At 40.3% G+C, this 288358-nt stretch overlaps 7 protein-coding genes across 9 annotated transcripts; 4 read left to right on the forward strand and 3 right to left on the reverse strand.

Moving 5' to 3' along the window:
* Window positions 1-1078: 1078 nt before the first annotated feature.
* LOC139301197 (transmembrane protein 132C) lies at window positions 1079-128921 on the reverse strand. The gene is made up of 9 exons (XM_070924523.1): window positions 128855-128921; window positions 87735-88659; window positions 57036-57179; window positions 32904-33093; window positions 17260-17403; window positions 11739-11947; window positions 8214-8523; window positions 2718-2909; window positions 1079-2155 (listed from the first exon to the last, which is right to left on the reverse strand). The coding sequence occupies exons 1-9, from the start codon at window positions 128919-128921 to the stop codon at window positions 1079-1081; spliced, it is 3258 nt and encodes a 1085-aa protein (XP_070780624.1).
* Window positions 128922-165733: 36812 nt separating this feature from the next.
* LOC139301067 (ubiquitin-conjugating enzyme E2 G1-like) lies at window positions 165734-169130 on the forward strand. Its single transcript, XM_070924345.1, has 6 exons — window positions 165734-165903; window positions 166286-166388; window positions 166497-166594; window positions 167068-167246; window positions 167584-167682; window positions 167857-169130. The coding sequence occupies exons 1-5, from the start codon at window positions 165861-165863 to the stop codon at window positions 167668-167670; spliced, it is 510 nt and encodes a 169-aa protein (XP_070780446.1). The 5' UTR covers window positions 165734-165860; the 3' UTR covers window positions 167671-167682; window positions 167857-169130.
* Window positions 169131-169302: 172 nt separating this feature from the next.
* On the reverse strand, window positions 169303-173548 carry arpc3 (actin related protein 2/3 complex, subunit 3). Its single transcript, XM_070924625.1, has 7 exons — window positions 173440-173548; window positions 172968-173067; window positions 172229-172305; window positions 171645-171713; window positions 171218-171344; window positions 170100-170194; window positions 169303-169576 (listed from the first exon to the last, which is right to left on the reverse strand). The coding sequence occupies exons 1-7, from the start codon at window positions 173443-173445 to the stop codon at window positions 169514-169516; spliced, it is 537 nt and encodes a 178-aa protein (XP_070780726.1). The 5' UTR covers window positions 173446-173548; the 3' UTR covers window positions 169303-169513.
* A 115-nt stretch (window positions 173549-173663) lies between these two features.
* On the reverse strand, window positions 173664-176450 carry gpn3 (GPN-loop GTPase 3). The gene is made up of 8 exons (XM_070924833.1): window positions 176328-176450; window positions 176054-176162; window positions 175430-175597; window positions 174922-175046; window positions 174683-174798; window positions 174364-174460; window positions 174143-174271; window positions 173664-174026 (listed from the first exon to the last, which is right to left on the reverse strand). Exons 1-8 carry the CDS (start codon window positions 176373-176375, stop codon window positions 173961-173963), a joined length of 858 nt encoding a protein of 285 aa, XP_070780934.1. The 5' UTR covers window positions 176376-176450; the 3' UTR covers window positions 173664-173960.
* Window positions 176451-176969: 519 nt separating this feature from the next.
* rnf170 (ring finger protein 170) lies at window positions 176970-181974 on the forward strand. Of its 3 annotated transcripts, none has more exons than XM_070924779.1 (7): window positions 176970-177138; window positions 178104-178267; window positions 178638-178713; window positions 178879-178993; window positions 179239-179312; window positions 179757-179888; window positions 180215-181974. In XM_070924779.1, the coding sequence occupies exons 2-7, from the start codon at window positions 178128-178130 to the stop codon at window positions 180482-180484; spliced, it is 807 nt and encodes a 268-aa protein (XP_070780880.1). In that variant the 5' UTR covers window positions 176970-177138; window positions 178104-178127; the 3' UTR covers window positions 180485-181974. The 3 variants fall into 3 exon arrangements, with proteins under 3 accessions (XP_070780880.1, XP_070780879.1, XP_070780881.1); XM_070924778.1 differs by having other exon boundaries at window positions 176970-177134; XM_070924780.1 differs by lacking the exon at window positions 176970-177138 and adding an exon at window positions 177593-177659.
* A 1830-nt stretch (window positions 181975-183804) lies between these two features.
* Window positions 183805-202645, forward strand: hook3 (hook microtubule-tethering protein 3). The gene is made up of 23 exons (XM_070924512.1): window positions 183805-183861; window positions 189903-189988; window positions 190354-190426; window positions 190676-190726; window positions 190936-191068; window positions 191230-191297; window positions 191405-191467; window positions 191773-191856; window positions 194093-194256; window positions 194359-194499; window positions 194941-195028; window positions 195181-195294; window positions 195416-195526; window positions 195751-195835; window positions 195973-196042; window positions 197668-197808; window positions 198231-198318; window positions 200358-200392; window positions 200569-200651; window positions 200816-200916; window positions 201041-201145; window positions 201372-201443; window positions 202423-202645. The coding sequence occupies exons 1-23, from the start codon at window positions 183805-183807 to the stop codon at window positions 202561-202563; spliced, it is 2154 nt and encodes a 717-aa protein (XP_070780613.1). The 3' UTR covers window positions 202564-202645.
* A 19489-nt stretch (window positions 202646-222134) lies between these two features.
* Window positions 222135-278138, forward strand: trabd2a (TraB domain containing 2A). The gene is made up of 7 exons (XM_070924429.1): window positions 222135-222850; window positions 224300-224860; window positions 248226-248372; window positions 248904-249078; window positions 270091-270181; window positions 273218-273478; window positions 276531-278138. The coding sequence occupies exons 1-7, from the start codon at window positions 222746-222748 to the stop codon at window positions 276727-276729; spliced, it is 1539 nt and encodes a 512-aa protein (XP_070780530.1). The 5' UTR covers window positions 222135-222745; the 3' UTR covers window positions 276730-278138.
* Window positions 278139-288358: the final 10220 nt, after the last annotated feature.

Consider the following 288358-nt stretch of genomic DNA (forward strand, 5'->3'; position numbering starts at 1 on the left):
TAACAGGCCTTACAAACTGTAAACTGGACTGATTTTTGTGGAACATAATAAATGAAGGGATTGATCCATACATTATTTATGTGATTGTCTATTGATTCTCTTGATGGCGATCTGTGTTTTTCTGTTGAATATAACAAATGTATTTTCTAATCCTAATATCAGGCCGTATCAAGATTTAAAGTAGTGTAAAAAGTCTACTTCATGTGAAGTATGCAACTGAATCAAAGGGGGTCGCATAAGTAACATTAACATAGGAAGAGAAAATGTATGGGCTAACAAAACTTTTTAAACCAATATCAACATACTGAGACCAACCCAAAACTCAGCTCCGTGATGAATGAATGCAACAATATTAAACTGACATGTCTCCAGAGATATTGGTATTAGTTATCTACACACTTCATTTCAGGTACCAGATCAGACACACATGCCTCCTCTTTAATAACATCATGCATGGATCTGGTTTCTGGAGACAAAACAAAACAAAAACTAAACTACAAACGAAACCAAAACAAAACCAAACGGCACTTTACAAAATGTTACTATACATATAATACCTTCAAACTCTGCATTTATATACAATACAAAATTGCTTTTACCTCTTCTCTCCTAGAATCTATAATTGCTGACATGTGGTACAGAGCATACAGCAACCCATTAAAAAAAAAAAAGCAACAAAGCGCCAGAAAGTACAACAAATACAACATTAAAACATGATGATTTAAAAAAGAAAACATAAAACAAAGTACATGGCGCATTAAAAAAAGGAAACTGAACCTCAATTAAAGACAAACAACATACATTTAAGTTAAGCAACAATATCAAGTTCACATTTTCCCCTTTATAACTATGCTGTGGTGTCGTGGCAAATCATGTCTCGTTATAGTCCGTTGCTTTACCCTTTCTGAATACTGTCATGGAAACAACAGAGGGTGAACACACTATCCTGTTATGGCGGGGTTTAACAGCAGCTCCAGTCTGTTTTCTTTCCTTTCCTCCCTCCAACCATCATTCCCTCCTTATTCTGAAGGCATTCAGGTGAGTTTCTCTTTAGTTCATTGAAAACACCCAGTACACCCTATATAATGTTCTTAATTGCATTCTCATTAAGCTTTTCCATGTAGTTCCTCAGATCCTTTGAGTCCCCAAGCTCGATGTCCGGACATACCCATTTTATCTCACTGGTCTGCGCTAGTGCTAATGGGCTGAGCACAGGACATCCATTACTGGACTTGACATTGGAAAAGGTGGTGAACTTCACCCTCTTTCTTTTGGTGGTGGGTGAGTTAAGCGACTCATTCCTGTGATCCCTCCCACTCGAACTACAGCCTCCTACACCATTATTACCACGCTGGACGCCTCCATTTAATAGTTGACTTCCTTCCTCTAGGGTTCCGCCCAGCTCGTCGTGCTGTTGCTGCAGACATAGCCCCTCCTCTTGGCCCAGCCAAACCCAATCGTGGGCATGGGGCATTGCTTCCGGAGCCTCCAGAGACAGGTGCTTGCTACGATACTTATATGCATAAGAGATGCAGTTAATTAGAAAAACCAGGATGGCCAGGCAGAAGACTCCCAGCAGGGCATACATACCAATCTCCAGGTCTGTCAAGCCACGTCGGGATGGTAACAAGTCTTCATCAGTGCTGCGGCTACGAGGCAGCTCTTTGTCTGGATATTCAGAGAATTCGCTTGGGACTCTGGCCCCACTGTCCGCTGATAGACGGCCTCCATTAGGTCTCACCGGGACATGGCCCCTGATGGTAGTGGCTCCACGGTTGATTAACCCAGTTTCCATATCAGAGATGGATCCGCCATAATATGGAGGATCAGGACGTGTTCGCCGGTCTCCTGGTTGTCTGTATTGCTCCTCTGGTTGACCAAACCGTACTTGTATGTTTGCCATTCCAGTAGCTAAGATAGTACGTCGTTTTCCCTTCTGGCACACTTCTGATGGGCTCATTTCAACACGCACAAGCAAACCCTGTCCTTCGCCCTTGGCAACAATGATGGGCCACTTCCATGCCACACTGCGCTGCACCACCACCACCTGTTCATCCAGAGAGGTGGCTGCCAGGGTAAAATGGGCAGGGTTGTAGTTGTCTAGAGGAGTCATGGATCCATCACTGAACTGGAGCCAAGCACTGATGAGGGACTCCTACGAAAATACCCATACAAACAGAAATTGGTATCAGTACAACCACAATAATCCAAATAACCCTGAAAATAACTAATATCTAATAAACAGTATTCTGCACATTTGCAGCTAATTCATAAGAATGACTGGAAAATATAACAGAGGAACATGGTTGAAGCAAAAGTGAGCTTTAATTACAGTGGAGTGGATATGAAACTGTTTTCCTGAAAGCCAAATATTCTTTTCTCTCCAAGGGAAGAGACGGTAGCCTTTTTCCATTTGAAATTATAATTACTGGAATAACAGAGCTGTTCAGTGGTTGGATATGCAAATCAAAGAGATGGCTTCACTATATGAAGAGTGAATTAATTATAAAGGAAAAATCACAATGCATATCATACAGTAGACTCCATAATAACCCTGATCCAGCCCCGAACTTATAATACAAATACAATGCACAATTCACAGTACACAGTACAGCGCTAATGCAGTAAAGATTAGACGTTCCCTCCTCTTGTGGTAGGTTAAGGAATGATTAATAATATAAAATGCTGCAAGATATTTGGATGTCTTGGATTTGTACCTGTTTGAGCGATTCAAAGACTTCCTGTGTGGCTGCAGTGGCGACGATGGCCCTGTTGCTTCCTGGGCTGAGCTGCAGGGACAGAGAGAGTCCAGACACCAACTGCACCCCAAGCTCTGTCACACTCACTTTATCATCCAGCACCTTGATGCTCCTCTCAGCCAGGACCAATGATGTCAGAGGGGACAGCACCTGCAACACACGCAAACACTTGCTACTCATGATAGTCCATGAAGATCTGAGCTGACATTGTTACTGTGAATGAAGAGGAAGAGCCAATTTGCTAGTGGCCACTGTTGTTGACAATGATGTCACTGTAGATGATAAGATGTCCAATCCCGAAGCCCTGAAAGGCAAAGCTTGCACTCTAAATGGAGTTTTGTCAAGAAAAGCCTTTGGAATTCCTCTGGGTCCCAGTGGTACGCAAAACAAAAATAAACTGGTTTCAAAACAAATATTGACACACATGCCTTCAGCTTTAATGGAATGTGACCTCATAGTTCAGTACTATAAAACTGAGTCATAAAAAACACGAAAATACATATTCTCAGAGTACACTGCCTCATGTCAAATATCATGGTTACAATAATAACTACTTGTTTAAGGCTAAGGAATGATCATGGTTAAAATATACCAACTTGACTATTGGTAGGACACCTGGAATGAGCAGTGGTCTCCCATCTCCCATTTTTTTTTACACATCCATCCACCCCAACCTCCTCTGTGGACTTTGTTGCTTTACAGTACTGTTACCTGACTTCCTCATTTGCTCCCATTGGCCAAGACTCATAATTACTATGGCTACTACTGGGCTTTGATACATGAAGGTAACATCTGTTGTTTTCGGGCATTTGCTGGAACTGCAGTTATTTTTCTTGGGAGGACAGTGTCCCTATATTTATTTGTGCACTGGGTCAATAAAAATATATGTAACTGGAACAGAAATTGCACTTCTTCTGTATTCTAAACTCTGGAGACCGCATGCACAAGAACTCTGTTATGTAAGTTTCATTATCTATGCAAACACATACTAACATAAAGTCATTCCTAAACTCACATGCAAACAAATAATCTCCTCTCTTCTAATACATTCTCCACCTCCCTGAGTTGCCAGAGGTGCAAGCATGTAAATAGTTGTGATATTGTTATGAGATGAGAATCCCTCCCATCCGCTCCAATTAGGGCTCGCGTCTCTCCTCCAGCAGCCCCCACATGGCCGCATTTACCAGCCATAATGAACTGTCAGCACCGATCACTGCCTCATTTGTACAGACCCTTTTCCCAGTTTTCTTCCCTTTGGTTTACCTTTTTTTTCATTTTCCCTTTTGCTTCCCACACAGCGAAAGGGATATCCTTGAACGGTAGTAAACACAGCTCAAATAGGTGTAGTCTCAAAAAATGGGAAATATGGTTTAACCTTATCTCTTGAGATGAGGGCAAAGGTTAAAAGGGCAGACTGGTGATGATTGTGAATCAGAGATTTTCACACTAACTATTAGGCATGCACACTGATTGTCTTGAAGTCTGAAGTTACAGATAAAGGGAAAGCAAAATAAGCAATGACACAAAATGTTGAAAATCATGGGCCACTGGCTTGTTATAAAGGCTTCATTGGCACTGATTTAATTTAAATTATGAAAGAGTCTGGATGCATACATAAAGTTGGTAGTTGCACTTCTGGTAGCCAAAGGGTATTCTATTCTAAAACCAGCATCATCATCATCATACTTGCTTTGCCTCCACCTTTGGATGTTTAGATTCATATCAGTATAGGTGAGTAACGTCTGTTTGCTTTATATTAAAATGGAGTCAAGCTGAATTCAAAACATACAACATGCTTTGCCAACTAGGAACTTAAGCTACTAAAATACAAGCAAGTGAGCAGAAGAAACTGCCCAACTTCCAACCATGAAAAGAATGGACTGTATCTTTCTCCTCTAAAGATGCCAGGATGTGCAATCTATAAACCCCTGACAGAACTCGCCACAAGATGTTAGGAGCATTTTTTTCATCCCTCAAATAGATCAACAATCCTCTCAACCTAACCCTAACTACATACTAACAAATGTCCAGACTTTCTACTGCTCTCCTCTCAGAGATGTCAAGGCTCCTTTCCTTGATTCTGTGGAAGTAGTCAGATCCCTTCTCCTCCTCTTTAACAGAGTCCTTTTTCAGAGATGTCGTGTCTCTCCTCCACCCCATTAGGGAGAATGCAGGTCCCGCCTTTGGCCTACATCCATAATCGTGAGAGTCACCCACCAGACATGTCAAGTCCCTTCCTCACACTACTTCCAGAGTTTACAGACGGCTTCATTCCACCCCCAGAGAGCAATTAAAGACCCCTTCCAGACTTCTCTCTTTCTATTCAAAGCTGTCAGAATCTTGTCTTGTATGATTTCTGTCCAAATCTCAGAGGGCTTTCACTCCCTGACCCCACAAAATCCCATTTGCACCTGGATTTAGTCTGGTGCAACCAATAATATTACATAAAATCCAGTGTTGCCCACACCATGTCGCTCTGACTCCTCATACTGACACTTTCGCAAAGGTTAATAGCAAAATGTGTTTTGCATGCAATTGGCCATAACATGTCAGAAAGACAGTGCTTGAAAGGATTCATGAATTTCTCCTGATGCTCCATGCAACCCGGTATTAATGATCAAATGACCAATTCTATGACCAATATGGAATCTTCTCTATGGCCTTTTTAAATCCTTGGCTTTCATTTAATTTCACATCCGAGTCTTCCGTTGTAATTCTGAACTTTTAGATCAAAATAAAACTCTTAATGCGTTATGTATTCAAAGCTTTAAGAAATTGGGGCATATACTGTATTAGCACTATGTTTCTTGGATGACAGATGCGGGGATCATTCCATTTTCTTAATGACGGAGCTCTCAAGTTCACAGTTCCTTTCACAATGTCCATTTTGCTGGACAAATAGATAGCATTTGCTTATTTTGTGTCTTCTGGGTTTGACTTTCTGAGAGCATAGCTCATGAAGGCAGTGCTGTTTGGCAGCCAACTCTCTTCTCAGATCTTGGAGCCCTCAACCAGCACATGAACACAGAATAGTTCAGCAGTGTTGAAATCAATCCAAACTTGCACCTGCATTACCACTCAACAATAAGGTAACACTGATAAACTACAGATAACAAAAGAAAGATAAAAAAGAATATTCACAGTAGTTTATCATCTAGGATGGACCTAAATGACCGGAAACCACTGGCTCCAAGGAAGGTAGGAAGGTACTGTACATTCAACATTATACTCCCTACTGTTTGCTGTGGAAAATGTTACACAGAAATGTAAAGAGTCTGTGATTGTGACTGTGAAAAAAATAACAGCTTGATTTTATAGACGCTTTTGAGATCTTTCCCTCATTGGGTTCCAAATATAAGTAACGCTAAAAATAAGTTTTGGAAGAAAAAAAAACTACAATCTTTGTTCTTTCCATTTTCTTGTTACACAATGTTTGAATAAAAAGAAATTAAACTCCATTTAAACAAAAATTGCGTACAACCAATGAAATGGGTTGTGTTAAGCCACTGGAATATGTAACGGTAGTAGTTCATTGAGCTGATTTCACGCTTTGCTTTGTACGTCTATTTCACTAAGTGTTTACATGATTTCTCGGGATTAAGCCCAAAAGCTCTGTCCTAACATAAAAGCATGTTTTCATTCAGAATGATTTAACCTTTCCACAGACCACCTGAGCAGCATACCAAAGACGAGACTGAAAACACACCTGACACTTTGAGTACAAACTGTTAATTAAATAGTTGAAACATTAACTATCAAATCATGCCTGCATTCAGTGGTACAATTAACTTTTATGTTAATTATATAATTTGTGTTTCAAGAGATACGCTCACTTATTATATGTACCAGCAATTATAATTCACCTTGCGGATCTAAATCAAGCTACACTGTTGAGTCTGAAATTATTCTTTCGTTGCCGTGGAGACTTACTGTAACATACTTTAAGGGTTAAACTCCCATGTTTAACCCAGCAAAACAGCACATAATCACTCCTGCAGTACACACAGCTTTTCAATTGATAAATAAAGAGAGATAAATTATGATTCCATCCACTGCTTCAACAATGTGTTGTTCTGTGTTGTGCTGTCTTGTAAATGCCAGATTTGATGTTGATTTACAGGGCGACCGGGCACACGTGCCGTCATGAGCGAGGAGCTGGTTGTAGTATTAGATAAATAGGATTTTGAGTGTTTGTGTGAGTTGTGTGTGTATGAGAGAGAGAGAGAGAGAGAGAGAGAGGTGCAAGGTTTTGTTAGATGTGCCATGAAGGCATGTTCCTCTGTCAGCTCATGATGGGTTTAAGTATTTGTGCCATGCTGCAATCAATGTAGTTATTTCTGTAACTCCTTCCCACTGCCAAACCTGTTCTGTCTTACTCCACATTCTCTATATGTGTAGCTTACTCTCAATCCCTTTCTTTGTATTTTTTTTTTTTTTTACAAAGAAACATGCAAACTACTTATTTAAGCAAGAACTCATATTATCGGCTTATGTGTTTGGAAATAATTGCCTATTTTATGCATCCAGCAGACACAGGGGCAACATTAGCTTTGATTCAGAGTCATGTTTCTGGCTACCTGATGAATGTAAGTCCAATATTCTCTCTCCTTTTAGACATGTCTCTGTCTCCACCAACCCCTCTGAGAAATAGCCGGGTTTTAGCTCCTAGATGCTCTACTATGTTCACCAGCTAGTCGACAACTTTGTCTGTCTGCTGTTTGGTGCTGGACAGGTAGTGTACATGGGAGTTTATCAGAGCATTTGTGCTGTAAACAGATGCTTGTTGCTGCTGAAAACATGATTGATGAGAGTGGAATTTGTGAACTGTACAACCAAAACAATGGGCTTGAAGAGGCTAAAACCTCATACCAGAGTTGGATGATAATTTCCCTGTAGCTTCGTCACTACGAGTAACCATTTTTATCCATTGTTAAAGAAAATATTGATGAGTGGAGCTTCACAATCTGACATTAAATGAACAAAGTGGAGAGAGGAACAGAAAAAAAGCTACACCAGATTTCATAGCTACACCAGCTACAGATTTCATGAACAATTCAAATAGGTCTGGTGTGCCCGCTGATGGCTGTTTCCTTGGTTGGAAAAACAATCGAGCCAATCAGAGCTTTGTTTGCAGGATTAAGAATGGAAACAAGCATGGATGAGATCTGACTCAGCTTTCCAGGTTGTTCTACTTACAGAAGTAACAACTTTTAAATGAGTATATTCCATTGATTGACATAACAAACGTTTAGGTTGCTGATCCTAGCAATAGCTACTGCAGCTTCTGTGTCGACTGAAAATGATGTTGACGAGACGGATGTGTCAGTCACCACTGATTGGTTGGGGCAAAATGCTAGAAAACGGCTAACATGAGCATGATGTCAGACTGAATAATGAAGTGAAACGAAAAGGCAATGCTGTCTGCTTATAAGGCTACCAAAACACACACACAACCTGTAGTTTGGTGGTTCCAGCACTCAATCCTATGACAACTTGGCCCTCCAGCAGTTGTGCAACCTTCTGGTTCTCCACCCTCAGAGAATCCTTGACCAGTTGTGTCACCTCCACCTTCCAGTCACTACCCAGCAGGAAGTTCTGCTGGCCTAGGCCGTCGTCCTCTGCGGTTCCTTTGACTTCTCCGTTATCTGCCACAAAGTGTGTGAGGACACGCAGGGTGGTGCTCTGATACTGGGCCACACAGCTGCTCTCTGTCCTCTCCTCAGCTGCATCGTCTTCATCCTTGTCGTCAGTGACCCTCTCGTACCTACAGGAATGAGAAAATGAAGGGCAGACGAGTGCTGGGAATAAAGTTCGGATCAATTACTTATAACAGTGAGGAGTATGGAAGCAGATAGCATAAGTGTACTTCAGCTTGTTTCTGAGGTAAAAAGTACTGAAAGCTCTTTGTATCAAGAGAAGTCCTCAGGAGAAAAAGATTCTTTGAAGGTTATCACTAGTATAATTCTACTTTTTCCTGTCACAATTCAATGTTATTCATTTTTTTCTTATCACCATTAATGCCCATGAAGTCTAAACCCTCTGATGTATTTACTGCAGTCAAAGCCTCTTCTGTCTGTTGTGCTGCAGGTTTTCCCGACCTCACGAAAGTCGTAGGCTCCCAGTGTTTTCAAAAATCCATTAAAAACAGCTTGCAGAGACAAACTGCTGCCATGCATGCTTTCTCATTTTCTTTAAAAGGGCAAAATATTTTCCTGTCTGCCATTTATTTGGCCAACGGCAAACACTTTGCAGATATAGCCATCTCTGAAGATATGTTTGGTAACAAATGACTGTCTGCAAACCCAGTAGGGGAATTTTGTGACACATTTGCTCTATTCTTTTCCTCCTATTTAATTCAAGTTTTATATCACACCAACAGACCCACATTTGAGAAGGTAGGAAAGGAAGGAAGGGGCAAACGGCTCTTTTAATTTGAAAAATTGGAGAAATGCTTCAAAGAATTACGGAAGAGGGCTAATAGTTACCACTGTGGACCTAATAAGACATCCAAACACTGATACAAATAGGCAGCGCAGTACAATTTAAACCATTGTTAGGCGTAATTTATGGCACCCAGATGTTTAATAGGAGTTTTACTCAACTTTGTAGCATTAAAAAGTCAATACATATCTGAAATACAAATTTACAACACATGAAATCCTGCTTGGCTGTATTATAGATCCATTTGATTCCATTCTGCTCATAATCTGCTACTACTTCACGATTCATGGTATATAGTGTACCACCCAAAAGTTGTAGGCCCCAATTCTTTCCAAAAATAGATAACTGCTTGTAGACACAAACTGCCCCCTTGGCTACCATAATACATCATATTCAACAACAACATATTGTACTTTTTGGTCTCCAGGCTGAGCTGTGGGAGCTGCAGTGAGGGGTAAAATGTGGCCCTGGGACACGGATCCGCTCCAAAGAGTCGACCATGTTGATGACGAAGAGAAACATTGCTGTGGCCATTAGGCGTATACATCACTCTTATCCATCCGCACTTCATCTTCCATCACACTTTATCACTGTATATAGGTCTATTTAGTTTTGCCATTGCCATCTCTCTCTCACACTGCGTGCCTGGCTCTCACTATATATTTCCTCACATCAATTTCTAACTTGACTTCCCTGCTATCTATTTTTCAACTCTCTCACTCTGCTTTCCTCTCTCTCTCTCTCTCACTCTCACCTTTTATTATGTACTCTTTCGAGCTCTGCCTGCATCTCTTTCTCTAGCAGTCAGGTGGCCAGGGGGGAGTGACAGTGACAGTTTCCATTAGGTTTAATGAGGCATGGCCGGTCAGGCAGAAAAACGGGCTGACAGGTTAACATGCTGTGGCCCAATGGCTTGGCTTAGTTCCTAACCTCCCTTCACCGTCCCCTCCCCTTCTCTTATTCCACATCAGTGAAGGGACGGCAGTCTAAACTAAGGTGACATTTGTGGTTGGCAACAGAAACATGAGGTCAGGTCACGTTTGTAGCAGTGAGTGTCAGGTCAGCCAAGGTGTTGCGAGTGTAATGAGGTGGCTTATGTGCTATGTGAATGTGAATGAGAACGCACACAAAGCCTGCGCACACATCCATTGATAAACCTATGCCAAAAAAACCAAACATTTCTTCAAATTAGCTTTCTCTCCATTGTTTTTTTTTATTTTCCCTCTTTTACAAATATGCACATAAACGCCACATAACATGCTTTCGTCATGCACTGATGCTCTTGTCAGGCATGACTGATGTGATCAGGCGTGGATAGCAGGGGGTATTTGTGTTAGAGTGCCACCCTGTGGGGTGTAGGCCAATGGGAAATGACACTGCAGTGAATGCATGTAAAAGTATACAATAACTTTTACATCATATACGGTCACATTTAAACATTTTACTGTTGCTGCTTAAAGGGGCTTCGCCTACTGAAAACCTGCAAATTCACACAACTAAAATCTTAAATGTCAGCACTGTTTCCATGTGTATTTTATTCATCTGGATAAACCACAAACAATAAATAGGATGTATTCGCTACATCATGTAATTACTGTTTTCCTTTCACATTGTAAATTGTGCATGACTGTAATATCCTGGCTCTGGTGAAAAAGAGTGAACACTGGGGCACAGGGAAAAATTAAATACCTAACCTTTTACATTACAAACACACAAGTGTTTCAGTGCTTTATGTCATCACCATAGTTACTCTCTGTGTGATCACAGTAAATGATAATTATGATAGCTATTATTAAATGTAAATGAGTCAGTATGCTTCAGTGATGATCTGCTTAGATTTAATTTGAATAGGTTTATTTCTATTTTAATCAACCATATTCATATTTGAAGAAATCACTAATTTAAATATTTTTATTGCAACCAGCTTGTACAACTCACGATGCACCGCACAGGTCATTGAGCACTGTGTCACTTTTTAGCCTCAGGAATTTTGTCCATGCTCTGTAATGCTCAAAATTATTACTCATTTCTTATTCAGCATAAGTACCTTTTGGGAGACCAGTCCAATGAATTATTAGACACTCATTATACTACCTCTGCAGCTACACGTGCATTTTCTGCCTCATGCCTGAACCAACTATACCAAGCCAATTTATTGTAGCCTCCATTTATTTTACCAAGTGAAGAATGTGAATTGGATTCACATGCAGGGATTGTTAAAAACCTCTCAGGCTAATGACCTAAATAAATAAATTTAGACTTGTCCTGGGACTGTTTTAAAATGGCCAACTTGTGCAGTGATATATAGTTATTCAGTGGATGAAGTTAAAATCTATTTTGCATGTGGACCAATGGTTTAGCTTGTTCAAGAGTTTAGTGTCAGTTTAAGAAGCAAGGATCCAGTTTCTTGTGCTGGAAATAGCTGCCTTACAGCTGCTGATGTAGTGCTGCAGTGTTCAATTCACAATAGGTAAATTTAACAATAACACATAGCAAAACATGCAACATCATAGATGCAAATAGACAATCAGGCCTTACCTTCTGCTGTCCATGCTAACAGGGACCCTCCAGCCCTTTATCTGGCTGAGCTCGGGGTTGGCCACATCGATGAGCAAAGGCAGGCGGGGAATCCATACACTCATCTCGAGCTGGGCGCTCAGAAAACTGTAGGTGAAGTTGAGCATCACCCTGCTCTTTCCTCTTGTCTCCTTCCCATTGACGTACACATAGTCACATCGCTCTGACACCTGGAGAAAAGAAAAGAGGCGGCAGGACGAGAGACACAAAGGGATAAAGAAAGAAGAATCAATTTGGGGCTGAAAAACTCGTACGAAAGGTGACAAAGAGTCAATTATTTTAAATGTAAGTCATTTAAATGTAATTTTTCTAAAATTGGATGTAGCAGTAGAATTTTGTCATTTGGACCACTTTAAGGAAGATTGTCTGGAGGGCTATGACAAGCTGGAGGGTGGAAAGATTTGGCGTTGCTTCAATGAAACCTCAAGTGTCAGGTCTGCTCAGTCTGTGAGTGTGTGTGTGTGTGTGTGTGTGTGTTTGAATGTGTGCAGATGCATCTTTAATGCGTGTGCATGCAGGATAATGTGTGCAAGTAATGTGACTTTGGTCCAACTTAACAGATGGAGAGAGCTGAGAAAAGACACAAGCCTGCCTCATCCAAACAGACAACAAAACAAATTCGCTCGAACCGAATTATGATTGGCTGGATAAAGTACAAGTCCAGTCAGTTAGCGAGGTTTCTCAGATGCATCTCCAACATAGAGGAATGGTATAGTAGGAACATCAAGTGTCTGTCATTATCTACAAGCACTCCTCATTAAATACCTCCCCCCCCCCAGGGCCAAATCTATTTATCAATCTGTCATCAAATTTTGTTTGTAATCACTTGCATTTCAATTCATTTCAGTTGCAAAATACCATCATAAGCTTGATTGGCACAACTGATAATTTCAGCACATGTCCTCAGTACTGACAATTGCTTCTTTATAACAAACTAGTCACAAGAAGACTGTCATCTGTCTCCATGTCTTTGCATATAACTTGGCAGCTTTACTCTCAAATGATGTCAGACCAGCCCCTATCTCTGAGGAACAAAACTGACAGCTTGGTATCTGTCAGTTCTCTCCTCCTCCTCCCTTTCGTTTCCTCTTTCTCTTCCTCTCCCACTCCTTCACTCTCACCATCAGCCTACTACAGTATTACTGCACCCCATACATGTTCAGTCTTCCTGTAATGAGAACAGATCGTGCTCCAGAGAAGGACGAGTCTTAGGCGGAAATCAAAGTGGGTTTAAGATTTGACTTGGATGTTCAAATGATCAGACATTTAAAGGCATCACCTCATGCTCTGAGAAAATGAGGAAATGTTTTTCACTATTTTCTAACAACTGTCAGAATAATAAACAATGAAAATAATGGTCAGCTGCAGCCTTACATGTCTCAACTGATCCAGATATCGGAGAGGAGAGAAATAACCTAATACTTAGATAATACTCATAAAAGATTGTTGAGAGAGTTGTCTGCCCTCCATAGGTGCTGAACAGTTAATGCGAGTTGATGATCATGGTTTATATACTGTGTATAAATTAGTCCATTTAGGAGGTGAGTGCATGTTGAAAAGTCACAGGAACACACATACACGACATGCACTTATGTGCAGGGTTTCTAAAGGCAACCTAGTGAGCAGAAAGAATCCACTTCAGTCCTCCTCGAGTCTCTTAAGCCTCACCTCTGTTTTTGTTCTTTTCTTCTTGTGTTCATTCTCTCTCTCTCTCTCTCTCTCTCTCTGCCTCCCTCCCTCCTCGGAGATGATAACCATAAAGATTTAATTGACATCTCTGGAAGGTGACATATTCTGCGCCGAACAATGAACAATTTAACACTTGACTGATCCCTGTAACCTCTTGTTATCACCATGAATGTGTCATGAAACCACGCACAAATCAATGCCATTTCTCCCTGGAAACAATACATTGTGTTGCTAATCATGCAGGCTTGGGATTTATGTAGAGTGACACGCACAAACACAGACAACTGGGAGTGTGGCGTACATGGACGAGTTCATGACTTAAACAAATTGAATGTCCAGTTTTGGAGAGAGTATACCGTTTGACTCTCACATTGTACTGTAGTGGAACATTTCTGCTTAGCCTTTTTCTAAAGGATGTTAAGGTTTCTCTAATTCACTAAAAAATAAATCGTCTTACTTGACTGAAATTCAGGGCAGAGAGCTTACGTGATATTTTTCTTTGATGAATCTTGCTTAGAGCACCCAGTATGTCCAATTTCCATCATTCTAAACTATGAAGACTTACAAAAACGATAAAGTATATCCGGTTCAGTGGTTTATTGGGTACACCTTCGGGCTAGTACAACTCATGTTAAAACAGGAGCTCAAAACACTTGCTTATTTTGATTCTGTTCGTTGAGCTTCATATTACTATATGCCTCAGTTTATATTAAAATCAATCTGCCTTTTAGAAATAAAGACCTGGGGGAGGATATATTGTAACCCCTAGCTTTCATTCAATAACCATAATTACATTCCCCTGTTGTCCAGTCATTTTCACTTTTTATTTTATTAGAAAATATTCTCACAATATGTTGTTGGTTCAGTCACAAAGCGTGAATATGACTTGAAAGCCAATCAAAAGCAGCAAGGGGTCCACTGAGTCGAGCTAATTCCTTGCCGCACTTGGTACCGTGGAGTACTGTATGCCTTATGATAATAGGGAAAACACTGACAGCGACTGCTTTAACCAAACTCAACGGCACGAGGACACAGGTGTGTGTAGGTCGGTGCACCACTACACTACATCCTGTCCAGAGGAGGGCATTTCAATAGAAGAGGGTAGGCAGGTCCACATTCTGTCTTATATTAGGGATCATTCTGCATTTGCAAACAGGGAGTTTACATGATTGTGTTGGCTGAAGCTGTATTCCTGAATTATTCCTGAACTCCTGTGGTATATTGGTAACATCTGTTATATATGATAGATCTAATGCGGGTTCACATCCCATATGGCTTAACAATGCTATCGTGGCAAAAGGAGCAGTAAAGAGTAGCCACAGTACAGCTGCTGTAGCCATATCCATAGAACCACAGATTCAACCTCACCTGCAGCCATAGCAATAACCATAGCCACCGCCGCAGCTTCAACCAGCACAGGCAGGCAGAGCAGCTGCAGCTGTGCTCACAGCCAGTGGCTGTATGCTGTTAGAGCTCGGCTTTTTGAAAGGAGTAATGAGATGTAAATGCATAATGCAAAGTGTCACATCATCTCTCCTTTCTGTAGTATCTGCAGAGCGTTTCCCTAAGCTGGCAGTTTATTATAGCTGGACTGGAACAACACACTGACGGTTCCTATGGATCAGGGGGAATGCAAACTTCATATGTAGCAAACTCAACCAGGGGGCTCCATATGATAGATTGGCTATGTGAAGCAACTTTTTATGTCATAAGTTTATGTTCATACCACTGTGCTATAGGAATCAACTTGTTAGGCAATCAATTAGAGCTAATGGTAACCAACGATTATTTTCATTATTCATTTATTTCTGTATTTAATCAGGATGTCTGAGATACCTTATCTCTTTACAAGACTGACCTGACCAAAATAGCAGCAATCAATCTGCAGTTTATTTTTTCAATCAATCGTTTTGTCCATATATAAATATATATATATAAAACAGGGAAGAGAGACCATCACGTTTTCCCAGAGTTCAAGATGGTGTTCTTAAATTGCTTGTTTTGTCCAAAACCCAAAGATTCATTCAATTTACTATCATAAAAGACGCTACAGTCAGCATCAAAACTTGGTATGCTTTGAAAACGGGCTGTTGGTAATGCACAACTTATACCATTTGTAGTGGTGGTTAATTGAAGAAAACCACCAATATTGTGCTTACAACCTAAACTTTGGGTTAGCCTTGTTAGGGGTAATTTTAAGGTAAGGTCACCATGGTCCATGCTGTGAGAAGGACATAACCCTCAAAGTTTCAGTGAAACAGTGAAAGAAGATGGAGATGCCTTCCGACCACAAAGTGTTTTATTTTGAGTTTCCTTTGAAAGTAGGCTGGAGAGAGGAGGGGTACCGCTTACTGTTCCCAAACCAGACGGGTGGGCAGGGGAGTGCGCTACCGAGGTCAGCGTCACAATGTGTGGTACTACTTCAGTGGATAATTAAACCCTTTGAGAGATCTGCCTCTTCTCCTCTCTCTGATATGCATGCACTGTACACAGAAATGCACAAAATCAGCTCCTCTATATAACACAGACACACTTGCAACACTATTCTTTTTCTCTCACACGTACTGACAATTAAGAACAAACAGTTTATTTTTCTCACTTCCTTTTTTTTCTCACTTTTCTTTTCACATAATACGATGGAGACATGTGGAAGGGCAGATATTAAATCTAGCGATGCCACATTAAATAGCTCAATCCTACCACCTTTTACTTACTGGATTATACTGGTGGTTTTGCATTCTTTAGATTAACAACAAATCCTGTGTAACATTTCCCAAAGCATTCAATAAGGTTTTAGATTAATTAGCCAAGCTTTCAAAGAGCCAATGAAAATCAACTTAGAGAGATTTGAACCTTGCTTAAGATAGGAAATCAATCCCAGTGAATATTTTGTCACCTTTATGGTTTGTCAAAGTTATTTGCAGTAATGAAAGGGAAAAAGAGGTTGAGAAAACTCCTCTTGTTGGTGCTACAGTCAGCTTTCAAACAACAACCTTTTTAATGCAGGAAATGATCTAATTCATACTATGTTTTTCACAACATACTGTATATGCAATGCAATAACATTATTTTAACTTTATCTGGAGGCAAATAAAATGAGCAGAGGGAAATTAGAGTTGCACCAGTATTATACGCCCTTCCAGCAGCAAGAATAAACAGGAACTTTTGTCTAATATGAATTCGAGCTGCTGTCGTCTTGTATTTTGGCTCTTCCAAACATTAATGGGATGGCCTTTTATGTATCATTTAACTTCCTCTTATTCATTTAGTGCCCACATGCACGTAGTCAATGGAAAAAAAAGACATTTGACACATGATTGTGTGTCTTCGTGTGTCAATCATAAAGTCTTCGATGAATCTGAATCTATTGAGGAAGGTCTGCATAATTGGGCTTTAAGCACAACTGCAGGGAAAAATGCTTTCTTCCAGCAGCATGTTTAATGAAGACAGCATTTCCCCAGATGATTGCTAATTGTTGCTGATTTCTTTCTTTTTCTTTTAATTTCTGAGCTATCGATCTGTGACCTCAGGACAAGATCTCAATTTCTGGCATACCATTTACCAAAAAAACAGCCAAAAAAAAGCCAGGCCCTGTTTTGCTGGAGGAAATTCAGCACCTGCTTACTAGACTAATGTGCACAAACTACTTCTACACCACAACTACCTTTTGGTTCATGCCTCTCACCCACTCATATTCCACTAGAAAGCTGACCATGAAGCAGATCACAATAAAGACAAATGGGAAAAAGGTAAAAATAAAAAGCGCCTGCTGACAAACACATGCCCCACTGACCTTGATAACCTGTTCATCTGTTGACTTGCACTCCACTGACTCAGTTACATCAGAGACGGCTCCGTCTGTTCCTACGGTGACTACCTTTACTGGCACGGCGACTGTTCGCCCATTGAGGACAGCCGTGTTGAGAATCTCGGTGTCCTGCAAATGAAAACAGAAAGTCACAAGTCAGTATTAGTGCTAACAACAAAGTGACACTTGTCAGTGCTTTCTGATGGAAAAACTATGTAACAAAGCGACCGGTCCTCTGAATTAAAGGATAAAATACGCTGTTTATGAAAGAGTTTTCTGATCTGAGGCCCCTATCGGCAGGACAACGTGCCTTCTGTGCCTTCCAAAACGGTTACGAACCCCTGTTTTATGATCAGACAATGCAATGGATAAGGTTTGATTAGGTTTAGGAACAAATGAGACCTGGTTAGGGAATGGGATCAGGGTTTGGATTAAAATCACTACTTTGTTAAGTTTAGGGGACCTTCTTGTCATGGTTACAATAATAACCACTTGATAGAGGTCAGATTGTGGTCATGGTTAAAAGAAACCAATGTTGGCAGTCGGTAGGAAATGGGAGACGAAAAGTGGACTCCCAAGTCTGACACTTTGTTGAACCATCCGTCCACCCTGACCTCCTCCACATGCCTACCTTGTGGCTCTATAATAACGTGACCCGACTTCCTCCTTTGCTTCAGACAGACAGGAGTCATAACTCCTACGGCCACTAGAGGGCTTACTACGACATATGTCGATTTATTGCCAGACATATAGCCTATATTGATACCAATATATCTGTAATAAGCTAATATAACTGACAGTCTCAAAGAAATACTCAAAGTAAGATTGAGTTCAGTTTCACTGCATTCAGGTTTCTCTAGGACTTGCAGCTCCCTCCACCATCCACCTCCTCCTTTCTGTGGCTCTTTCTCCCTCTGTGTGTTTGTTTGTTTCTCCTCTCTGTGTGAATGCTGTTGTCCTTGTCTGTGTTTGTGTGGCCTGTCCTCTTTCCAGGTCTCTACGGTGGAGAGGAGGTGGTGTGGTTCAGATCGTACTTAGTGGGCGACACTTGATGCTGCTCAATTGTCCTCCTGGATCCATCCTCTGCACTTATGTTATGTTACAATCTACATTTTGTCATGATTTTCTCTTGTGAATCTATTCTGTACACACGACATCTATTGTATGTCTGGGGTCCCTCCTGCTGTTTGAGGGTGTTGTATGCTGTGCAGATTGTAAAGTCCCTTGAGGCAAATAGTGATTTGCGATATTGGGCTATATGAATAAAATTGACTTGACTTGCTTACTTACTGTGTGTGCTAAGACATAATGTACTGTATGTTCCTAGGGGAAGATTGGTTCACCCAGATTAGTCCTCCCAGCAGAATCCCTGTTGCTACTCACATTCATTGAGAGCTCACTCGAAGAGCAGCTCATTTTCACTAAATTTAACTGTATGACCTTTCCTTGATGTACCAAGTGTCTCTAACTGACTTACATATTAAGTGTAATGGTGACTGAGATTAAACAGAGTGGTAAGACACTTGTATTTGTGTGTTCTGTCCTAAACAGGTCAAATATTTATTCACTTATTGTAGCACTTTTCAAAACACAAGTTACAAAGTGCTTTATATAAACACTAAAATAAAATAAAATACAAATATTACACAGCAGGTGAAAAAACAGCATGTAAATTACAAATGACCTGAATTAATCACTCTACGTGCACAATAATGGCAAATAAAACAAAACAACATAAACAGGGGTGGCCGAGCAACAAAAGGAAAAGGACAATGTGTATACACAAGTTTTCAGAGGTTTTTTGAAGTAGCACTGACTCAGCTGAGGGGGAGGCTGTTTCATAGTGCTGGACCTGTAAAAGCTCGACCCCCCCTTTTGTTTTCAAGCCGGACCACAGCACGTTCAACAGCGTTGGTGAGCAGATCAGAGAAGTGTTGGTCCAGTATTTGAAGCTCAAGACCAGAAATATATCAGGAATGATGTATATTACTGTATACACTATATACAGAATACTCATACTACATAAAAATAAAATGCGTTCCATGTTTAGTTTGTGTTCTCTGTACTGACAAACTGGATTCAAATGCCATTATATGCAGGGCTGCATCTTCTGCAATTGTTGAATATAGTTGTTGCATATGCATCTGAGGCTTTTCACATCACATGTCCCTTTCAAACATGTTCAAGAAACCCCACACGATGAGCAGCAATATTTACTGCCACAGGGATTATAGCACAGATATAACTGCTATTATATAAAGCACCAAATTGTTGTGTGACTGTCAGTTTGAGATGTTTTTAAGTTATGAGTTCGGGCTGCAAGTAATGATTATTTTCCGTTTTGAATTGCTTTTGCTATAAATCGATAAAGCAGAAAAATTAATACTGCAAGTTTTGCAGAGCTTTATTTATGTAATGACATGTAAGAGCGAAAAGCAATAAATCCTCACACTTAAGAAGCTGGAAACGGCGATTGGCATTTTTTCTTGGGAAATTATTTTAATTGTTTAATTTGTGTACATTTTTTGGTTATCAGTCAATGGACTAATTGTTTCATCAATGCTGAGATTACTTTTAATGTTAATGTGTGTTGTGAGTTGCACCCCAAAATGAAAATATCATGTTTTTCCAACAGCAACTTTAAAATAACAAAGCCAACAATTTAGCCTCCATTGTAAAAACAGACTTTGATGTGTAAAAAGGTGGAGTTCCCCTTTCATGAACGGTTTACAGTGAAGTAGGATCACACTGCAGTCATGTCTGTCTTTTACAGCTATTCCCCAGAACTTGTCTCAAGAAAAAAACAAAAAACTTTGACAATAATACGTTATGTCAAATTACAGGCGTTCAAGAGATATCATAAGATACACTTAAGAATGGAAGGCCTTATAGGGGAGCAGGAAAAAGAAAATGAGATCAATTAAGACAACGTCTGGTAATCCTTGAGCTCTCAGTGTGTTGGTTGTACAGAGGATATGCTGTAACAGTGGATACTGCTCATCACAGCTTACTTTCAATAATAGACTACTAAGAGCCCTAAACCTTGGAAAGGCAAAGTAAAACTTGTCTCCAGACAGCTCTTTGTTCATCAAAACTGGTGCCTCTCTATTTGCTTTGTTTCTTCATCCTCATGCTCCTTCTGAGAGAAGAATATATCATTTAAAGCTCGACTGTGGATAAAGGAATTCAAAGCCTGTTAATTAGATGTCTCCTCTGCCTTGTTTCTTTCTCTCCTGCACATCACATTTTTCTGTTTTTTCATAGCTCTCTCTGACATCTGTTTGGAAGTTATTTCATCCAGATAGTCTACACTTATATACTCTTTGAAAATGGAAAAAATAGAGAGTATTTTCTTTCTTTATTCCTCTCTACTGAAGGTGACAATTTTTAGTATGAAGTAGAAAGACCCCAAATCCAAAATAACTGTCACACAACAAGCTGATGTTTAGTAAAAGTCCTAAGTGTCTAAATTCCTTTTTATTTGTCCATGAATTAGAAAAAAAAAAGATAAAAAATATGGGCAAAAATGTGTTTTACCGCTGAACCGTTTTGTTCATCATGCCAATCCAGAAGGTTTGTCTCAGGACAAGGTTTGGCCGATACTTGCTGACATGAAAGAACAATTAAAACTTGCCCAACAGAAACAAATTCCTGAGGACCTCTCTGGGCGGCATGGTGGTGCAGTGGTTAGCTCCCGATGGAGGCCAGTACCTTGCATGGCAGCTCGGTCGCCATCAGTGTGTGAATGGGTGAATGAAAACTAATCTGTAAAGCGCTTCGTTAAGGTCCATTTTGAAGTCCATTTACCTCTCTCCAGTTTTCTCCCGTAGATGGCCAAGGCGACTTGTTTTGTTTCTTGTTCGCAACCTCCACTTCTGCTGTGTTTACTGGCGGATTACAGCCGTGCTTAGCCTACACCGCCAACTTCAGACGAAACTACGTTTTGCAGCAAGCCTAATTTATTTATTTTCGCACCAAACCAGTTGATGGAAACGTGCATTTCTTTTTTGCGACATTTCAAAAGTTTGCTTCAAATTTGCATGACAGTTGAATGGAAACATGACTGCTGTTGCTTATCAAATGTACCAAACTTTTTCATGGTAATGGTTTAGAAAGGTGTCGGTTAAGTAAGAGTGAAATAGTGAAATAGCGTACAGTAGAGTAAACAGAGTTCTTACTCAAAGCACATCGTCAGAGAGAGCAATGTTATTAACACTCCCACCATGGCTTTTATTGATACATCTATTCAGGCTCTTTTTTTAAAATGAACAATGTCATCCAATCTCACTTTTCACTGAGTTTTCCTGGGAAATACTATTTTGCCTTGAACTTCTGCTTTTTAAACTGCCTCAGTAAAACGCGAACAGGTGATCCAAAGCTTTTCTTGTATATTCACATATTTTAATTGTGTGAAAGACCTCACCGTTTATCACAAATCTTTCACACAGCATCTGTGAATACAAAAATCTGTTCCTGGAAGTTAGAAAGAGGCAGGGGTTCTCTCCTATAGTGTGCTGTTCTGTAAATGGTTAGACTTCTAATGCATTTCAGGTTTCATGATGATATCATACGAACTTGTGGGCGTATGGTAGGTGAATTCAAGTTAATATGTGTGTTGGGAGTTAAAGGAAAACAATAAATAAAGTATGTCATCTCTCCGTTCCTAAACTCGAATTTGAGTGAATTGCACTTACTAGATTCAAGTGATATTTACGCACATTGTGTGCCATAAAGCCAACACTCGCCATCTGAGGCCACATCAATTCTCACCCCTCTTCCTTGGTGAACAATGAACATCTTTGCTCATAATTATATGATAAGACAGGATGTTAAGTCTCTGGTGACGAATAATGTGAATAAGCGCCTATAAAAAGTGTTCTACGTGTGGTCTGTGCTTCCACATGGGGTGGGGAGTGTCTATTTTCACTCAATGAGCCATTAACACTGGAACAACACTATGCAAAGAGAGGTCTTAATGAGCGTGAACATGTATTACAGAGACTGCTTGTGCCACAAAGAATTGAATATTGAGTGAGCTCAGATATAATACACATGGTTGCAAACACACAATCTCTTGAGTGGAATTAAGTGAAATTTAGCGAGACAGCTGGAGTGACGCATGAGGCACAAAAGGCAGTCTTTTTCCATGAAATCCGCCTACCTCTCACAGAGCATCTCCTGGCTGCCTAATACCCTCCTGGGGTTGTGAGGGGCTGAAGTGCATGTCTTATTCCGGGGGCCGAGTTGTACACAACAGCAGACAAACACTCATGTCTCTAAATGGCTGGATTATTATACACATACATACATATATTATATATACACCAATCCACACATGCACACATTAACTTTGACACACAAACACACCCTTGCTGCCCAGCTAAAAAAAACAAAACAAAAAAAAGGCTTATCTTAACAACCTGTCATTGCAGTGCAGAGGAGAGAGCAAGAAAAGAGGAGCAAGACGGCAAGAGAAGGAAGAATCGATAAAAGGCCATTACGCTTCTGTGCAGCCAGGGTACAAGGGTGGAGTGTGTGTGGGGGCTGATATGGTTGTGGATGAATGATGTGTGAGGTAGCGGACAACCTATAGAAGCACAGTTTAGAGAACAGTTACTGTATGTGAGCGTCTGCAAGCTCAAGGTCAGGCAGTGTTGGAGAATAAAGGTACAAAACTCTGAGCAATGTCTTCCTGAGATCTGGTCATTGGGTGGTGGTGGTAGATGTTTGACATCACATTTGGATTTGCCTCCCAGTTTGCCCAGGAGGGCATTTTGATCCTAAAAACTGCAATTGGGGGGCCACCCACAGCTACAGCCCCAACTATTGGGATCAAACACAGCGGGTTGAAGACATCCTTGGCCTGGATTCATCCATTTTAAAACCACAAGCACATAGATGAAAAAAAACATACAGTTGACGAGCAGTTTACAAGTACAGATGATACTGCTACAGATTCAGTGTCCATACATCCCAGTCAGTCAGCAGTTAATTGCAGTTAATTCTTCTTTTCTTCCCTCATGAAACAATTGTGTTTTTTGTGAACGTTCATCCTTTATTGTATGGAAATGCATCGGTTGTTGCATTTTAATGCTTGTGACAGTAAATTCCTTGCATCCTTGGATAGGTCTATTTTAAGTAATTAATCTGAGCTGCATTACTTTTGATTGTGGGAGGAAACTGAGGAGGCTTTCACACTAAAACTGTTCGGTTTGGTTCAAACAAACTGCAGCTTGCCAATCTAAGCGACGTAAAGCCTATATAGCCAAAGTCTTTTGTCCCATTTCTGTCTCTTTGTCACTGTTTATGATATATGGGGTCCAGTTGCAGTCTTGACTAATAATGCCCATAATCAATCTTGGTGAGCTCTTAGTGACACCAGAGAAGATAAATCTCCATTTACTGTAAGGATCAGGTCTGCATAGCTTGCTGTCTGTCACTGAATCTGATTTCCCCATGTGGGTCCATGTAGCAATAATGATGCTGATGACAGTCGCTAAAACTGTTCCATTAATGAGGAACGTGTCAGTCCATATGGCAGCCCACAGCTCCTGTTTCTTTAACATCTAAAATGATATTATTTTAGCTCTACATACAAAATGGAGCAGTGTGCAGTAATTAACAACAGAATCATATAACCGACTAATGAGAAGTCCCCCCACGATGCTATAGTATACTCTGCACCAGAGAAGGCGTACTGTAAGCTCAAGACTAATGACTAATGATATATTCAAAGGAAAAGCAGAGGAGGGGAAGGAGGAGGGGAAGGAGACATCTGAGATATGTTTAGCTTAGATTGGGGCCCTCAACACTGGCCGGCAATTTATTATTCATCGACTGAACAGATGCCTCTGACCCACGGAGAACCGCAGCTCAACTATTCACTAATCGGAGATTGACAGTAAGCTCACAGGTCCTGTACTGTGTTGGCCTACAGCGCTTTTGAGTACGATTCATATTGCCACTGCAGCACTCTCAGCTATTCAGTTCATTTCAATTATCAATAAAAGTCCATTCCCTCCAGCACCTCTGCAGTGTCCCCCTGCCACTCACATGCATCCGAACACCTCACAGCCTATAGCAGGAGATGAAAGCATGGGCACGGGGGATCAACACCAACACCCCCCCACACACGCACTTTTTTAGAAATAGTGATACAACAGCAGGAGAGAGCGGTGTTCATAGAATGTAATCTCTATGGTTATGGCTTGGGAAAAAGGCGCAGGAGCCAAGTTATTCTGCACTGCGATGTTGAAGTCAGAGAGAAGCTGCAGCAAGGTGCTGATAACCGAAATGACGAGGGATGTGATAGAACAGGGCAAAAAGATGGAAAATTACTTTTTTCCCCCCTCCCTCCTCGAGTGAGGAAGATGTCAGTCATTTCACGTGCAGCTGTTGAGACTTTTTTAATTACCAGTTTTGAGAGAAATTTCAACTCAGGGAGGCGAGCCTAGATGAATAAAACAATACCCCTTATTTAGGGAATAATTTACTAAGATCATGTTGTCTCTTTAGCACGTACGCTGCATTCTCGATAAAAGAACAAAAAAAAACAGCATGTTAGTTGAATCTGAAGTTTTTTTTAAGCTGAATAATCAACTCCTGCGTCTCCACTGATTTAACACAATTGGCCAAGCAGCTATAATTGCAGTTATAGCAAATAAAGAGTTGGGGGCAGTTTGGGGGCATTCTGCCATGACCAGGAGTAAGAAATGCCATTATTGATTATTAAATCAGGACCTGCGGTGATTTATATTCTTCTCATTAATTAGATATTGATTCATTACATAACCTGTTGGCCTGACAATCTGTTGGATTTTGTTATTGTGAACTGTGAGCTCTTAGTACTTTTAGTGAGATTAAATATTAAGCCTCCGTTGTTTTTCCCTCCTTATACTTTCTCGCTCTTTAACATTAGGCCGAGGAAATGCCAAAGTCAGCAGTGGTAAATCGGCTGCCCCTGATAAAGCCTGTCCATATTCTTGAGGACCCCTCTCCTGTATCTGGGGGCCATTTGATTAGAATAAGCCAGCAGAGCTGCACTGTGTTGGACCCTGGCCCAAGCTGGCCGAATAAAAGACTCTGAAGCCAGACTGACAGAGTGGGGAAAGGGTGAGGAAGGCAGGCCAGCAAAACATAAACTAACACACAACAACAAATTACAGAGTGGACTTAGCTTCAAAGTAAAGCCTGACTGACATACATAGAAGCTGCATCCTGAGCCAGAGCGGGAGGAGAGAGATGTTGGGTGGCAGGACTGAAATAAAGTTTGTGTGTGAGTCTACAGTACAGAAGAAGTGCTTACAGTATCTGTGTTATTCATCCAGGGTGTTGCTCTTCCTCTGCAACACTGCCTCATGCTCTCAGTTACAAACATTCACATGTAGAGAGGGGCAAATGAGGGAAGTTGCATGCTTATATGTTCCTAACTTTATTATCTACATATCCTGTTCTTTTAAATTAAATATACCCTACATCATGGTGCTTCTGTGACATGTTTTCTGAATGCAAAGCAGGATAGATGAGCAAGCATTTTCTGGCAAACATTGAAGCAGCTATAATTGATATTTTTATAATACCAATGAATCAAATGTGTTTAATGTGAAAAGAGTCGCTTGTAGTAAATTATCACCCGACTCTACAGTCCCCATCAGCTCTACGGAGCTATGTAGCTGTTTTGCTTTTGCTGTAGTTTTGGTTCACAGACAAAGTTAGCGACTAGCTGGTGAAGACAGTGGAGCATTTAGTGATTGGAGATTTCCTTCAGAAGTCAGGGGAGACCAAAAAGAGAGCTAAAAGGAGAGTGAATCATGGACTTACATTCGACAGGTGGCGAGACACGTGACTCAAAATGAATGATATTGTTGCTAACAAGTTTGCCATATCAACTTAAAATGTGATTAATATGTCAATGTTGTATTCACAGCTTGGTTCTGCTGCCCTCAAGTGGCCAAAAAAGTCAGTCAATGCAGGTTTAAATATACTCACTTTACTACATTCTCTTTAAACAACTTTCATTTATTTATTAATTAGTCAATCAACAAAAAATGAATGGGGAAGTATTTTGATTTTGATTTGATGTTTCCTGCTGCACCAATGTCAGGATTTACTACCTTTTTGAAGATGTCACCTTAGATGCAGACTGAAGATGCATTGCATTGCATGTTTTATTGACCAGACAATTAGTTGAGTAACTAATATAAAATTAATCATCAGATTAATTGGTAATGAAAAGTGTGTTTAATGAGAGTGGAAGACAAAATAAAAAATAGAAGAACACAGCCTTCTTGAGTAAAATAAATAACCCTGACAGTGTTTTGATCTGTCTGTCTCAGGCTTGCAGTATAGGATAATCTAGACCAGGGATGAGAAACAAACCTGGCGCATGAGGCTGAATTCACCATGGGTGAGAGTGAAAGGGAGAATTAATGTTGTCAAAATGCATAGAAGAAAGATAGAATAGTAAACTAGAGGCCTGTATATACACAAGAGGACTTAATTAAGCTATAAGGGCATTATGGCTGCATGCAGATGGCTAATGCTGCCTTGAGGACACTTAGCATGCCGGTGGATAGCTTCACTGCACAGCCTATTAGCGCGCTGCCAGACCATTTCCAAATATAGTTCCTGACAGCGTGACAGTGTGACTGATGGCAGCCGGCTTGAATATCGCTGGCCGGTCCTGATGCTGTGATAGCACTGTGTGTAAAGTACAGATATGAGGAGCGCTTTCTTTTTGACTTATCTGTTTCTCTCCCCTGCAGAGGACACAACTTATTAATTCTGTTGTCCTTGTTGCCTCAGCTATCGCTATCTGTCAAACGCTGGTATGGAGTTGGTATGGAGAAGGCTGGATTTGGCCAAACCCTAATTATTGTAGACAAAGGCACTCACCCGTGACCAAAAAAAACAAACAGTTGAGCTTCCTCCTAATGGCCCTGATTATAATGTTATGGGACCGTGGGCACAAAGCTAACGTTATTGAGTTTGAAATGGAGTGAGTTTCAGAGGCTATGAATAAAATGCTAATGATTGCATTTGGGATGTACTGTAAAGAGCTATGGGGGCCACACTGGCTGTCTCTTCTAATGAGAGAACAGAGAGGCACAGCATGCCAATAGAGAGATTCACGGGAGGACGCAGTAAAAGTAGCACGCTCTCAGCTGGCATGTTCTCTGCATGTACTGTCTTTCAAGCTTGTTAATGAAACGCTTTCATCGTCTCTCCTCCCGTCTACCTTGTTGGTTCCAGGTTGGACAGTTCAGCATCACGGTGCTCTCTCTCTGATTCACCCCCACCTCAGCATCCGAATAATTAAACAAGCAAACGCAGGCATGACAACAGGAGTTCATAATATCACAGTAATGTACAAGGCCTCTCGTACAATAAGATGAAAAGAGCGCAGCGGGGGCAATGTCTCTGTAAGTGAAGACAACTTTCTCTCAGCTTCTCCTCTTCAGTTTACTTTTTTGATCATTTGAGAGTTTTTCTGCTATTAAATGTATTGATTTAAACCATTTCAAAGAGAATGCTATAACCTGAATCAGAGAATCACTCAGGGTAAAAGAGTCTAAAAGATACACTACAGTACAGAAATTCTTCATATGAACATGGAATCTGTTCCTCAAAACACGCTCCTCTTAAAACAACTGACATTTTGGCTTTTGTCCGATACAAATCAACTTGTTATTACGAATTTTCCATTGATGACGTGTCATTTCCTGATATTATCTCTCTTACTCTGTTCTGTTTGAAGAGTATGCTACATTAAATATTCCTGAAACAAGAGAAATTTGCTTTGAGAACAAGTGTAATTAGCTCATCCCAATGCCAGAATTCTTCCCTCATTTTCAGAAAAATTACAGTTTAAACTGAATGTTAAATTGCTTGTTAAGATAAATGTTTTCTGTGGCGTGTTCAGCTCTGAACTATAGCATCCAGTCCAGCCACAAAAGACACAATATTGTGAGTCATTGATTAGACTGCTATACAAATTGCTGTTTTATTATCCTGGAAAGGGACCTGTTTTGAAATGATGGGCTTTGTCCATTGCTGTGGGATTAATATCCAGTGCTGATCTTTCTTGCTTTTTGCAGTGATTGCAGTCACTGAATGTCTGGCCAGTCTCGGAATAACTTGCCAAATAAGTTGCTACCAGAGGGTTATTTCTGAGAGTCAAACCCCACTCACCATTTTTATTCTGTCTAAAGCTGCCTTCTTTCTGACTGTACTTTCTTAGACTCCTCCATCTCTTTCCTCCTCTCTTTGTACATTTTAAGATCTTTTTGTACCTTCAACCTTTCTCCATTGGTGCAATTAAGAAGATAAGATCACAGTTTCAGTCAGTCATCCTAAAGGACAGTTTACAGCAGCTGTCAAGTCAAGACAGCAGTGAGTCCTGTACTTCATGTTTGGCAGGCAGATACTATACGAGTGTGAGCTTCTCTGTAGGAGTGTAGGAGTGTAGGAGTGTAGGCCAGAGGCGATCAGAGAGAGATGAGAGTTTTATTGAACAGAGGTGTCTGGCATTCTGTGCACAGACGAGAACTGTCGAGTGCCAGCAATAATTGGTGTCTACCTACAAGTTCTGCCGCAAAGGTGGAGATGGATGTCAACAACTAACATCCAGTTTAATCAAACCATTAGATGACTTAGATGTTTAGAGGTACAGTGTACTCTGTGAATGATAAAACAATGTTGTATAAATGCTAATAAGCTGAAAATTAGTGTTTTCAGAAGTTGTTATGGACTTCATCAAATGTTTCAGTGTTTTGATAGCAAAGTTCTAGTTGGTCTTTGATGTCAGGTTTTGCTCTGGTTTAAGTAGAGTTAAAGCTTCATTCTGTAACTTTCTGTGCATTAAAACTACAAAGAGGATCTATATCTTTCTCTCGTGTCACATTTGTGAAATTATATCCCTATTGACATTCCTATTGACATTCCCTGCAGTAAAAAATGCCATCGACAGACAACATAATGTGAATATAAACATACAATTTACTAAAGTCATCAATCAAAGTCACAAAGTACGAAAGTAAAAACCTTGTGCAGTTACTGTAACGTGGAATGCGTTGAAAGAAAAGTCTAAGGTGGACATTTATTTATTCAATAGCATTAGCATCAGCGCAAGTTCACAGCTGTTTGTCTGAATGATGGTAAACAAATGCGATCGTCTGCCATGTTTACTGGAGCTTTGTTTACAGCTGAACGGTCTTGCTGTTCCTGCTGTTGATTCACCAGATAAACATTTAGCTAGTTTATGTTCTATGAAGGTTTCAATACACTGTATATACTGGCCACATATCACACTGCATGTCTAACACCCTCTGAGTAACCCTTTATTTTAGTAATTTATATGTAAGACACTTACCCTGACAAGGCCCCAAGTGTCAGCAATAAAGTTGGTGATTAAATGTTCAAATAAATTTTTCAAATCATTAAAAGAGTAGAGATAATTGAGGATTTGCTGTCAGGGAATCTAATCCGGTCTCAAGAAGCATTTTATAGACTTAAGTCCGTCAAAATCTGTAAAGTGAGAGAGTAAGCGCCCATAATCAGCTGATGAAAAGAAGCAGAAAGAGAGAGGAACGTGAATGAATGAGGCACAAAGATAGTCTTCAAGGGTTGATTTAATGGTCAACACAAGGTTGTATAACGAAATGTACGTAATACCTTTTATGATACGCACACACAAACAACACAGAGCAAAACATAACAAAAAACTATTAATTTTGATGGAGTGAGGGGGATGAATTTAAACGTCTCACAGCCTGGGGAAAGAAGCAGCTCTGGAGCCTGCTGGTCCGGCACCGGGTACTTCTAGAACGCTTGCCAGGCGGCAGCAGGATGAACAGGCTGTGGCTCGGGTGAGTATTGATGCTCGGTAGATGGGTACCCATGATGTTCTAGGTGGTTTTAGTCACCCGCTGCAGAGCCCTCCTGTCCTGGGCTGTGCACATCGCATGCCAGTTTGTTATTGCTATTGTTCATCTGTTGACGAGGCACGGGAATCTTGCTCTCTTAAGTTTCCTTAAGAAGTACAGCTGTTTCTGAGCTTTCTTTCATTATCATTGTTGGTGCCTGTGTTTTTAGATATTGCTCCACTGACTATAATTATCATTATTTACATATAGGGTCTGTCCTGTTTTTTTATTTTTCTTAAGTCAAGTTGTCCTTGTAGAATTCATGCACTCTGTAAGTTTATTAGAAATGTCAACCAGGTATAAATTAGACGCTTGGTTTGTCAATTTATTACATAAAAATGTCATTCCAACATTGACAAAGAAAGCTGTTCACTTTTAAAAAGACATTGAAAGTGTCAAGGCTACACTACTGGCCAGAAACCGTGAATCAGCTATGAACTGCCGCCTCACCAAATTGCCTTAATAAAAGTTTATGAAGTGCTTGAAGGCATTTGATTTTTACGTGCCCGTAATCAGCAAGGAAAATTAAAACTATTGTTATCTCTTTGCAGCATACCCACTGCTTTTCCTTTCATTTTGGAAAAACAATTTACATAGTCATAATTATTATCATAATACAATTAGCAATCTGAAGCCACTCGCCAATTCATCCATGTTTGGTCTAAATCCAAACTCAATTAACTTCTCAGTCAGCAAACTCTGAGAGTGGTATTAAACCAGATTCCTGACAATTAAAAAGAGCAAGCTTTGTGTTAAAAATACTTGGGCCTGGCTTTTTAAAAGGACAAATGGATAATTTTATCATATTCTCTTCTATCACTATTAATAAAGAGTCTAAGCATTCTTGTGTATTTGGACAAAGCTTCTTCCTTCTTACTGTAGGAACCACGCAGAGGTCAACAAGGGACGGTCCACAACGAGCGAGGGAGGTTATGAAAATATAACCCGCGATGTAGAAGCTAAGAAGCCATTGGCGAAGAGCAGAGGATGGTTCTTAGTAATTGAGAAGATTTCCCTGTCTGTATTGGCAATATCAAATACACAGTATAATAGTTGTCTATTCATATTGTGGGTCTTTAAATAGAAACATTGTGTTTGTTGACCATCTCTTTTACTCCTTGGATAAATGTTACAGTATTTGCACTCCAACAAGTGGAAGAAGTCTAGTAATGGCCCAAACTAGCATCTTTGGAAATATAGAATAATGAGTAAGTAATGTGGTAATTTTCTGTGTCATCTGTCCTTTCTAACTTCCTGTGTCCAGCACCCTGGGTCTTTCATGTGGAGTCTCACCTTCAATTTGAGGGTGTTTCTATTCACATCAGACGAGCAGTGTAGGAATTATAGGCCTTTTTATACACCCCCAATAAGAAATTTGCATTTAATGAATTCTTACTGCTAGACATCAGACGACATTAGTATCTTGTCTGCAGATGCTCTGCTTTTTGTTTTTTTGCCTTCAGTCTCGTCTTCAGCAAGTGGAAACATGCTGAGTTGGATTTAGGACAGTTAACTAACTCATCCAGTCAAGAGCATTCCAGTGTTTGGCCACAAAAGGTCTTCGGCTGCCTTGTCTGTATGTTTAGTATCATTGTGCTACTACACATGTGAATACCCTCAAACACTTTTATCTCATTGTTACAATTTCAAAACCAATGTGCTCGAAGGAATGCCAAAAGAACGAAGAACACCAAATACTTTCTGTATATTCTAAAAGTTAGTAGATTTGTTGTTAATTGTTTAAGTCATTTTCATGCCAAACGTTTCATGGTTCCAGCTTCTCAAATGTGAAGATTTACTGCTTTTCCTTTTAATCATTATAATTTATTTTGATGAGACGTTTTTCTATTTTCTGAATTTTTACAAACCAAACAATAGATTGATTAATCCACAATATAATCCGGAGATTAATTCACAATAAAAATAATAATTAATTGCAGTGACCTATGAGATTTGCTCCACCTCAAACAACTTCAACGGTAAAATCCCACTTTTACGTTAATGCATGAGTGATAATAATCGGCATTGAGTACTTTTACTTTTAATGCTTTAAGTACATTTGCCTAATTATACTTTTAATGGAGTATGTTTACAATGAAGTATTAGTACTTTTACCTAAATCAAGGATTGAATACTTCCTCCACCGCTGTGCAGGTCTGAGGCCTGTGTGTCAGTGTCTAACACCTAACAGGGTCTGAGCGGACTCTGATCATGTGGTGTGTCGTAATCATCACAGGAGAAAAATGTGATTCTTGAGGCAAGATGGAGAATGTGTACTGTGAGGAGCAGGAAAAAGGGACATGTACAGTCATTTGACTCTCTTGCTGCTGTGTTGGTGCTCTCTCTCTATATTGGATTGAATCTAATCGTCCTCGGGTCTATCTGGACCGAGTCTGACTGTCCCCAAGTGCTTTTTTTTAACAAAATACATATGGTTCAGGGAGGTTATCTAGTAGCCCATTTCGGATTGTTCTCTGGTACACCCGAAAGTAGGATGCTATGTCAGACCTGCCTAGTATTTTGAAAATTACACACGCCGTCCAGCCAATCACAGTCAAGTATTCTCCCTGGTCGTGTTGTAATGGTGCCTTAACCTACATTAATACAGACTTTACAGTACCACAATGACTGATTTCAAAACTTATCAACGCACAAGTGTCTACATACACACACATTCCAACTTCCACAGCCCCCCCCACTCCTCACCATGGCTAGTGGCACGATGCCACCCAGGTCCTGCGGTTCCAGGCGGATGAGGGTCGGCACCTCACTGGTCAGGTTGCGGCTGAGCGGATACTCCACCTGCCATGTCACCTCCCTCCCCCCCTGAGTCACCATCATCCCGTTCACCTCCAGGTCCACCTGCAGCACTCGCTGGTAGCCTGCTGCCTCCACTCTGCAATGGGAGAGAGAGGGAGAAGATGTGTGTCAGGAGTGGATTTAGATAAAAGAGGAGGGCAGGAAACGAGGAGGAAATGAGAGGGAAGAAAAGATAGGTGGCAATGGGAAAGGCACAAGCGAAAGGATAACAAGACAGAAATAAGGTGGGAGTCAAAAGGGATGAGAAAGTGGCAGGAAAATGGATGAGGAAAAGGAAGGAACAAGGAACAAGCCAAAATAAGACCATGGAATAATTTGAACAAAACAGTAAAGTACAAAAAAAGGAAGACGATAAAGACAGTGGGACTATGAATGAAGGGAAAAACATTTGAAAGTGAGTGAAAAGTGAAAAGAGAAGGTGGAAAAGGGTATGAGGGAAAAAATAGAGCAGAAACAGGGAAGAGGAATTGGGTTAAAGAAGGTGGAGAGACAGAGATAGAGGGAAAACAGGAGGGAAATTGGTCTTTATCATCCATTAACAGGAGTGTTTGGTGTTGGGGAAAAAAAGGACTGAAAAACATCAGCTGAATTAATTGTACATTTTAATCAGGTGTAAAAAAAATTGTGCAGAGCAGAGGATGGTTCGGCTGTATTACATGCAGATGTTACATAGGGATATGCAATTTTTTCCTAGAATTTGAGCAATGCATCCCTCATCTCACAATCTGATATGAAACTAATCGCGGCACTATTGAAATTCATTCTCACATCCACACAGAACCAAGATGCTGGCAAAAAAAAAAGAAAAGCAATTTATTTTTTCCTCTCGCAATATAGAGCTTCTCTTGCAGAGATTGCCAGGGCCAAGCAAATTATTTTCTCTCAGCTGATGGAGATGCAAACAAAGCAGAAAAAAACAATGAATGCAGAATAAAATCCTCCAAACTTATTTGATTTGCTGAGCACTAGGTTTGATCAAGCTGCTGTCTCTCCCTCCGGTGTTCTTTGTCACAAACTCGATGTAACACCTTTTCCAGCAACCACGCACAGATATACAGTACATGCCCTCTTGAAAAATACAATTCGCACTTGGGGATGTAGAGATGGCTCACATGTTGTCTCACACTGCTTCTTTAGATGACAGTAAAAACTAAAAGTTAAAGGCAATTCAAAGAGGCAATAGATGTGTCTATGAAGGTCTTTCCAATGCATACCATACTGTTTTTACTTCTGTCCTGAGCAGTGTGTTTGTTGTTTGGTTGTCACACAATTAAAACAAGGCTGGAGAGAGCCCAAATTGAGCATGAGGAGGGGGTGTTGGGGGTAAGATCCAAGGTTTTCCTTGAACATATTTTGGCCAAGCTTGTATTTAAAACTCCCCCTACCCCCCCTCATGTGTTCGCACTTCAGACGCTAGCCCCACTTCAAAGTGCAGCTTTAAGGATCCACTCTGGTAGAAAAGTATAAGGGAGAATAGTTTTGGAAGCTGAAAATCCGTGTGGATGAAAACAGCTTGAATAGCAATTCTGGGTCAGGCGGAAAAGCTTCTCTGTTTCAGTGGGTAATATTCTGAATTATACTTAATACGTTTCCAAATACCACTGAGAAGCTTTGGCTCGGGGTGATCATAGGTGAATATCGTTGTGAATCTGGCCACACGGTGAGCGCTGTCGAAATACAATTCTGTTTGAACACAGAGGAGTTATGCAGGTATACTGAGGTGTAGTACAGCACAGCTGGCGGTGGTTCTTTGTCATAGTGTTCACACTGTTGAAAATATTCCTTTGACTTTCTCTCCCAATTTTTTTTATTTTTTTGGCATTAATGTATTTTTGCACTTACACTAAAGGATAAGAGTGATGAAAGTTGATACTTTTCCTGTTGTCAACAAATCCCATGAAATCAACAATTAATGTATCCTGCCAACATGTAGCTTAATCTTCTGTGCCATAGAGCTCCATTTTTGTCTAAAACTCTTAAGAAACACATAAATCCGTCACACTGTTGCACTGTGCGACATGTTTCTTCATTGTGATGAACATGGGAACTGTAGTTTATTTTCAGTTGATGCCACACACCGTAAAAAAATATGTAAATATGTTAAATACTCAGAGCAACAATGTGTATTAATCCGCAGCTGAAAGTAGTCCCCAACAAATGCCAGTTTTTACTCTGTTACTGTTTGAGTGATGTTTGGTAAAAACTACAGTGCCCAGCTGTTAAAGGAAATGTTTGTTTTTTAAAGAGTTACATCTCTACAAGATGTTTGGGAATAGACATTTCTCCCTTCTCTATAAATCCCCAATCCTCCAAAACTGCTAAGCATTGCCAAATATTACTAGACAATTAGTTGTGATGACTTAACCAATAAAATAAAAATAACTGTTACATTAGAAAGCACTTTTTTAAACCATGCTTTTATGAGGGCTGGCATTTAGAAATTTCTAGGCTAATTTTTGCTCTTTGAAATCCATTTCCTTTTCATCAAAGTTGAGCATCAAAAGCAAAATGGAGGAACTGCTGAGAGCAAGCATCTCACGCAACCCACACTGTACATTGTACATATTAACTGATTTCTTGAAAATCCCTACTTTTAGGTGTAGGGCTGGTGGACTGCGAGTATCAGTCACTCGCTGCAGCTGAACTCTATCCATCACTGTCTTTTCCTTTCCAATTTCTTTCTCCGACAGAAATTCAGAGTGCTACAGAGCTGCAGTGGGATATCATCTACCGCCTGACAACATGCTGGGCTCAGGGGTAGTGACTGCAGTGATTATGTGGTTTACGCTTATGGTGTACTATTACAGCCAAATCAATTATCTGCAACAGACAGTCGTGCTTTACAATGAGGCTGCAAACAATCAGGGCTTTAGTGCTGAACACTACAATACAACTCCCCTTCACTGCCTATTCAGTCTGTCTTTTCCTGTGTTGTCTTTATTATTGTGCCTTTTTCTGGTCTTTGCTCTTTTTTCTCTCCTTTCCTCTCCCCCTTTTAACTCAATCCTCTGGATCACCTGCAGTGTTACGTTGCTCCCAATAGAGGGCAGTTGGCTCTCTCTCTCTCTCACCCTTTCAACCAGCGTGTGTTTGGGATGATGAATGGCTGCAGCCCACCAGTTGGAGAGGTCAGCCTGCTTCCTCCATGTCTCATTAGAATCATAACCGCACTGTGTGCCCTTTTCTCAGCGCGATTACCATACAATTCAATACACTCACTGGCAACTATCACTTCTCCTGCCCTGACTCATGGACGGGGAGGATGAGAGCACGAGGTGGACGCCAGAGACAGAGATGAAACACAGAGCGGAAACAGGGTTAAAAGGGCAATAATAAAAGCAAAATGTCTACTGGGATCACAGAACTGACTGTGCGAACAGTGACAATGCCCCAGTATCGTGGGTTTGTTGTGGTGAAATGAGGTGGAAAATCGGTCATGTCATTTTGAGGAGGCTTTTGAGGTATCTCTACTTGTCAGTCCTATTGTTGGGCACAAACAGAACAAGGTAAAAGAATCCACTCAGAGGAAAATACACACGCACTTTCAATAATGTAAGATACATTTCAAACATACCCTTGTAGTAACAAAAGGGGCTCTGAGTGGAAAGAAGCGGCGTAACAGCAAAAAAAAAAAAAATGACAAGAATGAAATTCCTTTTGTTCGAAAACAGGAAAATAAAAGTGGAGCTAAGGAGCACAAAAGCCCTGTTAAACATGCAGCCATGTTTTCCTCTTTTCACTCTTAACACACTCCGTGGATATTTGGCTCTGAGAAAGGTAGTGAAAGAAAAGTCTGCTGTCTCTTTTGGAGACCCGAGGGGGTTCCTTTCATGCACAGCAGTGATTTGGTTAGCACTGACAACAATGATACATCAAAGGCCTGAATCTATTTCAACATAGTGAATTGACAGCGAGTCCAACAATAGAAGGAGAGGGGTGTGAGACAGTTTGTGTGTGTCTGTACAGTATGTGTTTGTATGCATTCAAATTAATACCTCAAACAGCTCCATTCAGGTAAAAGTGGATATATGTTGGTCCATTATGGGAGCCGGAAGATTTACTTCATGGCCAACAAGACCGACATGTTTGCTTAGCCAGTGTGAGGACATGCTGTAAATAAATTGGCTGGCCAAGGTTGGCCATGACTACACTATTTGTGTGATCAGATTTCTGTGGAGGATTTCCCTGCCAATGACGATTTGTTTGTTTGATGTGCTGCGGATACGATGGTTGTGTTAGCACACAATTCTGCGTGTGTGTGTTGTTGTTGTTGTTGACTGGTGGTCAGGCAAATGAGAGAAGAGGACATCTGCGTAAAAGTACATTCCAAGAAAGATGTGTTAAGACGCATACCAGTGATTCCTGGCCAACATGCAATGACTGAAGGCATTTCTATATTTTATATAACTCACTCTTTGTTGCTGCTGTTCTGTCTGCAGTTGAAATATTTTCTGTGGCCTGTTGTGGTCTGCTGTTGGCAATCTTGATATTTTCCACTAGATATGTTTGTTGATACTGAATGAAAGACAACTTCACAGCAAGGTGGTTTTAAGTCTGAAAATATACATTGTTTTTAATTTTTTTTTTATATTGACCACTTGTTTTGTCTATAAAATGCCAGATAATAACAATGCCAATCACAGTTTCCTAGAACCCAAGGCGATGTCTTTAAATTGCTCGCTTTGTCCAAAATAAAAGTCAAAAATCCACAGATATCCAATTTAGAATGATATGATGGAGAGAAAAAAGAAATACTCACATTTAAAAGAAGGCTTGGATCTTTGATTGTTTGGCATTTTAACTTTAAAAAAATGACTAAAAGGACTAAATTAATATCAAAATTGTTTAATTATCTGTTGATTGTTTTCCTTTAGCAAATACTTGCTAAACTGCTTGTTGGTGCTGACCTGTTGGCAACAGGAAAATATAAACAGATGGATAAATTGTATGGACAGTTGCCTCAGCCATAATTGAATCCTAACATGTGAGACCTGCAGTAATTCAACAGAGTAGGTGTGACAGTGGGAGGGATGAGCAACTCCTGCTGGCCATCTGCCTTCACATAAAGATCTATCTCCTGCTTTGATCTATCCTGTGTTAGCCACATCTTCTTTCTCAAATCTAAGAAAAGCGTTAAATCTCTTATTTGAGGGTCTAAATATAGAGAAGGAACCAGAAGTCCTGCACACTGTCAGTCACTCACTTAGTAGGTAGACCTTCATCTGGTAAGGTTCCAGGGGAATTCAGGGAATATGTTTGGACTTTGTGGTGTGCAACAACTTTGTTGGAGGGTCTAAACATTGGAATCTATTTTCTGTTGGTTATGAAGTGTTACTGGACCTCATAAGCTTTTCTCATGGAGGGAAAACAGTTTACAGCCTTGCTCATAGTAGTTGTATTCCAAACATTTCATAAAGAGGAATTAAAGGGATAGTTTGCAGTGACTTCCTGAAGTCTCCACTGGTTGCCTGGCAACCGCACGTTCCTCAGTGTTTAATGGGATTCTCATCGTAGAGGATGTTTGGGTAACATGGAATTACTGTTCTTTCATGCTTTCCGAGTGCCCTGTATGTAGTGACATGGATGATTTGCCTTTGCAGCTGTTCTAATTATTTGTAGTTCACTTACTCTCCAGCTGTGTGGCTGATTGTTTTCTATACTTGGAGTCTCGATTTTTCTCCAAACAGACATACATACATTTGATTCTAATCAGTTTGAAGACCTCAAGGGAATGAATGAATAAAACCTGGTGTCAACAGGAGCTCCATCTGCTGCTTACTACAGCGTAGTTAGAAAGGTCACTGCACATTAATAGTGGAGACTACCTCTGATGACTGTAGATCGGCAGAAGCTAACCCGAGTGTGTGTGTAATGAGGTAATTTAGCCTGGTGTAGTTGGGGTCATTAGAATATTATAGTTAATAAATTAGGATCCGGTATAGCAGAAACCATATTTTGTGCGTGTGTGCATCCCAAGGGAGTTCAGGCTCCTCTCTAATGAGTTTCACTATCTCAGGTCTAATATCTGTCTCTTCTCCCCGATGATGCTAATGAGATCCTATTGAAAGTAACGGAACTTGCCTCCGTCACTCCTCCTCTAACGCACCGGTGAACAGCAGACCTGAGACGCAGCTGAACGCGATAGTTTGGAGAAGGTTGTTACAGGCAAGGTATTCAGCCAAGCACGGCCATTGGAGGCCCTGTGGGGCTCAGGAGGGTTGATGGGTGACAGAAAAAGAAACAGTCGGGGTAAAAAAGCCACAGAATAAAACATAAAATGTAAAAAAAAAAAAAAAAAAAGCTTGAAATTATATGTAGGTAATCATGATTTATTCATCGTGAAACGTCTGAAATGCCAAAATCCTTCCCCTAAGACAGCTCAGTGAGCCACGTTACAGTTGTTACTAATAAACGTACCACGCTCATAAAACACTTGCACTATAATCCTAACCTTGTGCTGTCTGGGGGACTGGTGGCTTTCCATCCAGTGATGCCTGTTTCATCTGTGTGGAATGGATGTGTTTATGGGGCGATAAACATTGACACATGACAGACAGATAATGAAAGAGATCATAAAGCGAAACCATGTCAAGAGGCAGATGAAATGTAAAATAACCAATTTATGTATGCTGGAGATTTCCCCCAGGATCTATCAAACCCTCCACGTCAGCCCTGTCCCTGTCAGTACAGATTAGTTTGCTTTCACAGTAGGCCTGCAGAGTGCAAAAGGGGTGGCGGGACAGAGGGTGAAAAAACTGCAAGAGAAATTATTGCAGTTCTTCTCCCAAATTGCCTTTTTGGTCCATCTCTTCTTCAATATTTTCTGAAATAACCCCCACCCCTCTCTCTTTTTTTTTTTTTTGTTGCTGCTGCATCTTGCCTCTCTCAGCTGCCTACTGGTCTATTTTCTTTCTTTCTCTGTGCCATATTTTCCCTATATTCCTCTCAAACGGTGTGTGAAATGAGAGGATTCGGGCCTCCTGCATGAAACAGATGTGGCTCCACGCATCAACCAATCAAAGGGCAGTGTTGCCACTCAGCTGCACATCGTAGCAAAAGCCAATCAGAGCCTAAAAAGGCAGCCGAGAAAACACAGGCATCTCCCGGAAAATTGGAGATATTAACATGGTGCAAAACCTTGAGCTTGTCTTTTAAGAGTTGAATCTAAGTCAGATCATGAGCAGAGAGGCGATGGTAAAGCAATCAGTGAGCTTGTTATAACCACATGACCAACATCATCAGGTAAAATTGTATGTATTACGTGTAAATTAGTCTTGTAGTAGTATTTAAATTCCTCACACTGTCTCAACAGCAGGTTTTCGGAAAGAAGTATGATAAAAGTGGCTATTTTCTTCCCTTCAGCATACTGTTTCAGAAATACACTGCTTATCACATAGCAACAGGGTGCCTGAATGTATGTAAATTGATCTCAGGAAGAAAAACACAACATATCAAGGGAATGTTTCAACTGTCTCGTCAAAATGTAAACCTCAAATAGAAAGGGCGAAAGCCTTACCCATCAAACACTGATGTGTTTCCACAAACATAAACTAGTCTCCTAAGTATTCTGTTGATATGCAACTAAACGTAAATGCAGTCCACATGTACACACAGCGTCTGTACACGTGTCTGCAAGACGTTCACTCTCAACATTTGTTTTCTCTGCAGTTTCCTCAATACAATGTTCCCGGGAACTCGGAAGTCTTGGAAGATGGGATGTGTTGCCTCTTTCAATATTTACCAAAAACATTTTTTTACCTGAGCCAAGTGTTGTGTAGTAGCCGAGACCATACACAGGACGCACATTTCTGCTCTGTTCGCCGCTCCTGTACTCCTGTGGTTTAAGATCTGCAGTATAATAAGGCCACACTTCCTGGATTGGAATAAATGTTGCCAGTAAACATTATCCAGGTTAACAGTTTCAGTGGTTAAAAAACGGTATCCCTCATATGGTCTCACTGCTGTGCTGTAAAGGTATGCATGAATTTGAACTGATTATAAATTGCAAAAGGAGAATACCACATCTTATTTGTATCAGATAGAAAATGCTTTTAACCTCTGAAATAAATCCAGCCTCTATAAGTGTTTACTCTTTACCTCTGAGTCAGCTGCACTGTAGTACAAGTTTAAAGAATTTGTGGAGGCGAGTGAAGTCCAAAATTTCGTTCCAAGAGATGTATTTCTTCTAGTTTCACTGGATACATAATTTCTCTGAGTGAATTCCTTGACAATCAACGCAACGACAGCCTAAGAGCCACCCAGTGTGACCATCACCATTTAACTGCAAGCCACTAAACTGCTCTCAAGGAGCAGCTGGTGGTTACGAGCCACGCTTAAGACAGCGAATACAACGCAACATAATCAGTCACTGTATAAACACCATCTTCTATCCCCTTATTGATTTCTTTGAGCTGTAGGAGTGTTAGTAAAATTCTCCAGAGGGCTATGGTGCTCATCCTCTTATCCTGGACAATAAGATCAACTCAGTGTGACTGGCTAATCTTCCCCTTGGAGTTTAAACTCTCCACCAGAAATGACACTTCTTTTCCTTGTTACTCACACATATACACACAGATGACAAGGGATTAGATTAAGTTGTCCTTTTTATTATTTGCCTTTCAGTCGCTGCCTGCTACTGTTGAATCTCATGATTTTATGCTTTATGTATTGCGGCCTGAGAAGTATCTATTTGATCGCACTTGCTGGAGTTTTCTTTTATACTTCTATCTTTTAATCTCTCTTCTTGCTTTTGGCTCACTACTCCCCTCGCTTTATTCATTCCCCCTTCTTTTTTTTCTTGTTTTGAGTCTCTCAGTGTGCCATAACATTGTGGGAACAGAGGGAATTTGGCATCACCCCTGGCCCTCCCCATTTCACTTTGATAGATATAATTGGTTGTAACATCTACACAGAGAAGGTCAAACAGAGCATCTAAATGACTGAAAAAAAGTATTTATACCCCTGCTCATACTGAACCTCTCATGTTCTTGACTGTTACTAAGACAATGCAGTGTACAGCATTGGTCTGTGAGGTCTGAGCAGATTCTTCACTGGTCCTCTTTCTGGTACGACCAAAGAGACCGAACAACCTTCAACTTCCTAGTACTGGATGGAAATCTATCATGAAGCTGGTGTCAAAAGATGGCTTGAACTAAGTGCTAGCCACATGAAGTGTTTGACTGATCCTGTGACAATCCTGCACCTTCTTTTCCAAATAATAAAATGAAAATAAATTGATTCACACAGTGACTCGGAAGTCCATCGGAGATCTGTGCAGTGCACAGAAGTGGTGACATTTGATTTCTGCAGAAAGTTCATGTACACTTGACCTTCAAGTGGCTCGTGGGAGAAGTTTGCCTTCAGGGCATTCAACCAAAAGTTAACATTGACTTATTATTTTAACCCAAACCATGATCTTTTCCTAAACCTAACCAAGTAGTTTTGGTGCCTAAACCTAACCAAACTGCAACTGTTTCACAACATTAACCACATGTTAGAAAGGCTTTCAGGCAGAAAGGCCTGAGGCCTATTAATGTTTGTTTATTGACTGGCCCCTGGCCTCCTGTCATCTTGCAAAGGTGGCCCCCGGGCAAAGCAAGTTTAGTATCCCTGGACTTCAGTGTATGCTTTTGTAGAGGGTCTTGCCACTCCACATTTATTCTGCATTAGCAATGCAGGATTTTCCAACAGATTCCTTAAGGGGTGTAATGGTGAGACACCGACTACAGGCTGACATGTTGCAACAACCATTAGAGCCAATGAGATGTAGATCCTCTTGTGGCCTCTAGCCACGGGCGTCAAAGTGTGACCTTGACTGTGTTAAAGTCGTGGTCAAATCTTGGCAGCAATTTTGAAAATGATTGCCCACAATGGTGCATGTTTGGGGATCTGTCTGCATTTAGTGAGGTCTCTCACATTCGGGGGATTTGGTAGATGTCTGATTGTCTATTCCAAGGTTCCAACCCAAATTATGATTTTCTGTCTTGAAACTGGAAAGCTGCGGTGAGTGGTGCCTTAAACTCACTCTGAAACCCCTCTGAAACAAAGGGGCAATGTCACAGACACTACGTTCATGTTTTCCTACAGTCCATGTATGGACACATGTGGTCAACATACACAATCAAAGATTCACTACACTGGAGTGCACAGTGTGGGCAGAATTTATGAGTACGATAGGCAATATGACAACACTGAGTGTTAATAAATCATGGCTAGTTACATGCTAATGTAATAAGCCTTCTGGCTATCATGTAAATGAAGTCGCTGTGGGGAGTAGTGCTCTGAGGAACTCTTACTTTCATTAATGTTGAGTGGCAGTGTACTTACCATGAGGTTTTGTGGCACACATATATTCTGAAGTATTTTAGCTAAACATGCCGTATATGTGCGACTAACTATTTATTATGTAAATTTGTGGCTTATTCTTACCTACAGTGTAACCCGGCCTAGCAACAATCAAAACAGGTTAAATGTACATTTCCATTACATGGCAAGAATTGCATTTATATTGGTATATTGCACAGTTCCTGATGAAATTAAATCTAACCTGGATAAATAGAGGTTAACATAATCAATAATGCATTTATGCATTTATCTGCACTGATGCTAATGAACTGCATAATCAACCTCTCATTTGGATCCTCTTCCATTTTTTTTCTTTTAAATTTCTTTTGCCATAAGCATATTCTCAGCTGTCCTTGCCGTAAGAGGACCTCATTTACTGTAAAATGCAGAAAACAGTGTCCTCTGGCCGCAGGTTAAAAAATTTAGATGTTCAGTGAGATCAAAATTTAAACTGATATTACTGATATTACTGGTATTTTTCTTTTAAAATTGCAAAATAAATGAAAAATGAGAAAAAACTGTTACTGGTCTTGAGATATCACAAGAGAGTTACGGCTGAAAGGAGCTTTTTGTATTTGAGAATTCAGTAAATTATATTGAAAGGTTTTTTTCAAATCTGATTTGATATGCAGTATGTTCACATTACAAAGTGCAGCGTTCTTGCTGTAGTACTCTGTGCCTCAGATTGTTTTAGCAGCCCTCTCCTGTTTGTCCAGCCCCCTCTTTGCCACTCAGGTTCTAATGAGGTCTCCATTTCTCTTTCATTCAACTTAGACATGACAGTACTCATATCAGTGTTGGGCGTTATGTTATGATGCTGATTGGTCATTGTTAGAAATGGTGAACTAGTGTGTGAGTGTGAGATATGAAAGTCTGACAGAGTAAATCAATAAGACAGATGCACTCATTTTTCCGTGGAAGATTCTGCAGTGTTGATCTTTTTTCTTCTTTGTGTATCATTCAAATGGTTAAATCAACTTTCAATACAATTTTTTCAAAAATATCACTAACTACTCGGCCACATTCTTGGCAGCTTGGTTTTGATTGATGTTTCACTAAAATGTACCAGAATCTTGTTTATATTTTCATGCATCACCTATGCACTGCACTCTTTTATATGCAGCCTTTACAAAGGTATGTTACCTTGAACAAATCCACTTTCATCAGTGACACCTGCATGATTTCTGGCCACAAATCTCCTCCTCTGCCTCTCTCTATCACACACTCGGAGGTAAGAAATGAATATATAAAACAGGCAAGAAACCCTCATGCATGTGCATGTCCCAACACAAGCCAGAGCAAACAAACAAACAAACTGCTGCCTTATTAGATTGGTGTATCTGGACAGGGTTAATAAGAATGCTGACCCCACCATGACCCCTTACTGGCCTGAACCCTTACTTCTGCTCCCTTGCCTCATTAATCTGTCAAGTAAACAGAACCCTCTCCTCCTCACGCACTGGATGAGAGAGGGATTTGGTGAGAGAGAGAGAGAGAGAGGCACACAGACCCTTATTTTGCCATCCCTTACATTTCTCTCCATCTGGTGTTAAACACAACAGTTGAGCAGACAACTTCCTAGGGTGTTAGTCTTGTGATTTGTCTCCACTTCTCACCGACACAAACACACAAGAAATAAACTGAACAATAATTTGCAAACTCTGGTGAATATATCTGAGGCAAATTACACATTTGCCCTTTAAATAAAAGTGTTTTCTGCCTTGTTTCCAATTTAGTGGGAGTTCTAACATGAATCTCATTCTATTAGGTCAGCAACTAATGATTAATTTCATTATCAATTCATTATTATTTTCTCGTTTAATCGATTCATTGTTTATAGTCTTTAAAATGTCAAAAAGTAGAGCATTCGGATTGCTTGATTTGCCCGAACACAAACCAAAACCCAGAGACATTTCATTTACAATTATATATGACCAAAAAGAGCAACAAATCATCACATTTGAGAAGATGAAACTGGCAAATGTTTGACAACATTTTGCAAATAGTGCACACAGAGAGTCGTGCGAATGACTAACCAAGTAATCGGCTAATTGATGCAGCTCTACACTCTTACCAGAGTGTTTAAAATGTTAGTGTGTGCCTGTGTGCTGGAAATCCTGCGTTCCAAGTTCTTGCAGTAATTCAAATATAAAGTACACCTCAAAGAGAGCTCTGAAGCATTAGCAGGGGCCAAGGAGTCCGCTGATGATTTATTAGAAGATGAAGTGGATCAGAGGGTCTGAGCCTAGGGTCCCAAGGCCAATAGGCCTGCCTTATCAAACACCACCAGGCTCCATGGCCAATCTCCAACTTGTCTGTGGGCAGCTCCCCACCAGCGCTAGCTTTGGTTTGCTAATAAAAGTCAGATTGAGGAACTACAGAGCTTTGTTAGCAGGAGAGGAGACTTTGCTTTCCTTTTACTTAAAATGTAATATGCTCATTTCCAACATATATAGTCAAAGAAACAGGAAAAGCTCATTTTAAAAGCGTTACTGAATCTCGAGTTCATTTCAAATTAAAAAAAATGGGGTGAGTTTGGACTGCCAAGACACACGCAATTATGGCAGGGCTTCCCTATCTGATTGTGGCTTTCCGCTTAACTCATTACTTGACAACATGGAAAGACCATTTTATAAATGTGGCCCCTGAATGCAACAGACAGACATAATAGATAACCAAAGAACTTAACCTCCTGTTAGTTTCCAGGCGATTTCATGCATCAGTCTCGGGCTGCTTCACCTAGATTAGCCTCAGAGCCAAGGCCAGATTCACAGTCCCACAGGGCTCAATCAAGGATGTTTCACTTCACAGGCAGATATACTAGTTCACTGATAACATGCAGGTCAAGGATATGATACAATCCACAGTAAATATCTAATTCATGTCACAAGTTGTTAAGGGAGAAGTCTAGATGAAGGAGAAGGCAGAGCGTATCTCTGAGTAGGAGGATGTGGTATTATCATTCCCCCAAGATTAAATTAATTATATTTCATTAGTGGCATCACTTCTGTTTTGATTTCCATTAATGACGACAGGTTCGAGGGAATAAATAAGACTTGTGTTTTTATTTAGATCATGCTAGCCTTGGGGGGCTGTTTTCTTTATGGAGCCTTTATGACTGCATAAAGCATGAGCAGGCCCAGAAACACTAGGACTCATACGCCACTCTTAATTAAATTACATACGATCAATATTGCATATCCATCTAACAACCACATAGTTGCCGGCCTTGGAAATCCTTTTTAATATAAAGGAGGCAGCGAGAAGAGAGCATTTCACCAATGTATTAGTGGCCCTACGAGTAAACACAGGAAAATAAGATGTCTGGATGATAACTTAAAAGGATTATGGAATGTATTCAAACATTTTTCATACCAAATTGTATGCTACCTGTACCTGTGATAAGCCAATTGAAGAAAACAGCAGTTCACAAACATACAAAGTAGATCACCTGGAAGGGTAATTGCTTTGTCTCCTCTATCAATCATCTGTAACAATGTACTTTCAAAGGACCATTCACACGTTGAAGGATGCAGGAAAATGCATGCACAAACACACATAAATGTATCTCATCCTGTTACTCTGCATTTTTCCATCTCTTTCGTCCAACACACACGCACAGCCTAAATCTCTCCATTTCGTCAGCTGGAGTGTACTGTTTTGAGCCACTGTTAATTAAACAGATAACCGCACAGAACTAATCAAAACTGCCACGCTTTTCAAGGCCCAAAACGAATTTAATTTCCCACTTAATCAAATACACATAAATAGGTGCATAGGTGCGCACACACACACACAGATACCCTCAGCAGGCAGGCTATTAACAGCCGTGCATCTCGCTGATGCATGGAGAGTTCCTCCATTGAAATCAGATTGCGTTGAAGGGACCTTTGATTTAACTCCGGTTGTAAATGCGATCCCACTGGTCCTGCTTGGTCTGACCATTGATTGTGTTCATTCGCCGTGTGAGTTAAGCTCGGCGCAATCAGAAAGACCCTCTGACCTCTCCCCCTGAACTGAGGAGGACTGAGTATTGAACTCCTTTCTCATTCAATCTTCACTGACTATTGTTCTGTCAATTACTACGGACTCCTAACGACTCTCCGGAGTAAAGCTGCCTTATAGACACATATTCACTAACCCAAACAATGCACATTTGCATGGGCTCACAGTTCATGGGGTGTAGTCAAATGTCAGCACTGAATGAACAAACCATTCTTTATTCAAATCAGATCTTGTGTATGTATTTATGCCTAAACTGTAGCTCTGCAGGCTAATTTTCCATTCACATATTGTCAAATTACATGCACAGTTAACATATGGAATACAATCATCATATCCACCGTAGGATGACACTATTGCTCATAACAACAAATGCATATGTGAATGACACATTTCTAATATTTCCAAATGGCAGGATTTCCATAAGAGAAGCCACATAATAACTGTGTTGCATTTTATATGAAGGGTGGAGAAAGTGAGAGAACCTGTCACTGAGACGGGGCGAAGAAGTGATGAGAGCCGGAGAAGATTGCACCCCATACAAGGCCTCGGGCTATTATTACCATATCATGAGAACAATCAATCAAATTGGGTTAAAATGTACATGCAGTTTCAGCGCCACTTAAACAGGCATAATGAGATCATGAATACGGCACGGCTTCCATATGTGGCACAGAGTGGGCTGTTCACACTCCTGCGACCGCAGGTAACCTATGTATGATTGAACACGGCTTGCAGTACAGGGGCCAACACCCGTCCATGTAGTTGTTGATCCATGTTCATGCTCTGGTTCAATCAAAAGATGATTGTCTTTTACTGTTTCCCTTGTAACCCTACTAGGACTGGGCAACATGGTTGAAATTATTGCAATGTGGCGAATGTATGAGCTGTGTTGACTGTGTTGCATATTCTTGCTTTTTGCCAATGTGTATGTGTAGAGAAGCAGCTGTGACATAAGTGGCATTGTTCACATACTTGCTGGCATTCTTTGCATGAACATGGACTAAAACGTATATCTGATATAAGGCCAATGACCTGGTTCAGAATAAATAGAACTTTAGATTGTGCACATCGGTGACACTCAAAGAAGTTACTATGTTGTTAATGTTGAGATCACTGTGCCATCATGTGTTGTCATTTGAATGTGTAGTTAAAAGCAAGTATATCAGAGGCTCTTTGCATTTAATGAGACCAGACTCCTCGAAAATCAAAACCAAGACTTTAGCTGTGTCCCAGTTCCATACTACATAATAACTGTAAAGTAAATGCTATATCGTAATCTTTATAACATGCTGTTTTTGCGGTTAATCTAAAATGGTTGTGTGTGTTATTATATGTTGAGTGTTGTACTATACTTGCTCCAATTGACGTCAATCAAACTGCGACTTTTGGATGCCTAAACAGCGAAATTATGATTATGACAGTGAATTATACACAGGGTACTGTGATCTATGATTAGCCTAATATTGTTATTGTCTCTTTGGAGGAGATGATTTTGGATAAATTGATTTTAGTTTAATTTATATTAATTAATGTTATTATATATATTGATGTAGTTCCATTATAGATTGTGAAATGTCCTTTTTTGATGGTGGGATGACTCCTTCATCTGTCTGTAATGTTCTTTGTTCCTCAATTTTACCTAATGAAGGTCTAAGGACCAAAACGATTGATCTCTAATAACGTTTATTGCAAGTGAAAGGACAGTGTGCGGGACTTCTCTCTTCTCTTGCCTATGGACATTTCCTCCTACACACCTCTCTACCAGAAACTGAAGGTGTGCATGAGCCATTACAGTCAAGGTATTTAATAAACTAATGTATTAGTTAATGTACAAAGTCAAACTTGACATGATGGTGACAAAAGACAAAAATTCAGAGGATCACCAAAGTTATTCGGATTCATCCTTTGGGGAACATGAATGAAACAGATAATGTTGATGTATCGCCCCGCTTAAAAGCACAGTTATCAATAACTCTCAGCAGGTAATCTCACATAGCAATGAAAAAGGATATATGGTGTACCGGAAGGAACTCCTGCGTGGAGATATAACAATGATTAGCAGAGGCAATCCTATCTAACTAACGTCTTTATGGACTACTTAAATGGGAATTGTGGCTTTCTTCTTTGCCTGGCATACTGCAGAATATGCTAATCATTTCAGTCTAAAACAAGCTTGGGGTTTCCATTCCCCTCATTGATGCTTGCTTCCTCTGCTTCACAGAAAGACCCTCAGAGGCTCATGTCACCTCCCTCAGCAGATGGCTGGGGCAAACACAGAATGACAAGCCTCGATTTCACTGATGCTTAAAACATGATTTCAACAACTGCTGGAAAACAATTTGAATCTTTAACCTATTTTCACACCGGAGCTTGCACACTGAGTATACTTTCCTCATCAAAGGCTCAGCAGAACTCTGAGACTTTTCATGCAACTTCCCTGCAAGATTTGTTGCCTTTTTTTCAAATCCTAACCCTAAAATACATTTCACTACAGCTGCAATAAGTGCAAACATGATGAAACACACACTGTAAAGCACACGTTGCTGGCTCAAATATAATTCCATTTATCCCGGTGTCTTGTTGCGTTGTCACTCAGACTTAAGACTATGGTGTTGTTTTTAGATAGCGGCCCTAAGAACTTTGGTTTACAGGCTTGCATCATTGTGTAGGTGTTGTAAGGCTGTCTTGTCAGTCTTTTAGAGTAAGCCCTACTCCCACTCGCTCACAGCGGGAGTCCTCTCTAGCAACGGCAGACAAATTGAATGATCCCAGAGTCTTTGAAGGTGAAAAGATGCTGGAGGGTTCTATTTGTTCAATTGTTTGTTTGTTTGTGTGCGTGTGTGTCAGACAGTACATGAGCATTTGTGTACGCACACAGACGGGACTCGGTTAATGTTCACAGTATGAAAAACACATTTTACATGTCAGTAACGTCTGAATAAGCTTCAGACATTTACTGTCAATAAACAAAGATTTATTCATTAATTTATTCATTTGTTCTGCCTTCATAAGAGCACTGCATTAATGTGTCACAATAAAGTAATATCAACAAACCATGATTTACTGCAAATGACCAAATTTAAGGTGCAGAGGAGATTTGTCCCATGTCAGATCGGTCAATAAAAATATGTTTTCAATCATTTAATCTATTTTATTTAATTTTTTACGCTGTGGTGTGAGGCCGTCATCAGACAATCAGTCTCCGTCACTAAATTTGAAACTTTCATCATTGTCAACTGCTCACAGGTTATCCAGCAAAAAGTCCACACGCGAGCAGGGAAGATATAAATGAGAGTCATAACCATAACATCTTGTCATTTTGTTTTACAATGCTTTCATAATATCATATATAGATGTCTGCTGCCTGTGACGAATGATGAAACTGGTGAGTAAAGTAGGGAGTTCATAAGGGAGAATCATTGGCGAGTGTCCATCGCACTCACAAAGGTCATTAATTAAGCCGTCATATTAGAGCTGAAACATTTAGTCAATTAATCGATTAGCTGATTGATGGAAAATTAAACACTTTGATAATTGATTAATCATATAATTTTTCAAGCAAACATCCCAGAGTTTCATCTTCTCAAATATGAGGATTTGCTGCTTGTCTTTGTCATATAGGACAGTAAACTGAATGCCTTTGGGTATTGGACTGATGGTCGGGAAATACAGATGACTAAATAAAGAATAAAATGAGGAATAAGGAATGTGAAGCTTCCATGTCTGTCAGAAGCTTTATTGCTCTTGAAGTCAGCACGTCCCTCCCCTCCCTCCCGGTGCACGTGTTAATTTGATGGAGTGAGCAGATTGAGAAATGTTGGCCATTAGATTCGGTTTACTTTAATTAGTTGTTAGATGCCACGCCTCACCTCCTGCAATTACAAATCGAACTCCCATCGCAGCCTGGAAAAGCCACTGATTGACGCATAAAGTATTGGGCCACAGAGCTGCTACTTCAGTAACAAAAACCCTCATTTGTTCGCTTTTTCTCAACTCTTCCACTCAATCAAACAGGAACTCCAAATTGTGTTAGCTTTCATTAAAAAGGAATAATGGAGCCAGAAGCAGCTTGGGTACCTGACATGCATGGCTGATGACTCTCTTTTTGAGTTTGCAATGGATGGTCCTATAGGAACATTACTGTCAACTCCATTTACATGGAGGAACATACCCACTGCACTCACATCTACATGAGCAGACACAGAGGTAAACATATATACATGATTCCTGTGTATGTGTGCGGATTCCCATGCTTAATTATCCCAACAGCTGACAGGGATTTTGAGTTCAATAGCACTTGCGGCAAAAGGAATCTGAATGAGCTTGATAATGAGGAGAAGCAGTGGCTCACTCCATGGTAACAGAGAGCAGTGAGGACACAGAAACTGTGGACTATGTGGACTGGCTGGTGAAGGACAACTCTTAGCATTTCAGGGTCCTAATACATCTTCATAACAGAGCAGGCAGTGTTGTCTGGTGACCATTGTGCCACTTTGATCTTGCATCAGCTTTATTACAGCCTGAAGACTTGCACAGTCATGCACATAGTAGCCTATTTGTGGCTGCTCAACATGGACTCTCTCGTGTTACAGAAACTGGATAGGTTGGTGTCTTTTCGTTCAGTTTACTTTTCACAAGAGGGTTATGTCATTTCTTGAGAGGGGCTGTGATGTGCCATAATAGCTCAGTGCACAAAACATGCTGCCATGCTTGGATAAACATGAGTCATTTTGTATATCTGTTAAAATAATGAAAGCCCACAGCCTGTATTTATGTAAAAAATGTGTAACTGTGTTGATAAGACATTTTCTGTACAGTTGGGATCAGGTCCGGCTCACTATAGGATTTTCTTATCTTATACACTACCCACTCTGCAATCCTTGCCGTCTGCATACAGATGCCCTCAAATACAAAATGCTGACCACAGCATTCTGTGACACAGATGATAAAAAAAAAACTGCTGGATTGGTTTCTCAAGTGCTTCTTTTGAGCACAATGAAGAGTGATGCTAACAAAATCCAAAACATTTTCAGAGTGAGTGTAGATTTACATGCTGGGCTCACTTTATCTACATGTACACAATTCATTTACAGCATGGCATTGACACCCAAACAGCTAAAGATGTAATCCATTCCCATGCAGGCTTCCATACATACTGCACCTAAATCAGCATTTGTCAGAATAGTGAGTGTGGTTTCTGTAGTTTGCATAAAGAAACTGTTGCCCGGAGACAGTTGCTAGAGAGGCAGAGAAAATGTACACATTCACATACATAAACAAAACCATATATTTTGTATATATACATATTGGTTAAAGGTGAACATTAGCTGTAAATGTTAAAGAGATAGCCCAAGAGGCTACTTTCTCTACCTTAATTAGAGTCATATTAGAAAACAAATACAATATCACAATTATGATGGTTTTGTCTAATTGAAGCATTCAGAGACTGTAGTTACATTAAAAACAGCAATCTGTTGGTCTGTCTGACGCAGTTTCTACGATATTTTCTTCTTTTGGATAAAGCAACATACATTTATTTAAGTATTAAAGCATGCACTTCCTGACTTTTTTCATTAATTTGGCTTTTATTGTCCAGCATGTGTAAATGCTTCACATACTGTAAGAGGGGCGGTCGAACGGACTTCATCATTTTGTGCTCTTCTGTACTACCACTCCTGTCATTTATTGCTCTTTTCACACCTCAACTCTCAGCAGACCTCAGTTTCTCCAGAGCTCAGAGGATCAGTGCAGCGAACATATGGCTGTTAAAGTAACTGGACTGCAGTTCTGAAGCAGACACCTCTGGGACATGACTACGTGTACTCTGACCTCCCCTAAGTGGTGATTATGTAGAGACATTTGGGTGTAGTTTGTGCACAGTTCCATTAAAGGATACATCGTTACAATGAGATACAACTGTGTCTCTAAATCTGAATGTCCACAGTCGATACTCGCCTCTCCTGATTGGCCGTTGGGGGTTTTGTCATAAAGCCGGTCTGAGTCATTCTGTCACCTGGCGGTCACACTATTGGCTGTAATGTCGCACTTTCTATCACGAGCCAGAGGAGACGCATCCTTGTGTTTATCTTTCAGGTTCTGGCAGTGATGCTGTTTTAATAGTTGGAAAAGTGAGCTTCAATAGACATTAGGAGAAATGTAATGTTTCAGGGCCCTTGTCTTTTCAAACGCCTTGGCTTCCATCTCCACATATTTCCATTACACCCATTCAAATCTGGCTAATGAAGATCTTTTTGCACTTAACCTGACTGATGGGATATCTCATTTACCCACAGGCCAGCAGTTGAATAAAATGAGTATGGACCTATTACTGGTGAGTAGGAGAAAGTATGTCAAAAAGGAAACCCTTACAAGAACCAGGGAGCTAAAGTAAATTAATTTAGAAAATACTTTCAAGGCTTTAAGACTTAATTCAACAAATCTTACTCTGTTGTAGCCCCAAATCCAAATGTTACAAGATATTTTTTTTTTGTCTACTGTTGTCTGGAAAATATCTACAGAGAATCGACTGAGCCCACCAGCTCAAAGCTTGACCAACCACAGAGCTACAATAGATGATGTGACCGGGCACCTCAACTCCTACAGCTTGTTTTGGTCTCATAAATGAAGCGGGATTGTGCAACCGCACGCCGCAGGCCTATTTCTTTTCCTAAAAGTAATTCAAATCCATTCACTTGACAATGAAAGAGTCCAGACAGCTCATTTTGTTCCAGTTTGGAAATCAAAAGCAGAGACCAGTAAAAGCCCATCAAGCACTGTTTGTCCAATCAGGTGTGTGGAGGTTTCATGTTGATGCCTGACCACAAAAAGCAAAGCATCATTTGTAAGCTGGCTTCACCTCTGGAGATAAAACTTACACTATAAAGGGAGCGTTTTCATTGTTTATCCCCCATGTACTGTGTTTTTACTATATTCAATAAAAGAGAAATGACCATGACTGCTGCTCTCTCTAACTGCTTAACCTCATCTACAAAAATTTAGTCTAAATTCAAAGTCCAGTGTTTTGATAATCGACACATTTCACAGACTTGATGAGCTACAGTTATTCCATTTGATACGTAGGCTAAAGAAACCTGAAAGCACAGGTCGCAGCAGATCCTGCATTATCATTTCAATACTTCAAGGTAGTCTTTTGTCGAGCGCAGAATTGCAGGGCATAATACCAGATTCAACATGTATGACCTTGATTTGAGCAGTCCTGTGTAATTCAATGTCTCTTCTCCTCAGCAGGGCTGTGAAAGAGATGCATGTAAATGATAGATGACTTGTCATTCATCACTGTCGTCACCTTGACACCCAGGAGGAAATAACAGCCCAGCCAGGGTGTGTCATTTCCTGTGTGCAGCTACTTTGTCTTTGCCTAAAACCGTTTAGCTGTCAAGTTGAATGTCAAATACAGTACAATGACACACACACAAAAAGACACATAGTTGTTATTCATTAACGGAAACGCCATCCTGTAAGCAGCAATCGCACACGAGCACACATACATACTTTAAGGTGCTTTTGTCATGATTCGAAAGTTGCTGATGTTTTCTCGTGCTCTGCAACTTTCTTTTGTCCGATTTTTATGGAATCACCTCGTGCCACCAAAGCTGGAAATTGTCAAATTTGACACATAATGACTTAAAGAAAGTTTCTCAAACTTGTAAAACATTAAGTTGTGCATCCCTCCTTAAATATTAGAGTTAAAAGATTACACAAGTGGTTGGGTATATTTTAGCCCATAAAGTACTTATTAGGTAGACACTGTACCTCACGTTACTGACAAAAAAGCTTTAGATGGATTCCCTTCCTTTCAAGCAGCCTTTTTGTATTGCTTGATATATTTAGTCCTTCGTAGTAAACATTTCTTCATTTTTTATGTCAAAGTTACATTAATGGAGTAAATGGATCCTGTTGGTACATTCAAGGACTTACTGTCAAGAGAATTTTGATTATAAGCTCTTAAACTGCTGCCTGTTAATGAAACACACAACTGGATTCACGTTATTCATCTCACAACTGTGTCTTTTGGATTAGATTTTCATCATAGTTCATTGATGTAACAACTGTTACTTGGATGTTTTAAAACCACATCATGATAAGAACACTGACAAATACCCAAAAACCCTCCGGGATATATACTGTGATGGATCGCCCATCTCGAGTAAGTGTCAAGTCTCTGCTGCTGGTTGACGCACTGAAACAAAGTGAAATTAATGGTCGTGTAGAAGGTGGGAAATCAGTCTTAAAAGATATGGCATGCTTTGAAAAATGGTTAGCAGTAAAGTATACACAACTTGTAGTTAATGGGATAAAACATGCAATTTAGTAAGACCTGAAAGCTCACTTTGCTATTTGGGGGAATACATATTGACTGACTAGTGTTCTCCTAAAAAAAACACTGGTATTTCAGACTCTTCTTCAGACTTTTGCTGGTCAGTTGTTTGGTTTGTAGGTGACTTGAAGGTACTTTTATTACTTAATTCCCATAAAGGGTAACATAAAATGATTAGTTATTAGGGAACGTTACTTGGATTCCTGCCTATTCCATATTAAGAAGACAATTTAAACTGAATGTGATGTAACATGGGTGAGATTTTACAAAAAGATATGGCTGCGGTATTCAGTGTCTAACTTTTGGTCACTTGGGTGCTGCGGAAACAGGTTGTGAACACAACATTGACATGTTATCACAGGTGATATGAACTTCATGCGCAATGTTATCATTCATTTGGAGTCTTGCTTCTGGCCACCTGATGAATGGAAGCCGGATATTCACTTTCTTTTAGCTCTGTTTTTGGTCTCTACAAGCTCCTGAGGGAAATATGTGGCTCTTTAGCTGCTAAATGCTCCACTATGTTCACCAGCTAGTCGCTAATTGTGTCTGTCTGCTGTTTGGTGCTGAGCATGTAGTGTATAGCTTCCTGCTGCGACCAAAAACTACGCTATGAGAGCTGTGAGATTGAATCAAAACAGTAAAGTTGCGGGCTGGACAGCTAAACGATGAGCTGAAACTCACTATAAAGCTGTAAAGCCGAGGGGAGCTTTAAACATTTGCCACAAATACATATCATTTTTAAAAGAGGCTAAATAATTTCCTAAAACAGTCTGAAGCAAGCGTCAATGAGGAGGAGTAAATAGTGCATTTGTTGGGGGCTATCTTCAGACACGCACTCTACTGAGTATACAATGTATGTGGGATTGTCTCAAAATAAACTACAGTGCCCGTGTTCCTTGTAATGAAGGAACATGTCACCCAGTGAAACGGTGCAACTCAATGTGTTTTTAATGGTATTTTGGACAGCAGTGGCAGTCTATGGCACATGGGATTCGTTAACAATATGAAAAACAAAGAATATTTCCAGACTTCAAGATCCTTCAAGTCAGTGCAAGCAAGAGGCAACACTATGTTCCTTGAACAATACATTATGTTGACTACACTTGGGACTGGCTTGAGGACCTGCTTGCATGGCAGTGCCAGGGAATGAACGGCTCAGATGCCGAGTCATGTCCTCTTTCATCTTCCCTCTCTGCAATCACTCGCTACTGACAGCTGTCCGAGAAATGAACAAGTGCGCCGCTGCTTTCTGGTTGTTCAGCAGGGTGTTCTGTTCATATTTCATTCACGCATTGATTCATTCTGTAGCAGGAGGGAGTCGGACAAACCTTTGACCATAACTGTTCTCCTTCCTCCGACAGTGGAGGGTGACGATCCTGTGGCCTTCATTTCTGACATCCTGACTCACCGTCCACACAACAGGGTTACTGGCTCTGGCTCCCAGGAACGCCACGCCGTCCTTCAGCTTCACCCTGAAACACACAGGTTAGAAAAAACCCATTCAATTAGATGATACTGGAACTATCACCAGAACAGCTTGCAAATTAAGTTTCAAAGCTTCAGAAACACACATTTCTTTTTTACTCTCTCTCTTTCTCTGTCTCTCTGACACACACAAACATGTCAAAAGAAAGAAATAGAATAAGGTGGCGCTTTAATTGTCTCTCACAGAGGTCACAAAACAAACACTTCAAACACTCACTCTCTCACTCACACACAAAAGACATTAAACTAGCTACTGAACGAAGGGTCATATTGGTTGATAGTAACAAACTGAAAAAAGTGCTTCACTAATATAAAAGCACTAAACTCTTCAAAGGCTTTAGGTGGATGCTACTACAATTTTCTCACAAAATCTGGTTGATGAAGGAATTCTTTCTACTTTTGGACCTTATCCATTTTGGATAGAACATAGTCATAAGTGGAATAAAAATGTTTTCAAACTCAAGTTTGAAAAAAATTTTTTTTGGTTGGGATGAATATTGCTTTCAGAAAGTGAATCGGGCAGGTACAAGCCAAAGTATTTGATTAGCAGTGATGAAACCCGGCATCAGGACAATACAGTTGGCTGAACTGAAATGATCACGAGTCAGGGTAAAGTGTGTTTACCACCATGAGAGTACATATTGTATGAAGGAGTAGTCTTACATGATAAATCCTGTTTTACACCTTAATATCCAAACACCAGGACGCACTCTGGAGCAATAAATAGGCGGCAAACTCCACTTCAGACAATTTTGGTTATTTTCCCCCAACACCTGGGGTTTTATCAGGACACCAATCTCCAACAGCAGGCTCCACGCTGCCTCTGCCCTACCCTTTTGTCCCTCCATCACTTTCATTACTGGCGGTCACAGTCTGCGTGAAGCTATACAGGTGCAGAAGAACCATGACCTCCTCCGCTTCCACTATACTGACACGCTGTTGCTCTCCTCCTCCTCTTCTGTCACATGAAATTACCATGAAGTTCATGAGCGGCTTTCAGTACTTTTCCAACATGACAAATTGCTCTTGTTCAAACCACTGGCACGAATGAGGCAGTATATTTCATGTGAGCGAAAGACGGAAGAGATGGTAAGAAAAGAGGCAGATCTGAAGTAAAACACAGCACTGAAAAGGTGAGGGGAAAGAAAAAAATCTATTCACTGAAAATGCTGGGTAATTTTTCCCCACATCAAAATAATTGGAGACTGTCCTCGTTCCGGAACTGCGGACGACTTGTAAAAGATGAAGAAAAACTACTGAGTGGTAACGGAGGATAATGACATGACAAACCGTGCAGCAGTCCTTAGAAGAGCACAGTCGTTACATCTTCCATGTTCAACCGGTCCTCTTTGATCTTATCCAGGCCGCTGGGGCGGTAATAACTGGTCTTGTGTTGGTCGCTGCTCCTGACGAGCAAAGATAAAGGCCGCCGGTGTGGAAGACACAGACAATAACTAGGAGGAGGCGACAGATTGCTGTCTGCCCTCCTGTTTCCCAGTCGTCAACCTTAGCCACGGAGCAGTAATTACTACAAACTCGCGAGCAGGTTCAGCACAGACAGCGGACCACGGCGGGAACGATAATCGACTAACACTATCTTACAGTATATGCTGCATTGATCAAATACAAAATTCCAATTTGAGGGTGAAAAGGCTTTTAGTCTTATGATGATGCCGAGCAGCACCCTCTACGCCTTTTGGCTAACTTGTACTACAGATGTGAGTACCGTCTTGTGTTTGCATTAGTGCTCAATTTCAAATTACCAATTGATCGTATCAAAGTAATTTTACAAGTAACTGATACATCTTAACAAATGAGAAAATTAGCTTTTTTAGTCTGTTTTGAATCATTATATACTTAATTCTTTGGGGAGTTTTTGCTTACTGGTCAGACTAAGTAGGCTGGGTAAGTAGGCAATATTGATGTACATTGAAGCATTCCTGAGCGACAGTGTCAGTGTCAGTGTCAGCCCATGGTCCTGATGCTCTGCAGTCTTAATGACTAACCTTTCTTTCTTTATTTCTTTCTTTAAATAATTTTCTCTCATTCTTTTCTTTTTTTCCCCTCCTGCATCACACTCGCTCTATTTCTCTCACACTCATGCATAATTTGACGGACAAACCCAAGCATGGGCTACAGCCAACAAGCAAGGGGGCTAAATTAACAAATGGCATGTTGTAAATGAGATTGGTTTGGCTAATATGATTTCTGGTGAAGGATGAAGGAGGGGGGAAGCAATAATGGAAAGCAATTTGAAGGCAGCCCCCCCTTTCACATGCATCAGCACATGAAGCTGCCTCATTAATTCCATGAAAACCTGCATCAGTGGGATGAGTATTTACAGATGAGATGAGGTTGTCAGAAAATATGGTTTTCAGCTCTCCCTGATTGATGATGCAGATATGACACCCCAGGATAGCCACTGCCAAAATAACATGTCAACACACTTGGCCCCCTGGCACGCCTCTCGCATGCTGAATGAAATACCAACGCACATTAATATTAATGCACTTTACACAGCAAGAAATTAAATAGAATAAAAAGATTTCTGAATAAAATGAAAGGAGTTCAGAGAGCATATAGTAGAGATGTTGAACTATCAATAAAATGAAACCCACATTCTACACGATTAAAACACTGTAAGTTAAAAGAAAATGTATTTTCAAAAAGTCACCAAGTTTAAAAAAAGTGTCTCTTGAAAAGAGATTTTTTTTTCAACCAACTAACTCACTATATAGAATTCCTTATTTAGTGACAGTGGTGGAAGAAGTATGCAGATCTGATACATAAGAGAAAGTAGTAACACAGTAAAATGTAAATGTAGTGGAAAATGGCAATACTCAAGTTCAAGTACCTTAAAAAAATACAGTACTTTAATGTACTTAGTTAGCACTGTATAATCAGCACAGTCCTAGTCTTAAGTCCAGTCCTCGGGACTACATAAGGAGTTAGAGAGTCTGAAAGTTACAGGAGTCCATGTGAGGTGTGACAAACACATCTATAACAGTTTTTAGACGGTAAAAACTGACCTAAACTTGAAAAATAACTATTGTATAATTGCAGTATAGTACACACAAACACACACACAAAACTGGGGGCAGGACAGATTTTCACTGGACTTGAAAACGAATGAAAAAACGGCACGTTTCAGGCAAAGAAGAGGAAGAGCAGCATACCTTTCCCTGAAAGCAACTGCACCCCATTTCAAGAGACCTTAAGATGATAATGACTGGATAGGGTCCATAAAAAGGGCACAATAGCAGGAATGATTACATGCTGTCATTCAAATTTCTTACTCGATGCCTAAATGGGCTCTCGTGGTTCCCTTGACAATAAGTGAAGATGGGAGGGGGGGGGCTCACATTAAGATTGAAGAAGAGAGTGTGAATGAGGTCGGGCGTGTATTTGTCGGGAGGTGGTGTAAAGGTCTTTGTGGTGAGCACAGGGATGGAAGGATAGCGTGGTGTTAAAGGTGTTTGAGCAGAAAGGGAACGGTGGTTTAGAGAGACCAGCCAGGCGGATTAGAAAAGACAGGTGTTGGATCAGTGCGGATAAAAAACGGACAGAGGACGGGGGAAAAACATTCAGGAGCGGAGAAGAGTTGAAGAGAGGGCTGTATCTTAGGCTGTAAGAGGCTAGAATAAGGACTTGTAGTCAGCACTGGCATTTGCTGTCTGCTCTGGTCTTGTATTTCCAACAATAAGAGAGAGAGATACATGTCTATGTCATCCTCAGTAAGAGAGATGTATACGTCAATGTCGTCCTCATGAGGCCATTTGCAAGGTTACTTCACCCACTGAACGCAAAGTTAAAATAATAGTATAAATGAGAACAAACAGCGGGAAAATGGTTCCCCGTATTGCCATCCAGGTGATAACAGATCATTACTCTGGCGAAGATGGAGACACACAACTGAGAGAACCCAATAACTTCACCCACACACACCTTGGTCTGTGTCTATATCTGATATAATGTTAACTCGTTGGCTGGTGGACAAAGCTAACCTTTAGTGGAGATAAATGAAAGTGAGAACAATTGCTCTGATATCAGCTCCACCGCAAAGAAACCACCGTCAGGTCCTACATCACAGGAAAAGGCTCCTGCAAAGGGAGACCCAGATGGAGAAAAGCCTTAATACAGATGAGCCACGGCACATTCATATATAACCTGCGACCAGGTTCTGAGGCGTCATTAACTAACCCAACTGAAACGTTTGAAACTGCTGAATGCCAAAGTCCCATAAATGACAAAGTGGTCTGGTGGTTAGTTACATAGATCTAAAACACACAATAACTTGCGGTTGAGCATATTTTCTAAATTAACTTTAAAAAGGTAGTTTAGCTGAATTCAATTTACTCACAGCAGGCGGAATTGGCTGAATCACATTAAGCTAGTTCAGTTGGCCCGTGTCCCTTAAATCTCAAACACCTGCAGCTAAATCCAGTTATGAAATAAACACACAAGCTGTTGGGCTTTTCTTTATGTTCCCCACCTCTCTATCTCTCTGAAAAAAAATAATCTCCATCACCTCGAGGGGGGAAAATTAAATTAGGTAGTAGCCGACGACAGGTGAACCAGGCTGGGAGCTGGTTCAATAAATTAGTAAGGTGAGACAGGGCTGCCCCGGAGATGCTCCGAGTCAATTAGCTGAGGAATAGTTGTCGGTGGAGTGTTTTTAGGGGTGAGCGAACACAGGCAGATGCGACGATAAAGAGGGAGCTAATTCAATTAATGAGTTTGATGCTGTTCTTCCCATTATCAGAGCTAGTTAAAAGTGCTGGTGCGTGGCAACGCTGCCAACGGAGGACAAGATTAACACTATCAGATAAAGAGAGCTCTCCAGACAAAGCTCATCTCCACCCATGCATTCGGCTGTGTTTCTCTCTGTCTCACCCTTTTGTCTCACTTCACGTCTCTTTTCCAACCTCCCCTCTGTCTGTCTCTATCTGCATCCTCTGAAACATCCTCCCTCCCTCGCTGTATCTACATACCCAAGCGTTTCTCACATTGCTCTCTATCTTCCTTCACAGGAGCTCGCCGTCCGTCTCTCTGCACTGTAGTTTTTTTTTTAATTTGTTAAAAAAGGCACACTGTTGGTCACTCTACTTCACGTCATTTTGGTCTTCATCAGGTAATTTGAAGGTCTACAGACGAGCAATGTGCAGTAATTCTGGATCCTTTTCAGTTTATTGTTTTTAGCCCAACACACCTGTAATTGAGACTTTATGGTTTACAAGAACTCGTAGCTAGCGGCTACGCTCAAGGGTCGGTCCAAACTGAAATATCTCACCAACTATTGGATTGTTTTCCATTGAATTTTGTACAGACATTCATGGTTCATGGTTCAGAGGATGACCTTACTGACTTTGGTGATCCCCTGAATATTCCTGTAGCGCCACCAGCAGCTTGACATTGGTAGTTCACAGTGAAAAGTCTTGATAACTGCTGGATGGACTACCTTGCACTTTGGTGCACACATTCAGGTTTTTTTGTGAACTTTGGTGATTCCCATGGCAACAGTTTGGTTTTCTTTACAATGAGCATTACATTCACACACAGCTGCTAGCATGGCTGTAGTCGTACTCATTTACTAAAGCTCCACCTTCTTTCTGTCTGCCCTTTCTGATCCTCACTACTATAAATGCTTGAAAATAAATCAATGAACATATCCATAAAATTTTTACCTTCAGACCAAGCTGAACTGACACCTATACAGTGCAATCCAATCCAATAACCTTGTGATAAATACTACCTTGTCCCGAAGCTGTTGATACAGTCTGTGGTACTTTGCTCAACTTGTTCAAAAAGGGTTGGAACAACTTTTTACTCAGGAAAAAAAAGGAGGATTGAAGGAATGTCTTGTTATATATTCAAGCAGGCTATCATCACCTAACCTTCATCCACACCCTCTAATTTTCTCTGGATGCTGCCGGAAAAGTGCTGTGGGAAAAGGAAGCCTTGCACCTTGCAGGCTTACCTGGTCCTTCACTTTACCCTTGTGAAATGTCAATTTCACTTCTCGCTGCCATTGACCGCCTCCTCATCTCTTCATTCTTTACAGATCAATATCTGTGTGATCCAAACCAGACAGTGAATGGATGTGCTTTGAGGATATTGGTGCTGTGAAGGGTTAAAAGCTACCCATCTATCAAGGGACAAAGATGATCAAAGGGAGTACTGCTTAAAGTGCTACTTAGTCATTTCAAACTTGAGTGGATTGTATTGAGTGCTACTTAATTGAGGAGATGCTGACTGTCACCAAACACTAGACACGTTTACAATCAGGTGGCTATACAAGGAACTGTACTGTCCAGGAAAAGCGCAGACCATTTGCTTTTCACTCTGAGAGGAGAGGAGTTGATTGCCTTCAGCCAAATTCTCCCTTCATCCATATCTGGATGCCTGAAAAACACACGGTGTGGCGATGCCTCATCTAACATTGCTTTTATAGTCTTTTTTTAATTAAAAGGAAAAGCAGCCAGATGACTGACATATGGAGCTTGGACCCGAGATCTGGGAACAAGCTCCCGCCTTTAAAAAAGAAAGAAAAAAAAGTAGAAGAAATAACTGTCAGAGGAGTGCAGCTGACTTCAAATGAGAAGAGGTTCAAAATGGTGAGCCGGCCATAGCCTCATGACATGAACGAATCCATGACAGATCAAGAGCAATCATATGGGCAGGAGCACTGAGAAATGAATTTGAGTCGAATTCAGAGAAGAGCCTGAGCTTGTCTGAGGAAAGGAACATTTCATTTAAAAACCCGGGCAAGGTTTCATACATACAGTACATCTTAAATACATCTGTGTTGTGAGGAAAATCATTATTTTGCTCTCAATAAATAAAAAACATCCCATGGTCCCGGTGTTTTGAAAAGAGAACATCAGTATAATCTACTGTCACAAAGACTAGCCTTGTGATTTTCTAAAAGTGGATGTTTTTCACTCATCAAATGAGAGCCTCTGTGCATATATATACATATATATATATATATATATATATATATATATATATATATATATGTATATATATGCACTATGTATGACTGTGTGAATGGAAAAAAAACATTCAGTCCTTGTTCTTGGTGTTTTGTTTGAGAGAAAGAAAGAAATCACCAAGACTGCCTTTTTTCACCTACGCAACATAGCTACATTTTCTGTCCTAGGCTGATGCAGAGATCCTAATTCACTGCTTCACCCAGACTTGATTATTGTAATGTTTTGTTGTCAGGTCTGGCGTGTGCTAGTACTAAAAGTCTTCACATAGTTCAGAATGCTGCAGCTAGAATCCTAACTGAAACTAGGAAATTGGACCATATTGCACCAATTTTAGCTTCCTATCCAAGTCAGATCAGACTTTAAGGTGCTTCGTGACTTGTAAATGGGCTCACCTATCCATTCCATTACCTTATGTCCCATCCGGTGCTCTCAGAACACAGGGCTCCTGTCCGTCACCAGAGTTAAAAAGAAGTCAGCAGGCTGCAGGGCCTTTTCCTATCGTGCCCCCTTCTTCTGGAATAACCTCCCTGATGATATCAGACAGTGTGACTCTGTTGAAGCCTTTAAATCCAAACTCATCTTTTCACCTTAACTTTCAGTTCGTTGCTTATAATGTGATTACTTCAGGCCTTGTACCTGGTACCATTTTCCGTCTGGCTAGTCGGCCTCAGTCTCAACGAACCTTTGTGGACTTATAGTTCATGTTTGTCCTGCTGACGGGAATGCTGTAAACTTTCTGAAAACCACTACATCTCTCTAACCCTCTGTTTGTTTGTGTCCCACAAGCACAGCTTTGTGCCTACCCCTCTCCCTCTCTCTCTCTCCCTATTTTCTCCCCCTTGTTCTCTCTTTTCACTCAGTGTGGCTCAGGTCTGTTTGACGACACCTAAAGTTGCTCCTGGATCCATATTCTTCATATTGTTTACAATCTATTCAGAACATTGTCATCATGATTGTCCATACTTTCATTTTATTGTGTTGGCCAGTTCTGTACACATGACGTCTTTCTCTGTTCCTGAGGTTTTGTCCATTTTTTCCCCACTTAAAGGTTTCTTTTGGATGATTTATCTAAATTGAGGGTCTAAGGATAGAGGGTGTCATGTACTGTGCAGATTGTAAAGCCCCTTGAGGCAAATTTGTGATTTGTGTTATTGGGCTATATCAATAAAATTGACTTAACTTGACTTGTTGTAATGGCTGAAAAGCAAATTGCCACTTCAGCAGTGAGTTTCAGAGAAGTGTCATGCTTTATGACGGGTAACACATTAAAAAGAACAAATGAATCTTCAGCCAAGTATTATTGAACATTAAACAAATAAGGCTAATGGTACATAATAAACGTCATTTTGTAAGCCAAGGCCTCAAGAGTGCTATGATAATAATATGATGAGGTAGCACTAATGTGGATCCCATATCTGCATAATGCATGGCTGCTGTTTTGGGCCAGAATGCAACACATACATAAACTCATCATAGAGGGGGTGTGAGATGCAATTAACGCATCATTTACTTAAAAATGGGAAGTAGAGGAAGAGAATGAGCTTTTATGAGCAAATTGGAGCTCATAAAAAGTGAAATTTATCAATGCCTATGGCTCAGAGCAGTCAATGACTTGGTTTTCTGCCCTAAGCTTTCATTATCTCCTTATTACATTTAAGCTTATTTCCAAAACTGTAAGAAAAAAAAAACGTCAGAAAAAAACAACAAAGAATACATGATATTCTGAATAAAGAAACAGGCTGGATGTGGGTGGGTATTGACTGAAATGACAAAGAGCTTCGTGTGTGTGCAGCAACTGTGTACATGAAAGCGGGCCAATGGGATGATGACACCGAGGGGTGTGACAGCGCAACACCCACTGTGGCCAAAAGCAAGTCACCCCCAGTAAATCACAGCCCGGCTCTCTCTCCTCACGATGCAAAACTCAAAATGTAAAATTCAAGAACATGACCAATCTGGTGCCCTACATGTAGGATGTTTCAACCCTCATTTGCGTCATGGGATTTGTGGAGAGAGCACAGGATTTCAGATTAACACAAATTTGAAATATGTGTCACGATCATTTTGCTTTTTTATTTTTTCATAAAAGCAGAAATGTACGCCAAGCAGTGTACTACAAACTTCCAATTTTTCATTTGCTTTAATGCTGGATTTCAGGAACTCACTAGTGCTGCTGCTGTAGATTAGCTGAAGAAATGAGGTCATGTTGTAGCAGACAGAAGCTTGATCCCTATGGCTGCAGTTTGAATGGAGGCCTAGCCAGTTAAATAGGGAGTAGGGAAAACACATGCAGACACCGCATCCAGTAAAACCTATTTGACATAAGGTTGCGTCCAGCGGATAAAAATTAGACTTGGCATTGGATTTGTTGGGGTGGTCGGATGATCCAGGACTGATCCAATATTTGGATGGACGCAGAAGGGGGCCAAGCAGTATAATCTCAGGATGTAGTGGTACAGATTATGACAAGTTGGTAAACCTGATGTAGGAAGGGTTACACAGATTAACACTGATGCGACTGGGCACATGTAGTAGCACCTGATGAAAACCACAAGCTGAAACTTGTGACAATGAAGTTGTTATACTTTCAAGTGCTGCTGGAGTGCTGAATTTTGTTGAAGACTTTCATGGTCCCCAGAGGATGAATCTTAATGACTTTGGTGACTCATCTGTGGTTCAAAGTCAAATATCTTGACAACTGTGCGATGGATTGCCATGAAATTTGCTGCAGACATTCAATGTTGCTATAGGATACATTCGAACGACTTTGGTGGTCCCCTTACCTTTCCTCTAGTGCCACCAGCAGGTCAAAGTTCACTTATTCAGTGAAATATCTCAGATGATGGATTGGTGTATTTTGGACATTTTGGACATTTTTGGTTCCCAGACGATGTATGCATGCAAGTATTGTCCTTGTTAGCATGTTGATGTTAGCATTTAGCTCAAAGCAATACTGTGCTTAATTACAGCCTCACAGAGCTGCTAGCCTGGCTTAGTTCTGCCACGCATGCACATGTTGTACTGTATTGTATTGTACACATAAAGACATATGAGGGTGTATACACACTGTATTACAATTGCATGATATCTGATGAACTTGTACTGCATGTCCATATGAATGTCATAATAAGTGACTGCTGGTAGTTTAGATTTTCACTAAAAGTTTTAGTTGAATATAATTTCCTGCCAGAAGATATACAGTACTGTCAGAAAACAGCTTTTGCAGCTTGCACATCAAGGAGAGGAAGAACAAAAATTCATAAATGCCATATGTATGCAAATTACATCAATCTAAAGCCATTACTGAAACAATTAATCTTTGGCAATCACTAAAACATTTTAATCACGATCGTTACAAATGGTTGACTATTCATTATGCCCTCTAATTAGATCATAAATTGTATGAATACACTGTTGTGGGAGGTTTTGAAGGATGTGACACGCTGGGGACAAACACAAAAGCCAGCTAGGACTGATGAAGTGTGCTGCATTAATGACACTGGGAGCCAGGGTTGCTGAGCAGGGACTAAATGCCTTTTCTCTCCGGACTTCATCTATGAGTGATTTATTGACTGACTGACTGACTGGGGGCTTGAGCCTGCAGATGAGTGGTCAGGTGATGCAGGTGATCAGGATGAGGGGGTCAAATGTTACAGTATGTCATTCAGCTGTCCTAACGTTGGGGTATCAATATTGCTGATGTAATTGATTAAATGCTTCCTGCTGGAGTGAGTGAGCTGAGTGAGCCCTGGCAACAGTAGACACATTCTTGGTCTAAGCGTCATGTGTTGTTGTGTTTGTCAGTGTTGTGACATTTGTGTTGAGCCGTGAGAAGGCAGTACAGTGAGCGCTGGAGAGGCAACGTGACAAGAAAGATGACAGCCACCATTTCAGACAATGTCCGTCTAAAAACTGTCACAATGTCGTCACAAAATGTTTGCGAGAGAATTGGATCACACTGAGAAAACCCTGAGCTCCAGAAATAAAATAAATGCCATGTTGGTTTCATTCACAGTCTCTAGGTTGTGTACACATACAATTTCAGCCGTCCTCCAGGGACAAAAAAAAAATGTCTGCACACCCTCCTCTGCACTCTGCCATGTGCCAATTATTGGAAATGCAAAGCTGAAATTGCAGGTAAATCAATTCAGGCCTGATCTGTAAAACCTGGCATGTCAACCAGTACATTAGCCCCATTTGCACTTCATTATGTGCATCAGTGGGCACTGCTGAAAAGTCACCATCAGCAGGCTCCACTACATACAGGAGACAGGGAAAAGTCCCAAGTCACTACATAGTCATCTGGCCGGGTTTCGTGTGTGTGTGTGTGTGTGTGTGTGTGTGAGTGTGTGTAAGTGTGTGTGTGTGTGAGTGTGTGTGTGCAGGTCTGTGAAAGAAAATGAGGACTGTGAAGGATGCGATGGCGACACAGAGAAAAAGAGAGGTAATCAAAGAGAAGATAGAGGGATGATTTAGGGGTTGAATAATTGACTTTGATGAAGGCCTGGACAGAAAAATAGCAGATAATCTCTGCTGGCTGCAGTGCTTTTCTTTTGTTACAAGTAGATACAAAATAAGTGGAAAAAGAGAGAGTGTTTTGGAGTAAAATGCTACCCTACCTCTCTCTCTCCCCACAAGCAAAAGAGGAAAAAAATCTTGAAAATCATATTGGGATTTATAGACACAGATATTTTTGTATTTTGCAAAATGGAGCTTTTATTATCAGTGGCATCAAGAACAATAGACTTTCAAAAAATCTTGTTTCTCCCTCTCCCAGACTGTCTTTCCCTCATCATCCCTTCCTCTCCAACTTGTTATTTTTCTCCCAGTCTCCCTCTCAGGGCCCTGATCAGAGATCTGAGACTCAGTAGATCTATAAAGAAAAACAAAGCCTCCTCATCACTATGTGTCTGTGTAAAAGTAAATAATGTTTTTTTCCCCTCCTCAGAGGCAAAGCTAAGTCAAACTGCACGGCACGTATTTGTGTCAACAATATAACAGGTTTTGCATGTAGCTTGGAGCAAGTCAAAAGTCAGAGCAATGCCTGATTTCTAAACCTAACATACTGTGGATGTGCTGATATGAAAATTACCAGCATGAAAGGAGGCATTCACCAATAACATATTGGTTTTCTCTGCCACCTCTTCCAACTTTTGTCTTGCATTGTATAGAAAGTTTTATTTGCTAAATTCAGAATTTAAATGAACTGAACGGGAAAAAAAGCTGTCTGGACAAACAGTCTGACCCCGATGCATAGCTGACGGTAAACTGCTATATGGTGAACTCAATAACATCTTTTTACTGTGTTAACAACCTTTCAAGACAATTTTATCCTTACAAAATGGTTTCATCATGCACTGTTCATGGTGTGCATTTCAGAGATGCCACAGTGGCTTATTTTGCACTTGCTGCGGAGTGCATGCCTTACATCACCAAAGGAGAAGGTGAAATTTAGGGTTTATATGCAAGCTGACCTTGCAAAACATGCACACCATCAGTTTATATACTGAAGAAAACACAGTTTCTTTCTTTTTTGTCTTTTATAACAACATATAAATACAGGCATAAATACAGTGCCATTTTATTTAACATTTTAGGGTTTCATTTCAATCCCAGAGAACAAATATTTGCTCATAATGTGACTGTTACTTGTTGCTGTTGTCATGTCAGTGCTTACAAGCACAGTAAGTATTCTTGCGTTGTGTAAATAAGCAACCCACCACTCTCTCTTATGAGATGCTGTGCTAGGCAGCATCTTTGTTTCCCCTGGTCATCTCGGAGACAAGAATTGTACAAAAACAAATCTTTCAATATTGATCTTTTGCACCACAGAGATTTTCTCCACAGCTGGTTAAGACATTTCTTGGTTTCCTGTCAGTTTTTTAGTAAAACACTGTGGCACTTTCATGCAAACTTTTGACCCATCCATTTTCTCAGGTTGCAGTTCAGGCCTGTGTTGCCTGTTATCCTACAATGCCTTAAGAAGAGATTCACGCCTCTGTCTTTAGAAAATAAATGGGAGTGGACATTTCTTACTGGCAGTGGGTCTTCACCCTCTCCAATGAATGAGCGATAACACAAACTGTCTGCAAACAGGCTGCACACATATAGTGCTTTTTAACTTTGCAGACAAAGTGCTTTACAATTTGCCTTTCATTAACACACATCTTACGAGACATCCGGAGCAATTTGGGCCTCATGGACACTTGGATATGTGGACAGGAGAGACCAGGCATCAAACCACCAACCCTGCAATTAATGGACAACCTGCTCTGCCACCTGTGACAAAGATGTCACAAAATAACACCATTATACTATATGTTGACAGATACGGTATTTCACACAGTGTGCCAATGACTGTTTCGTGATGTGACCCCCTGTCATCAGGATCAAAATGCATACGACTATTTCCCAGTCTGCCACCTCTATGGTTAAGGATTGGTTAAGTTTAGACAACTAAAACTAGTGGGTTAATGTAAGGAAGAGATGGAGACACCCCCATGGCTTACGAGTGCTGATGCTGACCATGAACCCCAAGGTCCCTTGCTTCAAGTCCGGCCGAAACAAAAACAAAACTCTCCTTCATTTCCTGTCTTCCCTCTACTGTCGAAATCTAAAAATGCTTCAAAAAAGACAATATGGGCTCTTGGTAGGAGACAGGATGTGAACAAAGTGAGACATTTTGTATGCCTAACAATCCACCCAGACCTTTTTTTGTGGCACTTTCACCTTTGCTATTCTGAGACAGTCATTATTTGCCCCACCCCCCACCATGAGAGGTACAATGCTTTTGTATTTCTTGTGAAGACATTTTAAATGGCCCACCAATATACAGAGCAGCTTATGATACTGTACGATTCACTTGATGGTCCTTAATGTACACTCAAAAAAACACACTCACGCAACCTTGTACCATAAGTGCAGGACGTGGCATGCCCTCCTTCCACTTTTCACTTCCCCGGCAGGAGTCTCAGCCTCTCCTCGGTGTGTTGCAGCAGTAATATGACACCAGGGGAATGGGTGGCTGCCGGCGTTTTAACAGGGATGACCAACTCACTTCTCTCCTGTATGTTAGTAGTGCTTATCAGCCAGCACCATGCCCTGAGCACCGCTTCCACTTCACAGGACCACCAACACCTTGACTGCCACTGGATGTTTATGCTGATCCCTTCATAGTGGACTCCCTTGGGCTGCGGCCTCTTGTTTGTGTGTTTTTGTGTGTGTGTGTTTGTGTGTGCGTGTGCACGAGTCCCTCGGGCCTCAACACAGCTTGTCTGCACTGAGCCTCATGGAGTGACAATACCAGGTCTGTTCCTCCAGACCACAGTCAAACACTGAGTGCCAGGGGATGAGCGATGAAAGAGTGAACAAGGACAAGCGGTCATTCAGGCCTGAACCACCTTGATGTGAGCAAAAGCTACATAGCAAAGGAAAAAATCTAATACCTGCATACTTTCAGAAATGTCTATGATTCACACAATATATGCTACATTTTCTTTTAATTTAGATATTCTATAGCTGGTATGCAAATTGTTGAATGAACGCCTCAAACGAACTCTGCTGCGTTTGCCTGTTCTGTTCCTTTAGGCTAGTCTGAAAGCTGTCATTCAAACTGGGTCTTGGTTCAATACCAAGTCATTTTAACATAAACTAGACACACCACAGAACTGCGTTCTTTGTGAGCTCTTACGCCTTATTTATGGAGGAGTCCTGTCATAGATATCTACAGTGAAGGTTTTTATTTATGGTTCAACGTCAGATCTCACCCACTGATAGCACCACTGCAATGCTAGATACATGTATTGTACAACAGTGATGATGTAGGATGACAGTCATCGGTCCAATGCATGACTTATAGTGTGAACACAAAATGGACCAGAAGTAAATGGCAACAATTTATTTTTGCTTATACAATACACTTATTTAAAATCACTTTGTAAAAACTACAGCTGTAACCACATGGGTCTTTGTTGGCTCCACAACTCCTGTTGGGAGTGATACTGTATGTAATTAATACTTTTTTAGAAAACCATTAATCAAATATATCATAAAGAAACGACATCTAATTTTGCGGGTGATGTTTTCTCGTATGCACACTGACACATGCTCTTGAGTCTTTTAAGTAGCACTTAGCTAAGCACAGAGCAGTCAATACACTGCAGCCAAAATTTAAAACATTCAAACTTTTGGGGGAAAAAAAAGTGACATGCTTGAAAAAGTCTTTCATTAGTCAAAAGGCAGAAACACAAGCAGCACATTGACGCCTCAGCTGGCCACTCTGTTAGTAAGACTGCATTTAGCTTTCTGCTTCCTGTTGCTCATTTCACTCCACATCTCTTTCAGGGCCTTGACACTAACCAGCAGGAAGTGGCCAAGACAGGGCTGTAATTTTCAAGATGCATCATCACAAACACAAATATGTGTTGTAAGTGTGCCGCATTTATTATAGTTTTATGACACATAGTGTAGGGGGGAACACAAAGTCACACACATCTAACACCTTTCACCTTGATTTTTTCACTCACTCATTAAAGCTGCAAACAAATCTTACCATTAAACCTGCAAAGACACCCCAAACATTCCCCACCCCAGTTTCCATCAGAAAGAGTTTGTCTTGTTTGTGAGGAAAATGACACGGAGGAAAAAAGATGATGATCTGAGGGCAACAAAGGATGTAAACGCTGCAGAAAGAGTTGAAAGTGAGTGAACGTTGTACGAGTGAGGTGAGCACTGGCTGTGCACTAAAAACTGATGAACTGAATTATAAAATAATACCCACTCATGGCGCAAAGCACTATTTCACTGTTTGCTTGCCATCTTTGGCCAGGATTCTAATTTTTTTTTTTTTTTTACAATTTCTCTCGTGACGGTCCTGATTCCATTGGTAAAAATGAAACATGCTTGAAATAATCCAAAGGAGAACGATGAGCAACGACTACATCAGACAGACTGTCAGAGCCAAATAAGCCAGACTGGAACAGACTCGATCCATTTTCAGATCAGTTGTGAACTCCAAATCATAACTATAGTTGGCCCATAAATTGTGTAACACACACACGCACATGCACGCATGCACGCACACACACACACACACACAGATTGTTGTGTTTCCAGCAGTGAGTTTCTCTCAGAGCTCTCAGGGCGAGCTACATGAATGGTCATGGCAGCGTGGACAAGGAGTTTTGACCCTGTACAGGGAGATGGCTTGTAAATGGACCGGAGCACATTTCATGACTCTCATGAACACACTATGCAGCCACTAAAGCAGAAGCAGCTGGAAATCGTAGGGGAAGAGATTTGATGTGTTTGTGTGAGTGCACAGTGTTTGTGTCAGTTTGTATGTCAGGAGCGCGAGACAAAGAGAATCGGAGTGAGTCCTCGGGGGCCACAACACAGCTCGTCTGTACTGAGAACAGTGGAGTGACACTGCCAGATCCCCTCCAGTCACCAATATTGTGGGGGCCAGAGAACGGCCGACTTGAGAGCGAACGGGGTGAAATGGTCATCCAGGACTTCACAAGCCTTTACGGATGTGGTAAAACAACAAGAGGAGCAGATGCATTGTGGACTGATGCTTCCTCCGGGGGTTTGTGCAGCTGCATTTGAACCTCAAGTGCCCGACACAGATGACAGAGGAGGTTGAAAGACTGCTGTGCAAAACACAAAGGGAGCACTCCAGAGTGAAGGCGCCATTTTCTGTTATATTAGACTAGAAAATGAGGAGAGAATGGTTTACACACTCAAACAGTATTTTCTTCTGGGAAAACATTAATATCATCTACATAACAGCAGAAATCCCTGTCTATCACCCTGTACTTATGCATCTTGAAAGCAGGCTGCACCTATATCTTGTAGAATTATTGTATATAAGTAATGTGTTCAAGGCTGTGTGTACCAATTCAAAATATGATGTCAAACAGGAAAACCTTTCCAGTTCGGTGATACCGAATAATTTCTTACTTCATTTAACTGTGACACACAGAAACTGTCACCAATCACTATCAAGAAGAACAGAGCTTTAATGCTATATCACTGTATTAGTGGCGTCTCTCTTTAGATGCAGTAACTTCAAAGAATTATACAACAAAAACATGTCTAGTTAATCAAAAAATAAATAAGAATATCTTCATCTTTCATAATTGAATTTGTTTGTTTGGTTGTTTGCCGACTTATCTGTTTGTATGAAGATTAATCATGCTGACGAACCTCTTGATATTACATGAACAAAAAGCGATCTTTAATGAGGTTTGATCCACCTACTGGAAGGGAAGTTCTCGATAACAATGATGAGACATTCTGCAGCACATCATAATGAGATCAGTTCATCTCTAGCAAATAAGGTGTATCCTCCATTTATCAAACCACCGGCATATACAGCCGTGATTATTCTCCTTTCACAGGAAACCAGAGTGATTCAAAGAAATTTCCAAGTTGTAAAATTTGTTTCCAACTTGATCTTTTAGCACAAGGGATATTGTCATCTTCTGTGCATTGTTAATGAGTATTTCAGTCTGTACTTGAAATTATACTGCGTAGCTAAACTACGGTGGATTAGAAAGAAAAAAACCTTATTAATAAAACTCATTCATTCTGTTTGCATTAAATGGATAAAACCAGTGCTTTGGTTTATCTAAAGTACATTTTAAAGTTTAAACATCTACATTTACTCCTGTCTTTGCCCTATGAGTCATTGTTTTTATGAGGGTTTTATTTGTATCTAATACACACGCAGGAAGACACACATACACATACCTGATATTTTGCAATGGCGGCAACTTGTCAGAAAACGCAGCAATGTCGTAGCAAAGGGAATAAGAAGGCTGCTATAGCTTGCAAACATGGATGGAAACAATGAAAGATATTCAAGAATTGGCTTTGCAAAGGAAAAAGGCTTTTTTTTTTTTTCTGAATGTAAACATGATTGTGTTTGTTTGTTTACTCCCCCAGGTACAGTGCCTTTACCTTACCCAAGATCTTTCATCTTTTAGCATAAGAGAATCACATTCTGTGTATAGTCAATGAGTATTTCAGCCAGTGCTTAATAATCTACTCAGTCACAATAATGGAAATAGGAAGGAGAAAGACAGTTTTACCTAACAAGGGTTTAAGTCTAATGTGGATTGAACAAAATGACGAAAAGGTCATTTTTAAAGTCACTAAATCACATTTAAAAAGGCAGCGACGCAGCTGAGTCATTAAGTTGAAAGATAGAAGAGAAGAGAAACTTGATGTCTCTTTTCAAAGACACCAGACAAAAAGAGACCAGACAAGTTTTTCAAATTACAGCCTGTACATTCAAGTCGATACGTCCCAGATTTCAGACTATTTACAGTCAGTTTTTCATCATAAAGAAGACATAAGCTTTGGTAAACTTAAGTTCACCCTGTTTCACCATCTCTCTGTTCAAATATTTTATCTCGTGAGGTTTATTCTCATGATGCTCCAGTTGTCATTTAGATGTAATTTAATGTAACTTTCTCTAAGCTAATAATAATGTTTCATGTTTTGACACTGTGGGCCAGTGGGGGCTGGCTACTGATGCTCAGTTACAAAACATTAAGTCTTTTATTGACCTGTCTTTCTTTGTTTGTCCTTTCAGTCCTCCCTTTCTTTCTCTCACGCTACTCAACACTGAATCATACAGATCACATGCATCACACACACAAACCAAACACACCCTCATCTGTAGATGTATGTGGACACACACCAGCAGTCACAGTTGCATCTTTCTCTCAACTGACACACACACACACACACACACACATGCAAACCCCTGAGCAGATCAAGGCTTATCCACCCACAGTGGTGGTAGCCCAGCAGGATGATGAAGGCTTGGATCCAAAGTACCAGCTTATATCTGCAGATCAATGGCTGACCTCCCAAACAGCTACAGCCAGACTGACCAATGCTACACAGCTTAAAGCCCAGCCAAAGGCACTGCTCCAAGCTGCATGCTGAATATTATATCAGTCTAATGATTCTCCCCAGAAGCCCAGACTCTGTCAGCTCGTCAGTTCGTTTTTTTCTCTGTTGCTCTCTCTAGGTCTTTGTCACTGCCTTTTTTTTTTTTTTTTTTTGTCACTGCCTCAAACTCTGAATTTCTGCCTGTGTCTATGAAGGGAAGGCGACCTGTTCTGGGAATTAAAGCAAAACACATAAAAGAGTAATATTTTTGGAGGAGCAGAAGGTGAATTTTAACACTGTAATGTAACTATCATTTCCAAAACCAAGAAAGTGCTTTGAAATGTATGAAACCAGGAATGATGCCACCACTGTTAGAGACTATGCAGTGTTTCCTTCTGAGATCAAGATGCCTTAAACCTCCTTGGCCAAAGGCATTGCTCTCGGTCAACCGAGTGTAAACTGCAACAGTCTCAAAATCTCACTGGCTTCAGAAAATACAGTTGATATCAAACACAGATGTGATCACATATAGCACGAGTATAAATACATGTTTGATTCAACAAACTGAATAAATACATAGGAGATTATTGCTGTTATAATTATTATTAGCTGAATGAGATAATGAGAGCTGTGTTTTTTCTGCCTATGTTTTTGTCTATTAACTTTATTTATTGAAATGTTAGTCCTGATGGAAAAAAGTGATTTAACTTTTTCTACTGACTACTGAAGTACAAGAGGGATGTGGCAGTGGGTGTGGCTTCTTACAAAAAAACATAAAGGATTTGCACATTGTGGCACTTTGAGGCATTGTTGACCGAGTGCGTTTCAGGTGCTTTTCTTAAGTTGTCTGACAGAACACTTGTGTTTTGATGTTAATCAATACAGGTGTCTGTAATGGCTTGCGCTTTGATTGCATGTAGCTGCACCCTAAATCGTTTTTTTATGCGTCTAGTTGATTTTCTTCTGACTCGTGTGCTTAACTATGCAGATTTTTTATTGGGTTGTGAGTGCTGCCAAAACATTTCTGGTGAAAGGCAGTATTGTGACTGAACAGATTCAGTGTAGACACTGATGGAGGACTGCAGCTGCTGCTGCTGACATGATAATGTGGCTGGTGGAGACAACATCCAGTAAATAAAAGGGGGTAATTTTCCCTGTGGTGTTGTAATAATAAGATAAGATAATCCTTTATTGATCGCCCAGAGGGGAAATTCGGGTGTTGCAGCAGTTCAAGGACAGAAATAAGTACAGATAAATAGCGAAACTTAAAAAATTGGCAGGAATATGACATGTCCCATTTCAAGTTTAATATTATTATTATTATTATTGTTATTTGTAGTAGTATGGCAGTAGCAGCATCATACCTCTATTGCGGAGATTGGTAGCCACACACACAGCGTGACCCGAGGGACGGGTCAGTCAGCACTTGATCCAGACCAGTAACGTAAGCTATATTATATAAGCTAATATAACCATTAGCATTTCTAAAATAAGATAAGATAATTGTTTATTAATCCCTCAGCGGGGAAATTTGCATTGTTCCAGCAGCAGATAGTATAATAGAGACATAAGTAGAAAAACAAGATATAATAAATAAAAACAATAAAGACTGTTACTACTATTAAAAGCTACTACTAAGCTACTAAAACTAAAAAACAACTGTAATTTACAAATTTACAAATTCACAGAATGAAAGACATGATGGAAAATGGTAATGGTCCTACGTTTTCTCTAGCGCCATCATGAAGTTCACATTTGTGCTTTTGAGTGAAATTTCTCACCATTTTTTGTCTAACACTTTGGTTCATGACCAAGTTCAGCCTCAGCTGTACTTTCTGTTTAGCTTATGCATGCTAAGGACATGCTAACACGCTAAACTAAGATGGTGAACATAGTAAACATGATACTTTCTAAACACAAGCATGTAAGGATAGTAATCGTGAGCATGTTAGCATGCTGATGTTAGCACTCTGCTCAAATCGCCGCTGTGCCTAATTACCGCCTCACAGAGCCGCTAGCGTAGCTGATGTTCTATCATTATGTCTAATATTATGTTTAATAATATTAGTAGTAGTACGGTCATTGCGTCTAATGTCATTCGCCTTTAAAAGAAATTCATGTAAGCTATAACAGTGCCAGACTATTTTGAGCGTGTGAGAGGGAGAAAGCTAAAGCACCAGGAGAGAAAACCCCTCAGTCAACAGGCTCAGAGGTAACAGGCGTGCACTGATAACACCAGGCCAACTGCACAAACAGATTCTGGCTCACTTAGAGACACGGCTCCTTCGATTTTTCTTCTGCCAAAGCAAGGCATCAATTGTAGCTTAAACGGCTAGTGTTTTTGCTGTCATCTAGGACAGCGCTGGCCTTTAAATGACTCAAAAGCTTCCGTTTAAGATTCATGCTTCAAATTTTCAAATGTTCTGAATGAAGTTTAAAGCTGTGGCACAGTGCACATAGGGCAAGTCATTACTCAAGCACATTTTGTTCCCGTGGGGCGAACAATTAGTGTTTTTACTTTGAGTTAACTTGTAGCAAAACCGTGCTGGTTGCTTCCCTTAGGTTTTTGTCTTCTCTCACCCTCCTTGTTTATTGTTTGTTTGAATGTGTTTCAATCATTGTGCATCTCTCTAACCCCTCTGTGGGTGAGGCAATTTCTTATATAGCTGGGTCGCGTTTTTGTGTGTTTCTGTGGCTGACTGTCATTTTCCAAAACAGGCTCCCGACGTATGACAACCACAGCATTTCATCATTCCTCTCTCTCTCTTTATTTCTTTGCCTCGAGTCCACATTAAAATATGCATGACTTTGAGTTTGTGTTACAGCTGTCAAATCCGTGGGATCAAACTAATCAAAGTAAATCCTTATGAGAAACATCAAGGATAAACAAGTGATTAGAAGGCCAAGCTTATGATTGTCTGGGAGTGAGAGAGAGAGAGAGACACACCAAAACACAGTTAGCCAGCAGAGCTTATTCTGCCAGGACTGCTTCGCTACCTAATCCCACCCTGTTTGTCAACGCCTCTAGCCCTACATATATCATCTTCAACTTGCAGGAGCTGGAGTAGAAGTGTTGCCTGAAGATGTTAACAACAGCGTGATAAGTAAAGGAATTGCAGCAGATGCAAAAAAAAAATCCCTCACAAAAATCTCCTCTCGTTGGTGCTCCCGTAGATTTATAATCAAATGTTATTTCTGTTTTAATGCTGAGAGCGGCCCTTAATGTAGAGAGCAGTGTCCCATTTGGCTTCAGCAAAACTGCAATAAAACTCTCAACTGCAATCCAGATTGTTTTGGTCGAGGTTTTAGATGTCAAGGCTGATGTGTAATCATAAGCTGCACAGTACATTCAGAAGATAATGGTTGTTAAGTGAAGTTTATTTTCATAGGCCAAAACTTTGCAATCTGTACAGCATACACCACCTACTGTTGCTGTTGGTAAGAGCAACCAGTCATTATTTGTGGAAGGCTTGTTGTTTGAGTGTCTAGCACACTAGCAGTGTCTGGATTGATCAATTAAATAGCACTGAATGTGCATGAATAAATAAAGAAATCTAATAATGTTCAAAGGGGTTGTCTGTCAACTCATCACCAACTTTCAGGTTGGTTTTCAGTGTATTTGCATTTGATTTACAGCTCAAACATGATTCTTTGTACACACACATATAAGTTAAATGGGTGTCTGTGATAATGGGCAGTAAAATGTGAGCACCTCATTATTTTTTCGTTAGAATTCAAGCTTCCGTGAGTCGTGGCCATATGTGTGCAATCCAAACCCCCAAGCTGTGTTTAGGCAGCAAAATAATTCTCATTTTAGCTTGGTTAAATGACAAGGAGCTCAAATTTTGACTAATCATGTTCCATCATGTCCAATTATCTAATGGTTGCCAGAGACTGCACATTTTTGGCTTCCAAAAGTAATGTAGAAACTTCATGAAAACCGTGGGGAGCTCACAACTAATATGAAAGAAGTTTAAGATCTTTGGGAATTTTTTTTCTGGGTTATATATAGTGTGAGTCAATTGAAAAGAGTTATTCAGTCTTGCATCTGAGAAAAAACATCTTTTTCATATCTGCAGCTGATTCACAATGCGGCAGATTAATGGGAACAAAAAGACAACGAACTTAACCTCCAAATTCAACAGCCTTCAATCTGAGCAGTGCACTTAAGTTAAAGGTTTTACTGATACATTTTAAAAGCTACGCTCAAGCATCTATTCCATGTCTTTTCTACATTGTCAATATAGAAGTGAAGACTTTGTTCCAAAGTAGAGATGTCCCGATCAAGTTTTGTTGATTTATATGTATTTGGTATCTTCCTTAAAGGGTCCAATCCGATACTTATATTTACTTCAGTGTTGATTAAATGTGTATCTGACGCATTGAAACAACAGCTGTAGCCTACTTCATCTTACACACCTTATTTTTCACGAGGTTCTTGATCCAAATACTGAAAGTCCTGGTTCAAAACGTTCAAAAGATTAAATGATGTGAATGAAAGACTAACTGGTTTTCACTTACAAATCTGTACTGAAGAGCTGGGTTCTTGTAAAGCAGAGCAGCGCTGCAACACTAGCAGGCTGAGGTGGACAAAACACAGAAGAGTACAGGAAAGAAAGGGTTGAATTTTGAACTGCTTTATTTTAGCCAATATTCATTCTTGACCGTCTCTATTTCAAAGTCTAGATTCAAGATTTGCAAGTGCCTGATTGCACTTCAGAGCCTTCTTTTTACTATGTCAGTAAATAGTTGGGCCTTCACTTATTTGGACATTATAAAATAATATAAATGGAACATATATGTAATATAAATGTTTTGTCAGAAACTTAGCAAAGAAATCTGTTAATCAACATAGTTGATAGCCTGCAGAACATATCAGCAAAATGTTCACTGACAACAGATTTCATGTTTCCACCCGACGACTAAAACTTCTTCATCTTTGTTGGTTTGTTTTGAAGAATATGGTCATATGGTGGAAATTGGTTTTGATAGAGAGTTTAGATGTCACTTGCTGTCTCAATATGTAATTTGCAGTAACTACTTTGTTGTCGCACGGCTCTATGACGGAGAATATGGAGAGACATTAACACACACAGTTTTCTTGTATCTTGATACAAGCTGAAACATCTGAGAAGGACAGATACACTTCCCTACCGACTGCACATACTTCAGTAATACTAACACAAGACCAGATACGGAGCACCGCTCTCTTGGGAAGATCCCACTCCAGCTTCCCTCATTCTCTCTGCTGCTCTAATAGAAAAGCCTGCAGGACTTTCACAAGTTCAAAGCATCCAGAGAGAAAAATCCAAAGCGACCTCTGACCCTGTCGATGCTCAAAGTCTTGGAGGCATGTGTCAGTCTGAATGGTGCGGCGCATTCGTACGACCCTCTGCCAAGCTGTGGGATCACAAAAATCCCTCGGGGACACGCAGCCTTTCCAAAGGCAGATGGACAGAGCAAGAGCAAAGGGAAAAATGAAGACAGGCAGCAGGGAAGTGGCAGAGCAATACATTCTGGGCTTCCAATGTCCAATAAATTCATCAGTTTAGACACAATTCCAGAGGAGAAAAGTGATGGAAAATCATTACAGTAGAATATACAAGGATTCAAATTACTTGCTGCGGGCAACTGGTGATTGCTTTGTGGTGGTGGGGCCCAATAGAGGGTAGGATCTAAATAGTGAACAGTCTCCCCAGGCCGCAAATGACTAATTACTTATTAATGAGTAGATGAGGAAAGTCTGTGCTTTCAAAGTAAACAGTGGTGAGAAGGCCAACTGAGCAAACGGGGAAGGGGGAAATTTGTAAAGAAGGGCAGAAGAGGGTAAAGAGACTTTGAACAGACAGAATTGACTTTTAATTTAAGGCAGGAGTCTTCATTTAAATATTTTCTTTGCCAGTGTTTCAGTACAAAGAGGGGGAACATGTCAAGCTCAGGGAAAGCAAGAGTGTGACAGAAAAGGAGAGCAAGTGTACAGAGAGAGAAAGGTTAAACAGCACAAGGATAGGAGAGAAAACCGAGGCAGAGCAGCAGATAAAACACATGAAAAAGTACAGATACGTACAGAAATGGAAATGGAAAGGAGACATACCTATCTTGGGTGACCTTTACCGAGAACTGAATCACAGAGGAGTGCAGTCAAGATAAGGCTAATACACTGAGGAGAACATCTTTATTCCAGCCTTTTCTCCTGATGATATTTCAGAAAAAAATTGACAACAACCAGGTAACAGACAACTGTATTCCATTAAAGTTATGTAATCAGATTACTGATACATTTAGTAAAAATGGGGGATTATTAGCAGGATTACAATTTTAAAACACATTTTGATGTTAAAGAACAATATACTACCACGCACGTGTGCACACATTACAACACTTCACGAGTCTCACAACACCCCTCTGGTCTCGAGTGACTTTAGCTGCTCAGAAATCCAGTTAGCTAAAGTTAGTTAGCTAGCTAACCTGTCAATACTACTACTACTACAACTGAAAAATATTTTGGTAGTGTAGGTGACGATGCTGGTGACCAGTATGGGATTTCTTTTCCCTTGTCTTTATTTGCACATTTGGTATTGAAGTAATCCAATAGTATAATACAGTACTTTAACATTGTGATACTTGGATTAGGTTACTGACTAATTTTCTTAACAGGTCGGCTAATTAGTAATTGCATTGGAATACATTTTTAAAGTTACCCTCCCAACTCTGCCAATAACAAACAGCCAAGGCACACGACCTGTAAACCAGAACTGTGTTCAGGATCCGAATCAGCTGACAGGAAGCGCTGCATCACATCTGCGTAACATTAGAATAACCCCAACCCCTTCTTTATTCATAGCCCAACACCGAACCTGCCTCCTTCACCTGCTAAATCTCTGAATAATAACACAACTCATGCCGACTGTTTTGTGCTGGAACAGCGTGAAGAATCTCATACTTATACCTTCACACTCTCACATATTAGAAATTCATTTGCATTCATCAGCAACACTGGCCCCCGGGGGGATCTGTGGAAATATGTCGGATTGTTTAGTCAAAATTACAATACAGCCGGGGCAATTTATCTTTTGAAAAGCCTGTTAATTTGTTCAGGAGGAAATGGCGTTTTCATTTGCATGTTGAATAAGGAGTAGCTGGAGAACCCTTTTCCAACCTGTTACACCGCTATCTCCATGGCTAATGAGGCAGGGAGCGGGGAATTACTGATTCCACCGGGAGCCTTTAGCATGACAAACACACCATGACTTTACAGTTGGCACAGACCACGTCCATGCGTATGTGTATGTGTGTGACTGCACATATGTCTGTTTGTTTTTCCTGCAGCTGCGATGGAAAGCCTGCAATTACATTGAAAATAATTATATTAGATTAGTTAACATTAGATCAAATACAGCCAATTACACAATAAGGCAGAGAGGAATAACGGCCAATAGAATAGCCCTTTGGTTAATTGTGCTGATTTTACTGTGCAGCTAAAGAGCTGGCTTGGTATCAGTATGTATAAAAGTTATCATTCAAATATGTTACGCTATATGGGGAACCTAAATTACTCCTACGTGAAATTATTACCCGTATTTATAGTAGAGGGTAGGAAGTAACATCAGGTATAATTTTATAATCTGGTATGATATAAAGAAGATCTAGAGTCAGTCAAAGATTGTTTTTTTTATTCTTGACTACCAAAACTGCTGAGGTACAGTAACGAAAGGGGCTTTGGGGAAATCTCTCAAAACTCAGATGAAGGATCCTCACCAGAGGTGCAGCAATGTAGTTTTTGGGGTAGCAAGCTCAAAGACAAATGGTACAAATCTAGGAATAATGAGTTTATGGAGTACAGTAACGTACTTATATGGGACTCAACAGGTTAATCCACTTGATCACTGCATAGGCAATTTAGCCTACACGCTTATTCTTTGTATTGACTACTGTTCCTTATCGTAATGGATGAATAAAAATAAATACTTTGTCTCATGACAGCTATTAGGTAAGGTTGCCCCAACAGGTGTCCAACTGACAAAAACAGTTGTTATAGAGGACAAGATGACCAGATTCTAAAATTGTTACTCGTTGTTCCCCATGGTCTTGTTTCCTTCCAGTGTACCTACATTTATTGCCAGTATTTCATTCGTACCTGATTCATATAACAAAATGACATGGTAAATTCCCCTGTATTTATGGAATGATACCGTTTGATCATCAGGTTAATCGTAAAGGGACATGTGGCAGCTAACAGGAAACTGTTGCTGTTTATTGTTTTTGGTATCAATGATTACATTTATGTTACTCATCAACGGTCAGTCAATCAGTTGCTTTACTGTTACCAAAAAATAGTTTGTCCACCACCACTAGCCTTGCTCTGATTAGTGTATAAAATGACTGCTTTGCATTCAGATCGCTGTGACCTTTCTGCACAGATTTTAAACACTGAGACATCAGACTGAGGTCTAAACTACTGTGACCCAAAAGATGGACGGTTAATCCAACTGAATCTAATGATACGTGTGCATGTAAGCCTGCTGATTGTAAAGCAGACTAATAAATTATTACAAACATTATGTGTCTTGATTTTGAATTGGGAAGATCATTAGCCCCTGGAACTCTTCTTCACATAATCAGTCAAAAGATGTCGTTTCTTTTAGTCTTACTGGGTTGTCACACAGCACTTGCAGTGATGGTTGGTTTGCCTTGCCAATAGGGAAACGCAAGGTAGTCAAATTAATAGCAAAATCATAACTGCACAGACATTTTGAGGTGTGTAGGAGAAAGTGTATAATGAGCTTGAAGAATTCAAGGTGCTCTGCCCAGGCAAAATGCAAGTAATCCTATGTCAATGAATCAGTAAACAATACATTAAGAGGATTATACACCACATTATTTTCCCAAAGTCCTAAAGAGTTTTACAGTCCTATCAAAAAAGTGCAGAAAAGAGTAAAACTTAAGGGTAAAAAAACTCTACTGATTCCATCTGATAGCAGCACATGTAGGAATAAAGGCAATAAAGTCTTCCAGAGAGACTCTCAGTCTTCTTTTGTCACAAGTTACAGCAGACTGCGGGGAGGGGGGGGGGGGGGTAATGGGGAGGAGAAGGGAGTAACTCCAGGGAACATAAATAGTTAATGATGCCTTGGCCACTGGGAGAAACACACCAGAGCGACTTGTAAAGTATGCTGTCTATAAACACACCCACATCAGTGCATAGTCAAACATTGGCCGACAGTATGCAAACACATACAGCCAGAGAGCAAAGCAGAGCCTCTGTGTTTAACATACCGGGATCCACACACACACACACACACTGCAGCCCCCACCTCCAGTGATCAGAACTTGAATTACACCATCATCATGGGGATATCAAGCGCTTAAAGGGTATTTTAAAGTTATGTTTTTATGCTATCAGGAAATCCAACGACTGAGAGAAAAAGACAGTGAATAGTACCACAGGTTTAACCCTGTAAGATAAAAGCAACGCGCAAGAAAGCTGACGCAAGATTAATCATCAGTGCTGGGATATTCAGTTACAGTTTGGTAAGCTGGCAGTCAAGTACTGTAAAGTAGCCTGTGATTTTCAAACACTTTGAGGTTTGATCTTTTGGTTGCTAATGAGGTATTTTGGTTGAATTTTAAGTCCGTGCTATCCCAGCAGAAAACATAAAAAAGTTGAACTTCTGAACGATCAGGGTGCAATACTGTTGCAAAAAGGCACTAAAGGAAAAATACCGCCTTTAAAGTTCCCATTAACACACATGCTGACAAATATGATAAACACACACTGCGAGCGCTAAAACTTCATGGGAGTTCATCATCACTGGAGTGAGAGAAAAAGCAATGAGGCATTTTGGCAGATTTCCTGCTCGCCCAGGGTTGACAAATTGCCAAGGCTCTCTGTCACAGCTCCACTTTAAGGCTGCTAACTGTTTCATCTGCCATGATTTAGATCTCAGGCATAAAAGTAGCCCAGCGGAAATGCATATTCCTTACACCTTCATTTGCATCACACAACATGGGGCAATTACAGTCACTTTGAGTGTTAATTTGCAGGAGACAAAGCTCATTGAATCAATAGCTACTTTGTTGTTGTTGTGTGGAATCACCTGAGATAAAAATTCCTCAGACAGGCAATTTTGAAGGTGAGTACATGAAAACAATCTTCATAAATAGGACAAAGACATAATTAAGGTGTTATCCAGTCAAAACAATCCCCTCCAAATTGTCAAAGATGCAGTTTGGAAGGCGCGAAGCACCACAATATCTCTCTAAATTTCTCCAAAATGACTTGGAAGGTTACAATAAACAAACAAACCTCTGTAAAACACTTCATCCATTGCAATTTTTAAAAAATATTTCTTCTACAGCAGCCAGTAAATCTCTTCTAAAGAGACGCCTAGCTAAATGTGGTTACACTTGTTATTAGGGGTTATATTCAGTCAGAAGATTATTATTTCATGTTCTTCAGATTCAGGGTAAAAATTGTGGTATAAATAAAAAAATATATATTCAGTTTTGGTGATGCCAAACATTAACTGTAAGCAGAAAAAAAATACTACCATAAATGAACTCTCTTCAAACTTTGCTCCCAGTGTTCAGCTTTTTACTTCAGTTGAACATCACTGAAATAGCTTGTGCTTCCACTTGCAGAAAACTTTCAACAGCCAGGAGGTTTCGAGTTGATCCGGAGCCAGGGTTTGGTGTGTGGCAAGCTCTTTCTTTGTCACTGAAATAATGTTATTTCACAAAATTGTCTCGCCGCTGAAATTAACATTTGCTCGGCAAAAGCAAAGTAGGACGACAAGGACGTGAGAGTGTCGTTCGTCTGTGTTGTTTCACACAATAAAGCCGTGTAATTGACTACGTGAAGCCACTCTTGGCCACCACTGTCCTTGTTTACATTTTTTTTCATTTGTGATATTATGTTTCTCATTTGCGACATTACGTTTTTCTGATTAGTAGACAAATGACCTAAATAAACAAGCTAAAGACCCTAACTGCTGCTGGGCCATAGACTAGCAGTGTCATGGCAACGTTTGTCTGTGGACCAGAGCATGGTGTGGCAAATCAAGAGATTATCATACACACATTTTCTAGTCTCTAATGCCAGAGATTAATGTCTGATTTTTGCCAACTCCAGATTGTTTTGATTAAACAAGCTGTTTTAAATAATGTTTCAGAACCACAACAGTATAGTGTTGCACAATTGGACCATAACTGTGTTGCCTACAAACTGTGATCTCAAGAACATCTGTGATCTTGAACAAGAAGGCAGATTTGTCAAATTTGCAGAACATCGCTACATACATTATTTTAGGAACAAAGAGGCATTATGCTGGATTCGTTATACCCTGCATGATTCATTCCAGTATATGACTCATAAGACAAACAATGACTTTCTTGAGAAGATTCATCCTGTTGTATGCCTCAGCCCAATTTTACACACAAGTGACAGATGGGTATACTGTAAATGTATTGTCAGATTCGTGGTTGTGGAGTATTCTCATTGGTTGTATCTGTCACTGCTGCTTCCTCTAAAAGCCTACCAATGCCTTCTTTTTAACAGCTTCTATGTCCAATGATATCTGTTTAAATTAGTGTGGAAAATGAGAGAACATTAGTAGAGCAGCAGAGTAAACTGTGCTGACTCACCTGAGGGTGAAAATTTGCACTGAGGAGAGCGAGGAGAGAGCCAGAAAAGTAGAGAGTGTTTCTCTCTGCCGGATGGGCTTGGAGGGGGCCATCACCACAAAGTTATGGTCCAGCTTCAGCTCTAACAGCGGCTGAAACAGCCTGACGCTGCCAATGCGCTGCATCGGTGTATGTCCTGCAAAATAGCCCATCGGCCTCTGCTGGTCTGTGCGAACGGAGCCGCTCTTTCTTGAGTCCTCTGAGCTGCAGTCTCCGCTGTCTGTGGTTTGAACCATGTAGTAGAGCTCCACAGGAGTGCCCTGGGCCTGCTCAGAGACCCTCTTCCTGCCCGGCCTGACAGTGGGCGGGCTGAACCAGCTGGCTAGGGGCTCCAGCTCGGCGACACATATCCCCAGCTCACCTTTTAGCCTGCATGTCCCGCGCACCTCTTGAGTCTCGTGGAAGGCGAACATCCTGACGCAGGGCAGCTTGTGGATGGCGCTGTAATCATCCCAGTCCCTCCCTGCAATGTAGAACAACACTTGAACCTTTGGCCAACTGGGGTGAATCCTCTCACTGATGATGTAGGTGTGGACCTTCCAGTTGAAAGTGAAGAGGGGCGGCGACGACGCTGATGTTGGCACTGACGATGATGTGAAGGAGGGTGTGTTAAATGGCCCTGGCAGGGTCTGCAGCAGCTCCAGAGGGACAGGCTGATGGACAGACAACGGTCCATAGCTAGCGTTGACAAAGGGCATCTGCCGGGCCTGGTGGATGAAAAAGGACTCTGTGCGGGCCTGCAGGCTGGAGTTCCTCATTAAGTCCTGGTTGGCCTCCTGTAGAAAGAATGCTGACTCAGCATTGAGGATCCGGTAGCTGACAGGCAGATAGATTGGCGTGGGGCCGTACCTCTGCAAGCCCTCCAGGATCACCTTGCTGTCCACCACTGAAACAGAGAGAGAAAATGACAATGAAGGAGTTATCTACGCATTAAACTTGGTTTCAGCACCTGGGTTAAAAGCACCTGGAATAATCCAGGACACGTCTGGTCATGCATCATGGTTCTTAAAGCTGTATGAGGAAGATTTATTGTCTAAACCTTATCAACAAAACCTGAGCCAGGTGTGAAATCAAAGAGCAGAATGAGAGAAATTGGGGGAAATAACTTCTGACGTGGACGGCGGCTCTTCACATTTAACATAACATTTGCATGCATTGCCTCCAACCTGAGGCAATCATATCTCCAGTCAGTTCTAGTGGTGAATGTTAAATGGTTTGTTGGAGACATTTCCATATGATATCACTTTCATGAGCCGCTGCTCTTATTTAAAGGAATTTGTTAGACTCAATTCAAAACACTTGCGTCTTCCTGAGTCGCTGGCTTATCAGGCTTGTCCACGTTCCCCCCTGCTCTCAATCCTTTTCATTATGACGGACTAACTTGATCTGTTTTTCCTCTCTCCTTCAATCTTTCCTTCTTTCTTATTTTTCTCCATTTTTTTTCTCCTCAGACTTCATCATCTGTCTCCTTCCTGCATCCTTCCCTCTGCCATTCCAACCTCCTTTTATGTTTCACTACTGTCAAGTACAGAAAGTTGGCATCAAATGCCTGGTCAGATTCTTAAGCCGTGTCCCAATCCCCATACAGCATTAGTAATTCTAAACAGGTTATGAGTATATAGTGCATTCACACAGAAAAACTGACAAAATTACATACTCTTACTTAAATTACTTACTCTGACTCTGACTTACAAAAGTCAATATGTACATATACTACAAAGATTTTTAATTGTTCCACAATGCAATACTATTCAGTATTCACAGCTGTAAAAAATTAAAACAAATTGTGGATGGTGGTGAGACAGCTCAAGGAAGATCTTTGAAAAACATCTTGGTTTGCCTTGGTGAAGTCTAATTGGCAGAGGCATTTCAATTCTGCAGTTTGATTGATGCCTGCTGTGAGTACATGATGCATAACTTCCTGTTAGTACAAAATCTTACTGCTGCAAAAACAGTATACTAAGAAAATGAGTGCATAGCATATACTGTATGGAACTGGGAAACAGTATTTTTCTTTACTATCCTTAATTTAAACTTAACTTAATTTGCACTGTGTTCTGTAATCAACAAAAAGATGTTTTCAGAAAAACCTGGGTATATTCCTCATGCTATCATACTTGCAAATTGGCACTATTGAAAGTATGCCGAATTAACTATAAGCACTCTTTGTTTGCAATGTACCCATGGATGTACAGACTGTCACTGTTACTTTGACACTGAAGAAAACAACCACGTCCTGGACTTATAGGGAGCATCTTGTTTCAATGATTTTTTTAAGCGGATTTATGGAGTTTTGTTCGTGATGGACATATAATGATATCCTCTGAAATCTAAAAATATGTGTATCATGTCTGTATGTTCACTTGACTGAGTTTTGACTCTCGACTCTCCCACGCCTGCCTGGTATTTATTCAGGTATTGAATAAATGATCTGTTTGCAATTGTTAACAGAACTCATATTGGCACCAGTATTGTAAAACATTTCAAATGATACCCAGACTTTGTAGTCTCTGAGCCTCTCTCGTTCTCTTACTTAACAGTTTTGTTCACACAGCACACTCCTATATTAAACCAACCAGCATGCCCTTCCTACCTCACCTCAGACCCTGCATGGCCCTAAAACCTGCTTCCATCCATCCCTCTCCCCATCCTGCAAATCCTCCCCACTCGCCATCAAGCTCCAGATATTTGGACTGATGGAGTAGCTCATGAGAGCCCATTGATTTTCTGTCCCGAACCCTCCGTGCTGTTGGAGACGTGGCGTGGCAGTGATTTGTGACAATCCATGGCAGCAGAGCAATGACCGGCTCGCCAGATGGACAGAACCAGCATCAGGCACAAGAGCAGCACTTCAAAAAGAAATCTGCTCCTCAAAGAGGATTATTGAATCTGAAGTTCACTCAATTTTCAGGGAAGATCAAAACATTTAAAGCTTTTTCACAAGTTTACTGTACATTCAACAATATATATATATATATATAGGAAAATGACCTTATATCTCCATTTAATAATCAATACCTCTCATAATGAGAAAGTCATGAAAAAGGATAGTGTGCCTGGTTCTGTGCCATGCATTAGGCTATTTACAGCCATAGATCAGACAGCTCCTGGTGCTGAAATGACGTTTTCATTATCTGCCTTTCATTTGAATGTCTTTGAGAGATGTCTTTCATCAAAAGGCACTGTCTTTGACTGTGACCCAGCCTAATGGGGAGGCCTAATGAATCGATCAGACAGTCAATATCCGATCCTTCATCTGTTATCACTTTTAAGTTGAGGTGTACTGGAGCAGCTCTATTTTGGTATATTACACTGGTGGATTGAAACTTCAATGGCAGGAAATCAGCAATCATCTACATGCCATCCGTTTTGTCCATTTTATTCCCTAATAAACACAAAAATGTTCAAAACATGGCCTCTGTCTCTACCACAGCTATGAAGATTGTGTTTGGTGGCAAAATGGAAAACAGCCGCACAGCTGAACCTAATTACGGACCTCTATTCTATATAATCATATGCATTAATAGTAAAAAGTCTGACACTGATACGGGTAACAAAGCCATGGAAATAATAAAAATGAATCATAAATATAAATTAGTTGCACTATTCTAAAAGCCGCTGCTTTTTTGTATTCATGTTGCGCTCCTTCTTCTAACTACTCGGACTCCTGAGTTAAACTGCAGTTTTATACACCACTGCATCCCTGATGGGGAGGAATACTAAAGGATGTAAAGACTTCCACTGAGACAGTCCACTGTGAGAGACTGCTGGTACAGTTTTGACTGAGAGAATGATGTTTACCTTTACCTTTACCAAAAGGGTGCTTAGTTGGTGCTGGATCATGCTTATAGCACAGAGAGGATTTTCCTATGTTTCCGTTTCTCTACACACTGTCCTAGCTTCCACTTACCATGACACAGATGAAACTAAACTAAATACCTCATTACAGCAGGAAAATGTTGTAATTTGTAGATTCAGATTTAGAATATGTCCCGCTCTATGACACCAATAGGTCGTCGTAAATAGAGAGGCAAAGCCGGTGTGATTTGCAGCCCTGGGTCGCCCTTGGATTTCATGTCTGCAGCTACTGTACTTGTAAATCATGTCTGCAGGACTGTTTCTGCAAATGAAAAAGGGAATGATTTGTGCAGATAACTTAACCCCTGTGGTAAATCCTGGCTGTAAACTCTTGTGGAGGATTTTCTGGGCACTGCCAGCCCCTCAGGACGCGGGCTGAGGAGTGTGATCACATATCAAGCATGCAGCTGAACTCGACTGGCCTCATCATTAGACATATGTTTGATTCAGGATTTAATGTCTTGATGTTATATTCATGTAGTGTGAGCCAGGGGTGGGGGGGCACAAGAGCATGGGACTCAAAATTAAAATGCATTTAAAGTATTTGCCATGGAATTCCTACAACATGCAGCAACTTCCAAAATAAAATCTCAAAACCGTATTAAAGCATTCATGTCCCCAAGACAGCCTTGTGTGGCTTCAAATCAAACCGTTTCTTATAATCACCTGTTCTTATCCCTGGCGACCTGAGTAGAACTTCGCCCCAAAGTGTATAATCCCTTCATCTTGCCTCCCTCCTCCTCCTCTTCTCATCCTATCTTTATCCTCCACCATGTGTGCATCTTGCAACCACTCCCTGATCAAACATATTAAGTTGGCCCGCCTTCAGTAATGCATTAATCAAACAAATGTTCTTATATGAACTCCATAGAGAGAGAGAAGCGATGGAGGTAAGAGGTGGGAAGACAAGCAGCAACAGGGATGGAGTGGGGAAGCGGGAGGTGGTGATGATGGTGGATTGTCTTCTGAAGTGTTCAGAAAAAGTCAAAGATCACGGCACAGCAAGAGATGATGTGCATGGCCCAGATGCCTCCTTCATTGTTGGATTTAGTTTTTTTCTTGGTGAACACTGCAGAACATTGATCTCGCCTGCTTCAGAAACACCTGTACAAGACTTCCAACCTGCTGATGCAACTCTTACTGTCTCTCCCTTGACTGAAAAAACAACCACAAGTGGAAATCTAAATCTGGTCCATCTGTCTTTCCATTCATCCATTTTTTTAAACCCAAACAGTGTTTTGGTCCATGACAGGCTCAAAGGAAAAGCCTGGCAATGTTTCTTTTTATCAAATAATCCAAGAAAGACCAAAACCAGAAATGAATTTATCCTGCTATCAAGCAAAGCATGATATAGCTTATTCCTTTGTGCCATAGAGCTCCATTTTATTCCATGTTACCTCCTTACCATGAACATGGGCACTGTAACTTATTTACATTCAGTCCCACAGACACTGTCCTGGTGCCCAAATGAGATTAATCCACAGCTGAAAATAGTCCTGAACAAATACACTATTTCTGTTTGAATAACATTTGCCACAAACTTTCAGCAAACTCTCTTTGCTCCCACTTCTGTATCAGGAAGTGCCAAAGCTTTTCACTTTACTGATTGCGGGTTTTAAAGAGGAAGGCACATCTTGTTTTGTGTCTTCTAATGCTGACATTTAAAAAGCTTTTGAAATCCCAAATTTTCATAAGTCCACAAGGTAAAACATTAAGTCGTGATCTTTACCTGGCATTTTCTTTTGTTAAACATTTGCTCTATGTGGGAGCCTGCCCTGTGGAGGGACTGCTGAGGGGACCTTGAAGTCACCATCAATGGACCTACTGTCGGTCAGTATGAGAGGTAACTTTTTCATTTTCAGCCCCAGAACAATGGAATGAAAAGGGTATTTTGGGATCTTAGAGGGCTGGATATAAATGTCAGCTGCTGCTCAGATGGAGAAAATGCCATTGGCAAAGTCAAGAAGTTTAAAAACCTTATCTAATACGGTTTCTGATAAAGTCTTGTGCGCACACAGAGGGGAGAGGAGGCTGAATGTCTCCAAAACCACTGAGCAGCACGACAATTAGCTAAGATATTGAAAAAAAACCAACTATTTGAATTGCTGAACCGAAGACTGGTTTTAAATTTAAACCATCAATATATTTTTTTTCTGTACAAAACAAACCTAAGTTATAAGAACCAAGAAGAAGATTGTCTAATAGACATATATTCATTATCCTTAAGCTCATCCATTTACAATCTCAAAAGCACACTTCTTAAATTCATTGCAGGCTACTAGAGATCAAACCGTCTTCAGTGGCTAGCAATATAATCCCCTGGTTAGTGAAATGTCCTGGGTGATATCTCAACACAAACAAAACATGGAGGAACTCTAATCGCTCTAAGTGCCCATCACATGCACCCTGACACTGCAGGAGAATCAGGGCAGGCCAGAGTCCACTCCCAGCTGGAGGTTAATCAGATCACATAAAAGCAAAGCACACCTCATCTTTCATCACTAGGCAACACATTTATGCAGCAATCGATAGGTGGAATCATATTTTCCCCTTTCAGAGAAATGAGGGAAAATGAAGTATTGTGACCCTATCAAGATGGATGGGGCAGGGCTTCATATCGTACAAATATCAGCAATAAGTCTGAGCCTTGTGGTTCTTCAAAACTTGAGTTGTTTTCGTCTCTGACAAATCTTATGGCCTCTTAAGTTCCAGCATGGCCTTTGGGCCATATCTGTCGATAAATTCCCCGAGACTGAACATAAGTCATTTACAGCATGCTCATCATCTCTCTTTCTCCCGATGCACCTGCCTCTCATCTCACCTTCTGAGCACACAATATGATCACATCAATACAGATATATTAGCAGGGCCAGATGCCGTATTCCTCTGGGACTGTTGGTCTCCACGAAAGACATTCCTCACGTTCACATAGGCAGCCATAATCCTATAAATGAAGCCACTGGCAGCAATTGCTTAGAAATAAAGAGGGATTCATCCCAAAGGCATAATTATTCATTTACATATTAAAAAATACATGTTTTGACATGTTCTGAGATTATGGGTTCAGTAGGGGTAATGTCAATTACTGCTAAAACAGACATAAAGAAAAATTAAGCCTTTATGATGAATCCCTCTTTATGTGAAACATGTTGATGTATTTGAAATAATGAACATTTGCTGGCTGTGCAGCCTTTCACTAGCTAATTAAGTAAAATAAATGAAGTAGCCTGAAAAGAGAATTAAAACAGTTTTAGATAATACAGTTCATCATTCTTTGATCATACTTTCTACCATTAGGCAGTCTAGAATAGGTAATCATTGTTTTCTGTAAGTCCTGGACCCAATTTGAATACTGCCCATTTTATATGCTCTGTGATACAGAGAAGATTCAACATTATCATCAAAAACAAACAGGAAGCTAAAATTTGCCTGTTTTCTCTGCTGAAATTGACATGCAGATAGTAATTAGATATTACATGGTCCGAACAATACCGAAAATGAGCTGTTTGTAAGCTGTCACTTGTTGTGTTGCACCACAAGCATGCCTCAATTGCATCCAAAAGGTAACTGCTGCTAAGAATGACTTGTAAAATCCATCCTCCTTTCTCTGCACGCTGGGAAATAATGTATTTCAGTGCTACAGGAATCTTAAAGAAACACTAATGGAAATAAAATAAAGATAAACCTCCCATCTGGGCATTAGTCATGCCCAACTTGGGAAAACTTCCAGCGGCTTCCAAACATTTCTTTGTCTGCACAAAGAACATTTTTCCCACTCATTCAGCGAGGCATCACGTCTCCCTGGTGGGGGCAGCGAGCAACAGCAATGAACAGCCATTTGCCACTTGTGCAGAGAGGAAAACAACCTCAAAGCTTTCTGCCTTGAAGACACATTTGGGACATGAATGGGCCTTTTATGACACTTCAATTCTGTCCATTGCCTGTGGGCCCACTGTTGTGCATGGTACAGTGTCAGGAAAGGGAGGAGGTGAACGGCGGAGCAGGGAGTCACTAAGGAGCCGGTGGTTGTTTGGATGAGATGAACTAGGAGATGAGAGCTCTTGAAGGAACGGGGCCAAATATGCTCAGCAGAGCAGAGCAGCAGTTTGAGGGCACCCACAGGGGTAATCGAAGGCTTCAACTTTAACTATGTGGGCTCTGCTATTGTCATTTAATACCGCAGATTGCCTCGGCGAGCTTATGAATGTGACTAGCTCTCTCTCTCTCTCAGTGAAGTAACCACGCTTTGAAAGTGAGTCAAATAAAAGTAGTGACAGTGACAGATGATGCGGTGGTGCGCTTAGACGGAAGAAGACCTGTGTCATAAATAACAACGACTCTCGGCACATGGTAATCATATCCAAGGGAATCCATTTCAGGTATACTGTGTATGATACACTGGGGGTGGGGTTTTTTTTGGGGTGCAAATATATGAAATCAGATGCAGTTAAGGGGGTAAGAATAATGCAGTGAGTTGGCAAAAGGGAGCAGGGTGAGTAATGTTCTGGCATTTCCAGCAAGGTTACATTGTAAGAAAGTCAATGGGCCTTGGACATCAGGCGCTGCAGCTGCTCCAGGAGCTCGAATAATGCAAACCACAATATTAATTATGTTCAGAGGAAGGGATGAGAAGGGATTCAGTGTAATCACTTATTGTCTTTAAATACAAATGTACGTGTGGAGAAATAATGATAAAGTTTTGTCTCACAATTTGTACAAATCTCTCACAAAATAACATTTTTTATATGTAAACCAGTTTTATATCACCAAGTAAGTCAATGAAATAAACATCAGTTACATTATTTAACATGTACCTTTTACACTACCGTTAAAGCGTGAATAATTCAGCTAAAGATCATGACAAGAACATCCAGGATATTGTATATGAACAGATTATGGCAGTGTGGTGGGCAGGTGTTTAATATTCTTCAAATCATTCTTATCCAAGTATCACAACTACAATCTGTACAATCCATAACTGATAAATCCTTGTTACGGAGTACATTAGTCATTAGTTTGTTGTGGATGAGTGATTTCCTTTCAATAACTGAAGACATACTGTCCAAGCAATCAAATCAGGGATAGATAAAAATAAAGGATTAGAAAAAAGATTGTACGTGAGCCGTGCCAGATCAATGCTCGGAAAGCTTTTCCTCACTTGAAGTTGCTGCTTTGACAGCGAAAAATAAAAACACATGAGAGAAATGAAGATTAAAGCAGAACAATTTTGTTTCCAAAACTTACTGAGGCCTAAGTGTATTTATCCCATAAACAAGTAGAATAGTGAAGAGTGACAATCTGTTATTTCATCCTTCTCTATAAAAGTGTTGTTTTCTGTCTTGTCCTAGTATCACACAGACAGAAGGACAGCTCTATTGGTCCCTCCATAATAACAGGTTGTAGAAATCAGAGTGAAAATGGGCCGCCGAGGTGAGTGAATGTGTCTTCAGTTAGAGACACGCTCTTGAGTTAACATTTTGCAAGGATGAGAAGTAGGATGGGTTGTACGGTGAGGCTGAAAAAAAAAGCAAGCGAATCTCAGGCTCTACATGGCAAGACTGGAGGGCAGTAATGTAAAACAATGACATTTTACAACATTTTACAATGCTGTTCAAGTAAAAGCAGTCTAAGATGTTAGCGATGCGCTCCGTGGACGTCTGTAACTGCACAAAGCTCCCACAGAAGTCATTTTTTACAGCTCAAGGATCTGTATCTGCTGCCTGGTGGAGGGGGCGGGGGGGATTTAAACAGGAGTCGAGGGGTTGTTAGGTTTTGTGTGCTACAGTATAATGAGCGCTCTGCGTGTGACAGCACATGTGTTGAGGTTTATGTGGTTGGGAGGATAAAATCCAATGTATCAGAACACGCTATACAGACATGCAACTCCAGGAAGGGTCCAAAACAGAGGAGATATGCATGTGTGCGTAGCTTGTGTGGGATTATTTGTCAATGCATGTCATAATGTGCATGCTTGTGCTGTAAATGTATGTGGGATCTTTGCTACTTTATTATGTATTTATGTGTGTCTGAGTGCATGTGTGTGTGCGACTGAGCATGAACACACTTGGAACTCCTTAGAGACGACGGTCATGAAGCCTCAGGCAAACTCCATCAGTAGAAATTTAGACTTTGAGCCAGCATGCACCCCACTGGTCAAACTACAGATGATCAAAAGTTTAGCCTCTACAGCTCTAACTGTAATATCTGTAAGTATGGCCCAAATGCATTTTCGGAGCTCTGAGGAGTGTGTGTAGTGAGACGCCTCTGGCGCAGATACAGTGGTCTGTGTTGCTCGTGGCACTGGAGGAAAGTTGCGCGCCTCTGACAGCAGTGAGGTGGTAAACAGCATGGAAGAGAGGAGCCTGGTCTCCCTGGCCCTCAGGAAGTCCACTGCACGCTCCAGCAGGAGCAGAGGGAGAGAACAGACAGTCATTTCGCTGCTGCTCAGAAACTCTGAAATGAGATGAACTCAGAGGTCTCTCCCTGCAGCAAGCAACGCTCACGGCATGCATTTCTTTATCCATATCCTCCCCCAAAAGTGCCACAGAGAATTTTGATTCTTTGAGTGAGCTTAGTGGTTAGGGGAATAAGCGGAAAATGGAAATAAAGACGCCACGAGAAAGGCTGTCTATCATTTTCACTCAATGCTCAGACCTAGTTTTATTTGTCAGCCTCATCTTCCTCTTGCCAGATTTTGTGACTAACAGAAGCTGTGAAAGGTTTAGTCAGATAATTACCTTGCGATCGCCTTGGGTTTTTGCTGAGAAAAAGCTTTTTAGAGAGTTTCTTCATTTTTTATAGCCGGTCATAAAATAAGATGCCGCGCATCATAAAATGTCTTTACATCACTGTGGAAAGCTGTCTCTCTTTGGTACATCACTCATGGTTGAATAACATGTGATACAGAGGCCCAAGGTTACCATCCTACAGGCAAGTAGAGTAAATCTCGAATAAATCTGAGTAAGAGAATAACAATCTGTTGTTTCATCTTCTTCTAGACGGTACAACTATGAGAGTTATCTTTTTTCGCTCCTTGTCCCCATTTCACACAAGCACAACTCTATGAGCCCTCCATAATAACAGGTTGTGGAAATCATAGGAGAGAAAAAGCTGTTGAATGTTCAGGTAGAGACACACTCTTCAGTTTAAATTTCCTTGAACAAGTATGAGAAGTCTGGTGGTACAGTGAGGCTGACAAAAGTAAATGACCTTAGAGAAAAACGACAGGACGTACAAATGTGAAGTACATATATAGAGTAGACGAGTGGCTGCACACACACTGTGTCCTCTGAAAACGAAGAACTCTCCTTAAGTAACGCCTGCACTCAATAAATGACTAGTTTAAATCCTTTCCTAATACTTGAAACAACTATAACTCCACCTAAAACTCCATGTAAGACTCCTCGCTGAGTGAAAAAAGCCTTTAAAACTTGCTCCTTCCAAGACACCTGAGAGCCCACTGCCAGGTGAAATTCTTAAATAAGTCTAATCACGATGCATTGCATCAGCAGGGTAACCTTCGACACCACTCACTCTGGACGGATGTCTAATAAAAGTGAGTGGGTACACTGCTGTATGTCTAGCCCAAGCAAAACAACATGAGAAAAACGTATCGTTTAAGGATTTAAAAGCCAATTTGATCCAATTGTCTCATTTCTTTTAAAACATTCTGTAGTAGAGCTTTGATTGCCGCTGCTTAGACGATGAGTCCCATGATCGTACGTCACAGCTGCGAGACGTAAGCTATAACTACTCATGCAACCACTGCAGCTTTGAGATTCGTATATATTTTAAGACATATGCCATCTATAAGGTGCTAACTACATAACAAGCTTCGTAGAGTTGTTTCTTGTGGTCTTTTTTCAGTGGTAAAAAGTATTTGGAGTATCGACTGGAGAGGAGTGTTGTTTCCTCTAATGGAGGTGATATTGTTTTATGGAGGTTGTTTAAATCTAAAAGTGGTGCGCGTGTGTTGATTCAGAATTGTGATATAACTGACAATTTTGCTGTAGAGGTAAGATGTATTAAAACTAAAATAGAAACATTTTGACTCCATTAAGGAAAGGAAATGTTTTTCAGAAAACTCACATCATGTTGGCTATTTGAAAGGCAGTTCTTTCAATATAAAGGTAACTGTCTTTGAAATCACGAAAAACTACAACTGCAGGCTAAATTAATTACCCACGTAAATTGACTAGAACAAAGCAATATAAGAAGTGGGTAAGTGGCACTGCAAATATTCCCGGAGGATGACCAAAATTGAGCCGTAATGATAGGCCCTGTCCAGGTAATAATCAAGCTATTATTCTGGCAAACTTTTGAAAAGACATTTTACTTTAGCAAAGGATATTTTCCTTGTGCATTACCTGTACTCATATGTGAGACAACCTCCAAAATATACTCATATAACTCATATTAAAGGACGTGCTGAGAATTGACTATGTTTACACAAATGACTCTCTAGTTAGGTTATAATAAAAGGTTATAATTTAGGTTTCTCTTCTGTCACAATGAGACTGGGATCAAAGCACATGACCCAACGTTTGAACCACAATGCAATGATACACTATGACAACATCAATGAGACCACCCTGCAAAGGTCAGTACGGCTGAAAGCTGAATCCGATTATAAAGTGCTTCAAGCAGAAGTATAACAAATGGCTGCTGATCTTGAAAGTCTTCATTCAAAAGATGCTATCTAATATGCTACTGGCTCTAGGGATGGCAAATGACAGCCGGTCAGACTGAAATATCTCAACAACAATTGGATGGATTGCCATGAAATGCGGTACAGACGTCCATGTCCCCCTAAGGATGAACTGTAATAACCTTTCATTCAGCGCCATCATCAAGTCAAAGTTTTGCTTTCTGGTTTATTAGCTTGGTTTATGACACTAACCTACATTGGTGAACATGGTAAGCATTATACCTGCTAAACATCAGGATGTTAACATTGTCATTGTGAACATGTTGTCATGTGAAGTTCAGCATTTAGCTCAAAGCACTGCTGTGTCTATTAGTATAGCCTCATGGAAAAGCTGGCATGGCTGTAGATTTTTAGTCTTAGCCTCTTAGTTTCTCTTTTTCCCATTATAGTTTCAGCTAACAGCTAGTTACACTTCTTACTGTGTGTCTTGGTGGATTTAAAATCCATACTTTCATTGAGAAGACATAATGTTTTGTAATGTATAATCCTTGCAAGTAACCTTCGATGTTGCTGACTAATCTGAGTTTTTGGAATGCAGACTTGTTGTTGGATGGTGTTGAAGTTGCTGTTGAGACTGATGTAAAGGTGACATGACTTTCTGCTTTTCTTTCAAATCACATACATTCATTTCATTGCCTGTTCATGCCTGAACATTCAGTTCTCCACAGCCTCTGCCGCTTTCAAGACACATGGAAACATGTAGCCACAATGGCATTTATGTCACAGTCTGGCACTTCCACATCAATTGCTGTCTTTGAAAATCAGTCAAAAGCATGTAAAGACTACAGTTTGTGTTCCCTTTTGGCTTGTTCTCATGCCATTGATCATCCAGATGCCATCAAGCTCACAATCTGGGGATCACTTGCCCTCTCCTCAGTTCTCAATATTAACATTAACCCTTTTATCAGAGGGATCGGAGAGGTTAGCTCTTTTGTTAAGAACACGGCTGGTATGAAAATGAGCAGAAATTGGTGCAGTAAGAAGAGCATCATACAGCTATAATGGCTTGTGGCTCCTGTGTGATTCAGAGAGAACTCTAATGAGTGCACTTAAACTTCCTCTCTTGATTTTCTCTATTAGCATGTGCACGAGCGCATTTGTGCTTACATGCATTGGTATTCATATCACATGTCTGGGTGTCCAGAAAGCAGAGCACGCTCTTGGAGAAAAGCACTCTGTTGATGAGAGCAGATCAATACCTAAGCCACCTATTATCGTCTCTGACCAAACTGGGAACCCAAAATGATTCTCCATTCAAAGTTAATGACCTTTCCTAAATACCAGCACAAGAGAGCTTGCTTGTTTATGCTAGTCTGCATCGATCTGACACTGTGTGTGTGGCCCTGGACAAATTCATTGTATTCACACAGGCCCTGTTAAAACAAAGACTCTCCCCGACTTTGATCATAGCCCCCAGGACGAAATATAAACCAGAGCGGATGACCGGCCAAGCCAGGCAGGAGGTCCACTGAGGGAAGAAAAAAACAAAGCAGGTGTTTTTTTCATCAGTAGCTGCAGCTGATTTACCAGCATGGTCTTTACTTAAGGCTCACATTCAATGGCTAGTTGTGCTTTAACAACCCAGCTGAGCGGTTCATGAGCATCATATTGGGCATCATGCCTCGCAACTCTTGGCAGCTTGGCGTAGCTCCCTTGGCCACTAGCAAGCTCTTGTTGTTTTTATATTCTCACTTCAGCGGCAAGAGCCATCAAAGATAAAAGCACAGTTGCTCTTTGTCACACAGAGACAACAGTCATGAAATTTTAACAGCTCGAAGTACTGATCTAGCAGTGGAGACAAAACTAGTCCCTGAGCAGAACTCAAATTCGGTGACACAGATTCAGGGAAATAAAATGCAGAAGTCAGCCTGCTATTGGCATGATTAGGATTGTTATGGTGTCTCTCAATGAGATACGATAGAATACCATGCATAAACAATTTGAATGACCACTGTAGACAACATATAAAATATGTATGCTGTATCTGCATACATGTACTAAATCATTATTCCTTTTAGGAAACATTGAAATGTTTTATTCACTAAGAGCAATTAGTCAGAAATAATAATTTGACTGTGTAAATACATTTTAAAAAGCAGCAACAGCACAAACTCATTGAGTTGTCAGGATGAATGCTCTGCGAGATTAGCCTACAATGTGGATCAATATGTATTGAATAGGGCTGCAAGTAACAATTATTCTCATTATCGATAAATTCAAATTCAATTAAGTGATTTATCATTTTGTCTCCAAAAATACTGAAAAATGCCCATCGCAATTTCCCAAAATCCAAAGTGATGTCTTCAAGTTGATTGTTTTGTCTGACTAAAAGTCCACAACCTAAAGACATTCAATTCAACAGCTAATTCTCACCTTTTAGAAGCTACCACCAGCGATTGTTTGGCATTTTTGCTTGATAAATGACTGAACTGAATAATTTGTTTTAAAGAAATGTGCTCGGTTAATTGTCTGTCAATCATTTAATTCAGCCAAAAGTCATTCAGCCAATGAATTTGTCATCAAGATGAAAAGCAGAGATAGAAAGAAGAAACAAATAAACACTAAAGGAGCACTACAAGGTATTTTTAGATCTTCTACAATAATGGCTTCACCCCATGCATACCATCCGAACCACCCATCTCTGACAGCATATTACAGTCTGTCAATGGCTACAGAACTCTGGCCCCTGAAATCTCCACAAGGACACTGTTTATAGCTGGGCAATCTCTCCAGGGCTCTCATTCTCAACTCGGCATCACTGTGAACCCATTTCGGAGCCGCACAGGATGTTTCACGCTCCTCGTTCAGTCAGAGACGAGATGGCTTCAAAGGTCACGCTGTTTTCTGTGTGAGGGGTCTGACGTGCTCAGGAATGAGGATTGTGTGTGTGCATCATATATGTGGGCCTCTATTTGTTTGTGTGTAAATATACACAGGTTAGTGTGTGTGCCTCATGTGTAGCGTGTGTCAGCGTTTGCGTAAATGTGGGCATAGATGAATACCTCAAACACAACATGGACCTGCTTTATTAGGATTTATGTGTGTGTGTGTGTTTTCCAGATCTGTGCTCAGCCCCCTGTAGAGATCAGTGGGGCATGTAGAGGAGTGCCTGTTCCTACCAGTACACAGTGCTGCTGAGCTGACAGCGCACACTGTTCAGTGGCTTGGATATGAAAAAGAATATTGGGCAGCTCAAGGGGGGTCTTAGAATCACACACACACACACACACACACACACACACACAGTCCCAGTGGCTGCAGTGTCTCTCTTGATCTTACTGGTGAGACGAAATTAACAGTGGGCATCTCTGGGGTTCCACATTAGCAATACGAGGATATCGCCCAAAAATGATCACCCAAACATGTCTCCCCTCTTCTATTATTCACGTTCTCTCTCTCAAGTCCAACTGTATCTCTCTTCCTTTCATGCATCATTCACCGTCTGCTGTTCAAGAACTTTTCAACTAGTACATTTGTCGGTGACTTCTGGAGAGAACAATAGGAGAAGTGCAGACTTAACTGAGAGAAACCCAGATGAGGCCAGCTTCTCTGGTGCAACGTTGATTTGATTAAACGATGTGTGCGACCTAAGGCTGACACTAATGATTCTTTTCATTTTCACTTAATCTCAATTAAGTTTTGATTAATTCAGCAACCATTTAGTTTATAAAATGTCAGAAAATAGGGAAAAATACTGACCACAATTTCCTAGAGGTATTAGTACAGATATAAATTACAGAATGATGTTTGTTAATGCCTTCTCTTGTCTGGCGCCCCTTGCGTCACGACATCGTTTGTCAATGCCTTATTGGACTGTTTTCTGACCACCTCTATACTTAGCAAACACAGATTTAGCATTGAACTCTTACAGATGGATAGTCGGATTCACAATGGCCAAAATCGATGCAGCATAACCAGAGATATTGTCTTTTTCATTCCATTCATTCTTCTTCCTTGTCAAAACCTGGTGCATGACCCACGATGCAACTTGCCCGACGACAATCACAAGCAGAGATGAGGAGCGGGCTACAGAGGTCTGGTAAGTTCATTTCTTTCTAACTCCACACATTTTTAAACTTGTAGTCTTCAGCCGCAGCCGACATCACTTGGAGCAGTTTCTCAGATTTCACACAGCTCCCTCGGGAGCCAAAAAAGGCTTTGTACAACTTTTTTCACACACTCCCTAAGACCTGTAAACAAACTTTTATGTGTAAAGTCACTTGAGTTCTCCTTAAAAGTATTTGGTTAAGGTTAGGAAAATATGGTGGACGTGGTTAAAAGAAACCGTGTCGACGGTTAGTAAGAAATGGGATGTGAAAGTCAAAGAACGTCACACTACTTCCGCCTTTGCTTTTGAGAGATGACAGTCATACTTCACCCAGCCACAAGAGGTCCTCGTCAGACAAACGCGAACGTGGGTCGCTTTACCGTATGAGTGCAAATGCAACATGTGTTTGAACATAGTGGTCGAGCTAAAACTTTACAAAAACAGGTTGCACCATACAAGTTAGTCCCAACGTAGCATTAAGATATAACTTAAACTGATGTCATGACGGAACAATTAGAAAGATGGAGGAGACTAATGATAGAAGGACGAAATGTTTCTTGAATATTTACACCAGGAGCACATTGCCCTTTACATTTACAATGGAAGATGAGATGGGAATTGCCGCTGGCACCAGTAATAAACATCAGTATACAAAAGTGGAAAAAAAAATGTCAATTGATTAACAGATTAATCAGCATATCCCCTCAGCACTAGTGTGTCTCTTTGAAGTAAAAAAAAGAAAACATCATAGCTTTTATTCCCTCGTAAACCAAACTTTTAGAACCGCAGTGTTTGCTGACATCAAGGAGAGAGTGGAGAGAGCCTTCACTGTTCAGCATCAAGAGAAAAAGCTTAATGAAGATACAACAGGAGACCAGATTAAGCCCATTTGAGTATTTAGCGTGATTGATTATGTCAGTACACCGGCAGCTAAAAGTGAATGACAGCTTGTGGGTAGCGCACACATATTTTCTGCCTTTCGGGTGCCTACATTGAATTGAATATTCAAATGGAGTTTTGACACATAAATAATACGTGGCTAACCTTAATGTGGGTGTTCCGTTTAAAAATATATTCAGTTTTGCAGACAGAGTCAGGTGGGCCTCCGATATGGCATTTACAGCTGGGCATGGTGTTGAGCAGCATTGCTCTTTTAAACAAATGTATAAATCTTTGCACTCCACTGGGTTTTACAGCTGACACATAATTAAATCCATTTCATAAAGGGCATTATTTTTTATTCATCTTGAAATAAAGTTCATTTGGGGAGTTCATGCAGAGTAAATATGAGTGCTTTTGATCAAAACAGCTTTTTCTTGTTTTATCTGTCTCTTCTGTCTTCCTTCCCTCCCTCCCTATGAATTCGATTTATCTATATTTTTCAACGTTGTCTCCTCCATCTGTCTCTCTTCCTCTTCTTCTCTTTGTCTTCCCTCTCTACCTCAGCCTGCAGCTAAACCCTGGAGAAACAGGGACTCGTCTCCCTCAGGTCCCCACCAGCACCACATCATAGAGACTTTGCAGTGACACCCTTCTACAGTGCAGCCTGTCACCCTGTCAGTCAGTCACACACACACACACATATGTAAATACACAAAAATGCACATAGACTCATACATGTACATACATGTACATGGGACAAAGTTACACAAACCTGCACTTAAAACGAAACACCACAGGCATTACCATGAAACCACTTTGTAAACATAAAACCGCAAAGGGAGGCCAACAAAGGCAAACACACATTCACATATACACGAACACTGAGGAACAGTGGCTCCGTCCCCAAACACAGGCAACGCTGTCTTTGTATGGCAGGCAGAGAGGAAGTGTACAGCGGCTGTCACAGCTACTGTCACGGTCAGCTGCCTTTCCCGCTGTGCTCTGCTCACTACACCCAATCTACAACAGTCAATATTTACAGCCCGCCAGAGGAGATGCTTCCCGCAGCCAAAACCAACCATTTTACTGCACCTGCTGCCTGGCTAATTAGACACATTTGTCTTTCATTTAGCCAAGCTTGAAGTGTGGGAACGGCATCAAAGGAAAGCAAGCAGCATCTTTCATTTTCAGTTGCAGTCAGGACTTATGCCAAACTAAGAATAAAACCATTTCTTCACATCTTAAGATGTGAAGAGAAGTTGGTGCATGGGTTGTCAGTCTGTTGTTTTCTCTTTGTAAAAGATGGTTAAATGCCTGTTTTAATGCTACAATTAAGCTTTCCAATCTACATTATCCTGTTCCAGTTTGTTCATTGTTTGTGTTCTGGCAAATGGACAGCATAGCTTGAGAGAAATCTTTCGCAGTCTACTTTCATGTCTTGGATATCAGATTTACCACTTTACCAACATTATCATTCAATGATTATATAACTTAGGTGTCAAGATGTACCTTTAACAAGAAAGATTTCTGAAGCTCTATTGTTGGATTCTTTTGGCCACTTGGAGCCACTTTCAGCTCTGATTTTTGTCTCCGCCAATTCCTGAGAAAAACATATCTCTCTTTAGTTGCTAATGGCTCGACTACTTCACCACCTGGTTCTGAATTTGTTCGCCATTGGGTGCTGGGAAGGTACAGAAGCTTGCATAGGGCTTTATCAGGATCTATCTATTTTATTTTGCTGGAAACAGCTGCCTATACAGTTGATACCAGTGTTTAGACAGCACCATACAGTAAATGTTTTGGCCATAAAACCAAACAACGAGATGAGGGAGGCTAAAGAGCTACTTACATCTAGAGTTGGCTGGAAATTCTTCTTTGGGTTCGTCACTAAGAGAGACCCTTTCACATGACAGTCATTTGATTAATTGCTAATGTGAAAATATTGATAACTGTGACATTAATTATCTGCAATTCTCTCTCTGCATGCCATGGAAGTGAGGAACTCTAAAAACTTAGGACAAACATGTGGAGAGCTGTCAGTAGAGTGTACACAGTCTGTCTTCAATGGATTGTACAGTAGCATACTGAATCACTGCCATAATCTTTTTACAGTCAACAAATAAATGTCCAGTCTAATTTTGTGTCAGCTGTTAGCGTGGATCATCTGTTAATTGCGAGGTTGGTTGTTCGATATCTGGCTCTACCAGCCACATGCCGAAGTGGGCTTGAGGAAGACTCTAAACCCCAAATTGCTTCCACTGTGGCTAAAAAAATGTAAGTCACTTTGGACAAAAGCATCTGCCAAAAGAATGTAATGTAATGATGTCAGTTCTGATCTGGACTCCTAAACCTGCTACTGTTTCATGCCTCATTGCAAAGAAACTATGGCTTACATTTACTTTAAAAATGTATTTGAAAGTGACATTATTGCAGATTTTACACTGATGAGGAATGTTGTACGACAGGTAATTTGCCTTTCCTTTGCAGTTTCACATCATTACTGTGTGGGCTGATGGAGCCATTTCACCATTTCCATGTTCTTTTCAACAAATCTGCAACTTGTCATGTGTAGAACAAGCCGAGTTTGGAGTCTCGGTGATGTAAATTGTCCGCTTGAGTTAGCGTCGTTGTTGTTGTCTCCTGTCCCTGCGTCTAAACTCTGATTATCTGTTGTCGATGCTGCTCTGAGATTTCAGCCTCGGCGAGTCTTGTGCCACTTCACACTGCGTGAACCAGATAAAATCAGACATGTTTGAAAACATCTTGTCAGTGCCACACAGTGCAGTCCTGAGCCTGTTCACACTACAGGATGATCTGCCCGGGATGCTGGGATGGTCAAGTCAGGTGTAGAATTACTGTTAAAATCGTCTGGAGTGACCTTGACTCTGAGTACAAATGGGGGTTCTGCTGTGTAATAATCATGCTGAGATTGTGGAGGCTGCAGTCTCTTTCTCCATTTTTTCCCCAGCTCTTTTCTCTCTGTTATCTTCATCCAGCACTATACCCACAAAAGCCCACATGATTTTACTTTTACATTTCAAATTCAGATTTTTCTAATTGAGGTGAGAGCTGTGGGCACTCGCAGGGTATAGATGCTTGAGGGGGAAGCTTGCCTTTAGGACCAATTTGCTTTAACAAAATAACCTCTTTGAATTTATCTTATGGGCAAAAACAGAATTTAAATGAATTTCCTCATAATTCATGTTCAATGTGTCCATAATGGAGCAATTAGCACAGACTACTTAATTGCTGCAAGCAATTAAAGCTGTGAAATAGCATGTTCAAATAGAGTTGGGCAGTGGGATCAGACTGGGAACATGATTTAATTTAACTGCTCGTTATTGAGGAAGCTATCTGCAGTGTCTCGGGGGTTATCAAGCAGTAAAGATGTGTAGGTGAACAAGAATCATATTCAATATCATCTCTAAAGAGCAAACTAACTTTTTTGCTTTTTAAATTCATGTTACTTTCCCTTATTTTCCCCCTAATATTATTTCATTCTAATTGCTTGCCTTGCTGTAAAAAGTTCACAGTGGGAGACTGATGCTTGCAAAGGGATGTGAACACACTAATGAAAACACAAATCTCACACACTCCCGCAGCTCCAAAATCACACTGATGGGCGTGATATTAATGGAAAGCTGTTGCTACAGAAAGAGAAGCCAGAGTGTAGTCGTAAAATGGACAGCCAACAAACAAATGATGCTTACATGTTGTAAAGAATTGTTGTGGTATGGGGAAAGCTTTTTGTTTCTTCAGCTTCGAAACTGGACAAAGGATCATCACCCTGCATGAAATATTGGGTATTTCCAGTGGAGAACATAAAATACACTCCCGGACACACACATAAGTGAAGGAGAAAAAGCTGAAGGGAGGGGAGGTGAGGCACAACACGCTACCAAGCAAAATGACTGCAGCTCCACAGACGGCGGCGAGGAGACAATCTGTTAAAGATACAGTCTGTGCAGCTACAGTAAACTGACAGCATCCCATCCTTCGATCACTGCTCCTTGTCGATATCACAGTTGGCCCCAGAAATATTTATTAAAGGGGGGGAAGAGCCGGGGGTTTTTTTGCGCACTGGAAAAAAGAGAGGATTGGTGAAAGAAATTGGCACTCTCTCAAACCTGGATGGATTCTGCACAGTTAATTAAGATAAAACGATTCAATTCTAGAGAGATCGAGGCAGCGATTCAGTGTGCGCGGCACGTGGGGGCCATTCCGATTAGCAGCCAGCCAGCGCATTCCTCGACATTTTGATGCGAGACAATCTTCCGCATTTTCAATTACACACTCCAACAGCCCTCTAACTACCAAAACCAAGCTCATTTGCATGATTGAAATATAATTATTGCGGGCCAAAAAACACAGTTCTGTTTTGGTTCCTGTTACAATCCTTTTCACCCCCCCTCCTGTTTTTCTTGCTGAAATCAATCTCTGGTGACGAGGCCCATAAGCAAATGCATCAAGATAGAAGTTTGACTGTAAGGAAAATAATAAAGCTGTTGGGAACCTTTTTGCATTAGCTTGAGTGTAGAGCATAAACAGGATGTGTAACTAACTGACTCTTCTGAGGTGACTCCCGACATTTTCCGCTTTTTCCCTCCTCAACCACAACTTTTAACTCAATAGGTTTATTGATGGATAGAGCTGATAGCTCTTTTAACACAAGCAGTCTCCTTTTCAAAATCTATCTTGACAATTTAGTTTTTGTTTGCACAAGAAGAACTTTGCTAAAGTTTCATTGTGTCTCAAATAACACAACAGTGCTGTGTCATTTTTAAGATTTTGAGGGAAAGTTTGACTTCTTTGCAGTTAAAGAAGACCCCAAAATCAAAGTGGTGCGACAAAAGAGTATGAAATATTCAGAAAAACACATGAGGAGCACAGAAGACACTTTATTTTTGGGGAGCCACCCTCAGCTTGGGTCCCTGAGTCATCTGTGTCTCTGTGGACAACTGCATCGCTGTGACAGTTGGTGGAAGAGAAAGTATATACAGTGTGTGTGTGTGTGTGTGTGTGTGTGTGTGTGTGTGTGTGTGTGAGAGAGAGTGTGAGAGACAATGAGGAAGACAGAGGGAGAAAAAGTAAGAAAGAGAAGCTCTTGACATGTAACTATTCTGCATGCCTCGCTTGCCTCCTCCTCTGCTTAGTCAGGAGATTTATTAATAGAACCAATAGAGGCAGACCAGATGGCTGGTATGACACTGTCATATCTTTTCACGGGTCACCGCGCCGCTCCTGGGCATTATTCTGTTGTCTGTTAGCAGCATGCCGGTCTTTTCCCTGCAACACACACTCCTGGAAAGGTGAAGTTTTCTCACCTGATGCGCAGATGGTATTTACCCATCCTCTCACTTATCAGCAGCTGGGACCTCCGCTTCCACAATCAGCAAGTGGATGCTTGATTATGTGTTTTAGTGTGTGCGCGCACACACATGCATATTTGAACATGCAGGGTCAGCTCGTTTTTTGTTGTCTTACACTATACATTGTGTGTTCATTTTCTTACTGAATGAACAAAATGAGCAACCAAATGCTGCTCATTTACTCCGCAGCTGGTGACGGCAGTGACCTGTGATAAAAGTGATTAGCAGGCAGCAGCATTAGCTGCTACTGTAGAAGTGACCGCACAAATAGTAGTGCATGGAATAAATAGGCTCTGCTCCATTCTCCCAGACACCCTGGAGTGAGCTTTGAGAGCAGAATCAATTGTTTGCTGCTGTTTTTGTCTGGCAAGCCAGAAACTAGGGTGATCTCTGGCTACTGAACTTGTAGCCTCAGATTTTGTCCATGCATCAATACTGGTGCATATCCTGTCCACAACCTGTCATAAAACCATCACTTTAAAGTTCACAATTTCTAATGGCTTGAAAAAACAATCACTCCATCTTTTAGTCCCCTTAAAGGGTTCATAACATGTGGTCAAATTTGTCCCAAGCCACTGCCTGTTTTTTCCCTGACAGTGTTGAACTGGATCCCTGGAGAAGTATACACACAAAACTGTGCTCTTTAATTAGGGTTGCCACCTTCAGTGTGTTAAAATAGGGGACACCTTGCCAGCGGCTCCAAGCCCGGGGGACACAAATCAAGCAGGGGGGTCTGGGGGTCCTCCCCCATGAGATTATTAGTGTCAGACACTTCATTTCCCGCTTTCTGGTTTTTTCATTTTTATGCATTAATTTCAAAGTCCTCTGCTACTCTTAACATGAATGTAAAGGAAAGTCGATAAGAGTAAAGCACAGTTGCATTAATTACATTAAACATCAGATCATAGACATGGGCAAATGTCACCGCCATTTAAAAACAATGTTTAGCTGAGTCTCTGTTTCTCCACTATATCTCGTGAAACTCTTTTGGTTTTATTTATTTCTCATTCCAGTGAAGCCATAGTGTATGCATTAGAGCAGGCTGTGCACAAAAATACGGGACAAATTGCGTCCCATATTTGATTCAGTGAGGGACAGTGCATTTTATTTTTCAATACAGAACGATCCTGTATTAAACGAAGTGCTATACACTGACCACGTGCTATATCTTGACTCAAGTAACCCCTCAGGAAGCCTGTTTCCCACCAAGTGTACTGTATAAGAAGCAGTGAGTTACAAGCAAATTCTTGAAAACGCAGTTAATATCCACTTTCACCCTAAAATACCGTATAGAGCAACTGTTACAGTATTCCAAGTGACAGCAGTTGTAATGTGCTGAGTCGCAGTTTGATTGTGTCGCCGTCTGTGCAGACTCAACAAAACGACAAGAGGTGCTCTAACAAGAAGTGGTGGACAATCCCTTCATTAACGCAAGAACATCCTCCATATTCCGACTGGATGCCCTCTGGCGATCCAGACTGACCTGACTCAGCAACAACAGAGCACTGTGATGCCACATCACTCTCGCTTCAGCTATTCTACTGTAAAAGTCACTTTTTAGATAGAGGCGGTTAATCCTTAAAATAGCGATTGAAGTTATTGTTTCTTCAGATAATGAAACAGCTGAGGAGTAAATTTCTCTTCGTACTGTGGAATTAAATGTGCTCTATGTAGCACTTAGATGGATTCTTTGTGGCTTTTTTACTCTTGGTGATATAGCCGGTGAAGACAGACCCAGGGGATGTCAGCAAACTGTTGACTTTGTCTCAGGAGTTCTCAATCAGATTTTATGCCAAGGACACCCGAAATGCCTCCAAGGGTGAAACAAAACAATACTGTAGAAGTCACAATGCAATCTGATTTGGACAATATACTGGCATTAAATGACAATGTAGCTTCATTTCCTATCAAAATGATTCAGTTTATTACTCTTCGAAGCATCAAATTCAGTGTCCTCAACATACTTTTCAGTAAAATCCGACCTTAAGCAGTATTCATACTTCTTTTTAGACCTTTTCAGATTTTCTTTCCAGTTTTTTTTCCCAATTAAGATGTCTTCAACAAACAACAATCAGCTGCAATAACGATATTCAACATTTCCATACAGTCCGTGTGTGCTGCAGTTACTCTATTCAAATTATGTATGTAACTCCATGATCAAACAATCTGTGTTTGAGATAAAAGAAGGCAGAGAGAGCGGTGTGTGTGTGTGTGGTGTCTGTACAAGGATGGGAGAGCTGAATTAAACTAGATGCAATGTGGACCGGCTCGTCCCTGTTTTATGAGTTGAACAACACATCCTAGTCCAGGTCACATATGAGCAGCTGAGTGGTCCTGTAACGTCAAGTTCCCACCAGTTTCCCCTCACAGAGTATTCCTGGAGCAACATGTGTTTGGCGGCACAAACAGTGTGGTTACTTTGTGCAGGCACCGTGAGCCTAAAGCGACTTCAAGGCTCACTAAGGAACAGTCGCTTGAATGCATTTGGCTGTAAAGCTGGTTTCTAGCTCTCTGTTGCTACAGAGAAGCGACACATGATACTGGCAGGTTGTGTGTTGGTGGCCTTGCATGTGTTTTGTTCCAGGATCCTGTTTTCATCAGGTATTTATCCATCCTCGTTATGATCCAATCATTTCACTTTGCCTTACTTTGCTTGTTAGCTTCCAGCTGGTTGGCACAAGGAGGCAACACTGCATAATTATGAGTGGCTGAAGGACTGTCTTGACATGACAATAAACACGATGATGTCAAGACAAAAGAAAGCCATGGTGTGATGAGATATAGTTTTAAATAAGTAACTTTGATTTGTTCCAATGTCTGCTATTGCACAAAACCTAACCGGCCTCTTCAGTGTACTTCACTCACATTTTAAAATGCAAAGCGAATAGCTGCTGAGATCTAATGGTCTCATTTGTTTGCATTAATTACGCTAATTTCTCAAATGAATGTGCCAATGCTTTACTGATGTGAAATTGCTAGATGCAGCAGTTTTAAAAGTTTTCAGTTCTATTTAAAGTTTCAATTTATGGTCACTGACGTTGATGGACACGCATGAGCAGTTTCTACCGTCTTTTTCCATTAGGCCGCCTTGTTGTCTCGATGGTGAGCAGAAATAAGTTCAATTTAAATGTTTAGAAAGAAAATACGGAAAATATTTAACATACAAATTCGAGACATAAGAGCAATTTGTGCACAGCGCCCCAGTACACCCTCTTGGTTCCTATTATTATGGCTGGCCTTTATCTCTTTGTGTGAGTGTGTGCGCATGAATGTGGGCGAGGTGCCCTGAATGCTTGAATAACTATATAAGACTGAGCATATGTTCATACGTCCATATGAGTGTATTTGTATGCATATATCCTGATGTTTGTGTGCTTGTATGCACATGCTGCACATGCTCAATCAGCAAACGTGTGCAAACACATCCAAACTCACATAAATCATTACTTGTTCTGAGCGAGCTTCGCCCATGATGGACTTATTTCCCATTCTCAAGCGAGTAGAACCTGCCAGGGGGCATTTCAATGTTCCACCTCCTCGACATTCCTCAACATTCTTCTTTATTACAATGCCACAAACACCACAAACATGACCTGCACCAATAAAATGTTCCATTAATTTCACCACAGCCCAGAATAGATTTCCTGCAATCCGCGTGCTGAGGCAGGGATTCGGCACAATGTACTGTAGCTGGTCTGAATTATCATACAGAAGAAATAAAGACTAAAGAGTTCTTTATTTCATTCAGCCCCCCATCAGACACTTGTGCACACAACACAGCTGCATCAAAGCAAGAAATCAATTTATTTTTCTGCTCTGCTTTATTCAGTCACCGCATGCAGTCCCCAAGTTTATGAAGACACACATTATAATTAGTCTACAAAGACTCACTGAATATTCAGTGGTCCAGATCCACTGTCTCATTGTACCACAATGTGGAGTGAAAATAGATGAGCACATAACACAAGTTTGGGGGCTGATTTTTGATTAGCTGAGCCGAACACTGTGGAGCCCCAAAAATAGATTAGTATAATGAAAATAGATGCGCTGCTTTGAAGGATGTGCCATCCAAATGTGTTACATCACTAATAATATATAATGAGCTTGTTTGAAGATAATGTTATATTTAGTGGGATAATAGTTTCGGCCACATTGAACTCATTTCTCAGTACAGTAGAATGAGTCTTAAGCCTTTTCTCCTCTAATGACATTATCAGCCCATCATTCGTGATTTTTTTTTCTCTCTTTTGAGTGTGTTATTTAACACTGAAAGGAAGAAAGGAATGGCCTTTTCGTTGGATTGGAAAAGATTTCTCCCTGGCAGTGCTGAGCTGCAGCAGCATCACAGCCAGACAAAGCATGACAACCACTCCTGCCCCCCCCACCCCCCCCAGTGGCCGCTTGTCAGTGTCATGCTGCCAACAGACTGTGTGCCCTTCACTTTGTCCCAGCTCCCAGTTATGGGAAAGTGCACTGGGATTATGTACAGAATGCTCTGCGCAGTGCAGGAGCTTATACTTCACACCACAAGTCTGATTCCCATTGAGAGGCCTGTAATACCACACCTGCAGAGCCAGATAAGCCCTCAATCCTCCCTTTTATTCTACCACTATTATTCTCCTGTGTAATATCGCATCAGCAAAAAAGAAATTGAAAAAAAAAATCATTATGAAAGAAAAGCTGTGAGCAAATGGAAATACGACCAGAATTTATGATGTTAATATTCATACACATACCTTATCCTGCATGTTTTGCATGCCGTACGCACTGTAGGGTGTGCAGAGACTTAGTCATCTCTAAATGTTGAACAGTGAAACTTAATCGGCATGCCGCAACGCTAACGTCATAATCAACTAGCCGATCATTCCTCTGACAGCTGGAAAGATAAAGTGTTCGTTTTCTATGAAATTGCAGTCGGGGGTGGTGTGATGGTGCAGAGGTAATTTGACAGCAGGAAAAACGGGGGTTTATGATTGATGGCTACCTCTCTAATTTTTTTTTTTTTCTTCTCACGATTAGATCCACTGCTTTCTTTAAACAAGCTAACCTAAAACAGTCAGTCATCCTGCAGATTTATCCATACACCCTTAAGAAAAACAACTTAAACAAATCTAAAATGTGGTGCAATTACTTTAGTTCAGTGTGAAAAAGTAAGAGTTAATGTTGAAATTTTAGAATAAAAGTTAAATCATTGGTTATTCATCACTAAAATATCAAAGCCTGACAGCAGACAGGATGAGTGAAGTGTCCCATCCCTTACTGACCGACACAAATTTGGTGTCTGGACACTACACGGCCGGTATGGTCCAAAATACTGACTTTATCAACCAGAGGCCTTTGATCTGCTTTCTCACCCACTTAATTAACCAGATAGACCCATTACAAAACCATGAGAGTGTTTAATATAGCAAAGTGAACCGTGAATCTAAAAGCAGCATGGTGCCATTTCCTAGCTTTGATGAGCAGACACGACTTTGTGAGCGAGCAGTGCTGCGGCGGTGGAAAACTGGCCAGGAAATGTCAGGTCATCAGAATCCTGTGATTGCAGTACTCGTGTTGAGAGGGTTCAGGGGCGGAGGGAGGGAGGGAGGGAGGGGGAGGGCGGAGCACAAAAACATCTCTAAATGTAAATCTAATCTAATGAGCTCACCATAGCATAATTTAATCAAATCTACATATGAAAGAACCTCTGCCCTGTACAACATCGGGAGGGAAGTGGTAGTAATTAGCTTTACAGATTGGAGGTATATTCCAGCTTGTGAGGAAATCCAACCTAAGAATGCCAAGGCAAATATTAGCAAACATCGAACTGAGCAAGCATGTTTTGAAGATAAGTAGACAAAATATACTACAGAGGAGGAAAGTGTTTGAAGCAAGAGCTTCAAGGTACCAGGCTGCCATTTCTGAATAGCAGGTTTCCTCAGTATGATGAAAGTCCAGTTCCCCCCCAGTCATTTTCTCAATCTAGATTTCATCTTTTAAGGATTTGCAAATGTTTGCTTCCTCTCTGTACTCCAGGATGTTTAAACACTCTTTACCAGTGATTCATAATGCACCTACACACACAGTGCTTTTTAAAATACCATATATATTAGTTTGTTAAATATTCATCAAGCACTATCAGCGGAAAATGGAATAAGTCAATAAATGTAAACTACGAGTCTATCACCACGCTGGCGGCTCTGTGAGGCGCTTTGAGCTAAATGCCAATGTCATCATTCAGGGGATCACTAAAGTCATTACACACACACATCTTCTGGGAACCATGAATAACTGCGCAAAATGTTGTGCCAATCCATTTTGTAGATCTTAACATATTTAGCTGGATAACATTTTGACCTTCTGGTGGCGCTGTAAGCTTCATCCTCTGGGGACCATGAATGGAATCCATCCATTAGTTGTTGAAGTATTTCACTCACACAGACATTGCATTGAGTCATGCTGCTTATCAGAAAGAAAAGTAATTTATCAAGGAAAAATGCCAAACATTTGATGATTTCAGATTTTACATTTTAGGTTTTGTTGCTTTTCTGTTTCATATCATTGTAAAAAAGTTAAATACTTTTGGGTTTGGGTCTGTTGGTTGAAGAAAACAAGCAATTTGAAGCGTCACCTTGGGCTCTGTGAGCTTGTGATGAGCAATTTCTGACAATTTAAGGGCTAAATGAATTGAATAATCAAAAAATGATGAAAATAATCACAGCTGCCCTACTTGATATGCTTTGAACAACCTCTACAATGTGCCCTATGTATCTGACATTGAGTCAGCGATAACTGTCTTTGCTAACAGACTCTGGTGGTTTAAACAAAAGCAGTTATCTGCAGCAGCAGATAACTGTGTAGGACAGGCAGTCACTGCATAGAGGAAAGCTATCTGATCCCGCACCCTGCATGCAAGATGTAGCACAAAGATTGTAATGCAATACAAGGACAAACATGAAGCATACTGTACTGTCGGTTCTTGTTGGCAGCGCGTCAATATATTTTCATACATTTCTCAACATTTTCTGCCTCCTTTTTTTGGTATAAAAAAACAAATGACCTGAGCAATTAGGGAAATGGCAAGTTGTGAATTTGAGCTTGTCATATGTTTGTATTCTCCTCTATAAAACGTGGGGGGAGCTCCATCGAAATGATATAGAGATGATGATATATCTGTAACATATTCTTATATTCAATTATCTAAAGCAAAAATCAACAGCAGTCCTTGGACCTCCTGGGAATCCATCAATCGAACCCACACAGGGCCCAAACCAGAAGGATGAGAAGCTAAAGAAAATGAAAAGTGCTGATAGAAATCACACCTCAGGCTGTGAGTGTTAAGACATGAGTGGACCACATCAGTCCAGCTGTCTACCTCATCAGTTACCTTAAATAATAGTGGCATGTGTCCTTCCACGCCTACTTTGGAAAGTGAGGGACCTGCATCCTCACTGTATTCATGGAGATTACACACACACTGGCTCAGAGAGGCCAAATTACCCGCTGGAAAGTGCTGGCACCCACGAGGCCCCAGACCGGTACCAAGAGCCCACACAAGGCTCACTCACTCAGCTTCACTGCCCACAGCAAAACAAAGGGGATTTCATGTCTCTGTTTAAATCCTTCGGCTTTGGATACATTTCGGTTCCCCCCTATATGGACCTTTTAAGAACTGATTTATCCCCTATTACTGAGGCACCGGGCCCAGATCTGGCCCTGGGCATGCCCAGAGCAGCACAGTATATTGCTCATTCGGGAAACGGGGACAGGATGACTAAATAAGAGGCGCTGTTATTGCCTTGGATTGGGTGCAGGCACGTGATGAGCATAGATTAAAGTGCTGAAAAGACACATTATGGCATATAAGTGATCGGATATTTAGGGTAATCTGATCAACCCTTTTTGCCAAAGCCTTCAAATCTCCTGCGTGTTGACAAATGTTGGAACAGCATGCAGATGAGTCAAAAGCCTCAAAAATTGAGGCGGAGCTCTTGTTCTCTTTACATATATCTCGGTAGCCCTTCACTGGAGGCACATGGGGAAGGAAATTGGAAAATCAGAGCCCAGCGCGACAAGCCCTGCCCTCTTCACTTTGTCTGTTGAGTCGGTGCAACCAGGCCGAGCAGGCAATGGATTGGCCATTCCTCTTCTATTTAGATTGATTGTGGTGAGAATGTGTGTTGGTTGGTCTAGTTACCTATGGTAATTAAATTCTAAAGAGAAGTAAAGGCCACGGACGGCGGGAGAGTAAAACTAATGAGTGCATGGAGACACAACGGTAGATGCAATGGAGAGTGTAGATGTGGTTAAAAGATCTCACCACGGATTACAGAAATAAAGCATGACGTACGGGTCGGTACATTCTGCCAGAAGAGGCCACGTGAACTGCTCTGTAGGGTGACTATTGACAGCATAGCTGAGGCAGATCAGCGATGGGCAAAGAGTGTAAAACACTAAGTCACTGGTGGCACAGGCAGCTTAAAGGTAGATTAAAACAGTTACAAGGGGATGGATTAATTTCTGTGTTGCACTTTACATATGATATTATGTTTATTATTAAATTCATATACATCCATATAATACAGAACAAACACAAGATACACCAGCAGTGGTTAACCAGAGCAGCATTACGTGTATGTAAATAACAAGAGCATTACTTAACACTTTGGTTAAACAAATGAGGAATACATTGTTCATGAATGAGCTTTAGAGGGGCTGGTAGTCCTACTTTGTTGCCGTTGGGCAGAGCCAGGCTAGCTGTTTCCAGTCTTGATGCTCAACTAAGCTAACCGGCTGGTGGTGGTAGCTATATGTTTGCCGTACAGACATGACAGTGGTATTGATCTTCTCACCTAACTCCCTTCTTTGTACCATCTTACATAAAACACTTTGGAAGGAGATGATTATATAAAAATATAGATATAATATTTACATACAATAGTTTTGAGGAAAAACTTTTGCTGTTAAACTTTCCCTTAAATCCATGATATTTTTGTATTTGTATATTCAGCTTTGCTCTTTGATGGAAGAAACTGGAACATGTGAGGAAAAAGAGATAAAAAACAGTAAATGAAGAGGGAAGGAGAAAGGCTGGTGGAGATAAGAGCAGTGATTGAAGATGATGAAGATGTGAAGGTGAGGGGGAAGACGGTAAGTGGGGGGAGAAGAAGAAGCAGGGGAAAGATGAGGAGGATGAGAGGGGAAGAATGCAAAGAGGACGATAATGAAGAAAGACCATAATATGTGAGGATCCACATTTCTGATTATTGTGAATCTGATTACAGATAAAAAAAATTTGGCAGGCCACTCCAAAAAGATGACATTTTGTATGTCACCACTGCTAAAACACACACATCCCCAAATCCCTCCCCACACACACACACACACACACACACACGATTTTTTTTCTCATTCCGTCATGACATCTGTTCCACTGCTGCACAGATTACAATTTTCTGACCTAATAGGGCCTACCAACTGGCCATCAGCACATTTAATGTTAACTAGAAATTGACCAATAACAGTTTATTAAGGCTGCTCACAATTTTTGGGCTCAGGTCTGGCCTGAAGCCAACAGATCGATCAATATCTGTGTCTCATTCTCCCGGCCAATGTATCACCCGGCCAAGCACACCATACATACATACAGCCTGCTGAAAAGCAATCCACGAACCCTCGGTACTGTGTGAAACTGCACAGAGTCATACGCTGTTAAAATGTCCTGAAGCGACTGTGTGCTGAGCATAGTTATCACATTAACATATAGAATACAAACTGTCAGCGTTTAAGTTGGCATCGGCTATTAGAAGTTACATGCACAACTGCACATTTCTGATAATCTGAGGCAAATACTACACAATTATTACATTTGAAAAGTGCTGAGGCTATTCTAATCTATTTATCACTATGGTTGAAGTGTTCTGAGCCTCACTTGGCTTACTGCATGAAAGTATTAACACCTATACAGATATAGCTTTTGGAAGATGGAAGTCCTATTGCTAATACATTTTTTTTATTGGCTGGGGCTCTCAGCAATGTTTACCTCTCTTGAGGCAGTGTTGCTGAAAATTGGTAAGGGAATTGAGTCTTGGTTTGGGAACCGCCTTCCTAAAGGTGTGGAATAGTTTCCCTTCAGGTTTCAATTCCAAAGTGCCTATCAAGTTTGAAATTAAAATTCACCTGTCTGCATTTTTTCTGTTGTTGTGCTAGGCTGAACTTTTTCGAGTGGTTATTTTCTGATCTCTTAACATCTGATGAGCCGGGTGGTGAATCAATCAATGAGCAACAGCTCTTCACAGCGGAGTCAGACAGGCAATAACAACACAGATAGATAGAGAGAGACAGACAGACAGAAAAGTTTGATATTGTGCCTGTGGAGGCCTACAGGAAAAAGACTTGACGACTTGCCGCCCATCTGGACCGTTTCCGCCGTTATCAATCATGTTTGGACAAAAAAAAAAAAAAGAACGCTAAGGCAATATCTTACTGCTCTGACCTGGGCAGATAAGGGCAATACCAGAAAACTATCATCATCTCTACCATGGTACCTGCAGCATTCACTAACAGAAACGGACACAAAATGGCACAGCTCTCATCAGAAATACAAGAAAAGAGAAATGTTATTGGCTTCCTCGAGAAAACTTGTTGCACAACTTTTGCGCTACTCTTCCATAACGTGAGGCCATGTCAGCAGGGGGTTGAAGCCCATGCGGCAGAGGAGAACACGTACTGTACCTCCACCGTCTTGTGGGACCAGAGCTGGTGAGGCGAGATAAATATGTGGTCTCTCTCTGTCAATCTTCCGCACAGGAAGTAACAAAAGAAAAAAGCTGTTCACATTCCTTCTCTGCTCTGATTGCATAGCTTCATTTTCATTTCCTTCTGATTTTCTGGGTGTGCGCTGAGTGTTCTGTTAGTTATGCTAATTGTCTCCAGACCTCCCGCAGAGTGCGATCCTCTCCCAGTTGGATGGCTGTGAAGTTGTTTGCCCAAGCAGATGAGTCCTTGTGTGTGCCTCTGTGTGTGTGTGTGTGTGTGTGTGTGTGTGTTTACAGTGCGCAGTTACAATGTGTCACAAAAGCTTTAGAGATGCTGCACACGTGCGTTTGTGTGTGATTATGTGTGTCGGGGTGCATCAGCACGGATCTTCGTGTGCCAGCCACGGTTAGGCGCGCTGTATTCCCAATCCTCCAAACACTGAGTGAAGAAGGAAAGCAGGGCAATGTTTCATCTTAATGCTGTATATTGATTATTCTCCTTTTCATCCTTTCTGTTTTTGATCCTATTAGTAAAGCAAAACCTGTGGGAAAAGAAAGACACTTTTTGCATTTATTTTTCCCCAGTGGATTACATCCTATGGATTTCAGGGAAAGCAAATGACCATGTCCTATGACTGAAGAAATAGTTAAAGGAGTAAAATCCCCTCATTTGTCATGCTGTCTAAAGCCTACGCCTTTCTGAATTCTCAGGTTTAACTCAATGTACACCTCAGTATTTTCATTTGAGTTGAGCAGCACCAGACCTGCCTGGCTATTTTCAGTCGTCACCAACAATTGCTATAATATTAGTTGTTAGAAAACACAACTCACACTGGACACCATTTCCTCTATAGTTTGAATTTCCTGCACAGAATGCTGGACCGTCCTTGTACAGTGCAATCACTGTGCAACATCAAAGTCAGTTCCTGTCAATCACTTAATGTGCACAGGTAATGACATTAGCTAATGCCATTAGCTAACTAAAAGGGGGGGGGAAACTCCACACCATTCATTTTAGTTACATCTCTCCAAGCCTGATGCTGATGACATTCTCTGCTGATGAAACAGCCACCTTTTTCCAAAATGTTCTGTCAGACATAACGCAACAAAGGCTCACTTCTTTTTGTATCAAATTAGATGGAAATGAAAAAGCCTTGGAGATATAAGGTGTGTTTCTGCTTGTATTTGAACTCTGGATGCTCAGAGCATTTCTCCAGAAAACATAAGGGTGCCAGGTGGATGAAAAGGGTGTATCAGCAGGGGGCAAGGATTGCCTCAACTCTATTGAATTAAAAAAATTTAAAATTGCTCATTGCCATCGAGGCATTAACTGTCAACACCCTAATAAGAGCTGCTTATCTGGATCATCCAGGCACAACTGATATACATCTGTGTTAATGATTTTAATGACAGACGATGCTGGCATGTGTGCCATTCTTGTACTACTTGATCTGAGTGCTGCTTTTGACACCATCGATAATAGAATTAGTCAGACTGAGGAAATGGGTTGGCATATCAGGTACTGTACTGAGTTGGATCAAATCCTATTCTACGTGTCCATTAACAACCATATGTCCTCATTTACCACTGTCAAGTATGGGGCACCTCAAGGGTCAAGTTTGGGACCAATTTTATCCTCTTTTTATATGTTCCCATTAGGTAATACTATTCGTAGACATGATGTTTCCTTTCACTGTTATGCTGACGACCTACAGTTGTATGTCCCCGTTAAGCCCACTGACCTCAGTATGCTGAGCTCTGTACAGGTGCCTAGTAGATGTAAGAAACTCGATGTCTAAGAATTTTCTTCAACTGAACTCAACCAAAACAGAAATTCTTGTTATTGGCTCCAGCAACACAAACAAATAGATTCTAAGGTTCTTTTAATTACTTACAAGGCACTAAATGGTCTGACTCCCCAGTATATCTCAGATCTTTTATTCCCATACAACCCTGCTCACACTTAGAGGTCCTCTAGTGGGGGCCTTTTATCTGTTCCAGACTCTCGGCTGAAGGCTAAGGGGGGCAGAGCTTTTGAAACAAGAGCCCCGAGGCTTTGCAACACCCTGCCTGAGGAAATACGGCAGGCTGAGTCAGTGGCTTCTTTTAAATCTAAGCTTAAAGCGGACTTTTATCAAACCGCATTCCCCTGATTTCGTCTGATTCTTGTTTTTATTCTGTTTATGGGTTTTGCCATTTTTAATTTTTTGTGTTTCCTTTTATTCCTGTGTTTTTATGTTTCTGTGTTATGTTTTATGTGTTCTCTGCTTACTATGTGAAGCACTTTGTAACTTTGCTTTATCAGTGCTATATAAATAAAGATATCATTATTATCACAAGTTCATAAAAAGCCAATTCTGTTTTTACAGCTTGTTCATGTGCCCCCAAGTAGCCCCCCAAAAAATCAGTAACTGCAGCTTTAAACAGTTTCACAAGTTCGTAAACTGAAAATATGAGCTGAAATGTGAGTGGAGTTCTTCAAGAAAGACAACAGATGAATTTGTGCAATTCATGTTTTTTTTCTTTGTAATTCTTAATGCATAAAAACAATCTTGAATTAAGGAAAGTATTAATGACCACAGGGATTTGTTTTTACAGTGGCCTAAACACTGTTACTTTGTCAAACTCTCAATTAGACTGAAAGAAATAAAATATAGGATACTACAACTCTATTATTAAACCAGCCGGCAAAAGCTTCCTTCATACTGACAAGACTGTATAAGAACTACATGACAGTATATATATACATATATATAGACATACATATACATTGCTGCTGTATATGTTTTTAACTTTATTTTTCATTTAAATATTGTAAATGTGCATATTTTTTATTTTTTATATTTCTTATTTTTATATTTTGTACATACTTTTATTTCTAAATTTACGCTGCTTTCTAATCTTGAATGGGAGCACCAGTACTGTAAAATTTCCCCCCAGGGATCAATAAAGTATTTAATGATTCTGATTCTGAACTACAAGTGGCTCAGTTCAATTTTAATTAAATCTAATTCAAGTTACTTTAACCCAGACCATAGTACATAGTAGCTTTTTGTACTACAAATTTTACTCAGCACAGTTTTACATGACCTTTCACTTTATGACTTGCGTCTCTGTCTTATGACCCATATAATGTGACATATGGCTCCCTGGTGTCATCCATGGCAAGCCAGGCTTCATCTATCACTGTATAATACAGCATTTCATTCAGTGAGAGCACATTCTCGCACAGGATTTGGCAAATTATTATTAGATGTGTGTTTGTCTAGAGGGCTATTGCTTTACAGACAAAATGTTGTGTTCTTTTCAGTTTGATAAACTTTGACTTTGCCTCTGGAAAGTCAAACACTTTGTTCTGCAATGTCTAAGGGACTGACTCAATTTCAGCTTCCTGGTCGAGGCCTCCAGTAACAAGTATCCTAGTGCTTGTTTTATGGTAATGAACATTACAGCTCATAGGAATGCCTTTTGAAGCATTTAAGGAGAAAACAAGAGTGAAAAAAAAGGAAAGAAGGGGAGAAATTTTTCACATGAGAGTTTTCTACAAAGTCAGCTTATTCTAAAGGCTTCTTCTTTTTCTTGCAGCAGAATCGCTACCCAGAAGCACACAGCTCTGCCAAACTCCTCCCAGCATTAAACAGGAAGATGCTCAGAGCCTACAAGTAATATCCCATGAGACTTTGCTCTCCAGGAGGTAGACGCCAATTTAGATTTCACAGCCTTAATGTGTGTGCAGGGTCATTCTGGGCTCTTCCCCTGTCCTAACATTGGCATCTGTTTAAGGTCTCAAGTATTTCGCCTGTTTCGTCAGTAGACTGTTAAACACTCACTGTGAAAACTGAGGTAAAACAAATCCCCTGCCGTCTCTAGAAGGCCACAGATGCCTGGTTATTGAAAAAAATATTTTTGTTAATCTGTTCTTTTGAAAAACAGGTCTGACCTGTTCCCGCGTTCAGTTTGCTTCAATATGAGTTTATTGACTGTGACTTTTCAAAAAGATGAAAAGGTTATAAGGAAGACATTCTAGCTGTGTAAGAAGTACAACCTCTGTGAAAGAAAATGTATCAGTTTAACAAACAGTGCAACTGAAAAGGTAATATCCCTGAACCTTGACCAGCTAACTACCACTGGTGCACGGACACTCCACAACCTCAAGCCAATAATAGCGCTGAATTGACTAAAAGTCCTAGAATATTGTGGAAATAGCATCAAAGCTTAATGAGCTACAGTATGCAGGGCTGATCTTGGCCCTCTGGGGGCTCATGTGGAACTTGTTAATGGTGCTCATTAACTCTTTTTAATTCAAGAATCACCCACCAAATATAAACTTTCCACTGTTTATAACACTGGTGTACAGCATTCAGGGTTTGCTTGAGGACCCTTTCTGGACAGGTGATCTTTACCACCCAACAAGTAAACGGCACATAACGTTTGCTATGCACATTAGCAAAACACTGCATTCTTTGAAATCTCAGCCTTTCTCCATATTTTATGTATAATAACTGAAGTAGGGTGTAATGCTGCTCCACTTTCTCTGCCTGTTTCTTGTTCATTGAATATTATGAAATTAAATAACCCAGCCCGGTATCCAAGGAATTAAATCAAATCAGACCTCACAGTTTGCCAACATTCAGTTCTAATGCAGGAAGTAGCGTGCCCTTTATGTAGAGAGGCGGAGAGTAAAGGGTAGTGGAGGTCATGGTAGTGGATAGGCGAGTAGGCTGTTTGACTTTCATGCAGGAGACCAGAGCTAAACGTTCACTTTTTTAATTAATGCTCACCACAATCTTTCCCTAAGCTTCGCTAAACAGGTAGACATCTGAAACTACCAGTTGTTCTAAAATCCACCCTCAGATAGCCTGAACGCCTCTGGCTACTGTGCTTTTGGTTAGGACTGTGTGTGTGTGTGTGTGTGTGAGAGAGAGAGAGAGAGAGAGAGAGAGAGAGAGAGAGAGAGAGATATTATTAAATTAAGGATATATGCGTTTTGGTTTTGTAACTTTTCAACTTTCCTTCCTAATCCACTCTGGCCGGGCCCACACACATACAAAAGAGCAGCCAAACACTGAGTGGGAATCCTCCCACTCTTGTTTAGCACAGTGCCCTTTATACCGGGAACTCAAGTACTTTTTGGAACAAGTTATGAAAACTATACAGTATGCATATAAGACAATTATATATTCATATATACATATATAGAGATATATGTCGTATTTGGTATTTGACCTGCCATTCAACATGACTTTATTAATACTAAGTAAATAATCTATAAGTACTCTTCAGGTCAGATGTGCTTTATAAGAGACTTTTAATAGTAATTGTTGCAATAAATAAATATTATTTTGGGTCGTCACATGCTGAGCCCAAATGTAAGCGAAGGATCCCTTTGGTTTTTGACTTAATAAACTCATAAATTCTGCAACTTTTATAGTTTTTCCTTCCTGTGAAGACCCCTGAAACTTTTTCTATCCTGACTAAGAGATGACAATCCCCCAATCTGTCTTGTTTAAAAAGCTGCCTGTATCACATCCTATAGCATGCCAGGCTATATGGAGTATTTCCAAATGTCCTGATGGCCAGTCTGGCAGTATGTGAGTGTGTGTGTGTGTGTGTGTGTGTGTGTGGGTATCCTCCACAGGATGTGCCTGTCAGTGCGTGCGTCTCGTCTAGAGACAACCTAGAACCTCTTGGTGAAAGCAATCAGATGGCTGGAGAGTTATAATATCCTCTGAGACACTGCACACCAGGGGGTTGACTGACAGGATGGAATGTGTCTTTTTTCCCCCTCCTCTCCACTTTCACCTGCAAAGATTAAGAGTCTGGCCAGATTCAGTGAGATATGGATCAATCTTTGGCCTACCTGTATATATGTGGAGTGGCTTCCATCTGGTGAAAAGAGCCACTCGCCTTATTTTATTTATTTTAATTCTTAATACAAATTCGTTTTCCCTACCACTTTTCCATTTGCTTATAATAGCATTTACTCATCAATTTAATGCCTGCAATTTGCTAGAAATAATCCACTTGACCAAGTAAGATCAGCTGTCAGACGATTAGACAGGTTGGTTACAATAAATTCACTGTTCACATCACAGCAGGAAGTAGCTCTGCTGAGTCTGAGCGACGTTTACAGCGATGAGTTTGTGTGCTACTTTTAATGTTCACCTCTGTTTTCACTTCCACATAAGCAGAAGTGACTAATACTATCCACTCCATTACATGCACGTAAAGAAATAGTCAGACATTTTGGGAAATAACTATATTTGCTTTCTTGCCAAGAGTTAGACTCTCACATCTGTCCGTCAAATATGAAGCTACAGATGGAAGAGCTTAGCGTAGCATAGCTTAGCTTAAAGACTGGAAACAGGAGGAAACACTTCACCTGGCTCTGTCCAAAAGTAAAAAAAAATCTGCTCACTAATTAAGTTGTATCTTGTTTGTCTAATCCGTACAACAACAAAAAAAACGACAGTGCGCCGTTTTGCGGGGGTTACGTGCAGGGCTATTTCTTGGCTGGGTGCAGTTAAGTTCTGGTGTCATGTCGTCACAGTGAGTTTGTCGGGCTAACAGCCAACGAGAATCCTGTACGGTGTTGGTTGCCTGGTTATGATAAAGTAACCGCACTTTTACTTGAGCACAGTTTTTGGCTACTCTACCCATCTGCAAGACAGTAAAACAATCGGACTGCCCTTGTTGCTAATGGACCCAGGTTTAGCGAGGCTGACGCATTCCCAGAACTCAGGAAGGACATTTTTTTAATGAAATGTTACCACATGGAAGGACGGACACAACTACAAAAATAAAATACGTTGTTTCCGAGTGAGAAAGGGTGTTTTACATACTACTTTGATTGCGAGGATGAAAACACATGATTTCATTTTTACCTACATGTCACAGGTCTACAAAAGCCCACACATCCTGCAAAACACACATAACACAGACAATTATATCGACTTGATCACCCCAAAACACAACCACACACTCAGAAAACACACATTCACCCACACACAAGTTTCGAGGTTTCCAAGGTGCAGAACTGCTCAAAGTTGGTGAAAAGGTGCACTTGCTCTTTTTTTCTGGGTTGTGTCTGCAGCCTGTTGTTATTCCTGGTGCTCTGCAGTGCCATGCTCACACACTGCATCCCATTTAAGCACTGCTACAACACCCAAACCCACACACTCTCTAGGCAACTGTCACAGTTCATTCATGTTAATATTAACAAGTCATTTTGTATTCTGCCACAGCAGCTTACAGCTAATTACATGGCTCATAAATCATATGTGTCCTCTTGGCTGAAAAGGAAAGAATTAGCATTTCATTAACTGTTCCACACGGAATAAAACCCACTCTGTAAAGGTTGATGCATCTACAGTGTCTCTTATTATGTGACCACTGCCTTTCATTTCCGTAATTCTTGTTCTGGCTGTATGAACACAAGTGCTCGTTGACATTAGCTGGGGCTCCTCTGGGGGTCTTACCTGTGCACAGGAGAAGCGCGGTGAGTCCCACGCGCCGGAGCGGCCCCATGTCTCTCCGCGGACTCATGTTTATGGGTGGGGGGTGGGTGGGGGCGCCGGACGACTCCCTCAGCAGAAAGCCGCACAACTTTGCACGCAATTTATCCTCTGTGGGCAGTTCTCCATTTAAAGCAAAACAGTTGTATTCCGTGCGACACCACCTGCCATCACAGACACGAATGCACGGATCAGTATCATCCACCACAAACACAGTTACAGGCTATGATCCTAATCAAGGCAAACAGGGGGGGGGGGGGGGGAGAAGTCCACATTTGTCGCTTTCACTCCCAAAATGGTGATTTTATGAAGCACATGTAATGAATCAACTTCTCACACGCCTCTTTGTTGATCGAGCTGTTAATTTCTGAGAATAAAACAGGTGCCTCGGGGTGTGCGAGAACAAACCGTCTGTCACCAATCACACCCCACAGCAGCCAGGATGTTTCTGATTTGACAAATGTGCGCTGAACGTGTCAAGGATTTACCATTTCTCTCTCTCTCTCTCTCTCTCTCTCTCTCTCTCTCCCTCTCTCTCTCTCTCTCTGTCTCTCTGGGCTTTGGAAAAATAAACATTTGTAAAACAACAAAAGGCGACCAAAAAAAGAAACACCAACGTCTTTAAATGGAAATGAGGAGTTAAGTCTGTGAAATCGGCGCATTTGTTTCTTTGCTTCTTACCATGTCTCTTATTGCTCTGGATTCGGCGCCGCGGTCTCATCCAACAGCCCACTGACATGTGACATTAAAATACACCCGTCTCTTCTTGTCAGGCTGCAATCTTTTCTTCCACGATAAGAGCAAAAAAAAGTCCTCAACAATCTCATGCTTCCCAAAGAGATCTCATGGCACGCGCAGCTATTGTATTTTCCTCTTCTGGATCCACAGCGGTCCGAACCACCTGGATGCGCTCAGTGACATGGAAGTGCATGCGGTGTCTAACAAATAGTCCAACTTTCCACACGATGAAGGAGCGTGCACAGATTCGGTGGTGGGGGGGGGGGGGGGTGGATCCCAAGCTGTTGCCGCTCTGCACCCTGTGGGCTGTGGACCGGAGAGTGCTGGTGCAGAAGCTGGAGGGGGGGGACGCGCACTCCGGGCTGGATTGGCAAATTAGAGGGTTTGCGGGCGTCACGTCAGCAAGTATTGTGCCACCCAATTCCCGGCGCATATCACATGAGGATTGCGCTTTTTGTTTTTAGTCCCGAAACCGTTGGAAGAAAAACAGAAAGTTGACTCCAAACCTCGCGATGGAAAATGTTTAATTAGGCTTCATGTTCGGGTGGATCGTGAAAATTAGCATAAAAAGGCTGCGACGCTACAGGAGGGAAATAATCACAAGTTAAACAGTAGATAATGAACACTGCAGATTTGCATCTTTATCGGGTGTAGTCGTACAGCATGGCTTTTGGCAGCATTATTTTAAGAAGCTTGACATATATAATTGAAGTACAATCCACAATATAGGAAACAGAAATATGAGATTTGTGATATGTAATAAAAATCAAAAGGCATGACTCATGCTCTGAACTCAGGTTCAAGTGGTTAACAATGACACAAAACAGCACACGATAGATTTTTATTTTACCACTCCCATAACCTGGACGGATCATTAGAGTCCTGTCAGTGAGGAGAGGAGTGGAGCAGTGCAACCTGTTGTGCCGTGAGTCGTTCAAGAGAGCCAACAGTGCCCCCTACGGGGCACCTTTGACTGCACACTGCTGCCCTCAGTGAGCTTCTGACTCATGACTCAGACATGAGGAGGAGCTGCATGAATATCTTCTTCAGCGCAACCGCAGGCTGAACATCCTCACACAAAATAAAGATGCAAGAAACCTCAAGAAGAGTAACACATGGCAGTATTTACATTGCCTCCTGAATGCCCACTGCCGTCAAATCCTACACCTCCAGTTTGTAATTGATTCTATCCATCCGTCCATCCCTGCCTTTAAAGAATAATGTCGCTCGGCTGTTGGTTTTGCTTCCTCTGCACCGTGCTGGGTGAAAAGACCAAGCTGCCAGCATACACGCTCACTATTCCTCAGGAAAAGAGCGAACAAGCCATAACACACAAACCAGTGACATGTTGAAAGGCAGCCAGAGGAGCCACCCTGCAGCTGGGGCCTCTCCACAACAGTGCTAAACACCAATTACAGGCCATCAGCAGAGAAGTGGAGGGACCCTGTGGGTTTGGAAGAGAAGAGCTCCTTCCTCCATCGTCTCCTCTACTTCCTGATTTCTGCTCCGCCAGCATCATCTACGTAGAACAAGATATTGAAGGAGGAATATAAATCAGAATTTCCCTCTCTAATGGCGGCACTCGAGGAAGGCTTCCCGTAACACATACCCGATTTGTGGAGTTGACATAAAATATGGATTTTATCGTTGCTGTTGTATAGACACTTCTGGCTTCCATGATGACATCTAACCTCAGCTGCTTTGTGGATTTCGGCCTGTCACCTTTCCCTCAAGCTGAAAATCCAAACATGTAATTATTGTTTCCTGTGTGTTATTTATGGACCCCAGCATGTGTCCTGCAACATGTTATTACTTTAGAGTTGACATCTGAATAATGTTAAATGACTGCTTTGCAGAGCTTTAAGTGGCAGAGGGTGGTAAATAATATTCATGTTAAAACAGTAGCCATCACAACAGCGTCAGCAGCTGAAAAAAACATTTATTTAAATGGCTTCTTACATCAGCCTCCTGTCAGGATATCACCTCTACTTCTGCCCACTTTAATTTGCTCCCCCCCCCCCTTTTACATTTCTTTTCTGTCTTGTTCATTTTACAGTCAGAAATGTTCTGAGGACACTGCGGCTCTGACCTTTACAATCCTCTCTGGCTGCTTGTAATGTTGGCGATCTAAGAATGTAACTTTATTGCAGTCAGCATAAGTTCCACTGATGAGAACATTAGCTGCGTGCCTAAGATACAAAATGTTAAATGTCTGTCTTGAGCAATAGTGAAAGAGCATATCATCAAATTTTTTCTCCTTCTCCTTTGAAATCAGGACGACATATATATCTACTTTATACTTTGCAAATATCCTTTTTACCCATTTCATTCGATCATTTTTGATTCCCTGTCTGGAACTGTTTGTCCAATCCAGATATAACTTACAGTACTGCAGTAAAAGACATGAATATACTGTACACGCCTTCCTCGAAGCTGCAGTGGATTTCACAGGACTGAAGTCATTCTGTTGCCCATTTCACCTAATGGTTCCCACAGTGAGTGTTTAATAAGCTGCTGATGAAAGAGGCAAAAAATAGACTTAAAACAGATTATCTGATGGCAGTGTTAGAGGAGGGTGAAAGACTCCGCGTGACCCGGCACAGACACACACATCCTGGCTGGGAAATCTTCGCCTACTCCCTGTTGAGCAGAGACCCGTGGGATGTCACTTGTTGGCTCTGAGCGTCTCCTGCCTTCGTTCTGGGACAGGTTGCTTCTTGGCAGCCGCTCAGCTCGCAAAGTAGTGAGAAGTTCATAGAATGAGCTGACTTTGTAGAATTCTCTCACATTAAAGAAATCTCTCATTCTTCCTTTCCCTTAATTACGTAAAGGAGTAGCCCGTTAGACTGTGATGTTGAGTGTCACGCAAGAGGCACGACATCATGAGTGACTTTCCAACAGCAGAGTCACGCGTGGAAACTTGGGTCAAGTCAAGAGTTATGTACGTGGTTCTAAGTGTGGCAGTGACACATAACTCCTATATGCTGTATCTGTGGTTCATGGCAGCTAATTCACACACACACACACACACACACACACACACACACAGTCACAGTGTGAGAGATTCATGTGTTAGCATGTTAAAGCTAGTTTGATGTCTGTCTCTCTCAGATACTACAGTTCTGCATTTGTAATGTGTATGCAGGAAGCCTAACTAACATGGTACGTTATATTTACAAAATATCCTTTTACTTAGCCACTATCTTTCCATTTTCGTCTTTAATGATATACTTCTAGGTCCATATTCAACATTTAAAGCTTCACGATATCTGAGTTATTGAAAGTGTCATCATCCGTCCTACAAATGGATCTTAGATTTAAAGCGGCTGCAGTCAGTATTCTTATAAAAAACAATGGATAGACTGCGTGTGATGCGAAAGCGGTCGTCGTCACAAACCCACAGAGAATTATCATCCGACTCTGCTGTTCTGCTCAGCTCAGCTCCATCGAACGTTTCAGCGCCTTTTAGGTCACCGCTTTGGTTCACTTTCACCGCTCTCATTGCGCTGTTTTTTAGCTGCAGCTGGCAGCTGTTTTCAGTGGATAAGCTCTAAAAAGCCACTATATGCTACCTGCTCAGCATCAAATGACAGGCAGTCTCTGGTGTTTCCCCTTTACTCCCTCGTTACTGAAGACCAGGAACTGCAAATACAATCAAATTTGGCATGTTCTCACAGGTTTGTGACCAAAAGAAAGTGGGCTTTGATCAGCAGTGTGCACAGACTGGCCAGTCAAACTTGTTAAAATTGTCACGTGGTAGACTGCAGTTTTAATAAAAGTCCATCCTTGTTTCTGGTTTACATTTTTTTGCAAGTCAAGCCTGGTAAGTGTGACTCTTCGGTGTGCTCCCATTGCCACTTTACAAGCTCCTCCATCTGGCGTGGAAGCCGGTAAAACGAACAAACCTCGAGTCACACTGAGAATATGACCGCTTGCTCGCAGCTGTATTTGACAGCAATCCAGCAGCCTTGGATAACACACCATGTTCGATCTGTCTGCCGTATACTGCTGGCATTACAACTGTGCTCTGAGATCCATTGGTAAACAGCCGATGTGGTATTTCCTTGGGTGAAGTTCACAGAGTAGTGTTGTCAGTTAAGCTTGTCTGGTCACCGATGCAGCTGTGGGATGAACAGAAGCATCTCCTCCACCAGTGACCCATAAATCATAACACAGCAGCACAAGTGGTAACGTGGTGGGAATCTTAAAGGGCCTGGAGTGAATATTAATCACATTGGTCTTTCTCTATAAATATTACATTGAGCAGGTTTGCAGGAAGCAGCAAACCCAGAAGCACTATCAAGTTTTCACAACAAGTTAAACTGTTTTCTTCATAATGCAGTAGATATTGAACTCACCTATGTAAAGAGCAAAAGAGAGAGCAGAGGAATGAGTCAGTACATTATTAAATCCCCTTTCCATGCGTCCCTCATAACACACACATACACACACACACACGTTAATGAGTCATTACCAGAGGCCGACCAGAGTAGAGATTTAAAAAGAAAATTGTTTGATGCCCTTCTCACTGCAGGAGCAACACAAACAAAACACCATCATAATGTGCTGATGAATGAGAGTAGAAAGGCAGACGCACAATGACAGCGATATGTTATGAATAAAAGATCAGATGCCGCTGTGAAACATGTCTTCCTTCACAATGTGATGCACTCCTTAGATATTCCTCAACGCGCATGAAGGGCCGAAGAGGTCAGAGACAAGTGTCACTGAAATTCATGGAGAAACGGGGAGAGTTGGAGAGGACCATTACTGAAGTAAACATGTTGTCAAGCTCACTGATTTATCTCATCACAAAGTTTTCTATCAGTACATCATGACCATGGAAAATGCTCATTTCTGACCAACTGGCAGGTTATAACATTATAATGTGGCACATCTCAAACATAGTTCTGGTCAACATTTTAACCACCTTTCTACATTAGTACACAAGAGTTGCAAAGAGGGAGACATTCAGGTTTCAGAAGTATTTTTTAATAATATCCTTGAAGTTATAACCCTTGAGATGTCAGTCTTGGTTGATTTGGCGACTCCTGTGGGCACAGGGGTTAACAGTAAGTGTGCTTTAATACAGGTCCCAGAACTCTGGGGCCAGCAAACACTCTGCTAACTAGTGTATCTATTTACAGTGCAGCCAAACAAACCTATGTGGTTTGAAAAAGAATTGGCCCTTTTCCATCATGCCATGAGCAATTGCTACCTGATTTCTTGTTGAGCCTCTTGGCATGAGTAGCTTTCCACACAATAGCAGGAACAGTAAAAGGAGTTGGTTACCTTGCTGAGAAGTTGGAGGTGTGCAACCCATTGCCTGCAGCTTTTCATCCAGCTCACAGCTCACTGTGGCTGCTTCTTGTTCCGTTACTTGGTGCAATATTTAAAACAGATCAAAACATGCAGAAAATTACCCTTATCTTGTTTTGTAGACACACTTTTGATGAAGAATCACAGTAATGCTAACATCTGTGATGAAGCCACCCAGTGTTTCGTCAGTTAAATGCTTTTAATGTGAAGCAACAGCAGAAGGAAATATTGGGTCTACATCAGCAGTAACTTAATACAGCTGTGAAAAAGCATTTGGAGAGTGAACAGCGAATCTGATATCAATGCGAAAAAATGTAGTCACGCTGGACTGTATGCATGCACCAGTTCCTGTGAATCACTTGAGTGTGTAAAGGCAATTTGAATCCAGCATGGGAAAGGCGGACTCCGCCACTAACAATGAAAACTACTACTGTATATAGAGAGGTAAATGCATTGAATGGAGCATAAAAAGTATCAAATACATTGTTTGATTTCATGAAAGGATTGTGTTTCTCAATTTAGAAACACAGGAGTTTCCTGGACAATTTAACTATACTACAGGTTTATGTTAAAGTTATCAGTTTTAGCTATTTCCTATCTGTTTTTGAGAAATCATGTTTATTCAGTCAGTTTGGTAGGGCAGATGTCTCTGAATACCACAAAAATAACCATCCCTCAGCTGCCATCAGAGGTGGAACCAGAGCTGTAATAAATTCACAATGCTTCTTTGTTGGAATCGCTAACAAAACACCACAGATGCCAAATGTATGCAGAATTGACCCAAAAGTAAACTGATTTCAACTGCTGAATGTATTATCAGGTGTCTACAAAGTGTGATTCTTAGCTTCCTCTTGTCATTAGTGCTGCCCCAAAACAGAATTTAAAGCTCAATGATTGGATGTTTTCCGACTCAAATGCTGCTTGGGAGTCATAGCTGGTATCTCTCTTTATGTTTTTACATACACACACATACACACATACAAAGAAAACGCTCTTTACATCAAAGAACCAGATATGTGTTAATCTTTTGTACACTGATAATTCACCCCCATTCAAGCCTATAAATTGCTCCAACTGCCAGTCACCTTGCATTGTCTATGCAGAAAATAAATGGGACCTTTTACTTCAGAACACTGTACTGCATTAACTCATCCAACCTCCCAACTCCAGGTTAAACTACAGGTAGCCATAGAAACAGTACTTCTGCTTTGTGTCATGTTATGAGTTATCTCTGACTGACCTAAGCATGGGTTAAGCTGCTTCTTTTTGTATGTGGTAAGTGGCCATGGTAAGCTTGAAAATACAGGTTGTGTCCTGATATGAAAAATAACTGACTCAATGGAGAAAACTCTTCGCTTTGTGTCGTTGTGTTTTTCACCTTAGCCTCTTCCATTATTTCCATTTATCGACAATTTGTTGTATATTATAGCTTACATAGTTTATTGAAGTAATCGTGAAGAAATTACAGTGCTGATGACAACCTGACTCACTTTACCAAAATGAATCTCAATATCACTAACATCAATTCAGCCCTGAGGGTAATTCTTTATAAACAATCGTAAATGTCTTAATGTCTCATCTTTTTGTCTCACTGTGTTTATACTACTCTAATTGTCTCTCTTTCTTTCTCACACACACACACACACACACACACACACACACACACACACACACTCACACATAGTCACTCAGTCTGGCTGCATGAGATTGTGAGATAATTTCAAGAAAAGATTTCTCCTCTTGTGAGTCTAGCTTATCTCTTATTAGTATTTCTTGAGGATACATCAGCTGGTTCACACACAGAGCATGTGTTCTCTTCCAGGCAAAATCACTGAAGTATTGATTAGCTGTATTACACCCTTGCCGCTGCCATTCGGCAGACTTGGAGCGAGACTGTTAGCTGATTTATATTGATTAATGAGGACAAATGTATGGGGGATATGCTGCTACACCAAATAAATACTTCTTTTGTTGTCTCGTTCACATTTTCTTCATTCATTTTTAAAGCCTTTGAGTTTTGTGGGTTTGCAGTATACATCCCTTGACGCAGACACTCCTGCTGCACTTGTTTTATTATCAGTCCTTAAATGGGACACATTAAGGATGACAAAGCACAACTTGGAGATAAAATACTGGGGGACAAATTGACAAAAGGAAAACCATGATTGTAAAAGAATAGAGGCGTCAGCACTTAAACAGACTGATGACCAGATAGTGAGATACAAGAAAATACTTTGCTCCCCTGGTCCAGCAGTTTTGATATTCCTTTAGACACAGAATTATCAAATGATCAAAACAAGAAATGTAATCACAAACACATACATTAATATACAAACTAATATAAGTGTGAAAACAAGCAGATACCAGTAATTTGCTGTTCTCCATCACAAGGCCCTCTTGTTGCCGCTCCGGCTGCGTTCTCCGGCTGATGTCAGGGTAGAGTAATTAACATTTATCAGTCTCCGAGAGAGACCTTTCCCTCACAAGGAATGATGTGCAGCCTGCCATGGTCTTTACTTGCCCACTGCACTGCTCCCTCAGCCATTACCAACAACAGGCAGTCAGGGAAAGAGCTCGGATCAAGGCCGAACTGTCATCAGTTGCCATTACACGCCATAGAGCAGGTAATACTGAGTGACCGGCCAATTTGATGTGGCGTGCTCCACTTGCAAAGTTCATGACCAGCGATACAGCCATTAGATCTAATGTGCACCGACAGCAGTAATGATATTGAAAAAAATATTGGCTGATCATTACCATTCCTGAATAAAAGTACCTTACTTAATGTTCTTACTTACTAATGCTCATGCTGCCATCAGTGTAGTTAGTGGGTCTACCACATTTGGTGCACTGCAGACAGCAATAAGGTTTTGACTTGGATAACATTTCAGGATCATAATCAACTATGTACTCTCATGCTAATTATGTGTAGCATCGCTGTGTTTTGTTTTAAATAGAAGAACCATGCAGTCTATGAGAAGAACTTAGACACTGCATCTGAATTTGATGCAGTTAATGAATCGATATCCAATAACCAAACACAGCCTTCCAGCTGCTGTATGCCAAGCAATCTTTGGCTACTCCAAAGGTCATACAGTGGTTTTAAAGTCCCTGAAAACATGGTTTCAGATTTAAAGTACTTCTCTATAACATAAATATTTATGACTAAATAAGCAACAGAGTTCAGAAAAAAACATCCCTAGTTATTATTTATTGATAGTTTAACAGGTATGTGACATCATCTTTCCAACTAAGCCCTGCCCACTTCAAACAAGAGCACAGACCAGAACAAAAATACAGAAATCTCTCATGTGAAATAACCAACACTTTGCCAGAACATTGTGTGTTCCTGTAGGACCCCATCACTCATAGTAAGAAACTCATTCAGAAAATAGGCTTTTAAGGTTGTTAAAATCATCTTATACCACACTGTCTGACAGCATCATGTATGGTGTAATTCCAACTCTTAATTGAAGCTAATGTTTGTATGTCATAACATTTACACTGCATGAAATGCACTGCATGAAGTCAGCCTGACATCGTGGATAACTCCAGAAACTTTGGGATATCCACTAGAATTTTAGATAAAGCACTGCGGGTTAAAACAACGTTTTGGCAGCATAGTATGAGTTTGTAATGAGTGGCCCACTGGCACGCCACGGCTTGTTAAGCAATCAGATGCAACAAAGAATTACACGCAGGGCTCCCTCCGCTGATTCAAGAGCACTTATGTTGCAACTTTGCAGGTAGAATCCCAGTGTCTCTGACGTGACCATGCAACATGGTACAATCTTCATGTTGCACTTCATGTGTACATGTGACACTATTTGAATGCAGGATACATAACAAACCTTTTTTCCTGAGGCTGAATGCTTATTTACAAAATTCTAGAGAGGGTGCAGAAATCAGATTTTTGTTGTTGGTTAATGAGCATCAAAAGGTCAGTTCAACACTCTCTTTGTCACATTGATTAGCACAACAAAAAAGAAGTAGGTGAGCTGTTGAGCCTGAACGAATAATTAAACATACCATTTAGATGCTCCTCTCACTATATAAAATACTTCATATCTGCATGGAAACACTTTTAAAACTGCCTTCAGATGGAAGTCCTATCTATTATTTTAGTGATTGCTCTGGAAATACAGGGAGGGAGATCAGATACTGGTGTGATAATTATTACCAGTGGTTTTATTGTTTTCCCAGAGGCTTCCACACATTCATGCAGAACTCTAATATACACCTAAGTGATAACAAAGAACAACATAATAGACTTTTTCTGACGTCCACAATGAAATGTCCACATTTGAGTTTAATTAATGTATATTCACCAGAGGTGCACCTAGCTTTGTCTAAAGGAATTAAAAGAAAAACTGCATTAATTAACCAGACTAGCAAGGGCATCGTTTTTAGGCACAAAGTACCCATCACCTTTTGAATTAATGTATAATCTTGCAGCCATTAAATTACATCTCCAGACTGATTCCGTACACCGCAAGACGGAGACTAACAGTCGGCTTCAATTAAAAAGTGCTTGATGAATCATTGTCATGAAGTCTTTCGCAGAGTCATAAAAGGAAACTTAACATTTTATAACATCAGACAGGTGGAGATAATCATCTGTATTTGATTTGTATGCAAGGCAAGTCAGACACACTGTTACACACATGTTACTGCAACTGCAAGGATTGGACAGCTACCTGGAATGTATGTTAATAACGTTTCAACAACCTGCCGGTACTATGGAAGTGCTCGTCCCTGCACAGGAAGGAATAATGATTTTTGATGTTTTCTGATCACACAGCATGTGAAAATGGGGGGAAAAAATACAGACTGGCATATCTGGTAATATATCAACAAGAGCTTTGGTGAGAGACTTTTCCCAGAGCCAAGAGAATTCCTTTTTTCAGCATTGAGACACGGTTAATAGCACTGTTTTCACCTAGGTGGCTAAAGCCCCTTTAGTGTCTCTGTAATCCACACCCTTTGCAGCACCGCCAAACCTCAACTCCCCATTGCAGTCCCTGGCTAAGTGGGAGAGACAGCAACAGATTGCCCCACAGCCCATTTACCTGCAGTACTAAAGGCCTCTGTGATCCACTCAGAGCTATTTACAAAGCTAACCGCAGCACGCTTCCAGTACAAATCACAGATGCACTCCCAAAAATTGAATCAGTTACCTTTTCAATTACTTTTCAGCTCCAGTGGTAATTGGTAAGCATTATCTCTGATATTACAAGAGACACTTTGATTCCTGAGCCAGCCATGATTAAAATACATGCATGCAGATTGTGTGCTAAAGAATGTAATTTGTGGACAATTAGAAGCATTATATTATATTATATTTAATTATATTATATTATATTATACTTCTAATGTTACAATATTTCACTTTTTCTTTAACAAACAAGATCATGGGGATAGTCATTTAAGAACCCCTTAAAGTCCCTTTAATTTAAAGTGGCTTCAAATATTCAGCTTTTCTCTATTAAATATTCACGACTAAATAAGCAACAGCCAAAAAAAACATCTTTAGGTAGTACTAGTAGTAGGTAGTATTTATTAGAAGTTTAACACTAAAGAACTGGCCTAATGTTCTTCATCCGGACTGTGTGGATGTGCTTTGGTTGAATTTGATTGACATTAACCAAACAACTGACTGAGTTTTCATCAGATTTTGAATCAAATGTTGTTAAATCCAGGGGTCAGTTGCCCCAAATTTGCGCATTATATTGGTTCCTCTTCTGATAATTTTGACTCGTTTCACTAATCAAAACACTTGCCATACTTGCAACCCTGTGACCATGCCATGGTTCTTCTGCAATTTGTGACTGACAATCATTTGTGCAACATGACGGTGCTTTTATGAAACAAGCCCTAATTCGTGCATGGACGTATTTTCTAAAGGAGCCCCGCCCACTTGAAACCAGTGAGAAGAACATAGAGAAAAAAAAAGGAAATATAGAAAGTGTTCTCACTTTGGCATAAAATAGTGCGTTCATGTAGGACCCCATCGCTCTGAGTTAGAAGCTGATTGAGAAAATATGGTTTACACCTGGCATCATTATGCATCTCTATTGTTTGCACTGATCCAATCATGATCCAGTCCCAAATGAAATCCACGTCCAACACCAGTGTCTTCACATTCTCTTCTAATTTGTGTGCAAGTCCTTTGAAAGATAATGGTAATGATCCAATCCATAAAGCTGTGCTGAAGATCCACAAAGCACGTCCACTAATGGAGACATGCAATGGTGGAAAGTAACTAAGTACATTTACTCAAGTACTGTACTTAAGTACAATTTTCTGGTACTTTTATTTTACTTGAGTATTTCCATTTTATACAACTTTATCTAACAGCTTTAGTTAGCTGTTACTTTGCCAATTCAAATTATTAATACAAAATACAATTAACTAATAAATTATGATGTATTATTATAGATTAAGCAACCCAGCAGTATATATAGTAGTTACAAATAGCCACAACATTAAAGTGATGCTCACACATTAATGCATCCATCATTATAATCCAATTATATAATATAAAGGATTCTGAAAAAGGCCATTCTGCATAATGAGTACTTTTACTTTTGGTATATTTTGATGCTAATACTTTTGTACTTTTTGTATTTCTTTACTGCGGTATTGCTGCTTTTACTTAAGTCAAAGATCAGAATACCTCATGTACTGCCGGTTTAGAGACAGTTATATTTTTGGTGGACGCGTCCTTGAGTGGGCATTCCGTTTTTTTTCTTACTTACGCAAATCAGGCCCTCATAGACAAATGAAAGGCTGAAAACAACAACAGAGAAGGTCAGTTAAGTGTTTATGTTCCTGCTGCATGAGAACTGACAGCACATTTGCACGTACACTTATGATCAATGTTGTCTCAGCGTGTTCCTGACCATCTGGCAGTCAGATCAAAATCTGTGTCTTGGGTGGTCCTACAGTTTCTTTTTTTTTTTTATAATTTGGTCTCACGCTGATTTCAATCCAGCGACCTGAGATGCATGTTAATGGTCTCTAAAATAATTTCTACTCTCACAACAGATGCTTGGGAATGTGGGAACATCCAGGTCTGAAAATGCATCACAGCTCTGTACACAGCTGCAGCAACAGGGCAGTCGCATCCACCTTGGAGACATGAAATCTGTCCCGAACCACAAATACTCTCAAAAGGAGGTGTTACTGGGGAAAAATTGTGTTGCCATGTTTCTGTCAGTTTGTCTAGACGCCCGGGCTGATTCGAGGCACGCTGTCCACCACACTAATCATGACATCAAACGGTATCAGATGAAATGTCTAACTGTGGAAGCAATGGCCTGCCAAAGTGTTTACCCTCCGGTCCGTGTATATGCCAGAGTGACATATGAAAGTGCTTAAACTCAAGGAGGCGGTGGGGCCATTGAAGAGGAGGTTAGAGAGGTGTTCAACTGCAGGACCATCATGTTTGTAATGAGAGGAGAACAGGGCGCACTGTGGCAGCATAAAGAAAGAAGAGCTCATTGCACATTAAAGTCTGGAATGTTTTACAGAGTGTAATAAAGCCCCCGGCTAATCACATTCGCCAGGAGTGCGCTATCCTTCAACCAATGACCATGTACAATCATCGAGGTTTACCTTCATAAATAGTGTATGTCTTTCTTTCCATTTCCTGCCGGGAAGAAAAAGATTTGGTATTGCAGTAATAGATTTGAAGTGTGTCTCTCATCTCGCCAGATCCAAATGTAAATTACTTTGATACAGTCATGCTTGATCTGCAAAAAAATATGAATTGGCTGTTGCTTTTGGGGGCTAGTTTTGTCACAGCTTAGAATAAGAGGAAACATCATCAAGAAGTACTGCAGGTTTTGAGTGTCAGAGATAAAAGCTCAAATACTATATGTAAGCTAATTTATTATCAGGTTAATTAGCTAAGAAGTAATGTCTCTGCTTTATGCTTTCATGGATCAAAGCCTGTGTAACCTAAATATCACCTGATGCTCAGCTTAAGCGTCCTGTTTCCACTTCAAGCATCATAAACACCCAACAGAGACAGTCCACGTCCAGCGTCTACATACTGAGAAGGCTCTGTCAGCTCATTAGCTAGCAAGTTACTATGCAACCACTCACCATGTCACCCTGACATAAAAGCAGCCAAGCCAGCCTATTGTTTAGTCAGCACAGTGGTGACACAATCGCATATGGATGTGTTTTATGATTCATTTGGCTCTGGAAGACTCTGGCAATTAAAGAGGTCTCATTCATTATAAGGGGCATCCTGCTGAATAGTAAATAGAGGCTCCTGCGGGAGGAAGATGAAACAGGTTTCCTGTTTTGGACTGACACAAACACAAGAGCAAGATTTAATCAGACAGTTTATTCAGCATCCCGTGCAATTATCTACACTGCTAACGCTTTGCTTTTCACTGCCTCGTTTCAGTTATTTCAGCTTATGGATTTATGCAATAATACATTATTGATAAAACATTCAATTACAGTGGTACAAAGCATATTAAATGTAGTTAATGTTTGTCTTGTATTTGACATTAATTCAAGTCTTCAAGGCCAAAGCTTGAATAGAATCTGACTGATGAAGGTTTACATCCTGTAAATAGGTTATAGGGATGTTAATGTCTGTCAGTTCACCACTTTGGTCCAGACTGAAATATCTCAGTAACTACTGGATGGATTGCCATAAAATTTGGTACAGACCTTCGTGATATCCAGAGAACAAATCCTACTTATCTTATCTTACAAATCCCACTGACTTTGGTGATCCCCTGACTTCCACTCTAGCCCACCAGCAGCATGACATTTTTGGCTTTTAGTGAAATATCCTGTTAACTGTTGAATGGATTGCTGTGAATTTTGGGACACACACATTCATGTTCCCCTCAAGATTAATTTTGATAACTTTGGTGATCCTCTGACAATTTGTCCAATAGTGGGCTTATGACCAAATACCTGCAAAACTAATGGCAGTCCTCTCAGCCTCAGCTGTACTTTGTGGTGTGTGTGCTGAATAGCAAATGTTGCCATGCTAACATGCTAAATTAAGGTGGAAAGCAGGGTAAACATTATACCTCCTGGCTCAAAGCATCACTGTGTACAGCCTCACAGAGCCACTAGCTCTAAAATTCTCTTCTGTTGAACTGTAGATTCGATTAAACCTTAGTGTGCCTTCATGTGTCTTCATATAACATGTGAACTCTGAGGTTGGGTACCGGATTCATCATAAAGTTTCAAATCTGTGGTTTGGCTCTTCCTTTCATATCTAGGATTCTCCATCTCCATCTCTATTCACCTTGTCATTGCTCCTCTGATGGCTGTTTGCTCTCCGTTCCCCCATGCAGCCTCCCCTCTATGGGGGACAAGGCTTTCAGTGTCCTAGGCATTTCATCGCCTCTGGGTCTTGCGTCAGTACACATCTTTTCAGCATAACTGAAAACTCATCTTTTTAAATAAGCCGCCCCCCCCCCCCCCCCCCCCACAGCTTTTTAATCTGCATAAATAAAATGCATCTGGCCATCCTTGACAGATCCTCTTGTCTTGTTTTCTGTGTCTTTCATTTCTCTTTTGCATTGTTTTCTGCTGCTTGTATATCTTTGTTGACCTTTAATTGTGATTTGTACATTGTCCTTGTGTGACGGACTTGAAATTGGCTTTTGAATAAAAAGCATCATTATTGTTCTAAAGTGCAATGTGGAAATGTTTGCATGCTCTTGTTCTGGGACGCCACAGGACCACAACATAATGCTTTTTCATAAGGATTTTTGAATTGCAGTAATCTGTGACCTGTTGCGAGGCAAAAATGATACCATGCATATTCTTGTCCAAAGTTTGGCTCAGGAATATCAAGATATGCAGTAGATAAAGAAATGCTTAGTGACAGAATTCAGAACTGTTCCTGCGTAATTCAAAGATAAAGATGAACACAACTAAGCAGACTGCAGCTGTAGAATAAAGTATTAATGACCTCATTGTCAGACTTGTACTGTCAAATGTCAGCCAGTGTTGTTGACTGGAGGCCTGCTTTTTCTTACCTACAGTAGCAAACTTGTGCTTTATATACATATGCATTTGTGAAAAGCAAAATCCCCCCATGAAATTACACAAAAACTCAATTGTGAATATTTTCTGTGCAAAAGGATGCCTCTCCTTCCAATGGAAGGTCACCAAATACATGATACCCACCCAAGTGGAGAAAAGGTGAAAAATGTGTTAAGCCCCCGAACTAATGGAGTCCTGTGCCAGTTATGTAAAGCAGAAAAAAATGAATTGAGAATTTTATGGAAGCTCATGAGGTTATCATAAAGGCAATGGTTTATTCAGTTTAGTTTAGTTTGTGGTGAAGAGCAGGCAGCACTTTGCCCTCTTGACGATATTATGAGATGGCGTGTTGTGACGCAGAGGCACTCCAGTATAGAATTTGGTTCATAAAACTGTGCAAACAATGAAATAGGATTATTTTCCAGCATTTTGTATCGACACATATAGCACACCAACATGGTTTGGCATCAAACTCAGTCGGCCATAGTGGAGGAAAGAGATCTCCATGTCGTACACTTGTGGAATTTGCCAATGCCTTTGGCTGAGTATCACAGAAGTTCTTGTGGGAGGTTTGGACTTTTCAGTAAAAGAAAGAGTAAAGGCTGAGCATATCTTAGAAATATTCAAATGTGCATCACAATAGCAGAGTTCAGTACAGAAGGGCAGCATCTGCGGATAGGCATCATGACAGAGTGAACAATTTCCCCTCCAGCAATCATTAGGGCATCGTAGTGGGTTTAAGGCAGGGAAGAGGCCACAGCGAGGGTTGCACCTTCCACCCAGCAGGGCGTGTATGATTAAATCATATCATATGCAGAGTCTTGTACAAAAGGTTACTGAACAAACTGGATGAACGCTGGATGTAAATTGGACTTGGATCACAGCCTAAGCCTTTCCCAAACGCTAAGTCAAGTATAATGAAGAGAATCTTTATTTCACTACCTCTTGTTAACACAAAGCGGCCATGTAAAAGCTCCACATCGAAGAGAAAATAATTTCAACAGTCTTAGAAAAGACGATGTAAAGCTTAAATGACAAGGAGTGGCTTCGGGAGATTGGGCTGGAGACAGTTAGAGGTACAAAGGGATAATTGAGGGCATGGGGGTGTCAAAGCCACCTGGCAAGTTAAAGGAAAATACTTTACTTTACTACTACTTTTTTTTTTTTTTTTTACAACCTAGGTCATATTATCAGTAATTGTGTACATCATTGCTATCAAGGATTGGCATGTAACATTTTGCCAACTGACTGATCTGGGGATGCAGCGACATTGCTAAATTAAAGTCCAACAGGGCAGGGAACACAAGTGGTTATTTAAACTGTGGTGCTTACCATTGAAAAACAGCAAAGAGCGAGAGACATAAGAGGTTGGAACAGAAGACTGTATGTTCTCTTTACTTATGCTCTCTCTCTCTCTTCTCACCCTCTCTCAGCCCAACTGGTCAAGGCAGATGACCGCCCACCCTGAGCCTGGTTCTGCTGGATGTTTCTGCCTCTTATAAGGCTGTTTTTTTTCCCTTCCCACTGTTGCCAAGTGCTTGCTCTTGCTGGGAATTGGTGGGTCTCTGTAAATAATATTATGAAGAGTATGGTCTAGACCTGCTCTAAATGAAAAATGCCCTGAGATAACTTCTGGTGTGATTTGGCGCTATATAAATAACATTGAATTGAATTGAAGAAAAGAAAAGAACATAAAGAAAGGTTGGTTTACAGGGTAGGAAATGATTTGCAGTCCCATCTCCACAGCGTGTGGGCAAATGACTTATATCTACAGTAACCTGAGAGAAGACAGCTGTAAGATTGAACATGAAACAGAGACAATATCAAGACCTAACTGTCACGACTGTAGTCCAGCAGGTAAACAAGGCCAGATTCAGCTGCTTTGATTGATGGGTGCAGTCAGAACTATTGGACGGGGGGTCAGCAGAGAAAGAGAAAACAGTGTCTAACCCTTCCATGGTCCTGATTTCTCTTTCTCTTTTTTACTTCTGCCGTGTATGGCAACAAAATACATTTCACAGCGATCACATCAAAAGTGGTCCAGATGTGTTTGGTCTTGAGCCAGCAGGACAGATGGGGTTGGCTCTGGTATGCCTCGAGTCAGTGGTGAGCTTTGCAGAGTTGGCGTCGGCCCAGTGTCGGCTCCAGAGCAACTCTGCCCTCTAGCTGGTGAAGCTGTGAGCCAGATAAGGCATGAGCTTCTCCCTTTGGAAGTGACTAATATTGCTGGGGAAATAGCTATAATGAAATAAAGATGAAGTCCAATAAAACTCTTTTACTATGAAATGGGACTGATGGAATAACATGGGTTGAGTTTTAACAATGTATGTTTGTTTCCCTATTCATTGATTCATTTATGTATTTATTTTGTATTCATTCGCATTATTTCCTAATGTCTAATTTATTTATTAATTATTGGCCATTTCGGAGTTTCATACCTGCAGGGCCATAAAGTTGAGCTATAAAAAAGGAGTCTAAAGTTATTTATTATGGCGCTTTTGGATTTAAACCCTTAACATACAGTAATTTTCCCTTTAACTAGCTTTTACGGTTGGAAAAATCATCTCATTTCTCTTAGTTTGACAGTATTGATGTGAAATATTCAAACCCAATACTCCATCTTTGTATGGCTGCATCGTTTCATCAAATTCAAAGTATTCTCAATGTCTTGTGCATCATTTCACATATTTCCCCCAAAATTTCAGCCTGACATATTCGGTACCTTTGGAAACTTTTGGATCTCCACTAGAATTTAAGATAAAGTTTTGTGGGTTTGAACAATTTTCGACTGCACAGCATGAGTTTGCACCAACTGTTAAATACGAAAAGAAAATTAGGAAAGTGTTAAACCGAGCAGCTCTTCATGGTGACAGTCTGGGTCGGTTTGACAAAGCAAGCGATCCTCATTCTCTCCACCATCAAAAAAGAGAAAAAGTGTCAAGTGTTACCAGTTTATATCAATTAAGATTCGGATATTAAAATTTGTTTTCAGACTTGGATGCTGACATCATGAATATAGTTTTCTTCAGAACTTCAGGGTTTGACTGAAGATCAATCATAAATGAGTGTCTGAGAGAGAGACCAGATAGACTAACGAACAGTCAGACGCTGACAGAGTGTCAAAGACAAAACGCTATCATGAGCATGTGTAACCTCATTAAGAGCAGTGAAATAGTTTCATTTGGGTCATTTTACTGACAGTGTTTTATACATGAATTACATTTTGTCAGTTGTAATCATTCTGATGAGATCCTCCTGTGAAGAAGGTTTACAGCTGCCACTGATTGACCCAGCATTGACATTAGATCTCGTCCAGGTAGAAAGTAGTATTATTCTGTGGAAAATATCAATCCTAGAAAAATAGATCAGATTTTCAGAACATACTCAAAGGAATTTGAGATAAAAATCTCAGAGATAACAAGTCTCCATGAATCTGTAAGTTTATTAAATTTGAGTTGATAACTGAATCTGCGGCACTGAAATCATGTTTTCAGTTCACTGAGTGGATATGATGGACATTTGCAACTACATTATTCATTCAAGCGCCGATGCTGTCAGCAGAAAATTGCGTTATTCATACTGAATTGACGATATCACACAGCTATGGGACAATGTGTAGTCCTTCACCATAAAATTGTGCACTCAAAAGAACAGCCCTTTTCATACCAACCCCGCAACAACTGTCAGTGACATGCTTTTAAACCTCACTCCAAAATCAAGTTCCTTTACAACAAATCATTCACCACTGAAGGTGAAAAGCAGGTATTTCAGGATAAATACTAGTCTTTAATTACATTCTTACTCTATTATCTTCATATTTCTATCAGATTTGTTCTGTTCTCATTTTAAGTTCTTGTTGTTGGATGACAATGCCTGTCGGTGGATCGTCTACCACTTTGCTCCAGACTGAAATATCTCATATATCTCATATGCAGGAATCCTAATAACTTTATTGATCTCCTGACTTTTCCTCTGTATCTATATTTCAACATCTACTGGATGGATTTGCACAAAATGTTTGCACATACATTCATGGTCCCCAGAGGATGAATCCTAATGACTTTTCCTCTAGTGCCACCGTGTGAGGTTCACATCAGTGGTTTTTAGTGAAATGTCATATACTGCATGGATTGCATTCATGCACCCATGGATGACTTGTAACTTTGATGATCCCTTAACTTGTCACTTAGCGCCATCATAAGGTTAAAATGTTAATTTGTCCAGTACTTTGTTTTATTACTAAATACCTGCAAAACGAATGACGTACCCATCAGCCTCAGCTGTACTATGTGTTTAGCGCTAATTAGCAAATGTTAGCATGGTAAAACACTAAACTAAAATGTACAGATGAACATTATCCCTGCTAAACATGTTACCGTTGTAATTGTGAGCATGTCATTGTGCTGGCATTTATTTCAAAGCACCACTGTGCCTCACAGAGCCCCAAGCATGGCTGCACACTCTTAGTCTTGTTTTCTTATCTGTTCACTTTCTTACCATTTTGGAAGCCCCTTATCATGAGTGGGTGAGGATTATTGACATGAAATTATAGATCACCCAATGAAAGACAATCATCCCAACTGGGGCCCAATTATTTTTCTTTTCTGGACTTCAGGAAGCTGAAATGGTGAGATGCACTGAGGATGCCAGAAATAGACTGAGCAAGTTCATTCAGTTGAGTTCATGACCAACAATAACAGAGGGAAAGATAGGTCAGGAAAAAAAAAACTATTGATCAAAATAGGCTAAGAGAGAGAAATGGAAAGATACGGATCAGTCTTGCTTTTATCCAGATCCTCATACAGTAAAAGTTTTCTGTACTCCAACTTAAAACACAAACTCTGGAACATGTCACTGCCTGAGATGGATGACTTCTGTCAAACACAGCCAACCCATCTCTGAACTATGGCCAAGACCCCACCTGATTTACATGAAAGTACAGAACAACAAGCCCTAGTCCTCATCCTTTCTCTTTTTTCCACATGGACACATCGAGCCCCTCCCTGACTCGCTTCTGACAGCCTTCACGTCTTAGCTGGGCTAGAGCCACCGAATCCATCATCCTTCTCCAACTCTGCTGCTGCGGCTGTCTGATCAATGATACCACTAATAATAACTGCCACGCTGTCACCTCTGTCTCATCATCCCAACTGGCACAGCCAGGGGCAGCTCTCTGCAGATTGCCTCCACAGATTAGGACTCCATTAGAGAAGCTATTTACCCACCTTTCCTCCCCTCAGGCTCCCCTTCACTTTGTTTGCCCACCAAAAGACCCCATGGAGGACACTGTAACCTTTTTCAAAGTGAGAAATAACTGCTTCATGTATATTGCTCCAGAGGCATCTGATAAAACTGGACTCGGGAGTTCTGTGTCAAAGTACCGCTGCAGTGAGGATCGTCTTAAAGTTTCAACTGTGGGGCTTATGGTAAGAAAATGCATTCAGCCTTTCTCTCTGTGAGCGCCATTCATCATTTTGCCAGTACACACCTCCATAGCATCACCCACACTCGCAGTTAAAGGTTAGCTTGGAACAAGGCCACTCTTCTCCATTTCTCTCTGTGATAAATACGCAGAACCACACTTCGCTTTGCAGGAATGAAAAAGAGTAATAGACACATATATATCTTGTGTGAATGTGTATTTTTTTCAGATATCATTGCAAAAGAATGGCTGAACTCTCTGGTTCACCCCTCCAGGCTGCCTCAATGGCACGACGACAGGAGGAAGTCCCGTAAATCACCGGCCCTGGAACCCCAGCCCATTACAGCACTCACTTAAACCAATCATTAGAGAAAGAAGACCCATTGCATCCCTGCCCTCCTCTGCCATTACCACTTCCATATTAATCACCCGCTTCTCTGCAGAAGGAGCAAAGAAGAACAAAGGTCCCTATTTACCCCCAAAACAATAGTACAGGGTTCTTTTGGCCTTATGAGTAAATTAGTTGGAGCAGTGGAGTTGGAAAGCCCTGCTGCTCAGAATAAAAACTGATGACATATGCTACTGTGAAACCTTAATAAAAGAACATATATAACGTTTTGGAATGATGACCGCTCCCACTGGCTGCTTTAATTAAGCGCAATGAGCCTTGTAAATCCAATATTCACCCAATAGGGAATGATTTGCGGAAAAGAATGGCTTCTATTACACGGTAGAAAAATAGGTATTTAAGCAGATACAAATGATCTATTATGATAATGTAACTCCCCTGTCTCTCAAATTTCCCAAAAGGCAGCAAAAGTGTTTTGAATTTTCAATGCCAATCTGCCCTTACTAGCAGAGAGAAATTACTAGAGTGAATCTCGTCTCTGGCAGTCCATTATCGGACCAGCTTCTCTCCAGGTAATTTCACTGGCAAGCGAGTAGTCCCGATAGACAGAATGGAAAGGAAAAATGTCATATTTCCTCCACCACTCTTTAATTCATGAGTCCTCTGCCTTATCAGACCACTGGAGTCCTGACCTGTTTTACTTTCTGCAAGCATCCATTGTGTGTGTGGGTGTTCTTCCCCCTGAGGACTTCCGTCTTTACCTTCCGTAACACTGTGCAGGCCAAGGTTCCCTTGCTTCCCCCAAGGGACTGATAACACTTCACACATACTGAGTCAAGGGGATGGGGTGGGATAAGGCTTTCAGAATTCAGAATTGGTTTTCCCTAAATTTGATTAGCATTTCATGGTGCTCCATTTTCTCGCCCTGCACCAAGGGCAAGCGGTGGGATTCTGCAGGCTACTTCATATGTGCCATTTGTGCATAAAAATAGCATTAGCAAAAATACTTAACATTTATTTTAAAACTGCTTGGGGCACCAGTAAGGTGGTGTTATCCACTCTGGACCATACAAGGAGTACCAGACGGCTTGACTTAAAAGGAAGTTCCAGTTTATTACAACTTGGGACTCAATTTTGCACATTTGGCCATCACTTCTATTGGCAATAAAAACATTGTAGTCACCAGGTTAATTGCTCAGATCTTGGAACGCTGCAGCGCTGCTAAAAAGAAGTCCAGAGGGGCAAGAAACACAAGCAGTCAGATCATCATGCAGGTTTTAAACCCTCAGATAAGCCAAAATTATTTGGAAAAGACTCAAATGCTAATGGTAAAATTACAACCCAAACTGTCCTTTGTAAACATTCATCCACATCGACAGTTAACAAACAGACCTTCTGGTTCTACTTTGACTTACTGTACTTGCAGTAGTTGAGTGAACACACAGTTTACTTGTGCAAGAGGGATTAATACCAACATTTTGGTAGTGCTCACTCCAAATAAAGTGGTAGATATAATGGCTATACTGTTTGTCTGAGTGTCTGACTTCTCATGTTCTCCCCATCAGATTGTACGGATCGATTAGACCGATAGAAATTATGGACAAAACTACAGAACATAAGACATAAGTTGTAATAAGCCGAAAGCATCCTTTAAATCTCATACATGCATGTTTCCTCTGTCCTAAATAATGTCTCTGATGCTTTCCAATCAGCCCAACGACACAAAGCAGGTTTAATGAATCTGTGCATATAGATAATATCCTCATCTCTGATTGGGTTCATTGCACTGTGATTGAATCTAATCAAATAAAAGCAGAGCAGTTAAAACATAATTAAGAAGAGGATTAGATAGTGGATGGGCTTTTAGTTAAACCCATAAGTCACGAAATTGATCAGAGAGGATGAGCAAAGACGCCGGCTGTCAGGGAAGAGTGCCAGTGAATGACAGATCACAGGTCTGACTGATCACTCGCTGTCGAATGCACTTCTGTGATCAAAACTTGTTGACTGGAAATTTTGTCATAACTTTTGACCCGCTGGTAAATGGATCTTAGCGTCAATACGAATCAGTAGATGAGGGCGAACCATCGGTTTACATCAGTTTTAATATAGAGGCAGCAATATTTACAATACAATTTATGTTATTCATATTGGCAGAAACTCGCAGTAGAATTATGCCAGCCAGGCAGTCTAGATATCTTACCCTTACGGATAGCTGCTTGTGTGGAATGTGGCAAGAGTGAGGTATTACCTGAATACAGCTTTCCATCAATCATAGTAGGCAGACTAATGTTTAAAACTAGGGAGGCACAGCTGAATATACAGCATCCATTTGTCTTGTCCTTCATTATGGTCTTTCTCTATTTGCATTGATTGGCTACAGGAAATGGATGTGAGCAGTGAGAGGAAAGATTTAGAAAAAAAAATGGTGAGTGTGTGTGAGGGAGCGAAGGGGAGATGGAGGGAAGAGACAAAGACAGACAAGATTAGGGGGTTAGAAAAACTAGAGCTAACAGTAACAGAGGAGCAGGTGGAAAACGGACAGCAAAGGCATGTCAGGATTAAGAAAAAATGAAAGAGTGAGACAACGTCAGAGTTAAAGATAATCAAACACACACACGTGCAGCCAGATAATGATCCAGGTTAAGCACAGGTTTGGCCGTCGTCCAGCTGCTCCTGGTCACAGGGAGGTCAAGCAGGCCACATCCATCAGCAAAGAAACGCAGGATAGACTCTTAAATGGCCCGGTTCCTCCCCTTCCAGCCACTACAGAGTGATGACGGCCTTGTCTGAGATAAAGGCCGATCCATTGGTCTGATTTGTGGCCGGTGGGGCAATTTCAATACCCGTCTTTGGCTTGATAGATGAGGCCCCCGTTTGATAAAGGGCCAATTTGCCACGGGGCCAATAGGGATGAAATTGCGGCAGTTGCCTTTATTTTGTCCTCTCCTCAATCCACAGCGAAACAAGGCTGGAGGAAAGGAACCACATCATGCTAAGTAGGCACAGTAAAAACAGAGCTGGGTGGAATATTGCTCTTTTGACTTGTGGCAGAGACTGAGGCTTTCTTTGATCATGAGCATGCATCCTGTTTCTTTAAAAAGTCAGATTTTAGCATATGAATGCAGAAAATAAAATTAAAATGGCTTTGGGTAAGGACTAGGCTGCTCAACAGTACACATGGAATATTATCTATCCCAATCGATAGGCCCAATTCAGCTGCAGTAAAATAAAGACACAAAAAAGAACCACCTCACCCGCCTGTCGATCCTCCCTCTAGACTGAAGCTCACCCTGGATAACTGTCGATGACAAGAGGGGAGAAGTGTCAAACTCAGGCTACCAATCAGAAATCTACAGATTTGATGCCTAGTCCATCGTAATTGTGTGCAGCAGGATGGCGAGTATGCCCGTCGTCACTGCTGAAGTACCTGGATCAAGCTCCTTGATTCCAAATTATATTGAAAGCACCAGCATACTGGCGGAAATCTCTGGAGAAATGTATAGTCTAGAGGCTGCATATGTATCTTTTCAATTTCAAGAAGTCAAGCGCCCAGAATTGCCAAAAGCCTTCGGGAGCACTATGTTCTTCTTTGTTCAGTCCCAGAACGTCTCCATAGTAATTAGGACCATATGTGCTTTAATTGGCACAACTGAGGACAAGGAAGTCTGGTAGGACACTTTAATGTCATGCTTCAAACAGATTAGTTTATTAACTGTTGCTGTTCATCAGTACGGTGACCAGACGTCCCGCTTTGTCCGGCATTGTCCTGACAAATATCTGTAAGACACTAAAAGGTCCACAATTAAAATAATAACTATGATATTATACTTGTTTTTATCATGTTCTGTGAGTATGCTAACGGTTAGCTGTCATGCCGAAGAGAAAGTCTGTGTTTTCTAAAGAGCTACAGGAGGCTTACTTCTTCCTTCGTAAAGTGCCCTTCAATGAAAAAGCTGTTCATGGTGTCCGCGCTGTTGAAAGGTGTGCTTGGTAGGTGTGCTAAGTGCTAAATTAATCGTCCCCCATCCTGGTGAAAACGCCTGTGGTGCATGCATAAGTGCATACATGTGCATGTGCATGGACGTGCGGTACACTTAAGGGGCCCAGTTTGGGGGTTTGAAAATGTGGTCACCCTACTTTTAGCTAACTATAGCTGTTTTTTTGTAATTTTATCAAATTAGTTTGGCTACTGTACAACATTTCCATGTATCCCTTGCAGTGGCGTGTGGTCCATTATGGGTGTTGGGGCACCACCCCTCCTGTAATTCCAATTGTGAAATACATAATTTAATGAAAAATCATTAATGTTATTGTTGTGTTGTGTGTGTATACATTTAAGTTGTTACTCTCACATAAATCATACATTATAACAAACATGCGATGATTTTTTAAAAATAAAAAAGCGCTGTCTACAGAAGGGCGCACTTATATCCGCCTGACGGCGGTATGTGTGTAATATGTTCGGCTCTCCCTGGTGGCCCCTGATTGGTTGACACGGCACCAGAAAATAACTGGATCTGGAAATGTTGCCAAATTGGGAGATTTTCCGCCTATTTAGGTGGCTGTAGGATGGTTTCATGTCGGTAAAAAATTAGCTGGGGTGGGTTGACAAAACTTTAGCCTGATTTGTCACGGTGCAGACATTTTTCTTATTTTTTCAATACCGATATTATTTTCTGGCTAATAAATAAGTAGCAAGAAGAAGTACTGAAACGGAGCAGAGGAGATCGACAGACAGACAGACACGTCACGTAGTTTGGATTCTCTACGGCGGCCTGCTCACGCGAGCATAAACAATGCTTTAGCTAGCCTGCTTGCTTTTCTTGTTTGCCTGTGTGTGTGTGTGTGTGTGTGTGACTAACTCTGACACAGACAACAGAGGACAGAAGCCACGCGCCCGTAAATGACACCAAAACACGGTCGAGACTCTCAGCATAGTTTTTTATTGCGTGACAGTATGGCGGATAGCATGCCAAGATTTAGTAGCCCCACCTAGTGGAAAAGTCACGCCACGCCACTGATCCCTTGGCAACTGCAGACGTACCCTCTGGTGCAAGTACCCCCCCAGTTGTGAAAAAGGCAAATGTCCACACAAAGTGTGTGCAAAAATCAAACATTTTCAAATAAAGTGATGAATGAGAGGCTATAGAGACATATTAGGCATCTGTTAGAAGTGTCAAAAACAGCAGAGATGTTAAATGAAAATAGAAATTTGGAGTATACTTTTCTAAAATATGATATGAACATACAAAACTGTACAAACTTTGAGAATATATATATAATAGACATATTGATGCAAGAGGCATAATGTGATTACACCAACCATTGTTCTGATTGCACCACCTGTGTTCATTACAGTCATGTTGCAGAGCAATAAATCAAAATTCAACTTCTCAGACAGAGATTATCAGTAACCTTGTTTCTGCCTCCCGAGTCTCATTGTACTTGAGAATTTCCCCTGTGTGCACTCTAAAACATCAATGGTAAATTAATTTTAGGAATTGGTCATTTAGCCTATGTTGGAGCAAATAACTCTTTAGGACACACAGAGAATGGCTTTTCACAGAAGAAAAAGAAATACATTGAAATGCTAGGCCAACAATCATTACCCACTGAAACAAATGTCTGCTGAAAACTGCAGCAAGTGTAAGAATATCTTATATCATCTTCTCCACTAACAGGGATTTGATCTAAAACACTTGAAGCAGGAAAAAAAAAATGTAAAAGAGAAGTCTTCCTTTTAAAATCAATGGTACTTGTGCGCCCTGGATCAAGAGCTTTTCTCCTCAAAATCACATGTGATTCCACATAATCATACTTTTCCCCAAAAGTGGATTAATATTTCAAAGTTTAATACTCTTTCAGGGGAATATACTAATTTCACACACTCAGCGTCTCTTTCAACACGTTTGCGTGCATGAATGGATCTCAGTTAGATGTTATCCAGGCCAATCTTGTTTTCATCCTGTAATCTTGTTGATCAATTCTGTTTTCCTCCATGTCATAGCTTGTTGTGTGTCCGCATAAGTGAAAAAATAGGAACATTGATGAACACTGAACACATGAAGCCTCTCATTCACGGCCACCAACTGAGAGGACAATCAGGACAGCTATTCCTGGTCATAAGCCTGAGGGGGCCCTCTGCCTATTACTTTACTAGACAATGTTCAGTGACAGGGCAATTGGTTTTTATAAGCACAAAGCAGCAAGTGTTGTCCCGGTTTTCGACAGTATGTATTTACAGTGGTGGCTTTAAAGGTCCTGAACTGAAATGTCAACCGGCAATAAAAAACAGTCAAAATCAGTAAAAAGAGGTCTACTTTGCATACAAGTATATTCATTTGTGTTCTAGGGGTATTATGTGTCATATTAGTCTATAATCTATAACTGAAAAATTGAAAAGTCAAGCATCAGATATATAGAGATACAGATATTTGTTAGCTCGACTCAGTAGTAATTGTGTTCATCAGTGGTTCCCGACCTTTTTGGCTTGTAATCCTGAAGCACAGTTATAGCTTTACTGTGGACATGAGTTGTGAGCACTGTAACAGAAGAGTGATTATTTTCTACTCTGATTGGTTAAATTGAATAAATAAAGTTTTAGAGACCTGAAGTTGGCAAAAATTAGAGAAAGAAATTATAACTTTAAGTAACAGAAGTCCTTTTTTCTTTCTTATCTCTTTGAAATTCACAGCTGACTAATAGAAGGCAGGTTGAGAAAAATAAAACATTAGTGGTCTTGCCTCTGAATGATTCTTTTCTTTGAAGATTTCTGTGAATACTGGGAAACCATTGTACACAGCTTTTATGATTCTGCCCTAACAGGGACAGACAGGGGGATATTGGAACCCCACTGTGATGTGTTGGCTGTACAGTGCCAAAATTAGATTTATTTACCAGCCATTTATTAACCATTTTGACTGGCCCTCTAATTTCCGGGTAGAACCGGGGGGACTCCAGTGATGTGTATGAGGAACGATTGCATTTAAATCAAAGCAGGATGTAATCAGCCATGCAGGGTGTTGAGTTGACCCTGGGGGATTTAATACTCCATTATTTAAAGCAGGGCGTATCAATGTGAAAATATAACACACACTGGCAAGAGTTACACAAAGCTGTCAAATAATCAAACTAAAAATCGCCAGATTTGTGGTTTCACCAGGCATCAGATCAGTTTTTTGCTTCTCATTGTTTTGTTGTCCACTTCATTTTGGAATAAATACAATGGAAATTTAAACAAAAATTCTCTTTTCTCTCCATATGCACTAAAACTCTGCTGATTGTGTCTAATAAAATGTTGTTGTTCCCATTAGAGTTGTCATTCATATGATAAATAATTATTATTGAGAAGATAATGAGCCTGTAAGCCCAAACCTATGATAAATCATTCTCATGTATAGTCTACATTTTCAGGCTAACAGGAGAGTCTGGAAAGTGGGAAAAGCCGTTGTGCAACTGCAAGATTGCAGGCACAGTTCCCCAGATGATCAGGAAGGATGTTGGACAGGGAAAGTGATGTTCTTATCTCACACATTTACTTTACAGGAATCACTAGAGGTTGCTGCTCCCTGGCGTGTTTGTCTAGCAAGATTGTACGGAAAGCTGCATGCTCAGCAACCTTCTGTAGATAGAAAAAATTGATAAATAGGTAAACTGTCAAACAATTCAAATCACAGAAGTCGCAGGCTGTAATCTTAAAGTCATCAATGTTTGAAGACATAGAAGCTTTCCACATAAAGTGTGGGTCACACTGCCATCTATTGAAAGGTAACATCAACCTACAATGCGTATGCTGCACTGAAAACAGGACTTTTTAAATGAAAGGGAAAGTCTTTCGACTCCTCATCCTCTTGCTCTTCTTATTCATCTATATATTATGAGAATTCTGGCTGCTTCCATTTCACATCATAACAGACTTCTAAATATTATTCACATTTATTTCTTTCTTTATTCTTTTTCTTTTGACTGTTGATCATTTAAAAAAACTGATTTGGATGATTTGACAGTTTGCCTGAGGGGTGAAGTTGGGTACATGCAACCTCCTATAATAAACTCAATAATGAATTTCACATTTACAGTATGTGTAATTTCCCATACAAAGGAAATGAAATTCAATAAACCACTTAGGAAACTAAAAACAGAAAATGAGCCAATTTGATGTTGTTGGAGACGTGTGTATTTTATAAAGATAATGGCGTTTACTTGAGCCAGTACAAAGTGGCTCTGGTTAACTAATGGCTGCTAGGTCTGTGATGAAGGTCTAATACATTTATGTATATATATATAATCAGTCTTATGTGAAAGAAGCCCTCTTGGGAATGCAAGGATGACAATGAAATTAGTGTAGAAATAAAAGAAATACAAATACTAACTTTTTGTCAATAGCATGTACATTATTTTGTCTAAAAATCACACCATAATGATTTGCCTTGGATAGATGTGAAAATTAATGTTATACAATACTACACCTGCCAGTTATGGTGCAAAATGATGCTGATTCATGAGCATATTGTACTGATTGTATATCATGTAGACAAAAGTGAAAGAGGGGGTTGTTCAGTTAAAGCTAGTCTCCCTCCATGTCTCCGTCCATGGTGCTGAAACATTCAAACAGGAGGCCCTCAGTTCTGCAGTATGTGGTCTTTCCCTGATGTCTCCCCTTCAGTGAGCCCTGTAGTGATGACATTTGTTACATACAAAGTGAGCCCTTTGGACCGCAGCAAAGAAAACAAAAGTAAAACGGAAGTTAAAATCAAATAGTCTTTTCAGCCAATCAAAGGAAGTGTTTTCATAACAAAGTTCTCCTGATTGAAATACAAATATTTTAGGCCATAATCTCTTCTGACTGCAATTCAATGTCCAGCATGTTGTAAATAAGCATTTTTTGCACCACCCCCCAAAAAAATCTAGTCACTGTTAAAACCCACACAGTGATTAAAACACACACAATGAAAAGATTTAAAGATTTAAAGCAAAGATTCAATCAGGAGTCTGTACAGGTGGATACACTCTGAGGGATTCATCAAAAGTTCATCAAAACCAAAATTACTTAATGACATTTGTTTTACAAGCTCGCTACTTAATGTAATTAACTACTTTAATGCCATTAATTACTTTAAGTTTGGATCGAAAACATAATACACAGATGCCATTGGTTCAATAAATTCTGATAAATGTAACTACATGTCATGAATAGTGGTAAAGGAATCAGTCTAGATTGATCACCAGCCTAGACATGTAGTGTTATGGATGTCTACTAAAACACCCTTTAATTTTGTTCTTTATGGGCTGGCCAGAAACAAGTCAAGCCAGTGATTGGAAGTCCCGTCCCTGAGCCTAGAAACTGCAGCACTTGTAGATGTGGTTAACAAACTCTGCTGGAGGAAAGGTCAGAGGGTCACTCAAATCAATAGTTCTCTTCCTGCTGCCTGAATGTGCTCTGCAAATTTCATGGCAATAGTTTTGACACGTGTGTGTCAAAGATTGAGAAAACAAACAGATGGAGATGAGCACACCATTGCTGCACCTCTGAGGTTTGAATCTGTTAATTACTTCACTTGGTTTCCCAAATAATAAGGTGTTTAAAGTTCCAAATCCCCAAAGGTCTGGAGAAAAAAAAACACTGTTGGTTCCAGGCAGCAAATCGTTGTGGCCCTTTTTTACAACTATCATAGTCCCGAGAGAGGGAATAATCCCACTTGTGCAATATTAGTAACAACCTTTCCGCTAATTGCTTTAGCGCCATGACAGTGACTTTCTCTCACCACACTATTTTACAGTTTCATGAGCATTAGCAAAGTATATTTCTTCCAAGCCCTTATCCACCAATATGTGCTGAATCATCAATGAATTAAGAAAATGTACACTTACTCGCAAATGCAAATTTACAAAGATGCAGACCGTTTAAGGAATTATAATTATGTCTACAAACATTAAAGAATTCAAGTATCGGCTGTGAAACAATAGCATCTTTATACAACCAGATTCCACTGTACATCAACACAACTACATCAGCTACAGACGGCATTAAACAAGACAGTTAAATAGTAAAAGCTATTAGAGTAAGTATGATTGGATACAGGGACATTGTCGGCACATATGGGCAGACATTTTCCAAGCAATACCTCTTTTGATTACAGCAGGCATGAACAAAGCCCTCAGGTACATGTGGACAGGGTTTATGCATTAAATCATCTAGGTTTCTGCAGTTCAGTTTAAAACACATTAAAAACAACACTACACTGACTCTGGAGCTATTCAGACCATCGATTGTGCATAACCTTGGTAATCTAGTTTAGCTTTGATCATGTTTTCATGAATGATAGAACCATCTATGTCGAGTAGCACTTGAATCAGCAAGTGCTGGTCCACCTGGACTATTTTTGTAAACAGCGGGGCCTAAGGCTCAAACTTGTGTTTGCCTTAAATCCCTTTCAACATTCAAAGATAACACTGTTACCCATTGAGTTCAGGGAGCCAAACACTCCATGAGCGTCTGACAATCTCTTTAAAGATTGTGTTTAGAGCTCTTTTTGACTATGTAGGTGAAAAGAATACACAGACAGTAAAGGCCTGGGACCATAAAGATATCAAGTTGTGTGTGTGTGATGTGTCCAATCCTAAAGCATAAAAGAGTGTGTAAAATTCAGCTTCATGGTATTCAGGTTACACATGCCTGACAGCATTGTTTGAAAATCGGTTGAGTTTCTAAGCTAGCAGTAAATGGCCTTCATTAGTAAGTCGTCACTGGCTCTGATAAGCTCTATCTTCAACCAGGCTGAAACAAACATAAATAATTCAATTCATTTCTCAGAACCAGTCACAATCTGCCACTTGATCTTTTTTCTCATCAGACCTTTATGACATTTTAGTGGAAGCACAATGGTTATATATCTGGTTTCCAGGTTTTACAGGCACAATTCAATCACAGGTAGTGGGCACTTTTCAAGGCACTTTTAAAAAGACCTAATCTTCCATTTCATAGTAAATTCTATAAAGAAGTGTTGGTCGGCAACTCATTCCCTTTCTCAGTTTAAAAAGTGTCAATAGCAAACTCAAATGTGGTTTCGACCTCAGAACAGCAACGAGACAGTTCTAATCAATGCAACAAATTACCTGCTATTAGCTACTGACCAGAGCCCTGTATCTTTCCCCACTCTGGTTTCAGGGCAGTGTTTGATAACATGCACAGAGACAAATGCATGCAGCATTTTTAGCATCAATGTACTATATCACTGCCTAATGATGCAGTATTTAATAGCATCATTACTTTATACAAACGAGACCAGCATATGTACAGTAAGTACAGCTTCTGTCTTATCCCAGTGGTATTGTTAGCGCTCAAAGTTCCATCCATCCATTTTCAGGGCCAGGTCGTGGTGGCTGCAGGCAAGGTAGTCCAGATGTCCCTCTCAGCAGCAAAGTTTACCAACTCCTCCTGGTGTTCCCAAGCCAGCAACCTCTCCAACGTGTTCTGGGTCTACCTTGGTGTCTCTCACCTGTTGGATGTTCCTGGAAAACCTCCAAAGGAAGGCGTCCAAGAGTTATCCTGGTCAGATGTCCCAACCACCTCAACAGGCTCCTTTCAACAAGAAGGAGCAGTGGCTCTGACCTCCCTGTGGATGTCTGAGCTCCTTCCCCCATCACTTAGGCTGAGCCCAGCCACCCTGCCGAGGGAACTCATTTCTGCAATCTCATTCTTTCGGTCACTACCCAAAGCTCATGACCATAGGTGAAGGCTGGAACGTAGATCGAGTGGTAAATCAAAAGGAAGCAATCCACCTTTTTCCAGCAGAGAGCCATGGCCTCAGACAACCACTTCACATTTGAATGCGTAATGAAGGCCACGGTTTGATGAAGCCAACAAAACACATCGTCTGCAAAGACCGGAGAGGCAATTCTGAGCTCCCCTAACTGGACACCCCGTCCGGCTGCCCCTTGAGATCCTATCGATGAAAATCACAAACGGACTTGTGACCAGGGACAATCCTAGCAGAGCCCAACACCCACTAAAAACATGTTTGACTTCCTGTCGAATATATGGACACAGCTCTCACGGCAGTACCTCCCAGAAGACTCCCCAGGGGACATGGCTGTAAGCCTTTTACAAGTCCACAAAACACTGGCTGTGCAAACTCCCATAACTCTGCCCTAGAGCTAGTCCACTGTTCCATGACCAAACTTTCCCAAAGTGCCATTACATCCTGTTATGACATATATGTTGCTACACGGCCCACCTGTACTCATCCCCAGTGTGTTTGTCATTCTTTATTGCTTCTTTGGAAAACTGATAGCCAACCAGCTGGAGAATGAGCCAATAATTATGAAGTATGAATCAACAGCTGACGCCAATCAGCTACTGCAAGCGTCACTTCAGTATTCTGTCTGACTTAATGCTATTCTTCATGACTTCTCAAGTAGAAGAATGTATACACCTACCATTGCCCTCTTTCAAATGTTGGAGATTTCTGTAGTCTGCAGGGATGCGAGATGATGTGGGAGAAAGGATCACATGCAAAAAGCTTTTTTTAAAGAAGTGAGGGTGACAGAGGGATCTGTGAGTGTGCAGCAAAATACCACCCTCTAGACCAACTCAAGTAGAAACTCCTCCTGATGCATGTTTGATAAAAAATTGTCTTTTATCTGTGTTTGTGATGGGTGCCTGTGAGCAAAAAAAAAAAAAAAAGTCAGTAAAAGACCTGAGGTGACTGGTTGAACAAGCAGAGAAGTTCCTGGAGGAGTCAGAGGTTGTCTGGGGAGATCTAAAGACATAAGTGAGGATGTCAGTCAAGGATGAGTTGCAGACAATAACATAGTCGGGGTATGTTATATATTTAGCTGCTAATGGGCTCGAAATTAAAAGATTTGTTCATACTTTTGAGGATAAACTGGTTATTTTACTGTGTGTTGCACCACGCTGTGGAGGAATGAAACTTGTGATCATGCAGATGGTGAAAAGAATAAAGCCTGTGAGAAAATATCAAGAAGAATGAGTAATGGTAGAGTAGAAGAGGTTAAGAGCAGTGGCCTGAAAACTATAATTAAATATGCTAAATCAGAGTGTTGGAGGGTGTGAAACATCAGTGGTGAAAGCATGGTTGGTCAAAGAATGGTATTAGAAAACAAGTCTTAGAAGATGGGAACACTATTGCAACATGTATGTCAATGCAAATCAGTGTTGACTAATGATTAGGAAGGTGTGGAGGAGGAATAAAATTTTATGTGAATCCAATGTGTGATAAATAAGGAAAACTCTAATCCAAACATATTTTTTTGCTGGACAAACTGCATGGGTCGATTCACAGCTGGCAGAAAATCATTTACGTAACGAATGACCTTAGCAATGGGATGTTTTAGAGACTAGATGAAGAAGTGTTAAATGTCAAGGGAAAACGTGCAGTTTTTACATTTTAAAACGTGGAAAGCATGTTACATACCCAGGTTCATACAAGCCAATTGAATTTACAGCTGTAATGTTTAAGATCACGGAGAGGGTAGTAAATGCTTACAAGCTGGAGAAGCAAGGTTATATATTTGAAATACAATTAAAGCATACAAGGTAGTCTTACAACAGTAGTCTTATGTTCACCCAGAAAAAAACAAGAACAAGTGGGGAAGTGGAGGAGCCGGGTTTGAGTAGGGTGGAGAAAGGTCACACAACCTGCTGGACCTGTATTACAACATGACTGTTTCCAAAAACCTGTATAGATCTATCAGTACTGGATAAGATAAGGAAAGAGGATTGTGGAAAGCTGATGATGTTATAAAAAACTGAATTGGGTCACAGATAGATTATATGATTATTTGGGAAAGGCTGCTGCCAGAGGGATTGTCAGTTTTCAACATGAGCAAGACAAGTAACTTTCTTCAGCCGATGCTCTGACAGCACTCCTAGAGGGATGATCTTTGGTCAAGCCTGAAATCACTTTAGAGCTTTTAGTGGCACTGTATTGAGTGGATATGGTTTATATGTTTAGAAAATCAGTCACAAGTAGGCTTGGAAAGCTATGAGATTGTGGATGTCGCCAGTAAAGAAGTCAGTGAGTTGAGATGAATTTGAAAGCTGCCTTAGAGGGATCTGATGGCGGTTTAGGGGGAAAAGCAACAAGGAGATGGCAGAGGGAGTGGGAGAAGGAGAATATGGTATGCCATTATTTCAGCTGGGGACATGTTTTGTAGGTAAGTGATAAATAAAGACTAGTGCGGTCAAGCACTGATATTGGGTAATAAGGCCTTTTTATTTATAATAATGGCCATTTTGCCGATGCTCCAACTCTGTTCGATGGAGTTGAGTTCAGAGTTCTGTGCAGACATGGCCATAGCTACAGTTTTCTTACAAATTGGATTTTTCCATTTGATTTCTTCACTTTACTGTTCAATATATTTTCTGTTAATTTAATTTCCCAACATGATGGTCTAAATGCTGAGCTGATTTACAATGGTTTCATTGTAGTTTTAATTTAATTGACCTTAAAGTAATCAAATTTAAACAAATAGATAGAGTTTAATATTTCCCTATAGCCCAAACTATGAAAATAGTCCACAAAGGTATGTGGATACCACTGTCCACATACTGGTCTGCACCTCTTGATGAAGCCCAGCACGCAAGTAGAGAACGTGTAGTATTCATTACAAACTGTTTGAGGCAGTAATGCCCCAGTGGGGCTATAGCCTGCTGCAAAGCCACACGAAGAAGAAGAGTTAGGTTTTAGATATTTTATGCCCTGGGCTAAGCCTCACGGGCAGCACTTCCTTGGCTGTGTGAGCAATAAATCCCAGCTCTCTTTGTTCTTTTGCCTAAACAAACAGCCCTTTATCCCAACCATGGCCCTTACTCTGGCCTTAACCTTCATTTAATTGCTGGACCAGAACACAGTCTGGAAGCAGGGTTTACCTGAAAGGTTTCACTGAGGGCAAAAACCTCCGGACTATTCTTTCTTTTTTGACTCATGTTATTGGTGTTGTCAGCCAGACAGACTGACGAGAAAACGTGGACGGTGTGCTTTACGTTCTCTGCCCGATGTTTAATTTAACTGTGTTGACAGTTTGACAGTCATTTGGCGTTAATTAATAGAAATAACAGAGTTAAAAAAAAAAGATATAGCTATAAAATGACGGAACAGTCCTCGTTGCTACTACGTAAACAATTAGCAGGTACGTTGGCTAACTGTTGCTAGTATAGAGCTTATTTTACTGTATATTAAACACAGACACACGAGAGCAACGGCACCGTTTCATTTGGCTGTTTTATTTTGTTACCGTACGTTTTTACGTACAGACACAGCTAGCTAGTGACAACAACGTTGAAATGCACGTGTATAGACAGCGTGGTAGACAGCTGTTCCGAGAGCAGGTATATGACTAAGGCTAACGTTAGCTGTTGTTCAATAACTACTGAAGGCATTTCAAAATCCCCCCACACACTAACTCATTTCATGTACTTACTCCACGTGTTCATGTACTTTTCGTTTGACAAAAGCCTGATTTAAAACAGTTTTTTAAAGCTTTATCAGACTAATTGCAAATTAATTTTCAGAGCTCAACAAGAACCCAGTGGAAGGCTTTTCTGCGGGTCTTGTGGATGATGATGACATCTATCAGTGGGAGGTGGTCGTCATTGGACCTCAGGACACGTTGTTGTGAGTGAAGTGATTTACCAGGGATCTTTACATTCACTTGTGGCTGATCTCTATATTCACATGTAATGTCGTGCACGTCTTCAACGCCATCCTCTTTGTCATCTGTAGTGAGGGAGGTTTCTTCAAAGCCACCTTATCCTTCCCACGTGACTATCCTTTGAGGCCTCCCAAGATGAAGTTCATCACAGAAATCTGGCATCCAAATGGTAAGAACTAACTTGAATTAGTCTGTATCAAAGAAAGTATCCAACATCAATGTTTTTTTTAGTCTGCTGTTGGCATGAAAACAAATATTAAGGTAGCCTGTGTAAATACAGCTGCGAAATGCTGAAAATGGCTTTCAATCACAAAAAGTTAACATTATTCTGAAATTTTGTTAACCAGTATCTTCAATCATCATTATATGCAAATATGTTTTGGAGGGAATGGCTTATGAACTTGGGGAGTAATCTCAAATTTCTGTATTGACATTTTAATAAACTGAAACAGCGATCACTAGTTTCTGTGAGTATCTTAGTTTGCAGTTACAGTTCTAAGGTAAAAGTCCCTTGACAAGATTTTCAGGGTCTCTTAACTGGTTTAAATGTATTAGCTTTGTGTGCAGAGCTGCAATATAGCTTCTAATCTTCTGCTTCAGTATGGACATGTCAGGAATCTGTGTATTCTTGTTTTCTGCCAGTGGCAAAAAATGGCGACGTCTGCATCTCCATTCTGCATGAACCTGGCGAGGACAAGTATGGCTATGAGAAGCCTGAGGAGCGCTGGCTGCCAATCCATACTGTAGAGACCATCATGATCAGTGTTATCTCCATGTTGGCAGACCCCAATGGAGACTCTCCAGCCAATGTGGATGCTGCTGTAAGTACCCACTGTCTCGCATAAGGACGCTCATAAGCTGGGGTTAGGTTGCAGACTTTTTTTATTCTCCAGAGATATAAATGTTCCAGACTTAATTTGAGTATTTGGATTTGTAATTGGACAAGTTAAATCCGAGAAGCTACAGGGAACCAATGGAAATGTTTATTCCTAATCTCTGTGTATATATGTATACATGTGGAGAAGAGTAAGTAAGTAAATAACTTTTTGTGCAACACGTATGGTCAAGAAGTAGTTAGAAACGAAGCACAAGAGGAAGTACAGTTACAGCACTATTTCATGTTGTTGATAGACTTCTTATGTATCTAACATCCTGCAGAAAGAGTGGCGGGATGATCCTGCAGGCGTTTTTAAGAAAAAGGTGGCACGCTGTGTGCGGAGGAGTCAAGAGATGGCTTTTGACTAAGGCATCAACACAGTAAGTACAACCAGTTGCCAGGATTCATCATAGTGTAATTGCACACAGTGAAGTTACTGTTGTTGCCCATCTCGGTGATGTCTTTCCTTGTAAAACCATGTAAGTGTAGTGCTGTAGGTTTACACAGCATTAACCAATGATGATAACCAAACTGAGATGTTCGTTTTGTTTCAGGTTGGCACTGCACAGGGGGATTTGACAACTGGTTACACTTAAGTTGGCTAGATGACCATGGGGCACAACATCAACTAGCCACCCAAAGAAGAAAAACACTCACAAAAGACACAACAAAATGATAAACCCAGATTTCTCTACTAATTTGTGTGTGCAGTTTGAGAGTTGTTGATATTTATGAATATTGCTGAATGGCAGTGGCATTCATGCTGCCAGAAGTTCCATGTTACTTTTCAGTTTTCCACCATTAGTTGCACAGGACACCATTTCTGGTCGAGCATCAGCACTTCACTTGCAGAAAGATGAATTATACAGCCAGTTATGTACATATTCGTCAGATTAGGAGAAATGATCCCCTCTGACAAATGCCCCATTTTCTAAAGTTAGTTAACATTATATTTACCTATTTATTTAGAGTGAGATTATTTTAAGATGCATATCGTCTGTTATGGAGTTTTTTTCTTTTTCTTTTCAACCTGCCACACTGAGCCATCCAGTCTAAAGTTATTTCATCAATTATGCAATTTTTGAGTATTTGCAGTCATTAAAGAGATGGAAATACAGACACTGGCTTTCCTTTCCCTGCACACCTCAAGTGTTCTGCAGAGAAAGTGTTCCTTCTTTCCCTGAGGGGGGAACTTATCACCCAGCGCTGCCTTAACTTTGACTACCAGCTAAGGAAACCTATCCTCAATAAGGGCTGCGTCTGAAGGCTTGTTTTGAATCCAGACTATTGTGGACAAACCAAAGAGAACACACCGTTAAATCTATTTTAGTGCTAAATTTTTTACCTGTGTAAATATAAACTATTTGTCCTTTCTTGGAAAAACTGTCAAACTTTTTGAACATTGCACGTGTACAGAGAAAATGCATTCACCTTGCCTATGGGAGAGGTGGTGTGTTGATATTGTACAGTAGCGCTTCAAATAGATCTTTTTCTCAGAAGACATTTTGATATATCACAATAGGAAAAGCACAGGTGTATAATATTCATGATGGCTGAATTCAATTTTGCTGGCTCACTGTCATGCTTACTGGGAGGCTTCAACGAATGAAGCCATTGTTAATGTTATTAGTAAAACCTGTGTTTCAAAAAAGTCAAAATATTTGCTGAGAAAAGGCTATACCACCCACAAAATGATCTGCTGATCATGTGACTTAATAGAGCTCAATAATTATAGCAATTTTTATGCTTAGTAAGGAATAATTGGTGTGCAATTGCACCCACTTTTTAAATGAATGATACATTGTGAAAACAAGTAATAAACCTCATTGTGGACATTGTTGACTGACTGGTGAAGTGTTTCTACCGCTCCGTTATACAACTTAGCCTTCATCATAAATCAGGACGTGTCTACAGCTCACTGACATCTAACTTTTCATATTGAACTTCATTCAGACCTACTGTTAATCAAGACCCAATAAGAAACAAAACACAGTACCACATTTTCCAATCTCCATGATTGCTTTATTGAATTAAGCACCAGCTCAATATGATCAACATCCACACAAAAGAAGACATATCCTTAAACTGAAAGAGTATAAAATCATCTTAGCAACACAAAAGCAGAGCTCTCCCACCCCACCCAAAGAGAAATCCATCCATCCATCCATCCATCTTGCAGGTGTAGAATAGAAACCGTGGGTCCTGAGTCGTTCACTGTCCAGGAGCTGACAGACTCTTGTTCATGAACTGCCTCTTGACAAAGCACACCCACCACTGAAAGAAACACAGCTCTGTTAAGAAAAGTGTCTGAAGCTTCTGCACTCAAACAACCTCAACATAACAACTGGGCACAACACAAGACAACAGGATACGGATTGTTTTAGAGCTGAAATGAATTCACAACTCCAACATGGAACTCAATATGTTGAGTGACAATCTATTGATACAGTGAATGTGCTATGTTAATGTTCCTGATGGAGCAAATCTGGATATAGACCCTTGTGAAACAACTATAGCTCAATTCTCTATGATGTCCTCTTCTCGAGTAACAAAGCCTTGTTTCATATTACAATCTAAACTGCCTTGGATGCAGTTAACTCTGTGATTATAATCTCAGTAAAAGTTGCTTGAGCCCTGATCGTTTCATTTAAACACAGGAAATGTGGGTCAGAGCCGGCATGACCGATGCACCTTACTTGTCATGTTTTGTAACCAGATCAGAATTGCCAATTACCTTGTGCAAGTGCTACGTGCACATAAGGCTGTAGTGGTGTTATTTTGGAAATGTTGGACTCACCTTGCTGGGTTTGTCAGTCTGGGGGTCAAACACGCGGTCACATAGTCTCAAGCCAGTCTCCTGGCGGATCTGCTGGAGGTACGCCCTCATAGTCTCTGGAAAAGGTTGCAGAACCAGTATTACCATCACAGACACACCATAGCATAACATTTCATTCATTACTGCTACATCAATACTGGGAGAGGGAACCTTAAGCTTTGTTTATGCTCGTACAAGACAACAAGGTGGGGGCCTCCGCAGATGGCATGTGAGCTACTAGCACACACAGAGGCTTTTATGCTCTGTGTTCTCCGTTGCAGTATTCTGTGAAACGCCACGGGGCGCACAAAAAATATTTTGTGAAGAAGCAAACATGGCTGCACGCTCTGCTATACAGCTCCTCAATGCTGAGGAAGAATTGTTCCGTGCATGGTTAATAAACAGAAAAAAGCAACAAAGGAGGAGATGGTCTGTCCGTGAGGCCATTAAGGCGATTTGACGGTCCCTCTGGTCTCTGTCCCTGTTCGCCTTGTCTACCTTCAAACTCATTCATCTTGAAATGAAAAGCCCTGCACGCTGCATAAATACAGCTTGAGGCACTACTTAAATTGTTGACCTCCCAACTTAAATATTTTAGCTTTACAGAAAAAGCCAGTGTTAATAGTCAGAAGTGAAAGGGAAAACACAATTGTGACAATTATAATAGGATTCACTGCAAAGCCAACATGGATGTAGAGTTATTTTAGCTAAATTAACATCTCAGCCACTCCATATCTCTAGGGATGATTAAATATCCAGGCCCACTTCCACTGAGTTTCATCAACAGGGAAACCACACAAGCATGAAACAGCATTTCCAACCTCCGATCCTTAAGGCTCTGGTCAGCATTACTATTTTTGGCTTGATATTACTTCATGCTGGGAATTAAATGAAATATGAGAAGGGTACAAGGAAACTGGCGCTAATGCAGAGTACAGACTTATGAAACACCATTAATGGGCCTCAAAGATTTACTGCTAACAATCAGTAGAAATAAAGTGAAATGTCCATCTGAACAAGACTCTTTTGTTTTCTTTTTATTCTTGGTAAACTGAGGCAGCCCAACAGGTATCAACCTAGTTTATGGTGCTGGTTCTTACCTTCCTCCTGCTTGTTTGTAGGTTTAACATACATAGCGTTGAGAGGGAATCCAGGTTCTCCAGGAATGGGAAAGTTAGTGATGCCAAGAGTGTACATCTCCTTCTCTCCCTGGCTCCTGGAGCTGCACTGTAAAGAGCAACACATACACCAACGCAAAGGGTTAGCTCACCTGTTTTACTTGCACCCATTTGAATAGGCATTCAAGCAGCTAATTTCTCCTCCCTGTGAGTGAGGAAAAACCATTCACATTCTACTTATCATTTAATGACTCCCTAAAACCCACCTAGTAAGCCCCCGTGGGTCTTGGTTGAGAAACCCTACTTTGGTACAAGCCTTTTAATTGTTGCTTAGCGTATTAAAATTAGCATGGAGCCAGTGCAAATTGCAGACGTCCACCTCTGTAACATTAAGAAATACACAGTTTACCTTCTGTAGCCTCTTTAGGCATTCGGAAATGTACAGTGTGACATAGATCAGCGTCCTGTCCGCCTCATTCTGAAAGAAACACACACACACACACACAACTGGTTAAAATACCTGGAATTAGACTGAAAAAATGAGACTGTATTTCCACTGTATTTCATCAAGTATAAATGTTATTGTAATTAGTACAGTTGCAGCCAGGTCTGAACATTTAAAAGGTTGCATGATTTAAATCATGAGCAACTATGCATAGCTGAGGGGAAGAAGCAAGCTGGGGCATGTGGACGAATGAAATGCACAGCTGCTTCAAGACAGAGAGAGAGAGAGATGGGGTAGAGAAAATGCATACAGGAACAGGCACACTAGTGAGGGACTCACTTGTACCTCACCCAAATATCTTAACTGTCAAAACAACCTCTACACTTCTTCTGTTTCTTATTTTTGTGAGATTTGTCTCGGTTGAATGTCTGCATGTAGCAAAGTTCTTATTTTAAGTGTTATGCACATAAATGTTCATTTTCTTTAAACACTTCCTTAAATGATGTATAAATGCAAGCTGCCAATACAAGTGACGGTACATTTCTTACCTTGATTTCATAGTTCTTAAAGAAAACATTGGCCTTGAAGTAGTAGATAGCCTCATCAATGATGTCTGACTCTATGCCTGAAATGAAACAAAGGCATCAAAAATAAAAGACTAAATTCAATACATATGATGTATTTAAGAATTTACATTTATAAGAGTTGTCAAACTGTCATTTCCTGTTTTGATCACCTCATATCTTTTTTTTGGGTTTGTGATATAAAGGCTGCTGAGAAACCATTTCAAGTAGCCAAACCCCTATTGCTTGTGTCAGATATTACACAATTATAATCTATTCTAATCTAGTCATATTCTGGCAATTGTTATTTTGCAATGGAGAAAAACACATCAATCATGACCCCACTATGTAGCACTGAATCAAATCTTATGTTGTGTGGATCATTACATCTTTAGGTGATATGTACTGATGTAATACTCCAACACTTCTACTAAATCTGAGGGCACTCACTTCTTTACAGACACTGAAAGGCTAGAAATGTCAAGATACATTCATGAAGAAGTTGAATTTAAGGATGCACTCTTCAGGCCATATATGGAAGTGAAGCTGAAGCAAGTATCAGGAACTGAGCAACGTGTCATAATAAGGTAACGTTATGGACACGGCATAAAGCTGATTAAAGCAGGAGAATAAACCATTAAAACGTTAACATAACGTGTGTGTTTCTGTGATCAAGAGGGGTTGGCTGCACTTTGTGTTCATTAAAACGACCATACAGCCTTACCGTCTCCTCTGGCTGGTCCCTTGAACTGGGTTTTGAGGGGAAGCAAAGCCATATTCCCCACCAGCCTGGTTTCAGGGACCATCAGGCTCGAGTGATACGCCTTACAAACGAGAGAAAAAGTTGCTGTCACATATATTTGCTGGGTTACATTTCTGTCAGATAGCATCGGTGACATCTCTTTTACCGCCACCTCCGTTGTTACAGCCACGCTATCACAATAGCAAACAACACATTTTAAACACACTAAACTTGCTAAACTAAAGAATTTGCAGAAACAAAAGACTTTGTGCTTTTTGACATGTCAACATCTCTCCATCGCGACGAAATGCTAGCTAGCATACTATGCTAACGAGACTCGTCGTCACAGCTAACGTTAACTCGGCAGGCCCAGCGCAGTTTTTATGCAGGTTTTATGCTCTAAACCTCATAGAAGACGCTTCTGTTGGTTAATAGTCATGGAGGATTTACTCACCGGCATGTTGAGATATATATATCAGTCCAACTGCTCAGCGAGAGAAAAATAGTAGCACCGTAAAACCCTGCTTCCGCCTGTACCACCCTTCAGCTATACAGGAAGTGGTTACATGCTATGTAGCGTAGCGGCCACATGGAGGCGCTAACACACCGCTTTTCTTCACAACAGACAGTCAAGTTGTACATTTTGTGTAATATTTTATTCAAAAAATATAGCATTAATAAATGTATTTAATAACAACTCTTTAAACTTAAACATTGTCCTGAAATAATTAAACATGGTTGATATCACACATTTCTTGAGTCATCAAAACGGCACACAAAAACACATGACACAAGATATCCATGATCTTCAGGGTACGCCTTTCTCCCCTTTCTCAGTGTCCTTGCAGTCACAAGCCATTCTCCACCTGAACGTGGATTGTGCATCTTGGTTCTTCATCAGTCTCAAATGTGTTTTAACTCTGACAAGTCTCTTTTTTTTTTTTTTTTGCAGAATTCATGAAGTCACATTACTCTTCAGCTGTCCACGTTGTCTTGAAAAGTCTCATCATAATTTAGGTTAGCAGGCTCTTCATCTACCTCCTGTGGGAAAAGAAAGGAGGGGAATAACAAATACATTAATACGTTGTTTTACTAATACACTGTAATTACGTTACAACATATTGTTAAATTATATTTTATTGTGTTTGTTTCTTCACCTTAGGCTCCTTGAACTCCAGGTCCTCTCCATACTGTATAGAGAAGTCAATGTGTTGCAGTACTATGTTAATACCTTCCTCGTCTGTGCGGTCAAAAGGCAGGAATCTCACCATACTGTAGTCATCAATCTGGACACACGGACAGAGAGACTGTCTCATTAAAGCAATTCTAAATTCTGATCCAAAATTAAATGCAGTAACAAATGAAGGGCTTCACCTACCAGACCACAGATGGCTTTTGTCAGCTTCTTGAACTTTGTGCTTCTGATGTTATCGGAGTTATCTTCCATCATTGAGTACATGTCTGGGTCCAGGTACCTGGCGAAAAAGGAAAGCAAAACATAATGGAGTGCTGCTTCCATATGAAAAACCTGTTTTATTTGCAAACTTTTCCATTTAAAATTGAAAAGATAATTCAGTAATACTAACCTTTTATTCACTATAACCCTTCCTTTACTTGGGTCTTAGTACCAACATTAAGTTGTTTCATGTGAGCTAAACACACATAACACTGTTGTACTGTACTCATATGAAACTTACTTTTCAATCTCCTTCTTGGCTTTGGGACTAAGCAGGTCCATTTTTGTCATGATGTTTACTTGAGGGATTTCTAATGACACCATGGCACTCAGGGCAGCCATGACTCCTGAGATGAACTGCAGTTAGAGAAGAGGGAAGATGTGAGACTCCATGCTTGCTTTCATTACTAAATGAAGCGTGTTTAGACACAAAGGGAACTCAAACAAACAGATGAAGATAATGGGGAGATCGTCTGTTACCTTAAAAGACTCCACCATGAACTGAGAGTCTACCAGAAAGACCCCACACACCCGAAACTCCCACTGCTGGAGCTGTTCCACCAGCTGCCTCATTACAGGGAGGTGTGTGTAAAGTTCAATCTGACCTGCAAAAACAAGCCACATGTCAAAACTGTATTAGAGCTGTGAGAACATAGCTCCAAAACTGGGACAAACTGTATCTGTAGTGCTGATGTAAATACAACTGACACAGTAATTCATGACCACAAAGCTGTAATAAAACTATGGCAAATCTCGTCTTAGTGTGTCACATGTTTTCTTTCTTAATGAATTCGTGTTCTCCTTCAGTTCTAAAGCGTGTTACTAAAGCTGTCTTGCTCGTCGAACACAAGGGTCCGAAAAGTGTTTATTTTTATATGATTTTGCCTATAGTAATGACAATGTGTACTTTCAACTCTTAACATACTGGGCCATACACAAACAGGGCCATCTTGCACTAGCTTCAGCATGTCTCTGCCATGATGTTTACCTGGGCAGTCGAACAGTATGTAGTCATCCTCTACATGACCCAGGGTTTCCTCCAGCCAGTCAAAGTTGTTGGCGAAGTACTCCATGCAGAAGACCAGGCCTCCGTTGGGGCCAAATCTGAGAGAATGGTCTTCCATCACGTCATCCACCTGGATGAGCTCACGGATGTCTGAGGACACAGAAACAATGAGGTTATCTTGTAGAACAAAAGAACCCTTGCTATAAGTATACTAAAGGTAATAGCAAATAAAATATTACAGTAAAAACCATTAAATCTCAATTGTAATTAGATTTTGTGGGTTTCTCTGATATATATATTTTATGGTATATTATTTTGCACTGTTTTTGTATTGTTGAGATTACCAGTTTAGTGAGTTGTTATATTGTATGTGAACCAACTCATCCATCTATCCTTCTATCTATTATGAGCAAACCATATTTTAGTGCTTCTGTGTTTTTAAATTAGACCTAAAACACCATTTAAACTCAATATAAGCATGTAATAACACATACTATTTGAATCTTACCTAAACCTATTTGTGTTTTTATTTTATTTTAGCCTTCACTTCTGAGTTATGTACACCTAAGACATGTACTCTTTGTAATGGACACATGCTGTACTCACCTGCCATGACAGGGTAATCAAAGTGCTCAGCTGCTGGGTCCAGATTGACCACCTGAACAGAGCGGTTTATGGACTCTGAATGCTGGACCATGGTGGAGCAGTAGGTACTCTGAAACAGAAAATAAAACTCCAACAATAAACAAATGAAAGGCAGATAAAGTTATAGCTTGAACTTGGTCTATGTGGAAGACAACCTCATGCCTTAGCATAGCGCTTTAGCCGAATAGCATAACAAGGCATTTCAGCGCGTATAATTGAATGATTGTTAACTTACCTTCCCGCTACCGGCCGGGCCCATCACTAGCTGCGCATAACGAGGCATTTTGCCTCAGTGAAAAGGTGTTGTGGTAAAATTAAGCTGGCTGATATAGCTAGCTATATTCTGTGTACTGATGCCTTGGCACTTCTTCTTGTTTTCAGGGACATTCACGCCCGTTGTAAGGCTCACTGCTGCCACCTACTGACCAGAGTGTGACATAAAGGAGTCATGCCATCATGGATAGATGGCGTCTTGACATCTGTAGCAACTGTTAAACTGAAAATGTCAAATTAAGGAGTACTCTTTATTGATCAACACATCAGACTGTAACGTTACTTCAACCAAGATCTAATTTAGGCAGAAATTGCGTTGTGTTTTTCCTCTTAGAAATAGCTTTCAGATCGGTCCTTGTCATTAAAGGAGAAGACTAATAAATCAACCCCTTATCACGAGAAAACGAGCTTTGCTATCTCGAGATAACGACATTAAAAACATATTGCAAGCAAGCCTGCTCGGCTTCCGAAGGCTTGAGATTGTCATATTTAGATTTTTTTCTGCCCTGTGGAGGGCGACAGCGCGCCCAGACGCGTTTAAATTGACAATCCCAGAAGAAGAAAAAGAAGAAGAGGAAGCAACAAATTGAAACTGAAATATTAGCATGCAAAACTGATGCAAAGGCAGTTCATGATTATCAAGCAACCATGCTCCTGCTACCCGCCCAGAAGTGGTGACCTGACTCTAATATCTGTCATTGCTGGAAAGAAAAATGTCTCGAGACTCACGACAGTGAATGGAGTTTAGAGAAAGCTGGACTTCTTATTGGTAGGTGAGATCATTCGTCATGTCCCGTCTTGTAACGTTACTGCAATTCAGTGCAATGTAGTTGGTCGGTTACGTGGACTTTATTACCTCGACTGTGCTCGTGTGTCATACTGTGAGTGCTTAGCTGCCAAACACAGCAGCCAGACCCAAGACATTCTTGTTTAACCAGGCTAAAGGGTAGCTATGTTTATGATTCAACTAGCTGCGAGCGGTAATGGCCCGGTTGAGCTCGGATTTTGAAGACCAGCCGTTTGTCGTTTAACTCAAGCTATAATGTCCAACTGCAGAGGAGCTTCCAAAAGTGAAACCACACAACGTTGTCTATCGACGTCAGCAGTATTCAGAATGACAACAAATTACTAGCGAGGCAAGGCAACTCTACGCTAACACTGAACTTAGCTAGCAGTGTGGGCAGCAGCAACTTAATTGTAAGCTTATGGTAGAATGCTAGCTGACAATGTCAGGAAAGTAAACAACAACGGCTTCCTAGATATGTTGGGATTTTGTTATCAGATTGGATGACAGGTATTGGAAATTTGAATAATGGTAATTGTCCAGTAATGTTAGCTAGCTTGTTTGTTTGATATGCTAACGATAAGAAGGCTTTGATACTCTACTAATGTTACAGGTTTGTAGCTTAATACTGACAATGCTACTTGTTTTCATAAATTAAATTTGCTGAAACATTTTTACTAGTAAGACATGACAGAACTTCTTTTTCTTGGCTCATATTGAGGAGATGGGCAGTTATAACTTCAGTCAGACCAGCTTTTGTTTTTCTATGCAGTTAAGTTATTATGCTAATGAATTTTAATTTGTTCATTTTGAGTAGAGTCATTGTGAACCCTAACCCAAATATTTCAGTATTTGACAAATGTACAAAGCTCTCTTTTCTTTTACTATTTCTATAGAGAGCTTATGGAACTTCCAGTGTCCAGAGAAATGCTAACCTTTTTCTTTGTTTTCTAGTGCTGTAGGCTATGAGTGTGGGTGATGGAGGACAGTCAATGTGGGGACTTGGACTACCTGATCCAAGATGAGGACACCCTCATTGAGGGTGTCAGCAACCAGGTCTTATTTGTTGTGGTGCTCAGTATCACCTTCCTTGCAGGTATCCTCACTCTGCTCTGCAGGTAAGCAGCAAATCCAGGATATTTATATTATATTGTATCACAAACTTTTGATTATTCAGATAGCTTATAATGATAGATAGATTGCTCTAACGTTTTTGAGAAACTCATTTTGAAAAGAGGTAAATATATAACTATATAAACACCAAAGCTTGACTGCTGTTTCAGCCTCACAAAGGAGAACTTGTCTCCACTGCAAAACATTAGTTTAGCTACTGTGTTATCAAAACTTTACTTGGTGTTTTGCATTAGCTTTCCAAATCATTTGCTAAGTGAAAAATTTGGACATTAAAATTGTCTCGTCAGTTTGCATAGCTTTATGTTTTAGCTCAGGAATATTATCATGCCAAATGTCTGCCTTTTGACCTTGTAGACAAGAGGAGCAGAACATTCATCCAGAGAATCAGGAGCACGTTCGAGCCGTCCGACAGCAGCTCCAAACAGAGCAGGTACGCAAGCAAATATAACTGATGACTGTTTTTTATCTTTCATATGTTTGTATTTTTTTTTCAGTGAGGAGATCAATTTCAAAATCATCTGCTCTATGATTACTTGTATATATTAAACTTTCTTATGTGTTTTTGATTTGTATGTATTTGATTTCTTTCTGTCAGGATGAAAATACTCAGGCGGAGGCCAGGCAGCAGTATTACACAGACATGTCTTGTCCTGTGTGTTTACAGCAGGCTGTTCTGCCTGTGGAAACCAATTGTGGACACCTTTTCTGTGGTAAGACTGTCATGCAGGTTCTAGAACAAAACACAATATTAAACAGTCATTGTCACTTCTTGAGTATGTTTTCTCAGCTATATTTTGTTAGTATTCGATGCTGACATGGTTTAAAATTAACCAAATCATAATTGAGTTTGTCTATATATTTCTTGTTTTTTAGAGTTGCCTAAGAGTTGTTAGGTCTTTTTTATTTGTACTTGTGCCATGTTCATTTTGTAAAGTGCTGTCTTTTTCCTGCATAGGCTCCTGCATTATAGCCTACTGGAGGTATGGCACCTGGCTGGGTGCTATCAACTGCCCCATCTGCAGACAAATGGTGAGACTTTTAATAAATGTTGGATGTAGAATAGTTAACATGAGCTTTTAATTTTACCATATTTTTTCCATGCCAGACAACAGGTAGCTGTTAGTATCACTTGCCTTCAAATTTACCCATAGAGATAAATGCTGAATTCACATCTATTAAGACTTGCTAATGTTTGTATTTAATTTTATAATTTTCAGTCTAATTGTTTTCTGTTTGTTATTGTCAAATTCAAAGTCAAAAAGGATGAATGATATTTGTGTCAATGAGGGGTGAGGTAGTAGTCCTCATCCCCCCTCTTCTCTCACCTCTTTAGTCCAAGCTTGATGTCATCCCTGGGTACACAGTGTCACTGTCTCCTCAATCAAATGTTTTTATTTATGTAGGTGTGCACCATATAATTCCTTTTTGGCATCCGTATTGTCATGTATTGAGTTTTTCCTTTTCCTTGCCCAGGTAACGCTGCTTTTCCCACTATTTCATGAACACACCGCTCCTCAGAGGGTCCAGGATGGCGAAGCAGAACCTCTGCTGATATTAAGAGACATTAACGATTACAATTGCAGGTTCTCAGGCCAGCCAAGATCTGTGAGTACACTACAGGATAGCTTGACTTACTTTATACAATATTCATATTTAAATAACGTGTATGGATTGAAGATGCTACTAGAGACATTTTCATTGTCCTGTTATAAATGTTATTGAAATAAGTTAAAAGCAGTATTCGTTACTATGCTTTTGAGTACTAAAAAGAGAAATATTTTTTAAATTTCCCTCCACAGTGTGTATAATCTGTAGCACTGCTGGTAAAATATGCAAGTATGCAAATGAGATACTGACTGCAGTGCATTATTATTCAGGGGAGTATATTTAGAACAGACTCCCATAATATTTTCTCTCCTCTGTCTTCTCAGTATATGGACAGGCTGCGAGATGTGCCCACCCTGCTTCGTCACGCCTTTAGGGAGATGTTTTCTGTGGGTGGCCTCTTCTGGATGTTCAGGATTCGTATTCTCCTCTGCCTGGTTGGTGCTCTAACCTACCTGGCCTCGCCACTCGACATCCTCCCCGAGGCGCTTTTTGGTCTCCTGGGATTCATGGACGACTTCTTTGTAATCCTGCTTCTCTTTGTGTACATCTCTATCATGTACAGAGAGGTGGTCACACAGAGACTGAATGGCTAGGGTGCTCACTCATAAAAGAGGCCTCGGCTGGTTAATGTCAGGGTCAGGGGAAGAGGTGAATGCAGCATCTGAGGTGGACATGTAAAAGACTGAATAAATACTCAAAGGACAGCTGATCAATAATTCTGGTTCGCTCAGAGAGGTTTACTTTGAAGCCTGGGGTGTTACTTCATCACTGGAGAGGAGTTAGCGAAAAAATCAAGCTCTGGATGTTGACTCTGTATATAGAATCCACCATTAACGGCTCAGAGATTGAATGTGGTCAAGGTGAACAGCAATACAGCACAAGGATGGCTGTGTAGGGATGTGATGTTGTGAATAAATACATTGAACCAGTCTGTGTAAGCCAGGGAAATCTTTTCGGTCCATTTCAGCTACTTGAGAGAGATCCCTAACTGAATGACTAGCATCACTACCAGCCAACTCTTTGACAGCATTGCCAAAAGTAGTAATTTGGTTAATGTGCATATCATCATAATTGAGACTATTGTGTAATATAATGTGATCTTCATTTTCTGTATTGATGGCAGTGTCTTGATTTATATGCATTTAAAGTTTGCTGTCTGCATCCAGATTGTTGACTGTCAGACAAATTTATGTCACTGGAACCATCTTTCTGTGGCTGTTAGAGCCTGTTTGGTCAATTAAACTGATGATGCACTTATATAAGTAACCTGTGACTATGCATATTCATAATGTTGACTTAAACACAGCTTTTCATGCTGGTGTGGGGGGGGGGAAACCCCTGAATCATTTCACCTCCAACAGTTTACATTTATTGATCCCATCTGATGAAATCTGAACCACTCTGCATGCGTCCACATGAACTGACGATGTGCAGGACAACCTGATCGTTGCATCATAACTTCTGAATTGGCAGAAATACACACATGTAATACCTTGATGATAAAAAGAAGACAAACCAAATGTATCAAAGAGTAATTATAGATCATGCTGAATGTAAACACGTTATGAATGTTAACTCTCAAAGTTTACTGTGCCACTCTAAAACATAATTATGAGTCTGGGTGTTTGTCTCCTGTATAGATCGTACAGTCCTAATCAGTGAACACAATGCCACAAAGCTTTTCAGATTCTTCAATTAATGTTTGGAACATCAGTATTCTACTTATTTTTAAATCTGTAAGTAAATTAAATAATCAATATTTAAAAATGACAATGATGTTAACATGTTGTACAGTGTCTGATTCAGTTGATTTTTGTAAGTATTTTGCAATGGGTATATGCTTATTTGGAGAAGTAACATTATCTTGGGGACTAAATGGATGTCAAATGAATGAGTGGGATATCAGACTATTGAAGAGCTCTGTTAAGAATTTATGGTGGTGCACAGTAAAGATGCAGTTCCTGTTTGTAACCTTTTGACTCATGACTCCTTAAATGAAAGAGATATTCAATTTTCTGGTTTATGTGTTTATCAGAGGCAAGGCCAAAAGTTATTAATAGATGAATACATATAAAACAATCAGCAAGAGTAGATCTTAAATTTGTAGAGCTATAATTATTTTCTGTTCCTGTTCCTTTTCTTGGCACCCTAAAGTTACTGTGGGCCTATGAGGGGTCCCGACCCTCAGTCTGAAAATGGCTGCTTCAGAGTTGCAACTGAAACTGTATCCAGGCCATTTGCTTTCTTGGGGCTCTATTTGCTGAGCTAGCACTGGCCTTCATGTTCATGAATAGTAGAAGGAGGGGGTTGAGGCTCGTGTGGCGGATTAACAGTCAACTGTAAAATTCATTCAGTTTGTTTGACAGTTTCAGATCACTAAAAAGAGACCATCAGTTCCCTCTTGGAATGTCTTACTTTAAGGCGTGGCACATGCCAAGCTGTGTCATACCTTTTCACTGTCTTTACTGATTAGTGTCTCCTCTACTTCCACATCTCTGGGGTGTTTGAGCAACCTCCACCCTTTTGTTTTTTAAGCCAACCTGGAGCCAACGAAAGCAACATGTGGTGTAAATGCCACTGCTGTTCTACAGCTGAGAACCGGTTAGGTGAGAGTCTTACCCTGGTGGGAAAATACTGCAGCTGCTTGAGGAGTCAGTGCTGTGGTGCAATCTGCATCAGGATTTCCAAAATGTCAAAATGAGACAGCTGTTCATATTATAACCTACTTCCATTTTGGCTGCAAGTCAGTGAGACTGTCAATTTATTTATTTATTAACTTTTTGAATTTACCCCTACATATTTTGGGCATGACCATCATCTAAGTTGAAGATTTTCAAAAAAGAATTGTGCCATTACGTTTGTCATGTTTTGGGAGCAAATTGCCTTTTCCAAATGGTAAATCAACATACCAGTGTTTATCATCTAGCTAAAGGAGGAAGGTGCTAGGTCAGTTGTTCCCAACCTTTTTGTTTGTAACTCCAGTTCAACCGAAGTGATTTTTTACTTTTGTTTCAATTGAGTACAATTTAGAGGCCCGAAGAGCTAAAATGATCCAGTAATTAAGAATAAAGCGATTAGAGGAATGTAATTTTGTGTAACATAAATTTTGTGTAACATAAATATGTTTTCTGCTTTCCTATGCTGGTAATCCTCTCATGACCCCTCCAACTTAACCTTGCTGCCCCAGGTTGGGAGCCACTGCTCTAAATACTGTAATGTCAGAAATATGTAATAGATGACGCTTAACATATTTATTCTATTTGTGCGCATATAGTCCATTCTAATGCCTTTTGTTTCTCTGCTCCTGTGACAAGCAGGCGAGGCTGGATCACCTACAGGGCAAAGAGGTCAGCTGCCATTGCCCCTGAGGGTCTGGGGCCACGAAGGTCCCAAGTTGTCTGCGTGGCAATTATTTTGTGGTTATTTGATAGATTGCACATTTATTTGATAATATGTACCAGTCAAGCACAATAAAACTGATATGGGCCATAAGGTCAGCAATTTTACCCAAACTTTGGGCTTTGTTTTCCAGAGGGTCAAGAGGGTGGCCAACAGCACTAGCAGCCCTGCAGGCAAATGCCCTTTTTTCTGCCCTTGAAAGTGGCTTTATTTGCCAATTCAACACGCACCTTCATATTTGTCTTACCGACATCCAAAATGTACTCTACACATTTTAAGTGACATTCATGTTCCACGGGAATATTTCTCATGTTTTTTTTTCTGTAACCGTGGGAGTTAGACTCCGCCCACCCAGCCCTCCTCTGGCAGACGCCGGACTGGCGAAGCAGCGAACCCGACTATTGGCGGACGGATTGTGAGACACCCAGAGAGCGAGAGACCTCGGGAGTACATGAAGCCGACTCTTAACTTCAGGCTCTGTTCACCATACAAAGTCGGTCTACGTTAGGTAACGATGAGTACATCGGAGTGCTTGGATCGAATGGAACTCTGTGAAAGCCTCTTGACATGGGTAGGTGATCAAATATGAAGTTTTTGGGGGGTTCTTTTCACTGACAGACAGTTCTCCGGCGCCGGCGATGCTAGCTAGCATACAAAGCTAATTCTAGCTAGATGAGCTAGCGGGGGTAACGTTAGCAGGCTAGGGGAAAATGACACGGGCTCACGCTGGTTACGTATGCAGGCCAGCTGTTTGCTGCTTTAGCTGCTGATGTGTTTCTTGCTAGCTGCCAGCAAGCCATCATACCACCAAGTGAAGACTATAATTTTGGTTCTAGCCCTGTGCAATCGGTTATTTAGCTAGCTCACCTTTCTTAATGCGCTGTCGTATGTTGTAAGGGGATCAAACGACAGAGACGTTGGCCTTGTTATGGTTCAACGTTTTTTTAAGCCAACGCTTTTTCCTCTGGATTGAGTATATACCGTTACAGCTCGGTGTCTGCTTTGAGTCTGAATTCCTGTCATTGTTGTCCAATGTATCATTATATCCGCTTTCCCTTCCCCATTCCTCCCTCTGATCAAAACTGTCACATACAGGGCAGCTTCCCGGGCTTGGATGTATATAGTTAACGTCACCCTAAATCTTTTCTCTTCAGAGCCTGAAAACAGATAAGAAGCGACCAAGTGGAATACGGCATCAGATTGTAGGATCACATGCTACCGATTGGTACATGTTTACATTGTTGAAATGCAGCTCTGTGGCTAGAGCTGGGTTGATATATTCATAGCTTAGTACCTGGACATCTCAAATGTTCTAATGTTTTGGGTATGGCTGTTGGTGCATTGAAATAACATTTAATCTAAAGCAGAGATGGGTGATGTCTGAGGGGAAAAAATTGCTGATGTGAATATTACATCCAAGTATATGGACACTCACTGTTCATGTCATAAATCGAAAAAAAAATCCAGACTCTCTTAACTGTGATTTAGATTTTAGACGAGGAAAGGCAGCAATTAAGATTACAATTTGCATCACAAAGCTGAGCTGTGTAAAAACAAGAGAATTGTGAGTGGATTGGCTGAAATAGCATGTGATGGAAACTGTGCATAGGTACTTACATGTTTTCATAATACACTACCAGCATACATGTCAGTAGTGTATAGTGAAAACATGCATGTGGTGCTGCTATTAGAGCTTAATATAAACAAGCTACCTTGCTTCTGCATAGTCATGTGCTTTCTTGCATGTCACGTAAACATGCTTGAAATCAATTTGTGGATTCCCTTTTGTGAAATTGAAAAGTATGCTTTCAGAACATGAGTGTTTAATGTGAAAGTTTACAGCATAATTTAATTATGAAAACAAAAAACGTCTTTTTGCATAGTGACTTTTGTTGGATGTGAAAGCCTTTGAAAGAAAAGAACAAGTTCAAATTGATTGATTGGTACAAAATGTTCATGCACAGTCACAGCCAATCTGCATCCTGTATCTGTCCGTGCATCGCTGTCGCCTCCTCCTCTTGCTGTCATAGCTTGGCTTATGTGCAACAACTCAGAATGGCCTTTCTTCTTGTTTCTAATAATGATGCGGCAGGCAGACATTCCTCACATACCTGCTAACTGTGAAGTCACTGAGTGTGACATAGAGTGTGAGACTGTACATCTTACGAAATAGCAGTGGAGATATCTAGGCAGCTGTTTCTGCTTCAGGTCAGTACAATAGGAAGGCCAAATAGTTTGGATTTAGGGGATACTGAGGAACATGAAACTCCTACTAAGTAGTGGGTGATTAATTATATTGTTTTGAATAGTAAATACAGTAGTAGAAGAATTATAAGAAGCCACAGTATTGCGTAAATGTGTGTGTTTGTTGTCTGTTGGGTCAGTAATGGCTGTTTATCATGAACAGTGTTGCCACATCCATGTACATGATGTGATACTCTCTCACGCTTTACAAGGAAATGATGCACTGCGTTGCACATCACCAAAACAGCCAAGTACATTGGCTGCATTGTGCCTTGGTTATTTTTATTTTTGTTCTACCTGAAACCACATCACCAGGCACCACATAAACACCCGTCAACGCTGTACAAGGTTGGCATGCTCTTCACACTGATCACTTTCGTGGTTCCCAACAGTCCACAAACTCTTAGGTGTGGATTTCCTTTTTTGACCTCAGTGTCTGAGTAGTGTGTGTCCATTCTTACTTGGTGTACTTGAGCCAGTATTTTTCAAGAATATGATTGTTGGTTGTTATTTGTTTTATATTGCTTGAGGGCTGTGGTTTTTCCAAAAAATGAACATACTCATCTCTGATAGATTAGTAATTCAGTTTATGTCACAGATTTCTAGTGTTGCCCTTTGTGTGCAGCCATGGAAATGTTGTCATTAGTTATTGTGCATGTGACTCAGAGTGCTGAGGGGTCATTGGAAAAACACCTTTTGGTGAAGTGTTTTTTTGGCTCCAGGGTCCATTGAACAAACCTTTTGGTTTCATAGACTGTCAGAACCTAACCCTCATTTTTCAATGCAGGTGTTAGTTAAGGTAGACAATTCCATTGTCCACAGATTGCTACTGATGATGTGATCAAAGTAGGCTGATTGTAATCTGGCAAGACAGTTAACATGCTGATGTGAATGATGCTTTGTTTCTTTGTTCATTGGTTTTCAATCATCACATTGCAGCTTAAACACGTAAATTGGGCACTAACAGGACCTAAGATGCTAAAAGATGTTCTGTGGTGGACAGCCAGTGCTCTTACGAGAAGCATGTATACTTAACCAAGTATTGTGCAGTTACAGTGATACAGTAAAAAGTTAAACACGTAATCTCCTGAAAAATGATATGAAAGCAATTCACTAAAAACAAAAAGTTCCAAGCTGTTTTGTGCAATAATGCATATTGACTACAAAAATTATTATTCCAACAGATGCAGAAGTGGTTGTTGACCTCTTTTTACTCAGCAGTCAGTGCTTCAAGGTTCAGTGATTTAATATAATCATAATAAGCTGATTTGGAGGTGACCCTGATGACGGAGGGGGGACATGGCTTAGCCCAGAGCTATCTGTGAAGAGGTCTGATGTTGCAACTGTAATCAACTAAGTGTGGTCCTTTTACACTGTGGCCATTGACCTTTAGCCCAAATTGTGAAGTCTTTCAGTAACTATCTATGAAGTTTTAATAGACAAAACATTTATCATGATGTTGATTTCAGCAAAACCTTCCAGCCCTAGTTGGGCGCTAGGACAATCAGCAGTTTAATCTATGGCGAATTAGAGCAGATTATTGTCATCGCCAATTTAACAACCAAAATAAGTGTCTTTTATCTGATGCCTAATCAGCATTAAGGCATCAAGTGTGACACAAATAATTAACCCCTAAAAGCACAATTAATGTGCCATCAGTAACTAAAATAGAGCTGGGTAAATGGCACATTGTCCAACACAGCATAAAGCAACTCGCCTGCACTGCTCCCCGGTAGACAGACATCACATGGGCATATGTTCTGTTTAAAGGCTTTGTAATCCAGTGGTATGTATTTTGCTTTGTAGACCTAACATGCAGTTAAGCATGTGGAGCTCATGTGGCCACGAGGACCTATTGCTGCTTGGGAACAATAGTTTAGGATGTAAAAAAAAAAGCTACAGAACCCTGTGCAAAACGGGGATAAAATGCAACAGATTTGGATGTGTTGGACTTCAAGTAGCTGGTAGATTTAAGGTGGCTGATCTAATACCTCAACACATCAGCATCGGCCAAAATAAGTGTTGGCAGTGTCTGAAAATAACTTTTGGCTCACCAGACAAGGGGACTAGTAGATGAAGCCTTCCAAGATTTACTCGCCAATCAGAAAATCCACATGCATTTGGCACTTGATGGTGTTAATTTCGGACCCTGGGTGCTGATCGATATTCCAACCTGACATCAAACTCCAGGCATATTACATATTACATAGTACTGATTACATGCCAATAACTTGTTTATAATCGTGGTTTTTGAAATGTCTGAAATTCTAATTTAATGGGGTGTAATCTTGATTGTGCTGTAGTATAAAGTTGACAATACTGTTTAGCTGAACTGGTAGATAATGGTGTGAACACTGTGTGGGCAATTGAAGCGGGTGAGGTTTTCTCTCACTGGTAGATGGTGTTATGTAATCAGGGGTATTGTTTTGGTTCTGTGTTGGCTCTGGGCCAGTGGTTGGCTTTAGCTACTAGCTGCCTGACTGATACACAGAGAAGCGGTCTTATTGGTGCTTGTCTACCCGAAAACCCTGAAAGCTACTTAGTAGGGATAGGAATGATAATACAGACATTTTGAGATCAGATGTAGGGGGACGTCATCTAGTTGACAAGTCAGTCATTTGAAAGCTGTCATACATACAGTCATTCATTCATCAACAATGTGGGAAGTTTTGAGTGAAACATCCTGGCTAGAAGTTGATCATGATGAATATTTTGTGGTTGGATCAGTTATTAAATAAGGTATAAAGGTGTGCTTAAGGAAAGTCATGACAGCATTTCAGGGATAGACCGTAATTGGCCTCATGAAGGTCATTTGGCAGTCATTACACTTTATGTCCAACTGTGAAGCAGTCAAATTTATCAGGTGATGGTGTGGATGTTATTTTGAGTGTCATGTTGCCCTCATGTGTCCTTTCCTGTGTACAGTGTTGAATGTCTTCTTGTTTACTGATCTCTGTTTCTGCTAATAAATGATGATACAGGGTTGATTTTTGTGGCTCAATAAAATGCTGATCCATGTCACCGACCCATGGAGTTGGTTCTAAAGTAAATTAGTCAAGCACAGTGAATTTTCTTCTCCTTTTTAAATTTGTTCAAAACAGATACTCATATTATGGCAACTCAGTAGTCGAAGATGATGTTGTTCTTGCATCATGTTTATTTTAAGAAAATTGTGTAAACAGTTGTACAGCCAACAGTTTCATAGCAGTAAGACCATTCCAGTCATAAGAACTTTGAATTGGTTTTATGTTGGAAACAATGACAAGTTGAAAATATATGTGAATATATTAAAGTCCAGCTGGAGTCTGACTTGAAGCACTCTCAAAGTCTCTCGAATAATTTGGCCAATCTTCTGAGAACATAAGCACATAGCTTGTGTTTGTTGCCTTCTCCTCTTGGTAGATCTGCGACTAAGGGCTTGAGAGCTGCATGTTGAGCCACGTAATGAAAAGTGAGACCGGCGGAACGATGTGCAGGCAGAATTTCAACCTCGTCATTTTCTTCCTGTCAGAATTCCAACATTCGTGCTCTCAATTTCCCCTCTTCCTTTGGCACGTGGACTGTTGGCATGTAGACTGAAAAATATTCACTTCTGTCTGGGCAACAGACTTTCAGTCTGGAGGAAAAGCAAGGGATAGAAAGGGAACAACGACATGCCAAATGAGGAAGGAAGATCTGAAATAAATGATAGAGGTAATGTAAGAGAAACTGAGCAATGATGACAAGCAAAGTGGATAGAAAGTTTGCAGGAGCAGTAAGTGTGAGCGGCAGACTGTGTTTACTCTGGCCTTCAGAGAGATACTGTAGAATGATACCATAAAAATGCCAATTTAGACTTGTATCTAAACAATATAATTTAAATATACAAAAAATCTAAAATGGTAGTGGGAAAGCAAGAATACATTAGTGTGACAAAAAAACCCAGGCTATTCTAATTACCGATGTAATCATCCTGATGCTGATTAAAATGTAGTTTACCTTCACTGTCTCCTGATCATCTGACATCATGTTAAGCTGAAAAGCAAGCATCAGTACAATTTCAATATATCGCCGTATTTCACAGTTAACATGGTGTCCAGCTGATCACGCAAGACCCATACTGAATTACATACAGAAACACACATTTGTACTGCTGAAACCTCGGGGAAGAGGGTGTCGTAGCTTGGCATGTAAAATGTTTGTTGAATGTTGTAAACAGATTAGATTGTAGCTGCACTAACCCGGTGTAATAGTGCATAGTGCATAGTTTTATCCTGCACCCAGCACTCAACGTGTGTGTGTGTGTGTGTGTGTGTGTGTGTGTGTGTGTGTGTGTGTGTGTGTGTGTGTGTGTGTGTGTGTGTGTATGTGTGTTTGTTTGGTGTTTAGGTCCAGACCTTTGGAGTGGAGGCTCCATGCAAGACAGTAGAAGACTTGACGAGTGGTATCGTCATGGCCCAAGCTCTACAGAAAATGTAAGTTTTCATCCTTAAGTTTGGTGTATTAGAAAATGCAGTATTTGCAATATTTGTTATCTGTCGAATTTTCTTTGTTATTTTACAATGTTGGTGGCATGTTTTGCCATTCATGTGCAAAACTGAATTATACGTCAAAGGAATATACCAGAGTGTACTGTAAACATAATTCATAAATATTAAAACATTCAGTAAGACTGTCACTCCATCACTGTATGCCCAACCTTTTTCTCATTCAATTTCCTCAACCTGCAGATCTGGAAGATTCCCCTTCTTGTCCGCCCAAAAACTGGCCACTTTATTCGTGCCTTTTGTCATTCAGAAAAACTTGACACTTTTAATCCCTGTTCTCTTGTTTCTTCTAGAGATATAGTGTATTTCAATGATGCTTGGATCAGTAGAATCAAGCCAGAGGTTGGGGACAACTGGAGGTTAAAGGTAAGAATCGGTTCTTCTTTGTTTTGTTAGTACGTTTGCATGGTTTTGGTTTTGTGAGGCCAGTTTCTGTATTCCCCATTAGCTGCATGACAAAACAGATCTTTCCAAGTGTAAATTATCTTTATCCAGACATGGTAATTATATGTTTGTTCTGTATGTTCCTAATGACTTATGTTATTCTACTACTACTTTGTTACATTTTGAAAAATAGATTTATTTGATATTGGTTAAGCATCTCTCTTGTTTCAGGTCAGCAATCTAAAGAAAATTCTGAAAGGCATCCTGGACTATAACCAGGAGGTAAGAAGAATCTACTGTATTCATTATGAAATAAGCCTTGATCAGGACCCAGCATCCAGATTACATAAGCAACTGTGTTGAGAAATTGTGACTGCCTACTCCACCTTTTAATCCCTTTAGCACCCAAGGCCATGATAATCCAGTTGTCATATAATGAAATATTTGGAATATTTTTTTAGAAACATTAAAACGCCTTTGTCCCTGTATAGATCCTAGGCCAGCACATCAATGACTTCACTCTACCAGATGTTAACCTTATTGGAGAACACTCTGACGCAGCAGAACTTGGCAGGATGCTGCAACTTATACTGGGCTGTGCTGTCAACTGTGAACAGAAACAAGGTGCTTATCCCATACTCTGTGTGTTTGTCAAAGTGTGTGTGTGTGTTCGATATGTAATTTGTTATTGGAAAACAATGCTCTGTGAAATCACATTGCATTAACAACTGACTCAGAAGCTTGAATTTACCCCCTAATTTTGTCTGTTTTTCTGTGTTCTCTAGAGTACATCCAGACCATAATGATGATGGAGGAGTCAGTGCAGCATGTTGTCATGACAGCCATCCAAGAGGTGAACTAGCATGCTAATTAGCCCTCTAGCCAATTAATTGCAGATGATAATTGCCTAATAATGAGAATTTCTTCCAACCATTAACCCATTTCTGTGTGTTTCTGTAGCTGATGAGTAAAGAGACTCCAGTGGCCGGAGGAAATGACTCCTATGTGGATCTAGACAGACAGGTATGGAGACTTTATAGAACCTCACTGTGGTGCCTTCAAATGCATTTCTGTTGTCTAACTCTGCCATCAATGGGGTCTCAAATTTCAGAAGGAGCACCATATGTAATGTGAATTTTGCTAATTTGTACAATTTCACTGCGCAAAACGACTCTACGCTACTGCGCCATCATTACTGTGTACAAACTGCCTTGATCCAGCATGTCCTCAAGGTGTAAATGAGTGTCCTCATCCAAGTGGACAGTAATTCGTGTGGATGTGAAATAAAATCTGCAGGGTTTTTATTTGTTGTTTCTTTCTGTTCTCAGCTGAAGAAGACAGCAGAGGAGCTGAATGATGCTTTGGCTACCAAGGAAGAGATCTCCCAGAGGTGTCGTGAGCTTGACATGCAGGTTGGTTCCATGCAGTTGTAATCCCCTATGTGTTAGGCTGTTTGACTGCTGGTTTTGTACATGGTAGTACACTGTGCAGGTGCTCTTATCACATGTAGGAATGACCTAATCTGAAAGACAACACCACCAGTGGGTCTGGCGAGGTTGTAGAGGTCAGTTAGTTATTACAGTGGCACATTATTAAAAAGTGAGTATGTGAGTATGTGAATTGACATTAAAGTGGATAACATTATTATGTGTGACTATTATTATTATTATTATTATTATTATTATTATTATTATTTCAGTGGTTCTTTATATTATAGTATATAGCATAGTATTCCTACATCCACCCAATTAAAAGTTTCATTCTTACGTTTTCTGCTATATTTTGTAACTCTTTTACTATCTAACTGAGTTCGTCGTACTTCATACTTTTACAGCCACAGCTTTTGGTTACACTTTAAAAGCAGCTCCTTTTTTGCATACTTACACTAATTACACTGTTGCTACTGATGGACTTTTCCTATACTTACTTACTTCATTATTTCTTGGTCAGATTTAATTTCAACAGTGATAGACTGCTGCAAAAAGAGAGTAACACACTTTCTATATCTTTATAGCAATTGAACATAATGGACATATTTATTTTCTGCTAATGACATAGTTATTACAGAAAAATGGAGCTGTAGTTTAAAGGGTTTCCTGCTCTCCTGTTGTGTGTCCTCTTATTTCCTGACTATTTCAATACTGTGTGCCTTGCTTTAAAGGCCCTCCATGTCCAAGAGGAGCGTGATAGACTGAGGTTAGACTTTAATGAGCTAGAAGAGAGGGTAAATCCAAACTTTCTTTTCTTTCTGTCTCTTTTTTTTTTTTTTTTTTTTACATCTATGGTGTGTGGTGTGTCTAAAAGTGCTGGTTTTATTTCAGTCTGCTTGCACCAGCATCCCCTTTTGGAATCCAGATTCCCCTTCTCCTAATTATGTGTGCATGTGTGTGTACACGTTTGTGCACAAGTGTTTGTGCACACGTATACACGTGGTCCTCTTGGGTCACGCCAGCCACGACTGCAGTTTTGTGTGGGTGTGTCAGTTGTCACCCCTTCACTTATAACCCTCTGCCTTTTTACCTTGGTGCGTTTCATGCTTTCCCACAGCAACAGTATACAGTGAGGGGAAAAGCTTGGCTTTTGGACCCAGGAAGGAACTGTTGAATAAATGACAAATATTTACACATACTGTATATTATTCATATGTGATGTTACTGATAGCTGCCCTGATCCCATCTTTGATTTGATGTAGGAATGTTGCAGTGAGGAGAATTTTCACACTAGTCGTGTTTCCATAAAGATGTATTTATGCTCCTTTTTAAGTATCTCTCTATGGAAACAGCAAAATTCGATAAAATTTCCTCAATAGCACAAAAAAGGTTTTTACAATTTTTTTTTTCTTGCTCTGAGAGTCAGAAGACATTAGATACGATACCTCCCTCTAGTTCTGTGGATGTCACTTGTGCCAGTGTAGGCTCATAGAAAGGTCACTTTCCCAATATTTTAAGGAGGGGTTATTGACTGGATCCTGGCAAATTCATTAACAGTCTGGGTTAAAGATTGGTAGTATGTTGTATCGTCGTTCGATTCCAGGTAATTGTTATAAAGAACCCTGCTTATTAATCTTACAAGCATGTTAATATTTTCTCATTAGAAAAATATAGTTACACTTTTTGAGTTGCATCAGACTTTATTATTATACTACTACTACTTATATACTACTTTATTATGTATTTATTATCATGGCACATTTAGAAAAAATAACAGCTTCTGCTTTGCTTTGTGTGGAGTTTGATACCCTGTCTATCACATTGAGAAGGCAACATCAAACCATACGTAGCCTTCTTTGCTATGTTGGAGCTTGTTGGTTTGCCTTGTTGGTGTGAGTTTGGTGTGTGCTGGCTTTATTAGATTGATAACCTGTTGTAAAGAAAATGTTACATTTAAACTGCTTGAGTGATATAATTTGAAATGTTTTTGTTATTCCCCTCTAACTTGTTTCCTTTCTCTACCTCTCTTCTCTCTATCTTAACATCTACCCCTCTCTACACCTCTCCCTCGGTTATCCAAATCCCTGTCTCCTCCCATCCATCTTATTCCACGTATCTCTCTACCGAACCATTTCTTTCTGCCCTTTCTGCTCCTTTTTTGGTTTTCTATTTGTATTTCCATTCTTTGCCTCCCTTTTGGCTATCTTTCCTCCCACAGGTGGCAGCTCTGCAAGAGGAGAAGAGCAGTTTGCTAGCAGAAAACCAGGTCCTGATGGAGAGACTTAACCAGTCTGACTCCATAGAGGATATAAACAGCCCTGCTGGACGCAGACACCTCCAGCTGCAGACACAACTGGAGCAACTACAGGAGGAAACTTTCAGGTGTGGAGCTACTAGAAGGACGGAGATATTGTCATATAAAAAGTGAGAGTTGAATTGAGTGATGCTGATGTCAGAGATGATTATGTTGCTAATTCTCTCCAGGTTGGAGGCAGCAAAAGATGACTACCGGATCCGTTGTGAAGAGCTTGAAAAAGAACTCTTGGATGTTAAGTCACAGAACGAAGAGCTTGCATCACTGGCTGATGAAGCCCAGTCTCTCAAGGATGAGATGGATGTCCTCCGGTAAGACAGGGATTCAAAATCTTGGTTCTAACAAAGCAAACTAAACACTGAACAATATAAGATATTCCAATCATAGTTCTTAGCAATCTGGTTAAGGCACAGAAAATTATAAGTGCGAGAAAACATGTTTTTGTTCTGGGTTTTTATAACCCATGAAAGGCTATACCATAAGTATTGGTGGCAGTTTGCTAAAAACAGGAACATGGCAGCATAATTAAAGATATAAAATATTTGAAAAATAATACGTCTTGTACCAACGGCCTGATGGGAGTGAAAATGAGTTAGAAAAACTGGAGATGACAGAGGACAAATAATCTATTGTTGAACCACTATCCTGTTATTTCAGACATCTGTTGTTACAGGTGTGTCGCTACACAAAGAGAGTCTTTCCTCTCTATATGCAGCATCACAAAATGAAAGTGCATATTGTTTCCCTCCCAGGCATTCATCAGACAAAGTGTCAAAGCTGGAGGGCACAGTGGAACACTACAAGAAGAAACTGGAGGACATGGGACTTCTCAGGAGACAGGTACACAGTCACACAACAACAGATGACAGCAACAACTTCATATATGTTGTGACAAGTTCCACTAAATTCTTTTTACAACACATAACAAATGCCTATATTTGTATGTCCAAGTTAGACGGCACAAATTCATCTTTTCTGTCGCTATTTTACAGAACAAGCTTATGGAGGAGAAGAACACAGTGTTAATGCAGACCAACGTCAGTTTGGAGGAAGAGCTCCGGAAGGCAAATGCTACCAAAGGCCAGCTGGAGACATACAAGAGACAGGTGCCCAACCAGCAGCCATGTTGACTTGCACATGCAATCCTCATTATTATAACTCTAATACAATACTCACACGTATATGTATATTTTGAGAGATAATGTCTTCTGTCCTTTCTTTGCACAGGTGGTGGAACTTCAGAACAGACTGTCAGAAGAGTCTAAGAAGGCCGACAAGATGGAGTTTGAGTACAAACGCGTCAAAGAGAAAGTGGACTCTCTACAAAAAGAAAAAGATGTATGTACAGTTCATTTTATTAATAGTGCACTATGAATACTTTGTAAAGTAGCATTTTGTTCAGCGAGTAAGAAGAATGTAAGACCAAAGGCTGTAAATAGTTAGTCCTTACTTGATTGACAGATGAATTCTGTTTTATTCTTCATCAGATCTTCATTCCAGACCTGCGCTATTTCTCTCTGTCATACTTTTTCTGTGTAACGTATTTTCCTCTCCCTCTGTAGCGTATGCGGACAGAGAGAGACTCTCTGAAGGAGACTATCGAGGAGCTACATTGTGTCCAAGCCCAGGAGGGACAGCTTACATCAGGTAAAGTTAATAACTGTTGAGAGTGGCTAAATATGAGGAGCTGAAGCTTGGCCTTTTTTAAACTAAGTATAGTCTACTTGGTCAAGTCTAAATAGTTGGGTTCACCCTGTTTTAATGGTGAGATTTGCTTGTTTCAGGTTTGTTCCCGTTGGCCAGCAACGACGGCTCTGATTCGCTGGCTGCTGAGATCACCACCCCAGAGATTCGGTATGACTTTTGAACCCCACGGTTATGTATCATCTCACGTATGTATATTCAGTTGGTTAGTTAGCTGAACACACACCAGTCAAGGTAAAGGATAATATTTGAGAGGTGCTTTACAATGGCAGACATCTGGATCCTCTGCTGATGGTGCTGATTGTGTGTGTGCACAGTTTGTGTAGTGCTAGTGTTCACTTAGTAGCCAGATGGTGTTTTTATCCTGTTCCTCTTGCTCTAGGTGCTTTTTTTTAAGGTAGATGCGTTTAGCCTAAAAACAGCCGTCTCTGTAGTGAGTTATGTAATAGTTGTGTGTGAGTTACATCAGCCTGACTGCTGCTTTCCAAGAGGGCTGGGTTTTCTGCAGTCAGCATACGGTGCCTGGATTTTCTTTTCCTACTCTTGTGAACCAAGAAAAATGTGGATTTACCTTGAAATCCTAATCCCCTAAAAGCTACTGGTGGGGAAAAAGCATTACTTGAGTTAACCCAGTTCAGGCTATTCATTAAACCTACAGAGTAACCAAAAGCTGTTGTGCCCTGAGGTGATGTCATATTCTGCAAACTTTTGAAGAAGCAAGATGTTGCAATAGCGACGTTTCATGAGAGATATCTAAAGAGAAGAACTGTGTGTGTAGTACAAAACTGGTAACTGGGTGATTCATGCTCATTCGTGTCTGTTGGTTGTAAGTTCAGCATCCAACAGTGAGTGTGAAAAACTGAAGTGCCTTTTTGCCAGATTCAACCTTTTTATAACCAACATCTGGGATAGATTTTCTGTAAAACAACCAGAACAACAGCTGGAAATGTGGTTATTCTCTGAACCTGCGGCAGAATCCAAACTTCACCAGAAGAAACCCGGTCATGTTGATGTAACATTTCACTCAATAAGCTATATTGGAACCTCTTCTCAAGTCTCCCTTTGCCTTCCCTGGCCTAACCTTTGCTGGCCAGCAGCTGTGAGTTTGTCTGGAAACATTTGCTCAGTTCTCCAGTTGGAAAAGAGTCAGCAGCCACACCCTAAAAAAAAAACAGGACCCAAGAGACAGACTGTGCTCAACACTATCAAACAACAGATCCAAGCTTATCTATTAAGTAAATGGATCGAAGGGGGACAGTGTCACATATAGACAAGCTGTTCATAAAAATGAATAAAACTGTCTGAAACAGACGGATCCCCAGGACAAACAAAGATTTATTCACTTCCAGGCTGCCTGAGTATCAGATGGTAAATCTTAAAACATGACATTTTTGTGTTTACCTGAGAACAAGGACGCTCAGTCCTCCTTATTAACCTCCGTCTGTACTGTGCACAGTGCTCTGTTTTGTTTTCAGGTTTTTTTTGTCATTCTTATTTTATGATGCAGAGAAGATAAATAGATAGGCAAGTGAAAGTGGGTGTTTCCACAGTAATTCAACTAAATTAGTTTAGAGAAGAGAACAACACTTCTCAGTGAAAGCTGGGAGTTCATAGAGAACAACACATGCAATAATGTATTCTCACTGGTGGTGTATTTTATCTTGTGTGTTGGTGAGTACAGGTGTATCACAACCAGTACTGGTTTCAGCTATATGTGATCAGTTATCAGTGGAGTTTCAAATGAACACTTGCCTCTGTCCAATGCGTTTTTTCAGAGAACATTTGATTCGTCTTCAACATGAGAACAAGATGTTGAAGCTGGCCCAGGAGGGATCAGACAATGAGAAGATTGCACTGTTGCAGAGTCTACTGGAGGACGCCAACAGAAGGAAGAATGAATTGGAGACAGAGAACAGGTCAGCAAAGAGCACAGAAACATGCAGCACGAGCAACAAAGGCTGAATTGTTTATGGCTTTTGCTGCGGTAAAACAGTACTACATTTTTCTCATTTGTGCTGACTGTCTTATTGAAATTTAATGAAAATAGCAATAGCAAAGAGAATGTTTTACTACCTAGAATCTTTTGGTCTGTTCATGTAGTTTTGAGCCACATTTCATCGTGGACAGCTTGTGTTTCTCTGTGTTGGAATGAGGATCAATCTCCCATTTATTTCCCCACAAAGATTTTCTTTGTCTAAACTGGAATTTGAGTCAATGGCCTTTTAGCCAAAAGCCTGCCCCTTTTGATGTTTTATCTACCACTATATAGCTGACAGTTTGCTCATTGCTGTGTGAAAATCTTGTTAAACTGGTCCTCTGTGCTTTTTTTTTTCTCTAGGCTTATCAATCAGCGCCTGATGGAGGAACAGAGTCAGGTAGAGGAGCTGCAGAAGTCTCTTCAAGAACAGGGTTCCAAAGCAGACGATGTAAGTAATGTGTGTGTGTGTGTGTGTGTAACTCTGATACCAGTTGAAATGTTGGCAACAACCACAGAAATTCAAATTCCCAACACACCACACTCTGTGAATAAAGGTGGTTCACAAGTACAGGCTCTAGGATTTGATATTTTCTTATGAAAAGTAACTTGCGAAAGTGTAAAGGCAAAATTAGCTGAAATCACTTTTAATTTATTTTTGTTGTAACTAACTCTTCCTAAGAATAACAATTTCTAACACTCCATTGTATCCATGATCTTGTCTTTCTGTGTATGTGTGTGCTACATTATTTCTATGCTGTAGTCAAAGATAGCATATAAGTAAATGGGAGATCAGACCTTCATAAAATCAGCATCATAGATTTGTTCTAGTTCATATTAACATATTTAAGACTTAAGGGGGACATTTTCATCACGTTCTTCTTTGTTCCTTGTCTCCTTCAAACTTGTTCCTAGTAGTGGACAAATGGTATTTAGGAAGAGGAAGTTTGGAGAATCTCCTGAGAAGGTTTATGTGTGAGAGAGAGCTTGCATGCACATTTTACGTCATCTTTCATGAGCTGCTACGTTTCTTTTGTACATAATAACACTAATTTAAAATACAAAACTTTTCTATCGAGGGTTTCCGGTCCCATTCCTGCCAGCCTGTGTAGATTTTACATCCCATCACCAGCGTTATCAGTCTTGCTTTAACAATCTGTCTTTTCACTCAGGATGAACAGAACACTTACGTTCAGTATTTTATAGACGCTGTATAGTTTATAAAAACAAGTACACAATAAGCAGAGAATGGAAAAACTGATTTCCATAATGCATTATTTAAGTAGAATGATCAGTACAGTTTCCGTCATGGAGCTGGTGCATCAAACGTCAGGAGAAAAACACCTCGACAGATAATCACATGGATGTAAAACCATCCACATTTGACACGACTGTGATTCTTGCCAATCAGTAAAATACCTGTGCATTTCTTTTCAAATAATGCTCCCACTGTCAGACTATAGTAAGTATAACTTCCTGACCTCTTTTAGACTTTGTACTTTCAAGGTGATAGCTTACTTTTTTGACTTCCTGAAACTGTGTAACAACTCGGAATATATATATATATATATATTAAATATATATATTTTAAACTGTGTTTATATAATATAAACATAAGTAAACATAGTTTCTTTGCAAATAGAATTACAACTTGGCCAGAATTACCTCAACATTCATTGGATTTTAACCTTGTATTGAGCTTTTATGCATTTGTTACCCTGAGTTGCTACACACAAGTAAGAGTTACTTTTTTGCTAGCTAGGTGTCGGGACTCTGCAGGTCTCCTTTCCCTGTTTAGAAATAGAGTAGTACCTTAAATCAGCCCTCAGGCATCCTCTACATGTAGATTTTTCCTCCCTGTAGAAATCCAACTTTCCTCGTTCCTTGATGCTGTTTCTAGTTTAGAGAGATACTCTGCAGATTTCTGCTTTCACATGATTTCGCTGCTCACCAAATAAGACGCCACATGGATAGTGGGACTGCCTTTGGATGCAGGATCAAAAAACACAAAGACTCTCTTCTATTGTAAATATTCTTTGCGATTATCCAAACTGGAAAATCCTGTTATCACCTGCACAAAGTTTTGGTTTGAGGTCTGCATTACTTCTGTATTGGTTCCCTCATTTATAGTCACAGATCTTTAAATGTAGTATAATAGTATTATTATGGTGTCCTTTTCCAAACATTATCTGCTCTACACTTCCCCCTGTTGGATCAGAAGGGAACTGTGCAGGAATTTGTTACATTGTGGCACTGTGCTGAAAACCTTTTGGTATATTCTTGTAATGAGTGAACGAGCATGACACACACACACACACACACACACACACACACACACGTGGCTGCAGGTATAAAGACTGGAGGGAGGTTCGCTGCATTTATCCAACAGAGTGTCTCTTTAAATGTTTCTTAAATGTTTTGAAGTTGTATCTGAAGGTTGTAATATAATGTTATAAAATGTTATAAAACATATCCGTTGTCTTTTTTCAGTCTTCCATTCTGAAGAAGAAATATGAGGAGCACATGTAAGTTATCATCATACAGACCCAGAAATATGTCTTGCTGGTTCAAGATAACGTAGAATTTGATTTGAAAAGATTTAAAATGTCCTCTTCATTCAATCCTGGAATGCATAACTTGAAATATTAGACAAAAGTAGGCCTAAACATTTTTGACATTGTTGCTTTGTACTCTTCATCAGGGAGAAACTACGAGAGTTGAACAATGAGTTATTGAAGAAAAATTCCTTCATCGACGAAATGGAGCCTAAATACAACGCCAGCTGTGAGTTGACCTCCATCCTGTCTTATCTGTTCTTGTCATTTTTACAATTTGAAATGATTTAATGTGTGACTTTGTGGACATACCACATTGTAACACTTGGACACAAAAACTATTACTCAATGCATAGCAAAGGACAACTAAACTAAAATGTTTTTCCCTCTCAGCCCAACGAGTGGACGAGCTGGAAGAGGCCTTGAAGAAGAAAGATGAAGACATGAAACAGATGGAGGAGAGATATAAGAAATACCTGGAAAAAGCCAAGAGTGTGAGTATATTTTTAGGACTAACAATGGGTGAACTATCTTCTGCACGGTGTGTTGTGTTACAAGTGATACTTGCTGTAGGTCAACAAGAACATTTTGTAATGTGATTGAATGTGTCCTCTCCAGGTGATCCGGACCCTGGACCCCAAGCAGAACCAGGGTTCAGGTCCAGAGGTCCAGGCTCTAAAGAACCAGCTGCAGGAGAAGGAGAGGATGTTGCACTCATTGGAGGTAATCAAGCGTGAGAAGAGTTAGATGGTCTGACAAGGAAAGGAGTGGATTCTGCAGCTTGTAGATCAATGAGGTTTACCAGTGACCTTTATAGATAACTACTGACTGGAGAAGGAAGCCTGTTAAAATGTGTTAAAACACAACGACACTATACAACAGTGGATTGTAGCTTAAAAAGTACTTGCATTGTTTAACGTTTTTGTGGCTTTATGTTTCCTCCATACAGAAAGAGATGGACAAGACAAAAGGCCAGAGAGATTACGAGGAGAAACTGATCGTGTCAGCCTGGTACAATATGGTGAGAAGGATCGACACAGCCTGAAACTTTCGCACCAGTCACAGTTGTCACCAGTCCTTTTTTAACTGTGGGACACACTAATATACAGCTGGCCAAGAGGAGTAATAATACAAAAGTCACAAGTAATGTTGAACTGCGACGATTAATCGATCAAAAGAACATTAATTGGCAACTCATTTGATTATCAATTAATTGTTCTCAAAAATGCCAAAGAATTGATGGTTCCAGCTTCTCAAATGTGAGAATTTCCCACTTTTCTTGGTCTTATCCATAATAAGATTATAGAGAATTTAGTATTTTGTTGTTTTTGGACTCTTGGTTGGACAAAACAAGACATTTAATGATGTCACATTGTGTGCTAGAAGACGTTTTCTACTATTTTATTGACCAAACGATGAATCAATTAATTAATAATGAAAACAATCGTTGGTTGCAAAGTTATACATAACTAACCCAAAAGACAACATTAAAACAATGATAATCTAAAGCACTGAAAAACAGACTGACCTAGACATTAACTTAAAAAAAAAGTCACTTCCTCCCTTGATAGATTGAACATTATATTTATTTTTTGAATAAATGTATTAATCTTTATACTTTTGATGTTTTTGTAACCCCTTTCCAGTGAAGGCCCATCATCAGTCACAAGTCATGCATGAAGGCATTTTAACCACTAGAGGGCAGCATGTGCTTTTCTATAAGCTTAAATAATGTTTGCTCTGTTACACCTTTGATCAATAGCTGGTGTTAATGTTCATGAGCTGTTAAATCGGCAATGATGTTGTGTTTGAGCTCATTTGCGTTCTCATGCATCAACATTAGTGGGCTGATTCTGTGGTGACTCTCTTACTCTGTGAGTTAGAGCAGTTTAGCTTAAACACGCATATTGTGCTACTGAGTCTCCATCTACTTACTGTCTTGTTAGACTGATAGTGACCATTAAGAACATTAGTAAGACCTCCTCTGTATCTTTTCTCAGGGTATGTCTCTGCAGAAGAAGGCGGCTGAAGACAGACTCGCCAACACCGGCTCCGGTCAGTCCTTCCTGGCCCGGCAGAGACAAGCCACCAGCACACGCCGCTCCTATCCAGGCCACGTCCAGCCAGCTACCGCAAGGTAGATGGCAGCAGGGCAGAAAAATACTGCGACAAACTACCTTACAGATCCCCTGAACTTGCATACAGTAGATGTGCCTTTTTTGAGGCAGACCATTTCCATTCATTTCTAATGGACGTTCTTGTTTCCCTGCATTCTGCCTATTGATTTTCCTTTTTTTCTTCTTGATCAGATCCATGAGGTAGAGATGCCAGGCAAGGCTGCCCAAATCTTGCACCACTTTATTTTTCCTGACTAAGCATATTTTCCCCTGACTCCTGTGATGCCAGGCCTCTACCCTTTTCACACCCCAGCATATTTGATAGGGTCTGACTAACCACTCCAAACACCCTCTCTTCCTCCCCCTCAACCACTGACTCTCCTCAGCCTGTCCTCTGTGGCAAACTTTTGCCTGGCAGGTAATCTGGACCCCAAGGCAGAGAAGAATCACATCTTCTTGACAAGTTACTGTCATTTTTGTTTAGAGGACCTGCTCTGCCTGTTCATGCAGTATTTATGCACATCTCCACCTGTGATAGCTTTTGATGTTCATCTTGTTTTGACTGGAGTTGTCAGATTTTCTGTCCTGCGTTATCTGTTTTAACTCTTATGATGTAGCTTTAAGCAGGTAACAGCCGTTTGCATTTACATGTGTCAATGTTTGAGTTGTATTTTTCAAATGGAGATGAGTTGCTCTTCTGCCGCGTCATTACGTTTTGATCTGTAATTTCAATCAGTATTGAGCATCAAATGCAGAGGCATAGGAAGATGTATAGTCATCACATGTAAATGTTCCATTTGTTTACCAATGGTCTGAATGATCTCTACATGATGATGTAAAAAAACAAAACAACAACTGTTGGCTGGTAACAGTGCAGCAATAATTGAATGGTGATTTCCCCCGAGAAAAAACACTTCAGCTGGTGAAGTTGTTTCAGACGTTGCAACCCACAGCTGGATAGATAGTGGCAGAGATCAATGTGCTGCATAATTGTGTAGGCTGGTTTTCATTATCTTTCCGAAGGAGCCGCCGTCGAGCAAACTGGGAAAGGCACCAGTTCACGTGGCGTTAGCCTCACCAGCATTTACCAGGTTGTTTCAGACAACACTTGATGTGCCATAGTGTTAAATTTGAAATGTATGTACCACAGTATTTGGTCAATATTACCCTCCCACTACACAGAAAGAAATATGTTGAAGGCAAATCTCGTGCTGAGTTTTCGATCCTGGGACTGTTTGCTTGTGGATCGACCCTTGTTTATTCAAAGTAGCTCATTGAAGTGGACTCACTCTCCATATCATTTTCAAATCAACTGATTGTTGTCATAGTGAAAAGGTTTTTCAGGGTGTGTTAAAAGGTGTTTTGAAAAGCACTACACAGTATTGCCCATGTCACTTTAAATAGGAATATTGAATAGGTGTGCTTGTTAGAGCTGTTCCTATCCTGTCTTTAACCCGTCTTTCTTCCATTCTGTTTACATTGTCATTGTTTTTAAGGCACATCATGATTGATCTCTTGTTAACATGATGGACATTTTAGAAGCCTTGAAATGAACCCTGTTCATTTCCTGTGTATGCATTTAGATCAAGGCCAGAATTTCCAGCTAACAGGCCCCGCCGTCTGACCGTTATCTCTCTTTCTGCTCCTTCAACAGCAATGTCACTGCATGACTGGCACACCAGTGAACTGGCCTGGCCTGCCTTTGGCCTGCGCTGGCCCATGGGCTGGGCTAGGCTGGGGCACACGATGCATGAACTACCTGCCTGCCTACTGTTTGCATGACTTTGCATTGACTCAAGCCTGCGAATAACCAGCACAGCAGCAGCAGCAGCACGAGCACTAACAACCCTCTGCAGTGTCATGCATTGACATAACCTACAGGCCTGAGAAGGGACGGGGTCGGAAAAGAAAACCCTCACCCTCCCTCCCCTAATTAAACTCCTTCCCACCCCTCCAGCTCCTCACTCCTCATGTTCTCCTACTCTTTGTTCTCCTCTCCATTCTCCTTCCCCCCCCTCACTCTTCATGGACATACCCGCTTGTGCTTCCACACCGCATCAAGTCTGTTACAATTCCACCTATGTTACAAACCGCTAGGACAGGGGCAGAATATCGCAGCATAGTCTGTCAATCAAGCAGTTGATCTATTAATAGGCCTTTTCTCTAGTACTTGTGTGTAATGTAACATTGGCTGGCTGCTTCAGGATACCTCAATGACATATTTTCACATATCTGTTTTTATTGACATGATTGCAGGAGAGTTGGCCATCAGTGTGTGAGAGAAATATTTGAGAGGTGTAGCCTGCAAAAAAAGAGTCAGCTCCCCTTTAAACTTGTATGTGTGTATCTCCTGCAGTGGTTCTGCCCAGCCTCTCCTCAACATGTTGCTAGATTGCATCTGAGAAGTGGTTTTACCTCAAGTATTAGTGAGTACAACAAGTTTTGGACTACAGGAGAGCTTATGGGGCATTACTGTGTTGCCCTGTAGGCTTTTGGACAGTTTGCAGTAGGAACTGTTTTTAAATGAATAACATGTTACTGATATGCTTTTATACAGGATAAAAGCCCCCATTAAGCCTACTTGCATTTATTTTGTAGATTTAATGTCAGCGTAGCGTCTATTTCTCTATAAAATGCACATTTATATACTGTTTCTGATGTTGGCTATATTGTAATTGACTACTATGTTATTTCATTAAGTAGCAAATAACCTGTGGTGTAATTTAGCCAAAAGCAAGAGACTCTGCTAAAATTCCTTTTTGTCACATTTAATACATTTTATCATCACACGTAAAGGCTAATTTGATTCATTGCCTGAAAAAGTATTAAAAAATAAGGATATGAAACTGTACATTAGCTTACGTAGGCTAATGTACAGTACATTCATTTGGTTGGATTGAAAGGGCTAACTATTTTAAAAATGTAGAAAGGGAAACCACTGAAACGATCTCAGATCAAACCCTCAATTCAATCCATTTCAAAAGAGTTCACACCAGGAAACCCATAGTAATCATGCAATCGTTTTACAGCATTTCAGTGTTTTGTTTGTTTGGTTATGTGAAAAGTTTTTTGGCAACATTTGTTCATGGAAGAAGTTGACTGCTTAAACAAGCAGTTTTAACCACAATACAAAAGACTTGAGTTATAAGACACGGATTATAGTATTAGTCATAGGAAAACTTAACCTATTGTTGCTGTAAGTCATATTGTACATTTTGTGTAGCTTTTAAAATCCTTTAAATTTTATTTCCAGAGGTTATGAAAAATAAGTTGAGAAAAAGGGTGAGAGACACCTGGACCTAAGGATTTATGCATATTATAGGCATAAGTGCATACATTTTTCAAATGAGAGAGATGGTTGAATCCTCCAATTTAGTGCCTTTGTTTAAAATATGATATAAAAAAAAAAAGACTGGCTGGTCTTTTTAGGATGAAAGGCATCAAGGCATGCCGCCTTTCAAGAACAGCTCTATTGTATTATTTGAAAAGAGGAAAAAAGAGTCTGAGATGAGCTTTAATCTCATCCACGTGATAAATTTCCTGACAAAAAACGTGCATTGTTTAGTTAAAGTTGGCTTAATGAGGGCTTTTCTTCTGTTTTTTTTTTAACCCATTTTACTCATCATTGTTATATTGTGTAACCTTGGTTTAATTCATGCAGTGCATTTTTATCTTAATGGCTTATTTATTCTTTTGCCGCTTGTACAGCAGTGTTGTTACATTTTTTTTATTATATTAATAGTATTATTATATCACCACTTAAACTGTTACAATGGATGTGAAGTTTCCATACAACATCAAAATACTGTTAAATACTCGTCTTATGCAACAAAAGGAGGAGATGGTTTGAAATGGTGCAGTGTTTGTCTCCATCTAATGAAAATGACACAAAGTTATATTGTTATATTAACTGTGTCGACTCAGATCAGCATAAAATGGAGAAAACGGTGCAAGGCTACATTTACCTCCGGTCTTTTCAGGAAGAGGAGTTTCTTAGAAAGTGACTGCGCTAAGAAACTTGTCATGTTTGAAAATGAATGTTTTCTCATTAACAAAAAAAGCACATTTTTCACTTTTAATTCACTGGGTTGTTGGTGAATTTACTGTGACCCTGCAAATGATCATATTTTCCAGTGTTTTAGTGACGGCAACAGAGACTGGGGCCTTGTTTGTGGGAAAAGGCTCATTAGCTGTTGGGTATGCATGTGTAATTGCATCAACGTATCTTGACTAAACAAGTACAAACCTGATTCTACATTTAGGCATCAAATACATTTGTTTTCCAGAAGTGAGTGGTGAAATAACATTTGCCGTATAAATTCAGTTGCAAAGTAAATTGGTTTTGTCCAGTTCTGTATGTGTTTCTGTCCAAAGCCGTGTTTTGTAAACCACATGCCATTAACATTCACAGTTTGAGCTGTAAGTTATATTACACAGAACTCTTTTAACCGTCCATCCCCATTAGTCATTGGTTTGGTAAGAAATCTGTATATAATGGAACACATCCACATTGTGGTTGTTTACATTTATATCAGGGATGTTAGGGGAATCATTTCTTTTGTTATTTAATCTCCCTAAGAGAAAGCATATTGTGTTGTCCCCTTTTATCCCCCATCAAGTCAGCCACTGTATTTTGTTGCTTATATGTGTCTGTGTATATACTTCATATTACTGGCAAATTATGAGTACTGGGGGATCATCACAAGGGCGTTAGAGTAATATAACCAGAGAAAGTGATTTCAGAAGCCAGCTAGTTTGGGCCTTTTTCAGACTTTATTAATGCTAATTTCTTCTCAATAAAGGCAGAAAGGTGACATCTTGATGTACTGTTCAAGCTATAACCCAAAACATTTCCTTAATATTCATGTTTGAGAACAATATACTGGATGAGGATTGTAGTAATCTTTACAAAACTCATGTCAAAACGTGATGTGTTACTTACATGCCTAAGCTAAAATGAGTCCCCAGTGTTCCCTGGTGTTACTTGACTGCTAACTGCACTGTGGGCCAGTCATAAGTGTATTAGAGAGATGGAACAAACAACACGAGGCTGTTAACAGGTCAGAATCTATCCCTAAGCATGCAGTGTTTGCTGTATTTTTTTACTCATTGGCAAACTTTTATTTACCTATTGAAGTAGCAAATAACCTTCCATTTGCCAAGTTTTATATTGCTTGTATACAAACACACTATTTACATACTTTATGTGACAGTGGTAGCGGAGGTGTCTGGCCATTTGAGAATGAGAAAATAAAACTCATGTCTAGTTAGATGGATTTCATATAGCATCTGTCCAATAAGGACCTATTGATGAAAAATGTGCTTCCTACACTGCAAAACTTGGAAATAACATTGTAAATAAAGCTTGTATAAAACAGGCTGCTTCTCTGTTTTCTAATTTTGACATAAAATTTTCTCATGTTATCAGATACTGCACACATCCTGAGTTGCTTCTTGTGTCTGGTTTCATAGGTTAACTTTGTTTAAGGTGGACACACAAACTAAAATCAAACTCTGGGCTTAAATTAATCTATGCATTATTTGCACACAATTAATAGGTTTAATTAAAGCAATATTTTTATAATAAATATTGCTCATAGTGATGAACCTACAGAGAATTATCAACTCAATCTGCAGCTCCCCTTGGCTTTACGGACCTTTATAGTGAACTTCAGCTCATTAGTTAGCTGATCAGCCTGTAACCCCAGTTTGTGCCACGTGTGTTAGCGCACATTCGGGTCACCGAGGTAACCATTAGTTTCTGTAAAGAATAATTAACCGGCGATGTTTGGAAAAAAAAAAAAATGCATACTGTTATGAATGTATTTTCAGAATCCTCAAAGACTCATCTAAGCTTTCGGATGATATTTTTAACCCATTTTCCTGGTTGCGCCTGTTTTCGAAGCAAAACAAAGATGGCAGCCTGCTGGTTACCCAGTTGAGAAACATGGTTGACTGTTTGTTCACTCTCCTTGCTCTCATAGTGTCATTTTTTGCCGCAGCAGGCAGCCGTTTTCAGAGAAAAAGCTATAAAAACCCACTGTTCACTTGGCCTACATGCTCAGCACCAAACAGCAGGCAGACACAGTTAGTGCTGCTGGTGAAAACAGTGGAGCATTTAGCAGCTGAAGAGCCAGATGTTTCCCTCAGGAGTTGGTAGAGACCAACAACAGAGCTAAAAGAGAGTGAATATTGGATTGCCATATCAACTTAATATGTGATAATATGTCAATGTTGTGTTCACAACTTGTTTTTGCTGCCCCCAAGTGGACCCAAAAAATCGTTTTTGTGGTTAAAGCGTCACCGACTCTAATCCAGTAGCAATGGCCTAGCTGCACAGATCCATCCACATCCAGGAAGATTGGTTTCACTCACAGGAAGAGATTCCCCAGCTGACTTGAAACAAACTATAAGAGGTAAGAGCACAGATTTATAAAATAAAACACATCACACTTCAGAAGGAGAGGACAAAGACCTTGGGGGGCAGGTAAGAGTCATCCCCAGAAGTGTGGCACACAAGCAATCTTTACGTAGCAAATAACACAAAAACTAAACAATTCAAGTTTAGGCCTGTAGTGAATTTGAACCCTTTCATCAGCTGCTTCATTAAACCCCTTCCAGTGCAGTGCTTCTTTGCTTTCATTAGACCATCAGACAGATGAAACAGTATCTGAGTCAGGCATGGAAGGGAGATGGGATGGGAGAAGTGATTCAGATTTGATGTGTCCTGAAAATACCCTACAAACCAAGATATACATGATTCTCTTATCTATAATGCAGAATTAGGCTTGACTTTTAAGTTGCAGTTAATGGTAAATTATGCTTATCAATGAAACTAATAATAGCTAATCCACCATCCTATCTTTGGTCTTAGAGTACTATTCTGTCATAGCTCTGTATTAGCTATGGATCATGATTCTGATTTTCAGGTCCTGCTTCTCTTATGAACTGAACGTTCGCGTGCACACACTAACACAGCCCTGCCTGGGAAATGAAGCCTGGATGCCCCTCGAGGCTGCGGACACAGGAACTTCCCTGTATCAGTGTCCCATCCTTCATTCCTGAGCGCTTCTTTTTTTCTCTCTCTAACCTCAGCCTCTGGGTGCTTCCTCCTGACATTTCACGGCAGACGTCCAGAGTCAATAAAAATACACCTCTCTGGTTTCTCACTGGGCCTGACGCAAAGGAGGGGAGATGATGGTTACAGTCCACACCTGGGTCAAGTCATATGTGCTGATGGTTTACTTTATCCCATTATCCCCATCATTACTTTGTCCATTGTTGACTTTGACTGTTTGTTTTGTTGTTTGCAAGTTTGAACATTAGTAGGCTGGGGTATCTTAAACAGGACCATTCTCCGGATTGCAATTATTAATTGCAAATTTGTTTGTGGCATGAAGGGATGTGACTGAGTACAGTCTTACAAAGCTGCTAGCAAATCATTCACACTTTAAATAGATAGAAACATGAAGTTCAGTGCTGGTACTGAGTCTCCAAAATGTTTAGTTTCAGGTGATAAAATAGTTAATTGGCATAATAGGAAAGTGACACTTTTACCTGACTTCTCTTTTTTAAAAGTGACCAGACATGATCACTTCTCCTTTGCATGTTCAGTCTGGTCATGATAAAATGTCTGTCAGTATGTATTATAGTTTTAAAGTCAAGTGTCCATATAACCTTCAAAATTACAAGCTCAACCTCACACCTCACATTTTGACTGCCATTAACTTCATAGTTGGCTCCATTTTGTCATCAGGATTTCAACTACAAAGAAAAAAAATGAGGTCAGGGAAAGTCGATGAGAAAGTAAAACAACATCACAGGCAGACAGTGAGTCAGGAACATTATGAATGGGGTGGACAACCAGCAGCACTGACACGATTCCACTCGTGTGGTCCAGACAAAAGCCCCTAACTCTTCTACTGTTATTGACCACACCATACATGACCACAGGGTGTCTGATTCATTAGACATGCTCTCAAATATTACTGATGTAAAGATTGATTCATCTTAAGCAACCAACCTATCCAACTGTCTAAGACTTGTACAGCATCAGAATATATTGAGAATTTCACTTTACGTGGCTTGGATATAGATCGAGTTTTCTGTCATTTGAATCTCTCTCTTTGTTCTAAATCACAGAATCCTCCTTAATAAAAATAAGAAAAGTTTGACACCTTTAATGCACGGAGACTGTGTCAGCTAAATGGCAAGATTGTACAGTTTTACAGAACATTGTTGCTCGTACCAGCAAAATGCTGTCAGAGTAAGAACATTGTTTTTGATATCCAAAGAAAATATTGTCATTGATCCCAGATGTTTTTTTTCTTCGTTTTTTTCCCCTCAACTCTCTGTTTCTCAATATTGAAGTAATTACGGAATCATTCCACCGGGAGGAAAATCAGAGCAAACGAGAGCTGTCATTTCCCTAATGAAAGAGCCTGTTATTATTTCTTCATAACTTAGCATTTGGCTGACAATATGGGCTTTATGACACTTTCAATTTACATTTCAATCAGACTGGTGGGGGGTGGGGTGGTGGCAGAGGCCTGATAACACAAGGCTCTCATTGATGCACACACTCCAATGCACACTCACAATCAGACACACACAGATCAGGTGGTGTTTGAGCTCTTTGGATTGGAGCCTGACCTGAGATTTGAACACACACACACACACACACACACACACACACACACACACACACACACAGAGCACTTTCAGTGTCAGCCAACATGCAGGCAAACCTCTTCACTTTTACATGATCATTTTTGGCATGACTTCAATGAGACACAGGTGAGAAGTGCACCGGGGAAAGTGAAACCTCATGCTCAGCCCGTTGACACAGTCAGAGAGTGAAAGGAAGGCAGAGTGGCTCTTTGGATTGTATTGACCCCTGCGAGCGAGGAGAAGCAAGCAGTTTGACTGGCAGCCGCTGTGTACAAGAGGGCCGCGGTTTATAAAAGGCTAGCATGCAGGCCAAGCAGGGATGTGATGTTTTTTCTCTTGAGACACAAATCTCTTTCATTTGACACGAAGATTTATTTATCCCTGCCGGTTTCTGGCCTCCTCTCAGGCTTGTTAAAACGCCTCTCATTGAGCTATAGGTCACAGAGGTCGCTGGGAGAACAGATCTGATTTTCTTTCCTACATGAAGCCTGACATTTTCAGCCAGATTCTCAGGCATGCCGCCACGTCAAATTCCCTCTGATATACTGATACGCTCAACATCAGAATCATTGACCTAAAAACATTAATCAGGAGAGTATTTTCTTTGCAAACCATATTTTTTTTCCCTTTTGACCCTACTGTCCTTTAGACAAACAGAGACCATACTTTTTTTTTTATTTTGACTTTGATTTTAACTTGATGTCACAATCAAATGTCATGCCTGTCAGCAGACAGAAGAAGATTGAAACCCTGCCGAACAGGTAAAGTAACAGCATGGAGGATTTGCAGAACCTTTTTTCCTGTTGTGATAGTTTTAACCACCTAGATCGCTTTTCCATAACTTGGGACAGTGGTACATTTTGGATGCCCAAATGTGCACAATTTGCTGATCAGCCATGTAGCATTGAGACAATAAACAAAAATGCCTAAAACTGAGGGAAATTTCAATAGAAACATATTCCTTTTCAGGCATAGTCATGAAAATGTGCAATTCTCATCATGTGAAACATTCTGGGGACTGAAAGAAACTATCTTTGGTTAAAAATGTATAACATGTATAACTCACACGAATGCACAGCTGTGTAGATACAGTACAAAACAGTAACAATCATATAAAAATAACAAGCCAAATTGTCAAAATGTACAGTGTGTACTGCTTGCTCATGAGCAGACTCAACAATAAAATATAGCAATAAGATTTATGCACACCCCGTGATAAACAGTCCTACAACAGCTACTGTACTTGACACCATCAAACTGAAGCTAAAACAACAACTGACTGCAATGGACTACTGTAAAGGACTTAACACAGTGGACTCTCAAATAAATCAAGATAACATCACTTCACACTAATAACTAGTTTAAAGAGTTTCTGACCACTTGTAATGCTATGGAGCTATGTTTTTTATGAGTGGACCCCTGTTTCGTTTATTCTCATGCACAAGCACACAGGTGACGCGATAAATTCTGCCAATGGTTTCACACGACTCCACTGATGTACAGGTGGTGATAATGCTGCAGCAAAGACAGGGAAGACGACCGCTACTAGCAGGTGAACGTGGATGTATACAGTGCAGGTTTCAAAATGATCAGCTTTGCAAATGTTTTATGAGAAAGTAAATGCATTCAAAATGTTTGTCAGGCCTCAAGGATACACACAAATACTGAATGTAAACAGAGACTTTGTTTACAAGAGGAGTCCACAGGGCACATTAATCCGCAGTTACAGTTATAGAAGAGTTGTTCCAAAGGTATGGGGCCTTGACTGCAAGTGTTTTATCATTGACTGGAAAAAAACAATAAACTACTACATGGTTTTCACCACTTTTTTTTTTACATTTTGTAACACATTCCATTTAGTTTGACTTGTTCTCAGGGTTGTGGGGTATTTCTGCATGCGTGGGACATCGTCATTTTGTTTCTCATGATACATGCATGATAAACCTGCAGGAAAAACGTGCGTGATATGAAATTAACTTAGAAATACCAATTAAAACTATTTCTAGATGTTTATAAGGGGGATTAGTACATTACCTCTGTTGTTGACTTTTGTGGGCATTTAACTTACCACATGTACACGTCATCAAGTTCAGGTGCATCAGATACTGTTTAAATTCTCTCTCTCTTTCAAACACACACACATACACACATATGCAGGCACACAGAGGCCGTCAGAGAGCATAAAACCACCAGACCAGAGGGATGAACGTCTGAGTGATCTCCACGCTGTTTGAGCCAGAGTGAGTCACACTGGGCGCCGTGACCACTAAATCAAAGAGCTGTTTGAACAGCTGCATTCCTTCACACCCCTTCATGCTCGCTCTCTCTCTCTTGCTGTGCAGTAATACCAATTCTGGTTTTGCAACCCCCCCCCCCCCCCCCAAGTAATGTTCTGGTGTGACGAAGTTCAAGCCTAATGGAAAAAGAGTGCAGAAGTGAGGTAAGTCATCCTTTGAGCGTGGACAGGTGTCTATTAGAGGTTGGGTGTAGAGATGAGACAGAGAAACTCTGTGAGGCTTCACAGTAGCAACTGCAGCTGATTTATGGACCCATGACAGCCAGAGAGAGTCATTATATAGCTTCCATTTCTCTGCCCCTACTCCAGAGTCACATACTGTTGGGCCATTAGTTTTCAGTGACAGCCACGATAATTGCAATTGTATGGACAAACACAGCACTGAAACATTTCTTTTCATTTAATCCCAAAGTTTGGTCGGTTCTCTGGACTTGAATAGACAGAGTCAGCAGACAGTAGGAAGTGTGATGGCTGCTGACTGAACTGATAGCAACTGTGCATCTTAGCATAGTGATGTTATGGTCAACAACTTAAAGGAATTCTCATTTTGGGAAATATGGTTATTTGCTTTCTTACCAGGAGTTAGAGGAGAGGACATTCATTTCATCTCTGTGCATGCAACACAGAGCTGGCTCCAAGAAACGTAGCCTAGCTTAGCACAAACACTGGAAGCAGGGGGAAAAAACTAGCTTAGCTATAGCAACAATTTTTGCCTCTCATGCATTATCTCTGTTTTGAAGGTATTTCCAGAATCCTCCAAGACTCTTCTAACCATCTGGATAAAAACAATATTTCAATATTCTTTATAAAAATGATTTCAGCCTGTTTCCTACAGTTGTGACTCAATTTCGTAATCCAAACAAATATGACAGCAAGAAGGTTCATTGTGCCTCATTGCTCATCTTTACAGTAGCACAAAATTTGGAATTTGGTCCAGCTCTATTTTTACCTGTTACCTACTAGACCTTTTCTGTGATCTTCCCCAAGCTTTCTTCCATTTTTAAACCCTGCTGAAATGCTTATTTACATGCTTTAGGAGAGTGTCCTTAATGTAATTTGACTCTCTTTTTTTGAAGTGCTAGAACCCTGACATTTGTCCTGATGATGATTTGGTAATCTACACTGATTTATGCATAGAGGCTGGAATTCGAGACCCTTCATACGACTTCTACTACTTCATAATTCTTTCTATGAGAATGACTGTCTTACAGCTGGAGTTGCAAAGCAGGTAAAAATAACTTAATATCCATTCATTCTGACCGGATCATTAATGAATATAAACTGCTATAATCCCAAGGGGAATTTATTGAACATTTCAAATGTAGCTCTGTATCTGGCCATTTTTAACAATCTTTAGTGTCTGCTGCAGTACTAATGCAGAACATGATGAGGTCCTTTAACTAACTAGCATCCTTGATTTGGTTCACTTCTGTAACCTGTATATTAGTACAGTGGAAATAACAGAAACACAGTTGAATTCTACTTCTATTTCTACTTTTTCTTTCTTTGGAAAGTGGAAAGAAATGTTTGATGCAAGGTTTTGAGCCCTTTGAAGCCTCTGGCAGTGACAGATAACTGACACGTCAATTTAAGCATGTCACCATGAAAACTAATGATCTGAATACACATTCACACTGCACATCAGAAAGAGAGAGAGAGTCTCCTTGGAATGGGCTGGAAGCTGAGGGTGGAGTTGGAATGATAATAGTCGGAAACATAATTATTATTTTTCTTTACCTAACACTGGCTGGGAGCAATAAACAACTCGCAATCAACTTTTGACCTCAACTGGAAACGGGATGTATTTCACATCTTAACTGGTTTTTGTTTTCAGAAAATCAAACGAACAAAACTGAACATGTTTGGTTTGTTTGGGTCTGTTTGTGATTTGATGCCAAATATACCAATAAACCAAGAAATCTACTGTCAAACTGCACAGGTAACTTTGCACACTTGAATGTATCATGGCTTGTGAAGTCTTATACTCATGTTCATGCTGTGTGATGCAAAGTAGCTGAGAACAACGTCCTTTAACCTCCTGAGACCCAGCACAATTAAGATTTGGGTATTTCAATTATTATTAGATAAAATAAGTCTATTTGATGAAAGACAGTGCATTTGTTTTCAAAAACATTGTTCATTTTCTATGGTATGTCCTTTGTTGTGGACATCAGGACATTGTTCATCTTTCCTCTCTGCAATTTTGCGCCAGGACAGAAAAACAACCACAGAAAAACTGAATAGGATACAATATAATTTAAAACTTAAAATTGGATATTGAAAATTGTTTGTTTAGCATTTAGCTTTCAATTATTGTTTTGTCAACAGTCATTATGATCAAAAATATCGTTCCAAATATACATTTTCACATTTTGTTCAAAAAATGAAGTACTGAGCAGGACAACATGAACATGTCAGTGCTCTCTGGTCTATAAACTATGTAATGGAAACACTGTGTCTAAATTACCTCAAACATATCTGTGACATTTCTCCACTGACAATTCTTGATACTTATCGGCCGACGTATACGCTGATACTGATTTATCTGCATTAAGCTAAGGCTGACCGATACACTGGCCCATGGATTTATTGGGTTATAATCATCATGAGCTGGGTGCCAGTTGTTACAGCTTTTGGCATTGTCCTCTAATTGAGTCCATCTGCTCCACAGTAGGGATGACTCTTACATGAAAAGAATAAAAGAGAAGAAAATACTTATTTTATTGTTATGGCTTCATGTTGAAAACATGAGGCTGAATGAATGCAGCTTTTCCTTGAAATAAGGCCAATTAATAAACCTCAGATCTATATCTTACATGCCTGGGCAGACTCATTTCAGTCACCCAGGCGGTAGTTACAATAGTACACACTTGCAAAAATGACTGTGGATGCGAAAGGAATTATGGACAAACAAAAAGACTAAAAGTTCATACAGCTACACTGCAGCACATTGACTTAAACTGCCAAGCCTTTGATCCCCACAGAAACACAAACACATCTATCATCCAAATTCTATTTTGTCATTGTAATTTTAAAAAAATGTTATATGACCTATTCACTGAGAGCAACCAAATGACCTGCTGCTTTTATCATTATATGTGCTGAAATTACATTCTGACAAATAGAATCTCACAACATACTCCTTGACAAATTACACCTAATATATGAAAAAAAATAGCATTTTCTGGAATGTCTGAAATCTGAAAACTATGTTTGGTAATAAAGGTAGTGGTGATGATGGTGTGTGTGTGTGTGTGTGTGTGTGGGGGGGGGGTAATTAAGGACAGGAGCTGGGAGCAGACCTTTGGATCGTGTATACGTGGTATGTGTGTCTGCCCGCAGAGCCGCCAGGACACCCTGGATTCCAGTAAATGCTTTTTACCATGAACACCATTTTTTGGCTTTGATGCCATGACTAATGGCTCAGTCACACAACCACTTCCATCACAGCTAACCGTGCAGTCATGCCTTTTCTGCTCTGTGTGTCATTCGGTGTTAATGTCATGTTTGTTTTTGAAATCTGAAACTGTACATGTTTACACGAACCAGATAATTTAATGTGTTGTGAATATCAAAAACAGCAATCATGTGGTTTGTGTCACTGCTAAAACTAGAAGGTCAGTGTGTTAAAACTTGCGGACGTTGAGTTATCTGGATGGTTTGTTTGCTTGTGTTGGGAAGTCACAGATTAGAATAGATAGGATTACTGTAAACGGCACAAAAACACCATTTATATCATTAGTGTAGTCAGGTCAGATTATCATTTCACACACAGAAAATCAATGCGGTTTACATAATTATATACTGTTTATATATTTTTTTTCTAAAACCAGAAAAGACATGATTACAAAGGTCCCATCTCCTGTCTTTTTTTAAATGGCTCCAGTAGTGATGCTAAATGCTAAATAACTTTGGGAAACTCGGAGACAGGAAATGTGAGGTCACTGTTTACTGAGATTACACAGAATAAGATTTGTCTGTAAAACACATTCCATACAAGGTAGCTTGTGACAATAAAATGTCTGAGTCACTGTTTTGGTTGTGAGAGATTACCAGATTACTTCCTTCAGCAGGAAGCTACCTGATAGCAGCTCAGTCAACGTAAGTGGAATAAAAGGTGGTCATTGTATGTCCTCTGGGTTATGGCAGCCACTACTGTGTATGCCTCTGTTTTAAAAAACCCTTACACTGACAAATAACATGAACCAACCTGAAGTGTCTCTAAGTGACTATTTGGTAGCAATAGATATTTTTCTTTTTAGTTTGCCTGTTCAGGAAGTCTTTCTTAATTTTTCCTTGAGAATGTATAGTGTTGAAACACGGCACATTCATGTTAGCAGACATGCCTTGTAATGAAGACAGTTGCTTTTGCAGTCATGATGCAGTCTGCTTGAATACACAACAAAAAACAAAGTTGTGAGTGTATTCCAGGTGGAGATGCATTCTGCTTAAACCACTGGGGGGGAGACATCGTCTGAACTCTGCATCCATGGGCATTACGGTAGGCAGAAGATGTCTGAAGACATTCTCAGTCTGCTTTGAACCTATAGACACCATCCAACAGTGTGTTTATTGAGGTTATTCAAGTGCGGCTTGTACCAGGAAACCATTAAGACATGAATGTATCAAGAAACACAAGTACTGAAATGTTGTTCTATAGCTCTTGAACTGCTAGATATACTGTATCAATAATAGATGAAAATAAAACATGTTGAAATTCCCAAATGACACTTTTCTTTAAATGAAAGCCACTATGTGTAGAATGTAAAAAAAAAATCAGACATTATATATGGCTGAATGCAAAACGCAGTCTACACCTTCTTGCAGAGAGGACATCAATACCACTCTCATATCTATACGTTCAATATGAAGCTACTGCAGACGGTTAGCTTAGTTCGCATAAAGACCAGGAGCAGAGGGAAAACAATCATGGAAACAGCTAGCCTGTTTTAAGAACAAGCAGCCTTCCAGCACCTTAAGCTCACTAATTGACACGTTTTATGTTGTTGGTTTAGTCTGTACAAAAACCAGATAGAGCCATGCTAGTCATTTCGTCCATCTTTAAGCTAAGCTGTAGCGACTGTATATTTAAGGTAGCTACTGCTAAGACTAATAATAGGCTACTAAACAAACAATAAGTTTAGCAATAACATAAACATGCAAATGAGGATAATTGTAGACATGCGATAGATGAACATTTTTGTGCAACTTTTGACTATCTCTTCATTTGGCCTCATGTGGAGGGGATCTCTCATATCTTCACCTGACCTCAGACACACACACATACAGATACTAGTGCCAGGTCTTTTCAATTAGAGTTTAATGTGCTGTGAAGGAAGCAGACCGTGGTGGATATGACTGACCATCAGTAAATGGACTGAGTCATGTGGAGTCAAACTGTTACTGGAAGGCTGAACACAGTTGTGCTTCTCTTCTCTTCTCTGACCATGTGTAAAATGAACGGATACATCTGTCCAGCACACGGCTTGCTGAAAGTCCTGTCTTCTGCGGTCTGTTTTCAGGATTGTAAAAACATCAGGACTGTGTAAACCGAGTGTGCATGCAGACATACAAATACTGTAAACTATAGATAGAAATCTGGAAGCACTTGCATGCTTGCATACACACGTAGGCTCTTTTTGTTTATTGTTAGTTATGTTTTTCCAGCTTTGCTTGAGGCTTGATCAACCAGAAATCAGGACTGTGTTAAAACTTAATTTAAAAGCATTAAAAAATAATCTGGATGTGCCGGTTTAACCAAGAAATATGTGTCACTATTATTTTTTATTTTACTTTACTATTCCAAAGAGACAGAGAGCGTTACATGGGTCACCTGGCAGGATCAAATACATCCACCTCCCAGTCTTTATAAAATGAAACATATGTGGTCATTTCCATATTGTGAAATCCTTTTGAAGATCTGTCTAAAGAGGCAGAATCAGATGTTTGCTCGGAAACCCTCAGAAGACCCCAGTTCTATTTGATCTTCACAAACAGAGCCACTTTAAAGTGGAAATGTACAGATGTGCTGTAGTATCAGTATTGACAGGGGTCACTGGAGCCCATAACCGGCTTCAAACAGATTTCCTTTCATAAAATAAGACCTGCATTAAAATGTTGGAGGGGGAATGGATTTACGGATTGCTCTTAATTTCAGTTGCTTTAAAGATGATTTTATATCATTTGAATGAGTTTTACAGGCATGTGAAGGGTTGCAGAGTTCAGTCAAAATAAAACGCAGACAAATAAGGAAATGGATACTAAAACATCAAAAGCAAGAAGTGGACTTTTCATCTATTTGAAAAAGAGTTACCATCCAAAACCCTGGACTGCTGGTTTAAGCAAACCTTAAGTTAACCTCCACTTTAAAACTAAATAACTATCAATCAAAATAATCTTGACCTTCAGTCAGACTGAAAGACAAAAACATCTGTAGTGTATGTATCACCTGACAGAATTTAAAGGTTAAAACTATCATCATCAACCCTTCATGCTGGTGTGCCATATGGTTTTAAGTGAAACTCTGCCAAAGGTGAAGCGCTGGTTAGTAGATTCCTGACTATCCGAGGAGTCGTGACCCTGAGACTTTGTCCTGATCTCCCGTTTAGTTTGAGTGAAGGGCTAAAATATTTGGTTTCAGTTTGCTGCCATGAATCACAATAAAAGATGAAGAAAAAAAGCAGCAGTGAACGTGTTTACCTCTGACATATGTGATGCTACACAGAGCAGGAGAGGATGATGTATGCTGGATGAGTATTTATTTAGAATAGCCTCTGTGGGCGAGATAATGGAAATAAAGAACAGGTGTGCCTCGACACAAATAACACACTTCTCAACCTTTTTAGACATTAAAGAGGAAGCAGCTGCAGGTGTTTTTTACCTTTATACAGATGCAGAACACACACCACCGAGTCCTCCTTCACCCTTTCATTGTGATCTAGCAACAGCTTGGATAAATTAGCTTTAGACATGTACCATTTAAGTTTATATCTACAAGCCAACTTGTAATAGTTTTTAAGATTTGAGAGTTTGAAGAGGTGGCTAGAAACACCTCACCTCTCACTGAGTGTGAACAGAGAAGAAGATCAAGAAGTTGAAACTGAATGAGACTAATATTCTAGCAAAGATTCTTTTGAGACCAATGTGTTGGCGAGACATCACTCAGTCATCACACAGTCTGTATCTGTAACTCTGAGTCTCTCTTCTTGTCTGTGTTTTGTTCTTCCATCCCTCCCTTTCATATTTCTGCCCCCTCTTCCTCCTTCATTGTTAGAAAACTGAAAAAAAAAATGGCACGACTGAACCTAGTACGATGTTGTCGAAGCACAGACCAGCCACAGCTTTGAAGTTGGACATAACAGAGAAGACTGAGTGGACAATAGCACAGTTGGTACAAACAAATGTCTCCACTAGGGGGAGCTTTAACAGAGTCACATTACAATCATGGGTCCCAATTGTGGGACCAAACATAGTGGGTTTTCACAGCTGTGACTGTTGAAGGGGCCGGGGTTACAGAGCAGCTGTATTTCCATTCCACAGTTTAAGTTTATCAAAATATCATATATTATCAGAAATCTCTCTGATAAAGAAAAGATCACCAGTCTCATATATTTTGGTTTCACAAGATCTACGTTTTGTACTTTTTTTTTTTAATTGATTCATTCTTGTGTCATGCACCAGTGCCCAGATATGGGCTTATAACACAGCTCCTAATGGGAATAATATACAGAACAAAAATACAGTGATCAATCATCATACATCATGGACAGAATGCGTTTCCCTCTCCTATGTACAACACCCATATTCAAAAAAATGAAGTTGTTTTCAACACAGTATTTCACTTAATTAATATGCAAACAAATACATTTGCCACTGAAACATCAGTTTTTAAAGGCTACAAACACATGTTCCACGTGGACGAGCAATGCTTGGTATTTGTATGGCAGTCTGTCCTTAGAAGTCTGTGGGGACGAAATTACAACATGATCAGGTTATGGAATAGGCTACGTTTGGTTAACACATGGTGAATGAGCTTGTCTCGGCTGCTCCACGGAGTCTGCTGATCTGAGTAAAGGCGCTGTTATTGCGGGGTTTTCTCATGTTAATGCCTCCAGTTTGTAAGGCATTAACTAGCAGGGCATGATAATCTATCCACGGGATCTGCCCTTGATTGCCTGCAGGCCTCCTGTAGGGGGGCAACAAGAGACCCCATCAGTCTGACACTGAAAATAAAAAGAAGGGAAAGATACTGTGAACTGAAATCAGGGCCACAAACTATTACTAATCGGGCGAAATATTGATAACACATCGGCATTAGTGATGGCTCCTATTCCTCCATTCTTGCACTCAGTGTAAATCTTAATGGCCCTAATGGTCTGCAGGCTTCCACACCTTGTTTATTGACATGGATGATGTGAATGGAGACTTTACGTGTCGCGGGCGGGGTGACGTTTAATCAGATTACTGCTGTGTGTGAGAGAGAGGGGGAGGCAGAGATGGAGGGGGGGTATGCAGGCAACCTAGGGGGTAGGTAGAGTGGAGATGCTCACACACACACACACACGTCTGAGAGAGAGAGAGAGAGAGAGCTGCAGACACACAGTGCAGACTTGGCAGACAGAGCAGAGCAGTGTGCGGAGACGTTTTGGTTTCAAGACTTTGCTCTGGAAAGTGCAACTCGTCGGCGCAGTTTGCTCATTCACACCACCAGGGTCACACACACTCACCAACAGAACAGCCAGGAAAATAATCCCGATTTTCACTCCTCTTTTTGGCTCCAGGTGCGTTGACGCGACGCGGACCTGTTGGCTCATTTTTGGCTCGAAAACCCCCTCAAACTTTTGGATGAACTCGCGCAAACTTTGCAAAAAAAAACCAAAAAAACAACACCGCGGAGAGGGCGATGCAGGGAGGGAGGTGTGGAGCAAGCAGCCCGGCGTAAACTCGGGGATGTGACCCTGCGTAAACTCAAATGACCACCACCACCACCACCACCACCTCCTCCTCCTCCTCTCTCCTCTAACACACGTGAAACACGCAGCAGCGCGTCCATGTCCAGGCTCCAGCCAGCATGACTCTGTCCGGCGGTTTGTCGGATACTTGTCAGCTCATCTTACGAGACCGCATGGAGCCGGAGCTGTGGAAATAAGGCTGCATCCCTGCTTTCTGTGGGAATAGTTGTTGCAAACACGTTGTGAAGCAAACACACACGCTGCCGTGCACACTTTGGAGGGAGCTACGATGCGGGGCACTGTGGGCGCATTCATTCAGTCCTGTCTGATACTCCTGGTCCGGGCAGACCAGTGGAGGCTGAAGGACTCCGGCAACTGCGAGCTCAACAAGAAAGTAAGTCATTATGGAGGAATTACACTGTCAAGTGTTGAAAAAGTCGTTATAATGGTTTTTATACACTATGATTTTGTATCTGGACGTCTCAGAAGTACCACATTATCTTTTATTTTGTGGTACAAAGTGTTAGTAAAGGAGTAAAGTGCCATTTTCCTTCTTTTTGAAGTTTCACATACTTCTGACCTTTTCCGCATATTATTTGGTCCAACTTTTCAATGTTCACTTGCACCTCTTTATGAGCTCTAATCGTTTAAACTGGTTCTTTGTACTGATGAAGTGTATTGTATTGGTCAAATCAAAGCCTTGTCTGTGGAACCATTTAATTACTACTGACTGTTTTCATTATTGATTCATCTGTTTGTTATGTCTTTCAATGAATCCATTAACTCTGTAGCTCATAAAATGTGGAGAAGCAGATTCAAATGGCCATCACAAGTTCCCACAGCCCAAAGCCTGTCTGCAAATTGCTCTTTTTTTCCTGACCAATAATCACGTTATAATGATAATTAATAATGTTTTTTTTTGCTTGATAAATGATGTAGAATAAATCAATTATCAAAATGACTGATGATTCATTTTCTATCAATTGTTTCAGCACTACTTTTGTGTATTGGCTTTGAGTCACAGGCAGGTCTTTGCACACTGTCCATACATGTGTGTGTATTTGACAAAATGCCATCAATTCAAGGCTTATTCTGTCCTGTTGTGTTGTATTTTTTTTTTTTACAAATGAATGAGATTTCTTAACCTCCCTTTTATCACTTTGTTTTTAACTTGTAACTCATGTTCTCTAAACTCACGCGGACCATTTCAGGTCCGATCCAGCAGAAACAGGACGACATTCAGCTCCCAGTCTGACAATCACTGACATGTGTATTGTTTGTTTGGCACTTGGGCCCTAAGTGGCCTGTTAATAAGTCATTATCAGTCTGTTAGCAGTCTGTCTAATAAACAGCCTCTTGCAGACAGAGTGCTGGTTTTGCTGGTTGGCGTGAGACAGGCCCAGTGTTGGTTCATGTGAGGTAAACGGCATGAAGTGACTTTTAAGTGAAAAAGACAGTTTTTGTGAATTCACCGCTCTTCTTTCTGTCTGTTTCTTGCTTTCTCTTTCCCCTCTGTACCTATCATTTGGTCCTGACATGCTAATATCTACTGCTGAAATATTTAGTCAATTGACAGAAAATGAAGCAACAACAATTTTGATAATCACATAAAGCAAACGTTCACAGTTTCCAGCTTCTCAAATCTGAGGATTTTCTGCATTTCAGTGTTTTTGTATCAATCAAATGACTTTGGGCCTAGAACAGTTGGTCACAAAAAACAAGCAACTTGAAGACAACACACTATTTTCTGACATCTATGAAGCCATAATAAATAATCAACAGATGAATCAATACTGAAAATCATTAGTTGCAGCCCTTCTAATCCTCTTGTCTTTCCCCCCAGCAAACTGACCTAAACTCCTTCCTGTGGACGATCAAACGAGACCCTCCCTCATATTTCTATGGTACAATCCACGTTCCCTACACACGTGTTTGGGACTTCATCCCTGAAAACTCCAAGCAGGCCTTCCAGGAGAGCAACATCGTCTACTTTGAGCTGGACCTGACGGACCCTTACACCATCTCAGCCCTGACCAGCTGCCAGCTGCTTCCTCAGGGCGAGAACCTGCAGGACGTCCTGCCCAGAGACATCTATCGGAGACTTAAGAGACACCTTGAGTATGTAAAACTCATGATGCCTTCGTGGATGACTCCGGACCAGAGAGGGAAGGGACTCTACGCGGACTACCTCTTCAATGCCATTGCTGGGAACTGGGAGAGGAAGCGGCCCGTTTGGGTGATGCTGATGGTGAATTCGTTAACTGAGGCAGATATTAAGACACGGGGGGTGCCAGTGCTGGACTTGTACCTGGCCCAGGAGGCGGAGAGGATGAGGAAGAGGACGGGGGCTGTCGAGAAGGTGGAGGAACAGTGCCATCCGCTCAACGGGCTCAACTTCTCCCAGGTGAGTTTGAAACTGTACTGTTTGGTGGTCAGTCCTCAGGTTTGCCTGTTTTTCCATTGCACCCTCTCAGCAGTGTTTGGTCTGTATTTCTGTGTGACCTTAAATCAAGATATCAGTGACCAGATATGCCTACGCCACTTCCTGCATGTGTTTCACAATAAATGCATTTTAACGCCAGCACAGTGGTAGGCCTTTGTTGTCAAAGTATTGACAGTGCCGTTTGAACATTAGCTAATATTTACCCCAAATATTCCTTAAACTAGATTTAGACACTCTTTGCACTTTTTACAAAAGGTTATTTTGAAACTTTGCATGGACGAAATACATTTTATTACATATTTGAATAAAGCTAGATGAGAAGAACGGCTCAGTGAAGGAGGACTGATGTTACAAATTAACAACAAAGTTTTAACAACTGGAGTTAAAAACACTTAGGAGTGACGTTGACGTAGCAGGTCGGTTTTGGTTTGTGAGGGAAAGAAGTGAGACACAGAAGCATTTAATTACGTCCAGGTGAGGCCTTTGCTTTATGGACACACGGAGGACAGTGAGTGGGTCTTCAGCAAGGTCTGTATCTGTACACAGCACCAGTAATCCTACAGCAGTAATGTTGTGTTACATGTATTAGACAAGCTGAACATGACGGAGTGTTTGTCATTATGAGGTTGAAGCAGTGTAACGATGCGGTCTTCTAAACCTTAGGCTATAATCCACACTTACACAAGCCTGACAAGGATCTTGGTGTATGAATGTCTCCATAGTTAAGATTAGTAGCTATAGCTTTACCTTAGCTTACTCATATCTGACTCACTTCTACACGGAGAGGTTAACAGAGCGCTGGTATCGGATTGGTATTGGCTGAGTTTGGTAGGTGGAATCGGTAACGGGGGTGAAAAAGACCCTCAAGACTTTTTATGGTTGTTTCAATAAACTCATTGTCAAATCTGCTCTGCTGAAGATGCCTCACACCTCCTAAAAAACACCAGCTTTAGAGACTAAAATGTCTAATACAAATGGCAAAGACCACATGTATACATTCAGATTCATTATTTTTGTTTATTTTTGGCCTGTAGTTCTCTATTTCCCCCTTTTTCCCACAGCTTAGTGGAGTGCAGAAAGGTGTGGTGTTAATAATCAGCTGTACAAACATTCAGCCGTGCTCCACCACCGTCTTTGTTATTAAAGAAAAATGGATCCTAATGACTCAAGTCTGAAATCACCAGAAAAAAAGGAACCTTGTTCCTCACACCAGCATACTTAAGTCTCCTTGTCTTCCCGTCTGTCTGTCTGTCTGTGGCCCTTGGTGACCCTTTGAGCATTACAAACATCTCTCAAAGGCAGCAGTCACTATGAAATCATGTTGCATATTATTGAGGAATTTCTGCTAATGCTGGTCAGGAGCTAAGGGGATTACACTTGAACATTTACCCTAACATCCAGAAGCTTAAAGTGTTGTTATTTTAAAGCAGGCCCCGTCAGACTATAAGTCTCTGCCCAAACCACCCAGCAGCACTTTTATTAGCTTTCTCTTGAGTCGTAAAGGAAGAATGGGGGATGTCAACAATCATACAGCATATGTAATCAGTCACATGTAAAATTATGGATGTTTTTTGTCACTTGCGTGCATAGGCAGTTAAATAGAAATCAATTTCCCATGGCAATGTTTATGTCTTGGTAAACACATGGAGTATGAGTGAGAGTCACTAGGAAGTAATATATTTTTCTACTCTAAGATGAGATGATTCAATTTAGCTTTTGTTAACACCTCTGCATTTTCACACAATGAACAGTGAAGTCATTATTCCTCAGACCCTCCTACACTCATTTTTGGCAGATCAGATGTAACAATTACTTGTGTTATTTTAAATCAGTACAAGTGTTTTGGATGAGACTGTCGTCACCAGAAATACTACAGCACCAGCCGCTGGGTGACCCTTTTGTGACAATCGTCCTCTTGTGGTTGTAGTGGCTGTTAACTGAGCAACTGAGCAAAGGCAGGTGATGTTGTTATAATGCTCCAAAACCTCTTTTGGGGGATGTCGGGGTGGATGATTGGATGTACAAGGGGAGTGACTTTTGACATTTGAGACCAAGGTTTGCATCATGTTTCCTTCGTTGGTTTCTCCTGACTTCCTAAGGGCTTAAGCCCTGAAGAGCGGATCGTGTTAAGCAGACGATTTGCAGTGGAGACTTTGCTCGGTGTCTGTTCCTGAAAAGGATAAAACTGCCGAGCCTTTCCTCCACTTCCTCAATGTTGTCTTCACTATCAACAATCTCCACTTGCATCAGAAACTTGTATCAGAAAACACAAGCAGCCAGTCACAGATCTTGTGGTCTCCATGTGGTATCTCCGTAGCCCCGACATGTAGGTACATTGAGGAGGTGTACGTCAGCTATGGATTAACTTAAAGGAGTCGGCAGATCATTTTCGCAACATTGGTCTCTTTTGGAAGGCATTGACAAGCGACTTATTTTGTTTAGACATGGGCACTTGTTGTTATGGATATCAGAGAAAGACAGTGGGTGGCAGAAATTGGATTTGTCAACGGGGCCATAAAGAGAGAAAACCTCCCATCATCACAGCTTTCATTGAATTAGATCCACAAAGCCTCCAGAAGGCTCAACAATGAATTCTAGTGTCCCAGTAAAAACCGCTACCCTGACGCTGCACCAACACAGCACACAGCTGGCGCTCCATAATTTCCACACTCAGTTTCAATCTAATCAACAGCAGCTTGATGGACGCCTTAACCCTGCTGGCTTGAAGCAGCCCGCTTAATATTTCAGTAAACATTTTTTTTCTTCACAGTTTTGCAGCGTAGTTGAAAAGGGCAACTCCATTTAAAGCCTTTTAGCTCAACTCAACTGTAAGATGTCCAGATAGAGTGTGATGAGTGAGATACACGGCGGTGAAACAATACTGCCGCCTCAGCTGCCATTCTTGACTGAAAGTACTGTTTAATCAGGCTACAGTTAGAGAACCATATTTACTGTAATAGTCTCTGTAATGTTTTCACTGGCCGTATACATCTGGCATGAAACAGACCGTACAGGAAAGGCAAAGGCCAATGGAAAATAAAATATTTCATGTATTGAAAATTTCTCTCCTCATGCCTGCTTGCTCACTTTCAATATTAAATTCACTGGGAAATCATGGTGGCTGCTTTCGAATCATACGGAAATCTAGTTCTGGTGAGAAACTGCCCTGCAATCATGCTTCATTTTACCTATACAGCACAGTTTAAATGGTTGTTGGTGAGGTTTGGGAGTTTTCAACAGGTGGTAAATCACACCATCATCTGCTGTCTTGGCCGGGTCATTTTTGATCTCGGTGAGTCATCGTAGAAATTGGTTAGCAGAGTTGATAAGCACGTAAGCAGCCACTGAGTCCTTCATGTCAATACAAACTTTAAACTAACTTCAACTCGACTCAGACTCTTGGGAAAACAGTGTGTCCAACTTGTGATAGTCAAGCTAACTTCAGCTCGGTGTCTGACCTGCAGTGCAGCAGTGAGTTTTTTCCCTCCACATGAGCACCTGCTTGTGACTGATTGGGCTGTTTGTCTCTACTGCTGAGTTCAATCAGACAGATCTTGATGCATCACATCTTATCAATGTGGCAGTTTGGGGGTTAAAACTATCGCCCTGCTCATTCAACACGTGGCCTTTGCTGTGGGATGTAGCCTGTATTTTCTCTGAAAATGTTTCATGTTTCATATTTTCCTCTGATGTCAGCGGAGGCACTCTTCATTTCAGGCAAGGCAGGGCACCTCCACTATCAAATATTGCAAGTCTGTCAGACTGTCATTATGTTGACTGTCACTCTCTCCTGACAAGTCTCTAGTAATGGGAAAATTACACAAGTACTTAAGTTGTGGCTTTGTGCAGCTGTGTTAAAGTTCTTAACATGTGATAGACTCAGGCTGTAGGATAACTTAATGCATTTGAAAAACAGGGTGCTTTTTTATCTCATCTTACAAGTGATGTGTCCATTTCTGAGTTTGCCTGCCACTATAAATTAAGCCCATTGAGCTCATTATTTTCAAAGCACAATGAATTATACTTTCTTTACTCAGATCTCTAATCTGGCTAAGCATGACTGCTCTTATTCTTGCACGGTGCCCCTCGTCTTTTGAAGAGCGGGCTCAGCCTTGCCCATTACACTAAGTGAGCTTGTTGAGGACAACAATAGCCGTATGAAGGCCGGCTTTCTCTGTCACTGTTGTTGGAGACCCGCGGGACATTCCACACCTCAGTGGAGCAGACCTGCTAATGAAAGTGTTGTTTCTTTCCTCCCATCACTGGGAGTAATGGTGCATGGAGAGGTGGTGAATGCAGGTCTCAGTGTACGTCTATGAGAACAGGGAAGGAATGTTTGAAGCCCATTTGGTTCATTCATGACGAGGAGGGACTGGAACAAGGAGAGTTGAGATGCAGACTGAGATCAGTGGAGGAGCTATTAAGGAAGGAAGGCGTGACTCCGTCTCCATTAAAGGTATCATGACGTTACCTCTGTTTGACAACCTTGTAACTTCAGTTGTGGTGTTTTCTTTTCACTTGAACCGACGGGCTACAGGGTCTCTGGATCTGCTGGGTTTCACGAGGAAAGGTCTGGTGAAATCCAAACAAAACCCACTTTTGTAACCTGAGAGAGGTTGCTGCAAGGTTTTCAGCCTGAAAATAAAATTGTTTTCTCATTTGATGGAGCAATTCAGTTCTAGTTACGTTATAAATTCTCATCTCTCTTCCCTCTTTCTTTGCTTGAGGAGAAACATAAAATGTGCGAATGGTATTTCACTAACCAAAACCAAACATAACCTCTGTAACTGAACATGAACCAGACTAAATAACACTGCAGAGTTTAACCCAATTATCATATCTTCCTGCCTGTCTGTAATTTAGACATGTACATACTCAATTTCAGAATCCTGAAATGTGTCTGTAACAAGCATATCAGGGCCTAATCAAATGTTGTTCGATCTGATATCACCATTGTCCTACTTCAATTTACACCTCCTTACATAACACCTTTCAAGATTTGGGATTAAAAGGTTTAGTCACAGTTTTTTGTAACGGATCATCTTGACCCGTTGGTCAAGAAATATTCTCTGCACACGGACTGAAGTCTGTTCTCAATTACAGCTAAAAGGCAAAGCTCTCTTGGTTCATGGATTTAAACTTTAACATTGAATAAATCAAAGTACAGTTTGTTCTTGAATCATCAGATTTGTGGGAAAATGTCTAGTACCATATATCAGATCTGAGAGGTCACATATGAACAGACAGCTCACTCTGTTCCAAAACTCATTGGACGGGACGTACGCTGTCACAAAGTATGAGCATCTCAAAACTCCCACACCCTCCCACATCACACGATCGTAATGACTGCTAAGTGTTGGTTATGTAGATTCTATGAAAAGTGAAGCTCGGCATCCTGGACAGTACAATGGCTGTACTTATTTTCCAGCCCAGCATGGGCAGCGCTTTGCCCAGGCTGCTTCTGATTTCCAGAGTTTGCCCACAGAGGAAAATCTGTCTCAATCCCCTCGGTAATAAGATTAGATGGCTAAATGAGAATGATGATGATAATGATGATGAGTAAGTTGTGGGAACCTTTGGGAATCCTACGATTTGATTCCGATTGTTGGCACTCTGCTGTGTTGCTATTAACGTTATAGTTGGAGGAGTTTTGTGCTGCAGCGTGAGTTGCTCAGTGGTCTCCATTCCACTAATGTTATCTAGTTTCTGGGCGATGGGGTACCAAGTATCCACAAAATATTTCACTTTTGTGCAAAGCTAATTATCAAGTTAGCAAATCCAACAGTTTCCCAAAAGCTTGCCTTTTGGGAAGATAAAACGTTCCCATAGTCACTGAACCCGGCCAAGAAATATTCCCACACTTAACCCCCTGTAAAACCAGGGGGGTTGGTTTTTGTACAGATACTACACATACTGGGTGTATGTATACGTATATATGTGTGTGTAAGGGAGAGAGAGAACACATGCCGGCATGATGACAGTATTACACAGCAATACACAGGCAGCAAATCTGATTAATACTCATTTGCCCTCCTGGGAAGAATCACAACTATCCGGTCAATTGATTCAGTGATCATCAGAGCAGAATGGCCTGCAGTGATGAAATGTATACACACACGGGTAGACACAGCCAAAAAATATTACAAGAACAGCAATAAATCTCAACCTGCACTTGAATTTATTAAGCTCATTAAGGCATTTCAAGTGGGACTTTAATGCTCTGCCAGATGATTGTCGTGGCTTGAAGAGTATTCATTTGTTATTTGGACAAATGATGAATCATGTGGACATTTTTAAATAACTGACGAAACAGTTATTTCAAGTAAATGTCATCATATGAGATATTAACAGGAAACAGGCAATGTAATTTCTTAAAACCAGAAAAAGTAGATGTTTGTGTAGTAAGATTATAGAGAAATATGTTAGCACACATTTAATTTCTTCCTATAAGATAAATACACCTGCTGAGGTGCTCACTTTTTGCAGTAAAGCTGCAAATGTATTCTCACTCATATTGTAGGAAGTGATTTGTATTATTTATGTACAGAATTAGAATCAGGTTTAGTTTGTTTACACATACAAAGGATCAGTGTCAGTGGAGGTCCTGGGCCTTGTTGATCAGGCTAGCTGGTGTTCTTGTAGCGTGAGGTTTTGGTCCGCAGATGGAGAGGGAGTGTCTGAAATAGTTTGTGTCTGGGGTGGGAGTGGTTCGCCAAAATCTTTCCTGCTTACCTCAGAGTCCTGGAGGGATGGCAGATTGCAGCCAATCACGTTCTCTGCTGAGCAATGATATGCTGCAGTCTGTCCTTGTCCTTGGCAGTGGCAGCAGAGTACCAGATGGTGATGGAGGAGGTGAGAATGGACTCAATGATGACGGAGTAGAAGTGCACCGTCATTATCTCTGGCAGGTTGAACTTCCTCAGCTGCCGCAGTTCAACCTCTGCTGAGCTTCCTTGGTGATGGAGCTGATGTTCAGCTCCCACTTGAGGTCCTGGGTGATGATGATGGTACCCAGGAAGCGGAAAAACTCCACAGTGTTGACTGGGGAGTCACGGAGGGTGATGGGGGTTGGTGGGGCTGGGTTCTGCTTGAAATTCACAACTCCAATCCGCAACACTCTCCACTGTCTTTAGAGCGTTGAGCTCCAAGTTGTTCTGTCACCAGGTCCCCAGATGGTCAATGTGTGGTGTGTATTTGTCCATATAATTGCTTGTATCTATCTATTATTGTTTGTGTCTGTGCGTGCATGAATGTTTGTGTACGTGTGTGCATTTCTGTGCATGCTCGTGTATGAATGAGCGTTTGTATGTGTGTATGTGTGTACACAGTTCTATGCTTAAGTTTCCAACATGTCCTCACGGCTTCCTAGGAGTCCCTGGTTTCATGTGGCACTGAGGTGCTTGATTTCCTTCCCACTGTTGACCAAACAGTTCCATATTAGATGTCTGACATTCCCTCACATGACATTATCTGTCTGGATACATGACACCGGAGACAAAGCTGCGCAGCTCCTCTCACCTTCAAAACCCCTTTTTTCAAAAGCTTCATACACAGAAATTGAAGCATAAAGTCTGTCAGCAAGTCATCATGTAGAAAAGCTACTGAACAAAAAAGCTCCAGAGGTCATCAGTGTGGACTGTTTGCCGAATGAACTATTGATAAAGATGAATGCCAGTGAGTTTGTCTTGATTATAAGATGATCTGAACCAGCCTGCTCTAAAATCGAGCAAACAAATCAAAAGGAGAGGGTATGTTTGTTTAGCACTTTGTGTATATTAATTTTTTTGTTTCCAGTTTGTGCTAAACTTCACTTACAAAGTTCCTTTGAACGTTTCTGTTTAGAACTAAACACTTCTCGTGTGATCATGATCTGCCTCTTTGCTGCTGTCATATCAAGGTAGAATAATTTTCCATTCCTGTGTAAGTCCACTTTTTTGCAATGTTTTGTTTTTCAATTACATTTGATTGAAAGCGGATCGGATGCAGCTGAATGGTGCCAGCTGTGTGCCAAGAAAAAAGACCTTAGATCCCTGAAAGTATATACAGTAATACACGCAGGAGAGTCTGACTTCTGGAGACTGCTGCAGGCTTTTCCTGGTTGTGTAACGCAGGGCTCAAACGCTCAAATAGGGATTTCATAGCTTGTCTCTCTGACTTAACACCAGGTCATGAAAACATATGCAGGTGGAGGAGCCTTGTAAGCACGACCATTGCTCTGCACCCCTGCTAATGTTTGGTACCTCCAAATAATCTGTAGTGCCTGTCACTTAATGCTTACTACCCTGATTTATCTGCACATTTGAGAGGACATAAAAACCTGCATATCGAGGCCTTTACGGCCACTTGGCAGTAAATGATATACCTTGCTGGCTTTGGTGTCTTCACAGTTCAGTAAGGCATCCATACAATTTATGCAGCATGTATAACTTGACACAGGACTTATGCTTTCATATACACTTTTGATCCCACTTGACACAGGACTCTATCTTTCTGCATTCTTGATCATTGCAGATTTTCATTAAATACACCTCCGTCATGACATGTCCAGTCAATATATGTATGTATATTACTGTAAATGCTCAGTGTGTTAAAATAGATTCTGATTACACAATTACAACTCACAGTAATGAGTTAGTTGGCCATGGTAACACTTATTCACTGACTTGATCTACTCTGAAAGATTAATGTATAATAACTCAAATGAAACAGGTAAAGATAACTCTGAGTGTAATTACAGATGGAGTAACAGATATCTCTGCCACTGCTCTGTTTTAGCAGGCAGTTTTCCATTCGCTGTTCCAACATGTGATTGTGAAACCTTGCAAACAGAAAAAGGGCAAACAGAAACACTGAAACACATTTGATGGTTCTGCTATCTCGCTGTGTGCCTCCTCCTTCATTAAAGTAAGAAAAGCTCAGCATCTACAAATGTACTTAACACTCACTAACAGCGGCCTTCCCATATTTAAAGCTAATGTAAGTTATACTTAAGTGCCATTAGAGTCATTACGATGCTAATTTCAATTTGCTTGCTGCCCATCATTCCCTCTGTTGTTATGTAAGTTGAGATTTTTGCAGGCTGAATGTGGCCGAGACCCCAGGGTCATCTAAGCTATGACCAATCAGTGCTGAATTAGCATGTGGCTGATAGAAATTAAGGAATGCCGTACATGCTCTTTTTGGTGGAAAAAAAGTGGTCGAATGAATTCCTGTGTATTGAATTTGCAGAAATAATTGTAAGATACAGTATCAAAAAACAGTAGTTCAGTTTCAACCCACTGTTGAGTTGTTGTGTTTCAGGTTAGCAGATGTCTCCTGTTACATCAAAACACTGCAGATTTCTGTTAAACCTTCATTCAAAACACTCATAAACACCTCGTTTGAGGCTTCCAGTGTTTTAACACGTCTAAACCCAGAGGGCACAACTTACAATGTTTTTATGTGACATTCAGCTCAAATCCTATAATTCCTTTTTGTCATAAATGATACAGAATCTATATATTATTTTGCAGGCTGCAGTACTTTCTTGTGGTTTTCATCATCACTTGTTAAATAACATTAGCATTCACATGACTAATAGCTGTCAGAAGTTGCTTTCACACATGCAGCTTTTACTATTTTCTGTTGCCATTAAGGAGACGTGACCTGATGGGATGATTGGGATACTGCATCAGTTGCAGTAATGTGACTGCTCAACACGAAGTAGCCTTACCACTACATATCTACACTGCCATATTGTGTGAATTAAGGGTTAAGGACACTTTGACATAACACCTTTTTCCTGTAACAGTGGATTTGTATGTTTGTGCTTTGGGATTGATTACAGTGTTAAGGTGTTGCCTATGTGAGAAAAGAAACTCGTGGCTACATGCTAACAGAAAAAGGTGGTCGTGGACATGATAGCTATCAGATAAGATGTGAATAATGATCTGCTTTACATGCAGATACACATCAGTTGTGAAAGGCTTAATGCTTCTGTTCACAGTCTGATGTTAAATGAATCAGTACACTGATTTTATCATCTCAGCTGGGGTACAGTGACGTCTGAGCAGGCACGCAGTAGACCAGCTGAACTTACTGTTTTTAGATTCACTTTCATATTCTTAATAGTATCAAACTGAAGTAAAAAATAGAAAAAGGAAACCTACTGTATATCTACACTATTTTGATTTGAATTAAAATTAAAAAATGAAAGATAAAGATGCTTTTTAAGATGGAGGTTTCATTTCAAATGAGCATTAACCTGTCACAGTTTGACATTAAGTATTATAAATTGCTCCTGGTAAGCGTATGCTCTCCCTGTGCTGGCCAGGTCTGTGGCTGGTCTGAATTAAATCAAGCTTCTCCACCGCCGGTAGAAATGAGCCAAACCTGGCTGGACTTCAGCCGAGCAATACCAAGGCCAAAGTTGTCCACAAGCTCCAAAACATGAGGATTAATAGTTTCTGCTTCCTCACAGACTGTTACCTGGAACTTGTGGAAAGGTTTTGTGCAGCATCGACTTTGTGATTGGGGATTACATTGATTTCTTATTTGTGATTGCAAAAAAAAAAAGGATTCATTTCTGTTTGCTTTGAGGCTTACTTTTGCATAGAGATTTAAAGTTTGCATGCACTCCCCTTTTCAAAACCTGAGACTCTTTGACTGGTTAGTTAATCAATAGAAATATACATTAGAGTTTGGTCAATAATGCCATTGCTAACTAATCAATGAAGAAGCTAAAACCAAGTGATGTGAAAAATATCGAAATGATGTAAAGTTGTATAAAATTGACAAAAGTGGTGTGCTGATAAAACATATGTACGCCTATAAAGAGTTGATCTACGGTCAGAAGGACCACATGGTTTTTGAGCTAGCCTCACTATAAATCCCCTTGTGTCTTTTTGGCTCCAGTCCACATTTTTGGTGGCTTCCGTGGAATTTCACAGGTGAGCACCACACTGGAGGGTTTTGTGAGACTTTGCTGTTCTCCAACAGATGTTTTGACCAGACTTAGACTCAGACAAGCAAATGTCTTGATGCTGTTACACATCTTCACACGTACTGGGAGTGAAATGAGTTGCCTGAAACATCAACAGGACTTTCTTTCAGCTGGGTGAATTTTTCAACCAACGCTGCAAAGTTGCTCTCTTGACATTCATGTGATTGCTCATCTGTAACTTGTCAAGTTAGTGTTCACTGTCTTAATAATTACAATGGATCTTTTTCTGTACTTTGTGACTGAGAACAAAACAGCCGTTGATTTAATTGGGGATTTTTTTTTCTGGTTTCCCACCAGCATGTAAAAAATGGGGTGAAAACAGTGTTGCCAGCCTGTAGTTGTAGCTTCCAGATAAGATCATGTCAGCGGGACACATTTCATTTTGATTAATAGTTGTTGCTTCTTGGGTGACTGACAGATATTGGTCTGAACACAACTGGAAATGTGATGGTCCGCTGCTCTGACTTGTTTTGCATCCGTAAAGGAGAGAAAGGGAGAGATGTTATATAAACCTGTGGTGTGTGGTTGTGTTATTGTGTGTGGTGCATTTCTGTCTGTATGTCTGTCCATCTCTCTGGCACTATATGTGTGTTTGTATGTTTTTATATGTGAAGTTTCCATTGAAGCAAGTAGCAAATAATGTTCCTGACATGTATCAGATTGCTTCCACCACCCAGAGTCAGTTCCACACTGTGGATGAAGGTTGTCAGGGTTGTTTCTACCCAAAGACTGTTTGTGTTTTGGGGGTTTTGTCTGCCTGCGGTAGCTGGGATCATAAAACCTGTGAGAACTTAACAGCAGCGCCACTGTTTGGCCTCCCAGCTCATTTCACCACTCTGTTTCACGCTCTCTGTGTCTTCTCTATGTTTTGGTCCTTTTACAGAGGTTTTTACAGCCTTGGTGTTATTTTCACAGCTTTGGACGCCATTTTGGATATGATAACTATTTCTCTAGGGATGGCAATATCTGACTGAAATACCTGAACTTTTAGATGGATTGCCATGAAATTTGGTACTGACATTCATGGTCCCCATAAGATGAAACAACTTTGGTGATCCCTTGACTTTTCGTCGAGTGTGAACAGTAATTTTCGAAAAAATTCACTTATCAGGGGATGTTCACATGATGGATTGCCATGAAATTTGGTACAGACAATTTTGGTCCCCAGAGGATGAATCCTGATGACTTTGTTGATCCCCTGACTTTTCCTGTGGTGCCACCATGAGGTTGCCACTGGTGGTTCAGAGGAAAATGTCTTGACACCTTTAAGGGTTCAGACAATCTTGGGTAAATTTTCCTTTAACTTAACCTCTAGCACCATAATTTGGTCAAAGCCTCACAGAGCTGCTACTGTGACTGTGGACTCATACAAGGTCACACTTTACTTCACTCAGTTTTAGCATAGATTGCATGGAACATTGCAAACATGAGTGATCTTACAGGTTTTAAACAAGTCCACTCTCACTTGGGACGTACTAAAACTAAACATTTACTGCCACAAAAGTCGATCATGTCAGGTGTGATTCTAAGTAGTAAAACTAAGGAGTTTTCAGCTTTTAAAGAGCTCAGGACAGTCAGCACTTGTGAGTTCTCTCGTTCCAGCTTCTCAAACGTGAGATTTTGCTGCTTTTGTGTCATTGTAAGTTAAACTGTTGGTTGGACAAGACAAGCAATTTGGATAATATGGTCAAATATGTTGAATGAAGTGTTACTGAGCATGTGTCACTACAGAGACAATACAGATATGATGGTTTGGTTTTGATTCTTAAGAACACTTTGCAGCTGAATCCCTAAATCGTGATCTAAAATCAGATGCAAACCGCTCTGTCCCTGTAGCTCTCAGTGTGTGTCTTTCTCTTGCTGTGTCTCTTCCCACAGCACTTCTTCCCCTGATCTAAAATTAGTGGAAATCTTTTTTCTCGTATCGTTTGTGTCGTTTTTTTGTCATAACCATGTTTATGTGTGTACCGTCCTCAGTTAACGCAAAGGGACACTTCTCTGAAAACTGAACTCCCAACACTTTTGAGATGTTTGGATGCTTTTCATATTTTGTTGGCTGTTTATAAGTTTGTGGTTGTGAGGCTGTGGGCCGTGGCAGACGTCTGCACAACAACAACCATCTCTCTCTTCCCCCTGTCTCGCTCGCTCTCCGTCTTTCCATCTTTCCATGTATGTCTCTTTATCACTTTATCACTCATTTCTTTCGCTTCCCTACAGGCTCAGTTCTCTCTTTCCTCCCACTGTCAGTCTCTCAATATTGTTTTTTTGCCTCCTGTTTATCTCTCCGAATCTCTTTGTCTCCTGTATTGATCAATCTTTCACCACAATAAACAGATGCTTTTCTCTGATGGTTTGGATACAAGGTTCTTTATCCATGACATAGACTCATTCTGTGTGTGTGAGAGGTTTAGGGTTTGCTCTGGTGATGGCGTTAAAGGTCGAGGTTGAGCATATTGTGCTTTGAATCAGTGATTTTGTTTTGAACAATTGATGCAAGCTGATGGAAAGTCTTTACATGCTTATGCGTGGCCAGTGTTCATGTTGTTTTGCCAGAGGTGCTTTGGTTCTGAGTCTGGGCCAGTGGTTTAAGGGAATTGCAGATACTCTTAAATAGCGCTGTGTGGGTTTTTTGATTCCTGCTGTCTCTCTCTATCTGACTTCTGCACAGTCAAAAGTTGGAGATTTATTTCTGGCGCTGCTGTCTGCTGTTTTTTAATTTAATTTAAATTATTCTTCAGTTTATCTGAAAATGTGTCATTGGACAGCAACGAAATGTGTATCTTTTTTTATGTGATTTCTATTTCTCTAGATCAAAAGAGCTAGATCAAGAGCCTTTATATTCGAGACAATCTTAAATACAATGAAAGCTCAGTAAAGGTAAAAAAAAATCTTCCACTGAATATTCGGGCCACTGTTAAGAAAATAAATAATCAGAGATTTAGGATAATAAAGTCATAAGAATTTGAGAAAAAAAATCTCTTTTATATATATTGAATATATCTATTCTGTGGTTGTAAACATGTGAGAGCAGTCTGGTTGCTTTCAGGTATCAAAAGTTGTCCAAAGCCTAAGAGTTAGCCCAACGGTGCTGGCTGCTAATTGATACATCAACACAAGTCCTCCACGTTCACAGGCATGAAAGAATAAATAAAGTATGAATAAAATATTTTCCTCCATTTATAGACATTTTAGCAATGTTATTTATGTGACGTTAGTAATGGAGCGGTCAGTGTAGGAAGTCCATTAGTGACCTTTAGAGTCTTGAAGAGGTGGAGAGGTCAAACTGTCTGACCTCACCAGAAGCTGTGTGTGTGTGTGTGTGTGTGTGTGTGTGTGTGTGTGTGTGTATTTGTGCTTCGTCCTGTCCTGAAATAGAGCCTCAAACTGTATATTTGTGTGTGTCTTTGGAAGTGTGCGTGATCCAAAGTAAAAAAACAACAATAGAAGCTAATGTGTCAACAAACTGAGACAATGTGTTAACATACAGTAAGATGATATTTTATATGCCGCTCTAAAGACACATGCAGTGAACACAACAAATCTAGTGACTGTTTGCAGGTGATGATGATGAATCTGTGGTTGGAACTTGGCTCCTTTTTTCCTGCATGAATGCGTAAAATCTTGATCTTATTTACTCTTCTTTCCCTGTTTGCATGATAACACATGCATCCATACTAAGTGCTCGCAGCTGTATCGGTTTGAATCTCGGCATGAAGCGGCTCGGCGGTGTTGCTTTTGACTCACGCTGTCCTGAAGATTAACAGCTCTCCTTCAGTCAGTCAAGTTGCAGAGATTGATGGCTGTTTTCCTTGTGGCGCGCTGTGTTTTCAAGACCCTCGTGTTGTTTCTTAGTGGACTGATGGACTGAGTGGCTGGCCGTCTGCTCTGTGGGGTTTGGCGTGTGTGTGTGTGTGTGTGTGTAAGAGAGAAAGGAAGAATGACAGACAGAAAGACAGACGAAGGGAAAGTCTGTGAACAGTGGATGTATTCGCGTGCCAACTATGACTCTCCTGTTTGGAGTGTGTGTGATGACAGGTTTCACCGTAGTGTGTGTGTGTTTACAATTATTTGCATATTATCAAATATTGTCATGTTTACACTTTTTTTTCATTGATAATCAGATGATTCTTTCAATTGAGAGTCATGTAAGAAATAGGAAGAAACTTGAATATAGGATTTACAGCCAACCATCTGTTTGATTACAGATTAATCTGTCAGCAATTTCTCTTTGATCAATCGTTAGTCTGTAAAATGTCCGAGGAGACATCTTAAAACTGATGTAAAACAGCGAATCCTCATTTTTGAGAAGAACCATCAAATATTTGGCCCTTTTGCTTGACAATTAATCAGAATCGTTGGCAATTAATTTTCTGTCAGTCAATGTCGATTGGCTAATCACTGACTATGACTGACCCCTCATTTGTTTCAAGTTTCATTCATTTGTCATCCAGTGTTTTATCATGACAGATGCGTTCAGATGTAGTGTTGGCATACATCTGAGGATGTGTCGGTTGGGACTCATGTACAGCTTGTTCAGGGTGTAGTGAAGCAGGATAGAGTGGGGGGTTTGAGAGGTTGACATTTCAATCACCACAATCCCCAAATACACACACACACACACACACACGAACACACACACACACACACACACGAACACAGACCTCCAGCCATTTGGTTTGAGGCTGATTCCCTGTGACAGCCTAAATATTTGGCTGCGTCCGGGCACCAAGGTAAATGCACCCCACAAGAATGTTTTTACAGGGCGAGAGAGAGAGAGAGAGAGAGAGAGAGAGAGAGAGAGAGAGAGAGAGTACTGTCCAAATATTTGGACAAATTGTATTTTGATGCTTTGGCAACATTGCTTTTGAAAACTTCCATGCCAATAAAGCCCTTTGAATTGAATTGAATTTAGAGAGAGAAGAGCGAGAGAAGGGTGGGGGAGAGGTTTTGGACAGAGATAAAGAGAGAGAGACAGAGAAACACACAGAAAGTAAGAGAAGAATTGTATCCACAGCTTGACCACATGAATGTGGTTTGTCTGTTGGCCATCAGTGAGATCTACGTGGATCAAATATTCATTGTAATAGACTTAGTAGCATCTATAAGCAGTGTACGCCATAATAGTTGTAAGCACTTACTTAAGCATTTATTCATATGTTTTGCCAATATTTAGGCTCATGTATACACAGATAATGAGTGACGACATAGTGAAATACAGCTGTGATTATATAAAATATGTTTTTGTAGGAGAAGTTCTAATTACTTACCATAGAATGTCTATTTATCTGCTGATACTGCATTATATATTATTACATATAATGAATAATAACTATTTATTCAATGTTATAAAGTGATTATAAAGCTGAATAGAGGGGTTAGAGTAAGGTTGAATCAACTATACATCTGATTATCAATTAATCTTTTAACTTAAACTGTGCTGTCTCCTAAGGGACATTTGTCACGTTGAAACCTCATGAGCATTAACGATTTGATGGCGTTGGGGTTAAATTAACATGTCACCCTGTTAGACCTGCCCTTTTGTAAAGTCATTTTTCAAGTAAAACATGACGAGCATGCAGTGGTTCAAGCTTCTCAAATGACAAGAGTTGTTACTTTTTTTATCATCGCAAACTGATTCTCTTTGTGGGTTTTGGACTGTTGATCTGCAGAAACATGCAATATGGAGGCGTCACCGTGGGCTCCGAGATATGTTGACACATTTTATAGATGAACTGAATTATGGGAACATAGTTGACTGAGTAATCAATGAAAATAATCATTAGTTGCAGCTCTGTGTCAGTCCTACTGTAGAGCTGAAAACACTTTGTCCGTTTGAGAATGAACCCTGCTTAAATATGTCCTGTCCAGTGAAAACCTATTTCTTTTTTTCATGCACATTTTTGAAGAGAAACGCTCTGTGTGCACACAGGCCTCAGCTGTCTGGCTCCGTGAGAGAGTTGTTCATGTCAACATTCATTGATTGAACTGTTCAAGATCAAAAGGAACAGGATATATCAATTATACCGGAGAATGGATTTTCCTTTCAGAAAGAGGGGGAAAAACAATTTTTGGTCATCATTATTGTTGAAGATACAGGCCTGAGGATTTTTCTCTGTGTGGCTTGGCGAAGAAATCTTCGTCCTTTTCCTCTCTTTCTCTTCTGTGTAGGAATTCTAGGCCCCATATTTCCTTTCTGTTGTCTCGTATTGGAAAATTAATACTGCTATTTTCAAAGGTCTGCTTTGAGCTCTGCAGAGGCTGCAGTAATCCATGATGATGAAGCAGTTAAACACACACACACACACACACACAGACACACACATGCTCATGTATACATGGGCAGACGCATGCATGTACATACAAACACACACACAGAGAAAGACCTAATCTTGTACAGGTGTATACACACTTACATGCACCAAAACGCACACACGCAGAGAGGAGTGACCCGAGGAATGCAGGGGTCAAATCTTTAAAGACCTGGCTGATAGAGGGGATGTATAGGATCAAAGGGGAGAGAGAGAAAGGGAGGGAGAGATGGATGGAAGGAGGAGAGGGAGGGAGGGAGGGAGGGAATGTACAGGATCAAAGGGGAGAGGAAGGGAGGGATGAAATGATGGGAGGATGAATGGAGGAGTGAGAGCGGAGGTGTAGGCCAAGGGGGGGAGAAAAGTAAGAGAAAATGTGCTCAGGGGGAGTTGGAAGGAGGGAGCGGAGGAGAGAAAAGGGGGAGACGGGGGAGAAAAAAGAGGAGGTGGAGGTAGGATAGAGGGACAAAGTGTAAAAACAATAAAGATAACTCAAACTGACAGGTGTGTGTGTATCTCTGGTGAAATGGTGGGTTTTCATCCAGAAAGTGAAAGCTCACTTGTGCAGTGGTGAAAGATTTATGCATGTTCAAATGTGTGTGTGTGTGTGTGTGTGAATGGGTAGTGTCAGTGAATACCTGTTGAATGAAGCTGTGGCCATTTTTTGCAGCTGTAGTACCCATTAGCAAGTCTTGACAGTCTTTTTTTTTTTTATAAATGTGAGTACATTTTAGAATACATCTTTTTTCCCCTCCATTTTTGGCCGCCAGTCCACAATAAGCCGCATTTTACTCCAACAAAAATAAGTCTTTTGAAAAAATTTTAAAATGCCAAGATATGTGAAAACACTGACCTTGCATTGGAGTAGGAAACATTGGTTGGATTGTTGACGAAACAAAAAAACTTTTAAAAACAAAAAAAGTCCAATGTTCCTCTGCTTCAGTTATTGTAAAGGAATACTCCACTAGAAATGTCTTTTCAAATTTCAAATAGTCACCACTTGCAGGCTTCAAATGTGACTGATAAGTTACAGTGCTACAGCAGGTACAATGGTTTCCAATGCTAACCCAGAAAAACTTCAAAATGTCAGTGGAAATGTCTCCAACCACTTCAGCATGATTGACTCCACTCTTTATCTGCATGTTCAGTATGGCTCAAGCTAAACACACTGCTTCCTGCTGTAAATCCAAGCCGACAGCAGTTGCTGTCATCCAATTTTCAGTTACATATTAATTTAAGAAATAGTAGGACAGGGTCTCAATGCAGCAAACTAGGAACTGCCATTAGATTTGACTTAGCAGTGTCCTATTTAATATGGTTTTATACTTGTGCAGTTTTCTGACGTGAAGTTAACAGCCACAAAATCTTATTTGTCAGAAGCGGTTGTCCTTCCCAGAACACTCCAAACCAGAGAGTGATAGGAATGCCTCATTTCATTGTTTGCTAGTTGCCATAAAACTAAACAAGTAGGAGGAAGAAGAGATTAGGACTGGGTATTCAACCTCAGTACTTTTTTTGGAACAGACCAAAATGTGTCTGTAACACAGAGTAATGAAACAGTCAAATGCCGAAAGTTGCCATCGAATGCCGGATTGGTGATCGTATTCTTATTCTTTGATTTAAATCTGAATTCTGCCAATTTTACCATATTAGACGTGAAAACTTGTCTGGAAGATAAAATGAAGGACAGGTGACTTCCTGCAGTTGAAAGTAAACACTATAGTCAAGTAACCAGGTGTTGGTGTGTAAATGTAGGATTATACTTCAGAGTCTCAGAGTCACTGCTCTGTAAAACCCTGGCAGGGCTGCTGTGCTCCTGATAGGTCTTGTTTTAGGGCTGACTGCCCCGACTAATGTTTCACTGATAACATCACTCATAAGTAACTCAGAATCCCTATCTCTGTCTATTCCTGTCTGCCTTCATCTCTGTCTGTGCTCTCCTCCTCTGAGATTTCACTGATAACATCAGTACCAAGAGTCCATTTCTCTCTTTCCCTCTCTCTTACTGGTTCGGCTGTTATGTTTCTTTCTCAGCTGATTTCTGGTAGGAATCATAGACTGCTCTCCTCTCTCTCTTCCCTCTCTATGTGTGTGTATGACGGGGGGGGGGGGGGGGGGGGGGGGTTGTGTTACTCTGATAACATCAGGGAGTCGGGAGGAAACAGAGGAGCTGTTGGAAGTCTTCATTTGTACTTGGGAGATGGCCAAGGCTCATTGAATTGGCTGCAAGTGCTGTGTGTGTGTGTGTGTGTGTGTGTGTATGTGGCTGTGGCTGTTTGAGCACATGGTTTGTCAACAGTGTTAGACAGGCTACTTTTGAAAAAGCTTGTTTCTACCCAGAGACATCCTTTTTTCCACTCTCTCTCTCACACACACACACATGCACACAATCAGCCAGAAAAAGACACACACACCAAGAGAAAGATAGTTGCCTGCAGACACACACATGCTCCTCCTTAGTTTCTTATCAAAATTCAATTGGAAATGAAGTTACTGAAACGCTCCCCAGCTCCAGTGCCAGCACTTACAATCAGAATAACATCAATTAGCCAGAGGCTTCACCATACAAGGACTGTGTCTTGGTGTTGACAAGCTGCTCGCATTGCAGCAGATTCATACTGTGACAGGACCTCACGCACAGTTTACACACACTATACATTTATAAACAGACAAAATGTGTTGCTGACACATTGTGGCCGAGAATAAATGCCTCAAGTTATCTTATCTTTACTTGTTATGTCTATGGGCCAATAAGACGGCAGCGCTGAGGCTGAAATATACTGGAGAGGAAACTGAAGTAGCGTGAAAGCAGTCCGACGTTGAACTGCGTTTGCACATTGCAGGGCTGTCAGTTTTAAAGGCAACTAGTGTGAAAGCATTAGAACGAAAACATGCAGTAAATAGTTCAAATTTCATCCCATAGATTTTTCAACTACGTTGCCAAATTGATGTTGTTCTACTCGTTTATGGCGCCCCCCTCTGCCTCACGTGTATGACAAGCTACTTGTCTTGGCAATGGAAATGTTACTCCGGGATCAGACTACATGAGCTCCATAATGGCCCGATGGCTTCTGATCGCGTGTGTTTGAAAGACACCTGATGCAGCGTGACGTTCCGACAAAAACACTGGCGTGTCAGATTTTGTTTTGCCCTCTCTCATTGACGTTGACGTTCACGCGTAAGAGCATCAGAAAGTTTTACATTTCACATTGTTTCTCAGATCCTTTGGGGTAGTGATTCAGAACAGTTCACTAGTTTCCCCCTTTTTACGTTTTTGAAGAGAACTATAGCCCGGTTTCCTGATAGAGCATTAGAGTGTGCAGTAGGTCTGGGTGAGGCTAAAATACAGATTAATACGTCTGTTGCACTTTATAGACTTATGAATTTAGACTTTCAATACATCATTACAGAGTGAATATTCACTTCTTTTTGCCTTGTTCAAATGATCAAATAAAAATTGACAGCCCTGCAACTCACTATGCTGCATCACTGCTTTAGTTGTGTGGTGTGTTCAGTATGTCGTCTGCTTTTGAGGAACTTCTAATGATCAACTGATATTTGGCTCTTATGTGTACAGTTTTTCTACTCACTTTAAAACAAAATTGCTGCCGTCTTTCCCTTTTTTAATACAGTTCTCAACAGACCAATGGTTCTTATGACTGTTTGAAAGTGATCCAGCATTTAATAAATGCAATTAATGTAACCTCTCCTCAAAGATACTCCACTAAGCATGCTTCCCACTTTTCTTGCCAACCCTTAAACTAAGCCAACACACTCCAGAGTGAGAGCCGCCGAAACACTCCAGATCTCCACATGTGGGAATCCGACTGTGATGATGTTTGCTCTGGATGCACACACCCACCCCACTCCATCTCAACAAGAGGGGACATTTCCATGACAAAGGACAATTATTGACTTTCATTGGCTCCGCTTGCTTTGATATCAGCAAGGGGTGTGTCTGTGTGTCTGTGTGTGCGTGCTGGAGGGGGGCGGGTTGGGGGGCAGCGGTGGAGGAGAAGAAGAAGCAGGGGGACCTGATGAAAGGAGCCGAGTGGGAAAATGCACCCACTGACCCACAATGCTCTAACAGAAGAGGAGGATCACAGCGGAAAGAAAGAAATCATTCATTAAGGTTTTCTTTCTTTCCCTCCTCTTTCTGCTCCTGTTTTCTGTGCCCTGCCTCACTTTCTTGCTCGTTTTTTTCTTCCTATCTCTTTCTCTTACCTCCCCCTTTTTTTAAACTCTCTCTTTCCTTTTTTACCCCCCCTCCTCCCTCTCCTCCTCCTCCCCCTCCTCCTCCTCCCTTCACAGCCATAATTTAAGGGGCTGAAAGGCACGGCAAGCGGAGAAAGAGGAGAAGAGAGAGCTGAGAAAAATGGGAGACCCTGCAGATGAGGGCCTTCCTTCACGGACGTGGCACAGATGTGAGGGTGTTTTTGTGAAATGAGTCGGGGAGGGGCGGCGATAGGCTAATTTGCGTGGCATAAAGACGGGGCCCTTTTCATATGCAGAGCGCCACTTTGATGCGCGGCCGATGAAAGCTGGAGGGAACGCAGAGGAGAGGAGAAGAGAGGGTGATGGAGGGGTTCTTTGTCCCCTGACAAGAAGGCATCTGCTCCACGCTGCCCTCCTCTCTTCCTCTCCTCTGCTGCACCGAGGCCCCCACAATGGGCCAGCCCAGAGAGAAAAGTGTCATCAGAGCACCTTAGAAAGCAGAACATGAAAAAAAACCAGCCGCTTGGGTTGGCCTGGTTGGCGTACGGGTATGCATATCAATACAGAACTCATTTGACAAAGATCTGAGAGTACACGCGTGCACACACACACACACACATGCACACACACACATGTGCATACACACACGGTTGCACACTGAATTGTAAAAACATGCAGACATACTGTAGACACATTTACATAGTTCCACAGCTGACAAAACACATCTTCACTTTGACTGATCATTTCCATTGAGAAACAAATAAACCATACAAACTTTCCTCCTTTATGGGAATCAACATCAATGGCTTGCAGGGTGAAAGGTGTGTGTGTGTGTGTGTGTGTGTGTGTGTGTGTGTGTGGTGAGATCAGAGTGAGACCATGTGCTGAGGTGAATGGCAGTAGTTGTGTGTTTGCCTCAGTCTTGCGATGTGTAGACAGTAGGACCTTCCGTGTGTGTGTGCTGGGGTGTGTTTATGTGTATTTGTGTGCATGTATGCATATGTGTGTCCATGCGGTGCTGATCATAGGCGGCAGGCTCACCAGGGCCCTCTCACTAAACACTGGCTGATTTCACGCTTGCACAATAGCTGAATCTCTGCAGCAGAGCAGAGAGTGTTTTTGGCAGGAAAAACTCAAACTGTCTGCTTTGCTATAATAGTCATAGTTACATTTCAGTACATATAAATCTAACTCAGTGAACTGTCTGTTTGGGTTTTAGATGACGTCTGTGTTTTTGTCACTCAAGAAGGTGTATGTTAAAGTCCAAGTGACCAAAGATGAATTTTCTTCTGAGTTTCTTGCCTAATCCCAATATATTCATTTGTTTGTTGTCCCAATAACATGACTGTTTCCCTTGTGGCTCATGTGATGTGTGTGAATCTTTAGCCATGCGAGTGTGGCTGTAGGGACGGCAGTGTCAGTCGGTCAGTTGGTCGGCCCACCACTGTGGTTCAGACTGAAATATCTCTATAACTACATGATGGATTGACATAACATTTTATACAGACATTCATGGTCCACAGAGGATGTATCCTAATAACTTTGGTGATCTCCTGACCTTTCCTATATTGCCACCATGAGGTTCACATTTGTGGTTTTGAGTGAAATGTCTTGAAAACTATGGGATGGATTGTCATTTAATTTTGGACTTAATTTATTTCAAGGATTTGTTGAATCAATACTAACAAGTCAAATTCTTCTACATTCACTTGCTCTTGCTGAATCAGTAAAACTATGTTTGGGAGACCAGAGAGCCTTGGAGTCTTCAATCAGGGTGAAAAAAAAAAAAGATCAATAACTAGTTGTCTTTGTCTCATTCTAGGTGATTTTTGCCCTGAACCAGACATTATTACAGCAGGAGTCTTTAAGGGCAGGAAGCCTACAGGTCCCATACACCACTGAAGACCTCATCAGGCACTACAACTGTGGAGATCTCAACTCCATAATCTTCAATCATGACACCTCGCAGGTCAGTCTTCTCTCATCTCATCTTATGTAGCAGCAAACTTTTTTCACTAGTTAATAAGCAAGGAGTCATTTTGACCCCTTGACCTTTTGGAGTGTCCCAGTGACATGACCCTTGACCTTTTACCTTCACCCCTAACCTTCTGACCAACCTTTCATCCCCCACACCTACTCATACACCCTCCCTTTTACCAGCTCCTCTATGCTCTTGCCAATTTAGTTCTTCGCTCTGCTCTCCTCTTCTTTGTTTTTCTCTCTGTTCTTTTCCATCCTTCCTCCTGGCAATCCCTTTGCACCTTGGTCAGTTCAAATACTTGCCTTACATTCATTCTTTTGACTTGTTTTGTCAGCTTCATTTTCAGTATTGTAATTTGGCAAGAAAGTGGAGCACAATTTGTCTAATATGTTTTTAGAATTTCTGCTTTTTCTTTTGTGAGATCTGAATGAAACCTCTGGAAAAACAAAAGAAATCTCCTCTCCCTCTTCTCCTTTTCACCTTCATGGCTTGACTAAACCGTCACTCCTGTAACCCTAGGTCCCTAACTTCAATAACGTGACACTGCCACCCAGCGAGCAGGTGACCGCCCAGGAAATAGACAGTTACTTTCGACAGGAACTCATCTACAAGCGGAACGAGAGGATGGGGAAGAGGGTCAAGGCACTGCTGGAGGAACACCCCGACAAGAGCTTCTTCTTTGCCTTTGGAGCAGGTTGGTGTTAAATACATACTATGAGGGAATAAAATGGGATAAAGAAACAAAGTACAATGTTTCTGGCATATTAAAGCATCAGTTCCACTGTGTTTCAGGCTAAAATGTCAGACAGAAAGATGACATTTAGGTCTTTATTAGTCTCTGCTCATGTGTCTATTCATCAAAGCACTTGATAAAATTACTTTTATCCCCACAACAAAATGACCTAAATTCCTCTTTTTGTTAGGAGAGCACTTCTGAGATGAGATAGAAGGCGTCTTAGTGTGAGCAGCTTAACAAACTCATGCAGAGAAAGAGAAAACAAAGACCACTTAAGGAAGTGGGGACAGAAATCCCAGCTGATCAGAGAGGTGGAACTCGCTTTCTCTTTCTAATCTGACTACACTAAACTAGACTAGACTTTGTAAGCATAGGGTCCAAATAGCAGAGTTGTGTCGGGTTTTTCCCTAAAGCAGAGGCTCAATAAAACATCCTTTCATCAGTCAGTCCAGGATTGATCAGAAACAGACATGTGGCCTGTTTGACACACACTCACATAGTTTTAGACATGTCATCTCAATTCTTTGAATTCCTTTATATCTATGATGCAACCTCATAAGTAGCAGCCGCCTGATAAGAGACTTCACTTTAAACAGGGAGGATAGAGAGACCAGATAACAGCAAAGAAGATTCCACATAGTTGTCTGCTTAACCGTGGACAACTCTGTGTGTGTGTGTGTTCATGTTTCTTGGTTGGACGATGTGTATCTAAGGCAGACAGTCTTTGTCCTGTTGGAGTCGTATTGGTATTGGTTATCTGGCCCCTGGTTGTTTAATCAAAGCATTGTTCACACCTAATAAAGAAGACAGGGCTATTTTGTAATCATTTCCTCAATATATTTATTTTTTAGTCTAGATAGTTAGTACATTTTTGTTTCATGCCAAACAGTTAACCCTTCCCACAGAAGACAGTGCTAGATGTCCAACATCAAAAGTAGAACAAGGCATCTTTTGAACACACATACAAAACCAGAAGGAAAACATCAGCCATAACACATACTAAAGTAAGGTGTTTATGTGCAACATTTCAAATAAATTATGCACCGAATAGCAGGAGAAAGAATAAAAATGTTACAAGCCTAAAGATACATTAAAAGGCACGTAAAAGACATCTGCAGGTAAATGTTGTCGTTATTGTAGTTATAAAAGTAGTTATTGTGGCCAGATGTCTCCAAACTTTATTTTGTTTAGTTTCTAGAAAGGCACCAGTACTAGGAAATAGCCATTCAGTAAGACATTTTTTTCCCCAGAGGGACACAGACAGGAAACATTTTATCATTTTTAGGGCTGCAACATGACAAACATACCCTTCATCATTTCCCACAGCCCAGTGTAATGTATTCAAATTGCTTGTTTCATTCAACAGTCCAAAACCCAAAGATATTTAGTTTTCTGTCAAACAGGACACACACACACAAATGCATCAAATACTCACATTTCAGAAGCAAACGTTTGGTGTTTTTGCTTGAAAAATAACTAAAATGATTCATCGATTATCAAAATAGATGCTAATTAATTTACTGTGGACTGAATAATCAACTAATTGTTGCAGCTCTAATTATTTTTTACTTATTCATGTTTTTGTATTTATGCCTGTGTTGTAAATTACTTCTTAAAATAACTTCCAAAAATCAAGAATTGATAAATCAATTTCAATCTTTAAATCAAAAACTTTAGATGGAAAATTTAAATACTAATTTCTTCACATTCTACAGTGAACTTAACTGAGGAAGAACAAAGAAACCAAAATAAAACAAATCAAGAACAAATTTCACCATTAGTCATAAATTTATCATCAAATGTGAAAAAATAATGGTGTCAACATTATCTTTTAATGAAAATGTATAACAACTAAATGCTTGAATTAAAGCGTCCATTTTGCATGTCATGAATTTGCAGTTCATCTCACTCATAAATAGCACAATATGAACTTTTAAGTTAACTAAGTCGATTTATCATCATTGAAACCACTAAAGCTTTAACGAAATTAAGATAGTTGATATTTTTATAGTGAAGGGCACATGCACTTTGGAAAGAATCCGTTCTCCCCAAAATTTGATTTAGTTCATTATGGGATATGTCTGGAGGAGAGAGGCTCAAATGTTAGTGCCATCAATTTCGCAGTCAGATTTTCCTCGCGATGACATTGTCAGAAACGTCCTCATGCAAAGTTTTTTTGGTCGTTTCGAAGCAGAAAAGCAGCGAACACTGAGCAGAGAGAGAGGCCTTCACAGTCTGTTGGTCTCCGAGCTGGCAGGAAACAGCTGAGGAAAAGCAGACACACACACACACACACACACACACACACACACACTCAAGCCCTAACAAGGAGTACATTTCACGGCGTGTCCCTAAGGAGGTGCCTTTACAAGGGCTTGGTCTAAAAAGGTGTGTGCCTCTGTGTGTATTTATATGTGTGTGTGTGTGTGTGTTTGTGTGTGTGTGTGTGTGTGTGAGCTGGTGAGTGAAAGTGATACGGGCAATCAGCCCAGAAGCACTAGTCTTAGACATACGGAGGGCAGGTAGGGTCGCCGTGTACAAGGAACGGGATGGGGCACATTAAGGTGCATGCACATGTGCATATGCGCGAACACACACACACACACACACACACACACACACACACACACACACACACACACAGACACTCCCCAGCCCCCAAGCAATACCCAAGACAGACCTGGGTAAAATGTGTCCTTAATTATCCCTGGAGGGGTCAGAGGACACACACACACAGACTCGCACACACACACAAACACACACACTACAATGGAGCCCATTATGTCGGCGTACTCAACTTCCCTGTTACAATCAGGTGTGAGACCAGTCTTATCAGTGACCATCTCATGTCCCTCTGAATCTCTACAAAGGGACAGTCTCGACAGATCCAGGATGTGATTATTATAATTTCTGCATTTTGTGTTTGAGCATTTTTTTTGGCAAATAATTTGCTGGACTGACAGTTTGACGTGTCACAGCGGCCAGAGACTAGGAAAGAACTGGACCTTTAAATTGTAATGCTGCAAGCTTTAGGTAAATTGTGATTACTTGAAATTCATCCAGACTTGAGTTCAAACTAAATCGGATTCAGAGGAATTAGTTTTGTGTTTTTTTTGAAAGAGGGACCACATATTTAGCATATTTCTCTTCCCCAGTAATGATCCCATTAGCCTGCAGGGGTTTGGCCTGCAGATTCCTGACTGACCTATGTGGAAAATTGTTGAGGGTTTTCATTTTTCCCTATAATAAGCTTTATTGCCACAACAAGTTAACAACAGTTTATACATGATCTTTCATTCCCTGGTTGGATGCAGGTCATGCTTTGCCAAAGGAAACTTAAGAGTTAAGCAGAAAAGAGTTTGAGTATCCTGGTGAGTTAGTGTTCATGGAAACCTTGTTCATGTTTGTTTGTCAGGATTGATCTGAAGAAGAACATTGCAACAACTTAATATTAACTTCATCCGAACGCTGTAAGCGTCTTTGCAAGACCATCACATAAAGATGACGATGACCCTGCATCGTTAATCATTTTTTAAATGAAATATATTTTGCTCTTCGTTGCTGCTGCAGTAAAACAAAATGCTCCTAGAAGATCATCAATCTTGAGCTGTAGTTGAACAACCTCTTAATGTCACATGAAGCAGAAATGTTATGAAATCATAATTGAAAGAAGCTGAACTCCACACTGAGGCTGCAACAATAAGATCGTGTAGTATTAAAAGTGAAACAGTAGTGAAGTGGATAAATGGTCTGTTTTTCATTGTTATCTGTGTCTATGGGGAAGAAATATTTAGTGATTTTTTTGAGGCTTTGGAAATTGTTTATGGAGAAAGCATTAATGGTTGACAGTCACACACTGCCAAACCAGAGCTAACGTTTTCTTACCCTAAATGATTTCTCATGTGCTCATGAGCACACACACCCACACACACACACACACACACATAAAGCTATGCACTCATTCTTTCTCTTTCTTGTCTCGATTTCTGCACTTTGTGGACCAATTCTCGAGCCAATCATTAGATCGAGGGATCTAAAAACAAAGATAAGAGGCTTTGTTTTTACATCTATTCATTCATCTATTCAAGTTTCTTTTTGAATTAGTACGTCTAAATATCCCGTGACCTGGATGATCTTTACAGATGTCTATCTGGATTCTTAAGATATTTGTTACCAAGAACGTTAGGGCTGCCACTGCTTCGACAGAATGCTTTCTGTAAGATTGTTTTTGCCTGAAACCATGCGCCATTTGTCAAGAGTCATTTACACCCTGATGACAAATCAGTAAACGCGCTGGATGAGGATTAGCACATTACAAGATGCAGTTGCAGAAACATTTTGAGAGATTTTTCAATGAAGTATTCAATTAGTCAACAAAATCCTATAACTACTAGTCATAAGAGTCGCAGACCTCTTTTAGAAAACTGCTTCCACATCAATTCTAAGATGTTTGTTTGTGCCCAGACTCACCAGAATGAGGCCTGTGACCAATTCTGCCTCCACATTTTAGCTGCTGGAGAAACGTTGTTTTTCCAGCAGTGGTCTGGTCAGGAGCAGTGGTCAGGAAGGCAACAGTCAAACAAACAGAAGTGGTCACTGGTCAGCCCAGAGGAACACACACATCTTTCTCTCTCTCTCTCTGCACACTTTCTCTCTTTCTTCAACACTCACACTCACACAGTTTCATTTCGGTGTGTCTGTCTTCATCTCACCTAGTTGTCTTGTCCAGGCTGCATTTTTAGCTCCATTACACAGAACAGAGAGGATCCAGACACGAGTAAAGAGAAAAAAAGAGAGAGGCTGGGAGACGATAAGAGCTGCTTACAACAATGTCACATTTATGAAGCGCACACCCATGATGACCACCCAGTAGTTTGATATTATGGGGGACGTTGTGAGATGATTTATGAAATAAGAAAAAAACATATAACACAAAGTTTTCTGACTAGCTTTCAGCCTCTCTGTGCTAAATTAAACAAAAAAAAGGGGTCAGCAGGGTAACAGAACCATTGCCTCAACCTTTACTGACATCCACATCCAAAACGTGAATAAAAAGGCCCTGACGGCAGTTTCTGAATTTGGCAAGCTTTCAGTGATGTGCTTACTTTTGTTAAGCAACATTACTCCAAAATTTGCTTTCTGGCTGGAGTAGTTTTTTTGACAGATAAAATTTGCCAGTTTTTACACTCTGTCAAGAAGAATTTGAATCTCAGCAGGCCTGCAGTATTTTCAGGAGAGTAACTTAGATAGGACTCAACTTAAAGAGCTCTTGTCATATACATGAGGGTAGAAATATGAAGGTTTGTCCAGTTTTTCAATGTGTAACTAAAGCGCTACCCTGGCTCGCCCTGCTTTCAGTTTAGGGTATTGTCGTGCCTCGCTATACTTTACTGTAGTGTAAGTAAATACCTCCTAGAAATTTGTCTTTCCCCCCATCTGTTTGTCTGAAATAGCACAGCCATCACTCAACGTAAATGACGATGTTGAAAAAGTGCCATATGTTCAGTCAGGCATATGGAAGCGGTTATTGCTCCGCTCCATAGGTACAGTAACCCAATCCATGTATACAATCTGAACCCGTGTTCCCTTTATAATCTCTGCCATACACCCTGGCACTCTTGACTTTAATAAAATGATGTGTTTACATATCGCCCAAGGCTGAGGGCTCCGTTTCTGCCGGCTCTTACTAATTCTTGTCTTGTTTTTTGTTTTTTTCCAGGCTGAACGTGAATGCATCCATGTTTCAGTCTCAGCCCCGAGCTGCTTAGCACATCATGATTCCCCTCAAACTCCGCTCCAAAACCACAAATTTAAATATTTGCGGTGGTGTAATTGCCAGTGTGGTTGACAGGCACTAACGGTTACTGTACTTTGAAATGTTTGACTCTCTTCACAGACAATTAAGGTTTGCCTTCGGATCTTTTGCTATTTAGGTTGGTAGGGCCACGCTGAAGTGAATACCCCTCGGTTAGTGAGCTGCTTAGTGTGGTGGGTAGGCTGTAATAAATGGATGGTTTGGCCCTTGTGCTGCGGCTCATGACAGAGGCTGACATGAACTCATAATTCACACAGAACACCTTGACTTGTCAGTATGTGGGTAGCTCTCGGTACTGGAGTGGGGAAATAGTCACTTAATACACTGTACTTACTGAGTCCACTGCCGTTTAAGAGTCGGAGCCAAATTTATAATAGTAAAGAAGGAATATGACTTAATGGTGGTATATTGCTATAAGTGCTTTCTGGTGCAGTGCCACTTTTAGCATTTGATCCTATATGTTATGTGCAAATGAAAATATATAAATCAGACAAAAGAACAAACAAAGAGACTAAAACAGCAGTTTTTCATGTTTTAATTTACTGCATCACACGGAGCCATGCTCAGGACTCAAAGGTAAAAATGACCTTTGATGTGCTAAAAGTAAAACAGCTGCAAAACTTAATCAAGTTAAGCTTGTTACCATAAAATACTGTATATCATGATTACAAACTCATGCTAGACATCTAGACATAGCACCGTTGGATTGAATGTTGCAGCCAATAAAAACATGGAGTATATCTCTCAGTGTAAACATCAAATAGCCTCAATAAAGTATATGATATATGAGTATATGATACTGTCAGACAGTGTGGTATAAGATCATTTAAACCTTATTTAGTAGGCAGACTTACAATATGAGAATTCAAGGAAAAACATTGAATAGATGTCTTTATATTGCCTTATGTATATAGACTGTCCTGTGGCTACCTCTGTGTGCGTAATATTTTAGACTCAGAGTTATAGCTGATTGACTGGACATTCCTATTCAGATTCTGTTTTAAATCCCCGGGCCAAACCTTACACATACCTGGCCCAAATCCCTCCAGTGTGTTTTCACACTGAGCACTACATCACTGCGGTCGCTACCCTCTTTCACTGTTTTTCTTCGCCAGATGGTGTGAAAGTCAAAAACGTGGTGCTTTTTCGCAGCACCTCACCCTCATAAACAGCCAGTTTACAACTGTTTGGGGCAGTTGCTGACATGAGTACACACATGTCATGTAGCACCATTAAAATCCAGACCTACCACACACTTGGTCGGGAATCGGGCAGGCAGGGGCGAATCGTCTGCCAAACCTGGATTAAGTCCCAGATTTAAGTTTGAATAACACCTTTATGCTACTTTTAAGCAGTGTCTTTGTAAGAAATACAACAGAGGAACAACTGGTGTAACAGTTTACAGTGCAGCCAAACAAATCTGTGTTGTTGTAATAAAGAAGTCGTTCAATAATTGATAAAATACTTGATCATGAATTTCAAATACACTGAGTTTCCTGTGACTGCTTCACAATAACAGCCCTGTGTTTCACCAGTGAAATGTTTGAACTAGCAGTTATACATTAATGTAAATAAATGTTTGGCTTGCTTTAGCAGTAACTGAACTTGATATGGCTGTAGGAGAGAGAAGGTAAACAGCGATATCAGTGAGATAAAATTACAGTCATGCTGGATTACATGCATGCATCATTTCCTATGAATCCCTCATGCATTTGAATCCAGCGCAGGAATGGCGGACTCCGCCACTAACAATGAAAACTGCTATGCAAAAAGGTAAACATTGAATAGCTATTACTGACAAAAGGCAGACCCTAAATTGTATAAATTGTATCATAAACAGGGTTTGACTTCATGAAATCGTAAGGGTTGTATCTTTAAAACTTTTCCATGGAATTTTAGCTTGATGATATAATCATTTATCTTGTGTAAAAGAACATGGTTCATCATTAGTGATTTCACCCAGATTTGCCACATGATGATATATATATATATATATTCCCATAAGTATCTTGCCCAGTTAATTAACCTTTATTGGTGTCTTATCAGTGACAGTACAATTCTCCATCTTTGCTACACCAGATGACAACAGATGTAAAGTCATGATGAGAGTGTTGGTCTTACTCTCTTTTATGGGATGTGACACACTGACTTACTGTCTGTCTGTGGGGACCTTCAACTTGATCTTCTTCCTCCTCAGAAGTGTAATGTTATCTTACATATTTACAATCCTAAATACAACCCAGATAAACATGAAAAACATTTAACCGGTGGGAAGTTAACATGTCAGGAGCGCCTGCAATGTATCCTCTGATACATCTCTGCCTCTTCTTAAATGTAAGGATAAACCTGTCAGCCACTCTGAATAACTAACTGGCTGTTAAACTGCTGAGTGAAAAGCACCTAAACATATACATTTTGTTGCACTCATCGGGTCAAAGGCCTCAGTCTCTGTACTTGAAAGACATATTTCATATAGCCCACACTTCTCTCCCAGTCATAGCAGTGAACGCTTGTCACAACAGCTTGCTGTGATTTATTGAAAGAGTTGAACTCCTCACCCCTGACCCCATTCAAACCCAGGAGTACTTCCTTATGCACCTGGAACGGGCTCATAACATGCCTGCCCAGGGGCTAAACTTTCTTAAGGACCAGAAATACCTCACTCCTATATGAAAGGGAAAGGGAAGGGAAAATTATATACGTAGCTAGCGAGCAGCAGTGCATCTATTGATGATTCTGAGTGGGAATTGTTATGAAGGAGCTGTCCCTTTTCATTTTGGGGCTAAACATAAAGGAGAGCAACACGCTGGCCCAGAGGGGATGAAGATATGAAGAGACAGAGGAAAACATGACTTGTGTGATTTGTGGCTTCTACTCTTTCTCCCTCTGTCTCTCTCTCATTGTGGAGTTCTTGAATACTTTTTTGTCTCACTGGAGTCGGGAGTTGTCTGGTTCACTGTATGAATGAGCCTGTGTTGTTGGCGTTACACAGCGTATGTACTTCATCACAGAAGCTGCGTGAGTACATCAAGGATTCTGGGACACCACAGAGCACCAGTTTGAGTTATTATACTCAAATTAACTTTATTATATTTATACTTCCAAATTTTGAATTTGGCATCTTGGTGAGAGTTAATATTCCTTAACATTTAGGTTTTCTGGGTCTATGTCTGCACAGACATGGATATTTTTTAAACTGCAACTTCCTTTCTCAGTTAAGAAAAAATTAACGTGCACACTTAAGCATTTTCTAAAAAATCTTCTTGTGTCTTGTGAATGTGAAAATGCACAAGCCTCAGCTATGAGCATTTGCAAATAGACCCAAAAATGAACCCAAAGTCACAGCTGTGATGACATTGTTTTTATGAAGAATATGAGGCCAAAACACAAAGAATAATGCTCTCTGCAATGACGCTCTTGTTTATAGTTATTGATATGATTCTCTCTCATAAGAAAGAAATTAATAATTTAAAGAATCTGTCACTCTGTCAATGTCTTTATCCATCTTTCACAGTGTGGTTTTTAAAGAGTTTCATTGGTCCTAAATATAGATATTAAGCAAATGAAAGAAAAAGAAAGCTGAAAATTGAAATTGAAATTGAATGATGCCATTTTCCTACTACTGATGCAGCAATAACAAAAATAAACTTCTGGATTCAACATAAACAGGCTTAATTTATATTAACTCATGAATTTACTGTGGTAGGTTTTGTAACTTCTGTTTCACGTCACGAAAGGTCTGGAGCAAATAAGAGATTGTAATCATAAAAACATGATTTTATGTTTTTGTTGAGATTGTTTCAGATGCTTTAGTGGGTGCAGATGTAAAAGTTGGCCATGTTTCGTCGAGACTTTCTGGAAAACTAAGCCCACGGTTCTATCCACAAAAACACTCCGGTTAACTAGTTAGTGAGGGACAGAGGAAAGCATGATTAGGGATGAAATGGGATGAACAGATGTTTGGTAGTTGACAGAGTGAGACAAACACGGTGTCATAGTAACCAAATCTGACAAAAAAGGGAGATAAAAAAGAAAAAGAAAGACTTTGACAGTGATTTAAGGGGAGATGTGAGATAAGACGGCCAAAAACAGAGCCTGTGTGAATTTATAGGCCTCTATCCTGTGGATCTGCTCTGAGTTACAAGCTAGACCTAAATCACAGATGATACACAGGCCTCATTTGACATCTACAAGATCTCGTGCAGATTACTCAAACTAAATAGGCACAAAATTGCTCTCTAAGCCACATGTTTTAGATGGAGGCTCTGTGAGAGAACATCTGAGAAAAACTACGACGTGGAATGCTTTTTAAAAAGTGAGCGGGCATCCGACTCCCCTCTGTATCCCTTTTTGTGGACGGAGACAGTTGAAAGGCTGAGCAGAGACGCGCAGCAGGATGCGAAGGCTGGCAGGGCTGAGAGTGTTTTCAGAGGAAGCAGTCTTGAGGCCGCAGTATGCAAACTGCAGGAATACATTTTGGCAGGTTCGGACAAGCAAAAGCACACGTTTGTAAAAAGACAAAAAAAATAAACCCAAAAAGAAACACTGTTCGAGCTTCAGAACTCCCGCTGGTTGAATGAGCTGAATGATTGTGATCGAAGCTCCAGCGCAGGGCAGACTGCGAGTGAAGTACAACATGGCTGGTCGTGTTGTTTGGTAGAGACCAATCTCAATTTCTTACTTCAGTTGACTTGATGAATTTGTCTTTGAAAACCTTTTGCTGCTATTTTAGAATAATGGCTTTTACTGCTGCCAATCTAGTCCCTTTGAAGCAACAATTCATCCTTCAGCTCTGCAGTACGTGTAGACTATATGGTCTCATTCAGTCCGTTTGGTCAATCCCCAAACCTTTTTAGCTTGTGACTCCTTAAAATGAAAGCTTTGTTTGTAGCCCCTTGTGGCCGTATATGGTGGCCATTTCAAATAAATACTCAGATTGTTTTCTTTGGGCCTAAAGATATGAAATTATCCAGTAATTCAGATTCATCAAAGGATAATAATGGTATAATATTGCAGGAATAAGAACGCTGGCTGTGTTTCTGCTGAAGTCACAATGATACACTTTTTATATTCCAATACTAGATTTCTGTCGTAATAACAAATCACAGGAGAAAAATTGTACTCTTTTGCTAATGTATATTTTGTCATATATTTCTCAACTTTTACATATCAAAAAAGTATCCCATGCTTGACTGGCACAAGCAGAAAACATAGACTGGAAATTGACTAGAAGTGTAAAGAAAGTGGGACAGTGATTAAGGCAGCATGGCTGTGGACATTCAGACACTTTGTAAAATGGCTTTAGTTGTGTAAAGTAACACATTTACTTTACTCAAGTACTGTACTTGACTACAATTTTGAGGAGCTCTAGTTTTATACTACTTTATACTTCTATTGCATTCAATTTCCTAGTATGATACTGTACTTTTTACTCCACTACATTTATTTGACAGCTACAGTCACTATGTAAATTAAGATTTTTTTTAATTGAGATTTACCATATGATACGTTTATGGTAAACATGAAAAACTCTTTTCATTCAACCTGAGGTCAGGTGGGCAGGTCAACCCTAAAATTATTATAAAATCTGTTTTGACTTGCTTTTATAGTATATTTTATACAACATAATAGAATATTCTCTGAGACAGTAAAACGAGACATTCAGTGGCAGGGACATTCAGAGCTGGCAGCGCTCCGGTTTACTTTGTCAAAACTGCTCACTTTTACAGAATTTTCTACCTTTGATCACTGTTTCATACGACCACAGTGAATGAGCTGGTGTGTGTGCTCAAGTGCTATAATTTCTTGGCAGAAAGAGCAAAACTGAGGACTGCACTGAGAGGGGAGTGTAGAGACTATTGCAGCCTGACAGATGTAATCCCTAACACGGCTCCAAAGTGCTGTGTGCCACCACAAATTTTGAGTGAGGGTTTATTTAAAAAACAACCTCACACCACAGGCCTCTTATGTGCTCTGTTTCCCATTTCGTCTCAGCATAAATTCAAAGCTGAAGTTGCTCAGCACGATCTCAAGAAAACTCGCGCAGACAATTTAGCCGTTCTCACTCTAATGATAAACATGGCGAAACAATAATTTATATAAAAGAAAAGGCCAAGAGCAAGACAAAGTAATTAAAATGTGGGCATGTTTAATGATCCATCTTTTTAATTTCACAAGTGAACATGATGCATTTTGCATGCAATTTTACTCATTTAGCTTTCTTAAACAAACCACATCTCCCATCATTCCTGTCACACTCCCCCCAAATACATTTCACTTAGATGCTTTTTAACAGAACATCAGTCTGACACACATTTGTCTGGGCCAGTGACAGTGTTCCCAGAAGCCTTTGATGTGTCTACTAAATCAGCTCAGATAAACAAAGAGCTGATATGTGAAAGTTACAGAGGAGGTGAAAGTGAAGAGAGCTGCAACTCACTTTTCCTCTGCTGCAGTAGGAACTACTGTATGTTTAAAGCTTTCTGATATGTATTTTAGAGATGAGGAGTTCACACCTCTTTTTGCTTACATCTCTTCAAATGATGAACATGTTCTACACCCAGTTTTCCCTGGTTTAGTTTTGGATAAAGAGATTCAGAAATGAAATGGTTGGCATGCCAAGCTGAGATACCGCTTCAAGCAGCCCCGGCTCCACTCCTGTTTTGTATAGCAGACTTTACATGGGCACCAAGTCAAGATACAGTCTATGTCGTCTCAAGTGTTTTAGTCCTAAACTGAAGGCCTTACAGGATGCTCTTATCCTCTGCTATCACAGTCTGGCATCTGATGACTTAACATTCCTGTGTTGTTTTGCATGCCTTTTCCCTTTGTCTCTATTCCTGTTTTTCTTTCCATGTTTAATTCAGCAATCGACATTAGCGTTCATTCTGCTCCTCCGCCTCTGTCTGTCTTGAGTTGTCTTGTTTTTCGTCTGTGTCCTGTCTGTTGTTTCTGCATCTGCTTGTCTTTGCTTCTCTCTTCTTCCCTCCATGTCTCCTTCAACATCCTGTTTATGAAAGAGGTGATCGGTATTGATTTTACGATAGGAAGACCTATTGAATTCAGCTTGTTTCTGAACTGTGCGTCTCACTGCGGCTGAGAGAAATAGAAAGAGAAATGTTTTGCTGGTGGTTGGTGTGTTAGCATTCTTTGGCTTGACTTAAGAAAGGCCCATTTCATGGAATAGAGGTGTGTTTGTGCCTTCGGCTTGCTGTTTCGTGTCTTTCAAATTCACACAGCCATATCACAGCTGTCTTTTATCACAGCTTTCTCATATCACCGGTATCTTACGTTCAAAACCATATCCTGGAGGAATTTGGATTGAAAAGCTGTACGATTCTTAGGATAAGTTGTCAAGAATATTGTCACTATTGATGGTGCGTTTTAAGAGGTGCGTTTTAAGATCATGTAGAGACAAGCTGAGAAAAAGACTGGATATATATTGCAGGTATCTGTAACTCAATTCTTCCTAGTCAGAAAGAAAATTTCAAATTTTCATTTTGGATATCTGAAATCAAAATTTGGACTAGCAACAACTGGATTGTAGATATCTGAAATATCTGAGTTTTTCCTAGTAAGAATTGTGTTGCAGAGATCCAGAATGTTCTTTCTAGATATCAAAAATGTTAGTGTGGATATCTGAAATTGAAAGCCCAATACACACGAATGGCAAAAGTGACGTCATTTGTCCTGGGAAGAAAGATGTTGTGGATATCTGAAATGCTCTTTCTGACTTGGAAGAATTGAATTCCAGATATCTGAAATACATAGAGATATCAAGATATCTACAATATATCTATACAAGATATCTTATATCTATATTATATATATGTAGTTTTGACAAGTACAATCAAAGTTGTAGATATCTTGAAATACAATTTCTACTCGTAAGAATGTAAGAATTGTAATGTTGGTGTCTAAGTCGGTTGTGGATTTTAAATTTACATCGACTTTGACAGTTTTGAAGAAAATTATGACATCATCTTCAGGAACAAGGCCCATACAGTAGGTCATTAATGACTGAGCAGCAGAAGCACTAAAACAACATGCGGATGTTTAGTTTGGCTCAGTCAGTGCTTTCACCCTTACACTGGACTTCTCTGGTTCTACTTAAGTCTACGTTTTTTTTATATCCTTAGACACATAAGTGGACTAAATCATGTGTAGTTTTGTTTTTAAAGTGTCCCATTTATTTTCATGAGATAGAGTACTAAAGAGGGAGAATTAAGAGATGCAACCGATCAGAGCTATAATTGAATTTGCTGTAGGTTTTGGACGGGTTTGAACCAAGGACAGATGACTGCAGGATTGTGTGGGCTTGTATGCAGACACATTTAACCAAACATATCTTAGGTTTGGCTACTGACTTTCTCTCCTATGCTATTATATTAAGAGTGTCCTTATCCTGCAGGGAGTTTGGATCAAAATGGCAACATATAGTTGCAAGTAACATCATACTAAATTGCTTCCAGGCGAAAACATTCATTTTTGAAACTATTTTTCCATGGCCCATCCAGTGGTAAAGAATCTCGGTGCCTGCTAGGATGAATATTATATTAACATTAAGAGACTCTCTTATAGGTCTCAACACCACAAGTTGGCTGGGTTACATAAATTATGAAAGTTTCACTTAAAAAAACAACATTAACGGCTGCTGTCGAGTAATCTAATTGTGGTTAAGATCTCTTTACATAAAACACTCAGTGCTTCTCGGCTGCATTCTTGTCTCGTTGCCTTCTAACATTTTTAGCCATGCTAGCAACGGGCTTTACGGATCCCAGCGTCGGTTGGACGGTAGGTCACTTTGGTCCAGACTGAAATATCTCAACATCGATTTGATGGATTGCCATAAAATGTTGTACAGACATTCATGGTCCAAGAGGATGAATCCTACTGGTCAACCCCTTAGCTTTTCCTCTAGAGCTGCCAAGGTTGACATTTTTGTTTTTAAATGAAATGTCTCCACAACAATTGGATGGATTGCAGCTAAATTTAGTACAGACATTGATAGTGCCCAAACAATGTTTTGTAATGACTATTTTGTACTCTAAATTGTCATCTAGCACCATCATCATGTCCAATACTTTGGTTTACAACCAAATACCTGCAAAACTAATGACATTCCCATCATCCTCAGCTCTACTTTGTGGTTTGTGCTAATTAGTAAATGTGAACATCAGCATGTTTGCAGTTTCATTGTGATTATGTTAGCATGTGGACGTTGAAAGCACCCCTGTACATAAACATAGCCTCACAGAGCTGCTGACGTGGCTGTAAACTACAGGTCAACTGCTTTTCTTAAAATGGATAAAAAAATCATAAACAAAATGTACAAAATTATAGTATGTCTAACTGAATGCTATGGAAATTTTAATTTATCTTACCACAAATACTTAAAGAATGATACAGGCTGACTCTATTAAAGCGCTACCTCATGTAATTATTCTCAACTAGCTTGACTGTATTTAACCATATTGTCTCTGTTGTGAGACTGTTGCCAACAGTGTCCTGTTCTTTTTAAACAAATTGCATTTGACTTGTAATAGATGAGGTTTAAGTTTAATACATGGAGGAATTCACTGTCCATCAAAGACATGAAACAGTGTGATTTAACCAGGGATAAGAAGAAGTGCTATGCAAGCAGAGCCTGTTTTTCCAGACACTCGATATGTGTGTTAATATAGAACTGGCATTGTTTGCAAAACACCAGGATGACTGTGTGATCTTTATGCCAGTGGATAACCAATAATTTTCCTGTTATTTGTCTTTGACACGACTGTCACTTTTATGGATGGCTGCGTCTCCTTGACTGTTGAAGACACTGAGGTTTGACTTGACTGTTAGCAGCTCGGTGAGCCAAAACAGTGATTTTCCAGTGAAGTCTTTGGCTGATTAGTACTTCCGCCGTCCTAGAAATGTCAAATCCTGAATACCAGTCTATTATTTAGTTTTGACAATAGTTTGAGTAGCTTAACACTCTTTTTAATAGCTTTCTTTCTGCCTGTGTGTACTGTATTTTACGCACGATTGATGTTCCTGAAACCATGGTAGTGTCAAATATCCACACAAGAATAGAAAGCCTAAAAAATTGGCCAGTTGCAGGGTATATTCAAGCCAAAAGTTTGAGGCTTTATGTCATTGGCAATAAAAGTTACTTCCAGGAAGTGACACACTGCATACTACAGACTTAAGAAAGTACCAGACACCTCATTGTCATCTTCTTCAATCAAAGGCTTCATTCAGTTCTTAGCAGTAGTGATTATGTGCTGCTGGGCCCAGCTGACTAGCAGGGAACATGTGTACATAAACAGCTAGCAAAGGCTATATGGGGCAGCATGGCCTCAGTGCTGCCTGTAGCGTTTGTTTATCCAACATGCTGTAATGTTATGAGAACTGCTGCTTGGGCCCTGGTTACAAGTTGTAATGTAAATATTAATGTGTATGGAAAAGGAACGCTATTTAAGGCTTACCATATGTTCTAATAATTTGAGCCGCTGATTGTGGAGGCTGGATGTCTTTTTAAGGACGGATGCCGCCGTGGTTCTCATCTGGTGTTCCTCTGACTGAGTACAGGTGTGCAGAAAGGTTTCATTCAAGTTAAATACAATACTGTACAAAATACAATACTCCATGTATTTCAAGGGGTCTTTTACATTTAGCACTTATGTTGTCAAATGGAAACAATAATGAAAAAATCAGTGTTCCTCATGCTGATTACAGGCAAGACTGTAATACATATTGAATGAGTGGCAGGAAGACTAGCGACCACTTTGTGGAAGCTAATGGGGATTCATATAAAGAATAAAGAATTCCACTATAAGCAAGCGTCATCAATTACAGAAGTAGTATCTTATAACAGCCACATTATTTGAATTTTCTACCTCTGCAAAAAATTCAACTAACAACTTTGCTTTAATAAATATGTTTTGTGGGAAACAGATTGCTGCTAGATAACGTTACATTTTAACAGCATAACAAGGAAACATTTGTATTAAATGTACAGCATCCGCAAAATGTTCGTGCCTTTGTAATGATTTTGTGGTTATGTCATGTCAACTTAAAGGACTTGGACAAGGTTAGGAAAAGACCACTGTCTTTCAAGATTTTGACTTTTTCAATTTTAACAAAAGCCACAATCTTCCCTAACTTTAACCAAATGTTTTAGGAGCCTTAACCAAACAGCATGTGGGACGCAGGACGTGAACCCCGGATTGTGCACCCAGCCGTACAGCCTTACCTCCTCCTCATCCTCCTTCTACTTCTCTGCAGTATGAGAACTTTCCACTTCCTGGATACAGGCAGCAATTGTGTTTCCTCCAAAATGTTCGTGGCCAAGCAAAGGAGTAGTATATAAACCTATTTCTTATAAACTTATTTGCTTATTTTGTGTATATAAACTTATTTTGTTTATATACTACTCCTACTACTACTACAGGGTTGGACTTAGTGGAGCTACAAGAAGGGTTGTGTCTTATTACACAATATATAGTTTCTTAGTCATTTAGGATAGTTAACCAAACTTTGACACCTGAACTTTAGACACCGTTACAGTCTGCCTTAAAAGCTGTCCCTTCATAGAAAAGTTCAGTAAAAATATACAAACTGTGTAAGTTTCTATAACCATGATATGAGCTAATCTTTGACCCTCTGACTCAGTGGTCCCATGTATGAGCGTAGCTGCATGTAGGGAGTTAGCTGTGAATGAGAGCTTTCAGGTCTGTCCCTGGTCTTTATCTCTACCATCTCCCCTCTCTCAGTACCGCTGGAAAGACATACAGTCAACATATTGTGCATTGATGTACGTATTTTTGGCCCATTTCTTAGATTTAAAATGTATGAAATTGGCCTAAATAAATAATCTGTGGAAATATATGTCAGATGTCACAGATGTCACTCCAGAGGTGTGCTTCTTAAACGGTGGGTTGGGCCCGAACATGGGCTGCAGGCCTGTTTCTAGTAGGAGCCAAAATGAATATGACTACTTTTTCTTATGTAGGGAACCTAAAGCAACACTGAGGTGACAAATTATGGGCCTTAATGTGGAAAACTGTAATAATCTCCAGATCAAAACAATTAGAATCAATTTGTCAAGTGACACAGTGGAGAGTAAAATTATACTCAAATTATCAAAGAACAAAAATTACAACTGTTTGGAGCTAGGGTACAAAGAAATGTTTTTATTTGGATTTGCCGTGAGACAACCAATAACCAGAAAAACTGTGATTCTGTGAGTCAACATGTTTAACAAAGCCATGCAATGAAAACATCTGTGCAAGCAGTGTGGCAGAACCAAACTTAATACAGCGCAGAAGAATGCTATCATGTTTATGTGTTAGCTCCACAACATCAGCATTTTTACAGATATCATGTGTGTTTTCTTGTGAAGCAAATATGGAAGTATTAAAGTACAAAAAGTAAATATGGAAGTAGTTTTGCTGTGTGCACTGAGTCACTGTGAGAATCGCAAAGCTCTAAAACTGTCCTCTCTGACCCGGGCGCTGATGCTTGCTGTGTCGCAGTAGAAATGGGTTTTTTTTTACTCACCACCAAGCCTTTTCAACGCTTTCTGTCATTGTATGTGACACTGGAATATAGAATACAAATCATTTGAAATGACGAAACTCTGCTTACATGGTGTATTAGCTTGAATTCCATTATTGATGATCAGGACACTTCCAGTTTCTTAGCTTTTTCACCCTTTCCATTATATTGTCTGTCCGACTGTCCTGTCTTTATTTTTTTCTTTTTGACAGAAACCACAGAATAATGTATTGCTTGGTGCCAATAATTAGCAGTATGAGAGAGAAAGAGGCAGTTGTCACAAATCACCTGGCATATTTAGACCTCAAAGTTCATGTCCGTTGCCAAAGGCTACATCATACATGAGGCCTAATTTTAGGAAAATGCAGACCTTCTAAAATATAATTTTCTGTACTTTCTGCCTCTTTCCGGGGCATCAATCATTTTTAATCAAAGATGTCTGAATTTCGTTTTTGTTTGTAATTCCATGACTTTGGCGTACTGGCAGGCTGCGGGTATGAAACATGTTCTTGTTAAGGTGGACTGCTTTTCATAAAAAATGGTCTTCATGGGATTTACTTGTAGCATGGAATTTGCTTTAAATTCATCCTTCATCTGTTTTTTTAAGCGTCAAATATAAAAAAAATTCCAAGAAAAGGCCCTTTCAAAAAACTATGTGAAATTGTACAGTTGGCTCCATCTTTGATTTGCTATGATATTGCTTAAGGACACTCAGGCTGCTCCAAAATAGAAAGCATAGTTGGAAAAAATCCACTATATAGAAGAATTGTACATTTATATGATCTCATGAAAAGCTTCTTCTCATTTTTAGGTTTGGGATTTGGACTTGTTACGTTAAACAGTGCACAGAAATGTCACTTGAACTTTTTTTCAGATTTTTTTTTTCTGTTGTGCCAGAGGCTTTTTAAAATATCCCCTTTAGTCTCATGCGTATAATGGCACTGTTTCTTTTTCTTCCAACTCTTCAAATGCTCCCTCGGTGCCTCAAGAAAACATTGAAGCCTTTGGGGACATGTCAGAATTGATGGTTTACCTCTTATTAGAATTTGCGTGTGTATACGTATTTGTATGTGTGTGTGTGTCCCTTTGAAGTTTTGAAGTCCGCCCACCCTTCTGTGGCCCTACATTGTGCTGAACAGCTCCATTTGTCCCACCTTAATCCCCTGACGTAAACTCACATAAATCACACTGAGTTGTTTCTAAACGTGGGCAGACTGGAAAACTCTGTCTCTGTCTCGCTCTGGTTTCCAACTCCCATGGAGAGTTTAATAGCTGTTGGGTATTCATTTAACTGACCACCTGTATTGATAATGATTTCTCAAAGTAAAAGTAAATGCATGTCTCTTTTGCATGGTAACCACTGGTTAGTCTAGATGGTTTAGAAAGGTAAATGCACCCTCACTCTAATAAACGGTAAAACATAAGTTAGTATTTTTCTATCCAAACGCACCAGAAACTGACCAAACACAAGGTAAAAGCTCGTACAAAGCTTGTCAGATTATTAAAAGGTCCATCAAGCTTGATTCTTGTGGGACATTGTTCCTCTCAGAGTGGCTAAGCTGATGAAAGTCACTCGCATTTACCAAGAAGACTAGTTAATAAAGAAGGTTAATAAATTCTGTGTCACTGGAGCAGATATGTTGCCAAAGCACTTTTCAGTCCTTTTCCATGGCTATTGCATGCTGAGATGTAGTTTTAACCAACACTTATTAATCCTAGTGATGGGGCAGCATCATGGCACCCATAGTGCATCTAGGCCAACCTCTCTCTATCGATGGCTCTGGGCCAGATTAAAGTGCCGGGGCTCATTGTTTACACAGCTCTGTGGTGCCACGGCTGAGCAGGCCCAAACAATGGGCCCCTGCTCCCCCTTGTCGGAGTGAGGGGAAGAATGGAGACCTCTTGACATGGCAACCTGAAGCCTCAATGCCCCCACTTCACGTAGCTGAGAGGGTCAGAGGGAGAAAGAGAGGAAGAGGGAGATGAGGGGAAGTTGGAGATAAGGAAGAAGGGGAATGGAGAAATGAAAATGGAATGGGTGAAGAAAGGAGGCAAATATGAGGGGGGGTGGGGGGGGGTGAGGAATGATCAAGGATAGAGGAAGAGAGATAAAGAGGTGAAGAGAAATGAAACAAAGGATAGTCCATGAAAAGAGAGAAGAGGGACGTGATGAGGAGAGGCAATAATGAATGGAAATGAATCCTTCAATTTACAGTGGTTCCAACCTCCAATACGTTATCTGACACTGTTGATTGATTTTTGATTTTCACCTTACTGGTAATAAAAAGCCTTTTAGAAAAGCTTAAACTGGACCACTCTCACGTAATACAGTGACCTCCTGTGCATGTGTGCGTTTCCAACATGACACAAAAACGATATTTTCAGTGTGTGCTAGTGTGTGTGTCATTGTTACAGCACAGGATAACCCCTCCTCTCTGTTCTGTAGCCTCCATCACCTTTACTTCTGTATTAAAGTCATGCATCAGACTTTTCTTATGATCTTCTGAAACAGTGCAGTTAGAAGGATAGTAAATGTCTTGTTTCAATTTGCCTGCAGTAACTCATCATTAGCATTCAGAAGTGGAGGTCATCTCTTTTCTTTTCTTTGGTCGCAGGTCACTTTCTTGGCAACAATACAGTCATTGATGTGCTTCGTCGCCAGGGATACGAGGTGGAGCACACCCCTGCTGGGCAGACCATAAACAGGTAAATTTACTGCTAAAATGCCCTTAAACACACACACATATCATCTAGCGACACTTTTAACAGCCTGGACACTGTGCAAATTTAACGAATATATCATTATTATATGAGCTTCTAATTTTACCGAATTACTGCAATTTATCAAAATTATATGTTTCTTATTTCTATATTTCCGTTTCATGCAACAATGAACATTCTTTATTGTTCATGAGTTAAACTGCCAAAAATCCTTTAAATACTTCAAATTGCTGATAAATCTTCCACAAAAAGGAAAAAACTAAAGTTGCACTAATGACAGGAAATGGTCATTTGCTGGTGAAACTGATTTAGGTGCAAATCTGGACATGAGACGAACTTTGAATTTTACACACAACCATTCAAACTGATTTATAATGAAGTGTTGGGTAAAGTACCTCAGGGAAACAAAGTTAAAGGAGTAATTTTCTCAGGACCTGAACTGATGTTTTCAGTGCAAGAGTTTGGTTTGGGACTATTTCATTTTTAGGTAATGATTTTCCATAAAAAGCAAAATAAATGTCTGAGCGACCAGAGAAGACAGAAATGATTGACAAAGAAAATAGCAGAGAAAGTGAGAAACACAGAGATGACGGATAGAGAACTGGGAAGAAAATATTATGTTTTGCCATAGTTGTTGCACATTGTGATTTCTTCTGAAAACACAAGTCTGTAAAACTCGAAGGCCCATATTTTATCACTTAAATGGGTGTAAGGTTTCATGTCCCGGCCACATTATACAGTGCAACCGCTGCCTCATGGCCCTGACAGGAATATATGTTTCTCTCAACTTTTTCACTGACTGGATTTCAAATGGGAAATCATTTTCCAAGTAAGCACAACTCCGTAGTTGGTCTGTGTTCATTTGCAGACCCAAAACAGATGTTCATGTTCTGCTTCAGCCTTTGTGAGAAATTTGTTGTCTGCAAATAATCAAAAACTGCACTCAGTAGTTATCCGTTGAGTGATTCTCCTTTTTGTGAGTGCTCCGTCTCTCCAGATTTCCCTAAACATGAGTATTTGTTTCATCGCCTCATTCTGAAGTTTGACATAGTTTTAATAATTTACCTGCACTATTGACACAGGAGAATTAACCTTTTTGTGATGTACTGGCAATGAACCGCTAATCTACTAAAACATAATAGGCTCATTTCGTTGTAGAAGTTGGTGATCACAGAAAATAAACTAAATAGCCAGAGTGAGAGCTCTGTTGTTATCACAGGGGATAAAAGAACCTTCATTGGCTTTAAACGGTCAGCACTCGGTTTATAAACTTAACTGTTACCTACTCTGTCATCATTTGCCTAATACTGTTGACTTACAATAGGTTCCACCAACAGTTAGCTTTACGTTCATTTACTATTTGTTGTTACCATTGGTTTGAATTATTAGATTGAATCGTTGTTAGTTTGAAATGGTGAAGCTGTACCCTGTTGTTGATACTATTTAAGGTCACTACTCAGTAATAGCCATTCAATGTATTGACCTCTCTATACTTATTAGTTGTCATTGTTAGCTGCAGAGCCACTAGCTGCTGTCCTGAACATGTAATATAGTGTGCAGAGTGGTAAGATAGCTGTAGGGATCTCATATGTGGATTTTTTTGTTTTAGGAGAAAAAAAAAAAGCTCAGCGTTGTCTCTCTATCATTGGGGCCTTTTATATTTTTCTGCTGTTTCCACTATGTAGATCGCACAGCAGATAAATCTGACAAAATCCCCACCGGCCACCAATGAAGTGTTGAAAAGGCCAACCTCGGCAGAGCTCATGCCTCCTGCTGTGAGGCATGTAGTGCAGTCTACCATGGCACTCTGTGCGGGAGGCTATCTCAGTGCAGATCTGTGTTCTTGTGTGCGAGCGTGAATGAATGAGTGAATCTACTTTCTCACACAAACTCTGTATTCGATGCAGGATTATGAGCCTGAGATGAACCTGGATCTGTATGTCCGTGCATGACTCTACTAAACTGTAGAATTACACCAGATCTTTTAAATATACTTGATAAGCAAAGTTGTTCAGGTGTAGGGGTAAGTTTTGCTTTCTTTGTGATCAAGATGGGTTCGTCCCAGGTCATTGTGTAGGTCTGAAAGGGTATAAGTGTGTGTGTGTGTGTGTGTGTGTGTGTGTGTGTATGTGGGACTGTCTGCATGCATGGTGATTGTTAAAGATAGTTACTGACCTCATTAGAGATGGCCAGCAGCTCATCAGAAGCAAGAGTGTTTTCAATCAAGAAGATGAGTTTTGGTTTTGTTCTCGTACTCCCCATTCTGGTGCTTTAATTCGTTTCTCCAGAAAATCTTGGAGATGTTCTCTATTAGACTGGATATTGGTTCTTGGAAGGTCCACAGCATCCTGTTCTTACGTAGCAGGGATTCCTCCCACTCCTCTCCTCCCCTCCCATCCTTTCCCTTTCTTTAATTTTATTCGGCCGTGGTTGCACCTGTCCTTTCCAGGCTGGATTTGACAGCTTTTCAATATAACATCCGCTTTCACCAGGTCACATTAAAGGAATACCCGTCAGAACATTTATTACTTGAGTATCAAATACTCACTGACTGTAGACTTAAGATACTGTACGCTTCAATGGCAGCTACAGTGAGGCTGGATTCACAGCAGTTACAATGGATTCCAAAGGAGAGTCACAGCCATTTGCCAAAACATGTCACGTCAATAGAAATCACTGCTGCAGCATAATCCAGTTCTCCACTATTTATCCATTCGTTCAGGATATAATACTCACAGGCAGCTGATATCTAAAAGATAGATTTTTGGTGGAGGATTCCTTTAACGGTCAGGTCTCAGGTGGGATGCTGGGATGTCCTGAAATCTGCATCCTGAGGTGGCTTGACTTGTCTCTCCAAACCAAACTCAATTATGTATTCCCATAAATTTGGCCCATATCCAGATTTTGCAAACTTTCACACATACGCTGACATTAAAGGTCACGTTTAACTGTTGACAAAGAATCTCCTTCTACCTCTGTCTTTCAAAAATATCTAAGGTGTCTGTGATGTGCTTCCTCTAGGAGACCTGCCTCGCCAGACTCAGAAGACCACCATGATGAGTCCCCTCTCCTGGAGCCATTCCTCCATGAGCTCCCCCACAAAGAAGACGATCAGGGGCGTCCCCTGGAGGAGGATCTGTTACCCCACATGCTCCTGCCACCGGACAGCCTGGAGCTGCTGGAGAAAGCAGAGAGGAAGATGCTGAAGAAAAAGAGGAGGAACAAGCAGAAGAAACAGCGGCACCGGCATTTTAACGACCTCTGGGTTCGCATCGAGGAGAGGTGAGAGGACAGGGAGGGGGACGAAAAAATGAGGGCGTCTTGTTTCTTATATCTGTCATCAACGACTTGTCTCTTGTGCTGTGAAAAAGGGATGAGGGGAAATGTAGAAAAGGGTGAGACGAAAGGTCACAGGTGGGGACAAAAGAAAAGAGTATGATGTTAAAAGCTCAGAGAAGAAAGACGGAGAGGATGTGAGGGGAGAGAGGGGAAATTGAAAATGTGTAATGCAGTCTTTCCGCTTGTCTATAGGATAAAACTGACACTTCCTGGTGTGGCGCCGCAGGCTCAAACAGCCACCATATCACATCACCATACTCTTCATGCAGTCTGCACACACTTCAGCACACACACACACACACACACACACACACACACACACACACACACACACACCCTGCCGTGTGGTATGAGTCCAGACTAGTTCCTAGCTGGTATAAGTGTCTTGGATGTGAAAATAGCTGCCTGGGAATTCCTACTAAGTATCTGGTTTTGGTCTCACAGTAGCTCCAGGCAGGGACTAGCCGGACAACAAAACAAGCTCACCTTTCAGACAAAAAGGAGACCTCTGCAGGTGTGGTCTGTGTGGAAACTTCTCTCAGTTTTTTATAATGGCAAAATTTTATATTTTCATGGATATTATTGTGCGTGTGGGAGGAAACCCACGCAAACACCCAGAGAACATGCAAACGTTTTTTACAGCAATCAATATCTTATAGCAGCCTAAAGGTCAAGATGATCATCTAAACTCTTTTCATTTTCATTTTTACCTGGTCTACACTCATGCCAGTGATTTCTAAATCCTGATAATCTCCTGCTAAAAACGGTTGCAATCCTTCATTAACAGGTTGGGCTCAGAAATTATTAGGAATAATTGCAGCTAACTGGCGGGTAAAGGCTTAACAAATGGGACCTGTACAAGACTCTTAAGCATGTAGTGATTTTTACCCCTGCATGAACATCTATTTTTCCATGTACAGTATACACTATTCCACATTACTGACGGAAAGAAAAATCGAACCATGTAGCGTCTGTTCTTCAGGAGAACAGAGGGGGTTTGTGAGCGTTTGTGTACATTATGTCTGCAGAAATGTTTTCTCTCTTTCTGAGAGACCCTGTATTTTGAACGGAGAGGAAACAGACTGCTTGTGTACACATGTTACAAAGTGTACACGGTGCACATCTTTGTATATTTTAATGTCTGAAAAGGTGGCCGTGCGAGAAAGGGAGAGGGAGAGCCCAAAACACCAGAAGCAACTACAGCGACACAGTTGTCCGTTGTGTTTGATGCAGGGCCGCAGAGCAGGCCACTTACACTTCTCCTGGCCCTCAAACCTAAATAAATCTGCCTCTAACTTTCTCTGAACATTTAAATATCTGCTTCAATAATTTACAGAAACCTTAAGGACCTTAAAATGTATTTAATAACTAAAGCTTAGAGCTACGAGCAGTACAGCCTTAAAGCCAAGACCAATCATTGCAAAGCAAATATTATCAACTCCAACAATGTCTGAGTAATGGAAACACTATCAGTTGCGGTTGATTTAGAAATTGTTAGGGAAATATCTGAACACTTGTGAGATCAGCAAGAATCAGCATCAAACTGACAGGAGCTGGATAGGACTGTTACTGTTTTGGCATTTTTGAAAACCAAAACATTATGGTCACTGAACAATCTTCAAATCTATGGGGAAACTGCGAGGTAGAGCTTGTCAGTGGGATCTATGTACTGTTGCCTGTTTGCATGGCACTTCTCTCATCTATCACTGAGAAATTTTACATCTTATTTTGACTGGCGTTTAACTCTCCACATTTTTCCAACTATGTCCCTTCCTCTGCCAAGGAGATAGCATCCAAACTGAAGCTAATTTGTCCACAATAATCCCTCTAAGTTTACTCTCATTTGTCTGCAGACAAATTCAGGATGAGAGCTGAGAGATTTAGGGCCGGGACATGATTTAATTCCTTTTTTTTAAATTATAATAGACGTCATGTTTTCATTTTTCTTTATGTTGATGCTTGTCAAAACATTCAGTGAAATGGAAAAACTATCTTGCAATCACTTTTCTGTAATATTGGATGTTATAATGCTGCGTCAAATTGTTGCTACAGCCCACTGGTATCTGGAGATCCTGACTTCAGGAACTTGTGTGTTTGTTTTGCCTGGCCTCGACCCAGCCAAAACCACACAAGCACTGCCGTCTCTGCATCAAACAGGAGAGTAGAAAAGGATTTAATTGCCAGACTTGTTTAGAAAAGGACAGATAAAGAGAGAAATAGAGACGGCCAAAGAGTGGCAGACAGAATATATGATACTGGGAGAGGAAGAAAATGAGAGTAGAAGCAGGCAGGCGGATTGTTGATTTATAGCCACAAGCTGATCAATGAGTTGCACGCCCAGGAGTTTTGTATTTGTAAAATCTCTGCTGATTGGCCAGTGCTGCAGCAGCGGATTCCTTTGACGAGAAATTTTCCTTTTGCAGCCTCCGCCATCATTAATATTTCCATTGTTTTCTCCTTGCAGTCTGCATATTTTCTCTGGCAATAGCGTAGATACGGGGATGTAGAGAGTCCTGCTCTTCTGCAGATTACACCATGATTTTCCGTTCGAACCCGAAGTACAGCATCGCGGCTTAGCAGTGCAAAGATAGAACAAAATGCTGAAATTAGTCTGGAAATAATAAGGTCTTACCCAGTCCAGTTTTTAGAGTTGAGCTCAGAAAATTATTACTGCTTATTAGTACTGCTTGTTTGGACTGTCTCAACCCATTTTTTAAACATATTAATGCAAACTGGACACCAGGAATGCTGAAATGCTAGGGAAAAACATCCTAGGTATTATTTATTAAGATTTTAACAAAAACTCAGCTAATCTGCATCATGAGGACTGTGGGGGTGTGATATGATCACATTTGATTGACAGTGGCCCAGCAACATGAGCAAACAACCCCACAAATGTTGCTAAATCCTGATTGGTGCATGGAAGTACGCTACATCTAGTTTTTTTTTTATATCTAATTCGTCTTCTCTACTCTCTTTTGTCTTCTCTTCACAGCACCATGGTCCAGTCTCCACCTCCCCCGCTGGTTCGCATCATTAATGGTTACATCACAGTGCAGCCACCTGACAGAGTCCATAGCCACTACAACTACCATCACACATCTTCGGCATCAACCACCTCCTCGTCCTCACCATCGCTACTCATCTTCCTCTGCACATGGCTCACAGTGCGGATGTGGACTGTGTTCCTCTAGCAGAGCATTAATTGGGACTCTATGAAAACACTTGGCCTTCTGAGTATAAACTCTCTCATATGGTGGTTTCATGTATCAGCTCATGTGAAGTGAGGTCTGATCTTGCGTCATGATACCAAGAGGTTGCTGCAAAATGAGTGTGGTGACTCTCAGAGACAAAAAAAAAAAGCATGGAGAAAGGATGTGAAATCAGCTCTAGCTGTCAGGTAACAGGACACTCCATGGATGTTAGGTTAGATAAAGTTTGTGTTGTTGGGACTGAATGGTAAATCATGTCAATAGAGCATGCCTCCTACAAACTGAGGCTTTGACAAGCATGTAAGTTCAAATAACGCAAGTTTCTTTCTGGAACATAAAGGTTATTTTACACACACACACACAGCAGGAGCGCATGCAGCAGGAAAGAAAACAGGAAGTGTTATCGGACGTCTCACTGACATTACACAACATGTCCGTTCCCTTATGGACTACAGTGTTACAGTAGACGCTCATCATTCTACATTCAAACCTCTGAGGATATGAGATCTCACTGAACACGAGAACATCGTGGAAACTATTGCTGAATATCAAATACCTTCAATAAGTACAACTGGAACCATATGTCCTGTGTGTGTGTGTGTGTGTGTGTGTCTGTGTGTGTGTGTGTGTGTGTGTGTGTTTGTGTGTGTGTGTGTCTGTGTGAGATGAACAAAGTCTATCAGCTCTTAACCCCCCCGGCCTTGCAAACAGAGGTGTTCCTCTTCAGACCTTAATTTATTCTTCCATTTTAGAAGAATTTGTTTAAAGTTGCGTAAAAGCCGACTGTGTGGGGGGAAATTGTACATATTGTTTCTAAATATTATAGATGTATTTTAGAATTATAAAAAAATGAAAATTATCAAACGTTTTGTTGTTGTTTATATAAATATATAAATAGATATGCAGTATATTTTTGAAAAGAAAATCAGGAACTAACCACCATAGCCCGTGTCATGTGTCTCACGGCATTTTTAAAGGGACACATGTTTGTATTGTACTTTATGTATCAGTGTTATCGCTTTGCTGTATGTGTCTGCTGAAATGATTCATGTTGTGTGTGTGTGTTATTTTTTTGTCACGTAGAGATCATTTGTTTAATTTATTTAACTACTATAGTTTTGCTGTAGGCCATATGAAACATTCCCAATGTTTTTTTTATATATATATTTTTGCAGTCACTATGATGTCCAAATGTGTTATTTCAAATGTTTTCAAGTATGATTTCAAATGCATATGATGGTGATAATAAGTCAGTTTTAAATACATGAAGCTGTCTACACAGATAGACCACACACAGCATAGTGCTTTAGGTCGTTCACATTTCACTTATGGCATGAGATGATTGTAATAGTATTACCATGACAACAATAAAATATTTATCTAGATTCAAATTTGATTTTACTGCTCATGATGGACTACAATGCAAATCAACGAGGACTGCACTTCTGGTTCATTCAAGTTTTGTTTTTGTTTGTGTCTAATGGCAATGCTGTTTACCACAGCATCTTTTTTGATACCACCTGATTCTGCAGTTCCCCTCAGCTCTACTCAGCTTTTTAGCATGTTTTAACTTCACTCTCACTGATCTTATCAATGTAGTTTTCAGACACAGTAGGCAGCTGTTTTCAGCACAAAAAGCTTTGTTAAACCCACTGGTACACTCCTGCCCAGCACCAAACAGCACATAGCAAAGTCAGCAACTAGCTGGTGAACACGGTGGAGCTAAAGAGGCAGATATTCTTCTCAGGAGTTGGTGGAGACCAAAAACAGAACCAAAAAGTGAGAGAATATCTGACACAAAAAACGACTTTGAATGAATGCTACTGTTGCTTTGTGTCTGCTGGATGTGTAAACACGTTCACCATATCAAACTGTGTACGTTTATAATACATCAATGTTGTGTATAAAGCTTGTTATGCTTCCCCTAGTGGCCAGAAAATGTATTGATGCTGCTTTAAACCTTTAGCCAAACTACATGCATTTCCAAACAACATAAAGAACAAGGTCCTCATCCTCAGGCATACTGTAATTGAAAGCAAATTGATAAAAAAAACATGGGTTTATAAAACGTTAAAAGATACTGTATCAATTAAGTAACAGGTTGTTTTAATGTACAAGTGTTTGGACCTTCTACTTGTAGGAAAAAGAATTACTAAGAAACTCATTCTAGTACGTGTATACTGGCACCAGGTATCTCTAAATGCCCATGTTCACATCATGGGAGATGAAATGCACTCATCAGATTCACATGTAATATGTCTTAAGACACATTACTAATAGTTATAAGTCAGTAGTCTGGTATCACAACATAATTACACTGATCATGTGTTCTGGCTGTCCTGAACACACGTGTGGGTGGTATACACACACACACACACACACACACACACACTGCCCTCCTGTCCTGACCCAGGGTTCATGGCATGTTTATGTGAGGTTAATGTGCTGTGATAAGGCTGCTATTAGAAGCTGTTTGATGTGTGCATGTGGTCCGCCACAAACAAGGCGGCTGCCCTGCCAGCTTATGTCGAACCCCTGCAGGAAACAAACAGGAAAGCAGAGCTAGCGGACTCTTTAGATGTGCAGGAAATGAGAGTTAATTGATTTGTTGTATCAACAGGAAAAGAAAGCTAATTGACTTGTTAGTTTGTGCTTTGATTTAGGAGTGACTGTGTGCCAGAGGAGGTCATAGAGGTCTATAACTGAACTGGTGTATAGCTGATGTGCACGAGCAACGTTGACACAGGAAACACAAGATTTATCAGTATAAATGAGGTGTGAGGTATGAGAGGTAAGTGTACTGATGTACTTACCAAGATGTAAATGAGCACTTTGTCTGCTTTGTTTGATTTCTTGCACTGCTGAACAACACTGGTACTTCAAAATCCTGAATACATTTGGTGTTTTTCTATTTTTCTCCTCCACTAAGACATGCATGCAGAGTCCAGTCTATTCCTTCGGTCAAATGGATTCTGGTAAAATTCAAGTAAAATCACTAATTGAGGTCGATGGTGAAAGTTGACGTGAAAAAAGGTAAATTACTTAACGTTATCTATAAATAACTGCTGGAATGCAAAGGCCATCGCAGACTGATCATATTTATATTTCATTTTTAATCTCTCTCTAACAAATGATACCGCTGACATTTTTCCGATGATGCTATGTGTAAATGCACAACCGAACATGTGGCACATCTGTAACTTTCATTGTGTGATTGTGTGCTAGAAAGAAAGTGCGCCCAGAAAAAAAGCAGACTTCATAACTAAAGTCATAACTGTAGCCAATGCTTCCAATGCAAACGGCACAAAAACATTAAACTCACATCATGTTAAAAAGTGGAATGTGACTCTAAACGAGATCTTTCCTCTGCTCCGTGTAACACAAAACCTTCAAAACAACAGACCTTGTAAGTCACTCAGTCATTCTATAAAAGAAAAAACAAACAAAGGTGCAGGTCACCCCTCCAATTGCCTCCCATTGAGTGCTTTTACTGACAGATGTTACAGCTCATTTACCATAAGAAACATTGCATAAAGAACGGCGTGAATACCATAACTCAAACTGAGTACCATAAGAGTTATCTGCGAACAAGAGACACGAAACCAAGATCAGGACACAAGGTTAAACATCAATCAGCAGACAATTAATTTGATTCCAGTTTGAGTGATATTTTACCTCCCCGCGCCTAACTGTGTTCCACATGTAATTTAAGCTTGTAAAGTCTGTTTGTTGACAACAGATGAGTCTAATTCCAGGCTCAAAAACAGGAGTTCAGTGAACATGATAGACATGAATTGGCTGGAGGATAGTATTTCAACCAGAATCACTTGGATCAACATCACCTGTCCATTACATGCGCATGAAAACATGCTCACACACAAATTTGTAATTGAAGTATTATCAATATAAAAGACGTTCAAATCGGTTCCATCACATAACATAGAGCTTTTTCTGCAGTCTGTTACTACACTACACTCTCATCATCCCCTCATTCATCGCAATTTGAAATAAATACGCACTTGACAGACATCTACTTCTTAAAATACAATCAAATAAGAAAATGGGTCTTATAAAAACACACCACACCAGACTGGAGGTGGGGTTGCTGGGTAGGACAAAGTAAACCTATAGGAATTGGAAGCAGATGTCCATACAGACGTCTGTTTCCTGTGGAGTATGAAACTAGGTAAAAATAAAGACATGGCATTGGAAATCAATGTCGTTTATGCCCCCTTAATAATTATGGATAAACTGGAAATGTCTGTTTTTATTGGTGCTTGCCAGTATAGCTAAAGCCCTTATAATGAATATGAGGTCACTTAAGAAAAACTGGAAAAGGACACCTTGTCATGCCTTACTGCTTTTAATGAAAGACAGAACTGGTGGACTGTAGAAGTATTTCTAAGAACAGAAATACATTCAGGACTTCTTCCTGCTATTGATCCAGTCCAGATGAATCAGTAATTCTCACCTTTTTATTGGCAACTACCAGTTTCCCCAAATTATTACTAATCCGTTGAAACGTTCATCCACCCAATTAAGCTTTCGTCCAGCCATGTGTACAGCCAGTCCCTCTGTGCAGTTTGAGCCACGAGGTCAAATCACTTTCCCATTGTTAAAACAAGCCCAGCATGTTATTGTTTATCTGATGTAGCGCTGGTCAATCCCTCACAGTCTTGCACAAATAAGCCCATGTGTGCAGAGTAGGTCACACTGTGGCTATTATTACTGCATCAGTCTAAGAGACATAGACATGTTAACTGAGACCCATGGCAATAAGTGCTCTGTTGACTGAGTCCTCTGTATATTTATGCAGTAAATCTCCTTGGGGTTACGTATAATATGCTATCAGTGCAGGTTAGAGCTTTGACCAATGGGAACTCATGGTCCCTCATCTCTCTTCCTGCTTATACTTTCTTTAGTCTCTCTGAAGACAATTATCGTTTGTCTTAATAGACTATTGACAACAATAACTTATGCAGCTAATGATTATTTTCCTTGTATATTTATATTAGAAGTTACTTTTTTGATTAATCGATTGTTTAAAGAAAAAGAAATTGTGAAACAGTCCATAACAATTCCCAAAGACATCTTTAAATTGCATTGTTTTTGTCTGATCAACCAAAATCAAAAAAATCAAATGTTATTGGACTTGCAATTTGAATGGCTTAAACAATTCATTGATTATCAAAATTGTTGTTTATGATTTTTTCTTTTTATTGACTAATTGCAATACATTTTGAAGTGCTTAGGCCAATATAAATGCATACTACAAATACCGTGTATAGTCAGAGAGAAATCCAAGTCAGATATAGGTATTTAATACTCTGAACTACTCTAAATTTAAACTGATATCATTTCAATAAGGAGCCAATTTTATAGATACTTAAATGTACATATTTCCACACATAGTTCCTCCAGCTTGATCTAGATTATTTTTCTGTCTTATACTGTCGCATCCAGTGTTTGTATAAAAAACCTGCAGGACAGAGGTACATGTGGAGTTTTAGACACCATTCATTATCTTTACATGTGAATGCTACATCACACCTTATGTGCTGCAAACTGAGGTCCCAACACTCCTCCGTGTCTGCTGGGTTTCCCAAACACTCTGTGGATTGAAAAGTTACTCCTCTGTGTGAAACTGCCCTCAACAATACTCAAAACTTAAGGAACCTATTAGTCTCAGAGTTCAAAGCAGTTGCAAGGACAATGGAAGATGCTTATATTGGCAATATTCAGGGCTTTGATTATGTTGATTGCAGAGGTCTGTGCATCTGCTTCTCCTCTGTTGGCTCCATCTGTGCTTTTCCATGAAATCTTGTATTCTGAATGATTATTAGTTATTACCATAGTTAGAAGGTACAACTCCATATTCTAAGGACGAGGACTAGGATTTTAGAATATGAAGGGTTTACTCTAGAGGGTCCATGGACCTCCTCCCACTGAATAATATACTATATATATATACTGTATATATATATATATATATATAAATATATTTCAACTTAAATTGGTAAATACAAAAATCTGATTTTGTAATGGCAGTGATATGAAGAACAGATAGATAAATAACTGAATGGACAAACAGAGAGCTAAGACATAGTCCCACTCAATATGTTTTTGTTGCTGGCAACATGTTGACATTAATCAGAAAGCAACATGACAATGAAATGAAACACCGCCACCTGCTTGTGCTTACTGTAGGCAGGCCGTGCCATGAAGCCTTTCAATGGGAGAATCAATAGAATAAAGAACTCCAATGAAATGAAGTATCTAAAAAGCCATCCTGACTCCATATCTGAGTTGTTTTTGTATACAGTAAACATTCATACATACATACTGTCCTGCGTTATTTTGTTTTCTCTTATTACAGTTTAGTTTCTAATTACCAGCTCTTTTTCACAGAAGACATTTTGACATGTCACAGTCGGAAAAGCACAGGTGTAGATGGTAAAATTAATGGCAGCTCAATTCCATATAGTGTCTTCAGTTTCAGGGTCCTATTGTGCATGCTGGCACTCTGTTCCACAGTAATGGCTTATTGCAACACCTGGATAGAACAGAGCCTTTGTTAATGTTATAGTAACACCTTTGCTTTCCCTGCTATGACAAGACAAAATGCCTGTGATGAAAATTTTTTATTCCTACAAGGAAGTGAGGTTCCAAGGACTCTTCCTAAAGGCTGTGCAAAAGTCCAGCTTGCATTATGACAAGCCAATAAAAATACTTGTATACTGAGGCTTCAGGTATGAACACTGTTGGTGTATCATGCTGTGGTTAGTTTGCGTTTTGTCTCTGTCCATAGAGGAAGAGGCAACGTCGGTGGAATGAGGTGCAACGAGGGCAGGATTTTACTCTTTAAAGAGTGGGTTTTGTTCCCACAGAACAAAAATGCATTGTAATCACGACTAATCCGAATTAGTTGAAATATATGTTTTTCTCTTTGAGATACAGGTCTCAAATGAATGATCAAAGCAGCTGTGTAATCCTTGTCGCTTAAAATAAAAACGTTCAGTTCAGTAGGAATGTTAGAGCAAAACATTGTTTATGTCTCTCTGTGCCTCTCAGGGTTGGTCCGCCTGTGATTGTCAGCTTATAAACAAATGAACCATTTGTGTGTCGGCGCTACACCACAGGGTGTCACTCAGTTACAGCCTGGGTCAATGGATCCCATTCACAGGAACCATTTTTTGGGAGGGTGTTATTGATAGAAGGAAGCCCACACCGGGAGCTCGAACTTGGAGTCATAACACACACACACACACACACACACACACACACACACACACACACTATAACTTACAAGACACAAGCTCATACACTCACACATCATACCACCATTGTACACATGTAATAGGGTAACACACACACGGGTTAGGGTTATGTTATGTTGACGCAGTCCAACTGGACGCACACGGGTTCTGAGTGGGTTTGGTCGATATCCATTTCCACCCTCAATATACTCTCAAACTAAAAGTCACCCCCCTCAGAGGTTCTCAGATTCAGCTTGAGGTATGTGTGCTCGGGGTCAACACAGTCACTGGGAGGGTGAAGCTAAAAGGTCATGATGACTAAAAGGAGTGGAGTTAGCCATAGAGTGCTCAGTCACTCATATTTTAGGATGCAGTTATTAGCAGGTGCAGGCAGTTTTGGCTAAGCTTTGCAGAGTTTGTGTTCTTATTGCTAACACTGGCAGCTATCAGTCTGCTTCTTGTTAAAGAATGATTATACAAAAAGTTTGAAAAAGAAATAATACTTTCTTCCTCTTCCGTGTGAAAAGTTAGATCCATAAGAATTAAAACAAACCCTTACTCGATTCAATACACTTCTGCCGCTACATCCTCAGAAGTTCTAGTATGACCAGTAGCTTATATGGTGGCTAATGTGTCTTTATGAAAGAAAACTGCAAATGATATGTCATATTATTATATGCATAATGATATGTCAAATAAATCAGAAAAAAGACTGACTGATTTCTGTGCTTTTATGTTAATCACTAGGCAATAAAACTGTGAGCAATGCTGCCCTCTGGCTGTGAGCTGCGGTACTGTGTTGCAGTTGATGGACACCTCTCCATCAGCCCTCTCAGCTGATAAAGCTCAACATCCTGAGCCAGGTAGCAGACGAGAGCCTCATGATTCAGCCCATCAGGCAAACCTCATTTCTGAGCTTGTGTTGCATTTTGTTGTGCAGCTTTTGACGGCTGTGGAGCTTCCGGGCAACAGATTTCACTGATCCTGGACCACAGCCAGAGCTCAGATGAGGATTACATCGTGACCAGTGGAGAGAGGAGAGATGGAAGAAAACATAAAATACAAGGGCATTTCTTTTGACCACATGAAAACCAAGACTCTTACGTGTTATGTGAGAATAATGGAAATTGAATAATAAAGTGAAATGGGTCAGTAAATTTGGCTACCTGCAAACTATCACAACGCCATGTTATTATAGTGCTATTTCTACAGTTATCTTGCATTTCTGCAGTTCATTCCCCATTAAAGCTGTCACACAAATGAAGTGGAGTAAATAGTACAATATTTGAGATGAAGTGGAGTAGAAATACAAAGTTGGATAAAATTGAAATAATAACACACAAATAAAGTACAAGGGCCTCAAATTTATACTTAAGTACAGTATTTGAGTAAATGTACTTAGTTCATTCCACCACTGCATAACACATAACATGCAAGTATAAAAATTAAATGAATGACAACAATCTTAACAGTAAATCAAATAAAGGCTATGATCTAACTAAAACAGTTAGGAGATACAATACATTTGCTACCCTGGAATGAGAACGCGAGGACCTAACTCCTCTGAGGAATGTCACAGAGACAAAAGCGAGACTGTTGTTTTTCACAGCTTGGAAAAACATCTGACATGTTGTGTTGAGGGGATGCACCTGTCAGTCAGAGTCAGCAAGACTAGATTCGGCTTTCTTCCCAAAGTGCCTGCTGTTCGAACAGACAGATTGCTCTGCTGAACTCTAGTTAAATCTTCATATTTCTTTGGAGTTAACAGTTAGTTTGAAACACCAGCTGTACAACCTCTTCTAAAGAGACCTGAGTCACCTGTTAGTGTACACTAAAACACTAATTTTATTTTGGCAGCGATCATGCTGACCCTTGCTTACTTGTGCATATTCGTGATTTCCTACCATTTCCTTCACTTTGACTTTTTTGTATGTCAGTGCTAAAAGGTGGGAATGTTTGAAATCAGTGTGGTTGTTTTAACATTTAAAACTTGAAGGGCTGCATCATTCCTACAGTCCTTCATGGTAGAGAAAACAAACATATCTTAGCAGGTTAGCTTACAGTTAATAGACACTCACTCTGGACACATCTATTTTAGTAACTTGTAGGTGGAGTTATGGCTGGTGGCAATGGGGAAATCGGCACTTATTACCTAGATGAAGAGCGGGATGCAGCAGTGTGACATCCAACAGATGATGTGGCCTTTAGAGGTCTATAAAGCTAGAAACACAAGAGATAAATGGCCCCACTGCATCTGTGGAAGGAAATATTAACATGCATTATGCATTTTATATATTATGCATGATGTTTATGGCCCTACAGTGCACCAAGTACTTTGGCATCATTTTATTGCAAAGTATGTATGTATGTATGTATGAGTATGTATAATTTGGTTGCATCAAACCTAAAGACCCTCTTGAAACTGAAGAAGCTGTCATATTAAGCAGCTGTCATTTTGTTAACAGCACCTGCATACAATAGAAGCCTCTCTATACTCCTTCTCAATTATAGACTGATCATATTATAACAGGTAATTACATATATTTCACCTGTCATCATGCACAATATGAGGGCCCTGGAACTGGAGCACCTGAATGCAACGCAGCCATTATTTATGTAATTAGTTACACTGACAATGTCTGATGGGGAAAGGGTCCATCGTGCTTTGAGATAAGCACAACAAATACAACACAATGAAAGATAAGACATCCAGATGGCTTTACCGATTTCACTTGTCTTTACATTTTTAAAGGTTAAAAAAACAGAACCGACTTTCTATTAGCGAGATGTGATACCATCAGAGTTTTAGAAGCATCACAGGATGATTATCACGTAGTACTTGAGAGACAAAGGGCATACAAGAAAAGTTAGACAAGATATATAAAATTCTGCACCAGTATCCCAGGCTCGTATTGGTCTTTAACAATATAGCACTAAACATTTTGGGAGGTAGGGTTAATGTAAAATGAAATGTAATGTAATGTCAGAATTGCATCCTTACATTTGTGGTAATATTTTAGATATCATTATTAAAATGAGCAATGGCCCTGTTTCTGATGATTCCCATGTGAGGGCATGGACAAACAACGCATTTTGTCATCTAATTTGGAGGATGTGGAGGCTTTATTGTCACTGAATTGGGGGACTTTGGAAGAAAATCCATCAATATAGCTTTGAATGGTGCAGCATGGTAGATACAGGTGTTTTTTATATTCATTTGACCGATCTTAAGTGCTAAGTACTATTTTCTTTGATATATTTTAGATATAGTCCTTTTCCGCTGCTGCAGTGGACTCACTACATTTTCATCTTTTTCTTTTCAGAGGGCATTGAAGACATTAGGTACCATAAATTCTAGTATTCAGTATCGTCCGTAGTACAGTCCTTTAGAGGGTCAAAATTTCTGTATTTTTTATAAATTTCAAGGAAATTACTGTAACCGTGGGGAGTTAAATTATTTTAATAGAGGCCTTCAGCAGAGAGGCCTATTTTTGTTCCTATGCAATCATTATAAGTTAGCCCAACTGCAGCGTAAAGACTCCCATATGGTCCCTGTTCTCGGATAGATTCAGAAGAACACACTGCTCTCCATAGGTAAAGAGAAGTAATTCATCCATAAACCACATATACTGAAGCTAAATTAGTCATTGAGTAATCTGCAGCATTTTGTTTGCCCCAAACTCACTCAGTTAACTGGTGAATTATTTGTATTCATCCAGCTAACCTGTATTAATTCACCTGATGCATGACTGGAAAATAAACCGATGGAAACACTGCACACTTTCAATCACTTTCAGCCCTTGAGATGCAGACAGCCACCACATACAATTTTTTTACCTTTTTTTGAGGTTAGCACAGGTGCCTGAGATATGAGGTGATTGGGTTAACTGGTTCAGGTATTGCAAACATATCAGAAAACACTTTTGGTCTTATTTTCTGAAATGTCAGTATATCTGTCTCATGTGTCCTCTCTCTTCTCATTTTCCCTCCTCGTCCCTCCAGCCATTAGCTGTACTTGGGCAGCACACAAACACACACACACACAAACACCCATGCAAACACACATGCCCCTCTGCCTGTCCTAACCCTCTCACCTGACGCCATCCATGCTGCAGTGTTGTTTTTAAATGAGTATCTATTAAAATACCATTATGAGAGAGAGTGATGTTGTCCCTGGTAGGAGTTTATTGGAGAGTAAATGTAAACGATCACACATGGAACACCTCATTAACCCAGTGGATATTTACAGCCCTGCAGCACGGAGGCAGGGGCAGGGATTGAGGCCTCACTCATCTTAATAGTGTCTCAGCTGATAAGACTGACTCTTCTCCTATTCATACCTGCACTTTTAATGG

This window comes from Enoplosus armatus, chromosome 18 (genome assembly GCF_043641665.1).
Source record: "Enoplosus armatus isolate fEnoArm2 chromosome 18, fEnoArm2.hap1, whole genome shotgun sequence".
NCBI classification, from domain to species: Eukaryota; Metazoa; Chordata; class Actinopteri; order Centrarchiformes; family Enoplosidae; genus Enoplosus; species Enoplosus armatus.

Excerpts from the sequence above, each read along its gene's own strand:
- hook3 (XM_070924512.1), top strand. The coding sequence starts at position 183,805 with ATGAGTACATCGGAGTGCTTGGATCGAATGGAACTCTGTGAAAGCCTC. Across the intron at positions 195,029-195,180 it reads TGGGACTTCTCAGGAGACAG|AACAAGCTTATGGAGGAGAA; the intron begins GTACACAGTCAC and ends GCTATTTTACAG. Across the intron at positions 200,393-200,568 it reads AAGAAATATGAGGAGCACAT|GGAGAAACTACGAGAGTTGA; the intron begins GTAAGTTATCAT and ends ACTCTTCATCAG.
- arpc3 (XM_070924625.1), bottom strand. Across the intron at positions 172,306-172,967 it reads GGGACCAGCCAGAGGAGACG|GCATAGAGTCAGACATCATT; the intron begins GTAAGGCTGTAT and ends GTTTCATTTCAG. Across the intron at positions 171,714-172,228 it reads TTAAGAACTATGAAATCAAG|AATGAGGCGGACAGGACGCT; the intron begins GTAAGAAATGTA and ends TGTTTCTTTCAG.
- rnf170 (XM_070924779.1), top strand. The coding sequence starts at position 178,128 with ATGGAGGACAGTCAATGTGGGGACTTGGACTACCTGATCCAAGATGAG. Across the intron at positions 178,714-178,878 it reads AGCAGCTCCAAACAGAGCAG|GATGAAAATACTCAGGCGGA; the intron begins GTACGCAAGCAA and ends TCTTTCTGTCAG. Across the intron at positions 178,994-179,238 it reads TTGTGGACACCTTTTCTGTG|GCTCCTGCATTATAGCCTAC; the intron begins GTAAGACTGTCA and ends TTTCCTGCATAG.
- trabd2a (XM_070924429.1), top strand. The coding sequence starts at position 222,746 with ATGCGGGGCACTGTGGGCGCATTCATTCAGTCCTGTCTGATACTCCTG. Across the intron at positions 222,851-224,299 it reads ACTGCGAGCTCAACAAGAAA|CAAACTGACCTAAACTCCTT; the intron begins GTAAGTCATTAT and ends CTTTCCCCCCAG. Across the intron at positions 248,373-248,903 it reads TCAATCATGACACCTCGCAG|GTCCCTAACTTCAATAACGT; the intron begins GTCAGTCTTCTC and ends CTGTAACCCTAG.
- LOC139301067 (XM_070924345.1), top strand. The coding sequence starts at position 165,861 with ATGACGGAACAGTCCTCGTTGCTACTACGTAAACAATTAGCAG. Across the intron at positions 166,389-166,496 it reads GGACCTCAGGACACGTTGTT|TGAGGGAGGTTTCTTCAAAG; the intron begins GTGAGTGAAGTG and ends TGTCATCTGTAG. Across the intron at positions 166,595-167,067 it reads AGAAATCTGGCATCCAAATG|TGGCAAAAAATGGCGACGTC; the intron begins GTAAGAACTAAC and ends GTTTTCTGCCAG.
- gpn3 (XM_070924833.1), bottom strand. The coding sequence starts at position 176,375 with ATGCCTCGTTATGCGCAGCTAGTGATGGGCCCGGCCGGTAGCGGGAAG. Across the intron at positions 174,272-174,363 it reads CAAAAGCCATCTGTGGTCTG|ATTGATGACTACAGTATGGT; the intron begins GTAGGTGAAGCC and ends CCGTGTGTCCAG. Across the intron at positions 174,027-174,142 it reads TGGAGTTCAAGGAGCCTAAG|GAGGTAGATGAAGAGCCTGC; the intron begins GTGAAGAAACAA and ends CTTTTCCCACAG.
- LOC139301197 (XM_070924523.1), bottom strand. The coding sequence starts at position 128,921 with ATGAGTCCGCGGAGAGACATGGGGCCGCTCCGGCGCGTGGGACTCACC. Across the intron at positions 88,660-128,854 it reads CGCGCTTCTCCTGTGCACAG|TGGTGGACAGCAAGGTGATC; the intron begins GTAAGACCCCCA and ends TCTCTGTTTCAG. Across the intron at positions 2,156-2,717 it reads TCTTTGAATCGCTCAAACAG|GAGTCCCTCATCAGTGCTTG; the intron begins GTACAAATCCAA and ends GTATTTTCGTAG.